At 46.4% G+C, this 288,358-nt stretch overlaps 7 protein-coding genes, 2 non-coding genes and 5 pseudogenes across 9 annotated transcripts; 3 read left to right on the forward strand and 11 right to left on the reverse strand.

Annotated features, from left to right (window-relative positions):
• The first annotated feature begins 44,386 nt into the window (after positions 1-44,386).
• LOC146209350 (uncharacterized) lies at positions 44,387-47,914 on the forward strand. The gene is made up of 4 exons (XM_084599741.1): positions 44,387-44,937; positions 44,997-45,104; positions 45,189-45,260; positions 45,952-47,914. Exons 1-4 carry the CDS (start codon positions 44,634-44,636, stop codon positions 47,064-47,066), a joined length of 1,599 nt encoding a protein of 532 aa, XP_084455867.1. The 5' UTR covers positions 44,387-44,633; the 3' UTR covers positions 47,067-47,914.
• Positions 47,915-53,530: 5,616 nt separating this feature from the next.
• Positions 53,531-56,251, reverse strand: LOC146209351 (uncharacterized). The gene is made up of 2 exons (XM_084580078.1): positions 56,121-56,251; positions 53,531-54,964 (listed from the first exon to the last, which is right to left on the reverse strand). The coding sequence occupies exons 1-2, from the start codon at positions 56,139-56,141 to the stop codon at positions 53,531-53,533; spliced, it is 1,455 nt and encodes a 484-aa protein (XP_084436204.1). The 5' UTR covers positions 56,142-56,251.
• A 13,478-nt stretch (positions 56,252-69,729) lies between these two features.
• Positions 69,730-72,036, reverse strand: LOC146209352 (uncharacterized). Its single transcript, XM_084580093.1, has 3 exons — positions 71,784-72,036; positions 71,384-71,667; positions 69,730-69,894 (listed from the first exon to the last, which is right to left on the reverse strand). Exons 1-3 carry the CDS (start codon positions 72,034-72,036, stop codon positions 69,730-69,732), a joined length of 702 nt encoding a protein of 233 aa, XP_084436219.1.
• Positions 72,037-85,476: 13,440 nt separating this feature from the next.
• Positions 85,477-86,540, reverse strand: LOC146209353 (uncharacterized). The gene has a single exon (XM_084599745.1). The coding sequence runs from the start codon at positions 86,452-86,454 to the stop codon at positions 85,477-85,479; it is 978 nt and encodes a 325-aa protein (XP_084455871.1). The 5' UTR covers positions 86,455-86,540.
• Positions 86,541-103,934: 17,394 nt separating this feature from the next.
• On the reverse strand, positions 103,935-186,355 carry LOC146209354 (uncharacterized; annotated as a pseudogene).
• Positions 112,199-113,731, reverse strand: LOC146209355 (uncharacterized; annotated as a pseudogene).
• LOC146209356 (uncharacterized) lies at positions 117,113-123,232 on the forward strand. The gene is made up of 3 exons (XM_084599750.1): positions 117,113-120,083; positions 120,290-120,497; positions 120,600-123,232. Exons 1-3 carry the CDS (start codon positions 119,616-119,618, stop codon positions 120,992-120,994), a joined length of 1,071 nt encoding a protein of 356 aa, XP_084455876.1. The 5' UTR covers positions 117,113-119,615; the 3' UTR covers positions 120,995-123,232.
• LOC146209357 (uncharacterized) lies at positions 134,474-139,436 on the reverse strand (annotated as a pseudogene).
• Positions 143,956-154,105, reverse strand: LOC146209358 (uncharacterized; annotated as a pseudogene).
• Positions 156,202-169,498, reverse strand: LOC146209359 (uncharacterized; annotated as a pseudogene).
• Positions 186,356-239,645: 53,290 nt separating the features above from the next.
• On the reverse strand, positions 239,646-239,727 carry TRNAS-AGA (transfer RNA serine (anticodon AGA)). Its single transcript has one exon. It is a non-coding gene; the product is annotated as a tRNA-Ser (tRNA).
• A 297-nt stretch (positions 239,728-240,024) lies between these two features.
• On the forward strand, positions 240,025-240,106 carry TRNAS-AGA (transfer RNA serine (anticodon AGA)). Its single transcript has one exon. It is a non-coding gene; the product is annotated as a tRNA-Ser (tRNA).
• Positions 240,107-244,747: 4,641 nt separating this feature from the next.
• Positions 244,748-275,890, reverse strand: Ttc30 (tetratricopeptide repeat domain 30). The gene is made up of 8 exons (XM_084599765.1): positions 275,711-275,890; positions 270,986-271,192; positions 262,585-262,731; positions 260,936-261,097; positions 254,798-255,034; positions 252,661-252,764; positions 246,965-247,163; positions 244,748-246,148 (listed from the first exon to the last, which is right to left on the reverse strand). The coding sequence occupies exons 1-8, from the start codon at positions 275,888-275,890 to the stop codon at positions 245,426-245,428; spliced, it is 1,959 nt and encodes a 652-aa protein (XP_084455891.1). The 3' UTR covers positions 244,748-245,425.
• Positions 275,891-286,037: 10,147 nt separating this feature from the next.
• On the reverse strand, positions 286,038-287,603 carry LOC146209363 (uncharacterized). The gene is made up of 2 exons (XM_084587391.1): positions 287,592-287,603; positions 286,038-286,397 (listed from the first exon to the last, which is right to left on the reverse strand). Exons 1-2 carry the CDS (start codon positions 287,601-287,603, stop codon positions 286,038-286,040), a joined length of 372 nt encoding a protein of 123 aa, XP_084443517.1.
• Positions 287,604-288,358: the final 755 nt, after the last annotated feature.

Below are 288,358 nucleotides of genomic sequence, written 5' to 3' on the forward strand. Positions count from 1 at the left end.
TCCCACGTCGAACGGGCCATTCGGCAAAACAGCGAGGTTTTCCATACGATCACGGCAAGCGCCACAAAAAAAAAAAGGAGTACCGCAATGCTTCGGTACAACGACTGAGTGACGAAACACGTGTAGTGAAGAGAACTGCTGATTGCCCCGTCACTGACTCAGATGACACGTGTAGTGAAGAGGGTTTGTTGTTGCCCCGTCACTATACTGATAATGTTATAGTGCCGGGCCCCGTCACTGCAGCGACGTTGTTAAAGTGACGGGCTCCGTCACTGCAGCGCCTTTGTTAAAGTGACGGCCCCGTCACTGCAGCGGCCTTGTTAAAGTGACGGGCCCCGTCACTGTAGTCAGTACCAATCAAATATCAAATCTGGATCGCGAGATGTTGAGCAGTCTACAGCGCCAATTAAGACACCCTGTCTCCTCGAGGTGAAGAAAATTAGGAAGAAGCTGTGGGTTCATATTGAACGCGAAAGACGCCACCGCGGCAAGAAAAAGTCCTACAAAGAATGGAGACACCCAATGATAATTTTCAAGCAAGAAGATGTAAACATCGAAGTGAGAGATTTGCTCGCGTCAGGCTTTGACCCGCCGGGGTGGCGCTCTGGCACTGCATTCCCGCCCTGGCGAGTTCTACGAAGAATGGGGACACCCAATCATAATGATAATTTTTAAGGAAGAAAAGGGAAACATCAAAATGAGAAGATTTGCTCGCATGAGGCTTTAACCCGCCGGGACGGCGCGGACGTGGTGCACTGGCACTGCAACCCCGCCTCGGTAGGGAAAAGCCCACTCCCCGAAACAAGCCCCCATCCTTTGTGATGTGGGAGGTCTTGCCTGGGGTATCCGTAGGATGATGGTCGCTGGTTGAGGTCTGTACCCTAATACAAGGACTGTACCTGGTGCATCGTCCCTTCTATCTGTCGGGGCTAGAGGCCTCTCTAGCTTCGACTCTGATGCAACATAGATTGGTCTAGTGCTGGTCTCTGTAATCGGTTATGCTGCCTCTGCCCAAAATTCTAGGGCTACCGACGCAAGTCCACCGGCGTCACCTTTTAGTCTCCTATGCTCCTGCTTTCACTTGACTCTTCATAGAGCATTCCGGGATGTGCTGCACCACCGACGAGACGCAGCTCATCCAACTGTGTCTGCCCTGCCTTTTCCTAGACATTCTTTATCAGTGAGTGCTTTCGTTTAACTTGTAGGTATGTGCATGTTTTGTGTGTGTCTTGCTTTAAGTATGGTTTATTATTGGTGCCCTAGCTTTAGATTATAAAAACAGTTTCATTTTATTTTGTTTGATTTGGGAGGGGGGGGGGGGGGGGTTGTGGTCTTGTTAGAACCTGCTCGTGATTGCGCTCTCCCTTTGCATTTGGGGCGCGCATTCACTAAAGTTATCGTGACAATGTTACGTTGCTGAGGAAGTGTATGCTAATATGTATTAAATCAGCTACGAATAATCGGCGATGCAAGTAGTATCAAGATGCAAGTAGCAAGTTCACATTGTAGGGAGCAAATAAAATTATCCTGTTAGTGATCATCATACTTTATTGGATTTTGGCTTCGCACAATTGTTGAACCCACAGTTCCATAAGAGGCCTTGTTACCTGTGCTCGTTTTCTGGGTTGTTTAGCACTAGTCCAAGTTACAGCTATGGTTGCATTAGCCATGATGATGTTATGTCCTTATAGGCATTTACGTGAACTTTGTCAAGTCAACACTCGGTGACAGTTTTCCATGTTACTGGAACTAGAGGTTCTCAACAAAAATCGCTGTGCAGGGGAGGATAGTCCTAGAGAGTATTTCTCTCTGCCTTTCAGCTGTGAAGTCTAACAAAATTTAAAGATTATCTTTTGACATATTTTCATTTTACATAACAAGGTGTTGCTATTGAACACTGAAGTTAACTTTGTGCTGGCTAGTTCCTTCAGCATCGTGAGGTGTCTCCGGATAGCAGAGGCCAGCCTGTTGTAGCACACCATTACGAGAGCTTCACGTGAACATCCTGGCATCTATGTGAAATGCATTTGTCCTCTTCCTTGGTTTTCTGAAAAATTAGTCTGGAAGTTTGCTCACGATAAAAGAACTGAGCAAATTGGAAAGACTGCATGTTTACAGGCCGGGCTGGGCTACTTGGCACAATAACAGATGGACAGGGGCTCCACTTTCTGGTCTAATCTTAGATGTGGTGCCACATAAAGTTGTCCTCAAGTGTAGTAAGATGTTTTGGAGCATCAAAATATCAGGTTGTCATGATTATGAGAAAACCGGCTTGCACAAAGGGACTTCTTATTTTCAAGGCATTGGATGTTAATGGCAATGAAGAACAAGGCTGTCACCTTAGCAACGCTGTGTGGACAGTTAGGCGTTACTACTGTGTGAAACATAACACAAAATATGCAGGCCACAGAGCTTATGTCTGGGCGTGTTGCAGGACTCATTTTGCATTGCTGGTGTCCAAAACTTGTGAATGGTTGGAGGAAGATTTCCCTGTGGGTTAGGGTAAGCCCATTATGATGTATAGTAAGCAAACTATTCACTGTGAAGATATCAAAGGTGCGGGAGGAAATGCTGTTCCATTCTGCTCCAAACTTTCTTTGCTCCAAATCAGCTGCCTCAATGTTTTTCCATTAAATTTAGAAGAAAGTAATTTTGCTGCACCGTGGTCAATTAGTGGTACTGCCAGCAAAAAATGCACTCTGTTGCAGTTCGATTAAGTGGCTGTAACAAGTACATGCAGCAGGGCAGGGGTGTGCTGTCAGTTGCATTTACACTCTGTAGGGGACGCCACGTTCAAAACTATAACAGTGCACTAGTGGCAGAGGTATAATGTATCTCGTGCTGGGCCTAATACATATCCCCTTCAGGCGCTGCGTCCACGTGGACGCGACCCAAATTTCGTTATATCTTTGCACGGAGTGCGACTTCCGCTTTTGAATTCGGCACCCTTAACATTTGGACCCACCCTGTCGAGTATGTGGCGCCATCTCTTGTTGCTACAGCGAAATGTGTAAACAGAAAGTAAAAATAGACATCACAGCGTTTTATGGCGGGACGAATCAGTAGCTATTATTTTTGCATGCCTCTTTCTAAAGTGATGCCTCATAATGCTATGTATAAACCGTATTCAAAATTGCTGCCATCTGTCGGCCGCTGCGTGCGTTCCCGCCATGTTCAAGGGTAACTGCATTGAGGAGCGGCAAGCGGCATAGGGGCTTGTGCAGCCGGCTGCGTTAATACTGGTTGTTGCCGATAATATTGACATACTGTTGTGCCCCTTGTTGTACGCAAAATTAAAATAAGGGTGTAGAAGAAAAGAAGCAGCAAGTTACATCCCTTGAGCTTTTTTTTTTTTTTGAGGCTTGTGTTATTCTGCTCTCGCGTAGCTGTCGGGCTAGGTGCACTTTCAATCAACGGCGCGCCTGAAATGTAAAATATCTTATTTAGCGTGCATTTGAAAATTGCAAATCAGTACCCAGTGCTAAGGTAGACGAAATATATTGCCCACAGTGTGTTAAATTTGCCTATAGACTGATTGCGCATTGCCTTTTGCCATAAAAGATGTGCAAGAGTGTTCCTGATTTCCTTGTTGCGCCAATTCATCTCCGCTTTGAAGGTTTAATGCATACAAGCTGTCAACAGATTTCGCCCTATGTATACGTCCAGGTATCCAGATAGAACAGGTTTCGGGACTTCAAAGGCGCCAGACTGCTCTCTTAAATTCCAGCGCGATATTCTAACGTCTTTACGCATTCGATTCATCGATGAATTGAATATAGTCGACTACGTCCAGGCTTCAGTTGCTGAGATGCATCTCCAGAACACGACTTGCAAAAGAAATGACTCGGAGTGTATACATGGCAGCAACTGCCCCTACCGTTTAGCTGCTCTCGTCTATCGCGAGTTCGCATGATTGTTGCTATAGTGATGACGATCACCGCGCTGTTTGCTTTTTTTATTAGTGCGAGATTTGTTTTTCTGCGAGTTGGGGTGTGAGGTGCATCGAAAAGGAGTTACATCTTAATTTGGACCACGCCAGTTTTCTTTTCTCCCATCCATATCACTGAATAATGCCATTCCTTCGTTTAACCTTCATGGCGCGCCATGAAAACAGTGTAATGAGGTAGGGATTGAAACTGCCAACCATTTGACACTATCCACAGAGCAATATCGTTTGTAGTGAGCCTTACCACGTTTAGCAGTGAGGTTTGCTACTGCGGCTATCGCAGTAGAAGCAAGAATGAGCATGCACGTCTTATAACTTTATTTTGTCTAAAAGTACCCAGCCCTATACGTGTATGCATCACATTTTCTGTATGCCCATTGCTTGGTACATTCTTCTACTTCCCTGAATTGCTGCTGGCAAATAATGTTTGTTGTTTTGCAATATGGCAAAAAATAAACAAAACAAAAAAACATGCTTCACAGCTCCACACTGAAAACATTTGTGTTCTTTCAGGTGTCAACTGAATGGACGCCCCATAAATTCTGGCTTTGCAAAATATGTTCGGCAGCGATAGAATGAAAACCGCCATTTAACAATGTATACGTTTGCTACTTTTTCGCAAAACTATTTCGTGAAGCATGTTGCTAGTGTCGAATGTTGCATGAGAACGCAGTGCGATTAGTTTTTTCATTTAATATCTTCACAAGCAAAGAAAGCCATTAAAACTCGTTCCCCCCCCCTCCGTCTCACTATTGAGCTAATCCCCGACATGGACAATGAAAACAATTGGCATATTTCAATTCCGTCAAGAATTACGGAAAGAAAACGAAAAAAAAATGCGGTATTGTTGGTGAGGAGAAAGACTGCTGCAAAAGCTGCGCATTGCACAAAGCACTGCTCGGATGCGCATCCACGAAGGAGCTGAACATTGCGTCTGGGTATAAGGCAGACCTCTGATATGTGACTTCGCAGGCAGCAGTATCTGCTATATATTGATTTTTACGAAATAGAACCACGATGTGACGGCAACGGGAGCTACATATCCGAGGACGATCCGCGTGCACAGAATAACGTCGTCGATCTGTTGCGTTTCGCCGGCAAACTCGCGTGGTTGGGGGTTTTAGCCAGTAACATATAAAATATGGGATTTACTACATGGTTGATTACACGCTAACGAGATACATCAGCTGCTAAATGTTCAGACAGAGGATGGGAGCAGTAGTGCGCACGCTTCACTGGGAACTGTGATGGTCCATCAGAGATCAGTGTTTATTAGGCATCAGTCCTATAATAAAGAAAAAAAAAAATAACACAACATTAAGCTCCTTCGTGTACGCGTAATGACATCGCAGACACGTTTTACTCCCGGAAGCAATATCGATATGTTTTGTACTTTCATGGACGCATATGTTGAGTAGCGTATACCAAGGAATGCCCCGAAGCAACAACGAAGGTTTTGCCATTTGTAGCTACGGTGTTACCACCATTCGCAAGAAATTTTGGCAGTGCAGTACTGCTTCACGAGGTAAAATTGGAATGTAGGCAGTGTGGGCAAGTCAATCGTCTATTATTCCGTCATTTTTTGCTTTGAATGCGAACAAATGCACGGAAATCACAGCACAAAGCAGACGCTCATACCTGCTCTTCCGAATTTTCCGTAAAATGTACGAATTTTGACCAGTCTTACGATTTTACGAATCTTGCGGGAAATTTTACGGAAAATGTTTTATTTTCGGAAAAAAAAAAAGTGTGGACATCTATTAGCATCATGGCCTCTGAGAACACTATTATGGTACCTTTGCCGGCCACAAGAGGGCAACACATATTTGTGATATCATCAGCAGCTGCAAACGTTGTAGTGACTTCTATCGTCTACTCTGGGGAACACGAATCCATATCCAAAACTCGATACCGCCTCCGCCAGGCTAGTGGCTGTTCCTTTGTTCACGTGTTTGGACAACTTTGGTGTTGGCCTCTGTTTTTGCGTGATCTGCGGCCGCGTCCGAATCAGTGTGACTGAAGTTTTAGTAGTAGCGGTTTCGCAGTGCAATGGCGGGCTCAAAGCCGTGACAGTACTTCCAAGTATTTTTGAAGTCATATGCGGCAGAATTTCCGTGCTTCGTGCATCTAAGAAAGGAGAGAAGTTCGGACTTTGCACCACGTGTGCCTGTGATGTTAACATTTCACATGGTGGCAAGTCCGACATAAAGATCCACATCGCTTCGAAAAAGCACCAAGGATACGTGCGAGCCGCGGACAGCTAGTCAAGCCTGACAAGTTTTGTTTGCAGTGACAGCGACCTCGGTGTGATTCGTGCAGAATGCCATTTCACGGCATTTTTAGTTGAACACAATATACCGCTCAGTGTCAGTGATCACGCTGGACCACTTTTCCGGAAAATGTTCCCCAAGTGCGAGGAAGCCAAACGCTACGCCTGTGGACGGACGAAGACGATGGCAGTTGTTCGTGAAATGGCCGCGAACGCAGAGACTCCTTTTCTGGATGCCCTAAAAAAGCAGGTATTTTCGACTGCTGTGGACGGAAGTAACAATAGGGATACGCAGCTTTACCTTATTGGGACATACTTCGTTAAAGAGACCAGTAGAGTTGAGAGCTGCCTCCTTTGCCTCGGTACAATCCAAGGGGAAGCGACGGGTCAGAAAATTAGAAATCTGATTCTGGACGAAATGAAGTCCTGAAGTTTGCCTCTTGAAAACCTGTTGGCATTGTCTTCGGACAATGCCTCCATGTCATGATTGACAAAAAAACAGCGTTTCGACTGTATTGAGGGAGGCCCAACCAGCTTTGATCGGGGTTGGTTGCCCATGCCACCTCATAAACTTGGCCGCCCAAAAAGGAGCTGCATGTCTTCCTGTAAAAGTTGATGAGGCCTTGGTTGACATTTTTTTTTTACTTAGAGAAAAGCTCAAAGCGGAAAGATCGGCTGAAAGACTCAAAGATTGCACGACGTCGACGTCAGGAAGATGCTGTAGCATTCGCCGGTACGTTGGCTGCCTTTGGGGAAGTGTTTGAAGAGGCTGCTGGACCAGTGGAAACCACTACATAGCTTTTTCTTGAATGAAACAAAACAGTGCAATAAGCAGACCTTGTTTTTGGAGTCTTGCCAGATTCCCAAGACTTTCCTACAAATCGCCAAGAACCCTGCGCCGGCCTCAAATACTGCTGCACACCTTCCCAAGGCTGCTGCAGGTGTTGGAAAAAAAAGCACCGACTGTGATGGACCTTCACTAAAAAGAAGAGTTCATTCTGCACCACAAGCAAACAAACTGAACCTTCAATGCGAGACATCTGCAGAAGCTAGCCACGTGACCCGTGAAGAGCGCCTATTTCTTTTTTTGTCATCGGAGATAAGCAGGCCATGCTGTCTTTTTCTCCAAAATGTTGTACCTCTTTTTGAAAAGCAAACTGCCTACTTCAGTCACAGGCTCCTCAGATTCATGTGCTCAGGGGCCTCTTGAACCGCCTTCTCGAGGATCTCTTGACTCGATTTGTGCGGCCAGGCGTTCTCAAGGGATGCCATTCATTGCCTGAAGTTGCCTATGGAGTTGTAGAGAATCAAAAAGATGATAAAAACATCGTCATTGGCATGACAACCTCCTCTGTAGTTGAGACGCTGACCTCAGATGAGAAAGAGCAGTTCTTCTCGGCTGTACGTCTCTACTTCACTGCAGCAGGTGATTATATTCGCCACAAGTTCCTGCTGGAAGACGTCAGCCTGAAGATGTCTGAAGTTGTCCAAGTGCAGGCTCTAGAAACTGCTTCATTCAGCAGTTTACTTCATATCATTATGGTGTTTCCTGCTATTGTGCTCCAGCAGAGTGGGGACACAAGAGAAAAAACAATTGATGCACTCGAAGTGGAGTTTGCCAACATACAAGCTTACCAGATTCCAGCAGACATACTGAATGAGCCAAGGTGCGACATGCAGTGGTCGCAATTGGGAAGCATTCAAGATGTCGACGGATCGCCCAGATTCCGCAGAATCTCAATGGTTATGCTGGGCATACTCTCCATTCCCCACAGTAACGCTGAATGTGAGAGAATATTCAGCTCTGTCAACAAAACTCGGAGTTTCGCTCTTCTGTTTCCGAGAAAGCTCTAGAAAGTCTGCTGATGGCGAAAGGACACCAGAGTGGCACCTGCTTTGAGCAACCCTACTCAGAGAAGTTCTTGAAGCAGGCGGAGTCAGCAACTGCAAAAGCGTAGCAAAAATAAATCGTGACACAATGGAGTTTTCGCTCATTACTCTACGGGACACGGATTTTGCTTGTGGGTGAGTGAGCAAGGGTGTCGCTAAAGATAAATTCTTGGAAAGTAAAAAAAAAAAGAAAACAGCCCCCCCTCTCCCTCCCCCCCCCCCCATCCCGGTCGCGGAGGTTTTACGAATTTTGAAATCCTCAGGTTGGCAGGTATGGATACAGCTAACGCGATGGCAGCAGCCGTAAGCGCAGCCGACGCACTCAACCCTTGGTAATGGCGTTGCATAGCGCGGTTCGCTGAAGGTCCGATAGATGGCAGCAATTTTGCATAAGGTCTATTGTAATGGATGTGTCAATAAGGGCGTGCAGATGCTGCATGCCAGATTTCATCATCTTAGACATAGAAAAAGTACTTTAGCGGACTTTCACAGTTTCGCGTCTACAAATGTGGACACGGTGTCTTAATTGCAAAATTGTTCAAGTGTCCACGGCACTTCGTTATTTCGTGCAAGAGAAGTACGTAATATGCTGATTGTGGGCAGGGGTCTCAATCTTGAAGGCGCCGAGATATTCTGAGAGGAAAACATTTATTCATGCTTAATAATTAGTTACAAAATGCAGAAAATGTTGCTATGTTTTCATTTATCTAGCAGCATCCTGGCCTACTGATCATGCATAGTGCAAAAAAAAAATGCTTCCTTTCAGAAAATTTAATTGGCGTCTGAAGGGGAGTTTTCATAAACTAGATAAGCATGGAGCATAATAAATATTTGTTTGCAGTTAAATTTAAAATGAGCCGCAAGCAGTTGGAAGGAATTGTGAAGAAACTTTTATGCACGTGTCATATAGCACCTTCTCTCAGCCTTTTGAATCATTGGTGGTGAGAAGCCTGCAGCATTTTAGCAGTTATTGTCCTTAAAAAGTATTCTTTATGTCAGCTCTGTACATTTTTTAAATCCCATAATGCTTAAGGCAGCCATGAGGTTGGTGCATATGCCTTATGAGGCCCACAAAGCCCACAGTCAACAGTTAAGCTCCCCCTTGACAAATGCTGGAGCTTAATATTCTGAGCCCTGTTTAACTTGGACTTAAAAGCTGATTTCCTTGCTCAGTGATGCCCATCCAAGACAAAATGTGCAGGCGCTTGATGTTGCTAAAATGCAGGATCGCAGCATTGCTGCACTGGTCTCTTGCAATGGCTGCAGCTGGTAGTACCTATTGTTGAAAAGTGACCTCCTCAAAGCGAACCTGCTGTCCATACGCTGTACGTGTGTCGAGAGAATGTGGTGAAGTTGCGTACTTAAGTGGATTAGCACACTAATGACAGGCTGCTTTCACTGAAGGAGTCCATATGCTGCACGTGATAACGAGAGAATGAGGACAAGTTGGTCTACTTTAGTGGATTAGCACACGTTTTCACTGAAGAAGGAGCCTTGATGGGTTAGAAAAAAATTAGGGATACTGAGGCTTGGCCTTCAAGGGTGGGACGCCACAGCGATAATGTCCCAGTCTGAGGCTTTAAGTACCCTTATTCGCTTACATGCACTCTGCTACTTACCTAATTCCGAACCCCTTAATTTGTTCCTTTAATGGCTCACCCATACTCTTTAGCACACAGCCATAACTACCCGGTTGATACAAAGCCTGGCTGTAACGAAGCAGTGTAAAATGTACCTGCTTTGCCTAGGAGTGGGAGACTCAAAATCCAAGGGCCCTGTCGGGTTTGGTTTCCATCTAACCCTTCCATCCCCAAGAAGTTACTTGAGCTGGCAGAGCTTGCCAACTCGACCATGTAATGGACCCCATGATGTCGTACAGTGAAGCGAACAGTCAATGACTAGCCATGTCACGTCTCTGTCATCTCATCACGTACAACGCTCGTGCTAGATTTTCTTCAAAACGTGGCATTCGATGGTATTTCCATAAAAGGAAATTAAATATGCTAATGACTCCTTTTGCTAATAGATTTTACGGACATCAAGATGGTTTTTTGTTGTTGGATCACTAATGCTTGGCTATCCCATCTTTCACTTCCAACAGGGATCAACTGTTTATTGCAGCAAAGCTCCAGTAATTTGCAAATAGGGGACTCGAAAAAAGTTTGAATTATCCAGAACTCAATCAGTTTGCTTCATGAAAATTGCCTCACATTGTGCATATATAGCAGTTTTGTGCGGTGTGAAAAAGAAAAATCATTTGTGTGAGTGCTTTCTGTGCTAGTATTGTATAACGACAGTCCTCTTTCGGGAGTCGATCTGAGTAGCTTGCTGCAAGGGGGGGGGGGGGGGGGGGGGGTGATGCCAGCATGAATAGTTTACGTTAACTATCGAGAGGTGGCGCCAGAGTTACGGCAGCACGAGCACCAAGGAGGGCCTTATCCCTGCGCACGCGGGGAAAGCCAAATCTCTTTGGCGTCGGCAACTCGACGCGAGCGGATGCATCTTAGCGGCACTGTGCAGTCGCCGGCGAGGTGAAGCCTTGCATGACGCCTGGTCTGGTCTCTGAGCTTATCCCCTACTCTAGCGTGGGCGAACATTCGCCTATAGCTTTGCTGGTGAGTCGGACAACCTAGATTTTTTAGCGTGTTTTATTGCTAGCTGGCATTGTTATTGCAGCAATAAATGCCTGTTTGTTGCCAGCTCGCGCTCCGTTGTTCCCAAGACCACGGCCCGCAGATGTCGGCGCGCAATCACTGGGTTGGCATGGCGGTTTGGACTGTCGGCCGCGACTGAGTAGGGAATATGCATTTATTCCCCTATTACAATCCCACAAAGTAGCACAGAGTGCTGTGGGGTGCTCACCGGCACTAGGCCAGCGTTCCAGATTTCCTTTATTTCTTAATTATGGGGCTCGAATTGCCAAGGTTTTGTGCAGCGAGGTAGTAGAGTAGTGACAGATTTGAATATCGAGAGGGAAATATTGATAATAATAACAATGATTTGAACCTCATTTGGCAGGTTCTTTCAAGTTGTAAGCAGCAGCTTACCGAGTGCTCGTATTGAATGCCACCAAGAAGGAGGTACAGTGGAAAAACTTATCTCCTTGGCGGAAACTGATTGTGCATTTTAAGGTCTCCAAATCTTGCACAGTCCGCTATTCCATCTTGCCTTCAGGGTGCGCACAGGTCCTTGAAAACCTTGAAAACCCTTGAACATGAAAATTTTGTTTTCAAGGCCAATGAAAATCCTGGAATTTTTGCTGCTCCTTAAAAACCTTTGAATTTCTAGTGTACTGCATGCAAATTGTTATTAATCAGAAAAAAACGCGGTTAAAAGATTTGTATTTTCAATATCGTGTTTCAGTATCTGCATTTCAGGCGTAAAAAATCAGTTTGTGCTGATATAGCCAACGTTTCGCGACTGTTAGCCACATTGGAGCCACTTGGCTCTGAAGTCAACTTGAGCTGATGCAATCCAATTCGATTTTGGTGCTTTGTTATGGGGGTTGACGGCATTGCATTTTCACGTCGGTTCTGCACCTGACTTGTTGCGGCTAAAGCATTCGACTGCAAAGCATATGCCTGGGAAATGCAAATTTCAAGGCGCGTGGCTTCACAACGGCGCTTACAGAGACTGAATTGCACCAGATACGACGAGTGAGCACCGCGCAAGATTCAGGCCTTGCAGCAAGACCTTCGATATCACCACCATGAGCGAGTTGGCATTAAAGAGCCATATGAAGAGTTCTAAGCATGCTGATGTCACATGAAGATTGCAGCCAACAGCTCGGTGCGAAAGTATTTAGTTCCAAGTACGAGCCAACAGTCAGCCGTTCCTCCTCCTCCGCAATCGGGAAAGCTAGACAATGCTTGCAAGGCACACGAGCTGGTGATAAACGCAGAGATTCTGTGGACTTTGAAGGTTGTCACATCGCATTTGTCCTATCGGCCATGATCGGAAACAGGCCTGCTATTCCAGCTTATGTTCCCGGACAACGACGTAGCCAAAGCATTTTCTTGCGGAGAGAACAAATGTGCCTATGTGACGGGTCATGGTATAAGGCCCTTCTTTTTATCTGCTTTGCAGCGGGAGATAAGAGATTGTGATTACTATGTGGCACTCTTCGACGTATCCGCGAACGACTATCTAAAGAGGAAACAAATGGATGTTCACATCCTGTTTTGGAATTTGTCTCGCAAGGTGGCAACGAGGTACTTATACCTCGGTGTTAATGGGGCACTCCACATCTGAGGACATCCAAGGAAAGCTGCTGAGTGTGCTCGAGCCTTTCCCTCTTGAGAAAATTGTTCAGGTTTCAATGGATGGTCCGAACGTTAAGCGTAAGTTACTCAAGAATTTCCAAGAGCACCTGCATCAAACATACCAAGTTCAATGTCTGGACATTGGGACCTGTGGCCTCCACACCATGCACAATGCCTACAGGGCAGTTGTTACAGCAAGTGGGGAGTTGACTGTCTGCTCTCCTCTCTGAGCGCACTTTTCCATGGTTTTCCTGCAAGAAGGAAAGACTTCTCAGCAGTTACCGGCCGGTAGACTTTTCCCCTGAATTTTATTGCCCACCAGTGGTTGGAGAATTCCCAGTGACAGAAAGGGCCTTGCTATTGTGGTGTGATATTCAGAAGTTTATTGCAGCTGCAATGAAGAAGTAAGCCCCCCCCCCCCCCCCCCCTTAATATGTGGATCATTTCACAACTTGGTCGAGCATGCCAGTGATGTCTTACTGCTAGCAAAGCTTCAATTTGCACAAGGTGTGGCTGTGACCTCAAGTCATTCCTCGCTGAGTACCAAACGGATCAGCCCATGGTGTTCTTTCTTGCAAGGGACTTGGAAACAGTAGTCAGGAAGCTACTGATGAAGTTTCTGAAGTGCTCGCTCTTGTCTTCAGCAAAAGGAGTCATTGGTCTGCTGACGATGGACATTGAAAGCACCGAGAACCACACTCCGCTTGAAAAGATGGATGTAGGACATGCCGCTGAACAGACTGGCAGGAAAACTAAAGCAAGCCAGAAGGACGTGTTCCAGTTCCGCATGGAATGCAAACACTTCTTGATCAGTGTGATAAAGAGGTGCTTGAGAGACACCCACTGAGATTCTCGTTAGGAGTTTGTCCTCTCTGGACCCACGACAAATGTGCATTAAACCAGATGAGTGCCTGGCTGGCTTCAGAAGAGTGTTGGAGCATCAAAGAGACTGTACTGGGGGAGTACACTGAGTTCATGCAGGAAGAGATGCATAACCAACGAATGTTTGAGAAGAATGTAAACAGGTTGGACGAGTTCTTGTCTGAGAAGTTTAATTCATCATAGGGGGAACCCTGGAAAGTTGTCAAGCTTTTGCTTCTGCTCAGCCACGGGCAGGCCACTGCGTAGTGAGGGTTTTTAGTGTGAACCGCCAGGTTGCCGTAGAAAACCTGAAGAACCCCTCTTATATTTCGCAATGTAATGTATGCAACGCTGTGGACAAGGCAGGGGGTGTTCTTAACGTTCCTATTGCGAAAGACGTAAGGACTGCTGTATCAGCTGCCCAGCAGCAGTATGCTGCACACTTGGATTCAGTAAACAAGAGGCAATGTGATGATGTCAAGGAATCAAAGAGTCGCTGCAGCGACGAAGAGATAGACGCGATGAAAAAAAAAACTCGAGGCAACAATAGCTGACCTCCAGGCTTCAGCAGATACATATGTTGAAAAGGCAGAGGCAGCTAATGATCTGAAGTACATTGTCAGATCCAATAGTCTTAGGAAGGCTGCACGAAGCAAGACTTAGGAGCTGTGTAGCCTCACTGAGAAAATTCAGGAAAAGCGGCAGGAGCTCCCCTGAAGTTGCCATTAGCAGTTTTGCAAAATGGATTGCTCTTTGACATTGGTGCAATGCATTGCAGAGTGTTTTTCAAGACGTTTTTAATTATGGCGGCTTAGTGCAATACAAGCTGTTCCTTGAAATGTTTCTTTTTCGATTTGTTCAGTAAAATTAGTACCTGATATTGAAAACTGCTTCATGTAGCATTGTTTTGAGTCCTTGAAAATACTCCAACTGGGCCTTGAAATTCCTTGAATATCCTTGAATTTGCCCGTTTTGAATCTGTACGAACCCTGTACTTATGCGGAATCTTAGCAGAGCAAAAGAACACAGCAGAAGGAACAGCACAAGTGTTTTTTTTGTCACCTTTCCCTTGGTCTTTGGAAGGCTTGGGTCCCACCAGTGACATGTGGTTGTTCTTATCTTCTACTTTGTAATTGCTTATCTGCATGATTACTTTAATAATTCACATGTATATATAAAAAATATTTTATGAATAATTTGGTGTTTGTGGCTGCTGGCTCCCTTTGTATTGCCTCTGTCTTCTCAGATATTCGCATCATCTCGTTTGTGAAGGTGCCTTTTGTGGTCTTGAGCTTTTTATAAAGTTCGGAAAATCTTTGCTCTTTGTCTGCAGCCGGAAGCCCTCTCCTCCAAGTGCTGGCCTCGGTAGGCAGGATCCCAGTCCAGGTGGCTCTAACTCATGTGGGCACTGTGATGGCATCTCTTCAAAAGGACATTGAAGCGTGCCTTGCAGAAGTGCGTTGGAGACCATCGGACGAGCTTGAGCTGCAAACCACGCAATGACAGCTTGGGCCCACTTGGTAACCAGCGGTGATATGGACTGGCACGAAGTGATGACATGCCAGTACGGCAAGGGACAGGCCTTGGAACAGGAACAGTCGACGCCTCTATAGTGTTACTTTTGTCAGTGTAAGGTGCTGGTCTCCATCGAACTGCAACATGTCATCCCTCTCCTGCATCTGATGAGAACGGCAAAGAAAAGTGAGTGATGCCACGAAATGATTATGCTATCTTCAAATAGTTAGTGAGAGCAAAAGGGCCAAATAACTAGTGGAAAGCTGCTTCTGTTAGAGAAATTATGTTCATAGGGATAAGACTGCCTTCTATTCATAGAATCTGAGAATAACTTCTGACCTGTGACTTGTGCATTCAAAATGCCTTGTCTCTCTCATTTTGTTTGCCGAAGGTGATCGTAGCGCCAATCACAAATGCAAATGTGAAGGGGGTGCTCCGTAGCAGTTTTCTGCGTCATAACATAGACTAGCCACTTTGCAGAAGTTGAAAGCACTTCCGGCTCGCATATTTGAAATACCTTCTCTTCAGAAGCTCCATTTTTTGCTGTTTTTTTTCACTCTTTCTTATCAACTTTACGAAGAAACGAAGTCTAAGAATTTTATGCCTTTGGAGGTAGCTGATCAATGTGCTAAGCACCATGGGGAGAGCAGATCTGTTTTCCCCTACAAAGCACAAAATTCAAAAATGAGTTCTCATCAAGCTTAGTGCAGCTGATAAATGTGACACTGTATTTGACCCTAAAAATGTTTTTGATAAGCCAGAAAAGAAGATCTGGCATACATTATCAAATTTGACAGTGAACTGTGTAGCCTCATTTCTTTTGGCACACAGCTTCTCCATGCTTAAAGAAGGTGCACAAGTCTGCCAGTCTATTATTGATGCCTTTCAGATCACATAACTGGCTACATGGTAACTTAGTGTGCTCTGGCTTTCTGGTTTTATGTAAGGATAATGTTACATGCATCCACACTCGACCCGAGCGTGTTGGTGTACTCGGGGGGCCTGCGTTGCTGGCTGTTCGCTCGCAGACTCCCTGTGGAGTCCAGACTATTAGGATTGGCGCGGTTCAAACGCAGTTTAGTTTGTGCTTTTACCAGGAGTTCAGCCCCCTTTTCTACACCAGTTCCCGACACCTCGGGTGTGCTCCCGGCACCTCTGCCAAGCACAATTTTCTTATTGAATATTTTGCCTATATGTATCTTCAAATCTTTCAGCGAAAAGAACGATTTACCACAAGCCTCGCAACCCTCAGGGGCAGTCCCAGAACTCCCACCTGCATCAGCGGGCTGTGCCCCCACATCACCACCCCTCGCCACCACTTCTTGGGGCAGCCGCCGCACTATGGCTACTTATAGCTTTCTTCATTTTTGAGGTAGCACCTAAATAAGTTCCAGAGGGCTTGCTGGGCCCCAGTACGACTGTGCCTCCTCAGATTAGGAGCCCTGGGCCAGAGAGAGGACCTACACCCAAATGCTCCGTTCCTTCCATTTAGCCTCAGTTGCCTTAGCCGCTGAGTTACCGTGCTGAAGCGCAGATACGGGAAGGCCAACCGGTCTTGGTAAAATGCACCCGGGAGCGAAGTTGTGATCCACCACCACCGGGTGCTCATGCTTTTAAGGGCTGCCTCAGCATTGCTAAAAATTTCAACTATCAATGACACAATCAATGTGCTCCTTTTGTGCCTACATTTCATTCGCAGACAACAGAGAGGTTGTCTCCTGTTGAGAGCAGTTTACCGAATTTGCTGGCCTAATAGATAGTAAAATGCATTTGAATTTATCATCACCAGAGAGCAGTTGCGGGGTCATTTATGCCTGACAACTTGCACAGTATACCAAATGTATTCTTCAGTTTATCTTTATCCTGGCTCGGATTTGCTATTTGTAAAATATTTGAAGCCAGCAGAGGTTAGAAGTTTGAGCTGTGCATCATGCTGTGTAGGGTAAATTGGTGGAAAATACATTTGGCATGATATGGCAATTTGTGCTTTTGGCCACATCTTAGAAACTGTTTTCATATGCAGAGGACAGCACGGATTTCACATGAAGAATTTTTAGTTTCGTATTTCTTCGTATGATGTTACGAAGAGCATACCGTAGCCACTTTTGCAATTTAGCTGACACCAGAGCTTTGAACAAAATGTCACTCCTTGAAGCATGCTAACCATTTGGCCTTCAGCTTCATTTAGAGTGGGTAGGTAGGTAGCAACTTTAACGATTCAAAAAAGAACCAAGTGAGGGGGGGGGGGGGGGTAAAGGGAAGTGAGGGAGCAGGACGACGATGGGCCCTCAGGCCGCTCTAGATGGCTGGGCACTTTTGAGCTTCGGTGACCCCTCGGACCCAGCTCACTGTCAGAAGCTGTACCTCCGGCAGCGAGCTGCGCAGAGCAGCCTCCCATCGCTCCTGATGTCTTGGCCCTTGCCACGGGGGCTTGGGTTTGTTCGGGCAGTTCGGGAAGACGTGAGTAAAGTCGGCTCTGGTGCTAGGACACAAGTGGCAGTGAGGAGAGGTTTCGCCACGGTTTATAGTAGAGAGAATGAAAGGGGTCATGACTGTGGCCGTCTGAAGTCTGTGCCGAAAGCCTGGTCGCTTTTGGGAAGAGATTTATGCGGAGGAGGGTACAGCAGGCGGGAATTTCTATAAAATACGGTGAGGTCGTGGTAGTTAAGAAGCCGATCTCTGGCACTGCGAGACAAAGGCACCAGGTTGCTCTCAGCCCGGTCGACGAGTGCTCGGGCTTGGGAGTGAGCGGACGTGTTGCCTGGGTGTTCGCTGTGCGCAGGGACCTAGAGGAGGGTGATGAGGTGATTTGGTGGAGGGGATGATGCTAGAATGTTTGCGGCCGGGGAGTGGATTTTGCGATGGGCATAATTACTAATTGCTGTTTTGGAGTCTGAGAAGATATACCGTATTTACTCGCATAATCCTCGCACTTTTTTTCGCAGAAAATCGGTGCGAAGTTAGGGGGTGCGATAATTACGCGGGGAAAATTTTTGAACAATGCTTTGGAGTGCTGAAAGCAAATGTAAATAGGCTGTGAACCGGGGTTCTCAAGCCAGCTATTGTAAATTTAACCAAAACTTCAATTGCAAGCAGGACTTACGTTTGTAATAAAACCACAGAGACGACAAACACTAGCTGCAGAAACACTTTATTTGCGAAGGCTGGCCGCCCGCAACATCACCATCACTCAGAGTCCGCAGAGTCCACGTCGACATTGCCATCGCTATCGCTGGTCGCTGCTTCGTCGGCCTCCTCAGCTTCACCCTCTTCATCTTCGTCCCACACCAAGTGGTCTTCTGTCGCGTCCAGGGCGTTGGAGATGCCAGTTTTCTTGAAACTCTTCACGACCACGTCAGCGCCAATCATGCTCCATGCATCTGCTACCCAGCTGCACAGCAGCTCCACAGATGGCCTCTTTATCTTGCCACCCGGCGTAAGAGCGTGTTGGCCTTCGGCCATCCATTCTGCATACAGCCTCCGAACGTTATCTTTGAACGGCTTGTTCAAAGACACGTCCAGAGGCTGCAGCATCGATGTGAGGCCACCTGGTATTACTGCGATGTCCGTACGCAATTCCGTCAACTTCGCGCGAACAGAGTCCATGAGGTGACCGCGGAAGCTATCAAGAACGAGAAGCGACGGACAAAGAAGTGCTCCCGGTCGCCGTGCCCACACCGTCTTCAACCAGTCGATCATCAATTCTGCCGTCATCCAACCTTTCTCTTGCACCCGCACGTGTATTCCGGAGGGCAGCTTTCCTTTTGGCAGGGTTTTCCGCTTAAAAATCACATATGGTGGCAGCTTCCGCCCGTCCGCAGTCACGCCTAGCATGACCGTGCATCGTTGTTTTTCGGCACCAGTCGTCCTTATGTGCACAGACCGCGCACCTGTCTGCTCCACTGTAGTGCTGCTCGGCATATCAAAATTGAGGGGCGTTTGGTCCGCGTTTCCGATCTGGGAGAGCAAGAAGTTTATTTCCTGCCGAATTCGTATCACGAAGCGATGGAAGTCCACAATCTTGTCTTCATAGGCTGCAGGTAGCCGCTGGCAAAGCGTCGTCCGCCTCCTGAGCGAAAGTCCATTGCGCCGCATGAACCGCGTGGCCCACCCGTTACTTGCCCGGAAATCTTGCGCCGAGATGCCTTCTTTCCTTGCAATTACGCGCGCCTGGTTCCGCATCAGCTCTATTGACACGGCGCAACCATCCGCCCGTAGAGCCTTAATGTAGTCCAGGAGTGCAGTTTCAACCCCAGGAAACTTTCCCGTCTTCGGACCACGGAAGGCACGCCGAGTCTTGCTGGTTGCCTTGAGCTTGTCGTGCTGCCGTCTCCAGTAGCGGACACAAAACTCGTTGACTCCGAAGTGTCTGCTGGCAGCGCGGTTGCCGTGCTCCAAAGCGTACTCGACAGCTTTTAGCTTAAAGGCAGCGGTGTAGCTTGCGTATCGCCCCATGGCGAAGCGGCACCTGAGAGCACGGTGACAAAAGTAGCACGCACTGAGCGAGGCCTACGAAAGTCTTCGCAAAATGGCAGAACTATGCGCGGAACTCGGGAGAACGTGCGGCGGTACCAGCGGAACAAAACTGACGAAACACCTTGACGTTTCCTTCTCGAGGTGCTCGGAGTGGTCGGAGCTGGTGATGATGATCGTCGGTTGGGTTGGGTAGCGCCTCCTGGTAGCGCACGCACCCAACGGGGCCAGCTAGTTTCAGTAGCACTAGAAAGATGGCGCTCGCTACGCGTAGTCGACTGCCGCGGTGCAACATGTCGACTCTCGCGGCAGTGATGGGGATGCGATGATTATGCGAGGAAAAAAAAAATTCCAATTTTCCATAGGCAATGTGGGGGGTGCGAGCATTATGCGAGTGCGAGCATTATGCGAGTAAATACGGTACTCAGCAGAGGAGTGTGTGATTGCTAGGGCAATTGCTGCTTCTTCAGCTTGCAGGGAATCCTGCAAATTCGGAATGGACGCACTGACTATCGTGTTGTGGAATCCATCCACGACGGCTAATGCGAAAGCTGGTCGGTTTGAATATTCGGCCACGTCTACGTAAACTGCCGGAGCGCCAGGAGGGTAGTGCTTGTGCAAAGCCTTGGCTCTAGCTTTCCGTCTCTCACGATTTTGCTCCGGGTGGGTATTTTTGGGAAGAGGTGGAATGTAAAGATTGTTGCTAACAGCGGTGGGAGGATTGCGCGTGGCCGAGGTATGACCGGGTAGGTTTATCCCAATTCGGCGCAGAATTTGGCCAGTTTCGGTGTGTGAGAGTCTGTGGTACTGACTAATGAAGTGAGCGTCTACCAGCTCTCCTAAGGTGTTGTGAATCCCTAGTTGAAGTAGTTTTTCAGTAGGCGTTGATTGAGGGAGGAGGAGAGCGCTTTTGTAAGCTGTGCAGATAAGTCTGTTGAGTTGCTCGGTCTCCGTGGGTGTGAGGTAGAGGTAAGGGATGGAGTAGGTGATCCTGCATAGGCAAAATGCTTGAATGAGGCGACGTGTGTCTGCTTCGCTCATGCTGCGATGGCGATTGGCGATACGCTTAATTAGTGAGGCTGTATTCAAAATGGCTGCACGAATTAATTTTATGGTCTCGGCGTTGGAGCCGTTGTCAGAAATACTGAGACCTAAAATTTTGATTCTATTGACCCTGCGGATGGGGGTGTCGTTTATTGTGACTTGAATATTAAGGGGGTTTCGTTCTTTTAGGTCCATGACTATGAGCTCAGATTTAGCTGCCGAGCAGCTTAGACCAATGCTGCTTGCATGCGTAGCAACAGTGTCAGCGGCCAGCTGAAGTTTGGATTCTATTTCGCCATGGTTGCCGGTATTGACCCATATGGTGATGTCATCCGCATACAAGGAGTGGTAGATGGAAGGAATTTTGTCAAGATCCCTCGCTAACGGGATAAGAGTAATGTTAAAAAGAAATGGGGACAAAACTGCTCCCTGGGGCGTTCCCTTACTGCCTAGCGTGAAAGGGCAAGTTTTTACTGTGCCTAATTGTAGGCAGACGGATCGGTTGCTGAGAAAGGCAGCAACATAGTCACGCGTGCGAGAGCCCACGTTTAGGTCGCTCAGTGATTGTAAAATGGAGGAATGGGCAACATTATCAAAGGCCTTCGTCAGGTCCAATGCAAGGATAGCTCTGGTGATGTGAGGGAAAACTGGATTGAGCACATCCTCCTTAAGTTGTAACATGACGTCTTGAGTTGACAGGCCCGCGCGGAAGCCAAGCATGGTGGTGGGGAAGAGCTGGTTTTGCTCCATGTATCGGTTAAGTCGATTTAGGATTACGTGCTCCATGACTTTACCTGTGCAGTAGGTGAAAGAGATTGGTCTCAGATTCTTAAGGTCTAAAGGTTTGTTAGGTTTCGGTATGAAAGTTACCTTGGCTGATTTCCATTCCGGGGGCAGCGTGCCCTGGTCCCAGTGTTGATTCATGTACCTAGTGAGAGGCTAATGATTTGGCGTCTAAATTTCGTAGCGCTTTGTTAGTTACTCCATCAAAACCTGGTGCGGACGTGGTGCGGAGCCTACCCAGGGCAGCCCATACCTCCGCCTCTGTGATGGGAGCGTCCAAGTCTGAATTGGGGGTTCCTTTGTAAGCCGGTAATGGTTCCTGCTTTAGGTCGGGAAAGTATGTGGCTTTAAGAGCTCCTTCAACGTCTTGCCCCTGTTTCTCCGCATCATGCAGTAGTTTGGTGATTTGTTTATTATTTTCTGACCGTGAGGAACATGGGTTTAGTATATGGCAGAGGAGGGACCACGAGTTCATATGTAGAGTGCCGTCAAATCGGTTACATATGATTCCATTGCTGTGACGAGAGCTCGGCCGCGTGTTCGTTGATGAGCTGGAGCGTTTGCGCCATTTTCCGTTTTAATTTGCAACTATGTTTTTGTCTGAGCCATCGTTTCTCTAAATTCTGATAGGCCTCCCAGAGGTGGAGTAGTCTGCTGTCAACTGGATCGCCAATATGTCCTGCCGGGGCCAATTTTTCGCTAAGGGATACATCCCGTAGGAGCTTAGAAGCCCAGTCCATATAGTCATGAATTTCTTGTGCCGGGTTTTGGTCTCTAATTTTGCGGAACTTGTCCCAGTCTACAATAGGTTTAAGGTGAAACTGAGGCCGTAAACTAGCAGACGGCAGCGTAACTGTTAGGGCGTCCGAGGGGGAGAGCCGAGCAACTAGCATGTCGAGAATATTCTCTATCTTGGTAAAGCGTTCGGCAATTTGGGTAAAGCCTAAATCAACCTTTTGTCTGAGCCTCCTGTGCTCTTTTCAGATTTGTTGAAATGCGCATTTGGGGTCCTCGTCAGCTGAATCGGGCTGTTGTGTCCTCTTCTTTTTCGCGGGCTTGGGGGAGGATTCTATGGGATCGCTCTCTGATAGGTCTGCTATATCTGACTCCGAGGTGGAGAGGGCGATATAAGGAACGGAGAAGGTTTAGGAGTAGGTGCTGTGAGTGTATTTAAGCGTTCCAGTACCAGAGCCAACTCTTGCTTTAATTCCTGATTCTCTCTAGTTAGACGTTCGATAGTTGCCTGAGTTTTAGAATTTTCTTTTGATTCAGATCGGGTTCTAGTGGAGCGGGAGGCTCACTCTGCCCGGCTCACCTTTTGGTAATGGGTCCCAGTGTCCCGGCTTTGGGATCCAGTTCGTCCATGACTTTTGCTCCTGTTGCGATGGTGGCCGTCTTCGATTGTTGGGAAGGACTCCTTCTTGAGGTTGAACTCCTGCTGCGGCTGTGCCTGTCGTGGACGGGAGGGACGACTATAGCGGCGTTGGTAGTGTTTCTTGCAGGCCCTGTCGCCCGTCATGTGGGCGCCCCCACAGACCACGCACGTCGGAATGCAGGGGAGGTCCGCTTGGTGCTTCTGTCCACAGCCTGGGCAGGTGAGGCGATTCGGCAAAGGGCACACATCGCGTCTGTGGCCGATTTGTCTGCAGTTCAGGCAGGCCTCCACTTTGGGGCGGAAGGGTAATACTGCGTAAAGGACGCCAAACATTTTCACCGATGGCGGAAGTTCTTCAGCCTTGAAGTGAATGAGCACAGAACGCGAGGTTCGCCCCATGTCCCTGGCCTGGACAATCGGTAAGAGAGGATTTGCCCGGCGTTGTTCTCTGAGCAAGTCCTGCGGCGATTCACTGTTCCAGGCGCGGTAGATGATTCCGAACCGTGCCCCGTCCGGAGGAGCTACGTATGCGTGGAACATAAGTTTGCTGCCACGAAGTGGGAGTTGTCTGATTTTGGCATAATTGGCAACTCAGTCTGCGCAAGAAATTGACACTGTGAAAATATTCTTGGCCAGGTTGGTACATACGAGGTCCTCCTTGGCAACAGTAGGCTGCAATCCGCTGCCGGCGACAACAGCCGCCCGTAGTTCTCCCTCGTTGTATTGGACTAGACTGAAGCCTGCATTAGGGCGGAAAACAAAACAATCTTGAAGTCGTCAACCGGCAGCGGCGGCAGCGGCCTTGTACGGAGGCGCGTCGCAGCTGTCTCGTGGACATTTGAGGGAACGCTTGCTGCGGACGCCGCTTTGCTTGCGTGCGTTCCATCAGCTGATGCGGCTTCGCTTGCCTGCTTCTCGTCGGGTTTCTCAGATTTTGCAAGCGTTTTCGAGCATTGAGGACTTCAGTCCATTCTGCCAGATTGAATTCTGCGGCAGGAAGATCCTGGCCGCTCACAGTGTACTCCATCTGGGTGTTGAAGAGGCACGTTCGTATGCGAGACCTACGCCGGTGCAGATGGCGTTAGGGCTAGCGAGGCGGCATGTAGCCACGCAGCCGGAGTAGAAGTTCTTGAAGTTCCGGAAAAAAGTAGAGGTCCAAGGCACTCACGAGCAGCTACGGCGAGGTGTCAGCGTTTCATGGAAACCACTTTCGCACCAGAAGAGCAGTTTTAGTTCTCGAAAAAACTGTGAAATGCGGAGCCCATGCGAGGCACGTCTGCCTTTCTCGGCCCCCTAGCGGGTCTCCCTCTAGCCTTGCAAGTGGTAAATTTTTTACATTAGCTTTTCGGTGAAATTAGCTCCTTTGTCGGTAAGTATTATGATGAAACTCTGTGACAGCTGGCTCCTGTGCTACGGAAACAGTTCTGGAAAGGCCCACGAGTGTGTTCATCCCAGCTGAAAAATGTGAAAAGCTGAAAAGGTATGTAGTAAATGCACGATAACTCATAGCCCATGTGGCACTTCACTACAATTAACTCCACAGTAATATTTTTACACATTATTGCAGAACTTGAGGACAGTTTGCACGGCACATCTATTCACCTCTGGTAATGGATGGCTGAGCTTATTGCTGCACAAGCCGGACTAAATCCATGTTGTGCACAGGCTTCACTCATTTCTTTCTGCTCTCACAGAGCCAGGTGACTTGTGTGACAACCACAGTGTCGTCCTCCAATGGAAATTGGGCACTGGCAAATCACTTTGTCGTGCCACATGAAGGAACCGATAGGGGAAATAGGTGTTTTTTTTACTAGCTGCCTTTAACTGTTCTTGTCATTACACGTATATACCTCCCATACAAAAGGCTTCATAACATGGTGAAATAACTCAGTGCTGCCTACAAATGACTTGTGTCGAATGACAAGCCTGCTGCTATTCTGCAGTGTCTGTTGATGCATTAGACAAAATATTTGGCATCAGAATAATAATAAAGCTGTCAAAGATAGCTGTTACATAGTATGGACTACGCATAGTTGGCAAGGAAAGCGAGCTTCTGTGCCAACTACGCACAGGTGTTTCTCATACACAACACGTGTCCCCAACCTGTGGCACACAGTTGCGGCCACGGTAGTTCTGGACAAAATAGGCAACAGCTGAGCACGCTAGGTAACAGAAAACACACACTCTGGAAGAATGTCCTATCCGATAAAATAGAGTTCGGGTGGCTCACCAGGTCGTGGTCCTTGGCCAGGCAGGGAAGGTCAGGGTAGTTTGTCAAGGGCACTGTGTAAGAATAGTTTAAAAGATGACACTGCAGCCGGCGCAGCATCCAGATTGTGTTCGCCACCAGTGCTGTTTCCATTTCCCGGCGACAGGTGGCGCTGATAGGTGGAGGCTCACGGATTCATGCTGCGCAAGTTACCGATGCTAACCGTTGCTTGTTTGTCGCGCTCAATATTGTGGTATAAAGAAAATTATGCACATTCATTAATACACCAGGATTTTGCAGTAACCAGGCTTAGTATCTATATGGATGTGCAGCTAATCTCTCGCCGGCATTTTTGAAATAGTCGAACCTTATTATAACTAAGTACCAGGCTTAGTATCTATATGGATGTGCAGCTAATCTCTCGCCGGCATTTTTGAAATAGTCGAACCTTATTATAACTAAGTAGCATCGTAAACCGTAAATTAGTTCGTTATAATATCTGTTGTAACAGTAAACATAAACATCGGCTGACAAATTCACAATTTGGCTTGCGCGAATATTCAAGATTACTAAAATGCATTATTCTTGGCTTCGAATCCACTATAAATGAAGTAATCCTTACCTGTCTCCTTGTTGAATTTCAAACAAAATAGACCAGAATTCGGGAGTCGAAATACAACAGGACGAAGTTCGTTTGGCAAAATGGGTCTGTGGTCATTTATTTGAGCAATGATGTTACCTTCGTCTGGTGGCTTTTCACAGCATTCCGCAGAATGAAATTTCCCACAACGTCCACGCACGGGAGGGCCTTTTCTATTTCAGAAGTTTTGGCCGTAGGGAGCTTTTCTAAACAGCCTCAGCCTCCTGACGATGTCTGTGGCGTCCGCACTGCTTATTGGTGGTTCATCCCGTTCGCCTTCGTCACTGTCGCTATCACTGCTGCTGTTATCCTCAGGCAACACAACATGATCCACAATTTCCTGATCCGTCAGTTCCGCCGCTACAGCTAAGTTCTCATCAGCCAAAACGAAATCGGCTAATGCAATGCCTGGAAGCGCCAGTCCATCCTAAGTTCGTTCCAGCTCTACCAGGTTTTCGGGCTGAATATCGTCTTTGACGGTAGGCAACACAAAACTGGCATCCTCGAAACAATTCCTTATCGTAGACTGCCTCACCTCATTCCATGATCTATACAACATTTCAAAGCATCGTCTTGATGCTTGTGGTTGTTAACCTGCGCCGATCAATATCGAAAACCAGCCGTATCATCAAACGCTCCAGGTAATTGTACTTGAGCAAACAGATACTGCCCTTTTCCAATGGCTGCAGAGCTGAAGTTGCGTTTGATGGCAGAAACACCAAACGAACTGCCTTCAGCACGATTGAGACTGTGTGCAGAACAGTTGTCCAAGAGCAAAAGGGCCTTCATCTGCTGCCTCTCCATGTCCTCGTTGAAAGCTCTGAGCCAGTCCTCAAAATGTTTGGTAGTAATCCATGCTTTCTTGTTAGAAACGTATTCAACCTGCAAATTCTGGACTCCTTTCAGGCCTCGAACGTGCAGAATTGCCGATGACAGGGAGCAGTCTTTTTTTCTGAACCATCCGTGTTCACGGCAACAACTGTCCCCTGGTCTTTGTTGTTTTTGCCTCCATGACAGGTTTCGTTCTTGACTGCCAGCGACCGCTCCAGCAACAACTTCAAGAACACGCCGGTTTCGTCCACATAAAGCACATTGTGTTCATCGTATTGCTGGAGCAGAGGTTGAAAGTTCTCCAGCCACTTATCACCCGACTCCACGTTGGCAGCAGAACCTTCACCAAAGTGTGGCATGCAATCTCATGCAATGTTGCAGCCAACCGCTGCTTGCATGGAAACCATGTTACAGTACGCTGGCCAGGCTTTGGTCTTCACTTGAAGAAGTGATCCTGATACTGGCAAGTTTCGGTGTATTCATGTTCACCAATTTTTGTGAGGTTTTCAGATAAAGATCTTTAGATTACAACGACGAAAAGTGAATAATAGTTTTCCGTTATTGTCGGCCGTTTCGGAACAGCATGATGTCCAATATATTGGACACTGGAATTCAACCCGGTCATTTTTGAGCGAATGGGCATGTGGCTAGAGGGTAACAGACTTAAGAATAATATGTATTTACAGGGCAAATTTATTACAAAAAAAGCTTACAGAGCTGCAGAAAATGTTTATAATCACGTATTCAAAATTATTACAATAAACGTAAGAGCAAGCCGCCCTTTGGCTGCCACAATTCATGTCCATTCTGGTGTTCACTTCTTGTGAGCTATTTCAAAGCACCTCCGGTCCTTGGTGACACAGAAGAAGTAGTTGCACTTCAAGCAGAAAAACTTCGTTTTCATGCTGCATCCTTGCAGTCTGCAGCGGGATGCATTCGCAGCATCACTGATCCTGGGAAAGTGGCCACTGGTGTTTCCTTTCGCGGGAGCTGGTGAATGGCTGGCACGCTTAGATGGCGGAGCCCACTCCATGTCATCGTCGCTGTCAGTGTCTTCATGCCTTTGGCCTTGAGCAACAAGAGAGTCAGCAACTGAGAGTCGAAATTCGAAAAATTTCAAGATCTCTTTTGTTGGTTTTTGGCGCGTGCGCATGTCCTCAGTGTATTGAATCCATCCGTTACTCAGTGCCATGTCGAGCAAATGAAATATGCTCCTAACGGTGCACTTGTTGACCCGGGCCTTTATTCTATAATAGCTGATCATCCTGTCAGCCAGGTCAACCCCGCCCATGTTGAGGTTGTACATTTTTACAATGTGTGGCCATGGTACGTCGAGGTACTTCTTTTCCTTGCGTGACCACCTACGACAGGTGTCTTCCGGCTCCTTGCCATGAGCTGAGGACAGCAGCGTGATAGGCTTGTTGTCATACCACCGTACCACAATCTGGTGCTTGTCTCTTCTTATCTGTGCTTCTGAGGCCCCCCGCCCTCTCAGCTTGAGTTCCTTTTCACTGGACAGCTTGATGCCTTTTGGAAGTCGGTTATTCATGATTGGTCCAGTGGCTGCGATGCCCATCTGCTCAAGTTTATCCAAGAGCGGGCCAGAAGTAAATATCTGTCAAAATACAACTTCTTCCCCGGTCTGAGTGTTTTGGTCAGTCGCAGCACAGCAGATTCTGCTATCCCCGAGCTTCCAGGATACAAGGTTGCTTTTTTACCTTGATAAATCTCGAAGTCAAGGATGAGTCCATTCGGTGTTGCTAGGACAAAGTTTTTCAACCCCTCCGGATTCGGCTTGCGTGGCACGAACTTCTTGAGTTGCGTTCGTCCGGTGAACGGAATCATCTGTTCATCGATGCATACATGCTTGGGGCGAGGGAGTTTACAACAGCCAGCCAGAATAAAAGAAACAAGGGGTCGTATACGCTAGAGCATGTCTTCTTTCTTCTCTTCATCTGTGACGTCAAGCTCATTAACAAGCTGAAGCCGGCGTCGCAGTTGGAAGTATCTGTTCCGAGTTATGTTGTCGGCAACAACACCGACTCTTGTATTTTTTTTCCAATACAGTTGGATCTGCGGGTAGCCTAGGCACGACATCGTTAATGATGTTCCGAAAAACATTTTCAGTTCATCAGCTGACACATTTAAGGAATGTCCCGTGTTTTCCACATGGCTTCTGTTCATTGTGAACGCCATTTTATCGTAGACCTCTTCGGGTACGTACTGAAGGAAATAGTCGTAGGGGACCCATGACAGCCGTCTTTCGCTGTCATCGGCAGTGTCGGGGACAAAATCTAGAAGCCACTTTGGAATGGGCCTGCATTAAAATTTAAAAACACCTTAACAGAACATATTCACTTCCTCCCATATTTGTCACAACAATCGCTGTGAAGCCACAGTTTCAAATTGCTTACCGTATTTGCTCGAATCTAAGCCGGCCGCGATTGCAAGCCGACCCCCTAAAACTCGCGAACCCGAAAAAAAAAAAAAAAAACCTCGAATGCAAGCCGACAGAAAGAGACCACCCAGGACTAGAAAGACATTTATTCAATCAAATGAAGGCCAACTGATCACTCGTCGTCTTCCTCGCTGGAGGCTTCCTTATCACTGTCTTCCTCCCACAGCGCGCTGTCCTCAGTACCATCCAGGGCGTTTGAAATGCAGCATTTACGGAATGACCGCACGATCATCTCCGCGGGAATATCTTCCCACGCTGCTGCAACCCAATTGGCCACTTGACTTAGCGATGCGCGTTTAATGCGACCTGTCGGAGTAAGTTCGTGGTCTTGTTCTGTCAGCCAATCAGTGTAGTACTTGCGCACCCTAGATTTGAAGGGTTTGTTGATGGCAACATCGAGCGGCTGCAGCTGACTGGTCATGCCGCCAGGTATTACAGCTACATCTGTCCCACCTCGTGAGAGTGCAGCCTTCACGCCGTCCGTCAAGTGTCCACTGTACGAGTCTAAGACCAGGAGGGAGTCCCGACACAACAATGCCCCTGGTCGACGTTGCCACACGAGTCTAATCCATTCTTCGACCATTGCCGCAGTCATCCATCCGTTTTCGTGCACACGAACGATGACGTTTTTCGGGAACACTTCTTTCGCAGGAAGAGTCTTCCGCTTGAAGATGATGTACGGTGGCATCTTCCGTCCATCGGCAGTACAACAAAGCATTACGGTTGAACGTTGCTTCTCGTAGCCCGCAGTACGCATTTTTACTTCTTTTGACCCCTTCTCGGCCACTGTGTACGCCATGGGCATATCGAAGTAAACTGGGGTCTGGTCGGCATTTCCAATTTGCCCAAGTGCGTACCCCTTTTCAAGCCTCTTCTTTATGATGTACCGTTGAAAAGAAATTAATTTCTCTTCAAAATCTCCGGGCAGCTTCTGGCACACTGACGTTCGTCGCCGTAGGCTGAAACCAAAACGCTTCATAAATCTTTGAAGCCAGCCTCTGCTTGCCTTAAACGTAGTGCGCGGGATGCCTCGTGCTTTCGCGACCTCCCGTGCCTTCGCCTGAATAACTTCTGTAGTTACAGGAAGTGCTCCGGCCCTCTGCGTCTTCACAAACTTGGCGACTTCTTCTTCCACCATATGGTGACGGCCTCTGCGGGGTCCGGAAAATGCCATTCGGGTTGCAGCGCAGTTGAACAACTGGTCGCGTTGTTTTCGCCAGCGGCGGATATTTGTTTCGTCCACGCCGTACTCTCGCTGCGCTTGAAGGTTGGACGAGCTTTCCGCCGCAAGCACAACTTTCCGCCTGAAAGCAGCGGTATAATGACACCGCTTATTTGTAGGCGCCATCGCGTCGGGAAACGAAGTTCACGAATCGAAAGAACCACACGGAGAGTCCACGGACACGCTAGCAATTGCAGTAGGCCTGCCTACCCACAGACCAACGCTACCAACGCTAGTCACCTGCGCAATACCGCGATGGCGATGGCGATTGTGCAGCCACATCCTCGAATCTAAGCCGACACCTCAGTTTCGTATTCGGAATTTCAGTAAAAACTATCGGCTTAGATTCGAATAAATACGGTACCTGTGATGGCGTTGCCATGATGCAGCCGACGTTTTCCTGTTAGAAGTGGACGGGCCATCGTCGTCACTGCTGTCCTCTTCAGAACTCGAACCTCCCAGAGGAGCACAAAAGCTGGGGTCGACTATACATCACCATCGGATAAGTTTATATCCGATGTGTCCCCTGCGGCTATTCGTTGTAGAATGTTTTCCGCCGTTTCGTCGGACACACGAAGTCTGTCCCCTGAATGATAAAAAGGATGTTTTATGCACAAACAAAAAAAAGACAACACTCCAAAAAAGCGCAACATAAAATGAAAAATGAAACGTCGACAAAAAAAACAAGCATCACACTCATTCTACAAGCGACAGCATCGGAGCATTCAAAAAGACCGCGTTGTGTGCCAGCGTCCAACGTGTTGGACACCTGAAATCAATCCAGCAATAAAAAAAACAAAGTGCACACACAACTCAAATTTTTAGTTCTACGTGCTTTGTGAACCCTCCCTTACAATCTAAGTGCAGATACCATGCACAAACACGCGAGAAATATGACAAACAGAACTTACTTTTCTGGCGGTCGCCGTAGAAAGCCGCGCCACTGAATGCCGCCATTTTGAAATCCCCTAGTGCCGACCTTGTTGATGCAGTTCTCACACAACTTCACAGGTGGAGCTAGTAGGTGTCCAACGTATTGGACAAGTGGTTGCGGCTGCATAAAATGTGCTGAAGCCTGCATACAGGCGGAGTTTTCGATGTCCAATATATTGGACAAATGCCCCATAGCTAGAACTCAAGAGGATATTTAAACCATGAAAACAAAGCCGCTTCCACATCTGGCCTAACTCTCTTACGGTCAGCTTTTATGGCATCCTCGCTGTTGCCCTCAATCTTCTTCCTTGTGGCCAAAATGGGGGACAACATACTTTGTGGAACTTGAATTCCGATGCAACATTCTTTTTCTTGTGGCCACCATCCACAGCTCTCAATATCTGCAGCTTTGTCTCGAGCAAGATAGTCTTCCTCTTCGTTGCCATTTCGGCCACTGCTTGAGGAGAGTGCGGTAATGCGGGCGTGCCAATTCATATATAGATTTTTAATCAAGCGAGCTATAATTTCCAAATAAATGCAAGTGAATCTGATACAGACTATATTTGTACGTGTTGTTTATCACAATTAGCAATCGTCAAAACCAAGTGCTGTTTATTGAAATATCAAAAGTGCCCCAGCCTTTTTTTTTACTTACTTGCGATGCTATAAACATTCCTTCTAGGCACGATTAAACTGAATGTCTACATCGCCTATCCAAAAGTATGGGACCCGCATACTGATAAGAAAAGCAAGCAAAATATGAAATGGGTCTAATAAATTTTGCACTCGACATGGCTGTTATTTTCTGTTAAAAGCATTGCACGGCCACAATTCCCACTGCCATCTATCTATCCGGGCCTTTAAACATTCTATATCTCTGTTAAGTTCGTATCGCCATCGACCATTGTGATTTCTACACGGACTCCATCTCGATTTAAGAACTGCGCACAATGAACAAAATATAAACAATCAGGATCTTTTATCTATAGCTGGCAGTATGTGTTAAACTTTTCATTCTTTTATGGCGCGCTATATATGAATTATTGCGGACTCGCGACACGCCCAGCAGAAATAACCCATGCAGGGATTAAAAGCAAAAGAAAAAAAAATTAAGCACCGTCGTTTAGGGTATGACGCGACAGTTTGACACGCGTAGATGAGATTTCAACTTTTTACTTTATTTTTAATTTTTCTTATACAGCTACACTTAACATCAGTGAACATTGCCGTTTGACACCAATTCATTTTTCATTTTTGTCAGTTACAGTGGAATCCACTTATAACAATATTGAGAAAAACTGGAAAATTCGATCGTTATAACCGTTTATCGTTATATCTGGACCGCCAAAAAAAAAAGAAATAAAGCAAAAGAGCACACATGCATTTTCCCGTGCATATGTGCTCATTTCCCAATCACAAACGGCTTGAGACGCTCGCTACCGTCCATGCAGGCGGACAAAAGCAAAGTCACTCGGACCTTGCTATGCTTTCCACCGATTCACGGGTCCCCTTTGAGAGCGTGCGTCCTTGAAGACAGCATTTCGTAGAACATCACTGTCTCAACAGCTCGGACAGTTTTGTCGCCAGCCACTCCTCTTTCGTCGACACGCCCAGCGAGGCAGTCTTCCCGACCACGCTTTTATAAACGATGCCGTGGCAATCTTTGAATCTGGATCCATCCTCCGCTGGGCTTGAAGTTTTCACATCCCACAAGCAAAACGAAGCTCTTTGCCTCTGCAGAAAAAATCGGTCCTGTGATTCAAACATTCCGGTTGCGAGCGTTCAGGAACCACTGGTAGAGACTCTCTTTTACATCGCTGTACGAAGGGTCTCTAACCCTCTTTCACTGGTCGTCGTGGCCGCTGTAGCCGGCCTTCTCGAGGACATCAGTCTAGATAATTGCCGAAATCGTCGACTGCGAAAGCTCATACTTTCTAGTAAGGCTTCTTACCTTGAAGCCCTGCCGGAAATCCTGGAGAATCTGGTGCTTTACCTCGAGAGAGATCGCCTTTCGCTTAGTCAGCGCCATCTTCCACATACTGTCAGCAGCAAAATCAGACTCACAGAAGCCGATGAGGCACTTTGTGATTTTCTCCGCCAGTTTGCGATGGGCAGTGTTCGCGGTGCCTTTTGCACTCCGCCCTGTGCAGCGATGGTGACATAGCGATTCAGGGATGGCAACGAGTGTCAAAAGTGGATCCCGGGGAAGCGAGTGACACCATAGCATGCTTGATAGCGAAGGGAAGCACAGGCGTGCGCAAAGTGTGCTTCAGACGCAGTTTTCGTTGCTCTGTCACGCGCTGGAGATCCCGCAATCTTTTGCTGCTGACAGTACAATCGTGCGATAGTGGCGATGGCAATACGATGGCAATACGGCCGCACCCTTTGCACGGCGGTCGCCAACAGTCTGGCGGCCAAGCAAGCGCTCCCCTTCTCCCCACCTTCTCTTTCCAGCAATTGTGATGATGATGGCGCACTTTTCACGTCATTCTCTTCAAATAATTAAATTTTTTTTCGCAAACATTCATACGAAATTTTCTAGTAAATATTTTCCAGGCGGTCAAAATTCTATCGCTGTATCCGTTATATCGCCGATAATCGTATCGTTATATGTGGTTTATTTTTACATAGGGGCAATGGGAAAATTGATAAATTAAATTGCTAAATTAAATTAAATTGATAAATTAAAATTAAATAAATTTTATTCTGAGCATAAATTAAATAATTTGATTGTTATAACCGATATATCGCTATATCTGGTATCGATGTAAGTGGATTCCACTGTATATCAAATGATTGATCAGGTAGTCTAATTTTTTTTTTAGCATCTTCAAGCATTTGTGGAAAACCAGTTTCCTTCCCCTTCGCCGCGACCGACCACCACCACCCCAACGAGCTTCATGGCAGCGCCGGCTGGGAGAGGAGGTAAATACCTCCCCTTGGGGGAAGGAGACCAGCGATGGGTGCGCCACCAAGACGTCTACGCGGGTTCCCGCGAGAAGACGAGAGAGAGATTCTGGATCCAGCCGGCAACGACAGCGGTCGTCTCCCGCCGCCTCTCCCGGCAAATGCCGGGGGATAGCGGGCACGGAGTACGCAGCGCACACGGCAGGACCCGTTGTCCACGACCGCCCTTCTTCTGGTTCCCAACGGCGAAGCGACCGGTAAATACCGCACGCTCTCGCCGCCTCCCGCAGCAAACGCCGTGGTATGGCTTTGTCCGAAGAATGCGGCGCGCATGGGAGATCCCGGCCGCCATATTCAAGGCGCGTTCAAATGTCCGCCGCCGAAATCGCACCCCCATTCCCCAGCCGGTGAGTCAAAAGCCCTTCTTACGTAGCCTTGCCCTTCCAAGGAAAACCTTGTTGATGTATAGCTAGCCGGCATGCTCTGTATTATTTGCAAGTGCAATAAATAGCATTCGAGTATTAACTATGTGTCGTCCCCGTCCTTTGTCCCTTTGTTCCCCTCCACGGGTCGCCAGCGAGGACGCTGCACCTGCGGAGTAGGAGCGGGGCGGAAGACCGTTCCCCCCTTTAAACCCCCACAATGGCGCCTCAACGTGGTTCTCTCGTGCAGAAGCACTTGAGCTAGTTACCCCTCCCTAGGGACAAAGGACGATAGTCAGTTCGCGGCGTGGAGTGCCTGCCCGGACTTTTAACATTAGGCCTGACCTGACATCGCTATGCTAGCAAGGCTAATATGCTTTCTTGTCGGCGAGCTGGGAGGAGTTGCAGCGAGAACAAATGGTCGTGCATGTATATTTGTGAGTGTGTGTGTGTGCCTGTGTGTGTTTATGTGTGTGCCTAGACCTTTGAGAGGTGCAGCTGCGAGGTCTGTACATGGAGCGTGAGACCGAGCCGTCCACGGAGAACAGCACGCCGGAAGCGAGTGAGTGCCTCAGCCGGGACGGTGGCCCTACTTTTCTTGTATATAGTTGTAAATATTCCCTCTTCTATCTCTTTGGCTCTGGGAGCCAGGTGCCGCAATCGGCTGACTGGTATTGCAGCTGTGATTGCCAGAAAGCACCGGGATGCTCCGACACCGCTGGCTGCGGTGGGCGCCGTTCGCTCAGAAGTTGCCTTTGGATGGCAGCGAGCGAGTAGGGTCACCCTGGGTTCCTTGGTGGAGATGCACATCCTCGCGGCGCTGCGTTATAGCTATTGTCCTTAGCGCTAGAGCGAATAGGCTTAAGGCTCTTTTTGGGAGCGGCCTGTCGCACGTCGGAGGACAGTATAACCGTGGCATACAGCATGCGCAAATGCGTTTTGCTTGTTTTATATTGACCTCGCTGTAGCCGAACATCTCGCTTAATTAGAGAAAGCTAACTTCGTTCAAATGAACTTGGTATTTTTGGGCTGAGAAGGAAAATCGGAAATTTTGTGGAACCAGATTATTATGCCGGCGAACGAACCGCGAATGCCCGTGCTTCGTTCGGATTAACGGAACGCAGTGCGGTGCTGGATAAAATTGTTTGGCACTCGCATTGGCCCGCATTTTACCAAATGGTCATTTTGCTCAATTTATTCAACCTTTTTGGAGATCCGGAGGGTTGTGCAGATATGAAGTGAAGCCGCCTGGACCTGCTGCCATTGTTTACGTTCCTGCCTGCTGCCCTGCGGCCGTGAATCACCGAAGCTCGGAGTCTCACGGAACCAGTCCGGCTTAACGGGAGGGGAGGCCAACCCCCTGCCTGTCAACAAAGGTGCGTCAGCGGGAACAACACCCTCCCGTCACGCTGGCTTCTGGGACCTGCCGATGGACCGCGGGGGCCCCTTCACCTTGCTGCTCGTCGGATGACACTAACGTTTGGATCGCCCTGCTAAGCCTGGTGTTTACCTCGCGGATGGCGTCCAAGGAGCAGTTCTCGACAACCATAGGTGAACATTTAAGGAGGGAGGGATGTGGAAAACCAGTTTCCTCCCCCTTCGCCGCGGCCGACCACCACCACCCCAACGAGCTTCATGGCAGCGCCGGCTGGGAGAGGAGGTAAATACCTCCCCTTGGGGGAAGGAGACCAGCGATGGGTGCGCCACCAAGACGTCTACGCGGGTTCCCGCGAGAAGACGAGAGAGAGATTCTGGATCCAGCCAGCAACGACAGCGGTCGTCTCCCGCCGCTTCTCCCGGCAAATGCCGGGGGATAGCGGGCACGGAGTACGCAGCGCACACGGGAGGACCCGTTGTGCACGACCGCCCTTCTTCTGGTTCCCAACGGCGAAGCGACCGGTAAATACCGCACGCTCTCGCCGCCTCCCGCGGCAAACGCCGTGGTATGGCTTTGTCCGAAGAATGCGGCGCGCATGGGAGATCCCGGCCGCCATATTCACGGCGCGTTCAAATGTCCGCCGCCGAAATCGCACCCCCATTCCTTAGCCGATGAGTCAAAAGCCCTTCTTACGTAGCCTTGCCCTTCCAAGGAAAACCCTGTTGATGTATAGCTAGCCGGCATGCTCTGTATTATTTGCAAGTGCAATAAATAGCATTCGAGTATTAACTATGTGTCGTCTCCGTCCTTTGTCCCTTTGTTCCCCTCCACGGGTCGCCAGCGAGGACGCTGCACCTGCGGAGTAGGAGCGGGACGGAATACCATTCCCCCTTTAAACCCCCACACATTGTAATTTTATTCTGAGCATTTTGACAGCTTTGAGCACCTTTTTTTTTTGGATTTTTTCATTTATTTCACCAATAACGCATCAATAAGCTGCGTCCATTTGTTGTTTCGAATGTTGGAGGGGAATTAGGAGAGTTAAGGATGGCCAGATTATATGCATTTAGAAGTTCGATTATTGCATCCCCTCTTTCATCTGCTATTGCACCCCCCCATATAGGGTTTTTTTGCTTTGAAATCTCCTGCTATTAAAGTGTGTTCTTTGTGTTGTTGGAGTATTAGTTCTAATTCAGATGTATGAGTTTCAATGTTTTCTTTTGGAGGTGCGTATACATTTATAATTAGAAGCTGTCATTGGTTCCATGTAATGCATGCTGCTATAAGTGTTTGTGTGACTTTGAGTGGAAAAATTTGGATGTTTTTGTTCTGTATTATGATTGCAGTTTTAGGGGCCTGATCAGATGCTAGAATTTTGTCTTTTAATGTGAATGATGTAATTTTGTTGTTGTGGTAGTATGGCTCTTGGATGAGTGATATGTCCTGAAAGTGTTGTTTCTGAGAAACATGAAGAAGTTCATTTGCCTTGGATGAGTGTGCCAAAGTGGCTTGTACTATTTTAAGTGTATGTAGTGTGTTGTGTTGTGAGTGTTCTGTGTGTTGTGTAGAGTGTGTGTGTAGTGTGTGTGATGATCGAGTGTTGTCGGAGAGTGTGCCCTGTGCAGTCGGTTGTTGATTGGCCATTCTCTTTAAGTAGACTGGCTCGCTTATTGCCAGCATGCCTCCTGTTGGCTCTGGAGCTGGTTGCTGGTTGGCCATTCCCTTTAGGTAGACTGACTCGCTTATTGCCAGCGTGCCTCCTGTTGGCTCTGGAGCTGTTGTAGGGAGTGGCAGAATCTGGACCCGACTGGGTGGTTGATTGTGCGATGCCCTGCCATGTAGCAGACGTTGCATTTGGCTGTGTCCGACCTACACTCGTCTGGGTGATGTGGTTTCTGCACAATTGGTACACTTGCGTGTCCTGCTTTGGCAGTGCTTCGCCACTTGACCATATGTGGCGCATTGTTTGCAGTGCGGGATGTTTATGTAAAGGTAGGCTGGATATGGTCATCCAACCTATCCTTACGGACTTCTTCTCCTTGAGAATGTTATAAGTTTGGATGTCTGTTGCGATTGTTACTACCCTTCTGTTGGTTTGTTACTACCCTTCTGTTGGTAGAGTTGACATAATCGCCTGAGATGGCGATCTCAGCTTCGGGGTTGATGGTTTGGTTGTTTTGCTTGAAAAGGGGGATGATCTCCTCCCCCTTCATATCTTTGGGGAGTCCCACCACTTTAAACATGGGCTTCTTGGGATTTGGGGTGAGGGTGGTTAATTCGTGCGCTCTTGGGTTCTCTTCTATAGCCTTCTGGAGCTTGGTTAGACCCTGTGAGCTGTTGGACTGAACCACCACCTTGTCTGCTGCGATCCTCATCTCCACCTCACTGAGTCCAAACTCTGCTGGGTCGAAGGTTCTCTGAATAATGTGGCGATTGCATTTGCATTAGTTCCGGAGGGAGTCTTCGATTTAATGATTAAGGTTTGTGTGGGGGTAGGAGAAGGCCCTTCCTGTTTGTTCGGAGTTCTCTCGCTGTTCTGAAGGGATGTGGCAGCTGTTTTTTGTTCAACGTGGGCCTTTAGCTCCCCTGCAAGTTCTGCATTTCTCAGAGAAGCTGTTATCAGCGCCACCTTGATGTTGTTAAAGGCCAGCAGCAGCTTGGAGGAATGCTTTCTTTCCAGCCCGTGGGCTCTGCTCGAGGCCAGTGCCTTGTTGAGCTCAGTATCGTTTTCGATGAGGATGTGATCTCCTCATGTGTGGTTGGGGAGGCTGTTCTCTCCTCTGTCTGTGCCCTTTGGTTGGGTACATTTGTGCCTGATTGTAGTGTTGGTCTGGTGAGTTCATCCGATTCGTCAGAGCTTTCGTGATTTTCTACTTTTGTGTGGGGTGGTTTGGGTGGTTTCCTTTGGGCGTTGTGTGATGAGGATGATTGAGAAGCCTGCGCCTGAGTGTCCTGAAGTCGTGGGAACTCTGGTGTCTCGTCCTCCATCCCCTTGCCCCCTGGTGTGTCCAATTGGGGCCTCTTAGTCCTCTCCCCTCTCTTGCTTAGTAGGGTGTAATTTGGGGTCAGTTTTGGTGGTGGCGGCATTATTAATGGTGGGCTTTACACTGAATGTTCGGTCCGGACAACGACGATATTCGGGAAAATCAAGGAATCCCCCACAATGAAACAAAACAAGGCAAAAAATACTAGTAAAGATTAGACAAAAAAAGGAAAAATAAAAAAGAAATTACTTAGTGAGAGCAATTGAGCGGGGATATAGACGATGGACTACACGTGGTATAACTCAACTTAGGGGAGTAAGTTGAGAGGCATGAATATATAAAAAAAATTGTGTTGAATTTGACTAAGTCAAAGTTGAACTTCTTTGGATAAATTGTTGGAAATACAGTTGAAGTGGACAGAATGTGTTGTTTCGGGTGTTGTTTAGGTCGTAGCGAAGAGAGTAGAGCAGTTCTTGCGGTCTTGAAGAGTTAGGGATGATTTTACTAACCTCATGGTAGAGTAAGCTTGAATGTTGTTTTGGGGTTAAGTCCAAATTTGGAAATTTAGATTAAAATAGTGCAGTTTTCGACTGCGTGGGATGATTTGTGCGCATTTAGTGTTGTTTTGTTCGGCAAGGAGTGTGCTTTAAGTATATCAGGCTATGAATGTTGTGTAGTTGAAAGTTAGCTACACACTTGGGGGTATGTGACCAAGTCCGAATTTGAAAATTTTGGGAAAAATAGTGTAGATTTGTATTGTGTGGGGGGATTTGTGCGAGTTTAGTGTTGTTGTGTTCAGAAGAAGTTGCACTTTAAGGATATGTGATTATGGACGTTGTATATTTATTAGTTTAAAAGTTGGATACGCACGTGGGGGCAAAAGACAAAGGAATTTGAGGTTTTATTTAATATCTTGTTAATTATTAAGGTGAGAAGGTTAATGGGGGTGTCATTAGAATGGGGATGAGGAGGGGAATCTATGTTATTATTTAACGGGTGGTGCCAATTAAAAGGTAGTTATTTGAGTTTGTTTTTCTTAATAAGTGTTTCAATTAATGGAATATTTAAGTATGTTGAACTTGTTTGTCGGTGTTGGGCTCACGGAAGAGTTGGAGGGGGGATCCTAGCGTAATGTGACCATATTCTGTGGACCCCAAAGTGGGAAGGGGGGGGGGGGGGGGGAGGCACAAGACCATTTAGATGTCATACATTTGTATTCAAACACGCGAAAGCCATTTTCGTTTTCTTGAACAGCCCATGCAAAACGTTTATCCATTTACCTTTGTTAGTACTTCTGGCTGGAATGTATTTTCTTTAGCAAATCTTTCTTTTTGCAAAGATGCCCAAAGTACTGCTCGCACGTCATGCGTACATTTACCTTAAGCACAAGCATGGATTTTAGTGTGGCTACTTTAAGCTGTGTTTTCTCTGCAGTCCATAATTTGTTCATAAGAGAAAACACCCTCTCTACCGGTGCATTTGTACCTGGCAGGCACATGCAGTACTCCAACACTGCCTTTAGATTTTCACAAGGCACATCACGTTCCTCGAAATGCCTGAGAATCTCCACCTAGCGTTCCCCACAGATGTCTTCTGAGTCTTCCATTCCTTAATTTTTTCAGTGGTCACATAATGTGAAACATTGTTGATCTCATCGAATATTGCATTCTCGTCAACAGTGACATGATTGAACTCTGAAGCTATGAGTTCTACAGTTTTCTGCACATCATCCCAGCGTGGTGATGCCCCAAGCGAGGCACATAGAAGGCTTCTGACATCGTCAAACTGCTGACACCATCGGTTGAGGCACGATGCGCACGTTGCGTAAAACTTCCCCACGGTATTCACTACCTGTTCTCTTCTGACTTCTCCCTGTTCTTCGAGCACTGTTGCCCTTGAGCGCACACTTGATGGTAGAAACGATTGCTCAAATCGTTCTTGCACTTTGGTTTGCAGCTGGCTTAGGGCACTGTAGACTTCAACAGCTGTCTTCATGTCTCCTTCGATTTGGAACACAGTAGCTTCAAACATAGCAGCTTGACTGTGCAGAAAATAGAGCCAGAGCTCTCCACACGGGTCTTCGAAAAATGACTTAATGAGGGAGGGACACTTGTCTATCGACAAAAAATATGCCTTTAGAGCAGGAAAGAGCTTTAGGACCCTCTCAATGGCTGGCACCAATGCCAACCACCTGGTCTTGCTATATCCCAGAAGCCGCTGGTACTCCACTGATGCGAAGTCGCAAAACTCTTTGAAAGACTCCACCCTGACAGTGTAGATGTAAAAATAAGAGTAGATTTTCACAATCACAGCCTCAACATCCAATGGCAGGCAATCGGCAGCAGTCTGGATGGTGTTGTGTGTACTATGTGCGCAGCGCAGCCAATTCCAATGATCTTGTGATCCACAGAATCTTGTACCTAACCTCGAGAAAACATTGTTCTTCCCGTTTCACGCAGCACCACCAAAGTTGCAATTAACGTTGTCGGCGTTGAAAGCAACCAGTTTTGATGTGACTTGGTTGGCTTCGAGTGCATCCATAATATACTGACTCACCATGGCTGATGTCTCACCTGGCAAGTTGTTAATCTCAAGGAGCTTCGTCTGCACTCCTGCAGAAGCGGTGAAGTAACGCACCATTATCGGCAGCACCTTCAAATCCTTGTGGTTGGACGCATCACAGAAAACTGATATGAATTTAGTCTTTTGCAGGTCAGTCCTCAATTCTTCCTCTGCAGACGGCAAGCACATTCAAAGCAATTGCTTCTGCCTTTGTGCGAGCGCAGCAAAATTTTTCATTGAACAATTTCTGCACGAGCTTTGAAGTACAGTCCATTGATCGGAAGCTGTGGTTGACCGCGCTGGTGCCGCTATCCATCAATCGGCGGCAGCGCAACACGTCGCGCGTCATTTTCTGAAGCGAGTTTTCGCCGAGTGTCCGCTCTTTACCAACCTCTTTCTCTACGAGTGCAGTTGGGAATAACCTTTCAATATTTATTGTTTTTTTATGCTACTTTTAGAGTTCTGAGCCTTGAGTAAACCAAATATTTCTTCATTACAGCAGATATCACAGCGGATCTCACGTTTTCAGTTTCGTTATGGAAGAATAAATGTCGCAAAAATAAAGCGTGACCAACCAAAGCTCGTATTTAGTTCGCTATATCCGTGTTCGTCGTAACGAGGTTCGACTTCGCTCCGATAGCTAGTATAGGTTGAAGCCAGTATATCGATCATATTTTCTAGTTGCACCTGCCATTGTTAGCAAACTAAAGCAAAAAAAAACATCCTCAAAGCACCTTGAACCTCGAGCTTAGACATGTACTTGGTTACAAACTTCGCTTGACACGTGACACCTGCGCTGTCTTCTGCTTAGTGTAAAGCGATTGCGGCTATACTTTGCGCCAGTACAGCAAGCCATCTGCAGTACAGCCTGATGAAGGGCATGTCACCCGGGTAAGTCACCCGGGGCATGTCACCCGGGGCAGCTCCTAAAGCAGTATATTTCGTGCTAGTTGCTCATGAATGGGCATAATTATCTCATTTCAAGAGTACAATGCATTGTCCCTTTGCATTAAAGGTCCATTGAAATGGGTCACCAATAAGGGTAATCAACGCCATAACACTGATAGATATTGAACCACCCATCATTCTCCTGCAAAATTTTTCGATCTAGCTTCTGTAACACCAGAGATATCGGCGATTAAAAATGACCCTTCCAATTTTCCCTCTCAACTCGCACGCCGAAGGGAGTCATAAAAAAATAAAGAATACAAGCAGGTTCAAAGCTCCGCCCAGAAATACGTCACTTCGACGAACTTCCGGTTCACGCGCGCTCGCTCGCTGGCGTACTCGCGTCAACCCATTTGCTGCCGCAGCGACAGTTAGTGTAACCGCGAACCCGTGGTTAGCCCATGTTACACTGTGGACCAAACCATGGTTACACCACTAACCGCGGTTATTGCAAACGGAGCTTGGCGACCTCGGTTTGCGTCGTTAATCAAGGTTATGATGGCGTCTGTTAACGGAGGCTACTCGTCGGTGCCCGGGTGCGCGAAACGTATGAGCGGGTCTGATTCACAAAGTTATTCATTTGCCCACTGTATCACGTTTAAAGATCGATGTATAGAATATGGTGCCGCCCGACGTCTTCGATTAAGGCCGACAGCGCACCAATTGCGTACTGAAGCCTTGTCTTGCCTGCAGTATCGTTTGAACGGCTTGTTGCTGAGCGGAACGTCAAAATGCGCGGCCTTAGCTACGAAAGTACACGAGATTGCAATGCTTGCAGCACGGGATGCTGCGAGCAGGCTGAGGTACGTTACACAATTATCGTGGGTGTGGGGTGCGCGAGCGTGGTGAATGACGGCGCCGTGCGTTACTGTCCCTAGTCGTCGCTAGGTCTAAATTGTTTCGCTTTGAAGCCGCGGCGGTCGGCGCTTTGGAACTGATCAACGCTGTCGTAAATCGTCCACTTATGAAACTGCCTTATAGTGAATCCTATCCTACCGGAGTAAAATAATTATAGGATTAACTCTGGCGACGCATTAATCGCAGAGCTAGTACGAGCAGATCGGATCAGCCGAAATGCACCAGCAGCAGCTGGCTTGAGCAGAAACTTACTTGTATCACGGCTATCACTCTTACCAGCAATTTGCTGCTGGTCAGCGATCCTCACGAGGGCTTCATGCTTGATATTCGGCTCAGTATTTCAGACGGCAACATATTTTAGCACGCTTTCTTTCGGACATCGGTACTAACGATCCGCCCTGTCGTTCGCATACGGTATGCAGGAGGAGGAGCCACAGCGGCGGTGTTTACAGCGGTCGAGGAGGCGCTGCCATCGTGCGGTGCTTGACCGTGCTGTTGACGCCTCATCGGACGACACTCCGGTACTCCGGAAACCACGTTATATAAATAAGATATTTGTAAATGCAGCTTCGTTCTGCCGATCCCTGCGTCGCTTTGGTTGTTGTACTTAATGGGCAATGGCCGCCTAACCGATAAGGGCGGCGAGCTGTGTAACAGCCCGCACAGAGTTCGAGCACAGCACGAGCAGACGACTTTCGCAGCAATTGGAAGTGTGTCCGTGACGTCATGGCTGCAGCGGCTGCAGCGAATGGCAGCTTCTAGCAAGCCTTGCCAGTCAGCTCACCTGTGACATCACGGGTTAAGGAAATAGTTCCATGCGACGCCGCCAAACGACGACTCCTCTGCCCTCAAATTTCAAAAAACGCTGTTTTTAAAAATTAATAATAAATCGCTTGCTTTGTTCCAAGGAGTTGTACTTTGGGTTAGTGCTCAAAAGTATTTGTCCTACATACTGAACACGTTTATCAGTGGGTTCTTGGTGGCCGTTTCAGTGGACCTTTAAAGGTATGCATCCTAGGCATGTTGGCATCCGGTGGAGCATTCTCTAACGGCTCAGCGATGTAGACGGTTGGCTTTTCTGCTTGCAGCAAGTGCCGTTTGAAGCTCAACGTCCCATCTGCCTTTGAGGCGTACAGCTCCGCGTGAACTGGTGTAGATTTCGTGCTTTTGCATAATGCACCTTAAGGTGTTCGTGAGGGCATTGTAGCTGTTGAGATTTTTGTGCCAGGCTACTTTTCAGTTCGTCAGCGATAGCCTCGTATTTAATTGCTGGCAGGTATCGCTTGACCGGCTTTTGCTTATTCCTAGGGTTTCACTTCCACGTGGACGATGGTATAGTGATCCATGTGCAGTTGTGGTCACTGCCTAGGCGTTAATAGCCCATTTCATCCACATGTATCGCCTGGACATGCTGAGCCAGTCGTTGTGAGGCAAGTGCATAGTCTATGCGTGTGCGGCTCTTTCTTGCACACCACGTGAACTCGCCATCACAGTCAGCACGGAGATTCAGTATCTGAAGTTATAGCATCTGTTCAAGCTGTACAAGATCTCCATAGAAATCCTGGAAGCCGTCCAGGTGCTGGATGTGACCGTTAAACTTGCCAACAATGCACCATTTCGGAAATCGCAGCGCCGCGAAAAAACCTAGCGGGCGCGCGACGCATTATGGGAAAAGTGAGCGAACGCCGACCGACCGCCCGTCTTTCCTGCCTCCTGCGTTCGCATAGCTGCGGTGTGTGTGTGTACGTGCTTCGATTGCTTTAAGATTTCGTGTATTTTTTGGTGGTGGGCGGTTGCAGGTGCGTTATATAAAGTGTTACGTGCCTGTGGGTTACTTAGTGGCCGCTGCCACTACTGCGCGCGATGTCGTCGAAGTGCCGAGGCGGTGGTCAGACTTGTTGTGTGCCTGGCTGCGACAACAACACGCTGAAAGACAAGAACGTTTCATTTCACGCGTTCCCTGCAAATGAAAAAGAAAAAAAGGAGTGGGTGAGAAGAATCAACCGCCAGGGAAGTGCTGGTCGCTTCTCTTTGTGGCAACCTTCTAAGCACCACCGGATCTGCGGAGCTCACTTCAACGCAAGTGGACGCCGTGGCTATATGGACCGGTTGCCGACAATTTTCCCTCATAAAGTCATCAGTCAACTATCTCCTTCCTTTAATACCGGTAAATATATATATTCAGGCGGTTATCGCATATTATCATTACTGCCAAATCTCTTCCAGTCGCGAAACGCAAGAAGACGAGCTCCCAAACTGCCTCTGCCAGCCCTGTGCTCGTCCTGAACGAGTTGGAGATCGGCTACGTAGTTGACGTGCCCCAATGCGATCAACGTAAGAGACGCTTTAACTGTGCCATCTTTTTACTGAGGCTTCGATTTTGTGTGTTCGCATTTTCATCAAAGCGTTTGTACGCAGAGAGCGACGTAGTTTCCCAGGAGCCCACCCAGCTGACCTTCGGTGCACCGGCTTCGTCTCGCACGGAAACAGGTTAGTGATGGTTCAAAATTCTCACTTTCTCCATTCCACTATGAAAACTTATTTTTCGCATTTAACGGACCCCTATCGCGCCCACTCATTGTGAGGTCCACGGGTGCTGTGGCGACCGGTATATTAATAAATGGACCAAACTTTTTTCCCGCGAAGCCAGTTTTTCGCAAGCTTTTGCAGCTAGCCATGGGAAGTCTACATGTTATGAGTTGCATAACCTCATGTATTCTGTGACATGTCATCAGTGATTTGTACCGTGCATGTGTTATTACTTCAGCGAGTTTTCTGATAAACGCGGTACCTCTTCCACCAGTGCACGCATTGTGAAACTTACCCATTTCATTTCTTTCACCGCGACATTATTCCCTTCACCACAGCTTGTAAAAATGACACAAAAGTCAGGCTATCCAAATGCATATACAGTGTAGATTTGGCTGATGTGCTGGGTGCATGAAACCTATGGTTCCATGCTGGTTGGTAAGCTGCTTGCACAGGTGGATCAGTGGAGTGAAAGAGAGTTGGGCTCTATGGCTTTGTCATCCTAGTTCTTTGTTGTCTGTATATCAGTGTAAGCTGAGAGCAAGGGTTCAGAACACACATTGTGGGCTGAAGTGACTATTTCAAGCCCTGAAATCTGTATTAAAGCACGGCCTAACTGTTCGCAAATCAATAAACAGTTTTTATTTTCTAGGTGCCGAGCATTCATACTCCATGGGGCCTCCAGACACAGCATCTGCTGCCGCACTAAGGAAAGTCAACCACCTTCTCGAAGTATGTGGAAAACTGGAGCATGAAAATAACTTGCTTCGAAAAGAGAAATCTGTGCTCCAGAAAACGGTTGAGGATCTGGAGGCTCAGTTGCACCATGTGAAAGTTGAGGCGCTTAAAGAGAAGCTAAAAACAAAAAACCTTGTCTCAAAAGTTCACGGTTTTGTTTCAGATCAAAAGCGACTAGTGTTTTATACAGGGTTTAACTCCTTTGAAAAATTTGATGCGTTTCTGGAACATGTTGAAGGCATGTACCAGACACTGAAAACAGGTGCTGGCAGGCCACCAGCACTGAAAATGAAAGAACAGGTCATTGCAGTGCTTTGCAGGCTCCGGGTTGGGTTACTGGAGCAGGATTTGGCATATCGCCTGAAAGTGTCTGTGTCAACCGTGAGTGCAATGTTCACATTTTGGGTAAATTTTTTGTTTGAAATGTTAATCCAGATACCAATGTGGCCATCCCGTAACACAGTGGACATGTTCATGCCAGACAATTTTAAAGAATTGTACCCATCGACACGCATTGTACTGGACTGCACAGAAATTTTTATCGAGAACCCGTCTGATTACAGTACGCAAAGCGACACTTTCAGCTCGTACAAAGGACACAACACTGCAAAAGGACTCATTGGCATCACTCCAAACGGCTTCGTTTCTTTCGTGTCAAATCTTGCACCTGGGAGACTTTCCGATCGAGAAATCACGAGACACAGTGGCCTCTGTGAGTTGCTCGAGGAAGGGGACAGCGTAATGGCGGATAGAGGATTCCTCATTGAAGATGACCTCCGTCAGCTTGGAGTCGAATTAAACATGCCACCTATGTTGAATGGCCGCTCGCAGTTGTCACTGGCAGATGAGATAGCAACACGGCAGATAGCGAGTTTGCGAATTCATGTTGAGCGTGTCATCAGGGAAGTTAAAAACTTCAGAATACTCCGTGCTGTCTTTCCTAATGTTATGGCAGAGAAGCTGAACAAGATATGGAAAATTTGTTGTTATCTCAATAATTTCATGCATGAGCCCATTCTAAACCGATGAGCGATGGTAGTGTTCTTAATGTTTTGTATGTTATGCATGATCTACTGTAATGCAGGGGTGCTCAAACTCTTTAGCCTTCTCATTTGAAGACCAAATCATTTCGCTAAAATGCAGTCGGCTTCTAACATGTTTCATTTGTGTTCTGGCCAGCTTTGGTCACGGAGCCTGTCTTGAAAATATTTGTTTTATGGGGGATTAACGTCCGAAAGCGACTCAGGCTATGAGAGACGCCGTAGTGAAGGGCTCAGGAAATTTCGATCACCTGAGGTTCTTTAACGTGCACTGACATCGCACTGTACACTGGCCTCTAAAATTTTGCCTCCATCGAAATTCGACCGCTGCGGCTGAGGCTTGAAAAGGTGCTGGCCGACATATGTAAAAGGGGTATGCAAGCTGCGCAGCACATGAACAAGTACTTAAATTCTGTTATGACTGACTGTATAGTGAGATAGCTGTAAGCAGCTACAGCATTAGTCCCAAAATAACTGGCTAAAGTGGATGAAGACATGCATGAACATAGGTGCTTGGGGATTCTAGGAACTGTTCCAAGAACCCCTAGAGTTCCCCAAAATGCAGTTTGAGAATCCCTGCTGCAGTGCAAGGCATCGAACTTGCACTGAATTACACTATTTCATGTACAGCAGACTAGAGGAGCCTTTCTTTCTCTGCTGAAGTAAATCTGAAGTCAATGTACAGGCTATATAGAGCTGCAACGCCTTATTTCTCTGTCGGTGTTGTGCAAATGATTTGAGCATAGATTGTGGCAGTACTATATCCAAGTCATGACTGGAAACGAAATCACCAGTCTCATTGCTGATCTACACAGACAAGATAGAAAGTTGGTGTTTGCAGCCATTGTCTTTTCTACGACAGATTGTCTTTCCTAACTTTTTGGAATGAAATCTGTAAAGTGAATTTCACTTTGTCATTTTTACATGTGTTAGTGATGTACTCATTTTAAAAAAAAGTGATATGTATTGTATATATGTGTACTGTATATGTAAAAAATTTGTACATGTATGCGAGTATTTCATGGCACTGAAATTTGAAAGCTTTATTACCAACTCTCATGTAATGTCTTGCATGGAATCCTTCAGAAAGAACTTATATCAGCTACAATACCCGAGATGCGACAGATTTGAGCTTGTCGTCAAAGAAGTGCGAGCTCAGTGCTACTCGAAACTTGTGCATTAACCCCTCAAAGCAGAGATTAAGTATGCTGAATCTGCACCTTGGGCACTGTCTATGACGGCACATTGATTTACTGTAAAGCATAAGCCTTCATTGGTTCACTTCACATATGTTACAAGTCGTACCGAGTGCAAGAGTATCTACAATACGGACAACACACTTGTCACTTTGCAAAGATTTTGCTTGCAACTTTCATTGCGGTTTCCTTACAGAGACCAATGTGAAGTATGTAGCTGCCCATGTGCTTGTGACTGTAGCTGTGTTCCTAGTGACTGGAAGGTGGGCAAGGTGGTTCCCCTGCACAAGTCTGGGGACAAACATTCTTCTAATAACTACCGACCCATTTCACTTACTAGCATCCCATGTAAGATCATGGAACATGTCATCTGCTCTCATCTCGCCAATTTTCTTGAATCAAATTCGTTCTTCAGTCATTCCCACCACGGGTTTCGTAAAACATTCTCATGCGAGACTCAGCTTCTATGCTTGTCACAAGACCTTCATTTCATTCTTGACCGGGGTTCCATAGCAGGCTGTATATTCCTCGATTTCTCCAAAGCTTTCGATAAAGTTTCTCACCAATTACTACTTTTCAAATTAAGTAACCTCAAACTCGACCCTAGCATCGTTTCGTGGCTTGAGTCTTTCCTCACTAACCGTTCTCAATACGTGACAGCAAATAAATGGAACTCTCGTTCCTCTCCAGTGGGCGCAGGCATTCCCCAGGGCTCCGTACCAGGGCCCCTACTTTTTCTAATTTATATTAATGATTTGCCTAACACCATTGCTTCTTCTGTGTGTCTCTTTGCTGACGATTGTGTAATTTACCGTGAAATTAACAGTGACTCTGACATTTCTGTTCTTCAGTCTGATATTAACCAAGTTTCAGAGTGGTGTAAATTATGGCACATGAAGCTTAACATTAACAAGTGCAAACATATGCGTATTTCTCGTCGTAACAATGAAGTAGCTAATTACAACCTCAATAATACTCCTCTTGAAACTGTGTCTTCGTATAGATACCTTGGTGTGCACATAACTTCTAATCTTTCTTGGAATCTGCATGTGGAATCTATTACTAACAATGCTAACCGCATGTTGGGGTACCTGCGCCGAAACTTTAACCTTTCTTTTAGTTCAATAAAACTGCTTCTTTATAAAACCCTTGTTCGTCCCCTGGCCTTGCATCTCTAGAATCTGAAATCGAATCTGTTCAAAACCGCGCGTCACGTTTTATACTTTCCAACTATAACCGTAACTCCAGTGTTACCGTTATGAAAACAACATTATCATTGCCACCGCTTTCACTACGCAGAAATATTTCCCGCTTATGTCTATTTCACAAAATCTATTACCACAATCCTGCCCTTAAGAGCCGGCTACTAACTACCCCCACATATGTTTCAGGTCGCATTGATCATCTTCACAAAGTAGGTGTTCCGTCATGTCGTACTAAACACACCTCTTGTTCTTTCGTTCCAAACACTTCTGTCAGTTGGAACCACCTTCCTAGGCACATTGCTGATATTACGGACCCAAATTCTTTTAAGACTGCCGTATGTAATCTATATTTATAAATGGTAGTCAAATGTTTTTGTTCGTTTTCGGTGACATTGTTGACTGTCGGAAATGATTTTTTTTTGTCTCACCTGCTTTTCTCTTTTTTTTTCCGCCAATACTTTTTTTTTTTTTGATCACTTTTCGCCGTGTTATTGTTTCTCCTATGATGCTTTATGCTGCACTGTACCCTGTACCAATGTATCTCCCACTCCCCTCTTTAATGCCTTCGGGCCCTGAGGGTATATGAATAAATAAATAAATAAATAAATAAAAGGCTTTCTTACAAAGAAAGGCTCTTGTATTGCACAGCTCACTTAAACATCTTGTGCCAATATATTTTAAGAGCATAACACAAAAGCATGCTAAGCAATGCATCTCTATGTATAAGCACGTTGCAGAAAAATTTTTTTAATACAGTCTTGTTCAAACATAAGTGTAACGAAATAAATAACTTCAATTATCAAAATCTCAAGCAACTCCGTTGGTGTGAAAAAATGAACAAAACATTGCAATGCGTGACATTATGCAAGAGGTATTTGTGTTCTTAACAATTAGTAGTTAGGCTTTCCTACTAGCCTCACTACGGTGCTGAGCTCTGGTTTGGTTTGAGAGGTTATTGGGTTATGCCATGATCATTCTTTTTGGTGCTTTGAATTCCCTACAATTAGATGGTGGGTCAATGAAATTGGTTCAAAAGTGTAGTGGAGTCCATTAATCACAGAAGAGGATGCACAGCTAAATGACAGTTTGGAGAACAAGAGTGCATGCATCTTCCAGGATACTGCTTCCATTTTGAATGTAAAATTTTAGATGCAGCACCTACCGAGCACTCGCTTGTAATTTGGCTACTTTTATGCGCACATGGGAGTTTTTTTCCTACCTATTACGTTTAAAAAACAAAATGTTGCTTTGAATCAAGAATATATAGTATGTAATGTGGCAGTCTTACAAAATACAATAACAAAAAAGAAGTACGCAAAACTGTCTTGACGCCTTAAGTGCAGAAATGAAGAAAGCCAAGCAACCAATATGAGCATATAAACTGTGCACCTCCCAAAGAACGTATTTCTGCAAGGAAGAAAGAAGGACTTTCATATGTTTCTGAAGTGCTGGTTCCAAATGAGCAATAATGATGAAGCAAAAACAAACTGTTAAATTAATGATCTCAATACACTCATTTTGCATCGAATGGAGTGCTGGTTCCAAATGAGCAATAATGATGAAGCAAAAAAAAACTGTTAAATTAATGATCTCAATACACTCATTTTGCATCGAAGCATATACATCAGCTTGCAAGTACATAGTAAAACCTTGCACAAGAATTACCTTTCTTACGGCAACAAGTCGTCCTAAAAAGTACAAATACTACGCCAGACACAAAATCAAAATGTTCACAGATTTCGCTTGCACAGCAATGATTGCAGTACACAAGCAAGAACTTGCACACAACTCTCAATCACAGCTACACAGCAAGTAGACATACTGAACCTGTGTATGCCAACTAGCAACTAACCGCCGCATTTGCAAATTCTTCTTTGATTTTATATAGAAGATGAAAGTAACCATGAGAAAACATGGTGTGAACAGAATTAAACATCATATTTCAAATATAAATGACTATCATCAAGTCGGTAGTTTGCCCAAATTAACCACACGCGAACCTGCTAGACAGCAACACATCAATCAGTGCGTGTGTCCTGACATCCAGAAAGTGTAGCAGGAAGGATTTAACATGCAGGCACATGAACTTCATAGGATCAGGTAGCAGAACCTATACAGAGTCACACTCATGAATTCTAGCTCGTACAAATGACAAGAAAAAAAGCGTCGGGGACACCAAAACAAATGAAGCATAGGACGACTCGCACCAAAACGCAGACAGACAAGATGCGTCTACCTCCACAGTAGAGGGGCACATTGTTTGGCAGTGGTTTTGACACTCGCATTTCTAGACGTTAAATCCAAAGCCTCGACAGCTTTCCCTTCTTTCTATTTAGGTTTTCAGTACAAGGGGAGAAGGATGCCGCCAATAGAAAGTAACAAAAAAAAAAGGTAAAGGAAGCACAGGGTCAGTGTAAACATGGTTCAGCAGTCCAAATCTCAGTCCTCCTTTCTTTAGACACAGCAGCACACAAAGTGAGAAACGATTTTTACATTCCATACTTCCGCTATGGGCACACAGTTGTCAAGGGCTCCAGACCAGATGAAACCATGTGAAGCCTATTATCACGCACAAAACTTTTTACATACAAGCATTTCTGCACCTTGCCTTGATCAAGATGTATCAAAGCGCCTGTGTACCAAATCAATTGATCTGTCTTCAGCAGAAGGACCCCACATCTTCCGAATCAAAGTGGCCGATCTGTTCATTAGAAGTTGCCGTTTTGTCTTTATTAGGCATGACACGAGACCACCAAGGAATGTCATCTCCGTCCGCAAAGAGTTAAGCATCCACCACGATGGCTCTGCGACTATGGAATTTGGCTGCTTGACCCAATGTCATGGGATGAAATCACAGACATGAAAGTCCCATTTTGGTGGAGGCAAAATATAATGTGCACATTAAAAATCCACGATGGTCAAAGCTGTTTGGGAGCCCTCCATCCCCATGTCCCTCGTTGCCTACAGGATGTTAAACCAGAAAAACGTAGGCTCGACTCAAAACATAGCAATGATGTGTGTCGAACCAAATCAGCTTTCACAATGTGATGACTGGATGAAGTAAAAAATAGAGCATTTAGAATTTAACTCACTACTACTTGAAGGCATTTCAGACAATGCTGAGTTCAGCTTCTCCTTACCCTTACAAGTGAGGTTGATAAAACAATTACCAAACTGTCAAGCTACAAGAGAAAATTGCGTGCAGTGAAAATGAATTAAATTCCAGATGTCGCATGAAACCTTGGCAAAACAGATGGAGAAGCTACAACGACTGTAAGGAAGGTGCGTGATGTTGCTACGCAGTGGCTACATTCTTTTCTTAGGAGTTTACCCGACAGACCAACAGACTTAATGAGCATTGATACCAAGACAAAACAGATGAACACAAACCTTAACCTCATCAGGCTGCACAGTGTTTCTCCTTCATCAAACCTGACTTTCAACTTTAAAGGTCGCACTGCTCCTATTGGCTAAACCTAAGCGCTTTCTTTTTATTACAAAATTATCGATGAGGAGTGATGCTCTGGTATTCAAAACACATTTGAAATGTGAAAATGCTCCTTCATAGTTAGGTTAGGTTAGCAAATGGAGGTGGGAAAATCAAGTGGCAGGAAACGACAGTGGACAAGGAATCCAAAAAATACCTTTCCTCTGTCTGCCAAGAGAGCACGACTTTCTTATCGACAAGCAACACGAGAAAAAAAGTTGGTTCAAAAAAAAAAATTCAGGCAAAGGACAAGGGAAAAATCACAAGGAAGGTAGCCGACAAATGTAGAGACAGGAACTTGGAGGACAAGGCAGCAAGACGTGTGGTGCTTGACATTTACTTTTTACACACAGATTAGTGGCACACACATTTAAATGGGTTGTGGCACAACGTGCACATCGCCATAACGATATTACGCAGAAAAACACTTTCTTCATGGAAAAAAATGCAATACAAGATATTTAAGAAACAAATATACATAAGTATGAACACATGCCAAAGCATGTTACGAGTCCGAGCATCTTTGTCCTGCAGACCAATGTAACATAAAATAAGTCATTGAAATTCACACACAAGCACAGTGCTCTTGGTAGTTCTTGTGACATTCCAGGAGACGTGGCAGCATTTTGGAAATCCAAAGCGAGCTGTCAAAAGTGATCCTCTGAGGAGTGCAGTCTGTGCCATTATCAACCACAAAATCACACCAGGAGAGTCCAGTCAAAGCCATTTGCCCCTGGACCTGGTAAAAGTACTTGTGCGTTGGTTTAAGAACTCCATTCTTCAGGTAGGGTGCCGTATTCACAGCATTTTCTAATTCCTCACCCCGTTCCTTGGCAGCTGAGAGGGTCTTAACTTCAAGGAGACCAAAATCTCCTCCCTGCTCTACAACACGGTCAGGCGTTGCACCAAGAACAGGGACACCAGGGTTGACGCACAACCCACAACAGTAAATCCTAACTGGGACCTTTTTCTTGTCTATGTAACGCTGCACGGCTGCATCTTCATTCCTTAAACCATCAGCCATGTATTTGGTCTGCATCTGGCTAGACCCGAACAACCTCTTAAAAAACTTCTCATCAGCTGGCTTCTTCCGTGACACCACATCTCCAAAGTGTGAAGCAGTCAGGCGCTTGGATCTCTCGAAGCTCCATGTTGTAGAGCCGCTCTGCATCCTAGTCGCTTGCTCAAGGGCCCATGAGTCTTCTAAAGTAAGCTCACAGGAGCCGAACGTGTACCCAGCTGGCACATGCTCAACCCACAGGGCTTGCACCGGCAACCTGATTGGCATCTGGCTGAGAGCCTCCTCCTGACGTGTTCTTTTCACTTGTACGGGCTGAAAGTGGTTGTCCTCCAGCGTCTTGCATAGCATGGCGTTTGGAATATTTTTCTGTGTCTGATACATTCTCTTAATATGGTCTTCTGTTACTGTCAGAGAAACTGTGGTTTCTTGAGTTGCATACCTGCCAGCTTTCATTGGCATATGTTTCACAAAACGCAGTTTTGAGAACTCGCGTGTGTGCACGTTGGCCTTCTTTGCCCCAGTACCCCATGCTCTGGGTTTGTCTGTACACGACTGTGTGTCTTGCACGTAGGCTGCCCCAGAGCGCTTCAGGTCTAATACAAACCATAGAATTGCTACTACATGTTTACAAACACCTGCAGCTCCAGCCCGGCAGTTGCAGGTTCCTTCGTCCACAGTTCCATTTGACGAGAGCACAGCAGCAGTGTTATATAATTTTGCCAAAGAGAATGATGCCTCCACTGTTGCTTTAAGAAAAGTGGATCTGTCAGCCTTGCAAATAAGAACATTGTGCACCTTCTCTGCTTTGAACATCCTGTATCCGCTTACAGTATGCTTCTGAGCACCACGTGAATTCTGATGTGCCAAGATTCCTTGCTCTGAGAACCCATCTGGAACGTCTTTTAACTGTTTTGTCCATGGCCCTTTCGGTAGCCTTGCTTGGAGAGGAAGTGCATTATGAATGGCTTGCAGTGGTACCTGCAACATGGGTATAAGCAAGTGTCAAAATGTTTTCTTTGGCACTCCACATATAAACAGAGCATGGAAGCATACACAGCTGATCATGGCATCACCAATGCGATCTTGAAATAAAGTATTCATTCATTGTGTCTTGGTTACTTGTGGCAAGCATGCTTGAAAAGCAACGCTGAACCCATTTCATTTACTACGCGCGGTCGTGAAGAATGTTGCACAAGGACGGCCTCGGTAAACCACCAGCTAACTAAAACTCCGAGGCCGCCCAAGTACAAGGTACTGGCGCGTCCATGTTTTTCACGTTAGCAAAATATCCGCCGCAGTTTTTTTCGACCGCGTTCGCGTTACTTGTAGCCACCGAGGCACGTTCATATTTTGGCTGCGCCTATCTGCACTCCACGGTAGTAACAAATGGACACCGCGACCGAGATAGTACGAGCCGTCAAACTCGTTGAATATGGCACAGACAGCAACTACTATTTGTATCGCAAAAATATGCTCAGCTACACACAATGTAACAGTGCTTGTTGGTTCTGCTTCGCACTTGCTGCGTGCTATTCGAACAACACTATAGGCAAGAAAATGCGCTCGCACAAGCTAAGCACCAACTCAACTACTACTTTCTTCCAAGATGTACTCATTGAACGAATGCGCTGTCCGTTTCTTTCGACGATATACTTGTTTCAGACTCGTCCGTAGACTAAATAGCACGCTATAACCAAAAGATTGAATGGGCAGTGCGCGATAACGACGTATTTTGCTAAAATATAGCGCGTACATTCTCACAAGACTATGTCGCACTGTTGCAACAAACATGAATGCGTACGCTACGTACTACGCCTGCCGCCGGGACAGCCGCAGAAACTTTGAAGGTTCGCGACGGGCGACCAGTAAATAAATGCACTGTTAGCGCGCGCTTACCAGCAAAACACGCCTGCTAGCCGTAGGATCGCGCTCGTGCCTTCTGAAGCATAGCTAAAACCATACACTGGCACATGTGCGCGCTTCACGAGCGCTCACGTGCGAAAATACTCGCTTCGCGCTCGTAGCTTCGGCTGCAAAACCACAAAAAAAGTTGTACGGCAATGCAAAGATCACTTGCGCGGCGCAAGCATGCTACAAAAGCATTGCTAGCATCCCAAAAAAAAGTTTTGTTTACCTGCTTTTGCGCGACGTCCATGTCGAACCACTCCTGCGCCGGATCCTGCCCGGCAAGCCACGCTCACAATTCCCAGCCTGCTTTGCGGCGGTCGCGTAGGGGGCGCGCGCAACTTTCCGAAATGGTCCATTAGCACCTTGCGATCAGGCGCCCATCTGCGTACATCTACGATCATGCAATCTAGGTTACGGATGTTGCCCTTGTGCTTCCCGCTTGTGATTGCTAGGTAAACAACCCCGATAAGAACTGGGATGTCCAGAAGGCTGCCAGATATCCACATGTGTTTAGTGCAGGGGCACTCCAGTTTAGTCCAGGTGCCTTGTCGCCATAGCAGCCCGATTACTGCACCTTTTCGGTCGTCGCTGCCTCGGTTCCTTTCAGCCAAATTCCACGCAGGATGTATTGGGGGCTCCTCTAATCCGCGGAGGTGGGTCTCCGTAATGGCGTATAGTGTCATGTGCTCTTCATCCAGCATTTTATAGAGTTCCGCCCACTTGCCCAATTTGCGAGCTCCACATAAGTTGAGGAATTCCATGTTTGTGGGCGCTTCTCGTGATTTACGGTGGCGGTGTTGCTTGTGGCCTCTGGGACTGGGTTGTTGAACTAAAACTTCATCTGGCGGTTCTCCTGTCCTACTTCCTTGTGCAGAAAGTGATGTAGAGGTGGTCGGTGCTGCCTGCTGGTACGCCATGTATGCGCCATTCGAGGGGCTCGGCCGCCATGCATCCACTTGGGCATACTTCAGTGTGGCTGTTGAGTCCCTGTAGGGCCCTTTGCTGTCATACGCTGTCGCCACTTATTCCTCACATTGACTAGGTGGCGTGGTGTGAGCACACATGGTGAATGGGGCGCACTGGCTGAGACAAGGGTTTTACTGCTATTGATTACTGTTGCTGCTGACACAGTGCTGCAGCTCAGCAATCTCTCAAGTGCATCACTCATAGTGCCATTTCTTGGCCAGCGCTTCTTGTATTGCAATGTCGATGAGCTGGACCAAGCTTTGTTGCTTCCAAGACCGGTACCGCTGTTGGTACTGGTCGTGTTTCGTCTTAGTTGGGTTGCTGGCAGAGATCACTTTGGATGTTTCCTGCACACTCCGAGCCTGCTGCGTTGTCCACTGTTGGTGCTCGTCTGGGGGAGTGTGCTATTTGGGTACCGCAGTCTTTCTCCTGCTTTCTGCACCCTGACATAAAAAAGATTTCACTACTCTCTCCATGGCTTGGGCGACTGTTTGTTTGCTCTCCGCACTGTAGTACGGAGTCGTGGTGCTGGGTCTACATGTGTGAGATCGAGGAAGTGGCTGCCCGATTTGCGACACCACTTCTTTAGCTTGCATTATCAAGTATAGCCGACGTCTTGATCTCCCCGCCTAGGTTCACCAGTTCCGGGATCGAGCAGACAGTGAGATCTCCCACACGGCCCGTCCACTTTGACTGCTGGGTCTGTGTAATGGCTTCTGGCTGCCCGTTTGGAAAATCCTGGACATCCGCGTGAAGAATGTATTTGCAGCCCCTTATTACGTGCAGTGGTGTCATATTGCTCAGCAGAGCTGACTGCTTCCTTAATTGTTGCGTGTCTCCCATGAACGCATTCCACAGCTTGTGGCATGTCAGTCTCCGCCTTTGCGGCCGCCGCGACAAATCCCACATTGCTGTCACCCACTATTACTATCTCTCTGGGCACACCGGCCGAAGGGCACTGTTTTGTGTTTCGCTCTCGATATGCTCCTCGAGGCCGTCTATGGTTCTGGCGCTTACGTCTGTTAGCTGCATTTTCTTTAGCGTTTTCTTTTGTGTCTCTAACCATCTGCTCCTCGTTCCGCGACATATTCAGGTGATCCGCTGGTCTGGCCTTTATGGTCGTACTTCCGTCCTGACTTGTGCCTGTTTTAGTCTGGCCGGAGCTATTTAGCATATGTGAGGCGTTTTGATGCCCTGTTGCAGCGTCTGACCCGATCAGTACTGACTTTGTGCTGTCTAAATTGTCACAATGTTGCAGCATCTCCTGGATTTTCACGGTGAGCTCCAGCACGAGCGCTTCCAGCGCTGTCACTCTGCTCTGAAGTGGTGCGGCGCTGTCCTCTCGCTGAGGCAGTTTTGCTTCCATCTCTGTTAGCTTGGTGCAGATTGTGCACACGAAAGCCCCTTCATCAGCAGCGCCCTCGAGGGTTGCAAATGGTGTCTCATCCAGGAACACCCAACGGCCGCATGTATCGCACCTCACTTTTGGACTCTCGTTGGCCCTGTTTGAGTTGCCCTTCATGACATGTGGCGCCATCTGTCGAGGTCTTGACCAACTTGGAGGACTGACTGCCAAAATCGATCACAGAGGTCGCCGGTCTTCTGTGCACGCCTAAAAGCAATTAGGCCGTTATCACTCTTTATCACCTCTCCAGCTAATTCTGAATTGCGGCCGAGAGGTGCACCCCTTGTTTGAGTACACGAGGGCTCCCATATGGATTTGCTTCCCACAAGTCTCTAACCATAAGATAGCGGTTGTAGCCCCAGAGGCAACCGCGGCACAACACGGACTGTGCCCCAAGAACAGCCTACCAAAGATACTCTTCATGGAGGTCGTACAAGCCAGCCCCGGTGCTCATACATACGCCAAAGTACTTGAATGTTCTGGGTACAAGGATACTGCCCCACCCACCCATTGGAGATCCGCTGTGTCTAGGCCTTCTCCTGTCAGTTAGACCGCGGCTGAATTCCAGCTGCTGAGTCTCTGGCCTTGTTGCTTGAGTTTGGGAAAGCAGGCCACAGTCATGTCGTGTTCCCAAACCTACTGCTCAACTTGCTGCACAGAAGCACAATAGTTAGCCCACTTTTCTTGGCTTACAGATGCCGTGCCTCTAGTAGGCAAAGCAGAATATTCATTTGGATTAGTTGGTAAATATTCATAATCGTGCCTCTAGTAGGCAAAGCAGAATGTTCATTTGGGTTAGTTGGTAAATATTCATAATTGTAAAAAAAGGAGAGGGAATGATCGGAAAAAAAGGAACGGATGTGGCATCCATCGCGCACAGGGACAAGTTCATCGCCTGTCGCAAAGGAGTTGTTTTACAGAATTCTACTCTCCTGCGGAGCCCGGTACATTGGGCAGATGGGACGCTGCATAAATAAAGGTTGCTCGAATAGAAAAATAATCTAGACAGTAACAAGGAACTTTCTTACCTGGTAAGCCACTACAAGAATTGTGAAGCAATGAATAAGAAGGGAATTTGCACCGCCTTATGCAGGACTACGAGCAGAACTTTTTCATGCACAGCCTGGAAAGAGATGTGGAACCAAATCTTTTATAACACAATGTCTTCTTACTCAAAATAACAGCTCTGTGACAGTTTTTGAAACAAACCACATTCTCACCTCTAAGAAGAGTTCTAAGCTTTTAGTGTTCAGCTACTTGTGTGTAATCAAATCTGCAAGCAGGTGTCCAAAGTAATATTCAATGTGCCATTACTTTGGACACCACGCTGGATATGACTGTGGGGTGCCAACCGAGCACCTGCTGCAGGTTGCACAGGCGATTAGGGTACACCAGGCGACTTAACATTATGCACACAGCATCTCATGTCCCGGCACTGGTACACTTTGTGCACTTCGCATGATCTGCGGTATCAGGAGCTCATTTGCAAGGTTGCCTAAATCGACTTTTTCAAAGTAGAACCACTTTTTAAATGTTGAGCTATCCATAACAGACACGTTGATAAACCCATATTAGGCAACACTAAGTCGTTGCACTGGCTCCACGGGGAGCGCCGACTGCCCAGAGAAAGAAAAGTTCTACCTCTGGCCATGTCACAGTGTCCAATAAAATCACATCATTAAACCTGCTGTATTGAGCAATTACGACTGAAGGTAAAACAGAATATTTGCTGGCTGCCCATTTATCTTTTCGAAGCCCAGAGCCTTTTGCTAGCTCATCAGTCATGTCGTTTGGGCGCACTGGGCTAGCAGCTGTCCATTGTCCTGCATTTGTAGTTACACAGACATTCTCGAAAGAGTCCTTTCATCCTCTAGCATGCATGTTGCCAACTAAAAACTTCGATGGTTCATGCAAATGTAGCAGAGAACAGTGAACTGCCGCTCCCATACTAAAATTTGAATCTTGCCATATATGCTCAATAAAGTCATTATAGCTAACCTTGATCACAGACACGCAAATGCTCTAGCGTTCAAGCACATGTTTGACTTGAAGCAAATCGGCGTGTCTGTGAATTGCGAAAGCCGACTAGGCGTTTTGAAGTCGGCTTGGTGCATCAAGCTGGCTTACCCAAGTCGGCCCGATTCAATTTACATTTCTGCATTCGTGGGTTAACCTTGCGCGTGTAAAACTTGAACATGAAACTCTGAGCTTGAAAAACTTGGAATTGAGCTTAAAACTTGTAAAACTTGTTGCCAGGTGCTCTGAGACCAGCAGTTTGTAGTCATTTTATAGCCTGATACACATCACTGATGAGGCAGTATGCCTTGTTACTGGTCTGCCTACCATTATTATATTAACAATGCACCGCTTATTGGCGCACACTCTCAGACAAAGAGTATGTGGCGGTAGTTTTTCTGGGTTTCACAGGACTCGCCATCAACTTGCACATACCTTCCAACCCTCCTACTTTCCCCGAGACCAGATTTATTTACCAAACTTTCTGATTGTATGCTCAATGTCCCAGATCTGATAGGTGGCCACGGCCCATGTAAAACATGTCTTTGCGAAACTGGCTCAATTGCATCATAATCGCCAGCATCACTGCCAGAGGCCGCACTAGCATCCTCAACCTCAGCTAGGCAGCTGATCAAGGTCAATTTGACATGGTCATATAAGGATTGGTGCAGCCAATGCAGCTGCTGTATATGTAGAAGTGCTGACTTTGCCGTCAATCTCAGCTAAAGGGTAGTCTATCAGCACGCTTTATTTAAAGCCTTGTTGCTGTGGCTTTGCCCAAATATCACACCATCTGATCCTCCTATAATGCATTTGGCCGCACACCGTGCTGTGCTGTGCTATACCAGATGGCACCATAGTGGCCCATCTTTCGGAACCATTATGGCCAGCAGCAACGGTTGCAGGCAGAATTGCGTTCAATCTGGCTGATAATGGTTTCGCATAAAAACTGTGTGCTGGTTTGCATCAGCTGCGGAGGCGAGAACACAATGTTGGCACTTAGACAACTCAACGCACATATATAGCTGCTTTTCATGCGTGCTCTTGCTTCTTGTGGATTTCCTTAGGATCTAGATTATGACTCATTGGACACTGCCTGGTAGCCTCTCCCGACCGCCTGACTGAATAAAAAATTTTCACAAATTTTTTAATGTCGCCAGGTTAGTAGGTATGCTTGTGTTACATGGTCAGGGAGAAACTGGTTTGCTGTAGTGACAAAAGGGGCGGCCGTGTGTGCTGTCCAGCCTTTGGTGGTTACAAATTAACAAAGTTCATACAGCCAGAGACGATACAAAGGAAACTCGCACTAATAATTTGAAAACATGCACAGGGTTCACAAAAGGCAATGCAGGCTTGCAAGCTGAAGAGGCTGTAATAGAAATGGAGAGGTTTTAACAAAAATATGGCTGCACGAGAGAGGGAGAAATAGACACCGAATTGTTGACTGGTTGCTATTGCAGATCAACACTGGAAGAGTCATTTGTGCCCATCCTAAACACGGGCGCCACTCCTTCGCAGATCTTTTGCCTTTCAAAGAGCGGGTTGACCCTGGGAGCTGGGCAGACGCATTTGATAAGTCAACTGCCATGTGCCCTTACACAGGGCCTTGATTTATGGGATGTGCCTCTTCTGTACACCAGTACGAATACACATGCACATAGAATTGGTAGCACAATTGCTTCTTTCCCTCCCATTGAGGCACGCTGTCATTCATTGATAGGGAATAAATCTGGAACTTGCTTGTAGAGTCCTTTCCGGTCGGTCACTGCCAATTCCCAGTACACGCAAGGTTATGCACTCTCCACTAGGGGGTCCTTTTTCATCACACCTTTCGAATTTCCTTGGATTTTGCGGGCACAGTTCATTTGCACTGCGCTGGCGTAATAAAAATGTGCGCAGATTTTTGTAGTGAATTTGTATATGCGCACTACAGCCAATCCCAGACAGGATTTGTTGGAGCGGCAATCGCAGCCCTGCATATCCATCTCTCCACAATGGTGGCAGGCCATCAAATCCTGCTGGCATTAGGCTGCCCAGCCTCAAGCTGTTCCCATCCATTGCTTTGGGCCGGGAAAACTGGACTGTTATGTTAGGGTACCTTTACCAAAAACTATCAATTCAGCCAGTCCTCGGAGTCATTTAAAGCTGCTGCCAAGTATCGCACGATGTTCTGCTTTCTTTTAGTGTGGCGTCATTCAAGCATGTAATGTTGCTGTTTTCGCTCAACTGTGTCAGTGGTCACATGGCTTGCTATGGAATTCAGGCTGCTTGTTGGGGAATCTTGTTGTGGTGACAGTTTAATTGTAACGGGATTCGAGTACTGCCCTACAGTGTCGATGACCACTGTTAGCAGTGCTGTATGACAGCAACATGTAGCATATAACACACACTGCACACGCTTACTAAACAGCACAGAAGTTGAATGCCTGTACAGGTTCGCATAAATGGGAGCAGGAGTCAACCAGTGTTATACAGTTTTGCAGTACAAGCAGTTGCTGCAAGCTAACCTCCACTAACAGGTAGTGTCATCCATGGCTTCCTTCTCAAAGGCCTGTTTATCGTTTCCAGAATCCTTGAGGCAGGATTTTTTCAGCACATTGCAGTCAGACACATGCCGGCTATCTCTCGTGTATACACTGAAGGCTGCAAATTTCGAGCCTCACCATTCTTCTGATGGCTGGTATTGTGGTGGAGCTAAGGAACTAAAACAAAAAGAACAGACAGCTCACTCATTTGGTAATCGTTGTGTGGTATGTGAGCTTCCCGAAAAAGAAATATAGAAGGACAAAACTTGCTTTCATTTTGCAGTAGTGCTTTTTCTTAATTCTGTTTGATAGCGAATTGATTCCCTCTTCTGCAATTACTGTTTTGCTTATTTCAGCGGTTCCTTTATTCCTGCACTCACAATTAAGATTTGCCTTTTAAAGGGGAGCGTCGGGTCTGAGAGAATTCAAACTTGACAACCCATTAGGTACGGGCCGGAAGGCACAGCACTAGACCACATATCTTATATAATGCGGATAAAAGTTATGCATAGCTTAACTCAGCAATGCACCCCTTAGCTGCAGTGCCATTAAAAAATTTTAATGTAGCCTTAGCTGCTGCGCACCTAAAATGTTAAATAATAGCACGTCCGTGAAAATGCAGTTTATGTGTGCCCGTAAATATATGTCAGCAGTAAACTTATACCAACAAATCTTGGAGTAATGATTGGCTTAAGCCCCTCTTTCTGACAGTGACAATCATGGTTAATGAAGCAGCATGCATGATGTCATGAACCAATAACATCATTGCTGCAAAACTAGGCGCACATTCACTTCCAGTCTGGAGCAAAGTGTACACATAGATTGGGCTAGCACTAAAGGTATTGTTACGAGCGAGGTTTCAATTGACGCAGGACGAATTTCGAAGACCCAGCCAGCGCCTCCTATATTTTTTCAATGCCCGTCAGACCGGGTGTCGAACAGTGGGAGCTCGCAAGCCGCCGCGCTTCGCACGCTGGCCGCAGGTTGGCGCTGCTAGCTGACACTATCGCCAGGCCGGCCAGGCTGCGCTCTTCGCTGCGCGCAGCATGCGCGCAGCGCTTTCAGAGGCTAGCGCTAGCGCAATGATGCTCGGTGCTGCACTTTTCTGTTTATCGAAAACGATAAATAGCTGTTATTCTTTTCGTCATGGTAATTCAGTGGTTATGGCAGTTGCTGAGCCAAAAGACGCGAGACCAAATCCTGAAAATGCGGCGGTAACAGTTGGATGGAGGCGAAATGCAAAAGCGCCCATGAATTGTGCAACATCTTTGCACATAAGAGAACACAGATGCCTGAAATTATTCCGGAGTCCTTAACTACTGAACCTGTTTCTCTAATAACCCCTCTGAATCCTCTCAACAATGGCATGGTTCATATTTTTCACTGAGGGGGACAATTACTGCATCTTAACTTGTGTTGCTAAGTGCCAGTACTCGACTATTTCTGTATCAAGTAAGAAATCGGGTTTTACGATATGAGAAGGCCTGTTAAGAACAGATTTGAATGCATGGACAACAAGGGAATGGCATTTATTTTTCACATTGGAGCAATTCATAGAACAAAAACAAAGCACTCTGCACAATACAGTTTCAGAACTTTACGCGACAGTGGTTTTTTTGCGTACATTTTCATCACAGAGTTCTTACCTGCAATATTCATTGCATGATTGGTGAGCAATGGCTCAATGAACTTGCGGCACAAAGTTCCAGGAACTGCTTCCTGTGATCTGCATCTTTGTTTTTGCACTGTAAAACAGGGGTGTCCATCAAAATGCCAACAGCGTGCTCCACACTGGATTCCAGAGGTTTTTCAATGGCTTTTCTGTAGTACAGAACAATGTCGACAAACCTCTTGAGACTCAACAACGCGTCAATTAGCTCTCTTGTTGGGTACTTCAATCTTCCCCTATCCCGATACGCTATAAGTCCATCCACAGGTGCATTTCCTTTCGGTTTTTCTACAGTGTCAATGCAGTCCTGGCAGCTCAGTTTTTCCGTCATGACACGGGTTATATACCCTCCAATCAGAGCTATGCTTGCAATCTCTGGGTTGGGAAGCCACTGCTTTGGCCAGGTGCAGACCTCCCGCAGTCTTTTTTCGGTTGCTGATGGAAAAAATGGCTTCTCCAGGCAGTTGACGCTTTGGGTACTTGGGCCCGAAACTGCTCTGGCAGCACAAAACGATGTCGACGCATTGACATTGCTTCTGATTGATGAAGAAACAATACCAGTCTTCAACATCTTTTCCAGGCCACTGAGCACACTTCTCATGTCCATTGCGTCGTTGCACCGGGCTGTCCTTCGAAGAAGACCAAACAACGCCTCGATGGGGTCGGTAGAAAATTTTCTCGTGAGGACGAAAAGGAATTTTTTTTTCTTTTAGAAGAAATCGAATGCACATGACATTAGATACTGTTGTATGAACAAGTGCATGATACGTTTCTTTGGTCAAAAAATTATCCGGGTGACTTGCATCTTTTAGAGACTTGAAGTATGCAAGGAAGGTGTCTTCCAACCACTGCAACCTTAAATCATCCGTGTCACTAAAATGTCGAGTGTCTGAGTCATTCTTGCGAATATATTGCTGGGTGTTACTTACATCCATAAGGACAAACCATCTGTGCACTGCTATCATGAATTCTACAGTGGGACCCACTGTTTGAAACATAACATCACATGTATGTCCAGCTTGATCCTTCATGTATTGCAGTGCTGCAGTCACAGGGGGTGAGAAAATCTGCACAGCGTGCCTGACACTCATTTTCTCCAGATTTGAAGGGTAAAGGTGTTTACGTGTCAAAAACCTTACTGGTTTCACTGTGGATCCACTCTGCATTTTGTAGAGTTCTTTCAAAGGTGCTGATGAAATTTCTTTCTTCCCACCTATACACTTCGCAAGGAACTGTGATCTTATATTCTTCAATATATGGCACTGATCAAATGCCAGGAAGAGCTGTCTAGAAGGGTCAGCTGGGTGTGGGGCTGATATCTGCATCTGCCCTTTGCACAAAATGTCCATTGCTGCCACATTAATCTTGTGGTTGTCGGCCACAAGACAATCTCAAACCCTAGTTGTTCAGTTTTCTTCACAACATGTGTGATTATCGAAGCGAGTTCTGATCCCCTGCAGCATTTCGTGAAAAAATAACCAACTGGAATTTTAAAATTCGCAGCTAGGCCGCACAGCAGGAAACACAGCAGCGAGTTTGCCAGGTGGTCATTTTTGTCACTTGGTTCCAAGTGCTTTAAATCGGAGCCCATACTGACATCCCCGATGAATGAATCACGTTGCTTATTATATTCTAACCTCTGCCTTATGCGCATCTCGTCGACAATTAAGCTGCACATTTTTGACTGCTCTGCAGGTATGTTTGCCAGCTCTGCTTCAAGCCTTAAACGCACCAAAGGGCTGAAACCAACGTCACCAGTTGATGTACCTATATACTTGTGCAGAGTATTCCTGCATGGAAAACGCAGAAGCCCTTCAGAACGTATGTATTCATAGGCTTTGGTGGACAGGTTCCTGAGAACAATGCAATACCTTACAGTTGTCTCGCCCCATGTTGCTCTCTTCTTGGTATAGTTTTTCACCTGATCTACAATAATTGCAGCTTTCACACTTTTCTGCTCGGCGTCTGCAGTGACAACCAGGAAAGAGCTCACATTACAATCCTCTTTCAATTTCCGCAGCTCCTCTTTGTATTTGTCGACTGTATGCCTCAGTCTTGCGACCTGGAGACGAAGAGCACGCTCCTTTTCTTTGCACCTTTTGTGACGCAAAAAACTGTTGGCGCTCATTCTGGCCGATTCTGTTTGCGTTCCGAACGTCCGCCTTGCGAACACAAATGGCTGGAGAGAAGCCGGTGTTGTGTGCTCCTCGCCGATGGGGACATCAAGCTGGGGACAAGCCGTGGCCGGCGAAGCTGGGGCTGCGGTGTTACGAAATGGCGTGCTACTTGGCTCCGCGACCGCTGTTGAGACGTCTTCGGGCTCCGCAGCGCTGTTAACGCGTCTTAAGCCACTCGTGTCAGACGAAAGTGTCGTTTTGCATCTTTTCTTCGCAGAGCAGCCACTGGTGTTTAGCCCCGAAGCGCGCTTGCGACTGCTTGGGTCACTGCGCACTATCGAAGGTGCAGGCTGTTTGTAAGATGGATAGCAGGGAAACACACTCGGTACTGCTCCCTTCTTTAACTGGCGGATTTTGGTACTGTCTTTAAAATCGGAGATCTTGGAAGTGCTTGCTGCACACAACTGAATAGTTCGATGTAGAATTTGGCTCCCAATCCCTACGTGAAATCACCTTGATCCACTGTTGTCACAACTCGAGGTCAGCCGGGATCTCGTGAAAGGATACCCCTGCATCTTTCTTCCTCGCACTCGATGTGCACGTCGGCACGCAGCAGTATCGCATGGTGAACGCGGTCGATAAGCACCAAAGTGGACGTTTCTCGTGCAAGGAGAGAGCTTGCCCGTCCAGCGACGCCTTGATCAACGGAGCGAGAAGGCAGAGAAACGGGACGGCCGTCGACAGCATAGTGTCAGCCAGAAGCGGCGCGGGTGGCGAAATCAAGCGAACGGGAGAGAGTAACAGGAGAGGGTCCGCGGGGCTGCGGGAGGCCTTTCTGCCGGGCATTGAAAAATATAGGAGGCGCTGACCCAGCTGTGTCCACTTGCGAGTCCCAGCATGAGTCGCTTCTTCGTTGACTTCGTCTTCTCTTGTCTCCATTTCTGGGCATCATGGTATATACCTTTGGCTAGCTATTTCACAGCAGTCCAACAGGCGACAGTATATATTCAGTTGGTTGAAATCGGGTGCTCTGACTGCACTTGGCTGGCCTTGTCTGACTGCTTACCTTTAGCTCGAAGTCAAGGCACTCTTTCTGAGCTCAGATCATTTCGGCAGGTTATGGCACTGTGAGTCATGTGTCTGTTTTCTGCTAATTCTAGCCTAGCTTTGGCAATATGCAATGAAGTGCTTGCCTGTGGCAGGCAGTGAACTGGCTGTGATATTTTTTTGATGTTCTTGAATTTGTGTTCTTCATAAGCCGGGGCCGTCATGTAGGCGCTGACCTGGTACATTTGGTCTTGTATTTGCAAGTTTTGAAGGTTGACATACTTGCTGGCCCTTTCTTGCAACGGGGAGCTCACAGTGAATGAATTATTGGTTGGGTTTATGCATACTTGATCTTACTTTCTGCAGACCTTCTGCAGTAGGTTGTTGGCAGTTTGGGAGTGGAGGTCAAGTGGTCAAGTCCTCCTGATTCACTTGCACACTCGCATTCAGTCCCTGCTTTAATAAGCTCAGAATTGCTTTTGTACACAGCATACGCAAAGCTCAGAGGCGCTGACATCTTTCTAAAATAAGCTCGCTAAACATGCACAGCAGTTGGTGGCTTTCACGTGCAACTCCACACACATGCCAGTTGCCTCTGCTTCATTTGTCTGACTCAAACCTCAAAAGCACACACACAACACATGTGCTTGGGGTCACATGTATGATGCAAGTAACGCAAGCACTGTGGACATGGGCTGACGATAAATCTCATTTTAATTTCATGTAAAAAACTCAAAAAGCTATGGAAAAAAGCATTTTACTCAATTTTACACTGAACAGATACCATTCCATCCATCACTTCTCCGAGGAGAGAATGCAATTGTAGACATTTCATGTGTTTTTTAGAAAAACATTTTTCCTGAACAACCTGTGATATCTTAAAACTTCAGAAAAAAAAAACTTAATATACCTTGTGCTTGGCGCATGATAGCCTGAGTCTCTTTGGGACGTTTGTGAGGTTTGGGACCTCACAAACCAACCAACCAAATTTGTGGTGGTCCAGCCAATCAGATTTGGAGGAATTTTTGGAGCAGGAAAAAAGGCTGTTTTGTAGCAGTTTAGGAGCAGCCACATTAGCATTTTGTAGCAGTTTTATAATTTTGCATTTTGGATCATTTGGAACAAGAGAAAAGTAAATGCATGGCATTTGGTGCAGCTTATTACTGCTGCGCAGTTGTTCAGTATTTCTTTAGAGAAAATGCAAGACAGACTAGCGCAGCCATTTAGCTCGTGTGCTCACTGCAGGAAACCATGGTATGTGGCAAACAGAACATAATACAAAAGTGACTATGAATGCCGAAAAAAATTTTGTGCTGTCGGCAATAACAGGAGGACTAGACATACAGGGCTGTGTCAAAAATATAGTTTGGCTATTTAGACATGCCTACACAAACCATCTGAGCATGTCTTGTTTACACTCTAACAAATACAAAAAAGTCGTTATTACACATATTGCACAAGGAAAACATGGAAAGTTCTTTCGGTCAGTAGCTTTTGCTACTCCTTTTTTTTTTTTCAATTCGTCAAGCTCGAGAAGTGCAGTAGCCAGGCTCGCATTCCCTTCAGCTGACAACTGTGGCCCACCTTGGACCTGCTCCATGCTCTTTTGAGTCAAGCCAGTAGAGATGGTGTTTTCTGCGCATTTAAGTAATGCATGGCATGACGCAGCCTTTTCATTTAAGCACATTTTCAGTCGTTCCAAAGTAATGGCATTGGGCTAGGTTTGTGTGGTTGCAGGCTTCGTCTCCTCCGAATCTTCACTTTCCTTTTCAAGCCTATGTGCATAACATGTTCTTGCCTTCTTTACACATTGCAGCAGCTTAGGTGACAGGGGTACTTTGGTGGCATCCCCGTTGTACCTTTGCAAATACGTCTTAACCTGTCGCAGTTCATTTAGGCTATTAGGAGACAAAAAAGCATGGCCCTTAAGCAGATGCTTATTTACTGAACCCTCTCGCCATCTGCATTACCATGCCAGCGAGACAGGAGGGCTTTGATGAGTTTTTCAAGCAATGGGTACTTTTGCTCACCAGCAGTTGATTTCCGTTTTTATAGTCCATGAGCTGTCAATCCTTTCAGGCACTGCAACTTCACTGCTGTTTCTCTTTCAATCCCAGTTTCCCTTTTGAACCCTCTGCGTCATGGGTAGCCTCCGGTAGAGGCATTTTCAACTTCGGCACATTGTTCACAATGTCATTAACGTGGTTTTCTGTTCCCGCATTTCCATTGGTGTTCACTCCTAAATGGGTCACCACCTTGAAAAAGGCCGAGTCAAGCTTAGTAATTTTTTGCAGTGTGCCCCGTCCTTCACTTGGCTCGCTCTGACACAAGGAAAGGGTGGGAGGGGGGGGGGGGGGGAATCCTGAACTGGTTCCTGCTCTCTTGGACTGTGACATTATGGAAGTGTTATTCCTGATGTCATTTGTACAATCTTCTTGAAAACAATAATTACAAGCATCCATTCTTAAAGGGCCCCTGAAAAGCCATTTGTGGTTGTATTTTGATGCTACAGGTGTTAGAGGTTGTCAGCATTGAGGTGATATTGTTCTCTAATTTGCAAATAATTTTGGAAAATTGCCACTTGTGTTTCGTTTGCATTAGAGTTGTTTATGTCAACATCTTCACCACTTTTGTTGTTGGTATCCACCCCAAACAGGCTGGCTGTTCATTATATAATGTGTCTAGTTGAGACTTCGTTTCCTGTATATTAAGTTCAAACATAGTTACGCTGAGTGGGCTAATTTTCAAGATGCAGCGCACTAGTATAGCGCAGCTTTTTGTGGCTCAATTTGTGAAGAGGCTGCATATTAGGTAAAAACTTTCTCACACGGGAAATATTTCAGACCGGATGAAAGAGCGGGTCGGATGGACCATAACCCAATACTAAAGCTTGAGAAAATGGCATTTTTATTTCGATGCTAATTATCATAAAAAGACATAATTTTCAATAAGCTCCTTTGGAGGCTAAATGGCTCTTGAAGAACTCAAGTGCAAAACTCACAATGAGGTAATAAGACAAGAAAATCACTATCCCAGAAGTTTAGGCTGTCATGCACTCCTCCAATTAAAATATACAATAGAAAATTTCAAAGCTTTATTACAAACCATACATGTCCAGTGCAAACAAAAAATGCAGTAGCTGAGTGAACTGCGCGGTAACAGCAGTTTTCATCTAACGTAAAAAGAGAGTTGCAAAAACTGTGGCATATATGCACCCCAGAATGCCCTAAGCCCACCATGCAGACAACGGACAGTCAGTAGTTCGAAATCGTTTGTGTTAAGGCCTAAGTCTCAGTGTGTCCACTGATTTCTTGCACCAAACTCCCCGATAGGACACCGTGATACTCCTCACTCTCAATTTGTTAGGGCTCTTCCCCTGCACCAGGGCCACGATCGAGGGCTCACTGCGCTTCTGCACCTTTTTGGTGTAACATACTTAAGCGGTGCCCTCGTCTCAACTACCTGCACATCCAGAATCCACCACTGCCCCTCTATTTGAAGGACAATGTCTGGTTTCCGATCACCTATATCGGTCTTGTAAATCGGTTCTACCATGACCTCCATTCCTTTGTCTCACAGTCGTTTCGCCACATACTGCACAATCACGTCTTGATGTGTGCGGTGGCACTTCTGCAGGCCATGCCCCAAGCTTTCGTCGGCGAGGCAGTCGGCTCTGCATCTGACACTGGCCTCACAGCCTCTTCGGAGCCTTCAAGGATCGGGAGAGCATTGATTAGAATCTACGAGGTTAATGAACTCCCTTTCTCGAAGGAAGGTTGATCCCTCGCCCAGCGAACGGGTGCTCCCCTTTGCACTTCTGCAGCCCTTCAGTGCGTTCCCATCAGCACTGTTGTGGAGACTGTCTCTCCAAGCTGCCTGATAATCCTTTTTTGTGCGGATTTCCTTTTGGTACGTTGAGAGCCGCATGGCTTGGTCCAAGCAGTGCCCCACATAGGCTTCTGCGGATACTTGCCGATACAACAGGCTGTCGGAGTCTCTTAGATGTTCGAGCCTCTGGACGCATAAGCCTGGAATTGAAGTTCGCAGGCTAGGGATAATTAGTCCACTGTTCTTCACCTCCGCGTTGAGGAACCCCACCGGGATGTCGTGTGGAAGCACTAGCCAGCGGCAGACCGAGGATCACATGAGGCAATTTTTAGGAGCAGCTTTGCCGAGATAGGACCCAGTACAAGCCGGTGATAAAGCCGCGGTAGGAGGTAGAATTTAAGCATAACCAGATGCTGCTGAGGCTTCAGGGGCCCCTTCGATACCCTGGCCAACAGGTCCTTCATCTCCGTGTCAATTCGAGCTTTCTCCAGTCCCGAAGCCGCGTAACATACTCCCAAGTATCGCCATCTGCTGGCTGTATCTCCTTTGGGTATGGGCTCACCATGCATGTAATACCGTATATACTCGCATAATAGGCGCACTTTTTTTTCAGAAATTTCGGCTTAAAGTTAGGGGTGCGCCTATTACGCGGGGTAAAATTTCCGCACATTTTTCGACTGCCATTCTCGTGCTTTAAATTTAACATATATCAAGAACAGGGCTACTCTCTCATGGTGCAAGGCGTCCAGAATAGGTCGCAGATAGGAGTTCGATCAACTCTCGTTGCTTCTTGGTCAGCTTTATCAGCTCGTTTGGAGTGGCCTTTTTCTGACCCTTTGGAGTGGCGTTGTTTTGTGGGCCTACTCTCACATAAATGCCGATAAACCTGGCATAAAAATGAAAAAGAAAGCTACTTACGTTTCAATGAATAGACGAGAGACATCGAGTGCACGCACACGAAAAATTTATTCTCTACATGCACTAATGCTCTACTCATACAGATTCGGATTCCGATTCTTTGTCTGAGTTCCACAGCATCTCATCTTCGCTCGCATCTAGTGCGTTGGAGATCCCCGTCTTCTTAAAGCTTTTTCTGATGACATCATCAGAGATCTCTCTCCAGGCTTCCACTATCCAATCGCACAACATTTCCACAGGCAGCCTCTTAATTTTGCCACCTGGAGTTAGCTGATGCTGCCCTCCAGCCATCCAGTTAGTGTACAGCCTTCGAACATTGTCCTTAAAAGGCTTATTTAAGGACACGTCCAAAGGCTGCAGTACAGATGTGAGGCCTCCCGGAATCACGACAATATCCGCGCGCAGCTCTTTCAGCTTCGCTTTAACACTTTCCACGAGGTGTCCGCGAAAACTGTCCAGAACAAGCATGGCCGGATACAACAGGCCCCCTGGCCGTCGGCCCCAGACCGTCTTTATCCAGTCCAGCATCACTCTTATTTATTTATAGGAAGGGAAAGGCGCGGTAACTGTCTCACTTGATTTCTGTGGACACCGCAACCGCGCCGTAAGGGAAGGGAGGAAGATGGGAGTGAAAGTGGAAAGAGAGAAAGAGGAGCCGTAGTGGAGGGCTACGGAGTAATTTCGACCACCTGGGGATCTTTAACGTGCGCTGACATCGCACAGCACACGACGCCTCTTCGTTTCGCCCCCATCGAAACGCAGCCGCCGAGGTCGGGTTCGAACCCGGGTACTCTGGCACAGTAGTCGGGCGTCTTACCACTGCACCACCCCGGCGGGGCATCAAATTTTCATTCATCCAGCCTTTCTCCTGGATCCTGATGTGTATATCTTGACGGAGAGTTCCCTTAGGAAGCGTCTTCCTTTTAAAAATGACGTACGGCGGTAGTTTGTGCCCATCCGCTGTTACCGCTAGCATAACAGTACATCTTTGCTTCTCCGCGCCAGATGTTCTAATGAGCACACTTCGTGCACCTTTGTCCTCCACTGTGGTGTTTCTTGGCATGTCGAAACAAAGGGGCGTCTGATCTGCATTCCCAATCTGCGACAAAATGAAGATTTTTGCTGTCGGAGCCGGATCACAAAACGGTGAAAATCCACCACCTTGTCCTCATATGACGAGGGCAAGCGCTGGCACAACGTTGTCCGCCTCCTCAGGGTTAGCCCATGGCGTCGCACGAAGCGCGTTGTCCACCCGGAACTTGCGTTAAAGTCTTTGGCTTCGATGCCCTGCGCTCGGGCAATTCTACGCATCTCCGTCTGCACTATTTCGAGGGACACGGCACAACAGTCTTGTCGGAGGCGCCGAATGTGCTGAACCAATTCCTCCTCCACTTACGGATACTTTCCGGACTTCGCACCGCGTAAGGCCCGTCGTGACTTGTTGGTGGCTTGAAGTTTTTCCTGCTGACTTCTCCAGTAGCGAACGCTGGTTTCTCCGACACTGAAATGTCTGCTTGCAGCACGGTTTCCGTGTTCCACTGCGTACAGCACAGCTTTCAGTTTGAATCCAGCCGTGTAGCTCCCATACTTACCCATTGTAGCACACACGACAAACCTAACCGCACGCTGCTTGCAAAATGGCGAAACGAGGCCCCTTAGAAGAATGGATAGATGGTAATTGGTCTACCCTTTGTGTCAGATGGCAACTTGCGCCGCCTTGCACCTTGCCTAAAATGCGCATCGATGGCGATGACACTGCCGCTTGTGTCGCATCGCCCCTGACCAACGTCACTCGTAGCATTGCCATGGCATTGCGTGCGATTTTCCCAGAGAAAAACAAATGGATAAGACACTTCTCCTCCTCTCCTGGAATTCATTTCCCTGAGTCTCCCAGCTTTCAGAGCTCCCACAGAGAAGGTAGCGTAAAGCATACATTCTCCGTGCGGCAGTTAGGGGGGTATCGGTAGTTGACGGAATAACTTTTTTCAGCCGTTGATTTTTTTTTTTTTTGACGGTCCACTTGTTGTTGTACTTGGCCATCACAACCGATACTGTCGTGCATGGAGCAAGCAAAAAACTTTGTTTCCTTCCTCCAAGCTGTCTTACTTTGCCGTCATCGTCATGAGTGTTGTTTGCCTAAACTTCGGGCTCATTCACAGTAGGTTTCAGATGCGGCATCGCGCGTTGGGGAATTTAAGTGCGTTTATTTTTGTTTTTGTTTTTTTTTTTCACCTTAGTTTGAGGCAGGCGCGTCGGCTTTCCATCGTGTAAATACAGCATTGATCTCAGTGCCAAGTTCGAGGTGCGCCTATTATGCGCGGAAATAAAAAAAAATTGATATTTCGCACACAAACTGGGGGTGCGTCTATTATGCGAGTGCGCCTATTATGCGAGTAAATACGGTAGGTGTTAGTGGTATCAAGCTTTACCACCTTCCTTCTCCCACTTGGTAACAGGGTGACGGATAGCGACTTGGCGGGGTTCAGTTGCGATCAAAAAGTCTTCGAGGCTACCCAACTGCTCTTGCAACCCTTCGGGCGTAGGTGCCATAACGATGATGTTATCGGCAAACGCCGTGGCGTTCACCTCTACCGTCGCTTTGACAAACTTTGAGTCTCCAACCACTCATCCACTACTAAGTTGTACAGCAGTGGGGATAGCGGATCGCCTTGCCGCACCCCTACGGTAGGCTTGGCTAGTATACTATCACCATAGGTGAGCACTGTACTCGACACCATGTAGAACGACTCTATGTATCCTACGAATTCCTCAGCAATCTCTTTTCTCCTGAGTCCTCTCAGGATGACTGCCATGTTTACTCTGTCAAGCGCCTTTTCCACATCCACTGATGCCATGCACAGCGGCCGGATTCGGCTTTTGGCCACCTCCAGTGCCGTAGCAAGGATCAAGATGTTTTTAGTGTACCCATCGACAGGGATAAATGCCCTCTGATGTACATCAAGTTTCACTTCCCTCAGTATCCTGCCAGCATATATCTGATGAAGTAATCTCACTATTACTGAAGACATTGTTATTTGTCTGAAGTCTCCAGCCCGCGAGGCGCCCATCTTTTTAGGTATGAACACAGTTCTCATTGTCTACAGACAATTCCGAAACCTTTTGAGGATCTGCAGTGCGTTAAGAAGCACCCGAAGTACCGTCATAGGAACCAGACGCAGCATCTTTCCTGTGATATTGCATCACCTGCAGGAAACTGTCGTGCTCGGAACTTCTGCTTCAACCTCGTCAACCACAGTTGAGTCGTCCTCTTTTTCGTCACTGCTGTCTCCAGACACTTATCTTCACTTCTCTCATCAGCAGAAAAATCACTCTCATTAGTGTCGATTACATCCAGCAGGTTTGCATGAAGAAAACATTTGGGCCTCTCTTTTGGTACGGAATAGAACAATGACGTTGAAATGGCAGTGGATGCCTGAAAAATTGTTGAAAAAGCAAATTGAGCACACCAATATCGGTGCAGAGGCGTTAGCGGTAAATATATAAATGCACGTCAAAATACAGAGGACGCATGTTGTGCACAAGAACAATGTTGCATATCTGCAACAGCTAAAAGTATGGCATTTTCTGCCCAGTGTTGCACATATGCAACACACCACATGAAAAAAAAAAAATCTTTTCGGACAGAGCAAGTGCAAAGGAAACTTACGTTCTACACAAGTTTCTAGACTGCCCGCTACAGTAAGTGAAAAAAAGCAGTGCAGGTTCACATAATTGCTCATAAAAAAAAGTTTACGATACCTTGTCTGTGGAGCATGCGGACGAGGGTGCTGCCATTTTGCAAACTGAAAAGAGAAGACATTTGGCCCCCAAGCGGCCACAATGGTAATTTGGTAGAATGAAAAACCCTCAGTTGACAGTAATATGGACAACTTTTAACTATGTATTAGGATCCTCACAAACGGCAGTGTGCGGAACTGGATGTTGTAGATCTGCGACAAATGGGTTAAGGCCAATTTATCCCGGCCTCGGCGGCAGCTTTTCGATGGAGGCGAAAAGCAAGGCGTCCGTGTGCTGTGCGATGTCAGTGCACGTTAAAGAACCACAGGTGGTCGAAATTTCCGGATTCCTCCACTACGGCGTCTCTCATAGCCTGAGTTGCTTTGGGACGTTAAACCCCACAAACCAACCAACCAACCATCAACTGCCTCTTTGCCATCCTTCTTGATCAGCATGTTGAAGTCATGTAAGAACTGCAAGTTTGTGCGAATGGTAGCCACATAAAATTCATTTTACTCAGTGCTTTAAGTAACTGAATATTAAAAATCATTGTACAAGAAGCTAAGGCATTGATGCCTTGGTACATATCTGAAAGCAAACTGGCTTTAGCAAATACAAATAATTGCTAAGGTTAGAAAATTGCAGAAACCATCTGTATTTCGCCACTCGTCACCAGGCTGCAAGCAATGTTAAGGTAGGTCTAATGCAAAAAAGGTAACGGCAAAAAGGATGGCCCTCATTCTCTCAACTCAGCACAATGGCAATAAAATGTGTAATATTTCTGAAAAAACATAGGCTTAAATTCTCAGAGGCAATCTCTACAGACATGCATCGTTAGCATAGGAAAATCAAATGGGCTCTTTAAGTCAATAAACTGTGCTTTCAACACATACATTACAAAGAGCATTAGGGTGGCTTCTGTGCAAAGAATGAGATAAGGAATAATGGGTGTACCATTTCCCTCCATGCAGTACAATAAAATATCAAACTAATATTTCCAAAGTGCCTATATATCAGCTGGTAGCAGCACAGGCATTCGGTTGCAGCTACCCTCTCTATTTGCAGATTATGAAAGAACTGAACAAGGGTTGAAAGGAGCCTCAGTTTGCTAGCTGAGCCATCATTTTGATAACCGGGTTGGCACAATCGTGACTGATGGGACTTAAATTCCCTTTTGCTTTCGAAAAAGAAAAGGCAGCGATGAGAGCAGAACGAAACAGGGTAAGGAGTGAAACATTTCCTTTGGTGTGAATTTCTATGAACCTGGAACTGGTGATTCCTTGACAGGAAAAAAAAAAAAGCAGCAGGAAAAGTGCAAGCCAGTGTGGATGATGAGTGAGTGCCTAAAGCAGGTTTCACGCTGACATGAGTTAAAAGGGACAGTCATGTGAAAGGCTCCCAATAAGAAATACAGCTACAGGGGAATAGCTATCAAGAGAAACCACAAGGAGAAACCTAGGAAACACAGCCATCTTTAAGATCTCTAGTTCTCTGCTAATTTAGCCAAGCAGGTTGGCTATAAGCCATCTCCAAGCCATTAGCCGCTATTAGCTGGCTTCAAGCTTCAAGGCAAAACTGCACACGAGGTGTGCACACCATCCTTGAAAGCTTCACGATTTTCATCAGCTGTGCAGCAGTTTCAGAAGCTGTTGCTGTGCAATATTTAGAAAAAAAAATAACAGCTGCGTTTAGCATGAAATAACAAAATGAAAAACCTACTTCCTTCTCAAATGAAATGCAGTGCTTAACGTTTTGTGCCGTTAACTTGACTAAATATATACAGTCGGCAAGTTAGCTTATTCGTCAAAGCACACTGAAGTGTTACCATGAGCTCTTCATGCATCGGTAAATATTACTATGTAGTGGTGTCGTGGCGCTCCCACAACAGCTAGAAGCAGCACTCTATTGCCACGAAAAGAAGTTTACAGTGAATTCCATGGCCCCTCTGGCCTTTAAAAATATTAAGATGAAAGCCTTTACAGGCTCATGAGTGCATGCAGGCATCCACAGAAAGTGTCACACTCAACCTGTCAATCAAATGACATCACTTAGAAAAAATTTGCCATAAACATTTTAAACGGTGCTGGGATTTCAGTCCGGGTCCTCTCGGTTGCGAGTCAACATTGCTAACCGCTCGGCCATGATGCCACAGGTGTAGCTGCATTTCTAAAGTGGCAATATATATGCAGGCATTTACACATTCACATGAAGCGATATTGTGATTACTGAATTTTTGTGGGTATTACCAAGTTTTCAGGCCATGAAGGCTGTTTAGAACAAACCTGTACAAGTTCAAAATGCAGGACCTTGTTCTTTTTCAAAAGAGCAAAGTGTACGTTCCAAACGTGCTCTAACCGGGCGATGCGGCCCGCCCATCTCCGGCAAGCTTCAGTTCCCTGCCCGACGCATCCTCAAAGACCTGCTTTTGCTCTTCTTTCAAAACCTGTAGGGAATTTCACACCGCTAAGCATCTCATCTGCAATTAATGGCTGAATGAAAAAGCAAATTCAGAAAGTTTACTGTGTCAATGGCAGGCCAGAGGTAATCATGCTGAACCTTGAAGAACGTTCTTAGCCTAATCACTTGAATTCCAGTAGAAGCCAGCATTCTCAATGTAGCTGTGCGGTTATTACCAGAAAATAAAACAGCTGCACTTTTAGGACAGGCTGCTGCTTGACGACCTCTTGATTTTTCCAGTAATATATATGGCCTGCTGGGCATTGTGCATACACCACCAATCTGCCTATGCATGTTAAAGTGCAACCGCATGTTGCAAGGCAAGTGTAGCAGGTTTGAAACAGTATATCTTCACCTCAACTAAGCAGACTGTGCTTCGGGTTTAGTGGGAGCATGGCTTGGTCGTCATGGCTGAAACAAGTATTACAAATTTTGTGAATAGAAAAATAGATATGAAACACTGCAAATTAATTTGTGTTGTGCAGTATCACCAGACATTACAAACACCCACGTATGATGCTGCAAACATAGTGTCATAACACAGAACTGTGAAAAGAGCATAATCTATACCGATTCTTTAAGTGTGCTTACGGCATTACATTCTAAAAATGCAGTTGAGCCTATTAGTAGGGAACATCATTCACGGCATAGAAAAAATCACAACGCAAGGCCAAACCATAATCTTTTGCTGGGTTCCTAGCCATGTCGGGATAGATGGTAACGAAGTAGCCGACTCATGTGCTGCACAAGCTCGAACTAAGGAAATAACGAAAATACCAATTCCCTACAAGGATTGTATTAAGTTAGTAAAAATAAGCCTGATAGACACAGTAAAACCCATAGTAGGAGAATGGAAATCATGTACACAGAACAAATACTTCAATGAGGTGATTTTGTGCCGTCTTCGAATCGGACATACACACTTGACACACAATTTCTTACTGAGAAAAGAGCAAAATTCATTATGCGAAGAATGTGGAGGTGAGTTCACCGTCAACCACATTTTGATCTCGTGCACAGAACTTGAACAGTTAAGGAAAAAATATTTTGCTCCATTCTATAATGAACGCATCCCATTCCACCCCTGTTTACTATTAGGAGACAACCCGCTTGTTGAAATTTCATCTGTTTTTAGTTTTCTTAAAGAATTAGGGATTCTAAATCAGCTGTAATTTTCTAAACTTTTCATTTTCACTCATAAAGAAGCTCAGCAACCTAGTGTTTGGCGCATGATGGCCATAGTTGCCTATGTGCCAAAAAAACCCAACCCAACCCATATCATATCTGAAGGACTGTGTAGTCTTCATCTAGGTCATCAACCTCATTTACACTGAAGCTGTCCACGGTGTCCTCCTCAAAATCAATCCTGAAAAAGTGGTTCCTTTTCATTCGGGTACACAACAGCCACAACGAACTCGCACTCTTTTTCTGCTTAACCTATGTAATACACATTAATGGGAATCGTGAGTGCATCTTAGTTACTAGAGACCACATTTCACCGTGGACTGCATCCACTTTCTGCATGAAATTGTGTGTTTGGAGGGGGAACAATAATTTGTTGCGAAACCAGAGAAAGATACCAATAGAAGTCATTCGAGGTCTTGTCTACATGCCCTTGGACAGCATAGCTGTATCCTTTTCAGTCTGCGAACTTTGACAGGTTCTTGCTGGACGTACCACCGCATGACAGCATTTGTCTACTGACTCAAAGCAGTTGTTGATATGTGCTTGCTCAGCTGCTGTGATATGTGGATGTGGCACATCCAGATGTGGCAGATTTGAAGGTGGCAGGTGCAAATGAGGCAGATCTGAAGTTGCAATATCCGAAGGCGACACATCTGAAGGTGGCTCACTTGAAAGCAGCTCACTTGGTAGCAGCTCACTTAGGGGCTGGGCATTTCAAGGCGGCTCACTTGAAGACGGCAATGCCAAGTCCGATGAAGGTTGTGAGCCTGGTGGGCAATGCAATCTCCTTTCAAAGGACATTAGCATTACAAGTTAATGCCATCATCGTAGATTTACCTTGGCAGCTTGCAAGGCATTCCTTCAAGCTCAGTTTCACATTCTTTACTGCTTGATATAACTAAGTTTCCGTTGCTTGCCACGTCCTCTATCTGAAAGGTGAGAACTATTCGCTTAGGCAGCCATGAGGTGCACAACAAGGGGTTTGGATACTTACTAAATAATGCTTATGAGATGCTTCAAGCAAGATTTACCCCATCCTCAAGACCTAATAACAAACTCAATGTAACCCACGGCATGGGAGTAGAAATCACAGCAATGATGGCCAGAATTGAGAAATTATTTGTACAACACCTGAAAAGAAAGATAAAACAAAATATTTCCAGCATTCTGTATTGCGTCATTAGATTGTGTGTGCATGTCCTCAGTCTTGCCAGCAGAAGGCACTCGTGTGGCATGCTTGCATCTTTGACGTCATGGCGCGCTCGTGCTCAGAGAGCTCGAAACCAAAACCGTTCCTGATAAATGCCCTGATAATTAAGTAAGGCGTGTTGGGGCTTTTTGGGCTGCAGTCCCTTTGTTTTGACCGTCGTGGATCGTTTAAAGCAAAAATCCAGGAATAGAAAACCTACGTGCCCCAAGTAGTCCTCTCCATCAACCCAGTTTGTGGGTACAACAGTCGATGAAAGTCGTTAGTGCCACCCCACTGGTTCTCACTTGATATCATGCTTTTGTGAGCAGTAACAAAGTATATCTTCTAAACATGCCTTATAAAACATTTCACATTGTTTTAAAACATAGAACATGGAGTTGACTTTCCAAATACATAAGATTAATCTACAGCAGCACAGAGTATTAGGTGAAGTGTAAACACTGCCCTGTAAAAATAAACTGAAATCAAAGCGTATTGTATTGCACAGATTACAGACATATTGTATCAATTCACAGAAATCAAGAAAGTTTTCTGACATTGGATGCAACAGTGATACCCTCCAAAGACTAAATATACAGTCTTCTGAATGAAGAAGTGGTACCACAACATACATATCAGGTGTGCTATGATGGGGAGAGGACATATTTGCACTTCTTCAGACCCGAGAAAGCTGTTTCGGTGCAGTTTGTTTCAAACTTGTTTATTTGTTATTTGGCCCTTCTATACACAAACATGCACAGGAAAAAAAATTTTCTGGTAAGAAAAAAAAGTAATGAAATGTGGCTGTCCCCAATCGGAGACTGTGGGACTCAACATGTCTGGAAGTCCAGAAAGCAATTTCGGTTTTGCAAACAAATATTCCACAGTTCATGCATTTTACTCTGGATTTACGAGTGCAGCCCGGTTTTCCGGCATCATTGTGCGATCCCAGCTTTTGTTGCTATGTGAATTGTCCCGTCATGGTCATACGTCCGGCCGTCATGCAGAGGCAGAGGAAGAATTTTGCCCCTCTCTGGTGCAATTAGTTGTGCCTCTTCGTCACTTTCGGCTTCAAGTTCTCTTGGTCTTTTGAAGCGCCACATTTCTCTGTTTCGGGTCATTGCCAAGGTGCCAGCGAATATTACGGGATTTAAAAAAATAATTATGTTGAAGACGCCAGCACACGCTTCTGCCGCGAGATGCCATCTTGAATGCACTTTTTGTTGTGTTTGCCTGACTAGAAGTGCCGTCTTCCAGACGGTAGAGAAAGTAGGACTTCCCGAGGCAGGAAATATGAATTTGGAATTGAAACGAGCGTTCGGTGGATTACTGCACACGCTCAAGAGAGAGTCTTCGATCGGGGACATAGGGACTGAGGAGGTGTCGGTTAGGCATTATGCCGCAACATGAGATAGGTTCTGAACAACAAGAATGTCTAGTTTAGAAGGAATAATAGTCTCGCAAAACAACTTCTGAGGACTGAAACTTGGCTTATTACAACGTCTTGACCATCACTGTCGAACACAAAGTTGGAGGCCAGTATTATGCTGTTTAAAAGCATACAGCAATTGTCATCAAGGCTGCTCTTCAATCTGAATGTTTCAAACACTGCTACACGATTTCCAGGACCTTTGAATGTTGGTGGCAGTGGGCCGTCTGCATGCAGTTCCTTGAACTTCACACTAGAGGAGGATGCAGCTCCTTTTGCTGGAAAGAGTTCACCAGACCTCATCTTATGAATGCAGTTTGCAACTTCCTCAAGGGGATTTTCTTTCACTTGGACCAGCTTTTTCAACTATGAAATAAGCTTTCCCCAGCAAAAGCACTCTGTGTCGAGGCAACCATGTAACAGGACATCGTCTGCCAGATGAATCGGCCCATGAATGTTTATAGCTCATGTGACGAGATCCATGCACATCTTTTGCAAATCTATTCACTGAGATGCATAAAGAATGGCTAGCCAAGATTTGTACAGCAAAGAACTTCAGATCAATGGGGCCTGCATAGAGAAGTTGTGGGGAACGATCTCCCATTGTCTCCTTTAAAGTCGGCTTTCCCTCGCGGTAGTTACTCTAGTTATGGAATGGCGCCAACATTGGGGGTTTAACATTAACTATCGAGAGACGGCGCCAGCTTCGCGGCAGCACAAGCACCACCCCTGATCTTGTGACCGCGCACGCAAAGAAAGCCAACTTTCTTCGGCATAGTTACGCTGAGTGGACATAGTTACGCTTAGTGGGTTAATTTTCAAGATGCAGCGCACTAGTATAGCGCAGCTTTTTATGGCTCAATTTGTGAAGAGGCTGCATATTAGGTAAATAGTTTCTCACACGGGAAATATGTCAGACCGGATGAAAGAGCGGGTCGGATCATGGACTTTGCCCCTCTGAAAAGAAGGATAAAACAAAATATTTCCAGCATTCTGTATTGCGTCATTAGATTGTGTGTGCATGTCCTCAGTCTTGCCAGCAGAAGGCACTCGTGTGGCATGCTTGCATCTTTGACGTCATGGCGCGCTCGTGCTCAGAGAGCTCGAAACCAAAACCGTTCCTGATAAATGCCCTGATAATTAAGTAAGGCGTGTTGGGGTGCAACCCAATACTAAAGCTTGAGAAAATGGCATTTTTATTTCGATGCTAATTATCATAAAACAGACATAATTTTCAATAAGCTTCTTTGGAGGCTAAATGGCTCTTGAAGAACTCAAGTGCAAAACTCACAATGAGGTAATAAAACAAGAAAATCACTACCCCAGAAGTTTAGGCTGTCATGCACTCCTCCAATTAAAATATACAATAGAAAATTTCAAAGCTTTATTACAAACCATACATGTCCAGTGCAAACAAAAAATGCAGTAGCTGAGTGAACTGCGCGGTAACAGCAGTTTTCATCTAACGTAAAAAGAGAGTTGCAAAAACTGTGGCATATATGCACCCCAGAATGCCCTAAGCCCACCATGCAGACAATGGACAGTCAGTAGTTCGAAATCATTGTGTTAAGGCCTAAGTCTCAGTGTGTCCACTGATTTCTTGCACCAAAATCCCCGATAGGACACCGTGATACTCCTCACTCTCAATTTGTTAGGGCTCTTCCCCTGCACCAGGGCCACGATCGAGGGCTCACTGCACTTCTGCACCTTTTTGGTGTAACATACTTACAGCGGTGCCTTCGTCTCAACTACCTGCACATCCAGAATCCACCACTGCCCCTCTATTTAAAGGACAATGTCTGGTTTCCGATCACCTACATCGGTCTTGTAAATCGGTTCTACCATGACCTCCATTCCTTTGTCTCGCAGTCGTTTCGCCACATACTGCACAATCACGTCTTGATGTTTGCGGTGGCACTTCTCCAGGCCATGCCCCAAGCTTTCGTCGGCGAGGCAGTCGGCTCTGCATCTGACACTGGCCTCACAGCTTCTTCGAAGCCTTCAAGGATCGGGAGAGCATTGATCAGAATCTAAGAGGTTAATGAACTCCCTTTCTCGAAGGAAGGTTGATCCCTCGCCCAGCGAACGGGTGCTCCCCTTTGCACTTCTGCATCCCTTCAGTGAGTTCCCATCAGCACTGTTGTGGAGACTGTCTCTCCAAGTTGCCTGATAATCCTTTTTTGTGTTTATTTCCTTTCGGTACGTTGAGAGCCGCATGGCTTGGTCCAAGCAGTGCCCCACATAGGCTTCTTCTGCGGCTACTTGCCGATACAACAGGCTGTCGGAGTCTCTTTGATGTTCGAGCCGCTGGACGCATAAGCCTGGAATTGAAGTTCGCAGGCTAGGGATAATTAGTCCACCGTGCTTCACCTCCGCGTTGAGGAACCCCACCGGGATGTCGTGTGGAAGCACTAGCCAGCGGCAGACCGAGGATCACATGAGGCAATTTTTAGGAGCAGCTTTGCCGAGATAGGACCCAGTACAAGCCGGTGATAAAGCCGCGGTAGGAGGTAGAATTTAAGCATGACCAGATGCTGCTGGGGCTTCAGGGGCCCCTTCGATACCCTGGCCAACAGGTCCTTCACCTCCGTGTCAATTCGAGCTTTCTCCAGTCCCGAAGCCGCGTAACATACTCCCAAGTATCGCGATCTGCTGGCTGTATCTGCTTTCGGTATGGGCTCACCATGCATGTAATACCGTATATACTCGCATAATAGGTGCACTTTTTTTTTCAGAAAATTCGGCTTAAAGTTAGGGGTGCGCCTATTACGCGGGGTAAAATTTCCGCACATTTTTCTACTCGCATTCTCGTGCTTTAAATTTAACATATATCAAGAACAGGGCTACTCTCTCATGGTGCAAGGCGTCCAGAATAGGTCGCAGATAGGAGTTCGATCAACTCTCGTTGCTTCTTGGTCAGCTTTATCAGCTCATTTGGAGTGGCCTTTTTCTGACCCTTTGGAGTGGCCTTGTTTTGTGGGCCTACTCTCACATAAATGGCGATAAACCTGGCATAAAAATGAAAAAGAAAGCTACTTACGTTTCAATGAATAGACGCGAGACATCGAGTGTACGCACACGAAAAATTTATTCTCATGCATCTGCATAAGCTGTGAGTTCACACGGAATCTTATGTGTGATATCAAATATTTTCAGTCGTTGAATGACCCTTTCAACATGTATTCTCACTGAGGCAGTTTCGTATGTTGCATTTACTTCAGATTCAGTGAACTGCTGACTACTAGCAAATGGTGGCATTACCAATGTCGCTTTCTGGGTACCGACACCTGTCTTTATGCCAGGAAAACCCTTGTCTGCTAAGACCATGTCCCCTGGCTCTAGCAATGACAGAAATCCGGACTCAACAGTTGCCACTGAATCTGTAGTCCAGCCTCCAAATCCTTTTGAGACAAAAGTGACCAGGCCGTTGGGTGCAATACCAATTAGGTATTTGATTGTATGCCTGCTCTTGTAATGTGAATACCATAGGTTCTGTTTTTCCACTCCATTTGGGATTTCAGTTTCAAGCTCTGTGCAGTCAATAAATACTCTACAACTTGGGTAGTGCTCCTTGAATGCAGGTGGCATAGTTGACTGAATAACATTTCGTGACAGCCAGTAGACGCAACTTTTTGTGGCCACATTCAAATTCAAGAGCATTCCCTTGAAGATTCGTGTAGTTCTGTGCACATCAAAAAGAGCTCCAAGGACAGAAAATGGAACGCCATGCCGTAACTTCATCAGAAATAACAGAAGTTTGTCCTCAATGCACAACTCTCTCACAGCCCTCCTCATGGGTGGCAAAACACTTAAAAGAAGTGCAAAAACATTAAAACTGACAGCTGTTAAAGCATGAAACTTCTCTTCATCTTCGGTAAGTGAGCTGTAGCCAGCAAAAATGGGTTGTTTATATAAAGGCCCACAGCTTTTGTCAATAAATATAGTGCTACAACTTCCCACGCCTGTAGTGCACACCCTCTTGTGACTAATATAACATGACACATGTCCATCGGCCAACTCAGAAGTGAAGGTGAATTCACTGCTGAAGGACGAGTGCCCATCTTCTGTCATTGTTGACACCTGGAAGCAATAAGTTAAAAAAACAATTACTAATCAATAACAGGACCCGGGCCTTAAACCTCAACTCTGACATAGGGTATGCTTTCTTAAGTGAACAAATCTATGGGGAGAATCAGACTGAGCGCCTTGACTGCTGTCAGAAGCCACAAGACTGCTGCCGCTGCCATCATTTTGAGCCTCCAGAATTATGGCCTCCACATTTTGCTCTTGTACATTAGCAGCCTATGAAATGTAAATGAATGAATAAATTAACTTTTGTTTTAGTTTTGCTGTACAAGAAACGTGGGCGATGGACAAAAGGAGACTGAAAAAAAAACAGACTTCATCAACACAGAAATGAATTTCATTACCGCTTCAGCTGCTTGTCCATGCACCTCAGCAGCCTGCTTGCACCGCAGCATCCTTTGCTCTTGCCTTGTTCTTTTCCTAGTGGGATTGGAGTACATTTACAAGCTAAACAGCGATTTAAATGTTCATCTAGTCAAAATAGAGTTGAATGACACATAAAATATAACATTATATTCAGTAACTGGCAAAGAGCTCTGTTATAATATTAATGTGGATCCCTTCTTACCTGACATACCAGTCTTCAGAGAGTGGCCCAAGTGCTGCCCTGTACGTAGCAGGAAATATGGAGGGGTAGTAGGCTGGATGCCCCTCTTCATTTGCGTTTACACCGCCCACAAAGTGTTTACTCCAGATCCTTGTGTAGGGAGTAGGTCGCCAGCCCGCGCCGTCTTTGCTGTGGACAAAATAACTTGTGTGGGCAACAACCACAAGAAATAAATCGTAAACTGCGTGGTCGGGCGCCTCGAATCGACACGTGTTATGAAGCACCTCGTAGTGGAGGTCTGCAGACTAACTTAAACCACCTAAGATACTTTAACCTGCACTAACATCGCACAGAACACACGTTTAGTGTTTAAAAACACCTACCCTTCTCAATCAACATACACCTCGACAAACAGACACCTGTGGAGGTAGAACTATTTGTGCCAGACTCCATCGAAACGCTGCTGCCGCAGGCGGAGCGGAACCCGCGTTTTCGGGACAGAAGTCCAGTGCCTAACGCCTGAGCGACGATGGAGCCGCAATAACAACATAAAAATAACGCGAGCCGAACACATCAGGCCAGTTAAGGCTACGTGCAACAGAGCAAACGCTAAGATGTACACAAAATTGCATATTATAAGCTCTAAATTCAACGGGTAATGTTTACAGCCTTGTTACGAGTTTAAGGAGAATAACAGGCAGTCTCATTCCAACTTCGCTTATGGCTGTCAAAGTAATGCATTGTATCTCGTACAGTAATGTAAAGAGAGCCATCATAGCGTCCTGAACCGTAAACAAATGAATGCAACAACACATGAGCGGCGCACATTTCGTAGGATGCTGGTGCGACTCACTTTTGTCGTCGGACAAGAGCAATCCAGCGTTCCCGTCGCTTCGCTTCGTACGGCTTGCTTGGAAACCTAAAGAAACTTGTTCCAGGCGAGTTCGTGTAAGTGCTATGGCAATTCACAACGCAGCAATTCACGTTAGAACGCGGCATGTTCCTGACGCAATCCACAACCGACGCACACAAACACACACGCTCGGAGGAGCTTCGCGCGGGCGTCTCCCGCCAGCTCATCGCATTCCGCCGCGAGGGGCGCCCTCGTTGACGCCGCAGTTACTCCTGCACGGAGCCTATAGGGCCATCCACCTTGAGTTCGACCTTTTTCCATAAAGGGACTTTCCTCACAATTGTAATTTTGCTGCCACTGTTGGCCAGTGTGCATGAAGGTGGCTCATTGCGGACTTTTAAACCATTGCGTTGCCTGCAATGTTGACCTACAATAATATAATAGAAGCAAAATTAAAAAACCCCCACACTTACATGAAATCACATTTACCATTTCAAGTGATAGAGCACTCCATACTTGCAACTGATCAAATACAATTTATTGTGTTGAAAATTACATCCAATAACAACTTTTGGCAAGCTCTAAACAAAAGGAACTGGCTTACCTCAAGTGCATTATTTTGCAAATACGCCAAATGAGGGAAGAGGCTAAGTGAGGCTTGACTACCTGACCTAAACATCCTTCTGCACGTCAAAAATACGTTCAGTTTTTCAGTTAATAATGGCACATCAATAACAGAAGGCCAAAATAAATGTACAAAACTGAGCGACGTCTGACACTCTAATCAACACTCACTGAGTGTCACTGCTCTGCTATTTAGTGCGCAAAAAGTGTCATGTGCTCTGAATGAGCTTTTAGCACCTCCCGGTGTCCTTGCTCCTTCCTTTCTTCTCTTTCTTCCTTTTTTACCTTTCTCACTGTTCAATTTGTCCATCTGTTCAAAGAACAGCTGCATATGTTGAATTCTCGTATTGCTTGGGCGCATCCTGCGGTCAGTCCTTTTCTTCTTTGTTTCTTCGTCGTCCCGAGAATCTGTGCTCAGTTTCAATGAACAGTCTCCCGGGAGATGATGTCAAGGGCAGGCTTTCGTCGCTCATCTCCGAGCTTTGCAGGACGTCTGTGCTCACAGACTCGAGGCGTTGATTTATTGTGAGATGCTTTTTTGTGCATCACTGTGTCCACACTGCGCAGCACTTCCAGCTCCAAACTGTCATCCAGAGCCTTGATGGCATTCAATTCTTCCTTATATTCAACGCAGCAGCGGGAATTGCCTGACGTGTTGTTATGCTTGTCTTCATTCCTCTTGCGCTTCGAAACAGTTTTGAACCGTGTTTCACATTGCACGGCAGTGCGGTGTATCCCCAGAACACCGAACATGTCGCATGAAATCTGTTCAAACATTGCACGCTTGCTGCAGAATTTCTTCAGTGGACCCACTTGTCTAGCATAGCGTGCATAGTAATCCAGCAGCAACTTCGTTTTTTTTTCATCCCATGCAGCTGCATTGGAAAAGAAAGAAGTGAAGTAAGCCTTTGACTACAAAGTCACACAAGTTTGAGTGGCTATTCAAATGCTTTCAATATTCATTGTACATGGACATTTAGCTTCATGCAGACCTTTTCTGTAATGCAGCGAAACGTGAAACTCGAGCTTGTCTGAACAAGCAGCCATTATTTTATCCATATGCTTTCATCCATGCTTACTATATGAACTTTTTCTCCCAAGCATATTCACCATATCAGGCCAAATGAATGAATGCATGCTCTTTGCAGGTACGTGGATAAAAATAAGAATGCAGGCGCACCACTAAAACCCAACACTGACAGACAAATTGTTTGAATGCATGCAGGGTAGCCAACTTGGCTTTGTCATTAGTGTACGCACTCATTCAGCATTTAAATGCATTCTGAAAGGTGAGTTGAGTATCATTTGTGAACTAAAACTACCCAATTGAGAGCACTTTTTCTCTGCTCCTTTTCTGAGGCCACATCCAAAACTTCAGGGGTTGTTCGATCTGCTTCCCCTGTGTAGAGAAAAATCAGTACAACATAAAATAAAGAGCGTGCTGCGCAGCGACTAACGAGGTAAATGCTGAATGCTACACAACTGACACAGGTAATTATGAACACTGATTGAATGCATCGATTGCTAGGTCACTTGTGCTGACTGCGTGAAAAATTTCTCGCGTCAGTTTTATTTTGGTGAAGGCTTATTCCAATCGCACAAATAATTGTGTTACTTATTCCCGGGCAGACAAATTGCACCGAAGTTTTTCTGGAGATGGTGATGCAAAGGCGAAACTGCATGAACATCCTTTTTGAGTCTCTACAAAATTTGCAGTGCGCATGGTAGGAGCATGAGGGAAAGGCAAAAAACGAAATTGAAAGCACTCACACGAGACCAAATATTATTGTATGAGAGCAGATTAGCTATTTTGCGCCGTCCGTTTTCCCCCACACCTGCCGCCAGTAAGTGAAAGCTGTGAAAAGGCGCCAAACCACGTTGTCCGTACTGAAGACGAGTAAGCCCGAACTTACCGTCCATTATAGCAAACATCACGATTTCGGCCGGTGAAGGGCTTTCGGGGCATTGATGAGCTGCCGCGGCATATCCAGAGTGGTACCACGAGACACTCAATTTTTTTTTTGACTTGAGCCATAGGGAGAACAGCTGGGACAGCGATACAGGTTCGACGGCGGCGTGGATGGTGCAGAGTGCAGACTGTGTGATTGCTGTCGTTGACACCAGTGGCAGCGGCAGCCCCCCTGTGGTGTGGCGGTTCCGGAAGTTACATCCTTTTTCTGCTTCCTGCGCTTTCGCTAGCTCTCAAACCTTGCTGACCATTCAATTCGGCTTGACCGGTCTCGCTATGCGCTCGGAGCTAGAGCGGCTCTCACTTTGCCAAACCGAACCGGATCGTGGGAGTGACCAGTCAAGACACCATAAGTTTCTAGAGGTGTTTGCCGAAGAAGTAAAATCAGCTACCGTGACATGGGAATGCGAATACAAACAGTTAGTCACATATTCAGGCGATCTGATGCTGTGTCCAACGTGAACATAACCAAATGTGATAATTCTGGAATGTGATAGTGCAATATTTTTACTCCTAAACATGAAAGAATAAAAAAAATTGAACGGCTTCTTGTGTGCAGTGTCACTGATCGAATTTTACATTACAGTATGGTAATCATGATCACCTACTGCTGCTGTCGGGCAGGAAAGCTTGGCAGCTAGGTGATTTCTGAATTCTGAGGCCTCTCTTTTATTGCTCGTTTGTTCTTGGTCATCACCCAAGTTGTCAGGCTTTTGTATCATCTGGGAGCTTTTCTGGAGCTTCATCATGCATTCGCATGCATACATTGTGCATTGCAGCACAAGCAGCCACAACATCTGGTGCCTTTTGCACTGACACTTCCAGAGCTTTAGCCCTTCTTTAACCAAAAAAAAGCACGATCAAAAATGCTACCTGCTTTCTCATGAGCTTTGTTGAAGCGCACCTGAATGGGGCTGTGTGTCCTTGTATGGTGTGGTTATGCTTACTGGAGCAGTCAAATTGCTGTAGCCAGAGTCGCCGAGGAGGGCATGCTGCCAGTGTATAGTGGACTATTCCTGAGCACCCTCTGGCATCATGAACGTTATCAGGGTGTCCATCCAAAATATCCAAGAGTATGCCACGGTGGTCACAAACTGCTTGCATTTGAAGTCGGTAGAAATTGACTCGGACGCTTCAATTCATATGTGACGGCCGTCAATTGTTCCCACAAAACCGTCAAAGCGGTCATTGCCAGATAGTGCCTTGAACCCTGCCTCAATTCGTGGTAGCTCATTTTGCTTTGGAAAATACACAATTTTGTCTACCTTTCTGTTGATGAGCAATAGGGACCTCTGACCTGTTAATTAAAAAGAGCTGTCACAATGCTGAAACACAGAGACAATTGTTGCACATAAAACAGTGGTGCACTGTTGTATCTTGCATAACTGAGTGAGGTATGTTGTACCTGATTATTTAATCTAGTGCAACCAATAAGACCTTCAAATTTCGAGCCTATTCTTTGAACAGTAACCGAAAATAGAAAGCCATAAAGTATGATTCTGCCTGCAATTCATTTTTCTGCCCTAAACGATCGGTGCCATCATAACATTGCTCGTTGCTTTTCGCGCGCTGACTGAGGCCACACAGATTACTAATGCGGCCATATGAGCTACACATACTGCGCACTGGCCGCTCGTGCGACATAATTTTTTTTTTCGTTGTGCCTGATTGCAAAGTCTTGAGAAAAATAAACAAAATACACCATGCGAGCGGCCGGTGCGTGGTGTAGCTCATATCGCCGCAATATCTAGTCGGCGCGCGCGAACTCTCCATGAAAAGCAGAACCTGTTTTTAAACATATTGAAATTTTACTCGGCATGCAATAGCTCTAGCGCTCTAAACATGGCTGTACATGTTTGTGATCACGTTTGTATGGAAAGTCATTTCGCCAGATTATGCTTGCTTCACTACGACGTTGGCAAGGCAGAATTAACCATTTTTGAGAAAGCTCGATATGGCAATCAATTATCGGTGAACTTACGGTCTGCTGTCTATGGTGTCCTTCAGGAATAGCAGCAAATTAAGTATGGCCAAGAAATGTCGGCCACTGCTTCGGCGCTGGCGCCGCTTTTTTTTCCTTTGCTGTGAGTCGCAGTGTCGGCAGAACTTGTCCCGAAGAGACTTCCACCTCTTTTGGACAATTATCATGCCTTCTGCATGATTGAAAAACGGCAGTTTGTGAACACATTTCAATTAATGACTGCAGTTCTTCGCTTGGCACTCCTGGCAATAATTCTGCTGCAACTTCCTTCCAGAGCGCTTCTTTTATCAGTTTCTTTTTATGCGACTGGTGGCCGGCAAATCACAGCGATGGCCGCCTCTCTACAGCGCCGATAAGCGCTTCTTTCCACATGCGAAAATGGGAAGCGATGACGCAAAAAGTAAAAATAAAAGCATGCGAAGACTCCGCACCAGCGAGAATTCCCAATCCGGATGTCGTGGCCACCATCTTCTCATTGGTGCACGGTGCCTAGACGTGCGCCAATGAGAGACCTACATGGGTGAGCAGTTTTCGGCACCTGCGCGAACGCTGACACCGAAATCCAGCACGGACAGATCTTGGCACTCCACTCGAGCTTGCTGTTGTCTCGTACCGTGCACATGCGCAAACCGGTTCCTGCATACGCCAACAGCGGCGACGCCCAGAATATATCTTTGGAGTTGGGCATTTAGGCTTAGCAAGGCGGCGACGAAATTGTTTTGCAGAAAATAAAACTCACTCGCTGCTGAGAAACTTGGTTTCCCGTGGACCACTTCACTTGCGGCTTCTGGTGAAGAAGGAGCTGCTGGGGTTAAAGGCCTTTTTCCTCATAATCATTCGCATAAAGCAGGAGCCCATGCATAGGGTGACTGCTCTCCCCCTGGCGGCCAGAGGGAGTCCTTCCTTTCCTATAAACCAATGCTTTAATTTTTGTACCTACTTTGATGGAGCGAACGGCTGACGGACTGTCGGCACATGATCGATTTGCGATGACAATCTTTGTTTAGTGTTACTTAATGGCACAGGCAGGGCGAGATGTGGTGACACGCAATCAGCGATATGTATGGCTTGATGATGGAAGGACCTAGTATCAAAATGTTTTTTTTTTTTTTCACAATTTTGCATCAAGTTTTGCTTGCTGTTAACTTCGTGGTTTTAAGTCAGAAGCCTTTAATGGCTCATGCTGTCGTGGACAAAGTCTCCCGCTTTTGCGGCATTCTGATTGGCCGAGGTGAGATGCGTCCCTGCCATCTGCAATGCCACACTTGAATGCGCACCAAGGAACGCCACCCGACAGGAGCGATTGTGTACTGTCCAAACTCACACTTGCTGGAAAAAGTGATAGATACTGTGCCTTTCCTGTAATCCAATTATAATTATATGTAGCACAAAAGGCTAACAATGGGAGGCAAATTATAGGATAGTAAGGGTACGTTTACAGAGACCCTCTAATTTTAAGGTGAAAACCTTTAATGGCTCATACGGTCGTGGACCAACACCACCTAGGCACTACTCAGTCTAGGGTGTGGTGGTGTGGCCTGCATTGCTTGCAGTACTCCCCTTACCTGGGGTTGTTCAACATTGCCTGATATTGTGCAGCACACACATGAGCATTCCATGCACTTTTTCTTCCCGTAAACATTAATTCTAGGACTCTTCTGGATGCAGTGATGCTTGTCTAGAAGCAAAATATGCATTATTGCAAAGTTTACATTGAATGAGTTTTCCACTACCTGTATTAGTCTCATGGTATTTGAACTAAAAATTGACTCTGTGAATCAATTATCTCTAGTGCATGTAGTACAAAGGCAGCACTAATATGGCTAAAAATCTTACAGGTGTTTGAAGAAGCATACATGCAATAAAATCCCCAGACAAGCTTGCAGGAACGCCAAGATACAAAACAACTGCCCAAGTACCATGCTAAATATGTGTACACAGTTAAAGTAGCTAGCCCCAGTGTGCCCTTAACAGGAAACTAGTCATGCTAAGGAGCAATGTTAATTTCCAAGAATAATTTCCTCCTTTTTTGTAATGGTCTTGGCATGAAAATAAAGAGCATACTTTCAATCAATAAATCCCCATTGAATAGCAATTCTCATCCTGCCCATCTTTTTCATGCGGAGCACTGATTGCTTTTTTTTAGCCCTGCATGCATACAAACTTCACCAACCCAAGGCTTTTCTGTCCTGCTCAAAAATTCAGCCCTACTATGCTCATAGATTCCTGCTACTTCAAATATTCAAGTGGCAAGGAAATACCCTTGCTACAATCAGGTTTGTGAAAAAGGAAAGATACATGAAAATTCAAGCACCTAAGCCTGGCAGGAACTTGTCACCTGGTTTAGAGAAAAGCCTAGCCTGTCAGCTTTGCTTGCTGTACACAAAGCTATCCAACATTTTTGTCACAGAGAAATAGGTACTGCATATAGGGAACCTGCACTGCATAGGTGCAGTGTGACTCAAAAATGCTGCTGTTAGCCACTTGGTTCACGATAAACGACCGAGCATGTTCAGCAGCATTATAGATACGCATTTGACAGATAATGTCCTTGTACAGGCGCTCTGGATGTAGCCTAGTTATCTGACACGCTATGCAAAGCTTCGACAGAGCGTGCAATATGATCCTGTAAGCTCATGCAGGTGGCGTGAAAGTGCCCTAAAAAGCTAAAAAGGCCGCCTCAGAGGTATTTGCGTTACCTATAGCACAACAAAAATATATGCGGGCTCTTTTCTCCACATTAATAAGCATAATTCGACTGATCTTAAGGTGTTAAAGAGCCTCGCGTGAAATGATATGTGCTTGGTGTGCAGTATGTGGATGCTCGAATTTTCACTAGAACCTCTAGCTTTTCCCCTCACTGCTGACTCCAGTAGTTGGTGTCTGCTGTTAGCAATAATGCTACAAGAAATCATTGTAGTAAACAGAGATATTGCTATAGGAAACAGCACCATAACTGTTAACTGTTGTGTGGTCATACTTCGTAACCAGAACAAAGTGGGCTCGACTGAACCACCAAAACTGAGTTCCCAAATGGCAAAGCTTGTAAGTAGAAGGCACAAGTTAGAGCAGTACATCTTTATATGCTTAAGCATGTTACCTTTGCTAGCACACATGAGGCTACTGGTTTGGCACTCATCTCAATGCAGCATCCATCGAGACTCCTGGTTGTTGCCACTGCCAGGAGACTTCGCCAACAGTGCTGTAGAAGTAGGCAGCAAACAGATCTGGCTGCAGCGGCATCAGAATGGTGGTTTCTGGCATGTGTTGGAGCAAGTGAGAAGTACCGGGGCTGCGAACCATCTCCCGATGCCCGTTGGATGCCTTGCCGCTAATGTCCTCCCACAACGTTCCCAAATGCGTCCTCTCTGTCTATGAACGTATCCGCCGGAGGATTTCTTAAGGCGCGGTTATACTCCGACGTTTTCGGCGCGCAGGCGCGCGCCGGCTGAAGTCGGATACGTCAAGTCGGCGACGCCGCGCCAAGCGGAAAACCGGTCCCCTAGAGTGCAACAGACTCCGACGCGGCAGAGCGTCGGCATGCGCAAAAATCTCAAAGCGTCCAGCCTGCCGCCTGTCGGGAAACTTGCGAAGCAACTTCCTTGTTCCCAGAGGTTCCTTTTTCCCGCCACTCCCGCGCAGCCGCGCTACTCCTAGCTCTCGCGTGGAGTGCAGCTGTTCGAGGTTGTTACCGTATTCCTTTTAAGATGGCCTGGATGTATCCGGTTTGAAGGAATATAATTCTAGCGTTACTGCTCCACCGTCTGCGTCGAAAGAGGAGGAGGGCTCTCTATATAAGAGATCTTTGACAGACGTCCCGAGCACGGAGAGTACCACCACCTGGTACAGGAGCTGCGGCAGAGCGATCCAGAGTACCACTTCAAGTATTTCAGGTAAACGATAGCGAAGTATGCTCGTGTTGCTTCCGGGATTATGCAGCTCGAGTACGTGCTGAAATGTGCTGTGCTGGATTTATTGAACGCAGGATGACAAAGGCATCTTTTGATAAGCTGTTGAGCCTCGTATATGAGCGGCTCTTACACGCACCAACCCATAGAAGGCCGATTTCTCCGGGAGAAAGGCTTGCGGTGACATTGAGGTAAGGATATATTCCGTTCATATTTTTCTAGAAATTATCCAATGCAGCGATGTGCATGCATAGTGTAGTTTTACTAACATACATTATTTTTCTTTTGTATGCTTCAGAACTTGAGTCGCATAATTTTTAATATGGTGTTGGTCAAATATTTAGGGGAAACCCCCAAGGTGGAGAAGATTTCTAATAAGAAAGTAATTACTCATTATCATACACACGAGCGCAGCCTTATGGCTACAAATGAATAGCTTTCTCAGAAACTTCGTAGTTAAAGAAAAAAAAAACCATGTATGGCTGCGCTCGGGTGGATGACAATGAGTAATTATTCCCTTATTATAATTTTTAATATATTGCGCGATTTTATTTTTATTTGGCGATATCAGCATATCTGTAGCAAGCTGCATCACAAGGCTTCTGGGCTCACAGAAAATCATCCCAGGATGTTTTTCGTCCCACTTTGCATTTAATAATGTTTCTCCCTAAAACCATCACAGGACTATTTCTGGTCAATATCAACTACAAAAAAAAAATCCTAGACGTTTACCTTGGACTCAGACTTGGCTTCTTTAATTGTTATCACCTTGTCATGTCTTGAGGCTGAAAAACATTTGTTTATTTCAAGTCCCTGTTTCTCAGAACTTTGAAATTGTATACAGCACCTATATATTTGCTTCCCTTCACTTCAAATCCCATGTCTATGCTATAGCCCTGTAACTGCCCTTATCCTGTTTGTGAAACATGATGCATGTGCTTTTCATTCTTAAGATAATGTATACAGCAATAAAGTTGTTCGAAAAATACTTGAACATTACTACAAAACAACGGTTCTCTTCATATCTTGTTTTGCATGCTATAGTCCTGTTTGTGAAACATGATGCATGTGCTTTTCATTCTTAAGACAATGTTTACAGCAATAAAAGTTGTTAGATTAATACTTGAACATTACTACAAAACAATGGTTCTCTTCATATCTTGTTTTGCAGATACCTGGCAACAGGGGGTTCAATAGCCGACATCTCAATGAGCTACCGTATGCATGCCTCAACTGTGCTAGGAATCTTGAAAGAGACCCTACCAGCAATCTGGGATTGTCTAAAACCAGTTGTGCTTGGGCGTCCAAGTGCAAAAAGATGGGAGAAAATTAGAGAAGAGTTCGAAGTACAATGGAATTTTCCAAATGCCGTGGGAGGTATAGACGGCAAGCACTTCGCCATCAAATGCCCAGACAATAGTGGCTCTGAATATTTCAACTATAAAGGGTTCCACTCTGTTGTGCTGCTAGGCATTGCAGATGCCAACTATCGGTTCATAATGGTGGACATCGGTGCTCAAGGACGGCTTTCGGATGGTTCCGTTTTCCGAGATAGCATCTTGAAGACCAATCTTCAACAGGGAACTTTAGGAATTCCCTCCATAGTTAATAGGTGGCCGGCTTGTTTGCTTGGCGACGCTGCGTTCCCACTACAGACCTATTTAATGTGTCCGTATTCGGGGAGGAAGCTTGACGAAAGAAAGAAAGTTTTCAACTATCGTCTTTCTAGGGCACGCAGGTGTGTTGAAAATGCTTTCGGCATATTAGTTGCAAGGTGGCGGGTGTTCCTCGGAACAGTGGAAGGCGAGCCAGAGCTCCTCACCCACATGATAGAGGCAGCTGTGTGCCTTCATAACTTCCTCATGGATGATGCTGCCTACTGCCCATACGATTACGGTGACCGGCCATGTGAGGAGGTTGTGCAGCACGGAGAGTGGTGGCACACAGTTGCCCAAGTTGGCACACCTGCACCACCATCGAACCACCGACCTAGCTCAGCTGCCACGGCAATGAGGGATGAAATTGCAGATTATTTCATGTCTGCAGAAGGCTCATTACCATGGCAGCTGAGTGTTGTCAGGCGGAGCTAATCAGCTAACACCACATTGCTCATAATTAAACTGCATGAAAAACCACGGACAGACAGAAAATCTACTCTGTATGTGTGTACGTGTTTTCTGTCTTTGTTCGTGTTTTTTCACGCAGATTAATCATGAACGACAAGCACCACTAGCCCGCCAGAAAACCACATTGCTGTTAATATGCCTTTTTCATAAACTATATTACCACAATTTAAACTTATTCTTTTTGGGTTCAACCACAACCATATATTTCATCTCCCCTAAACCTCCGCCCAAAGTGAATATTCCACGTAGTAAGCTATTCATATTCCTTTCCTCCCCAAACAAGCAAATATTGAAACAACTTACCTGTGTCACTTACTAGCATAACCAACACTGAAAATTTTAAAACGGCCATTCAAGGTTTTATCTTGTATGATATAACAAATGGCTTATTGTGTATAATAGCTATGTTTCTTATACAATGTATTTTGTACTCATAGTTCCGGTCGCTCTACCATGTAACACTCGGGACGATTGATATTTTTGTGTTGGCATTAGTATTCTTGTGGGGTTTTCTATATGTTTAAATTTTTTTGTATCTTTACGTTTTATATTTGCTTTCTTGTGTTTGTTTTCTTGTGCAATTTGCATTGTTATTTACCGCTCCCCTCTATATGTACGATGTACCTTGAGGGTATAACAAATGAATGTATACATGTGAGTGCATTTCTCTCATGATCGTATAGTCTTGTCATTGGGTTTTTTGTCTGACTTAAGGGAACTCATTGCATGCACTGAATAATGAGTGCAATACTATAAACACCACTTGCCGAAAACAGAATCACAACACACTAAATCATAAAAATAACTGATTACTCACGGCTCCTTTTTTGTGTATTCAATTCTTTTCATCCTTACCAGGTATTCATTCTGATGTTCAGTGCACTTTTGAAACATGTGAGATCCTGTTCTTATTTACTTATATGCAAATTCCTAATCTATTTCCATGTAGACACATTTTCAGCACTGTATAGTAGTTTCTTTGAATTTAGCTGCTAATTCTTGCTATCCATTGCACAACATTCTTTACTTTTTGCTCTTATGCTCGATGCTGTATGCTACATGCTGTATCGTGTTGTTGCCCATACAGTTCCTATAAATTATCTGCCTTTGAATAGCAATCTCCAGTCTGGCTGGATGTGGGTTTTCATGCTTTGGCATAACTACATACTTTCATTAAAACAAAGAATTTCAGGAATCTATAACAGTACCCACAGTCAGACACCCATCAGTAAGGGTTTAGCTTTTTCAAAGATAACTAGTCCTTTCTCACAATGGAGGACTCTTGAATAATGGTAACACTGGTCACAACAGTTATATGTGTGAAAAAAGTAATCTAGAAAATAAGCCACAATGGAACTTAATGTTGCAACATTTTGGTGTATAACAGTTCGTGAATAAGTCAAACCACAACATTGCACTTCAACAATGGTATGTTTTTCATCATATTTATGCCCCTCAAAAAGTAACACAAACAAAACATTGCATCACATATATATTGCACTTTATACAGGGTCTTGCATATTTAGGGGCTGTGATTTTAAAAATTCCTATGCAAAATCTACTACCCCATTCGAGCTGAAATAACGTTCACAAAGCAGCAAAATATCGTCTACGTTATCTGATAAGTGATTCAACATCGGTACTTGCCTAGATTTTCCGAAATCGAGAAAAAACTGCTCTCGGCGGCGTGCACAATTTTCGCAGAAGAGAGTCGAAAAGCTATTTTGACATGGTGCGTCATCTGTCGGGCAGCGAAGCAAGCGCGCCAACGGCCGGGATGGAGCTTGTCTCAATGCTCGACAGATGACGTATCGTGTCAAAATAGCTTTTCGACTTCTGCGAAAATTGTGCACGCCATCGAGAGCAGTCTTTTCTCGATTTCAGAAAATCTAGGCAAGTACCGATGCTGAATCACTTATCAGATAACGTAGACTATATTTTGCTACTTTGTGAACATTATTTCAGCTCGAATGGGGCAGTAGATTTTGCATAGGAATTTTTTAAATCCCAGCCCCCAAATATTCAAGACCCTGTATACGATATGATACTTGAAATACAGTAATCATCTCACACTTGGTTTGGACGAACATTTGTGCCAAGGAGCATTGATCGCTTGGTCTGAGGCCCACTGCATGGAACATTTGTGGCGACCGAGGCGGGTGCCTTGCAACTACCTTGGCTTGGTCTCAGACCCAGCGGCCAACACTCACCAGCGCTGACGCCAGTTCAGGCCACACTATCGAAAAGCTGATTCAAGTTAGCATGTGGCATTAGCACTTTACTGAAATGAGATCCAATATCACAGCACGCATAATTGTCAGTAAGCCAAGATAGTAATACCAAACAAGTGAATGAAATAAATATTGCACTTTTTTTAATCTGTCATCATGCTGAAATGGCTATATGTAAAATAGAAACAACTATTAACTTCATGCAACAATGAGATCTGGGACAGTAGTGCTATACACATTACTATCAAGAAGCAAATACCCGTAGTTGCACACTATGTGGTGCCTCGGATCACACTGTACAGCTATTAAATAATCAATGTGTTTGAGGCATTCGCCCTGTTAGATACTGCTGCTCTAGTTGTTGCCCTTGTAATACTAAATGTACGCAAGAAAAAGTGTCTGCTGCATGAGGAATGTAATGCCACAAGACATCGGTTCTTGTTAAAGGGCAGTAGTTCAACAAAAACATCTCACCTCCAAGGCAATTCCTTGCTTGGTAGATAATGGATAGACAACTAAAACCATAAGACAGATATTTGTTTCATCCTTCACTATTTTTCTATCAAAATGATGCCTTGCTATTCTTAGTGCCACTTAGAACCAAAGGTGGTCAAAATTTCTAGAGCCCTCCACTATAGCATCCCTTGTAGCCTGAGTTGCTTTGGGACTTTAAACCCCATAAATTAAACCAAACCAACACCTGAGTTGCTTTGGGACTTTAAACCCTATAAACTAAACCATCCTGTAGCCTGAGTTGCTTTGGGACTTTAAACCCTATAAACTAAACCATCCTGTACCCTGAGTTGCTTTGGGACTTTAAACCCCATAAATTAAACCAAACCAACACGCGAGTTGCTTTGGGACTTTAAACCCTATAAACTAAACCATCCTGTAGCCTGAGTTGCTTTGGGACTTTAAACCCCATAAATTAAACCAAACCAACACCCGAGTTGCTTTGGGACTTTAAACCCTATAAACTAAACCAAACACCTCAGTTGCTCTGCGACTTTAAACCCTATAAACTAAACCAAACCAACAAAGAAAATGAGCTACATGCATACAGTTTTGTATTTCATCAAAATTAGATTCAATATTGCATTGTTAATATTTGTACTACTTTATCACAGCATAGCTTAACAGCATGTCACACCCTGAAACACTCAAGCAATTCATGCAGTCTTGTGAGAATAAATGAATTACACTGAAAATTTTGCGTTCTCTGCATTATTCAGCTAGATAATCTAGCTTAGCATTAATAAAAGAAAATTTAAATCAGTACCATAAGCAAAACATAAATGCACACCTTATATATATATATATATATATATATATATATTCAATTTGTATCTAATCTTCTTAAAAAAGTGGGGTAATTAATGCCACAATAATCGACTCTGGGGTGTTATTCTATTTCTTCTTCCAGCTCTGCAAGGATCTGCATGATTCTAACCTTACCTTTGGATGCCAATTTACGAGGCATCCTCTCTAAACTCAAGGCTACAGTTAGGCCAAATGCCTCACTTTCTGTCATTTTTTTTTTCAAGCTGGCCCAAAAGTTGGTCCTCGAAGCTGTCTGTTTTTTTGCCCTTTTTTTTTGCTTTTGCACGGCCTCAATTTGCTTTTCTGTTGGTGGTGTTGCCAATGGTGGCGGCGCTATTGGTGACTGTTGTTCCAGAGAGGCATCCAGGAGGCCTTCCATTGTTGTTGGTGATGGTGGGGCACTCAGCATTCTTCCAAAGATGCCCTCAGCAGTCTCGCCAGAATCGCCAACAGACTGCGAAGGCGCTTCTATGCTGCATGTAGTTCTGCAGAGAAAAGGCTGACATTGTTCAAGAAAAAGCAAATGTGCCTTTGTGAAGCTAAAAATTTGATTTCGGCATATTTTATTTGCATGCATTGCTCCTTGAAAATGCTGAAGACTTCTTTGGAGCAATAATATCGTATATACAATATTGATATACAGACAAGAAAGTTACAAAAGTCGCTTGCACAATCGTAGGTGTCATGCTGCAGAAGGTCAAGTTAACATCAACGAGACAAACGATTCTGTCGAAATATTAAGTGTTCAATTTATAGTTCTGTGTAAGGACCAAAGACATATGAGAAAAACAGCACTCTTAAGATTCTGTGTTTAAAAAAAAAATTAAGATGCGGCCAACTAAAATAAACTCATCTATCTTAAATGAATGCACGAAAAACTTATAATGACGCAAACATGAAAATTCAAAACGCAATGCGAATCAGGATCGCTGGGCTTGCTTCTCCGCATGAGAGCAATGTCGTGGTACAGAAGCTTTACAAAAACAAAGTATGTATGATTATGGAACACAGTTATCAAAAGAGATGAAAGACTAAACAGCAAAAAATGCTTTCTGAAAACTGTGAGAAAGCACAAAAACACTTTCTTGGACGGCCGCAATCCCTGTAAAAGGCCATTGATTCAGCGAACTCCCACGTTCGCCGTGAGACATAGCCGCTGCCGCTGCTCTTGGTAGCCTCAATAGCCTTCAATTCGCGCGTGTAGCGGTCTCTCAACCGTTTCCACAGTTTGAGGCACTCTTCAACTGAAACGAGAAAAGCAAGCCAAACCTGCCGATGGTGACTGCATACCAGATCCGGAGAAGTATCCACACGAGCACTGCCGCTCAATTGAAGCGCACGAGGAGAGACACGAAGCGTTGACGTACCTGTCGCGAGGCCTGAGTGCAGTCGGATACGCTCCCATGCATTGTTTTTTCTGTCGATGTCCCGATAGTCAACTCTTTTCGTGTCGTAGACGCAGGGGTGCTGTTGCACGGCGTCCAAGAACCTCTCGATTACGGACCCGGTGAGGTCCACCATTGACATGGAGTCGTTGGAGGTGGCCATCTTGTGCTGGTAGGGAGCGACGGCGACAGAGGGCGCGCAGTGCGGACGACCTCGGCGCGGCCGGCGCGAAATGCAGACGATTGCATTCGGCGCCGGGCGCCGTCGGGCCGCATCGGAGGCCGCTGAACACGTCAGCGCCGAGCGCCGCTGGAGTGTAGAGGGTCGCGTTTTGGCCGACGTGACGTCGCCGTGCCGCGCGCGCGTGCGCTACGTCGGAGTATAACCGTGCCTTTACAGTTAGGAAGTTGTGCAAGACACAAGTTGCTTTGACAACATAGTCAACATTCTTGGGGCGCAGTGGGATAGTCCGCAATAGTACTCGCCACCTTGCCGCAGTTATGCCGAAAGCATTTTCAGCTCAACTAAAAACAAAAGCGACCATTTCAGCCCATAGTAAAGTGAAAAGCTTGCCATGGTTCAGCAAACATATATTTAAATACATGCAGACAGGGGTATACGGATAACAGTCAAGGGAATATGATACTATGAAAATGCATTTATTCAAACTTCTGGCTTCAAACCCTATAGCAAACGCCAGCACCACTGGTGCCAGCATCCTGCTGCTATACCACAAAGAATGGCTGTTCTTTTCCTAGTTCTTGTTCTGCTGTTTCAACTTGGCTGGTGCAAGGGTGTGCTCACTAATGTGAAGGTCATGTTTGAAGCCTGTGGTTTCTTATGAAAGTTCAACTCTCCCAACTAAACTCTTGAAAGAAGCTGTCTTCATCTCTATCCAGGTTGGAAAGAGTTCAAACAATGCTTACCGAGACCAAATTTTTCATTTTACATGACTAGGCTTTCAGTTTCCTAGGACAAATGTGGCTCCAGCACGTGCACGCTGCTTTGCCAGCACTTTCTATCACCGTCAGATTTCCAGCGTCCCCAGCCAAAAGCAGTGTGAAAAACATACTGGCTTCATACTGGAAGAGGCTGGAGGACACTGGTTTTTACAATAATGAGTCCAATTACTTTTGCACAGATGCTTCGGAACTAACCATGGAGACTATTGAAAAACATCTAATTTCAATTTGGGATGAAGTAAGAAATTCGCAAATTATGCCTCTTTCTGTAACCTAATTACAATCACGCTTTATAAAGTCAGATCAAAGAATGCTAATATATACCGTGCTCTGCTCAATCTGTAATTGAAGATCCGCTTCTGGTCATTTAGGCACCTTGACGGGTATGGCTGCATGAAATTCCTGCGCAGCTGGAATGCCTCATCACCGACGAAAGCATACGGTGCAACTGTTCGTGACTTGGGCAGTTTCCCAAGCCTAGGGATGTCGAGAATGCCATCATTCAGGTCGCGACTAAAGTCACATTTCTTTAAAGTTCCACCATCACTAAGCCGGCCTTCTGCACCCACATTGACGAGGATGTACTTGCAATGACTGTCCACAACTGCCATGAGCACCACTGAGTATGTGCCCTAAAATGAAAAGCATAGCACATACTGAACTGAAAGACTGCAAGTGACAGCACACAATACAATATAAATGTAATGATGCAAAGGCCAAATTCAACTGCATTAATACACTAGCCCAACTGAGGGCATCGACCCTCCAGGTGGCATGCATCATAACACACGTAGCACACCGGAGGTAGGGCATGAGGGAGGAGGACACGCTCAAAGTGGTCGTGAGCCCAGTGGTCAGCTGAGTGGCATACAGCCTTCCGTTTACCACCCTCTCAAGAGCGAAATACAACAGGCAGACATGATCCTGAGAAAAGCGTACAAGACGGCACTTCACCTACCGTACAACACCTCCACGGAGAAACTCCTAGTGCTGGGATTGCACAACACCGACAAGGTGCGAGAAGCGCACATCAATGCGCAACTGCGCAGGTTGCAACAAACACCGACGGGCAGAGAACTTCTGAAGCTAGGATGGTTAGACCAAATAAAGAAATACAGAGAACTGCCGACATTCCACACGAATATCAAAACAGTAAGGATAGCACCAATCCCAAAGAACATGGACCCAAACCTTCATACATACCGCAGAGAGGGAAGAGCCGCATACCTGCAGAAGGTAATAGCCCCAGAAGAAACGACGGTATATGTGGATGCAGCCACATACGTCTGGACGAGTGGGCAGGAACACTCAAACGCTGTAGCGACGCTTGTTGACTCGAATCTACGAGAAGTGACCAGTGCATCGCTGAAAGACTGCTCGGTCGTTGAGGCCGAGGAGGTAGCCGTAGCTATGGCCCTGGCGGAAGGCTACAGGAAGAAGCAGTCACTGACAATTTTGACAGACTCACAAGCAACGTGCCGCAACTATCTGCGGGGCAGAATCGGTCATCGAGCGATCCGCATAATTCGTAGTGGCCACCCAATGAAACAACTTGAGGAAAAAGACCTAATCAGACACGATCTTGTGGACACCGGGACACACCAGGGAGGGGAAACCAGAGGGCGGACGAGATAGCTCTAGGTTAGGCTCAATACAGCGTATCTAACACGTGCGACCCTCTGGAAAATAACCCCGTACCCCAAGAGTACTCGGCAATCCTGAACTACTACAAAGGCTGCAGAATGCGGTATCCACCCCCGCACAGATCCCTCAGCAAGGAGGACTCCGTCACGTGGAGGCAGCTACAGACAGGTTCCTTCCCAAACCTACACACACTACACAAAATGTACCCCACACAATACACAAATAAATGCCCATGGTGCTTAGAGACACCCACGCTATATCACACAACGTGGGAATGTCAGGGAATTCCAGTAGCGCCTATCATAACAAACCCAAGTGTGGAGCAGTAGGAGGGAATGCTCTCCAGCGACCGGCGGGAAGACGAAGAAGGGCCTCTGTGAAGCTTAGAACAAAGCACTTTAAAATGAAGGGTGCATATCTAACAGTCCACTTCTAATGACTTTTATAGCGGAGTGGGTGAGCATTAATGAAGTTGTGCAGTAGTACTTGTCTCACCATACAGTAGTTTCAATGAAATGCAACGGGTGACAAAGTTTTCAGCAAAGGTGCAGCTCACCTGCATGAAGATTTCTTTCAGTCGTTCCCAGATGGCTTGGCATGTTGCATGATTGCAGTGCCTCACAGTCTCGATCCCCACACGGAATGCAAGTGAAACGTTACAGATGTCCTGCCCTGAAGCCAGGTAGCTACAAGACAAACAGAATCAATACATGCAGAAACCATTTTGATCGTCTGGTTTTTATTCTACGTTGGACTTTTTCGAGCATCTTTTGCACAGATAAGGCAGGGAAAGGAATTTCATTATATGAAACTTCTAGGTTTTAACAATGCAATGTTACATGTTAAGCACAATAATACGCTAAATAATTATGCCAGCATGATATAGTCATGTAAAACTATTTAATACATCTACCCAAAACGAAGCATTACTATGACAAGTAGGTAACAGGGATCACATAGACTTGTAACAAGCCTGATTGGAAAGGAGTCCGAAAGAAGGATGAGCACTTATTTATTGGGTACCAGCAGTCAATAAATCATCTGTATTTTTAACCTGCTTTTCACCATAGTAATATTTGCCACAGAGGAGCATGTGCATCTGCCTATACTACCTGCCTAGAAATAATAACACTTGCACTCTAGCAAAACAATTGTGCTTCTAATTGATAAACCAAGGTGCGATAAAAGGGGAGCATATTTCTCCTGTTCTCACGTACTGGGTGGCACACGCTCGGTAGATGTCACTTACTGCAGTGTAATCACAACAAAATTCTTGTATGCACTCTGCAAAACACTACTTTATATCTGTTTTGGCCCTTGTTATAGGAGTTTAGTGCTGCTTTTTATAGATTACCCTTAATAATCGAAAATTTGCTGGTCTCGGCTGTCTTTCTCTATTTTTTTCCCATTCATGTTCTCCATATTAAGAACAGCACGCTACTAAATGACCTAATGCTAATTCTTGTAGATCAGTACACTTTGTGACACCTTAACTGACAGAACTCGAACTCTACAAACCTTAGTGCTATTGCCAGCCTTTCTTCTGGCTCCAGGGGCTCTCTCGCAACGTGCTGCCATGTGAGGTCCGTAGCCACATAGCCTAGAAGCTCGTCCAACAGCTGTGCGGTCATACGGAAGAATTTGTAGAAAAGACCGTGGTCCCCTTCACGCATTCGACGCATCTGTTGAGAAAAATATGTGGTTTGTTGGTCCAAGAAACAAATGCACATAAAGGCTGCATTTGTAATACGTTATGGCAGGCCTGAATGTTACGGATAATTTCTATAATGAAGTGAAGAATTTTTTTCATGTATTAAATAGTTTTCATCGCCAGATTCTGTTAAGGTGAGCACTGCAGTTCTACTAGGGCACTTTAATTATCTTGTCACTGTCTCAAGCAGCACAAAAATAATGTTCAGTAAAAGCAACAAAGAGTTGAACCTGCTAGGATCAGCACCTCAGCGCTTGTTCATGAACAATTCGTATGATGACAGTCCTTCACATAGGATGCAGAAAACTGACGCTACTAATCTGTGGCTGCATACAGCCAACAGTGCCACCAATGCAGCAATCTTGCTGACCAAGTGCAACTCAAAGCTTTCTAATTGCTGAGTGTCCAATGTCCTATCCAACTGGAATGACAGTTTCTACAAATATGTATATGCAAACACAGCATTTCATGTTGCTGCATTAATAGAGCCCACATTTATTTTGCAACTAATATGCAAGAATGAAATGACCCTTCAGATATCAATATCTCAATCATATATGCACTATTACATGCCATTACAAAATATGCAATAGTAAATTGCTGCTTGATTTTGTTTTCATAACCCTCAGTCTCACTGGCACAGAACTCGTTGCATTTTGCTTTTCCCTGAACATAGTGGCCCATTTTTCTTGTGTATGTGTGTGTCTGCATGTGTCCAGCATACCATCTAAACAAAACAACATAGCAGCTGCAGTTTGGTCAACAGGCACCAGTGCACGGCATCACAATATACGTACTGCTGCATAGTTTTGCTTAATTACATCACTCACGTTTACATTCCATGGGTGAAGTTACTTGCAAGTTATAGGGTTTACCACATCGAAACAACTCGCACTATGCGCTCAGCGAATCTCACTTTCTCATCCAGAACTCTTGTCCTCATGTCACGTCGTATGAGGATAAGGAGAAGAAAAAAAAGGAGGGGGGGAGTCGACATCTGATTTCGCATAAAAACCTAACGCAAGGACAAGAGATAAGAAAAAAAAGAAAAATTGAGATGGAGAATATGCGACATCTGACCTGGTGTTCGAGAAAAAGAGGGAGGGCGACAACTGATTTCTTGCAGACACCTGACGCAGACAAGAGAACATGCACCAAAAAAAAGGATGGGGGAGACGTATATTCTATATATAGAAACATGACATGCGGTCATGCGAGAAAAAAAAATGGAGAGGGAAGCGTTCAATGGCTGACATAAACCTGACGTGGGAAAAAAAATAAATGGGGAAGAGAAACAACTTATAGCGTGAGTTGTTTCGAGATGGTAAACCCTATGCGAACGTTCTCATGAGAAATGAGGGTCGTTGAGCTATGTGGGAACTCACACAATTATTTTTTTACTAGACGATCACAAATTACTGAAGCTTGAGTGGCCGAAATCAATCTAGTAACAGTCTTCAAGCAGCATAAGCTCCGAAGTTGTCTGTAGCCTGCATACGTACGTTAATGAAAGGAATAGCCCCAAGTACTTAAAGCTGTGTGGTAGAGTCCTCCTTGCTTGCGCGCCATGAACACTGGCTAAACCCATCACCGCGGCTCTTTCCGCTGGCGTCGGATCTCTCCTCCTCAGTGAGAAATGCTACCCTTATCGTGAGCAGTACAACACGCCTTTTTGCGCTCACTGCTGGCATGGTCTGAAATAAATGTGCAAGCACACGGAGTCGAGCCTTCACAGCCGATCGGTTGACCTCAGCTGCCTCAGTCGTGGAGGAACAAAACTGGTGGCTGTAGGGGGTAGTGTGATGGCCTGGGCTGAAGGGCTGCTCAGAGTAGCGATGACGATGACAAATGGCGCTGCAGGACGCAGGTGTGTTGGCGGCGGTGGCGCATTTCGCACCAATGCTGCCAATGCGGGCAGGGTTCTGTGCTTTCGCCTAGCCCCATTGCTTTCTGTTTGCTGAATCATGTTGATGTGTTCTGCATGTATAGGTACCTTATTACGCTATAACATCAAAGGCCCCGTTGATTGTAAACGGCGTCATCCTAGTACACATTACAAGCGAATGTGTTTCATCGTCGACTGCTTGCGCCTCGGCTGACGACGTGACAACGCACTCCGAGTGCAGCTTTCCTCGCACAAAACAGCAAAGTATGGAGCCTACCTGGTTGCTTTGCCTGCGAAACTTGATCAGCTTTCACAGCAGCACATGTGCGGTTTTCTCACCATCCTGCTCACAAACAGCGAAGCAAACATGTAATGTCGGGCTCTATCGTCAAGCGAAGCTTGTTCCAGTAGCCGTCGGGCAAGTTAAGATGTTCATAAAAATACTTTATCTCTGCTTGCAAATCGTCGTCCCGTGCAGCTGGAACGGCCGCGATAGAAACACCAGCATCGTGCTGGCTTGGAGTTGCACGGCTGCTGTGTGCACTTTCCTTCCTATTGATTGGGGTGCTTCTGTTCGCAGATGTTTCTCTCTTTGCGTTTGGTCGGGGTTTTCTTCATAAAATACTTGAGGGCATCCGGAAATACCGTGGGCCCAATCGCGTCAAATTTCAACCGCCCTTCCGCCGATCACATATGTGATAGGCGGAAGGGTGGTTGAAAATTGTTTTCAGCATATATATGCTGAAAAGTCCTCTCTATAAACTTCTCGAAGTGGCGCTCACATACTACACAATTGTGGGCTCTATATTTCGAGCCCACAATTCTAGCTGCGCTGCTTTCATCGGTGCTCGAAAAAGGGAAGCCTTCAGTGAACAGGATCTGTATCCACTTGTGCATCCCTGTACAAAACACGTTCGTGCTTTCGAAGCCATGACAAGCTCTTGCCGTATAATACTACATCACTGTAATAAATAAAAAAAATTCCAGCACCACAGAAGTACGAGAACAAGATCCATTGTTAATAAAAACAGCAACAGACAGACACAAGATAAAAGGAAGCTACAGGACAAGCGCTGACTCACAACTCAGCCTCAGCCTTTAACCCAGGCGCAGACAAAACCAAATGTGATGAAAACGGAGCTTTCACATAAATCACACCTGGGTTCTTTTGCTAAACAAAAAGTCACTCAAAAAAGAATCCTCTTTACTTGAAAGAGCAAGAGAAGTCTTGCTGACGCACTTAATGTCTCTTGAAATAAAATATGCTTCAACCAGTTCTCTCGTGAACTTTTCTTTGCGCCGATACAAAATTCTAACTTGGTCAAATAGGCGAAACCTTCGTTTTCGTCACATTTGTTTTTGTCTAGGCCTTCGATTAAAGGCTGAGGCTGAGAATTGAGTCAGCGCTCGTCCTATAGCTTCCTTTTATCTTGTCTTGTGTCTTGCTGAATTACAATGGATGTTTACCAGCTCGCCCAACAGAGTATCTTGGTGAGAACAAGAGACACGGAGTGAAACACAACGCATGTGGGTGCAGCAACAAGCGAAGGCAACTGCGCCTGGCTGGCCTAGTGGCCCCACTGCGCGTCGCGTCTGTGGCCATCCGTGGCACATCAGCCGTGCTGCAGTGCCTCTAGTGGCTCCGCGAATTTTTATTGCGGTTTCACTCTCCCAAGCAAGGTGCGCATACCCTCGCCCGTCACACTACCCCCTACAGCCACCATAAACAAAACCAACAGACTCGTCTCAGCTGCGCTAGCGGACAACGGGACAGATTGATGTTGCATCGATGGCGTTGCAGATTGTACTGAAAAACCGAAAAAAATGTTAGATGCACGTTTATTTGTGCAGAAGTATACTCCGCGACAACTTTTTTTGGCACTGCTAGCAAAGCTACGGGGGCGGAACATCTGTAAATGTGTCCCTCCGCCATGTAGTTCGGAGGGTCGGCCTCCACGGAGCCTCTCACTGCAGTTTCAGTTTCGTTTCCGCGGCCAGAGAGAAGCGCTTTTCGCAGCTTACTTGTTGGAGTCCGATATCTTTTTATAATAGGTTCACGCGCGCTTTATAGCCACCATTAATGACGAGGAGCCAGACGAGAACGTACAGACATTGCTGTTTTCTTTTATATGTGCAATCAACCATGCGCAGCAACTTTCAGTAAGGCATTATAACTTGGCTCGCACATTTTTCACTAACGAAGTAAAATAGATAGCTTACCTATTTTTTAGCACTAGAAGCCAACACTAACTTGCGGTAATGCGCGATATATTGTTACGTTTCCGTGAGAAATGAAAAGTAAATTGCGGAGAAGAGACAGCGCCTAAAATGATCTTTGCTAATGCTCGTAGAAACTGTATATCTGTTGTATGTTTGTCTAAGTAAGCATTTAATAAATGCTTGAACCAGTAGATCACACCATATATTTTCATATAGCACAGAAAGCTACAGCAGGTAGTTTTTCTGCATAAACACTGCACTGTAGTCGAATAAATTAACAAAAATATATGTATGCTCCACAACACTATCATCACGCAATGTGACAATAGTTTTCAGCGGAAATAGTAAGCAATCCCTCTGAATCAGCAATCTTGATGTCCCCCTTCCAATTCTTCCATGCCACTCATTTCGCTGCTTTCGCTGGATGAGCTAGATTCCGAGTCCAGAGAAATTATAATGGCATCCAGCTGCGTGTCAATTACTCCATCACGTTCCCATGCTTCTTCAAGGCATACAACATGGGCACAGTCCCGTGACCAATTCTCTCTTGTAATGCGGGAGACCCCTTCGTTTACGAGTTTTTCTACTGCGGACAGAGTGAACGTAATGTTGGCAGCGACGTAGCCTTTCACTTGACTCCACACCAGCTCAATTGGATTAAATTCACAATGATAAGGAGGCAGCCGGACTACGTCGTGGCCAGCACTGTTTGCCAGAGCATCAATGCGGTACCCAGAATATCGATGTTTGTGTTAGTTTACAACCTGCAACAGTTCCGCCTTTAGCTGGTCGCCCGAAAACGTAATGTTTTTTTTCTGTCAACCAAGATTCAATGTCGCTTTTTCGAGTACGCAAAGTTGGTACTTTTTCCAGTTGCACACTATGGTACGGAGCGCTATCCATCTCTATTACACTGTTTTCATCAATGTTCGGCACTAATTGTTCATGAACCACTTTTCGAATTGAGCACTGTCCATTTCGCTGTGGTAATCGGCAGTTCCTTTTGTAGCGCAAAAGATCAGGCACGCGTTTTCGACGAATCCATTCTCACTGCTGGCGTGAACCACGATCAATCTGCCGCCTTTGCCGCTTGGTGCACGAAGTTCAGTTGCTGGCCTTGGAGAAAGGTATCTTCCCTTGACGCCACTGTAGTGTCTGTCCAAACTTTATTTTTAACGTGGCCTGCATTAACCCAGGTCTCATCAAGGTAGTAAACAGTCCTGCAAAAGGAAGTGAATTTATGTGACACGCGGTTTTCTGCATCCATTGCTAGTTGAAAGCTAAATACTACTACTCCTACTAATATAATAATAATAATAATAGTAATAAACAACGAGCCCAAAGTGATTTTGATGCGATCTTCGATTTAGGACGGACAGAGGTTTAAAAAAAAAGCATACAGACTCATACATGCAGCCCCGAAGCAGCCTGTCGCTATAAATGATTGCAGGGTACGTGAGACGATGCACCTGAACGGTTTTTATCGCGATCACATGACACGACGAAGCCAGCAGCGCAAGGCACTCAACTTACGTATGACCGTATCACTTCGTCTATTACGCGCCTGCCTCTCCAGGTTCTTCCGAACCGCTTCCGACACTGCACTGCGCTTTTCCATTGTAATTGTTACAGCTCTGCAATTACAAAACAATACATGTTTCATCCTTGCCTTCTCACATAATGCATGCAGTTACATGTCTAAAAATACTTAACAAAAAGCGTACTTGCCTCTGCTTCTTTCTCATTTCCTGGATCGTACGGAGGTACTTTCGTCGCCAAATGACGATGTCGTCTCTTTCCAAAAGGGAAGAGTTTCGCTTGCGCTTCCGGAACGCAAACCCGATATCGTTTAGTATCCTCTGCAACGTACGGACACTTATATTCGGCATATCCATATCGTGATCATTTACTACGTCCTTCCGTAGTTTTGCGGCAGTCGGCACTTCGTTGCGCATATAATACTGATGCACTTTGCGCCTCAGAGCAGCGAGAGTGAGTGTCGTACCTTTCAAGCCGCGTCTTCCAGTTTTTTTAAAACAAGCCCAGGTGACGACTTCAGCCTTCTTCGCTTTGGAGATTCAAGAGTGCCAGAGAGGGCCTCCGCTTTAATACGGGAGACGGCACGCTCACTCACACCGGTGAGCTCGCTGACTGCGGCGCATGGATGATATAGAAAGCTGAGGCTGACTGCTCCTTACGCCAGCGTACACGTTACACACCATCTCTTTTGCCTGCTTGGACAACCATCGGTTTTTCAGTCTCACTTGCATCTTCTTTGGCGAAAGAAGGGTATAGTTTTGGAAGAATACGACGTGGCGCTAAGAGCAGATGCAATCCTCTTTCAGCGCGCTCGGTGTTTTGAAGACCCGCGACGGAACTCAAGCGAACCCAGAAAACCCGGAAAAGAAAACAAAACGCTTCGCAGTCACCTTCCAACGCTAGCGAATCGTAGTTATGCTAGAAATGTGCTTAAAATCACAAGTTTTATGATTTCTATTTTCTTCAAGGCTAAACACTAATTTCAACTTGCATGCGGGGCCATATAGCCAAACGTGTCTGTTGAGCTTTCTCATACGCGAGAGCAACGCGCAGACGGTTCAGCGAACGCACGAAGAGGTAGGGATTTCTGCGTACGCGAGCAACGTATACGCACTACGCAAGAATCGTGATGCATATGATGCATTCGCAGTAAGCAGCATGCAGGCCGCCTACGTACGCAAGGGTTCTGCGCATGCTTATGTACACAGTACTAAAACTATTGATGAAGGGGAATGAATGAGCACAACACGCATGCGCAGAAACAAGAGTCTCGTCACATCAAGAGATTCAGCGTGTCTCGTATATTGACCGAGCGAAATTACGGCCTCACGTGTGGACGGCATCACACTATCGCATGGTCGTTACAGCCCCGAATGTATTAATGAAATCACATAAAAAAGGAAACAGAACACATTAACGCAATGTTTATTTACATGAAGATTTTATCGATGCAGCTTCACTGGCACCGCCTCATTTTGAGCAGCTTTTGCTTCTCGTGATTTGATGCCTTATCTTTGTTTATCGCCTTCCTAAACAAATGCTGCCGCGTCAATACATAAAACTTAATCACATCCCTTGTAAGGACACGGGAGTACTCGCTACAGCCAACTTCTTGGAGTTTGTGCCCTTGTAGAAAACATAAAAAAGACATCATGCTACCGGCATGCAGCTCGTTTCTACTGAAAAAGGCAGTGAATGCATTTCCAGTTTACTTCATCAGCCTTACTATAAGGTTAGGTTAGGTTAGGTGAAGGCTTCTCCCATATTTCTTCAATCAACCCGGTTCTGTGCTAGCTGCATCCACTTGACCCCTGCGAGCTTCTTAACCTCTTCCGCCCACCTTACTTTCTGTGCCCCCCTGCTATGCTTTCCTTCCCTTGGAATCCAGTTTGAAATACCCTAAGCGACCATCAGTTATCCCCTCTTCGCACTACATGTCCTGCCCATGCCCATTTCTTCTGCTTCTTGATTTCTATTAGAATGTCAGTAACTTGAGTTATTTCTCTGACCCACCCTGCACGCTTCCTATCTCTTAATGTTACCTCTACCATTTTTCGTTCCATAGCCCTCTGCGTTTTGCTCAACTTAAGTAGAACCCTCTTGGTTAACCTCCATATTTCAGCCCCATAGGCTTAGTTTACTTGTTAGCACTTCAATGTACTTTGAGGCGTACACCAAACCTCCATGGTCAGCCTGCTTCGTCAGTGAGGCATTCTCATTTTTACCAGCCTGTAGGGGCAACATAGCCAACACAGATGCACATGCGGAATCTTTTCAATCACTTTCTGACAACGTAGCCAGCGTAAAAAAAATGAGTCGGTTTTTGCGTTTCTTTTCCACACAGCCTTTGTGGTCCGACATGCATTCCTGCTCTTGCAGCACTGCTGAAGCATGTGGCAGATTTCCCTCGTCCAAGAGATCATCAATTAAGCTTGCTATTTGTGCTGCCTTTTTTTTCCTTACATCAGAGGGCTGCAAAAGAGAACTCACAGTTTCAGCTGGTGAATTGCCATTCCTTGATGACTTTGCCAAGTTGTAGAAGGCAAGGTTATTCACTAGGGTCATTGCAGCCGAATGATTGTCTTACAATGCCAAATAAATTCTCCAATTTGTCTTGGCTCAAATTTGCTGTCAGGAGATATTTGTATTTTAGTTATGACGTCACATAATTCACAAGTGACAGCGTGCTTTTCAGCATCACACGAAGTCCAAGGGCAGTTCCTACAATGAGAAATCGACCGCCGTGCTGAGCGGCATATCGTTCCCATTCATTCAAGAAGGTTAGATGTTATTCTAGAAAGCACGCACTTGCCGACTCTGGGTGAAGTCCTTTGGAGGGCATTCTTGATGTCATGATAAAAATCAAGCGTTTCATGAGCTTCCCAAATCGTTCTGGTGGCTCAAATGTATGGACCGTTTTGTCTAGCTTATCCTTGTAAAAAAAAAGTCCTTTCAAAGCCTCATCACTGAACAGCTGGAAGGCTAGGTAGACACATATTTTCTCAATTGCATTCGGCTGCAAATGGGACAAAGTTAAATGTGGCATGATTGACTTTCAATGTAAGCGTGTCTGTCAAACTTCCACGCTTCTTTGATAACGCCGACATGTGCATTACAACCTGGGATCTGGTCCCTTAGAAGTAAATGCATTCCTTATACATTTCACGATGTGAGAAAAATCAGAAATGAAATGAAGATTCCGTGTTTTGTCCACGGATTTTTCTCGACGAAGAGTGTCTGCGGGAGCACAGAGCAGCTAAACCTTTCCATCACATGACTTATACCCCCCTTTGCAAAGGGGCACAAAACACATTCCGCCTTTGGAGGCATTTTCTAGCAGATGCTCAAATAACATTCACGGCACTGTTGAACCGCTGCGCACAAACATGCCTGGCAATCGGGCGAAGTGAGTGAAGCGGGAACACACGAAAAAGCGCAATTTCACTCGACGAGTGACGCCAGTAGCGGCGGCGTCGTCGTCTGCTTGCCTAACTCTCCTGCTGCGAACAGCACCACCTACGCTATTATCGTAATAGGCTGCCGCGCGGCTCCTGGCGAGAGCGCCTGCTTACGACACGTCAAATGTTCTAGCCTCTATAATTAAATCAACAGCATACGACATGCTCTATATGCCAACAATGTGGATTCGAGGCGGCTGCCCAGGACAGCAACAAGACGCCCTTTAGGAAGCCGTCGACTGCATGAATGACCACCTAAGAAATTGCAGACTCATCTGCGCTCCTGGTTCTTAAAGCCAGAACTAGAGGAAGACCACCAAAAGATGACATTCCTGATCTGGAACTCTTTCTTGATTGAACTCCTATTCCTCAAGCCGAAATATGGATCAGGGTCTGCAACACTCCCGAGACTTCAGGCTACTGTTACTCCAGTGGCGCACCTGGTCCGCGCCACTCTCATCATAAGCTGCATAACATGCGGAACACTATATTTAGATCTAAGAAAGCAGAAGTGGAAAGCCTCAACAATCTCATCTGTAAAGCCGTCAAAGTCGCCATCGGTATATCCGAACGTGCATCTACGCAACGCCTTCTCCACCTCTGCCTTCATAACACGTGGAAGGAGCTTGCCGAGGCCCACAAGTAAGCCAATTCGAAAGCAACAGAAACTGGACGTGCAATCCTCATGAAACTGGGATACAGAGAAGGCTTAGAACAAAAAAAACACCAAGCAGCGCATCCCGGACGAAATCTGCTCATACATCACCATAGCCCCCATCCCGCGACATGCATCCTACATACAACAAAGACCAGCACCTGGCAAGAGTTCGGGCCCTGAGCAAAGCGCATGGAACAAATCCGGAAACGAGATGCGCTGATACAGCAAAATACCCGGGAATCCATTAGCGTCATGGATTCCACATTTACAGAAAAGACCTCTGGAACTATTCCAACAAATGACACTGACGCAGTCGAAGAGGCCGCAATTGCATTGGCGGTCTCGACGAGCAAAGAGCACCTCGTCATTCTCACTGATTCACAGTCTGCATGCAGAAACTACCAAAAGGGAAGAATTTCCAGCAGAGCACTTCAAATCCTCCGTCGCACCACAACTCATCACCTCCCAGATACCTGCATCATATAGACTCCGGGACACACTCATTTGGAAGGAAACGAGGCCGCCAACGCCTAAGCCTGAGGATATGCTAACCGGGCGCCATGTCCAGAGAGATTTCGGAGCACACATGATGTACCCAAGAAATATACTGACATCTTCCTGCATTACAGACTTGACAGAAGAAAATATTCCCCACCCCACACGAAACTAACCAGAGAAGAAGCAGTCACCCTCCAAAAAATCCAAACCAACAGCCACGTCCATGGCACCTTACTACACAATCTCGCCCACCACCTACAGATATATGAATGCACATTTTGCAACATACCAAACACCCTATAACATATGGTGTGGAGATGCAAGCGACCAACTGGTACTATAACCACCATGGCCATAACCGAAGAGCACTGGGAGACTCGGCTGTCAAGCCCCCAGCCTGGAGGATCAGCGTAGTCTGGTCAGCCGGACTCGTGAGATGGCTCGGGTCCATGGCTTCCTGGACTGAGGAGGCTGCCCACCTAGGGCTGAATACGTCTCGTCTGCTCATAATAAATGTTTGTATGTCTCTCTTATCATAGCTAGCTGCACGCCACCTTGCAGCGCCATAGGCTGTACCAACAAGAAGCTACAGTGAAGTCACTTGTGGCGCCACCTCGTACTTGACATGAATGGCATCGGGGAACGGGTGCCAATTCAGGCGCCCTCTTCTAGTACACTTTACCTTGACGTCTACTAGCCATCTTGCATTAGCCGTCTTGGAATTGGAATGCACCCAAAGTGTAGGCTGGTTTAGAATAAAAAATAGTGCTGGTTTCGAACACTTCAGCCTGCAAAGGTGGTTTGAGTTAACGTGTTTCACGGGGTTCAAAACTGAAAACGAGTTGATGTCCTGCACATGCGAAAACTCGAAAAAGCCTTGAAGTTTCAAGTGTGAAACGCTCAACCACCGTGTCAAAAGACGTAAAGGTTCACTTTCACTTCTAATAGAATCACTGCGTGAGCCTGGTTGACAAGAAGTGGTATGTCACACTTTACTGCTCACGCTACCCACCTCACGTGCAATACTCTAGTCAAGGCCGTGAGGCCTGGGACGCCGAGGCCTCCTCTATGTCCTCTTGGTTGGCGGACAACAGGACGCCTTACTTTGTCTGGAGCGCCCTGCCACAGAAATCGAGAAATGGCTCTGTCCATCGTTTTTATCTTACTTGCAGGCATGTCCAGAATGCTGGCAGTGAAGCTAATTGTACTGATGAGGAGGGTACGGATAATAGACTTTTAGCCGAGCGGGTTTGCGGCCAGCGGCGCTGAGTGGCCCAGCGGAGCGTCGAGTGAGAAAAGACTTTTAGCTCGGCGGGTCTGGAACCCGCCCGAGCGGACAAGATTGCTGCGCTCTGCGGCCCCATCTCATGGTCAGAATGGGAGTTAGTGTAATATGAATACGTGTCGCGCTTGGTTTCAATATGTTATAACTGCTGAATAAATGCAATTTTCTTTTTTCTCTATATTAATTTATTATAGTGGTGTTTTGGATGCAGTAGAGGAATATTTGTGCTAGAAAAAATGTTTGCGACGCTACGAAAATGAAGCCAAGTCCTAGCAGCCAGGTCAGTTGTTCTTTCGCGCGCTTTTTTAGTTGCTTCTGCTTTGCTTACATCTGTTTCCAAGATGCTGAAAAGCACGTTGCAAGATCTGCTACTCCTGTCAAGACTTAAATGTTCTGAAATAGAAGATTTGTTGTGCCTGGAAGTCATTGGACAGATGCGCCGTGGCCCACTTTCCGTACGTGGACTTCTCAACATTGACGCGATGGACAGTGGTGTTTTCAGGACCCATTTTCGTTTTGAAAAGGATGATGTACGGCGACTAAGGGTGATCTTGCGCATGCCCGAATACGTGGTAACCCCGCAGAGGGTTTCAGTACCTGGCGACGAGGCTCTGTGCATAACGCTTAGACGGCTGGCTTATCCAAACCGTTTATGCGATCTCGAGGACCTTTTCGGGTGGCACAGTTCAACGACGTCCTCCTTGACAAATCAAAATCTCCGGCACCTCGACGAATGTTTCTTTCACTTGCTGGATGACGTAAATAATCACAGCTGGCTCAACCTCGACACGCCGGAGAAATTCTCGCAGGTAAGTGGCTAATACATCATAATTAGGTTTGAAACCTACTCAAGCTATGACGAAAAACGGCCGCCGTGGCCGAGATTCGATCCCGCATCCTCGGGCACAGTAGTCGAGCGCCCTAACTACTGCGCCAGTACGGCGGGGAAATACACCATAATTAGGATCACAGTTTCATTTGTAGACACTTTTAATCCACTTGTTTGTTCTTTCAGGCCATTAATTCCAAAGGAACCCCTTTGACGAACTGCTGGGTTTTCATCGATGGCACAGTACGGGCAATTTACCGACCCTCAAGGGACCAAAAACCTTATTTCAGCGGCCACATAAGATTCCATGCCCTGAAGTATCAAACCATAATGTGTCCCAATGGAATAATTTGCCAATTGGATGGGTCATATCCCGGCAGTAAACATGATGCTGGTGAGTAAATAACCAACTTCAGCAAAAACAAATGAGCCCAGCTGGCCTAACCAAGTGCTGCTGACACATTTCATACTATCTTTTTTTTTTTTACTGTTTCAGGTAACTTTGGGATCAGCAAAGTGTATTCAAAACTGGAAAAGCTTGTTCAGGGGCATGACTACTCCATTTATGGAGACCCTGCCTACCCCCTGCGGCTCCTTCTGCTGAAGCCATATGGCGGTGCTTCCTTGACTCCGGAGCAGTGCGAATTTAGTAAGGCTATGAGTAGTGTGAGACAGGCCGTGGAGTGGGGATTTGGTAAACTTGCAGGGCTGTTTGGTTTTGTAGACTTTAAAAACAACCAAAAGGTGTACCTCCAGAACTTGCCCCGAATCTACAAAGCTAGTGCTCTTTTTACAAACTGTCGTACCTGTTTATACAGTGCCCAGGTATCACAATATTTCGGACTTGATCCACCAGATCTTGAAACTCACCTCACTCCTCTGCAGTTCTAGCAAAACAGATTGTGAAATCTGAGCTTTTGCAAAACCTTATCCTAAAATACGGTCTAAACACAAACACGTAGCACAGGAGTCACTTATTTTTATTCAAAAAGTGAAAAATTGCTTGGCTTTGCGCGTTGATCATTTTCTGAAGGCTTTCAAGTAGTTTTTCATGCTCTCTTTCATGGCGAGAGGCTTCAAGCTGATGTTTTTTTCTTTTAGATCCAGCTTCTGCTCCTCTAGAGCGAGTCGCCGTGCCACATTTTTTACTTTTGCATTTTCAATTTTAATCTTTTCTTTCTCAATTTCGATCTCCTTCAGGCATATTTCATATTCATTCGTCTCACGCATGCTCTTAATTGCTGTCTTGAAAGAAGATGTCTTTCAAGACTTCTTAATTGGTATTGCCGTTTCTTGAAAGCTAGTCCCTTGACATTAATAGTTGCAACACGCAACTCTGCTACAGCTGTTGAAGCCATCTATTTAGTTAGAGTAAGGAAACCGTATGGCGCCTACCTCTTTCCAGCAGACAGCCCAAGATGGTGTCAACAAAGCAGTCCATCTTGCGTTCAATGAAACCATCCGGAACGCACACCCTTCATTACGGCGGCTGCTGAGCCGCCGCTCGTGGATCAGCCTATGTATTCGGCCTTGGTCTCAACGTCGCTCGCCACATTTCGGCTGTCTTCTGCGGCTGTTTGCGCTTGATTCATGCATCCTGTCCCCAATGTTCTCGTACGGTCGCTTTGCTGCTTGGTTATTGGCACTCCCCTCTGTTACATCCATATTGTCAACATGTCGTGGAACGCTGGTGGTTGCTTGGTTGCTGGCGGTTCCTTCGGTCACATTCGTATTGACCACATGTTGCAGAATGCTAGTGGCTGGCTCCTTGCGGCTTACTGGCTTTCATTCTTTGGCGTCTCAGCTTCAGCTGGGTGAAGGTCTTGAGGTTGGCACCAATTATTAGACTCCTCAGTATCTGATATCAGGAGAGTCGTTGCTGGTGATTTCCTCGACTGCTTCATCAGTTGCCGCTGCTGCAGCCTCCTCCGCGTCCGCCTCGGCCATGATGAGTTCGGACGCCATGTCAGTGCTCACTGGAACAGTTGCATTCGCATATGTTCGGACGCAATTTCTTGATGTCCGTAGCGGCGAGAGAAGCTACGCCGTAGGACCTTGCACTCACGGCAGATGTGTCACCTACCGTGGCAGCACAGGCAAAGAGCTGCTCTGCCCGGCACCATAACAAGAGCGAGCTCACCGCCCACCCTAATTTCGTGAGGCAGGTCCTCAAGCAGCACGCCTGGTTTCAGTTTTAAAGACACCAAACGGGTTGTTGAACCTTTGCTGGCTACCCCTTGGATGCGCCACCGTTACTTGGAAATTTCATTCACCTTGCCGTACAGAGCAAAGGCTACCTTCACGTCCTCGTCGGGCACATTGTGCAACAACCAATGCAGCTTGAGGCGTACGGTTTGTGGTTTTGTGTGGTTTAATGTCCCAAAGCGACTCGGGCTATGAGAGGCGCTGTAGTGGAGGACTCCGGAAATTTTGACCACCTGGGGTTCTTTAAAGTGCACTGACATCGCATAGCACAAGGGCACCTTGCTTTTCACCGCCACCGAAAAGCGGCCGCCGAGGCCAGGATACGATCCCGCGTCTTTGGCGTACGTCTTGGTTGGCAGAGTCTATGACCAGACAACGGCATTCCTTCACATTCATCGCTTAGCAGAGACAATTTCTTCTACCGCTGCGGCAGAGGCGAAGTAACGGCCGACACATGGCTGGTTCGATACGTTCCCAAGGCGATAAACTTGGGGAGTAGCGTCAGCCGAGCCAGCGCGTCCCAGAAATCTTTGATCCGGTCTTACTTCGGCGTGCAAAAAAAAAAATGGTATTCAAAAAATACGTCCTGTAAGAAGAGTAGGACCTGTTTGCGCGCCCAGACATAGCCGCTATAATCGCTCCGGAGGAGCCCTGCATCCTGCGTCCGCTCACTAGTGTGGTCAGAAGGAGAATCCACTCCCCGGATCGTGAGACGCTCTTCATAATTTCCCTTGTCTACAGTGAGGAGGAGGAGGAAAAAACATTTATTTAAACCCAATAACTATGCACTGGTGATTAGGTGGTCGTGTCCATTTCAGGCGGCCTCCTCAGTCCAGGATGCCGGCAGCTGCTGCTATACCACGTGCCCGCTCGATCAGCCGTTGCTGATCTTGCAGGTGTGAGCTAGAGAGAGCAGCTTCCCAAGAGGAGATGGTGGGGTGGGGAATGGGCGGGAAGCCTTGCGGCTTTGAACACGCGAGGATGATAGTGGTGTTCCGCGAGTGATGGATACTGCGCCTTTCCTGTAAACGAATTATAGAACACCGATGAACTTCGATGCCTTTAATGAAATGATGGTCGGGTTCGACAAGAGGCGCGCGATGTCTATGACAGGTGATGATGTCACCAGGCAATTCATCCATATACGAAGCTGACCCCGCCGGGCGTCCGATACAGGTGGGCGCCTTTTATTTGCCGCTTTCTCGAACGCCTAACCACACAGCAAACACAGATCTATATGCCTAGCAGGCGTTAGTACAGGAGGCATCAGCGGCGTTTGAAATTGATTTACAGGATAGAAAAGGCGCAGTATCTGTCACAATTCTCCGCGGACATGTACAGGGTCCTTCAAAATATGTGCGAACACGGCGAAGCGTGCCCGCGCTCCGCGGAGCGTCAGCGCATCCGGCGCGGTCGCGCATCGAAACAATGTGGCGCATGCGCACAGCAGACTGGAGGCGGTGCTTCGTGTCGTCTGCTACAGCACGGAAGCGCGCCGTGCTTGCTTTGCTGCGAAGCGCACCGTGCTTGCTTTGCTGCGAAGCGCACCGTGCTTGCTTTGCTGCGAAGCGCACCGTGCTTGCTTTGCTGCGAAGCGCACCTACACTGTGCTGACAGCGCCCAGACGCACCGAGTTGGCAATGTCGCATTTTATGACTGCATCGCGTTGTTGGTTCCGCATGCGGCCACTCAGCAGTGCGTGTTCCCAGTGCAGCGTACTCGGTTAAATGCAGGTGTTTCAAATTTCTCAGCTCTATTCTGGATTAGTTTATGCTGTTAAATGCCCAAAAGACACTCGCGCTATGGGAGACGTCGACGTAGTAGAGGGATCTGAATCATTTCGACCCCGGTGATACTTAGCATGCACGGATATAGCACATTAAATGACCGTCTTTCCTTTCTACAACCCCACTACAACAACTACAACCCCACACATCAGGTATCCTTTCATGGACAAAAAAAGTTTGACATCAAGGTAACGCATCTAATTGAGAACGCAAAACTGATTGTAGGAAATAAAATTCATGATCCACCGAGTCTGTTCAGGGTTTGCTCTTGCGTGGAGTTTTATTTTCTCCTATGTGCTGCTCTTAAACGAGTTCCATGGCCAAGGTCAGTAGCTGGTCGGTTCGCCACCTGCGTTTATGACGGCTTTCATCCTGTTCTGGAGGGACCTGTATAGGGACCTACAAAGGCTCGCATTGGACCTTAGCCGCTGCCACTCCTCTTGGACGACAATCCATAGTACGTCCGCTGAGAGGCCGTGCAGCTGTCAGCCGGTCATAGTGCTCTTCATTACGCCCCAAACATTCTCTACAACATTTAGGTCAGGGGACTGAGCAGGCCATTCCAACACTGCGATGTCGCGGAGCTCAAGAAATGCAGCGACTTTTTTCGATTTGTGTATTGGGGAGTTATCATGCTGCAGAATGAAGTCTCTGTCCGGAAATGGTCCTCCTAAAAGGTACGGGAAGAGCACATCGTCCAGGATTGAGCAGTAGGCCTCTCCATTGAATCGGCTCTCTAGACGAACCAGGGGTCCCAGGCCTTCGGCGGTCACAGCGCCCCAAACATTCACAGCGGACCGGCCGCTGGCAGCGACTTGCTGCATGTACTCAGGCATATATCTGCAGAATACGAAAAAAACATTTGTTAGCGTTGGTAAAAAAATGCAGGTGCAACCAACAAGCTAGAAGGAACAGAAATATCAATATCTTTTAGGATTGTCTAGCGGTCATTACCGGGCCACCTAACACAATCACAAGAAAAATTGCGAACGAGGCCATTCTTTTATGAATTCACTTGTTTTGAGAGATCATCAAATGTTCCGAGACTCAGGCAAAGCATGATTCCTGCGTATGCCACAGTCTAAATATTGGCTCTCTATCCGCACCTATTTCTTGATGAATGAATGAATGAATGAACTTTATTTCCGTCATCATGGAGCCTCACGGTCGGGGTGGAGCAATTAGGAGGGGGTGCCTCCCAGCCGGCTCTCAGCACTGGAGGTCGTGGAGAGAGTATTGTAGTAAGCTGTCTCCGCCTGACGGCTGATGAGCCTTTGCTGATCCGGGTCGGGGCTCCAGATCAGCTCTTCTCAGGTGGCAAGGTCTGGGATGCTTTGTGATTTAGCCCCAGGTGAGTCCTGACACTCCAAATTATGTGATTTTGCGAACTCATTCTGTGGAAGCTACGGCAGAGCTCAGGCTCCCACTGTCTTCATCGTGTAGTAAGGAGTACGAAAAGAATCTGTTGACCTGAAGCCTCCTCCGGGCCCTGCACTCCTTTGGAGTGAATGACCTATCCGGAACTGAGAATGTTATCCTATTCAATCTAGGTGTTTCGGTTTTTCTTTATACGTTATGCGAGGGTCTTTATTCCCACTCAGGGGCACTTCCAGAGCAGCTCGGATGTATAATTCTCGAGCGAGTCTGAGCAGCCTCATTCCCCGGAATACTCTCATGAGCAGGAACCCACCCATATTAGGGAGTCCTCTCTGCTTCAGGGGTAATTTGGCGGCTTGACTGGAGACCGCCCCCTTACAAAAGTTGTGAACAGCTGCCTTACTGTCAGACAAGATGATCTTGGCTTTGGTAGTGACCCACGCTAGGGCAATAGCAGCCTCCTTTGCCACTAACAAATTCCTAATATTAATCGATCCTACAGTCACTTTCTCCCCATTCCCATATTTCGTGATGAACAATGTACGCGCCAACTTATAGTATTCGATGTTTATAGATTTAAGCTTTATTTGCTTTATTTGCTTTAACAATTGCTTTATTTTTATCGAAGTGTAAAATGAAATGTTGCTTAATGTACGCGCTTTGCAAAACTACAGTTGCTAGGCCACTGCAAAAATTATTATTGATACTTGCTAGAACAAGCATATAAACGTTTAAACCTTAATAACAGTAAATACTAGTGCCTAAAATGATCCTTCATTTTAGGATACACTTGCTTAAATGATTACACTCACCGGCAGTTTTCAGGCCGCCAGACTCGCTGACGCTGGTCCCACCTGGTCGTGAAAGCAGATTCATCAGTAAATATGACCTTTCCCCAGTGCTCCTCTGTCCAGTGCTCATGATCTCGGGCAAATGCCAGGCGCTTGTCCTTGTTCTTCGCGCTCACAAGTGGCTTCTGTACAGCTATTCTTGACTTGAGGCCAGCCGCGCGCAGGCGAAGCCTCACTGTTGCGTTCGACACACCCGGAAGCCCGACAGTGTTCTTAATTTCAGTCGAACTGGCAGTGGGCTTGTCCACAGCGGCCGCAACTATGTTCATGTCGTCGTCTTCATTGGTGACTTTGGGACGGCCTGTCCGTGGACGATCCGTGATCCTTCGCTCCTTTCGGTTAGCCCGAACGATCCAATTCACGGTCGAAAGTGGTCGATTTGTTAGCACTGATATCCTCCTCTGGGAGTATGCTTGTTGGCTTAGCGCTACAATTTGCCATCTTTCGCTCTCCGGGACACAAGACATCGCTTGCTCTCCCTAGCTTCGGCGAAAAATGACGCCCCCCAATACTGTTACACCGCTTTTATTACTGGGGCAGCGTAAGAAATAAGCATGAAAAAAAGTGACATCATTGCTTTAAAACTGATAGCTTGGTGTTTGTCAGCCGATGAACATGAATGTGCAGTGGATCGTGCTTTCACAAGTCATCCGAGAATCATTCACTAGTACAGAGCAGTCGCTTAGCTTGGCACGAATTTGCAGCAGCTTATCAGCCGCGCAAAGCAAGCAAAGCAAAGCTTCCCAGCAAAGCAAGCACGGCGCGCTTCCGTGCTGTAGCAGACGACACGAAGCACCGCCTATGCGCCACATTGTTTCGATGCGTGACCGCGCCGGATGCGCTGACGCTTCGCGGAGCGCGGGCACGCTTCGCCGTGTTCGCACATATTTTGAAGGACCCTGTACCATGCCGTAGAGAAAGGGAGGAGGTGGGAGTGAAAGAAGAGAGGGGTATAGAAGTGTCCTAGTGGAGTTCTATGTTCTACTGCACTATGGCTGTCGCCTCATCGCACTTTAGTGTTCCAAAGTGGCCTCGAATTTTTATTGCTATAGCAATACTGCGCCAGGTTTCGAGTCGTCGCGGGAAGGGCCACATTTGACCTTGAAGAGCCGCGAGAAGAGGAGGAAGAACGCTCGGTCACTGGCAGCTAATGCTTCCGCTCCACATTCGGTTCAGCAGCATTGAACACTTCTCAATAGGAGAGTAGATTTATGCCGAGTTCCGGAAACGCAGCCGAGGGTATGTGGTCGGCAGACGCCGGCTGAGCAAATCAAGACACATGATCGTCAAGCAAGCATATCAAATACGAAAGACAGCCGCGGCCTGCCATCCCTTGCACCTCGTCATAGACAACTTTGTCTTCACATTTTCCATGAAATTTTTCATCATTCTCACCTGCGAGAAGAATTTATTTCACTGCCACAGTACGTATTACCACGGACGGATCACCTTCACAAAGTTGATGTATATTTCTGCAGAACAAAAACCTGCTTTCATTTGTTTTTACCCCATACCCTGTGGAATCACCTTCCTGGATCACTGGCACTAATCAGTGACAACAAAACGCTTATACCATGAATGAATTAGTTAAAATTATGTAGCTAGCAACATCTAAGATTATGCTTTTATTGTTATGTTTATTGTAATGCTGTTTAACTGCTCCCCTCTTCAAGGCCATATGGCCCTAAAGGTATTGAAATAAATAACCAAAAGACATGGAGTTGAATTCACAAAACCGTCTAACTGTGGCTTTGTGATCTTTATAGATTCTTATTGAAGAAAGCTTTGGAAATATTGTAACAGTACAGTACCGTACAGTTCTCATACCGCCTTGATGTGGTATGAGAACCACGAGGACTCCCTGACAACTTGGGAAAGTTTTTTCGAAGCTATCAAGGAATGTTTCGGTGACCTAGCTTCAAAGAAGAAACAGGCCAAGCAGACACTTGCTCAGAGGGCCCAGGCAGCCGGAGAAACTTGCACCACCTACATAGAGGCCATACTCAAGTTGTGCAAGACCGTCGACAGCAGGATGACTGAAGATAAGGTAGGCCATCTGCTCAAAGGCATTGCGGAAGATGTCTACCACTTCCTCATTGCCAAGGAAAACTTGAGTTCGGTCTCTGACGTTATCCGGCACTGCCGAACATTCGAGGCCCTAAAGACTCGCCGCATTACACCGAAATTTGGATGGCTCGCAAATGTGACTACAGTGGCTAGCATTGAAGAATCTCCATCTCAAAGCCTCCTGTGCGCCATCCGTGAAATTGTTCGAAATGAGATGTCACGACGTGAGCAGCTTGCCCGGCCCAATGGCTTCGGAGGGGACGTATATGCTCGTCTAACTTATGGGGGTGTGTGCCCACCGATGTCCGCGAATGTCACCGATTTTGTCTGCCGCGAAGACCTATACACTCCGCAACCAAGACCTGAAGAGAATTTCCAATAATTCTCTTGCCATCAGCGTAGAGATCCTCGCTCTTACTCCAGTCGTAAATCGCGCCGACCGCGCCGGACAACTACATCGTCCCAGAACCACCATCCGGATATTCGTCGCGGCCTACCATGCAGGAACCCTGACACGCCACTTTTTGAGCGACCTCTTCCGGTGTGCTACCAATGTGGTGCCGCGGGTCACATTTCCCGCTACTGCAATCGGCGCACATCGTTCCGGAATCCCCCGACGCCACCGAACCGGCGCATCGTCCAGCCCTACATCAACAACTATCGGCCAGAACATCCTTCCTGGAGGGGCCGTTTTCAAAACGAAGGGCACCGCAGCCATTCGCCAGCATCTGACCGCAGTGTGACACCACCTCCGTCATTTCGTGTGCGCCGCTCCCCGTCTCCACGGCGCCGATCTCCACCACCAACGCAGGAAAACTAGCCAGCGCAGCCAATGGAGGTGAGGTCGCTGGACAATGTGCGCTGCAACCTATTATTCCTCTGTCTGTGTTCATATTAAAGAACAAGGTCAATGTGATTGTTGATGGTTTGCCAACGATGGCGTTCGTAGACACTGGTGCTACAGTTTCAGTTATGAGTTTAAATTTTAAGAACTTTTTGAAGAACAAAGTTATGTTTTTTTGGGACAAAACTGCAAATTTTTATGGAGTAAGTGGAGAGTTATTGTATCTGGTTGGGGTATGCAGCGTTAAAGTTTCCTTGGGGGGCACAGTATTTCCGGCGGAGTTTGCAGTACTGCCCCCGATCTACTCACGACGTAATCTTGGGAATTGACTTCCTGCGTATGTGCGGCGCTACAGTTGACTGTCGAACGGGAGAGCTAAGTGTTAGTGGTTCTCTTCCTCGTGAACTTTTGGAAGAGACATCAAATTATGAAGACGTTTTGTGTGTGTGTGATGAAGTCGTCATACTGCCACATTCAGCAGTGTGTGTCCAGGTGTCCTGCTCCCATGCTATTAATGACTCTTTTGAGGCTACTGTGGCGCCTCTTAATTTACAGTGCGTAAAGAAAAATGCGTTAGTGCCTCATTGTTTCATTTGCGTGAAAGAGGGCCGTACCGGACAGTGGACTATAAATTGCTCATCGGAACCAGTTGTTTTTCCAGCGGGCTCCAAACTAGCTTCATGTAGCGCAACTCTCCCGAATTGTGTAGCTGTCGTTACTCCTTCCCTAGACAACCCCGCTACTAACTCACCTGCTGACGAAAAGCTTCTTCCGATGATCAGCGCATCGTTGAGCACCTCACAATGACAGATATTGAAGAACCTCTTGTCCCAGCACCTATCCATCTGATTTCACGCAGTCCGACGGCTCGCAACATTTTCCGCTGTCGCGCGCACGCCACAGGATTGACACGGGATCTGCCCATCCGATCCGTCAAAAGCCGTACCGTGTGTCACCATCAGAGCGTAAGATCATCACCGAGCAAGTCCAAGACATGTTGAACAGGGGCGTAATAAAGGAATCCTCCAGTCCTTGGGCTGCTCCCGTGATATTGGTGAAGAAAAAAGACGGAACATGGAGGTTATGCATTGACTATCGTCGCCTCAACTCCATCACTAAAAAGGATGTGTATCCTCTCCCACGCATCGACGATGCCATAGATTGCCTTTTCTCCGCGTCTTATTTCTCTTCAGTTCATTTGCGATCGGGTTATTGGCAGATTCCGATCGACCCTGCTGACAAGGAAAAAACTGCATTTGTTACGCCGGACGGCCTATTTGAATTTAACGTGATGCCCTTCGGCCTATGTAATGCGCTGGCCACATTTGAAAGATTTATGGACACAATACTTCGTAGCCTCAAGTGGGAAATCTGCATGTGCTATTTAGACGATGTTATTTTTGGCCGGACTTTTACTGAACATAACACGTGACTCGCTGTTGTTTTAGATTGCCTACAAAAGGCTGGCCTTGTCCTGAATTCCAAAAAGTGCCGTTTTGGTGAACGTAAAGCGCTGGTACTTGGGCATCTCGTCGACCGCGATGGAGTTCGGCCAGATCCACAGAAGACTGCAGCAGTTGCAGCATTCCAACGACCACAGACTCAAAAAGAGCTCCGCAGTTTTCTGAGCCTGTGTTCCTCTTTCGACGATTCATCCCAAGGTTTGCCGACGTCGCCTACCCTCGTGACATCCCTTCTACAAAAGGACGTCCCTTTCGACTGGACCTCAGATTGCGACGCGTCTTTCCGCCAACAAAGTTTCTGCTTATGTCACATCCCATACTACGGCAGTTCAACCCCTCTGCTCCGACTGAAGTCCACACTGATGCAAGTGGGATTTGTGTTGGCGCTGTGCTTGTGCAACGTTCGACAACAGGCGAGCATGTAATTGCGTATGCAAGCTGTTCCCGTAACTACACTGTTATGGAGCAGGAGTGTCTCGCTGTAGTTTTCGCTGTTCAGCGGTTTCGGTGCTACCTATATGGACACCATTTCCTGGTTGTGACTGACCATCATGCCCTGTGTTGGCTTGTCAACCTTCGTGATCCATCTGGTCGTCTGGCACGCCGGGCCCTTCGTCTGCAAGAGTACGACCTCACTGTTTCGTACAAGAGTGGCCACAAACACGCCGATGCAGACTGTCTGTCACGTCTTCCTACGACCGAATGTGACTCTGGTGATTTTGATCATTACATCGCCTCCGTCGTGCCCGAGTTTCCCGACGCCTCGGCTCTGCGGACTGCGCAAGAGACCGACAAAAGCCTCGAGCCACTGCTTGCGGAGGCGCGGGATTCCACTGCTTCCAGCCCATTTTGTCTCCGTGATGGCCTTTTGTACAAAAAGGCTTACTCAAGCACCAGTACGAATTTTCTGCTTCTGGTTCCCGAGAGCTACCGCTCGTGCATCTTACGCGCCATGCATGACAACCCAACTTCCGGTCACCTGGGCTCTGCAAGAACGCTCCATCGTGCCCGCGACCGGTTTTATTGGCCAAAGATGCGCCAGACGACTGAGCGATATGTGGCGAGCTGCACTGAGTGCCAACGACATAAATGCCCTACGTCCATGCCACAGGGCCTGCTGCATCCTGTGACTCCACCACATGGGGCATTTGAGAAAATCGGAATCGACCTTATGGGTCCCTTCCCGAAGTCATCCGACAGAAATCGTTGGATCGTGGTTTGTGCCGACTACCTCACCCGCTACTGCAAAACGGCAGCTCTTCCTTCAGCCACCGCTCACGACGTGTCCCAGTTCTTGCTCCATTCTGCGATCCTCCGCCATGGACCTCCGCGAGTGATCATCAGTGATCGAGGTCGCCAGTTTATGGCAGATGTTGTGGAAGAGCTTCTTCGTTTGTGTGCGTCGCATTTTAGGCATTCCACACCATATCACCCTCAAACCAATGGCTTGACGGAGCGCACAAACCGCACACTCACAAACATGCTATCTATGTACATCGCATCTGACCACAAGAATTGGGATACTATACTGCCATTTATAACATTTGCATTCAACACTGCAACCCATGAGACTACTGGCTACAGCCCGTTCTTCCTGCTATATGCCCGTCCTCCTCGGTATTGTCTAGACACCATTCTTCCTTAATCCGTCCATGATGAACCGTGCATCGCGGAAACTCTTTGTCGAGCCGAAGAAGCTCGCCGTCTCGCCCATTTGCGAATTCTCGCTTCGCAAGAGCGTTCAAAAGCTTGGTACGACAGCCGGCATAACCATGTGTCTTATGCCCCTGGAGATTTAGTGTGGCTCTCTGAAAGCGTGGTTTAGCCCAGAAAATGTTTGCGCATTACGCTGGCCCTTACATTGTGCTTGAATGCGTCAGTGAAGTGAACTACCAAATAGCACGTATGACAGCAAGTGGTCGTCGTTCAGTCAGAACTGAAGTTGCCCATGTCGCCCGGATGAAGCCGTGTCACTCTCGTGGAAACGAATAACTACCTCGCCCGGGGGGCTTCGTCTGCCCAGGGGGAAAATGTAACAGTACAGAAGAAGATGAAGTTTAGAACACAAGTGAAGAAAAAAGACGGAAAAAGACTCTGGTGCCGGACGCGCTGCCGTTGACCAGCTGAGCTCCCTACCCTATCGTCTTGTTGTTCAGCGCTCCGACGTCTTACCCCCTTCGTAGCAATATATTGGATGTGCATCAACAGCTGCATTAATCATGCATAGTTTCATTTTCAAACACTTCATAAAGACTAATAGTCCTGTGTTTTCAATGCATGTTTTAGACAAATTTTCAGAATGAAACAAAAAAAAAAAGCAGTAAAGTGCACAAGATATAGCAGCGAACTTAATTTTCCTGATGACACATTCTTTCATGAACCTCGTAGTAGTCATTCTTTTTGTGCATATATAACTAATGCATTGCAAAAAGAATAAACATTCGTGTCATAAATGATGCATCTTAGTGAAGAATCATAGCTGCTTCTTGCAATTCTTTGCATACATATCACAGATCGGCTCTGAAAATACTGTTTACGGAAAAGCCAGAACTTTATCACAAGCTGTTTGCATAGTCGTACAACAGTTCTTTGAGCAACACTTGAACAACAAAATTCATTGCTCTTTATGCACCCGGTCATCACAGATCTATTGAAACATGCAACTCAAAGTATGAAAATGACTACAACATTACATAAATTGTAAGCACTTATCAACAAGCACACGACAATATGTTAATACAGTTCAAACGTTGACTTAACATTTCTCTTCACGGTGATCAGGAGCTGAGAATGAACTCCAACAAGACTACAATTTAGGTAATCTGCAGCAGTCACCAACAGAGATTTTTGAGTGTCAGAGAGGAGCCTTTACACGGGTGAACACACTGAAGTTGGTACTGTACACATCTGTAGGAAGTTCACGTATCACATGAAAACTCTACGAAGTTTCTTTCATAGCTTGCACGAAACACATTGCAGAAAATTAATCAGTGGTTAAAGTGCTAAGCTGCAGACCAGGTAGACTTGGGTTTAATCCCAGCTATAGTGGCTGTGTATCTATGGGGTCAAAATAAAAAACACCTGTACATAGAGGTGCACAGAGGAAAGGTGACTTGGAACAAAAGTACGAGTCTTCGGCCATTAGTATAGTAAATGCCTGCATGGACATAGCCCCATACTTTTAAAAATGATAGCACTGGTCTAACAGAGAGAGGTATAGGGGTGAACTTGGCACCCCCTTAGAGGAATAGCTCTCTCCCCCCCCCCCCCCCCCCCCACCCCCCCCCCCCCCCCGATTCCTTTAAGGGAGCGCCAAGTTCACCTAAAACAATACCCCCCCCCCTTTCCAATTACTCTAAGGGGGCGCCAAGTTCACCCTTATGCCTCCCTCTATCAGACCTGTGCCGTCGTTTTTTCCTATATTGGTGGCCGAGGACTCGTACTTTAGCGTTCCAAGTCACCTTTCCTCCGGAAAGCCGGGAACTCAATTAAGAAACCATTGTGAGAAATGCGTCGTCGAGTAGTTTTCAACTCTGAATCCTTGGCAAAGCGTGATTTGTTTCTTAAGCGCAGAGTATTTTGTATGTGTTGCTATTTCATCACCTCAAAATAAATGCCTTATAGCCATTCCTTATCTGGGCACTACGTTTTGGCTGTGAAGAAAGGGGGGGGGGGGGGGTGCACTGCGGTGACACTTGGCTCCCCTAGTACAGAACCTGAAGTCCATTTGTCACTTTACAACATTAAACCCAGCAATTACAATTTTTCAAACCACATTAACATATACATGTGCTCTTTTCCCTTTAAATTAGACCTACTTTCGAGAACTCTGGTTCTTCCTTGTATTAGGCACATTAATGACATGCACATCAATGCTAGTCTTTCAAAACACTTGCTTCAGTTTTTGTTTGAAATAAATGGCAGCAAGTAAGTATTAATAAAAAATGTGCAGCGGTCCACTAATTCAATGAAGAATGATTCATTGAACAGCACGGTAACCTGCAAGCACTTCTCTTTACTGTAAACAAACAGCACACACGACTTCATCTCAGCCGCACCCATTTGCACTTGCGTGTAGTACTTGCTACTGGGCTTCAGGTTACCATTGCATAGCTCCCCCTCTGCAAGCACTTTGACATTCATTGGAATTTTGATCTCAAGAAGGCGAGCCTCACAGCAACTGCATGAAACAATACCATCTGGACTTTTATCCAGAAACGGCTTGAGGCATGAGAGAAAAAGGCCACATTCTCTGACATGAACGTCCCCCCCCCAACATGGCTCTCGTTCTTACTGATGAAAGCTGCTCGTGCCTCGGCTTCAAGCAGCAGCCCTCTTTTCATTGCATATGTCGGACGAATTTTTTTGCCCATTACTGCACTAATGAGAGACTGTGCATCATGGGGCCCCATTTTTGTCCTACATGTGTCCACCCATGTATAAGCCCTGTGTGCAATTGAGGCTGTGATTAAGCCTTCCCTGTAAGAGTGCCACAAGGAACTTGCACTTTGCAGGCGTGTGGCTGCCTTAATGACCATGACCTCCTCATGCGTATATAGTTTTGAAGGACACTTATCTTTCACCCGTTCCAACAACCAGGAAGGCAGTTTATAATCGCTGGCTGTATCTGGCTCCACAGCTTTCTTTGTTTGGACGGGCTAAACATCATTTGCTTCCAACACATCGGCAAAGCACAAAAAGGCCACTTTCCTTAAGTTTTTCATGTAGGTACACCAGTTGTGGGGTGCGAACATTTAAGTTTTCACGCCCGAGTGCTGAATATTCCACTCGCCTTTTGTGGTGAGTTATTGCAGGACTAATCCTTTGTGATGTGTCCTTGCAGAAAATTAGGCTATTAACCTCCTCGCTTACTGCCCTCGGGTTCCTTGGCTGGTACCACTGGCGTTCTTTCTCCGTACAAGAAACTGAATCTGGTACACAACTGAGATCATGCTGAGCAATATACATAAGTCTATAGAGCACACAACAGAGATGTTTGCACCCCCACCCTCCCTTCTCTGCAACACATGAGCAGTGGTTGGTGATTACCTCACCATCACACTTCGAGACTTTAGCACCGACTTTGTAGACTGTTCGTGTTGACATGGATGCCTGCACTTCAGCACGGACAATAGTTTCTGGGGATTCCCTGGTAGAAAACTCAAGTTTTTGAAGATGGCCGGATGTAAACAGGTGCAGGCCGTCTTCTCTGTGCTTCCTTGCTCCTTTATTTTCGATGTACCTGCGTGAGAAAAATAGCAGTAAGGATGCATCAAACAGCCACTCTTTGGACACTGAAGTCTTAGGAGTCATAATTGCCCAAATAACTACTGCCTCTTATATGAGTAACCAGAGTTCCTTACTAAATTAAGAAGCAAAGCATTAAAACATTAGGCTCCCTACCCATTATGGTTCGACCAAACTACTCGATTAAAAAGCTATAATTTATTCTGTAATGTTATCATGCTGCTTTGTTTAGTAAACAAACAGTAATTTGAGCCTCTTATATGAGTAACAAGAGTTCCTTACTAAATTAAGAAGCAAAGCATTAAAACATTAGGCTCCCTACCCATTATGGTTCGACCAAACTACTCGATTAGAAAGCTATAATTTATTCTGTAATGTTATCATGCTGCTTTGTTTAGTAAACAAACAGTAATTTGAGCTTTATTGCATAATTTTGTTTATTTATTTTGCCATGTGCTTAAAGGGTCATTCCACATCAAACGCCATACACGTTTCGTTTGACCACCTCCAATTTGTTAAAAAAAAATTGTGGATACTTAATGTGCATAATCAAAGCCTAAAATATTTTTGCAAAACACACACACACACATATATATATATATATATTCGTGAGGTGTGCGCAGTTTGCTTTGAACCACACCGAAAGCCACAAGCTGTGCAAATGCCGTTAATTTTTTTTCTAACAATTTGAATTTTTATTAATTATTGAGCGGCGCTTGGTTTCTCTGTTTTCGGAAGGTTCAAACTGCGCTCAGCTCAAAAATAAATTTTTGCGGCAAAAATATTTTAGGCTTGGATGACGCACACTGGGATGTTTTTTTTTAACAAATCTGAGGTGGCTGAGCGCAACGTCTAAGACGTTTGGCTTAGAATGACCTTAAATTAATTAAAAGTTTTCTTAGGGCCTCTGAGTCATGATTTTCTTACCTGTATATGTGCTCCTTCGCAAAAAATGGGTTCAGTGATCTCTTTTCGCAAGTCCACCCTTCTGATTGCACTCGCCGAGTCTAGCCATATTTGGTTTCACGACGGCCTGCAGAGAAAAGTGATTGAACCCACAAACCTGTCACATGTTTTTGCACGGTTCAAGGGTCCCCACAATTGTCATGAACGTTTGAGATAAAAATGCACACCTCTATACGCGCAACAGCTAGAGTCCGCAATCACGCTTGAAAGCTGGCATGCCCTTCCTGACGGCACGCAACATACTTTTTGACCAGGCATTCACTGTCGCACATGCTCATATTACGGGGTCGTAATTTTCACTGGGGCATTCCGTGCAAGTAACAGTTTTTGAAACAAACGCCACTCTGTTGGTGCCAATACGGGCGCAAAAGGAACAAATCGAGCCTTCGCACTTTTTTTTTCGTCGATCTAAAACGTGAATTACTTCTAAGCTTATTCCGTTCATGATTGAGTGACAGCAGTGCACAAAATCAAGGAAGTCAGGTTTCGCGATCACCTCCAGGCACTATTACTGTGCAGTTTACTCAAACGTGTTGACACAGCTTTGTGAGTATGCTTTCCATTTGCGAGGTGTCCTTCCATATTTCCATTGCTATTTTCCCTGAACGAACTGTATCGACACTCGTATCATGGCTAAATGGAACTTCTGAGAAGCTGCAGCACAGTCGTGCAGCTTTTTTTCTTTTTTTCAAAGCGCTAATAAGGAAACCAAGAGCAGGATTGCATCGAAAAAGCCGCGAGCACAGGAACAGAAGCCATTGCGAATGAAACTGTTTCCTTGCAAGTCTCCTTAGTCCTGTATCAGAACATGGCAGGTAGGTTGCTATACTCACATGAGAGGCACTGCTGACGATGGGAAGCTTCGGTGTAGTAGGTCTCACAATGCAGAATATGGATCAGCCTCAGCTGCGGTAGCACGCGTGGAAACGATGGCGACGCCGGGAAATCGTCTGCTGTACCACAACAAACATGGCGGCAGAGCGACTTCCGGAATTCCCGCGCTGGCGCAGTTGGCCTTGTGAAATCGGCCTATTGACCATATTATACTCGAATGTAATGGTATCCATCCGGAAGTTGATGCAGGTGCAGTCACTGTTCCTGAAGCTCTGGGGTTTAGAGATACCAGGGGCCGGGTGAATAAACCGGCGGTGGAAACTAGCAAAAAACGACTGGAAGATTGATTGGGGGCTTAAAAGCAGAGAAGCGACATAATGTTAGCAATGTAGAAAAGAAAATTTAATAAATAGAATGTTCGTTTAGTTAACCAATCTAAATCAATAATTAAGATATAGGTAGAAAAATGAGCATGATAGCTACTGCTACCCCCCCATTTCAAAGGGGATGCTCCTATATTCCATCTGTCCATCCATCCCATCCATCCATCCATCCATGTTGCTCTTTTCAGGCCTGTCTGGCATAGTGGTGCAGTAGTTTTGTTTTAGGGATCTTCGCACAGCATTTCTCGTATACCGAGCCTTTTCGCGGTTAATAGGGCCATTCTTTTTAACCTACACCAGCTACATCAGTGTAGCAAATCTTATACCTACAATGGCTTTTTCTGCACTGATGTAGGTTAAAAATGGCCCTAATATAACATGGTGTAGTGACGAACGTCTCCTGCATCAAACTAGGTTCTCTAGGATTTTTCGTTTTCTTCTGTCTAGGCTATACCTTTTTTATTTTTCTCACCCTTGTGTTCGGTTTATCAGCACTTTCTGTTCTTTTTTTCTTGTGGTTCCTTACTATAGTTCTTTTCTCTGTGGATTTTTGTGAGCCTACCATTACAATGCTGCTGGAGACTGCTAAGTTCTATTTTCCACTTCATTTTATTGCTATTTCATTTTTATTTGTTGTGGACCATCCTGCTTACTATTTTACTCCAATTTTCCTGTTTTTGTGTTCTGTGCGTCTCTGTCTCTCACCGCACTTTCTTATTTTTGGCATGTCTTTTGAGGTTTTGGTTTGGTTTATGGGGTTTAACGTTCCAAAGCAACTCAGGCTATGGACGCCGCAGTGGAGGACTCCGAAAATTTTGACCACCTGGGGTTCTTTAACATGCACTGTCATCGCACAGCACACAGGCGCCCGGCTTTTCGCCGCCATCGAAAAGCGGCCGCCACAATTATGCGCCAATATTATTTGAAACGCTTTCATATCGAAATATGACAGGAATGACAAGCTATTTGTTAACGCGAATTGAACTCGAACAATACGCTCTAGGTCGTATTTGTTGCCGAGCTGGGACGAGTAAATGCAATTTCCAGCCCGTTTTTTATGGCTTTCGAACATTTACCCAAGGAAATACCATCGCTAGAGATGCAACGTAGTTTGTGTCACAGTGCATTGGCAGCGGATGCTGCTTATGCAACGATGAAAGCGCCGCAGGAAAACGAATTCATGACATGAGGACTGCTTAGAAATGCAGGGCTAGGAGACGACGTGGCTGGCCCAGCTCCCGGATTTACTTGCAACTCCACCACCAGTGGCGTGGCCATCCTTTTGCACGGACAGTATAAGGTGCCCCATGGCTCTTGTGTAGCTTTACAATTATCTCGCTGTCGCTATAATGCAGTGAAGTTCTTAAGAGCCTGTGAATATCTGTAAGGAACCAGCAATAAAATTTTTTTTCATCTTACTTTTACTTAGTTCACGTTTTCTTAGAGCCTGTGGCTTGCATGTCTTGCCAATGTGCCTGTTCGAATAGAAGAAGGCACTGCAGCCACCAAAGCTCACAGCCCAACTGTTTCACGCCGGCGGTACGTGAAATTTGTGGCAGAACAGCGCAGAACAATGGGTCAAGAAAAAGACAAGCGCTTATGTTTCTTTTCTCGTCTCCTTGTCTCGTTCGGTGCTGTTCATTCACATATGCATAACAAACATGCCGAAGGTGCTGTCCTGGTTTTGTGAAAGCTGAAGCAGAGCACTACACGTTCAGTTATTCAGCAGTTACTGCACTGTGCATACAGTTCCTTCTATAATTAATTGCCTTAAAGCTCGAGAGGACGATCAGCGGCTGGCCATTCGAAGCAAACCTCGCGACGTTTCAATAAGTGTAGGCATGTCGCACGGTAGACTCGAGTGCAGAAGTTTTGCGCTATAGATTTTATAACTCTGCACACTGCGCGTAGTTTCCAAACAGGCACTCCTCTATCAGACAGAAGTCGCGCGATTTACTGTCGCGGCGTTCAACAATGCCAAGAACAGTGGCCCTCAGACACGGCGCTGCACTTTATTGAAAAAATTGAAAAAAGAAATTTATTTCCAGTAATATACAGGAAATAGGCCTCGGGCGAAAAGCTACAACGATAGCTTGAGAGATGCCCGAGGCCCAGTATTGGCAGAGCAACAGGACGTGTGACATTAAGGCAAAGATATACATATATAACATGAAAATTATGAAGCACAGAAAGAGCATATATATATATACAAATGAACAGCAAGTTAAAAGCCAGCACAGTAAATTAACAGCCCACAATAATTTAACAATATGCACGAAATATGGCAAAACATAATGAAAATGAAGTGACTATTCTTTTAATAATGTTTAAGGCAAGGAACGGAAAGTACAGAGAGACAGTGCGGAATTGATAAAATATAGCTTTAAGTCCTTAATTGACGCGGTAAAGATGTTTGGGTTGTGTACGCTATAATGATTTAATATGTATGGTAAAATAAAATGAAGGCTCTGGTTACCGTATAACGTCCTCGTTCGAGGAACATCCCATATTTGTTTACTGCTGGTGTAAAAGGATTTTTCGTAAGGCTTAAGTCCAGATATATTCTACAAGAAGTCAGTTAAGCATTGAGGTGACAATTTAAGGCAGTGAAGTAGACGAGCCCCGCCGGGGTGGTGCAGTGGTAAGACGCCCGACTACTGTGCCAGAGTTCCCGGGTTCGAACCCGACCGCGGCGGCTGCGTTTCGATGGAGGCGAAACGAAGTGGCGTCCGTGTGCTGTGCGATGTCAGCGCACGTTAAAGATCCCCAGGTGGTCGAAATTACTCCGTAGCCCTCCACTACGGCTCCTCTTTCTCTCCACTTTCATTCCCACCTTCCTCCCTTCCCTCGCGGCGCGGTTCGGGTGTCCACAGAGCAAGTGTGACAGTTACTGCGCCTTTCCCTTCCTGTGAACCAATTTTATTTATTTAATTAGACGATACTCAAACATGGTATGCACACGATGAATCCTATATTTTGGAAATAATGTTTCTGTGTGGGCAGTGTAGCATGCACCAGCAATCAGTCTAATTGCCTTCTTTTGGAGACCGAGTATGATGTTTAGATTTGTTTTGAATGTTGTACCCCAAACAAGGTGAAGTAGTTTATGTGTGATTGAATTGTAGCGTGATAAATAAGGAGCTTATGCTTTGGGGAAAATTCGTTATGCAGTCTCGAGAGGAAACCAAGAGATCTAGTGAGCTTGCTTTCAATATACATTATATGGTCAGACCACCTCATGCGAGAGTCGAATACACCGAGTGATTTGAACTTGTCTACAATTTCAATAATGTTATTTTCTAGATGCAGAGTATTGTTTACTGTAATATCCAGACTAAGTGGACGTAAAAAGACTACTTTGGACTTGTTAGAGTTAACTACCAAACCATTAGCTGTGGACCATTTGTGGAGAGCACAAAGAACCAGATTTGCACTATTGATTAGTTCATCGGCAGAAGATCCCTTAAGAAAAAAACTTGCGTCATCAGCGTACCGAATACAACTTGTATGATAGGCTATGCTCGGAAGGTCGTTAGCATAGACATTAAAGAGGAACGGGCCAAGAAGGCTACCTTGCGGGTCACCACATTAAATGAAAAGAGAGTTAGACTTGTGATTATCGACCGAAACGACCTGCTGGTGCATGTTTAAATAAGAACGAGAGTTGGAGGGAAAGACCACGGACACCATAGCTTTCAAGTTTACAGAGTAGTATTTCATGATTACGAAGGTCGAAAGCTTTGGTAAAGTCGATGAAAATACCAAGGGTCAAACGTTTAGCTTTGATATTATTTAAAATAATTTCCTTTTGCAAGAGTAAGGCAGATTCTGTGGACTTGCCCTTTTGAAATCCAAACTGACTGGCATTTATTAAGGCATGTTTAGAAAAGAACCCAGCCATTCTCTTGAGCATTACTTTTTCAAGAGCCTTTGAAAAAACAGGGAGAATAGAAATTGGCCTATAGTTTGTCATCTTGTTTCTATCACCTCCTTTGAATATAACAGTTACATTTGCATATTTCATTCGTGCAGGAAATATTCCTGATGTGAGCGACAAGTTAAAGATGTAGCTTAAGCATGGTGCTAAGAGATCCGCAACAAATTTAATTGTTTTAATTGGGAAGCCATCGAAATCGGTGCAACTTGTAGCTTTTAGGTTCATTATAACGCTAAAAACTTCCTCGCTGGTCGTTAAATGAAAAGCAAAAGTCTCTAAACCTGTATTTTGGAGAAACCGAAGTGCTTCAACCGTGGAACCATTCGGTCTAAAGCTTCTGAAGAAGTCATTGAATTTTCCTACCAGCAAAGAGCGGGATATTGGGCATGCCATTGATCACAAGCTGACCTAAGTGAGTATTTTTATTCTTGTTTAGAAACGATTCATTTAAAAGTTTCCAAATTGCTTTCGGACCTTCCCTGCTAGTGAGGATACACGATTGATAGGCAGATTTAGATCTTCGCAGTTCGTTAACTTGTTGCGGTGTTTTTTGAAAGCTGTAAGGTGATCAGGGTTCCGAGTTGACATGAAGCATTTGAAGAGCCTAGACTTATGATTCATCATTTTGACATGTGTTGGAGTCACCCAAGGTTTATGGAGTTTTTGTGTCTGGTTTCTTTGTTTTCCAGGGAAAAAACATATTGTAAATGTCTTTTAAAGTGCTTAAAAAGCTCATAAGACTCATCAATGGAAGAACAGGCAAAAACACAGTTCCAATCTGCAACGCATACAGATTTGCGAAATCGGGCAAGTGACGGGCGTCCGGTGGTTGTTCGCTGGGTTTCTTTGTTTTCCAGGGAAAAAACATATTGTAAATGTCTTTTAAAGTGCTTAAAAAGCTCATAAGATTCATCAATGGAAGAACAGGCAAAAACACAGTTCCAATCTGCAACACATACAGATTCGCGAAATCGGGCAAGTGACGGGCGTCCGGTGGCTGTTCGCTGGGCGTAGAGGTTGGACCATCCGCTTTTGTACGCACGCTGTAACTCGGCGGACATCCGGACTCGGCGGCCGAGTTTGAACGTTTGTTGTACATCAATAGCAGTCTTTGAGTGAAGGGAAGAGTCAGTGTTCTAGGTTGGCATACAGCACAGGACAATTGGAACAGGAATCGTCTCACGTTGAGTGGCTTGACCACGGGATCACAGGCACCCAGATGGGAATATTGCGGTTGGGTGATGAGCCAGCTCATTTTCTGCGATCCTTGCTTGGCCAGGGACCTACCGTGTAGTGACTGACGATGAAGCCAAGGAACGTAAGGCATGTTTTAGTACTGTTTCTAGGTCAGAAGGAAATAACTGGCGCAGCAGCAAGCGAACAGCCGCCATGGACTCTGTAAATGGTGTACGAAGAAGTGCAAGGAAGTTCAGAGGACATGATGACATAAATAATAGGCACAATCTCTAGAGTGCGATGGGGGGAGGATCGCTGCATGGACCTTATTTATGAAAGGAAGGGTCCGTCTGCAAGGAGGTGGAGATTACATATGCTGCCAAACCTGTGTCCGATATGGTGGCGTCTGTGCTGCATGTTCAGTATCCTATGAAGTTTCCGTCAGCAGCCAAAACTTGTGTTAGTCTTCGAGGAATGACTAGTACAAGGTCACACTGCGGGATGCGTTCGGAGCGCGTGTCACTCTTTATTGATAGTTTGCCACAGTGTATCGGTTGTGACATTCCGGAGGCGTCGCGCAGCTAGTTTCCTTTTTATAAGCCCCCCAATATTTTCAATAGGGTTCAAGCCAGCGCCATTCGGCGGCCACTCAGCACAGGAACGCCGTTGTCGTCGAGCAGACTGGACACTGTGCCCTGTGTGAATGGGGCTTCGGTCATGCTGGAGCGAGTAGAGGCCGTCTTTGAATGGCCAGTCCGGCAGGTACGGCACCAGGGTATGCGCCAGTGTCACAGTACTGCTGTGCCATGAAGCGGTCCTGTATTTATAAAAGCGGGCCCAGACCATCTTTGGTGATGGCGCCCCACACGTTCACCGAACAGCGCCCTCTTGAAACCACGCTTCTTATGTACCCTTGCTGGTATGTACAGGAATACAAAAGAAAAGATGAGAGTAAGAAAATTTACATCCACTAAGGGGCGGATGCTCAGAAGAAGCATTGTCTTCATGAGAGTTTTTCGCTTATAGCTATTGGTTAAAAGAAACAATAGACTGGAGGCAAAATACCTTGCAGCGAGTGCAGTCCCTTTTCTCGAGGGACACTTTACAGAGGCATACAAAGATGAAAAATTTAAATTCTGACACCATGTTCTTCCCCGATTGCTGTGTTCTATATAGAAGGTGACACTGTCTAAAAGAAACCAATTTCTGCCACTCCTCCACCGAACATGTGCCTGAAACCTGTAAAAAGAGACTTTTTATAACTGCAGATGAAAAGGCACCATACTCGCTGCTGATGGCACCTTTTAGAGAGAGTGGTCTTTCAATTTTCGACGGTCCATTCAGCTACTTCCCTTGCGAATTCCAACCTTGCCTTTCGTTGCGATTATGTGAGCAGCGGCTTCTGGGCCGTGATATTGTTCTGCATTCCAACTTCTTGAAGAAGCCTCTGAATGGTTTTGCACAATACATGCAGGGACAGCACCTCTGTGATGCATCTTGCAGAAATAAAGGGATACGCCATAACAGCAGCAAGTATCAGCTGATCCTCCTCCTCTTCCGTTATCCTTCACCACCCTGTACGGTGCACCTTCCAGAGTCTGACTTCTCGGTATGCTTGTGTTATGCGACATACTGCTGTTCTTGTTCTTCATGTACGCCTGGAGATTTCCCTCTGGCTTGCTCTCTTGATGTAAGTCGGACGATGAACCTGCGTTTTTCGAGAGGCATTCGAACGGGCACCAACAAAATGCGTCAAGAACGCGCTGCTACCACCTTTTCTAGCTTGAGTTCGATACTGATGCACAATCGAACAGAAATAATCTTCGTTATCACATTATCCGCATTGCCCACCGATACTTTCCGAAGGCCAGAAATGACGACTGTCCTAGTGGTGCCATCTGTTGGAGGTAGCGGAACTGCTCTCTGTTAAAGGTTTATAGGTCCTGTAGCTTCATGATGAATAAGAGGGCGCAGACGGAACGTGGACACAGAGAAGAATGCAAGACAAGCGCCGTTTTCACAACTGATTTATTGGGAAAAAATACGAACTCTTAAATATGAACAAGTATCTAATCGACAAAAGATACAGTTAGTTAACAAATCCAGGAGAAGAAGAAAACAATGTCAGAATTTTCGCAGATATTCTATCTCACTCTTAGTGAAACCGAACGCTTGCTTACGCAGTTACCGTATGATTCAATGTAGAACGCTTCCATCACTTCCATCGCTTTCGCAGGTACCCTACAAACGAAAACCTTGTAAAATTCAAACAGGCGAAAGCTAGGGCACGGTACATCCGCCAAAACGCTGAGAAGGCTTCTTGGCAAAAATACATATCATCAATAAATAGCTCAATCACATAAAAAAAATGTGGGAGCTTGTTCACAAACTGGATGGCAACTTCTCCCCGTACACAGTCCCCTTTCTAACATCTCCTGGCACCCAAACAAACTTGCAGGAACAGGCTGATATTCTAGGCGATCATTTTTCTGCAATTTCAAGCTCACTACACTACTCAAAATCTTTCATAACATACAAAAACAAGGCCGAAAAACAAACTGCCAACAAGTGGAAGTACAAATGAAGCATATAACAGGTTAATAACACTACAAGAAATAAACACGGTTCTATCTGCCGGCAAGAAGACTGCACCTGGCCCAGATCAAATTCACTATCAGATGCTTGCACATCTTTCTACACCTGCTTTAGAAGCACCTCTGAAATTTTTCAACAAAGTATGGGTATCCGGGAGTATTCCTGAGGCCTGGAAAAAAGCTATTATTGTGCCTTTCCTGAAACCAGGAAAGCCACCAACGGCCCCCAGCAGTTATAGACCCATAGCTCTCACAAGTTGCCTTGCAAAGTCTTTTGAAAGTGTTCTTAATACCAGATTAGCCTTTGTCCTTCATTCCCGAGAACTTCTAGACATACACCAATGTGGGTTCAAAACAGCATGTTCTACCACGGACCATCTAGTCCGCCTTGAAAACACTGTTCGTGAAGCATTTATTCACAAACAGCACTGCCTGCCGTCTTCTTTGATATGGAAAAGGCGTATGACACTACATGGAGATTTGGCATCCTCCGTGACCTAGCAGATTTAGGCATACGTGGTAGGATGTTAAACTGTCTAAAGGACTTCTTGTCAAATCGCTCATTCCATGTGCGCTTGGGCTCAAACTTTTCAAAGAACTTTGTGCAGGAGAATGGCGTACCACAGGGATGCGTCTTAAGCACAACTCTCTTTATAGTAAAAATGAATTCCATAAGCACAGTTATCCCGAAATCCATAATGTATTCAGCTTATGTTGACGATCTACAGATTGCATACACATCCTCTAACGTATCTACACGTGAGAGACAGGTGCAGTTGACCATAAATAAACTAGCAGCATGGGCAGACAAAAACGGATTTCAGTTTTCTTCTCAAAAAACAGTAGCTGTCCTATTCTCTCTCAAACGAGGCTTACAAACAGATCCTACACTACACCTGAACAAAACGAAATTACCGGAGAAAAACGAACACAAATTTCTAGGCGTAACTTTTTACAAAAAACTCACCTTTCTTCCTCATATAAATGTCCTGAAGAAAAAGGCTTCCAAATCTCTAAACGTACTAAAAGTTCTTTCCCGTAAACACTGGGGCGCTGACAGGACATGCCTTAAACACATTTACAGATCTGTCGTACGCTCCACCTTAGACTATGGCTGCATAGTGTATGGGTCAGCTAGACCATCATATTTAAAAAAACTAGACCCGGTACATAACACAGGACTTCGACTCTCATGTGGAGCATACCGAACTTCTATATCCGGTCTGCTTGTGGAAACAAATGAACCTCCTCTTGAAATCAGAAGAACTTCACTTACATGTGCCTATATATTTAAAATCAGATCTCTGCCAAAGCATATCTGCTATTCTCTAGTAACTAAATGCCCTTCTAGAACACTATTCACCAACAAACCCAATGCAGTGAGACCACTGCTCCTAAGATTTGAGCAAATGTGTCAAGAGGTTGAGCTACCGGATTGTTTACCTAGCATTGCCAAAAGACCTAACCCTCTGCCTCCTTGGTACCTGGTCCCTACAGTTTGCGACCTCTCTCTTACACAGTTCCAAAAAACAATAACCCCACAAGAGCACATCATACAAGAATTCCTTCAGCTGAAAGAAAAATACAGTAACTTCACAGACTTTTACACGGATGGCTCGTAAACAGATCATTATGTCGGAAGCGCAGTTGTTCAAGGCGAATGGGAGGAAATAATAAGACTTCCACAGTGCGCGTCCATCTTTACTGCTGAATGCTATGCTGTCTCTGTTGCCATAGAGAAAATAATGAAAGAAAACCTCAGGAGAAGTATTATTTACACAGATTCCCTAAGTGTAGTCACAGCCCTTCACACAAGAAATGCAGTTATACCAATACTGGGAAACATCATACACAGCATAGCAACGCTTACAGATGAAGGACGAAGCATAAAAATTTGCTGGGTACCCAGTCATGTAGGAATCCGAGGTAATGAAAAAGCAGATATGTGTGCTGCCAAAGCTCGAGACAAGAAAATAAAAGTGCAGATACCATCTCAAGACTGCATGAAATTGGTACAAAGTAAACTGATACAAAAATGGCAGTCCACTTGGAACACTGAAACAAATAACAAACTACACCTCATAAAGCCTGTAATAGAAGAGTGGAAATCGAGCACCCACCTTGAACATTCCAAAGAAGTGGCTCTATGCCATCTTCGCATAGGACACACACATTTAACACATAGCTTCATTTTAACTAAACAGGATAAGCCCCTGTGTGATTCATGCGGACACGAGCTAACAGTCATCCACATTTTAATCTCATGCAGACAACTTGAACTAAGGAAAAAACATTTTACACAGTTTTACAAACAACACATTCCTCTTCATCCAGCGTTGCTTTTAGGTGAAAATGCGCTCGTTGATTTGCCCTGTGTTTTCAGGTTTTTAATAGAAGCAAACGTCCTAAACAGAATGTAAGTTTAAATTACATAAATACAACACTCTTAACCATGAAACTGGCACATGATAGCCTAAGTTGCTTATGCGCCACTAAACCCATCACAACAACAACAGCTTCCATCACCTCTCTGGTTCTTTGCTGATGATGACGAAATAAGACCTGTGTATCTTCATAGATAGGGCTGCAATTGTTACACTCTCGCAGGTGTTCACTCACTCTAGAAGAGCTATGATTTTTGTTCATGAAGTCCAATATTTAAACACCACCCAGTCTGTCCTATGTAAGCCAAACCGCAGAGAAAAGGAATTTTGTACACCACACCAGATTCACAATGCACAAACCTTGCTCTGTGCTCCAGGTGAAAATTTGTTATTGGGAATCTACTGGTTTCTAATGGTTTGTAATGGAACCATGAAGAAACCTAATGGTTTTTAGGGGTTTCTACTGGAACCATTAGGAACCCTACTTGTCTTCTTTTGAAACCATTAAAAAACCTGCTGGTTTTCTAATGGCCTTATTGGTTCCAGCAGGTCCCAGAAGAAAACCAATGAGCATGCTCATTCGTTTTCTTCTGGGACCAGTAGCTACTGGTCCCAGTAGCTACTGGGACCATTAACTAAGGTAGTGGTACCAGTAGAGAGCCTGCTGGCTTTATCTGGCCTCACTGGTTCCAGCAGGGTGCCTAATGGTTTTCTTCTGGGACCTGTAACTGAAATACTAGGAGTAACTACTGATTTTGGATAGTTTATTTGGTACTAGTAGATAACTTTCAGGTGTTGTGCACAAAACCCCTAACAATCGAAGCCTAGTTTTTATTGGCCAGGACTTTGCGGGCCATTGTTGGGAGCAATTGTTTTCATGCAAGGACGTGTCAATCAACTAAAGAGCAAACTGTGAATTGAAAATTATTGTGACCCTTTTTTTCAAGTTCAAAGAAATTAAAATTTCAATTACAATATAAGAATTCATTTTATCAATTTGTATTTACAATACCAATAAAAACTCAATTTTTAAAGGTTTTGCTCTTCTTTTCTGTGTGTGACAGTTTGACACTGCTATTATTATTACAGTTACTGCTGCATTGCTGACACTGCTACTATTACTACTGCTATATGGAAAGAAATCGGTCCTTTACTGTTGTTTTACTTTGCCTGATCTTACTGCAATCTCGCTTTTCTTTGTAACCGACTCTTTTCATGTGCAATAAGGTGCTGGTTCTTGTCAATTTTTTATACGCTACCATTGAGCGCCATGTCTCGTCAAATGTACTTCTGTTTATTTTATTTTATTTTACTTTTTTTTGCGGACGCTACATTGCTTTGCCTATGCATGTTTACTTTGCATTTTCTTCAGGGGTAGGGCGTGGGAGCTCGTCAAGCCGATTGCTCGGCTTTTTCTCCCTGCCTCTCCCACCACCTTGTAGCAGTGTTGTAGAGGGGAAAGTGCCGCTTCTGGCATTAAAAGGCTACTGTCCAGGATGACCTTTTAAGCAAAGGAGCCCAGTGCTTCGATCAGGTTCCAGAGATGGTCTGTGCAAACTGCTACAGCAATATGCATGCCGCAAAGCAGCAAAAATACAAATGAAAGCTCTCTCATCCACTCCTCCGGAAAATCAGCTTCCCCGTTCTCTACGCTGGCCCGTTGAGTCGCGAGGCTGACATCAAGATCCCAATGACATCCACTTGTCTGACTCGCTGACGGTTGAAGGACTGGTGTACATCACTAATTGTGTCTGCCGCTCGCTATGCGCTTTTTCCTTGCCCGTTTTGTTTTCGCGCACGAAGAGTGCTACCATCCCCACCACCCTGCTTCACCCACTCTCCACAAGACACCCCACCTTCCACCAAATGCGGAGGAGGAAGGAGAATTTGGCTTGCAGAGGCTAGATGACTGTGCAGGAGAATCTAAAACCTCTGAGAGGGAACGGAAGGAGAAGGAAACGTAAAATTGCTAGATTGCGGTGGCTGTAACTGCGTTAATTACTCTTCAAGAACTTTTTCTGGCCTTGCGTTCTAGGATCGAAGCCTCACAGGCACCGGGAAACAAAATATTTTCGACCGGAGGGTGGATAGTGGGCCTTTAAATAAAGCTCAAGAAATGCACTTGTTGCAAAAGCATATATTTCTGCATAATTGCATGCATGTATATGCTCCATGTCCCCATAATTTCCAGCAACAAAAGTATGACAGCCATGTCTACAGAAATGGCTGTCGCTGAACATGCTAACTGCATTTCCGCCTTACAAGCAGAGCTCTATGACCACAAGTGCATTAACTACTTGTAAATGAACAACTCACTTCAAATAACAATCATGGCATGTCCAAGTGACTTCTAACAACACAGAAATACAATGTTAGATCACAAACAGAAAACACCATATGTTTGCAAAAAATATTACTCACTCGAAAAAAAATCTAATATAATCTGCCTTTTGAATGAGTTTTCTGCGCTTGCGCAAAGTCCTAGCTGCGACTGATGTAAACACACTGGATGGCGTTTTTCGTTGCCGCACTCATAGCCAGTGCACGGGGGGGCATGGTGACCATCACAGGCTCGGCAAAACGATGCCAACCACACGTGCCGCATACGGTTGCCACTCTCGAGGCGTGCCGGGATGCAAAACATGGTTTTCAGGTTTCCTTTGTTGAGCTATGACGAATGATGTGAAGCTTGAATTGAGCTCTCAAGCGTCAATATGTGAATGGGTGACCTTCGCAGCCGACTGCTTACTCTCGACTGGGTGAAAAACACTTTGTTACAAGTATGTATGCATCTAAAAGAAATGCGCATAATGACAAGTACCTACTGGAGTTTGCACCGAGCTTATAATCCACCAGTGATAGCCGCAGTGAGGATTTGTTTGGTGCATGTTTGCTTTAAGTGCGACGGGGCATGATCGCGATACATTTTGTCGTTTTCTTGACGTGCGAAGGGGCTGGGTAGCGCAGATATCACAGGCGGCTATGAGCGCTAGACCGTAATACTTAGCATGTTTTATCGTGACTGCTGCCCGACTAACAAGAAAAAAAAAATATGGAATTTGTTCAGATGCATTGCCGTTCGCAAGCCGAGTGGTTGAACCATAAGTTTGCCTTGTGTTTTTGCTGCTCGCAGCATGACGCACTTCACACTTTTGCGTGACGCTCAGTATTTTTCTTTTAACCTTACGTACTTTCCTTCGTTTTGGGGGCAAAAACCGGCTACAGGGCTGAATAATCCAGTGTCAGAAAAAGGCTGCGCAATTCCTGCAGGGAGGGTTCTGTTGTGCATTTCGGCTGGGTCAATGCCGGGGGCATGAATAAGTGCCTCTCTGTCAAGCTTCATAGATGAAATACTATAGCTCCAAGCTTGTAGATAATGTGATGAGGAAACTATGCCCATTGCACCATGCCGGCACCGCGGTGACCGGTGCTCGGTAATAAGACGCCCCGCGCATATGTGCCGCTCATAAGTCACAGGAGACGATTCCACCTAGCGCTGCAGCATCAACAAACCCCAGGCTGCTTTGCCCTTTGAGAACTCCTCTCTGCCTCCACGCTCCTTTCAAATTCTTTTTTGAAAATAACATTAACACTATGTGAATCTGCACGCTGAGAGCATGTCTCATTGTCATGTGAAACATAGCCCGCGCCATGGCCCATGCTATACGCTCCTACAATACGGAGGCAGCACCTGTGTGCGTTATGAGTGTTTGAGAGTTATGAATGTGTTTCTCGCAGCTTTCTTATGATGGTGCCACATCCTTCGCCAAAAGGTGGATTGCTTAGAAACCATGGTGAATTTTCAAAAATGAGGAGTCACAGAGAAGTCCATGATACAATTATATCACAGGAAAAAAGCAACAACAATGCATAAGAAAAGATACTTCACCCTGAAGTAACATTCCACAGTGGAAACAATGGCTTAATAGTGACCCATCTCAACATTCAGCTCTTGTAAGCCACAGTGAGCAGAGGCTAGCAAAAAATGCAGGATACCAGAACAGTGACATGAAACTTGTAACTCTATAAAAAAGCTTATAACATGATAATACTTTAAAAATGCAGCATAGGTAAATTATACAGTTCCACAGTGCCAAATCTGCTCTAGCCATGATCAGTAGATACATGACATCATGTAAGAATTTCTAAGAGCACAACATAGAACTAATGCGTGAACTGTTAAGTTCAACTGAAAATACAGCAACCGAAAGACACACTTTTAAAAGCACTCTTAATGTACCAGAGGACTTCAAATTATTTTTTATTACCAGGACTTTTTTAATACTGCAGAATATATGTCACAATGACGGGCTGAAAGCATCTCCATAATTAAAAAATACATTAGTAAAAATAGTCACTTTGGCAATAGTAGTATATGATTAGAACTGGATGTATCGAGCATAGACACATAGGCTATTAGATCAGACTTTGTTTTACATCAGTCTAACTCGTTTTCTCATTCTACCTATATATCCATGCTCAGGACCCACAAATTTTTGTTAGCAGAAAATGCACAGCAGCTACCAATTCCTGACTTGTAATATATCATTTGCAGCAACAAATATGAAGGCAAGAGAAGTGTAACATATAACTCAATTAATAAACAGTTGCTATCAATGTCACATTAGCTCAGAGATAATAGTTTCAATAGAATTCTCACAACAAAAATCTTTCCATCCAATTGCATATAATTGCATGGAACAGCACTGGATGAAATCTCAGCAAGCTGGTATGAATTGCCATTCTCCAAATGGATTATATGCTGTGTATTGAATGTGTGGCGAGACAGGTACTTCTTTGAAATAGCGAAAATCCTTGCGGAGTTAGTTACATCTTTGAATGAAACAATATGCTCTATTTTCAGACAGGTTCCTAAATTTGTCACTACAGCTGTGCAGTCTGTTTTGCTTGGCCTTAAGTATTGCTCACTGTGGAGCAGGAGGCCTGGAGACAAAATAACTCGGTCGGGCTCCACAACAGGGCCATTTACAATGTCGCCAACTTGGCTTGTAATAAGGTCAAGCAATTGGCCAGTCACGCCCCGGGGCCTACTCAGAAGGAGAGCAGCTTGGCTCTTTGATGGACCAGCTTTTGTTAAGAAACGCAAAGTGCGAGGACTTGCTAAGGCCTTCAGGTTTTTATAATTACTGGCCATCATGAGCCGCTCTACCATCTGCAGAGGAATACCTTTAGCTGATGTGATCAACTGCTTAATATGCCCAATGTTTGACTCAAACACAAAGCAAGAATGCGCCCAGAGTGGTCCCTGGCACTCAACACTGAGGCATGTGCGTCACCTGATGAACATTGAAAGTCATCTGTTGCTCTCCATAAAGAAACTGGACGTCAACAACAAACTTGACTAGGCAGTCAGTGCTTAAAGTTATATCATTTAAGCAGACTGTGTCCTGCAAAAGGAGGGCTATACCCTTTACAAGCAATGAAAAATAGTTGAGATATTTCCTAGGAAGGATACCTTTCAGACAGGGCAAGGCAAAATATAAAAGCCACTGCTGCCACTCTGAGGCTTTCCAATACTTCCTTAAGCCAATGGAACGTGGAAGGCAAGTCACACAAAGATGTGGCTTTATTGAGCATAGACACTCATCTATGGCTTTAAGAATTTCTGGAGCTCCGATATAATGCTCCTCACCTACATCTGAAAGCCAGTTTTCAGTCAACTGTCGTGAGACACCCAGCAAAATGCAGTGCATATAATCTGGTGTGAAACCCCAGATTACATTTAAATGTGAAAGGTTGATCAATGGTGTTACACCTTTAACACCACGAACTCTTGACCAGTCTTGACAGCCTTGTGCATATTTTTTTTGGTGTCTTCTGCTGTTCTCCCAGGGAAGACTGTATCTACAGGATACTTGATGGTTCCTGTTTTGGTATCGTAAAGAAAAAATGGCAAAATAAACTAAAATTTTCAGTTTTAAAAGAATCCAGTCTAGTTAAACTAATTTTTCATGTACTGATGCACTGTATTAAACACAATGATTACACCAAAAGGCACAAAGACAATACAGGCAAGGTGCACAAGTTAAACTGCGTGTTTGAACACTGCAGCCAGTGGCGTCGCTAGGGTTACCCGCACCCGGTGCGGCGCGGCAACCCCCTCTTACGGCCACCTCCTCTGTCCTCATGGTTTGCTTTGCAGTCAAATTCGCTCTGCATCCAACCACGCAGTGCGAGTGAATTGGTTTTTTTTTAACACTTAGACGCAAGTCGTGTAAGTTGCGAGGAAATTCACCGAGCAAGCGGCTTAAGACAGGTGATTGCCCAGTATGAGGCTGCGTGTTGTAGTTATGTCCCGAGCAAGAGCTTTTCACATGCCACATGCATAGGTGAAAGCCTTTTACGTAGCATTTTCTACATATACCAATTTTCTCCTGTCCTTTTCTCCAAAAAGTGAAACTTAACTTCTGCATCCATTCTGCAAAGTTACCAACGCGCATTGATGCCATTTAACAGAAAATACTAAGCGCGAAACAGCCTTTTGGAACTGGGAAACGATGAGCGTCTCCAGGCTCATTTGTTTTGAACACTTTCAGTTGCGTTTGTCATTTTAACACTCACTTTGCCTTTTTCACAGAGAAAAAATAAGAACCGCATAATACACTATGTGAGCACTCTGGGGACATTCACTCTCAGTTCCACTTTTAAAGCACCTAACCTTGCTGAAGGTGCCCTTCTCATCATTATTTTTTTTTCTTGTCAGCGCATAGTGATCAGACTTGCCATTCCATTGAGCAACAGGCATTTATTTATTTATTCCTCAAAGGTGTCTGATGAGACATTACATTGCCTTTCGTGCCTTTCGTCGTTCGCCCTCCACCCCTCCCTCCCTCTCACTGTCCAGCTGCACCCGGTGCAGACCGCACCCCCCTCGTGATGCCACTGACTGCAGCAGCCGTGAGCTTACTTAATGCATGCAATTGAGGCACCGACTATGCACCTTCATTTTAAAGTATTATAATGATTCTCCAGATACAATCCCTGAAATGAGGTGTGAAAAAAACAAAAGTTCTAAAGGAAGTGTTTATGAAAACCATGTGAACAAAATAAAATTCCCCTTGGAGCTGCTCATATCAGAGGGCAGATGCTGCATTCCATTGCCATTACTTCTGAAAAAAAAAGCAAAAAAAAAAACTAACCATTCACAATTTTTCCAGGGTGCAAACACCATCCACAGCCATAATAACCATTGAACTGTGTCATATGCTGCATGGCCGCATGTGCAAGTGCATCAGCACAGCAGCTGAAGCAGTACACCTGCAATATAATCAAGCACGACATTTACTGTCTTACTAAAAATTACAGCATGAGCAAAGGACAAACCAAAACATTTTGACTACTATAAGAACACAAGGTGGTGTAAACCTAAACAATTGTAATTTTATTGCTAGCCTTGCCGTGTACCTCTGGCAACAGTACTCAGGTTCCTTTCAACACAGTACCTCTTGACACCATGCATATCGGCTGGAGAAAAACCAAGTGCCATGTAAAGGGCACTATGAGTAGTAATGAACTGCACCCTAAATAAAAGTCTAATGAGTGATGATGGTGGCATTGCACAAAATGGTAGAAGTAAGCGGTCCTTCTCATTACTATCAGAATAGTACCCATCTTGCCTCAGACTTCAGGGGAGAAGTGTACTAAATCAAGCGTGTTAAAAGGAGAAGAAAGTACAAAACCAGTGGCAGTGTTTCACATTAAGGGTCTCTGTCAGGGCCCCAATGCCCTAATTAAGTCACCTTAGTTTTAACACCTGACACTCCTTTATTTAAGCCGTGCGCATCAGCAGGGTTTAAAAGAGCCACAATTGTAGACTAATAGCTCTACAATGCAAGACATTCATTGACAGTTAAGCTCTGCAAAATTCTGCCGAAATTTTTATAAAATGAATTTCTCATAAAAGATTTTCTTAAACGGATACAATGTTTCCTCAATGTGGCTTAATATAGCCTTTCTCTCCCTTTAAAACCTTTTCATCACAAAAAAAAAGGGATTTACCTTGGACTGTATGGTTTCATTTTTCACTGTCCACGTGATGCCATTAGTGGACAAATCATTCATTTGTTCAACAAATGTCTTCAGCAGAAGTGTCATGTCTGGGTGTTTTTGTCCATACCAAAGTGCAGACACAAGCACATTTTTTTGCCTGATGTGTGCTGGCAGCTCATTCACAGTCATCTGGATTGGCCACAGAGAAAATTTTTAAGATTTGAAAACCGGACTTCCATCTGTATTTATATTAAGGGTGATGTCATTTCTGGAAGACAATTCCTTCCTGAGATCTCTGTATAGGGAGCCATCTGTGATGTCTGACATCTTATCCTTTTCAACCAAGAGGCTATTGTGAATAGAACCAAGTCTTCCGTAGAGTGCGTCGGCAGTATCACTTTCCGAAAGTAAAGAAGAAAGTAGGTGTGCAGTAGCCAGCGTCAAGAAGTGTCCATCCTGTAGCATCTTCTGACCGTTGTACTAATGCCCACACACAGAGCACACTCCTCGTACCGCATTTCGTCCAGCAAGATCTCCAGTCGTCTCCGCGAGATGCTTCATGCAGTGTCCACAATAGAAATGAAAACGGGCGCTCTAAGTTCAGCCCCAACACTCTTTTTGAAATGGTATTTAGTTGCTGGAATATCATGCCGGGCGAGCACATACATTATTAACCTTTGCAGAGCTTCCACTCCCTTCCACGGAAGATCGAACTCCAAGACAAAGTTTACTGTGAGTGCAAGGAAATCTTCAGCAGAGAAGTTACTGTCTTCCTGCGGCTCGTCAGCTGGCGTTGATGTTGAAGCCGTTGCATCTGTCGATTCGGTACACAAATGGCCTTCTTGAGAAGTCTCAACATCCTCCTGAACAAGCTGCACCTGTGCCGGCACCAGCACGTCACTACTTGACGCCGATCCCGAAGCGGCCGCATCCGCAAGCCCAGTGTAAACATCGGTCGGCTCCGTGGTCGGTCGAGGTGGCCTGTTGTGTCGGCGATGCCTGCGTCCGCCAGGTTGAACGATGAAGATATTTTCTGGTTGAATCAGGGACGGAAGAGGTGCTTCCTGGGTTCAGGTATTTCTTTCTAGGGCCCATAGTCTCTTCAGTAAATTTGCATGTGAATCGCGATGTTGCGCGTCGAAAAGGTCGTGCATACAGACAACTCTCCGAGCATGGAAGGCTCCGATAGCTCCGAGATAGAAAAAACAAAAACAAAATGGCCGCCACCCTGCTTTTTGGTCTTGGATCAGTATCTTGGATTAGGTTGGATGGATGTAATAATGGAAAGAAGTGTAACGGGCACGGCTTATTCAAGGAAAAAAGCATCAGGGGAGAAGCCCAAGCCCCCATTGACACCAGAGAAACTTCAGGTTGTGTCAGGTAAAGCTGGCAGATTGGATAATCATATATTAGTGGAGCAGACCTATGCTAGCTTATTAGCAAAGGCATGTCTAGTTCTTCCCTATACCACTGCGTCAGCTAACATTTAAATGTGGTGCATTTCAAGATATATTTTTGCTCTACTAGATGCATGGGCATTGTCAAGGGGGTGCAGGAGCACTTGCCCCCCCACCACAAAGCCACACCAGCCCTTGCCCTCACTCTCATCGCAAGCCACCTTCACTTGTGCTTCCTCATTTTTCCACTGAAATCAGTAACAAACTTTCTGGAATGTTTGTTTCGACCCCAGTGAAAAAAAAAACATGAAGGGGGATTGTTTCTTGAACCCCCTCCCCTCCCAACATAATCCTGCCGAGGCCCATGGGCGCATGTGACGCTTGACTGCAGAAAATGGCATGCATGACCGCTGGATTTGGGGACCTCTTTTGTAAATTTGGCCAGCTGCAGACATGTGTTCAGTAGTACAGGTTTTCTATTGTTGAACAACACAACAGTGCTAGTTCAACTGATATGGCATCTGTGTTTTGTAATACTAAAAATTGAATTCTCTTCTTGTAGCAACACTCAAGCACTGGGGTGCCCTGAGGGCAGTGGATGTTGCCAGCACCGAGAACGGGTTGACCCGCATTCTTTCCGAAAAGATTCAGGACATCCTGAAAGCCAAGCTACGCAAGCCTGCAAATACGTGTGTAGTACAGTCGGCCAACTGACCCAACCTACAACAGCTAGCTGGTCACTGATTAAGGGGTAGTCAGCCTGGACCTGGCTCCTAGAGTAGGAAAATAAACCATGTAATTTATTTCACCTGTTTTCTAGCTTTTTGTGTGACTATTTGCCGGAACCATCAGCAACTGGTTCCAGTAGCCAATGGTTCCAGTGGGCACTGGGAATCCGGCAATACACCACTAGCACTGGAACCATTAGAATACCAGTAGAAAATTTTCACCTAAATTTTCTTAATATCTGTCATTCAAAGTAAGCAGCCCATAGACACTACATTCCTTACACTACATTCAAAAGCATTTTTAAACGTCGGAAGGGAACGGTCTTTTGTAGCAGACAGCGGCGCAGCCAGCACTCTATTCGATCGCAGACGACGCCGGCGACCGCGAACGACATTCCTGTGCGCAGACGGACTGTTGGTCGTCTGCTGCTGCGCACATTCGTTTTCGTGCCGAGTGATGACTACCTTCAGCTTAAAAAGCTTGTATCATTTCAGTGGCTGCATTTAAGAGGAAACGTTGAAGCTTTGGAAGAGCGGACAGCTAGATTTCAGGCAAATGTTGGTCTTTACAACGCAGATTCATCGAGGTGCATTAAATATTGTTTGGCTCCAAAAAGCCATGGCATATTTTGTCATACTTTTTCTTCAAAACTTTCGCTAACTTTTAACCATTTACCGTGTTCATTGGTGCTGGCCTAAACCGGAAAATTATTTTGGTAAGTTTTCTTTGCATATGTTTCCACGAGCCATGCTCACGACGTTTACGCCATACGTTTCGTGGAATTTTAAACATACTCCGCCTCTCTAATGAGACCGTTAGTTTCGCAGTGTGTTCTCCGAGGTTCATAGTTACTTTACACGGAGTGATGACATCGTTTCTCTCGGAAAAACGGTTTGATTCTTCGGATTTAAATTTTGCACGGGGTTGTACTGTTAATTTTTGCTTTCTACTACGTTTGCAAAGGTAGTGTCCCGGTTTAGTAAAAGTTATTCCTTATATCCTCATCCTCTGCAACAACGACGAACCAAAGCAGCACCTTTGCATCATGGGTTCCACCTCTCGCATGTCGGAAAAACAAAAGCAGGAGTTCCTGCATAAGAACGGCTGATTGGGCGAGTTGGTGAACCATGACGGACAGTAATATAAGTGCGCAACAAAGACGTGACAGAGGAGAAGTGGACAGCGCAGTTCCTGCGCTGGAAAATTCGGCTTTTGGATGGCTCCGAGAGGGCACTACACAGGCCACTGTGCTTGCCGCGTTAGCTTTCGGACCCCTGCGAACGTATGCGCTTCCGCCCTACTAAAAGTCTTTCTGTGGCATGTACGAGACCATGCTGTAGCATTCCGCAAAGTATGTGGGCTGTGTGTACGTAGCACTCACTACTCTACTAAAACTCTACTGTTCCAAACGTTTCGAGCAAAAGCTCCGAAAAGGCTCAAGCAGACCGCCGGCCTGTAGGCCCTCATGTTTCGCAACAGCAGCGCCATATATTAGTTGAATTTATGGAGTAACATCCATGCCTTGTGAAAGGTTCGTCGGCGCTGACACCAGACATTACCAAGGCAACAAACACGCAGTTGTGGCGCGAGCTTGCCGCTGCTCTGAACGCCGAAGGGCCTGCAATAAAGACCGTCGAGCAGTGGCACAATTATTGGAAGAAAGAGGTCTATGATTCTCGCCATGATGCAGCCGTTGTGTCAGCTGAACACAGGTAAGCTCTTGATCGGGTATGTACTTCTGCTGTTGTGCAACAATTCAGCGCTTGTTGATTTCTAGGGGTACCGGCAGCAGCCATTTGTCGGGTCTTCGGGGCCGCATCCTCTCTCTTGTCGGTCGATCAAGCGCGTTGGGTGTGTGCGACGACATTTATGACGAGGTATGTTTGAGTTTGAACGAAAAAAAAACAAACCCAAAAGTGTACAATTTGCCCAATCCTCATTGTCCCCAACAGAATGAACAGCTGGCATTTCCGTGATTTGCATTGAGCGATATCATGAGAGAATACTTAATAAATTATCTTCTCCGAACGGTCACAGCGATATAAGCCCTCAGTGCTTCAAAATATGTTATATACCTTGGACATCTTGGACATTCTCAAGTTCTTTTGGGTCTATCCTGTGTGTGCTCCTTTTATTTTTGCCTAATTTCAGCACATATGTTACTGTTTGAGATCATTCACGTTGAGAGAAATGATTCATGAATCGCATTCCCAGTATTCGCTGTGATATTTTTGTGCATTCAGCTTCACAGTCCCTTGCGGGTGACACCTGAAGTCCCCAGCTGCAGCTTCGTGCTTCTTGTGTCCTCGGCACCATTCACAGTTCACAGCCTGCAGCGGAAGGTACGCCATGCCAGCGACAGCATCGGCCCCAGCGTACTTCGGTTGGGGATGAGCCAGGGGCGCGTGGCTTGTCACGTAAGTTCAACCTTGTGCATGACTGGTTAATGGTATCAAGGTTCTCTGCTGCGTGTCACTGTGTATACACTGCCAAGTGATGAGATCCGCACAGCAGCGATTAAGTACTGCAAGAATGTCTTTTCCGTGTATATTTTTAGGGACAGGCCAGCGGGAGAGGCGTACCCTTTTCCGCAGGCTAGGTGCTGAGGACTACCTACCAGGCATTGCGGCTGGCTATGAGAAGTCCTTGGAGCTGGGGGCTGCGATCAAGAGTGTATGTGCATGTTTTGCTGCTTCTTACATTGTCGTTACAAAAAAAAAATACTGGGAAAGAGCCTACACTGCAAGAGGCAACATCTACTGCGGAATGTACAAAAAACAATGAGGAACTAACAGGAGCACTGGCCTGACTGCACCCTGGCACCCACAGTGGCTCATGAGTCATGACAGGCACCAACATTAATAGAACATTGACTAGAAATGCAGCAATGTGCTGTGCTGACACCTGCACATCAAAGAAACTCGGGTAGATAAAATTGATTCATAGCTGCATGCTACTGTGCCCCTAGCTCAAGTGTTGCCATTGTGATTTAAACTCCACAAATGAAATAAAGATCAAGACAGTAAAAGTAAACGTCACCAATTCTTGCTGATGACACCTAACTCAGCAAAAAAAAAAAAAACACTATTCATTGCTATATTTCCCCTTTAGCTAACTCTTCCATTCTTGAAGTTATGTTCTTCAGTAAAACAGGGAGATATTTCCTGGCAATGTGAAAAAGATTACTAATAAGCACTTCATCCCTTATGTTAGGTTGTGCAAGGTGTTTGTTATACCTTCGCCTTTTTCCTGTGTGTGCAGATTAATACTGTCGTGAAGGGCCTGACACGCACCTTAGCATTTCTTCTCTCTACTTTCCTAAAATGACCTAAGGGGGGGGGAGTAATTCTGACATCAACATGACGCATGAACAATGCACTATCCACTTGTCAAGGAATTGTCTGGCATTGAACTTATCTGCTGTAGGTATAAAAGAATCCAGAAAAAGCAGGGGATCAGTATGTTCACGTAGGAAAATGCTTGCTGTATGTTTTACTGCTGCCACTTTATTCAAGTTGCAGTGTTTATTTCAGATGACCTTGGGGCTAGGACATATTGAGGCTTCACTTGAATAGGTATGCACATGATATATTTTTCTTGCATAGAATGATGCATTTCAATTTCAATAGGCCACCTTAGCAAAATCTCGAGAGTAACATGCAGTGCCCAAGCATTGGAAAACGTTTTCACTGCTTGTGGTTGTGGGCTAGTATATTGGTGACATGATATCGGCTTCCTTTCGTTAACAGGAACTGCAGCAACTTAAGGATGCAATGGCATCAGTTGCTGCAAGCACCTCGCAATTGGCAGAGACAGCTCCACTTCAGTCTGCTGCCCTACATTGCTTGGCTGCTGCAGCAGAGGTGCAAGTCGACTGCCATGCACGTCAGGCCACTTCTCTAGAAATGAAGGTGGCCATTGCAGATGAGCAGCTGAATACTGAGACTGCATCTCAAGCACGCCTTGTTGCTGCAGCTGAGCGGCAAGTTTTAGTAGGGCATCTAATACTACAGCTCTTACAGAGGCTTGCTCCAGCTTCCAATGGTGTAGCTGCGCCTCCAGGAGGGCAGATTCAGTAGTAGCCTTGCTAAAGTGTTTTCATTATATAATTTTGTTCCACTATGTTATTTAAAAGAGTATAATTATTTTTTAGATCTGGTAGCCAAGAGACCACTTTTTCTTAATTTTACCTTACTGGCCTCGTTTCACTTTACTATGTCACTCCAGTCAACTGTGATAATTTCGGGGGTTTGTTTTGTAAAGATTATTTGTATTCCATACAGTTCTATGTTTTTACTTTGCAATGGTAACCGAGCTGAAACACTGACAGTTTAGTCTTGGTGTGTACTTAGGATGACTTTTTTGGTTTACACTGCTTTTATATGTACTCGAGAAGTTGTCACAGTGCTTACTGGATTATTTTTTAGTGATGTGTCATTAATATTGATTGCATTTCATTAATTTTACTGTAGTATTTACTCATACTTCATTGTTGCTCAAGTCAAAACACTGATAACTTTGTGATGATGTATTTGTGTAGTGGGGGATAATTACTCGTTGGAATCCAATGAAGTGGAGCCAAGCAGCTTTCACAGAAACTCCATTGAAATATTTGCCTTGGTGCAGCCCGTGTTCATGCTCAAGACCATTGCCTGCCTAGGGCAGTTCTCTCTAGTGAGGATGCGAAAACGTCAACACTGATCATCTTTATTTATTTTTATGTACAATAGTGCAATACACGGGCTTGCCTGGCAATGCCAGACAGGGGCATGGGAGGCAATGAATGCCGACTGTGAGCAGCTAAATCCAGTGTGTATTTAAAATGTAGGTTTTTTTACAAAAGGGAAAGCTTGCCTGTGCATATTTTCTTCTCGAGGCAGTGCTTTGGTAGAACACATTAGACATGCAGTTGTATCCAGTTCAGCAAACTAAGCCAAGTACCGTGTTTCAAAGCACATCAGAATCAGTGTGTATTTAAATACTTGACACATGGAATATACTACATCTTGTTACCCATGTTCGCTATTTCAATGCATTTACTTGCATTTTTCTACGTCTCATAGACACCTTGTTTGCACTGCTCCATCATTTGTATGACTGTTTACGTTACTGTTAAATGTCATTCACAGTCTGGTTTTAATGGGCTGCAAGCAGACTTAATCAGAGTTAACAGTGATATATTCCAACTGCTCATGGATAGGCGTCCTATGTATAGCTCGCTGCCTCTTTTACAAGGCAGCCATGTCCCGCAGTGTCTTTTTTGTTACGACATTACAAGCTCTGTTGAGATTTTTCTGCGCAAAGTTCAGCTCAAAACTGATTTTTACACAGTTGAGCTGTTCTTTGGACGCATTTATGAATTGAAAAGTTCAGAACGAGAAAATAATTTTGGTTGGAAACATTTTCCACTGGATGGTGTCAAAGAAGCCCGTATTGGCAATGAAGCTTTATGAATACCAACAGCCACAAGGTTTGAGGCAGAAGCAGTGTGTTCTATTTTCAGTAACCTTTATTTATGCCAATATAGATGGAGCACGGCAGGAGGTAAAGCTCAGCCGAGCTTGAGAAGCTTCTGGGCCCGTTTGAGGCTATAACAGTGGCATGAATAACACAGCTATGTGTATATGTATGCAAGTATAAAAGAATATGTCCACTCGTAATCATACCATAAAATAGTCATGATAAAGCAAATAAGGGCTAAAGACTAGGTGACAAAAATACCAATGGATGACTTGTGTATTGACCAAGGTGATGCATACACGCTAATAAATTACTAGTATGTTAAATGCCTTTATTCTAAGTTTCAAATATACAGTTTGTGTATGTATAGGTCCATTTTTGTATTAACAGTTTCAGATCCACAGAATAAAAGTTTAGACTCTGAGAGGCCTTTGAAAGCATTTTTATTACATGAAATATTGAAATGATTGAACTGTAACACACTAAAATGCAGCTGCTTGGACAGCCTTTCAAATGCATGCAAAAGGTTTGGTTCAGCTTTATACATCACATGAAATAGGTCTCACTCTGCTAACTTGCTGAAAAAACACACAATAAAGAACATGTACATCATGATAATACACTGGAATAAACATAGTCGTGCCTACTGTAATGCCCACCAGGGCAATTGTAGGTACTTGAATAAATAAATAAATAAATAAATTAACCTGACACATTATGATCCCAGTAGTTGATAAACCTGCATTGTTAGGAAAGTCTTTACTGTTTGCACGAACTGCTTGCAAACGAAATCTCCAATAATGGGCCTATTTCAGCAGGGGATGCAATTACCAGCAGATTATAAAACTCTTTTAACAATTATAACGTGATAACTCATTTTGAGTAAGAAATTTTAAAAAGCAGGTCCGCTGAGCAAGCGACGTATACCTTATACTTTACCTTATACCGTATACTTTTGCTGCTGTTATCCTCGTTTTACTCTGTTTTGCTACTCCTAATGTCTTCCTATGCTGTTAGTGTTGTTACTGGGGTTCTGTTCACTTTTTAGGATTTTTTTCTTGGCGCAGCTTTGATTTTATATGACTGCTGGTACTGCTGTTTCCATCATTCCTCCTTTTTTTTTCAGTAGCAGCACATGCCTTCCTGTGATTTTTGGGATGTATGCTTGTGTATGCCTTCTGTGATAAATGTTTGGGTGGGTTAAACATTCTTGTGCCGATGCATTATTTACTTGCTTATGTGATTCCCTGTCTGTATTTAAAGCTCTGCCGTTTTCAGTAAAATTTCAGTCGTTAGTGGCAATCCTGTTGTTTGTGTGTTCCTCTTCTGTCCGTGCTTTTTGCACTGCTTCTACTTTACTTACAATAAAGTGCGATTTATTTACCGATTTATTCATTCAGTCATTTTGTAGGGACAACACGAAGTGCGGGTAATTTTCGGGTGTCGAAACACTCTCTGTCTAGACAACAAACAGGAAGGAAGTGCACGGAGCCCATTACTGCTCATGATTTTTCTCTGAATAATATGGATAGAAACGAGAAAAACAAATCTCAGCTACCCCCAAATGAAATGGTTTTTCTGCATTTTCAGTGCATCCAACTAGAACACAATTAGAAACTGCAAATGACTAAGAGATAGCCCTTTTCTTCTGTGGCTTTACAGTGCGAAGTTGCCTAGGCAAAACGCTGTATTGCTGTATATATTGCATGACTGGCTGTGAAGAAAATGTTCTCTGCAGCTTGTGCAAACTAGAAAGCCAATTCAGCAGCTTTCAGGCAATTCAGTGGTGACGTCATATCGCAGCAGTCTATGGGCTGTGTTAAGAGTTGTAGAACAAGTTGCGTCAGTCATCTATGAGACACCAACACGGCACCTTGATATCTCTAGTGGCACCTTGATGCCACTAGAGATATCAAGTTGCACCAAATTATACTTCCCAGATTTATGAATAATTTCAGCTTCACTGGCCCTTACTAAGCACAAAAGCAAACCTTAATCAGGTTGTGTTTTAAAAATATTTTTCGTTCTTGCTACATTAATTCTCATGCACAACTTGCATTAAGGACAGTTTTAATTGGGAGCCAAGCTGTTGGGCTTATTCACAGGGGTGCCAGCGGAAACACAGATACGTTTTTATTTTTAAGAATTTGGCATGGCCTGTCTGCAGATATTCTTTAGTGCCGCTCGAAAGCAACAGTCACCATACAGTTCCTGGGGCAATTGTTGCAAGTCTGATGAAACCAATTCTCCTAGCTGCACAAACAAAATACAGTGAAACGAAATTATATGCTAAAGTCCGTTTCAAAGGCACTCTGTAATCAACAAAATTGCAGTCGGCAGCATGTCCTAAAACATTGTTTACAGAGCAGTCTCGAATGGGTTAGACTGTAGATGTGGACTGGATCACAACCACGATGGCCGTGCTTAGATGGAGGCAAACGTGCTTGTGCACTGGACTATGTCAGTGCTTGTAAAAGGACCTCAGGTGGTCAAAATTAAATGTGCCCGCCACTATGGTTTTATAATAGCCTGTATATTGTGCATAGCCCATACACAACACATATTTTCGCAAGGGTTCATTTTTTATTCTACACCAACTACACTAGTGTAGCAAGAGACTGTTGGAAGTACTAGAGTTTTGCTAGTGTGGGTTTTGCGCTGTTTTACCTTGTGACTGGTGTAAGCCACATGGTAAAACTGCAAAACCCACACACAGGATGCACAAAGGTGAGACGAACACAGGCGCTGACTGAAAACTAACCATCCTGTGTGTGATTAGTTATCAGTAAGCGCCTGTGTTCGTCTCACTTTTCTGCGTCCTGTGTGTGGTTTTTGCGCTGTTTTAACTTGTGATGATCAACCAAATAGCCCGCAATGTGTTATTCAAGTACACTGGTGTAGGTAAAAAAGAATGGCCCTGCTCCATGTGCAATCAAGCATCACTGCGAGGACTGACGTCGCTGCCTGGCCAAGCAGGCGCATCAGCCGATGATGCACTCGTCTGAGGTGTACAGTGTGTTGCAACTTTGTCAAGGAAAAGAGGCGCACAATGCGAGACCGCACCTCCTTCTCTTTTGCCAGGGTTGAGCAGGCAGAACTTGTCGCCTGTGCACCTTGAATGACAGCGTCGTCATCATGGTCATTACATGGGTTGCCGCTGCTGTCACCATCACCGTCGTCGTCATCGCAGTCCTTGTCGCTACTCCGTGAGCTGATAATGACCCCCTCTTCGAGGCACAAGTTATGGAGCGCTGCGCATGCTGCTGTTATGATAGCCGCATGCTTGGGGCTGTAGTTCAGAGTTCGGTACTGCTGCAGGCACCGAAATATGCTCTTCAGCACACCAATGCAGCGCTCCACAACCGTCCTCATCGAGGAATGGGCATGGTTGTACCGGCCTTCCGCTGTCTGCAGACTAGCATGGCCAGCTACCGGTGTCATTAGCCAGGGCTCAAGAGGGTAGCCACTGTCCCCTGCACACACAAAACAGAGAATATGAGCACAATATATGTGCTTCCTTGCATTGCGCCAAAAACACCCACCAAGCAAAAACTGCCCAGCACTATGCAGCCCCTGCTCGGAGATCCGACGCCGTAGAGCCGAATGTCTCCAGCCGAAGGAGTCATATGACTCGACCCTGGCCTCCGTGGATCAATTGCTAAAATTCTGGAGTTGGCATCAGAGACCTGCAAAATAATAAAAAGATACTATAAAAAGCAACGCATCAGGAGATAACTACTGGTTGAGAAAAAGTGACTCGCACAAAAGCAGTGCACTTCCAGGATCACTCTGTGAAGCAAACCTAATTAGCCCTTTCTTCAAGGCTCGTCTCCATACTGGAAAGATGTGATCATTCTATTAAAAGCAAATTATAAATGTGCTAAACAATGACACAGATTGCCATCACTATTTTAAGCTTCTAAGCTGCAAATATAACCATGCTCTCATAAAGAAAATAAAGCATGCCAACATCATAGGCGAGTGTCTGCTACCGTTCTCTCCGCTACATAGGTTCATAATTACGTGCGCCTCTCGGTCCGCCGATGGCAATCAGCGTCCCGTCTACGCAGCCGACAGCACCAGGAATACCGCAGTGCTTCCAAAAGGCGGCCACTGCATGCTCCCTCTTCGCTGGTGTCGTAACGAACTACACCCAGCCTTTGTGTTTGCCGACGCGGGTGATTGCCGCGGCCACTGCGACAATGCTACGGCTGACTGAGGAGTGCGGGAGCCGAATAGTGACCTCGCTGCCGACAGAAGTCTGAAAACTTCCTGTGGTAAAAAAAACGAAGCACGCAGAGCACTTCCGCTCTGTCGTCAGCCCGGTCGACCCCTTCGTCCCAATCTCTCCTTCGAGGTCAACACACAGCCTCCGCACAAGTGATTTTGACAGCCAGAAATGTCGACGGAAATCTTCCTCCGGCATGTCGAAGGTCTCATCCCTGTCTTCATGCCGTCCGCGTCGACTGCGGTAGTAAAGAGCCGCGAAAAGAAGCGGGGGCATGGGTGCCGCCATGTTTGTTTACAAGCGCGTGCCCAGGTTCCCGCGAAGCGGACCTACTTGCTCCGGTTCCTGCCTCGGCCGGCAAAACGGTTCCTTTAGGAGCGGTGTTTCCGCTCTGTGACGTAGGCGAAAAACGCGGAGCCGCCTCCGGAAGTTTTGGGGGGTCACGCCGGACGTGACGCAGCAAACATTTGATTGATTTCATAGGAAGGGAAAGGCGCGGTAACTGTCTCTTGTTTTCTGTGTACACCTCAACCGCACCTTAAGGGAAGGGAGGAAGGTGGGAGTGAAATGGCGAAAGAGAGAAAGAGGAGGCGTAGTGGAGGGCTGCAGAGTAATTTCGACCACCTGGGGATCTTTAACGTGCGCTGACATCGCACAGCACACGGACGCCTCTTCGTTTCACCTCCATCGAAACGCAGCCGCCGAGGTCGGGTTCGAACCCGGGTACTCCGGCACAGTAGTCTGGCGTCTTACCACTGCACCACCCCGGCGGGGAAGAAACCAATTAGGAGCGACAAAAGGAACCAGTTCCCGCTGGATTCGGCCCCAGACGAGCCGCTGAAACTCCGGAAGAGCGGGAGACTCGCCTTGCTAACCAGTGACAGAGGGAGGCAGAACTTCGCGAGAAAGGAAGAAAGGAAGAGTGGAATGAAAGGCTCCGGAAGAAACGAGCGACGGAGGCCCCTGAGGAAAGAGAGGAGCGCATAGCGAAACAGCGACGGCGAGTCTTACAAGCGGCTGTTAGCCGTGTGTGCCACCAGGTTAAGCAGCCAGCAGAGTGACACCGACGACGCTTTTCGCTTTTGATATCCAGGCTTTACCAAGCTAAGCCACCACCAATTTTTTCATCTTGCTGTAGTAGCCTCAACGAATTCTTTAGTGCCAATTATTATTGTTTACAGTCTCAGAAGAACAAAGCGCTTTATTGTGAAGCGTTTCGAAATGGTGGCAGTATTCACCGGGAGAAGAAATTCTTCCAAACAAGCCTGTCAGTGTTGCTCAAGAAAGCAAGCGCGTGTGTACATAGCATGACTGCAGCACTGTTAACAACGAATTTTATATGTGCATGCTTTTTGTATGCATTGAACCTTTGCCTTAGACATTTTGTGGTTGTCCATGTAGTTATCCTTGCCTTTTCATATATCGCAAAATTCCCACCTGCATGCACAGCGATCATAGTGTGAGAAACTTGGCCACATGTGAAAGGTCAGTTCAGTCGTGTCCGACTCTTCGTGACCCTATGGATCATGTCACGCCACACTTTCCGGTCTCTCACTATCTTCCCAACATCACATAACTTCATCTGTAGCGCCTCGAGGATGCCATCTAACCATCGCGTTCGCTGCCTACCCCTTCTCCGGCGACCCTCAACCTTTCCCAACATCAAATCCTTCTCCAGCGACTCCTCTCTTCTCATCAGATGACCAAAGTAGCTGAGCTTTAACTTTAGAATTTGACCCTCCAATGAGCAGTCAGGGTTTATGGTCGACAATATTGACTGATTTGATCTTCTGGCAGTCCAAGGAACTCTCAAGAGTCTTCGCCAGCACCACAATTCAAACGCGTCAATTCTTCGGCGGTCAGCCTTTTTCACACTCCAACTCTAGCATCCATACATCACAGCTGGAAAGACCATAGCACGAGTTATACGGATCTTGGTTGGCAGACTAATGTCTCTGCTCTTTACTAGGCGGTCAAGGCTAACCATTGCTCTCTTTCCCAGAAGCAGGCGTCTCCTAATTTCATGGCTGCAGTCACCTTCCGAGGTAATCTTGGAGCCCAAGAAGAGAAAATCTGTCATAGCTTCCACTTCTTGTCCATTGATGCTCCAGGACTTGACAGGGCAAGACGCCATGATCTTTGTCTTTTTAATGTTCAGTTTAAGCCCAAACTTCTCACTCTCTTCTTGTACGCTCATCAGAAGTCTTGAGTTCCACTTCACTTTCTGCCATTAAAGTGGTATCATCCGCATATCTAAGGTTGTCGATACGTTTTCCAGCAATGTTCCCTCCAGCTGAAGACTCGTCCAGACCGGCCTTCCTCATGATGCACTCTGAATATAGGTTAAATAGGCAGGGCGACAGTATGCAGCCTTGCCTCACTCCTTTCTCAATCGGAAACCAATCAGTAAGACCATGCCCAGTTCTGACTGTGGCCTCTTGTCCTTCATACAGGTTCCTGCAGAGACAGATGAGGTGAATTGAAACTCCCATCTCTTCGAAAGCTTGCCACAATTTGCTGTGATCTATGCAGTCAAACGCTTTCGCATAATCAATAAAGCAGAAGTAGATGGGTTTCTGGAACTCTCTTGCTTTTTCCATGATCCAGCGAAGGTTGGCAATGTGGTCTCTAGTTCCTCTGCCCTTGCGAAACCCAGCTTGCACGTCCGGAAGCTCCCGATCCACATACTGCTGCAGCCTTCCTTGGAGGGTTTTCAACATCACCTTGCTAGCATGCAAAATAAGCGCGATCGTGAGGTAGTTGGAACAATCTTTGGCACTGCCTTTCTTTGGAATGGGGATGTGAACTGACCTCCTCCAATCATGTGGCCACTGCAGGGTTGTCCAAATCTTCTGACATAATGTATGCAGAATATTAACAGCGTCATGGTTGAGGTTTTGAAGCAACTCAGCTGGAATGCCATCAATTCCGCTAGCTTTGTTCTTAGCAAGGCTGGCTAAGGCCCATTCAACCTCACCTTTCAAGATGCCCAGCTCGAGATCAGTAATCACAACCGTCTTATGTTGGGTTTGCACATTCGGGTCCTTCTTGTACAGTTCTGTGTATTCCTGCACCTCTTCTTTATCTGTGAGGCTTCAGCGAGGTCCTTGCCTCGTTTCTCCTTTATCACGCCCAGCTTAGCACAGAAGCTTCCTTTGATATCTTTGATTGTCTTATACAGAGCTCTTGTGTTCCTTAATTGGCTGTTGTCCTCAACTGCTTGGCACTGTATGTTCAGGAAGGCATTCTTATCTATCTTTGCTATTTTCTGAAAATCTGCATTGAGAACCTTGCATCTTTCTCTTTCCCCCATAACTTTTGCCATCCTCCTTTCCTCAGCTATTTGCAAAGCCTCTTCAGATAACCAGTTTGCTTTCTTGCATTTCTTTTGCTTTGGAACTACCTTAGTAGCAACCTCGTGTATTATATCATGAACATCAGTCCACATCTCTTCAGGCTCTCTGTCTTCTAGATCTAATTCTTGGAATCGATTCCTCACTTCCACAGCATATTCTAATGGAATTTGATCCAGATCATACCTGAAAGGCCTTCTAGTTTTCTGCGTTTTCCTCAATCGAAGCTTAATTTTGGCAACAAGAAGCTGATGATCGGTGCCACAATCGGCCCCAGGCCTTGTGTTTACTGCTTGGATAGCGCTTCTCCATCTCTGCCGGTAAAGAATATAGTCGATCTGACTCCTGTACAGACCGTCCGGTGAAGTCCATGTGTACAGGCGCCTCTTGTGCTGTTGAAAATGAGTATTCGCTATGGTCAGGTTGTTTTCTTGACAAAACTCTACTAGCCTCTGCCCAGCTTCATTTGGCTCGCCAAGACCGAACTTGCCTATAATTCCGGATATTTCTTCACTCCCGACCTTAGCATTCCAGTCTCCTATGAGAAAAACGACGTCTGATGATGGGGTGCGGTCTAAAAGGCATTGTAGGTCCGCATAAAATCTCTCAATGTCAGCTTCTTCAGCAGTAGTGGTCGGTGCATAGACTTGGATAACTGTTATGTTGAAAGGGTGACCTTGGATCTGAAGTGAAATCATTCGGTCGTTTTTGGGGCTGTACCCTAGCACTGCTTTGCCCATTCTTCTGTTTACTATGAGTGCGACCCCATTCCTTCTCTTGGATTCGTGCCCACAATAAAACACATAATGGTCGCCGGAGTTAAATTCTCCCATTCCAGTCCACTTGAGCTCGCTGATACCCAAGATATCAATGTTAAATCTGTCCATTTCTCGCTTGACGACAGCCAGTTTACCTTGCGTCATAGATCTTACATTCCATGTTGCGATTCGATATATCTCCTTGCAACATCGGACTTTCCGGTTGCTTCCCGACACATCCACAACTGAGCGTCCTTTTGGCTTTAGCCCAGCCGCTTCATTCGTCCTGGAGCTACTAGGAATCGCCTATTGTTCATCCCCAGTAACATGTGGGACGCCTTCCATCCTGGGGCGCTCATCTTTCGGTGCCATATCTTTAATGGTATTGTGACTGGCCATAGGGTTTTCTTGGCAGGAAATACTCGAGTGGGTTGCCATTACCTTCTCCAGTGAATCACATTTTGTCAGAACTCTCTGCCGGGACCTGTCTATCTTGGGTGGCCCTACACAGCAGAGCTCACGACTTCATCGATTTCGCAATGTAGCATTTTGCACAGACTATCTACGGTACCTGATAGAAACACTGGGCTCCTTTGCTTAAAAGGGCCTTCCCTGGACAGTGGCCCTTTAAGTGCCGATGTGACCATTCTGAACGTGGTGGTTATTGGAACATTGAAGCAAGCCCCCACATGGTAAGATGTTCCACATCCGAGCCGGAATAGAAAGATCAGGAGGTGCACCTCTCGGTTCCATCAGTGGGTCCACGCAGGCTGGTCAGCCCGCAACCAATCCATTAGTTCCCTGAAGGACTCCCTTGTAATTCTGAAGTGATGTTTAAAGTCCAGGGCCTCGTGCCGGTGTCCTAGGAGTATTGAGTTCTGTGTGAGGCAGCAGTAGGGACCTCCAACCTGTCAATTAAAAAGAGCTGTCACAATGCTGAAACACAGAGACAATTGTTACACATAACAAAGAAGAGGTGCACGGTTTTATCTTTTATAACTGAGTGAGGTATGTTGTACCTGTTTATTTAATCGAGTGCAACAGTACGACCTTTAAATTTCGAGCCTTTTCTTTGAAACACTATGCGTTCTTCATTTCACCCTTCCCCTGCATTAATAAGAGTTGCAGGCGGGATAAATGGCGCAAACCTCGATATCAACGCGAACGTTTTTAGAAACTAACACCAGTAAAAAAAAAATGTCCTTCCGCCTTTTTATAGCTGTTTGTAAAGGTATGTGCCAACGAGCCCATATTTGGACTGTTCGACTAGCGACGCCTACGGAGACAAAAAAAATTGTTGGGAGTCGCGGTGCCCTGTAATCGCTGGACATTAATATCTCTCCAATTTCTTCCAAGCTGAAACCCAAATTCCGCTTTTTTCCAGCAGTATTCCACCTGAATTTCCGCGCTGCTGCAGGGGTAGTTAACTGGACCACAGCAAAGTGCGTGCATCGCAGCCGACGAATATAGCCATCCTCGTAACATAGGAAATGAAATACCATTCGCTTGTTCCGGGATAGCACCATCTGGACCAGCCTGATGACCATGATAAATTTGAAGGTCTCGCCTTCAAAAAATGGGTCCGCGCAAGCCATGGTCTCGCCCAACAAGTGGCAACTCAAGTCTCTTGATGATGATGATAAAAACATTGACATTGGCTTAGATTAAGGGAAGGCTGGTCGGGTCCCTAGTCCGGGACACCGTTGGTAAAAGCCGCTGCCCGTGCTCTTTCGACGAGGGCTCGTTGTTCCTCGAGGTCCGAGCTAGACGGCGTCGCCTCACAGCCTTCCCACGCTGGCTGATTTATTATGTCAATACTGGTATTTTGTTGACAAGCCCATACCGTATGGTATGTTTGCCTTCTGGCCACAGAATTATCACTGCGCCGAAAAGGTTTCGGGCTCAATGGCGTGAAGTGCTGCTGGATTATTAAACGACATAGTTGGTAATCTTCGAAGGTGACACTCTTCTGATTTACTAAGACCTTAGCGGGCTTCGGGAATGTCTGCCTTTGAAGACACAAATGCTGTAATATCTCTGAATATGTTGTTAATGGAGAGCGGGAGCCTGAATCAGCAAGGCAGGACGTAGAATGATTCCGGTGTAGAAAAGCTCGGGCCGAAGCGTGTGCGAGCTCGTTTCCTTCAACTCTCTAGTGACCTGGTACCCATATTAGCTCCTTCCGTGCAGCTGAAGTCCTACATTGACTCAGAAGTTTGCAGGCTAGCGGCGGGATTCTGCCACGCATATAGCTTCTATAAGCTGCCTGGGAATCTGTAACTATGTCTTTTGATGCGGAGTGCGTTGCGGCTAGGGCTATCGCCACTTCCTCCATAGCCTGCGTATCCCCGTTAGGAACTGAAAGCCTGTCCATGACCTGCATTTGGTGCACCACTGATATTGTTGATATCCCGCTACAGGACCCGCAGCTTCCACGAAGAAGGCTCCTTCTTCTCTTGAATAAGATTCATTCATCTTCTTGCTTCTCGCCACTCGTCTAGCATGATGATGCTCTGGATACATGTTTTTGGAGGGCGGAAGCGTAAGGAATTTGCTCTTCCACTCTTGAGGTATATTTTGTCCCCCACTCACTTGTTGTGGAAAGGAAATGTTAAAATTTTCTAAGACCCTGCGACCATGTCTTGGTTCATTACCTGGCTCGTAAGATGGGCTCTAATCAGTTCAGAAGAGCGTGTTGTCAGGCTACTTGATTCTGCATAGTATATAAGAGAAATACGCAACAACTTAGACATGACACAGTAAGAAACACATACAACAGTTCACGAGCGCAACTACCAACTGTTTAATCGGGTGAAGCAACAACAGCATATATACGGTAAAGCAGAGCATGCTTAAAGGTAGAGCAGGCACAAACATTACAAACACCGCAATTTTACACAAACGAATCAAGATAAGAAACTTCAGCATCATAGAGCTGCAACGAACGAAGCATCACTTACGCAGCGATCAGATAGTTTTTTGACATGGAAAACCTCTAAGACAAGCCGGGCTCTCACATTGGTACTCCTGCCTAGAATCGTCATTTCAAAACTTGTCCTGCACGTGCTAATGCAGGAAGAAATGCGCCTTACAAGGCTTCAATTTTTATCATTATTGTCTACATTTTGCATGCTCCCGTAGCCGGTCATTAACGCAACGGCCAGTTTGGCCTACATAGGAAGAGCCTCAAGAAAGGGGCAAGCTGTATACCACTCCTGTGGCGCACTTAACATAGGAGGTGCCATGCCTTTTTTTGCAACCCCTTTCACAAACGCCAGAAATGCGGCAGCAAAGCTTCCCAGACAACACCAAATATCCTGAGGACGTCCTCAAAAGGTACAACCGTCCTCACGAGTTCTGGTGCAGTTTCCAGGACGTCCTGAGGATGATGGTCAGTCGGTGGTCCTAGAAAGGTCAGCTCGAAGACTTAATGAGAACGCCTTTTGTTCAGAAATTCTGTCCTTTTTGATATGTTAAGACAACTACACAAATTATATGCAGAAGATAATAATAAAGACTTGTGCAGATAGGTAGGTTTTCTGAGTTTGTCACTATGTTTCTCACCTACCGCGTGGATACCTCATTGAGGTACGAATGCCAATTGATTGGTTACGCGAAAGAGCAACAATTGGGTCCTGTTGTCAATTTCCGTTTCTGTGCCGCGAGACCGCGACGCGCCGAGCTCCTTTTCCGAGGGGGGAACGCTGCGAGCTGCCGATGCGGACGGACGCACATCGCATGGGCTCCGCGATTTTTTGAAGTTTTCGTGCGGAAGTCATCGGGCCACCAAAATGTTTTGGCAGACCTGACGAAGATAAGCAGCAGGACCACGAGGAGACCACTCTCAAGCCGGTAGGCACATTTTTGGACCTTTTATCGGACTTTGAGTGTCCTACGTGGAGGGAGAGCTAGGCCTAGCTACACCCGGACGGGCGGCCATCATCCGGAGCGACACAGCAACGGCCGAAATGGAACTCCGGGGTGCCGACGACCCAGTAGCAAGTAATATAATGACCGGACCAGCCCAGGAATTGGCAGAAACTCAAGATATGCAGCAGGACGTTTAAAAGGCTGCCGATCAAATTAAATCAGTTATGCCTCATTAAACACAATATAAATACCCATTCTATATGTAGGCCAAAGGAAACTGTCCTAAGTGCAGTAGTTTCTTCAGAAAAGCTATCAGAAGTAGGGTATACCAACGACGCTACCGAATTTGTCATCTGCAATACCACCTCTTATGAAGTTGATAACGCTGACACATTAAAGCAGCGTGCATCACTTGACAGAGTACATATTAAGCTTTCGAGTGATGCCTACATTGTAATGTTCGAAAAAGAACAACGCGCAGAATCCTCGCGCAAATATCGCCTAAAATGGCACATTCGCACTGTGGGAGTGGGACCCCCGCCTTAATGCACTGTACTCCTACCTACTGCCAAGGCATTGAGTCACAGTTTTTATTAGGCTCTTAGAGTGCTCATGTCTATAGCGTCTGTATTGCATCATGCGAAGACTTCTTACGCTACGGTATGCGTTTGCATGTTTGGAATACAAATGTATTGTATTTCACTCTTGCTGCAGTGGTGCAGAGGTTATGGCGCTCGACTGCTGTACCTAAGTATGTGAGATCAAATTTCGACTACGGTAGTTCCTTTTCTATGGAGACAAAAAGCAAGGTGCTTGTGTGTTGCACAATGTTGGTGTATGTTAAAGAACCCCAGGAGGTCAAAATTTTGGGATACTCCCACAATGGCGTCTCTCATAGTTCGAGTCGCCTTGGGATATTAAACCCCATAAACTAAAGCTATATTGCACTTCAAGAAATCATCTGTTGTTTATGGGTTTTGAATTGCGGAAAATATATATGCTTGCTCTTCCAGCTACATATGCAATCTTTATGAGGTTGTGGGCTCAGATCCTGCTGGCAGTACAAATACTTTTTTTTTGCTTAGAATCAATCAATATTCAGTCATAAAGTAATTAATATTCTTTCCCCATTGATCAACACTGCAAATTAGAAAGTATGAATACTCTTATTCTTTCCTTGGTTTTAGTGATGGTTGGCTTTTTTCCTGTCTATGACTGCTCTAATCTGGCAGCCAGTGATGAAATGTGTGATCCATGGGATGTAGCAGGTCTTGCACACTTGCCTGTCACATCTGGATACATAAACAGTGTCAATGTGAAATGTTCCTTTATGTTCCACTTATTCCTATACTCCCTCTCGAAGCCGTTTGCAACATAGCCAAGAGCAGATTGACCTGCTTAATCCCGCACCTCAGTGCACTATAACAGATATGTGGGCTCCTTCTGTTTACCCTACCAATTGGAGGGAGGGTAGGCATGTAGGAGTGCAATGTTCTATTATAGTGCATAGGATCTAAATGGCTCGGGTCACCCTTGCCTTTCACAGAGCTGCAGACAGCATCTGAAAGGGAGCATCAGTTTCTGAATGCAACATTTTGCTTGATACCTGCTACATAGTAAAACTGCCATTTTGAAAGCATTCAGCCTTACAACCTATGACATCAAATCATATGCATATATTTTTGTACCTTTGGAAGAGTTTCCTTTATTTCATATATTAGAGAGAGGAGGTTCACACACAGCACAATCTACGCTCTTGCCTTATAAGCCCAGTGATGACAGGCTATAGTTTAAGGCAAGCCCAAACTTCTACCCTTTTTTAAGATTCAGCTTTTCAGAATCTGATTCATAATTTTATTTATGATGTTATTTTTTCGGGGAAGCATCCCATCTGGGACTAAAAGTTCAACAGTTACTTTAGTATCGCATACTCAATGCTGCGGGTGTAGGCATAATGCCTTCTGGAGGCTTGACGAGGCTCACATTCATTGCCTTAAAGCATGCATGCTTAAATGCTATGCATGCCTATTACTATAATCGTAATAGTAAGTTATAGAGGAGTGAACTGTTGTATTTTCTCCACAATCAATTAGAAAAAATTGCCTCTGAATATTTCTCTTTCTTTTTTCAAACCTCTGCAAGCATTACTAAGCATTGCACCAAAGTAGTTTTACTGCTTGCTTGATTTTATTTTGTGTACTGTATGCGTGGTAAACACTTATGTAATGCCATGAGGTTTCATTGGTATGTGGCATGAAAATTACAGAAATAGTGGTTTCCATCTTTCAATATTTTCATCACTGCCTTAAAAATTACTTAACCTTCCATTGATGCTTTTTTTTTTCAGAGGAATATCCCATCTTGGACTAAAAGTTCAACAGTGAGAATACTGCCTGCACACAGTAACCATCCAACTGCATGGAGCTTGTGTTCTTTAAGACTGAAAGGAAGCCCTAATATGCCAGAAATAAAATTATTTGATTCGGCTTTGCAGTCACTAGTTTCATCACGGTATGCATCTGGCATGGCTGGGTGTGTCCGAATTTTAGCATCCCATGGGCTTTTATACAGGCCTGTGGCCCTAGCCCAGTTTATTAGGTAGCAATCATCATGCCTCAATTCTTTTACATATACAGTCACATCTATGCTAAAGTATTTGAATTTATGAGCTTATAGTGAGCTCATAGTACATTACTAGATATCATTGGCTGTGATCATTGAGGCCTGCTTTATGAATGGACAGAAAGCTTCATAATCATATATCCTCTGTAGGTCCACTGAGGATATCCGATACAGATGTCCATGGGAGATCTAAACTGTTTCATTTGGACGTCTGTGGAAGATCCACCAGAGGTCGGCGGATCCGTATATCTGAAAACAGACATACGTCGAATCTCTACTGGGCATACAGTGGTTTATATACGTGTCTTGTATCCTCGTGGTCACGAAATGACTTGAGCATAAGTGCAAATGAGGCGCCAAAAGGTTATAAAATGGTAGGAGAGTTTGCAACCCAGAAAGTACATATCAGGGTAAAAAAACAAACAAACGTGATAACTGCAACGCCAACAATAAAACACCTAGCTATAAGATCTTAAGTTATAAATTCAAATATGCACTGTTACTGTTTAAAGGTAATGCATCTGAAAAGTGAAAATAACTGTGATACAGCTTTGCACCCTACAAGTAACTTCTCACCCTGTTTGCGATTTCATTGTCTTGCTCGTGCTTGATTTGTCGCCGAGAGGGGTCAGTATGAGGCTAAACATTTACTACATCAGCAGAGAACCTATCTATGAGAAAGATCCCGCTGACAGAACGAACCTCCCTGTCATACCAGCTAAAGCACATCCACCGAACGTTGGTGCGGTAATGCGACGCAGTAAGCAGAACTCGCAAGCAAAGGGAGCAAACCGAAGGCTTTGTGCAATGCGACACGCGTCTTGAGGACAAAATCTCACCTTCACTGTTCAACCAAAACAGATGCAGCGAGATTCTGTTCATGCAGACATGTATCCTTACAACAAGCCGCCACTTTTGCAACGTGCCTGGGAGGCCGAGCTGGCGGAGCCGATGAAAAGTGTCGCAGCATTGTCGCACCGTCCAAACATGCGCACACGCAGCGGCAATTACTTTCTGAATGAGCATGCAAAGTCTTCGTATTGCTGTAAAGTTCTACAACGACCAGCAGAACGAAATACTGACTGACACAACCGTGCAGTGCTACACATGCCGTAGAGAAGGACGAGGCGAAAGCGTGAGAAATGGGACTGTGACTAGCCTGCTCTTTGTTTCCATGCATTCTTCGTCTATTCTGTAAATAAAACCACCCCCATAACAACTTTGGGGAGGTGCTGGGCATTCTAAGCCTATGGAAGGAATTATAAAATGAAAATTAGTTGGTAATTAGATAATTCTTATCACCTCCCTAAAAGCAATGGATACTTCAGCGTTTTTCATTCTTTTAAGAGAGCGGCAGAACAAATGCACCAGACACAGTACAATAATCTTGGCCACAGATCTGATTGGTCTTATATGAGCATTTTTCATTCTTTTAAGAGCGGCAGAACAAATGCACCAGACACAGTACAATAATCTTGGCCACAGATCTGATTGGGCTTATATGAAGGCCCTCGTATTTGAAAGAGTGATGCATTTAAGATTGATTAAAACTGAAAGCACTTTAGAATCTTTTGGACAAAGGCAATAGATTCAGTTGCAGTGTTTGACACGCTGCTAAGGGCTGCACCACAACTGCCTGTTGGCGTGAAACCAGTGAAAACTTGACCTAAATCATCAGTGAAAGAACCATGCATGGGCTGGTAATACATCATAATCACCCCTAAATATGTGCTCTACATTTATTAAGAAACCCATTGTCTATAACCCCTCAACCTGCCAGGGATCATCTTTATTGTTTTCAAGTAAGCGCTTTTGGCATCCCCGTTTCACCCTTCTTAATTCATTACTGCAATATGCTTTAAGAGCAGCTAGGTCAGCAGCTTCATGGGTTCATGAAGAATTTTTAAAAAGGTTATGCGAAAGGCTGATATTACCATAACCGAAATTTTTTTCAAACAAAAATATTCGTCATAGATAGGCATTAACATGTTTAAGAAAAGTCATGGTACTCTCAGGTGCAGTCTCAGAGCAAAAACAATCGGCCCCCAGTTAGTCCCGCCTACTAAAGTTAGAAGCGGATAAACGTTCATCTAATACATTGGTACGAAAACACTATGAGCAGCTGAAGAATGAGGCATAGAAGCAACTATATCACAGCAAACACTAAGAACAGGATATGTGAGAAATATGCTCAATATAAAGAGGCCAAGAGTACTAGAATTACTATACACAAGTTTAAGGGGTACTATGATTAGGTATAAAACCTACTTTCAGGTATTGTTTGTTACAAATCATTGTTAGAGCACTAAGGCTCCATGACTTTTGTTTTTGCCAATTTCAACATTAATGAAAGGACACTTTTCAACACTGCAAACGTCAAGGTAACTCGTATTTTTGAAAAATTATCAATATTTCCACATGATGACTTACACACCACAGAAACTGACTTGGCACTTTATACTCAGCAGTCATAACAAAAAAGGCAGGTGCCAAATTAACATGATTACTTTTCATTAAATAGCAATACCACCTTAGGCCATTTAAGAAAAATCGCATAACCAGATAGGGTTGCATTTCTCATTCAGCCAAGGTCTTGACCTGTGTTAGGGATTTTCAAAAAAAGTGGAATCATCAAACTTACTTTGAACAGATGCATTATTGAGCTATAATATTCAGAAGCTGTTATTAGATGCTGTGTAATGCCGAAAATCTATAGCAATGTGAGTTACTGGAGCCCAGGAGGCCCAGCACAGAATATTTTATGTGGAATAAAGAAAACTGTGAGGAAAAAAAAACCCCAGTGGTGTCAATGCAGTTAAAAAAAACTGAAAAATTGAATCCTTTCTGTTACCGATGATGAAATTCACAAGGTGTAGAAGCTGGTTGCTCTAGGCCATACTAAGAAAAACAGTTTTCACCACTAGGGTTACTGCACATGGCAGCTGCCTGCAAGTGGCAGAATGCAGAGCCTGCAAAACCTCAAGTTTAGGAAGTGGAGAACGAGGCAGACTTTCATGACAACTGGAGACAATTGCCTGCTAGCCTGAATGCACTGACTCGAGGCATGTGCTCTACATGCCTCAAGTTCAGGGGTGCAAAACAGCAAGCACATCAAGTGACGAAGGAATCGGCTCTGGACTGCAGCTTCATCTCAGCAAATGGCTTGCATTATGTGCTTTTCCGAATGGTAAAAGGAGACATCAATATTTGGCACTGACATCCTAGTGAAAGTGGCCAATTCATCATGCCAAGCAAAAACGAAGCTGCTCAAACCACAAAACCAGAAAAGCCGAATAAAGTATAAATGTGTTTCTAAAGTGGCTACGCACAGTTTTGTGCACAAATCAGCAGATGGCATCTTGACAGCAATTGTGCATGTAGCACAATACATGGGAACAGTGGACGGCCAGAAAAGATTGGAAATAACTGCAAGCTATTACTGGAATTTATCTCTACATGCCTCTGATATTCACATTCTTTACTTATAAAAGCCCTGGTCTTGATAAAAATAACATACTTGCTATCTAATAAACTAATCAATCAATCATGTTTGTGTGTTCTTATACTATAAGACTTACACCATACAATGCAATCCTTCATTGCATTATGACCACAGCCTTGCCACATAACTACAGCTTTATTTTCAATGCTGTCAACACATACACTGCATAAAAACACGTTCTCTACATGACCACCTTTTGGCTGATAAAACAAAAGCAATCCAGCTGAATGAGTAAAAAAAAAGCAGCATATCCATAATGAACGAGTGAAAAATCAGTAAAACACTCTTGAAATGTCTGTGAGGTGACAGAAACGTGGCAAATCAAGAATAGAGAATTTTAGTTAGTTTCACATGTATTCAACAAAAACAAACGGCATAGCATCAAACCTTTGAAAGCCGCACAAGTAAAAATAAAGCACAGCCAATAAGTTATATACTCTTCAGCTCAAGACACTGCTGTATGGGAGAACAAAACAAAGACAGCAGACATGTAAAAAGCACAACACTTAAAAAAATTCTATTCAGGCTGCAAGGTGAGAACCCAGGGGAAATAAATCAATTTCAGTTCTTCAATGTATCATGCACATTATGAGTCTTGGTGTTTAGAGCAGCCACTTATTTCACCTGTGCTGATCAGAAAATACTTATCACTGTTTTGCAAACACAAGAATATGTGGCACACAACACTGGTGATTAATTTTCATCAGTTACTTCAAATGTCTAAAGGGGCAATTGAAGTGAGGCAATGAGCACAATGTTATGCATCATGCCAACACACATGCTGGATCCAATAATAACAAAATTGGGTTTCAGCATGCTAACACAGCCTCAGACAAAATGAAATCAGCACTTGGGGTGCTGTCAATATCCTAAAAGGGCACTTAAAGTATTGTCCCTACGAGATGGAAATAAACATATGTCAGCTGTGTAGATCTCCAACATGAATAGGACTCTGCTATCCTTGAAACAGAGAAGCCCTGAAAAGCAATAGAAGCATGAATGGGTTTCATTGTCATCCACCCAGCCAAACTGTGCCCTCAAACTCTCACTCTGCACAGCCACAAAAAGTTTTCCGGGAGTATACCAGAGGAGTCATTTAAACTTCAAGCAGGATTTTGTTAACGGCTCGTTACAATAAAAATTGGATAGCTTGTTGGGGGCTGAGAACACCAAAAGTACATGGTGTCTACCAGCCACTTTCTTCAGGTTATGAGACACCTGGTGCACATAGGGGACCACAACCGGCTTTGAAGCCGAGTAGTCAGGTCTTTTTTGGGCGCTTTTTTGTTTCTGCAGGAGGATTTAGGCGACGGCAGATATGACTGGACCAGGGAAGCCTACTGCCTAGAAGCGGGAAACCTGATAGTCGAGACTTTCCTACATGCTATGAGAGCACGACTTGATATTTTGACAATTTGCGGCACTGCGAAAATGCCAAGGTTTGTATTTTAGCTATTTTAGTCTTCAGCTTGGAATACACTGGCAATCTCAAAACTTCATAACGTGTACCTCGGAGCTTACTTGTAATTGAAGACTCTGGTCAGCTGACAGGATGATGCCTCCATATGGCTTCATGAGGTTCTTGCCTATAGGAAAGGCATCATCACCCATGAAGACAGGTGGCAGACATATATTCGGTGTAGCTGCCACTTTAACCAATTCCTGCAAATTGGCCCTCTCATCCTTCATAGCTAGTTGGAGTGGTGTTGCCTGTCAAGATCCAGCATCACCTTGTGACCCTGGAGCTCCCACGTCAAGATAGATAAATTTGTAAGCTGCATCCACCACAGCAAACAGGAATATACTGAACAATTTTTTTATAGTTGAAATATATGGACCACGATCGTGGTGGCTTCTGAATCACATGCTTTCCATCCATGGCACCTAGGCAGTTTTGAAATTGCCACTTCTCCCTGAACCCTTTCATCACCTCTTGCCAGGCTTCTTCTGTTTTGGGGGTCATCAGGTAGTCTCCCTTTATCTCTTGATGAATTGCGTCACAGGTTTCTGGGACAATCTTGTTAACCGTCAAATATCCCAACCGGAACTGTCGGCTCAGTGAGTAGTGGCTCTCTCCTAGAAAATGAAAAGGCATTTGTTAGAAAATGTGGAACCTCAATCTAAAGCTATATTAACACTCAGCTAGAAAAAAAAAACTGCTCCTAGTTGTCACTGGGTTGTTGTCACGTTTTTTTTAATTTCCTGTTAGCAATGATTGTGTGCGGGTATGTGCTAAAATAAGATATTCAATGGTGTCTTTCCAAGTCAGATACCTCGAAAAGACCACTCCGAGGACTTTTGCAGAGTCTAGAAGATTGTTGCCTCCTTTTGTGCTTACGTTCCGTTCATGCCCACTTATTCATCATGAACAGCCTTCAACTATGCCAACTTACCATTCTGCTGAACTACATTCTCAGTGTACTTTGCAGCTAGCTGCAGGTGTAACTAGTATAAGCGCATGGAGATGACAAGTTTGCTTTTAGCGTTACAAATATTATTGGTGTTAAGCTTTCTGCATGTGTTTTTGCGTGTGTGCCAGAGGATGTGAAGCGTTCTAGACCTAGGGGCACAGCCTTGGAATAATTAAACGTTACTAACCAGGCGCAAGGTAGCGAAGAGCGACTTGCAGTCGTGTCGTCGGCAAAATCGGCGAGCGCATCAGTCTCCTATCGCGCAATCCTGGGTCCGACGCTCGACAATAGCTGCATAAACTGCTCCGGGGTGACATGAAGTCGCCGGTACTCGCCTGGGTCTAAGAACAGCATCTCTTTGTACAGCTGGTTCTGAACACCGAGATTCTTTCGGTATACCCAGTCTTTCTGCCAGCATCGCCGTTTGCGAGCACGCAAGTCTTTTTCGTCGTCAATAGCTATAGACCTCTCCCCCGTTTCATTTCATTTTATTACCTTAAAGACCCCTCGCGGGGTATTACATAAGGGGTGGGATGAGCAGAAAAGGTACAAGACAATGCAATATATGTGATCATATACAAAAAATGTTGTTTAGATTGCTAGCAAACGATAAAGGGCAGGTGATGTTGACGATATGCTGGGGAAGGCCGTTCCAATCTTTAGCTGCACGTGGGAAGAAGGAGGCTGAAAAAGTAACAGTTCGGGCACGTGGGCGAAACACTTGAAGCGTGTGGCCAGTGCGGTGGGAAATGTAAGATGCTGGCGTGATGTAGGGGGCACGATTAAGTGAAAGAATTTGTGGTACAGTGATAGCGTGGCTATGCGACGACGAACGGAAAGAGGCGATAGTGCTGATTTAGCTGTTAGGGCTGAAACAGTGACGTCGTACGAGTAAGAAGAATGAATGAACCTTGTAGCGCGGTTTTGAACGGCTTCTAGATCGTTTATGAGGTTAATATGATGCGGGTCCCATATGGCGGATGCATTATATTGAAGTTTAGGTCTAATGAGTGACTTGTAGGCGAGCAATTTCACGTGATGCGAGGTGAGGCGAAGGTGACGTTTAAGAAATCCCAGAGTCTTGTTGGCAGATGATGTCACGTTAGCAACATGTGCATTCCATGTTAGGTCATTAGATAATGTGATGCCTAAGTACTTGAAATATGATACAGATTCTATGGACTCGTTAGCGATTTTGTAATGGAAGGCATGGCTCTTTTTGCGACGGGTAATGGAAAGAAGCTAGCATTTGCTAGGGTTCAGGGTCATAAGCCAATTTTTGCACCACTGTTCAATTTGGTTAAGGTCCTGCTGGAGGGCTTCTTGATCAGTTGTGTTTGTTATTTGGTGGTAAATTACGCAGTCGTCAGCGAACATTCGAATTTGGCAGGATACATGCTGTGGGAGATCGTTAATATATATTAAAAACAGTAGGGGCGCAAGAACGGAGCCTTGTGGGACGCCGAATGTTACAGGGAGAGGGTTGGAAGAGTGGTTGGTCACAATGACTGACTGAAAATGATTTGTTAAGAAGGCCTTGATCCAGTTTAGCACATTAGGATGTAAGTTTAGAATAGAAAGTTTTTGTATTAATCGCTGATGTGGAACTTTATCAAATGCTTTAGCGTAATCCAGAAAGATGGCGTCTACTTGAAGGTTAGCATCCAGGTCAGCATGTAAGTCGTTAAGGAACATGTCTAGTTGTGTTTCGCATGAATATCCCTTGCGGAAACGGTGTTGGGATGAATAGAAGAAATTGTTAGAGTCTAAGAAGTCCATTACCATGACATGCTCCATGGTCTTGCAGGGGACGCTAGTTAGAGAAATTGGACGGTAGTTTAGGGGGGAATTTTTGTCACCTGATTTGTAGAGTGGAACGACCTTCCCAAGTTTCCAGTTTTCCGGAATGAGACCTGTAGAGAGTGATTGCGAAAACAATAATTCTAGATACATTGCACTAATGCACTTCGTGTTTTTTAGTAGTTTAGCGTTTATCTCGTCGAGGCCGGCTGACGAGGAAAGTAATTTTCTCAAAGACGAGATGCCAGTTGAAGAAAAAGTTATTGCGCCCATCGGTGAGGTGGCATTAATAGGAAGTATCCTTGGAGGCGGGTGGCGCTCCTGAGTGAAAACTGACGAGAACGCCGTATTGAAGATGTTAGCGCATTCTGTGTCGGAGGCTTGAATATCGGATGCATGAGTAAGGGTTATTGAGTGTGATGGTCCGGGATTGATAAAGTGCCAAAATTTTTGGGGGTTATCGCATAGCATGCGCGGTAGGTCGCTGTTAAAAAATGCGTGTTTAGCATTGGTGACAGAAGTCAAGTATTCTTTTCCGGCTGAAAAATATTTTTCCCACGCTTCGGAACTGCTTTTCAATTTGGCAGCGCGAAAAAGCCGCTTCTTTTTATTCTCGAGTCTTTTTAGTGTCTTAGAAAACCAGGGTTTAGAGCGATTTTCACGAAAAGTTATTCTAGGGATAAATTTTTGTGTTAGTTCGTGGATTTTATCTTTAAATATTAGCCAGTTCTCGTTAACAGATCTCTGGTTATAACCGGCTTCGAAGAGTGGGAAAAAATGCTCAGTTCATGATTAATGGCATTGTAGTTACCCTTGTCATAGAGGGTGATTGTTTTCTTTTGTATTTCATGGCGCTCGGTGCGGAAGGAAAAATCTGCTTGAATGACTTTATGGTCGCTAATGGGCTCTAAGTATGTAATGGACGACAAACTGTCAGGATGAGAGCTTAGTATTAAATCTAAAATGTTGCTCGAACCGCCTGCGATGCGTGTTGGGCTGGTTACTAGTTGGTAAAGATTAAAGTTCAAGCAAACATTTAGAAAATCTCTTGATTCTGCACTGATTGGCTGTGAATGAGAGCGGTTGAGCCAGTTTATTCTTGGATGATTAAAATCACCAAATAGAAGAATATGCGCATTCGGATAAGAGGTCATGAGCTGGTTGAGCATATTGTTGAGTTCGCGGGAAAAGTTTGGGCTTGCATGCGGAGGCCTATAACACACGCCGATTATGACTGAATGCGGTGAAGCACGGCACAAAAGCCACAGTATCTCTAAGTTAGATGGTAGGCGGATGGGTGAACAAGATGATTCCGGTCCAGCAGCGATCAGTACACCACCCCCTCGAGATTCTGTGCGGTCCTTTCGATAAACAGAAAAATTTGGAAATCGGCAATAACTTCAGCATCAGTGATATCATTAGTAAGCCAGGTTTCAGTTAACAGGAGCGTACTGCTCACGCGTTCTCGTTTCGGCATAAAACTGCGAATATTAGTGAAGGTTACAGAGAACGAAAGATGATTATTTGATAAAGTACGGGGACGGGTATTGATTGCTTTTGGGGGAGGTGACCGCTATGGCATCTCTTGAACGGTCTGCGATTGGATATCGTACATATAACGCTTAGCACTAATGTGCAATGTCTTGTAGCGAAGTGACAATTTAATTTTTTTTTTATTTGGCGAAAGCTACAAACAATGTGACGTTAGGGAGGCACGTGACCACCCGACTTGGTGGGCAAAAGCGCTCCCTGCTGCAAGGAGCGGCAGAAAGCTGCCCGCTGCTGTGCAGTTTTCGCTTCAAATCTTGTGATAGTGATATTCGCATCCGGTATAATACACGGAACTCCTTAGTGCACGCACCTATTAGCAATTTTCGCCTTGAAAAAGATGACAGTCTCGGCAAGCATGCATGCAATTCTTTTTGTTCAATGAGCTGGCACAGCCGCTTGCGGACGACCTGAAGTCCTACCAAACGCTTGAAACTCATAGGACGTAAGCATGTTGGAAAACGGGTCACTCCAGGCATATCACAAGCATCATTTTCAATTTCTTCTAATCTTCACAAAATCGACTGTGAGCCCCATGAAGCGTAGGCAGTTAAGAGCGAAAACAGCAGCGCACGCGCGAGCTTCGTGCTTGGCTGGATGATTTCCATCCCAAGTACAGACATTTTTAGTTTTTGTTATGCTCGGCCAGACAAAGAAAAAAAATTATTTCTGCCTAGTTGTGCAGTACTGTCACCAAAACTGTGCTACAAGGAAGCTAGCCAAGATACTTTGTTGGGCGAGTTGGTACTTGTTCATTATTAATATATACAGCGCGAACACGAAGACAAGAGACAAGAAACAAGAAAGCCACAGTACATGCGCTGTACTGTGGCTTTCTTGTTTCTTTTCCCTTGTCTTCGTGTTCGCGCTGTTTATATTAATAATGAAGGAAGCTAGCAATAACACGCGAATGAGTCCCGGGGTATGGAAAGTAACAAAGCGCGATTTGTACCGCAATATACTATTCATTCAAGGCGCACAAATATTCATAAGAGCGCTTGAATGATTTCAGTAAAACACTTTTCGCTTGGGACATGATAGCTTTTGAACGAGCTATATAACGATTCCGTCAAGGGATGCTGTTGTACTTATGCGATCATGCCGCTGGCATGACCTTGGGAGCCGTTTGGTGAGAGGGTTAGCTCCTTCAACAGGGCATACTGAACTGGAATAAATTCAATGCCGAGCAAGAGTCTAAAAGCGCTGCAATTGATCGCATGCCACCCGGGCCTTTTAGAGTGCGATTGGCCAGCATTCGGCATGATTCGTTCGGAAGGGCAATAAAGCAAACTAGTAAGTGCTTGTTCTTTTTCCCAGAATTACGCGAACGTACTTGTATACCAGAAAAATTTGGAGGACGCTTAAGCTTCGCCTTCAAGAGTGGAACGCGATAGCGTTATTGCACCTCGTCGAGAAAACTTACTAAACGCAAGGGTATTGGGGCATCCTCGCACCGGTACCCGCGCGGCCCGAAGGGGAGAAGCGGGTGAGCGAAGATAGTGATCTGAAGAAAGGAAAGACGCTTGATTCTACAACCTGTGAGGGTGCACTGCGAAACGTCAGGGGCGAGTGGCGCGCCACGTGTCGGGGCAGCGCCGCACATTGCGAGGAGGGGTTCTTCTGTGTTTGCCGCAAGATGGCTCTGCATGTGCGCAGAGCGCAGAAGAAATGTAGCGGAAACGTACTTCGCTACTCGTGTGACTGCGACTTCTGTAAGTAACATGCTCATAATTACCGATATACACTGCAGTATAACGTTCTACGGCATGTTTCTAAGGCAACACCGCATTCACTAGAAGCGCTTTTGTACCGCTTTCAAGCATCCAACTCGTGGCTGAGTGGGACTCCACTTCCGGCCGCCGTAGCGAACGGACGTGTTATGTTGGGCTCCGTTGGAGCGGGTACAGCGGTCATGTCTGGCCGCGGAAACAGACTTTTTGTTTCGGACAGTGATTATCAGGTTGTACTGCCAAGTTTGCCTACAGGGCGATTTGTTGAAAATACTGTTTTTTTGCACGGTGACATCAGGGCCCGCCCATACCGGGTGGAAGACTTTCGTGATGCGCTTGCTCCGCTTTCGCTCATGCCGGATGTTATCGCCCTGGGGGCGTACCGCATGAACCACGTCTGGGCCGTGACCTTCAAGGACGCTGACTCGATGAAGAGGATACTTCGTTTTGCAGACCTGCAGGTTAAAGGTGCTCGGTGTCTCGTCATCGATCCTGCTAACCGAGACGTCCGAGTGAAGGTACACTGGTTGCTGCACAGTGTACCAGACGAAGACATGCGGCTCGCCTTTGCTGCTTTCGGGAAGGTGACAGATGTTGCAAAGGAGAAGTGGAGAGCACAGGGCGTGTCGGATAAGGATTCAACAACAAGACTTGTGACACTCAAGTTGAATCCAGGTGTCAAGCTCGACGACCTTCCGCATCAGGTGAGCGTCAGTGGCGAATTGGCTCTAGTGGTAGTGCCTGGCAGGGCCCCGCTTTGCCTGCGCTGCCAAGGTGCAGGTCACATACGGCGTGAGTGCCGCATTCCGCGATGCAGCTCTTGCCGTCCGTTCGGACATGAAGAGAGTCAGTGCACTCGCACATACGCAAGCGTCACCGGTCCCGGCAAAAGCGATGAAGCGTTCGAGCTGTACATGGATGAGGCGGACGCTGAGGAGACTTCGAAAGCAGGAAAAGGACCAGCGGTCAAGGAAGTATTGCAGCCTAATCTTCAAGTCCTTGTGCCGCAGAAGCCTAGTGTTCACGCTAGCCCACCGAGCAAACCAATAGTTACCGACCAAGAGGAATCTGCGTTGGATAACGCGACGAACGACGACGAATCGAACATCGAGGGCGCCGAAGCACCCGCAATGGACGTTACTCAGGGAGCAGCTGGCGTCGGTGCCGGTATACTTCCCGGAAAGCGGCCGCGTGACCAGAAAGATACCGAGAGTGAGCAACTGGACGGCAGTGGCAGCGGGGAGCCGCCACCAAAAACAACCGGGAGGAGACGGCCGGCCGTCAAATCGCGGCCGAACCCGAACGTCCCGTCCGAGCCAAGGCAGGCGGTGAAACCGCCTCCATAATCATTTGGCCTGTGTGGCCAGGTGGACTCAGTAAAGACGGTGCTGGCTGTGATCTGTACGGCGCCTGCGAAAGACTGGATTGGGGAACGCTGCATGGAGGCTTTATGCACTGTGAGTTCAGTGTTTTGTTACCCGCCACGAACTCTTATTAGCGGGGCTTTTGTTACTAAACATGGCGGTTAATCTCGATGTAACACTTCGTCTAGCATCTTTAAATGTCCGGGGTTTGGGAGCAAGAAGACGACAAAGAAAGCTGCACGCCTAATTCTTGAAAATGACCTTGACCTAATCGCTATCCAAGAAACTAAGATTGAAAGCGAAGAGCTAACTGATCGTATGGCGTCGTCCTTTTCTTCTTTGTATGACGTCCCTGGCAAAAAAGACCAATAGGGTGCGTTATTGGTTTTATAAGAATCGGTATTGGTTCTGTAGGTATTCTATGTGTTTTATCTGCATTTCTATGAGACTTATTCAGAAACTCATAAATCTTATAGACTGGTACATATTTGTCCTATAGGCAATAGTATTGGTTTCATAGGTTTATCGGTGGGTTGTATAAGAAAAGTATCAGACCAGTGCAGAAGCCCATACATCTTATAGGCTGATACATGCTTGTCTTTTAGACTACTACATATTGGTTCATGTGTCTGATACATCAGTATGCCTTTGTTTATGGGTCTTGCATGCAGGATCAGGAGATTTTAGGTCTTTGTCATTGTTTCCTTTTCCATCTCGGACACATCCCCAAAACTCACGCATTCATCCCGTTTATTGAGTGTTGCCGTAACGTACAATATTAGCCGCAATAACAATTGAGAACGCTGCGCGTGGTCTCAACAAACTACGTACGGTTGGAGCCGCAAGACGCGCGACGCTGTTGCTACTGGATCACTGAATGGAGATGGGAAAGCACGCGGATATAGCACGGTTCTGTCGGGGCCCAGCTCAGTCACAATCACCTACATGTGCAGAGCAGGACGGTGAAATGGATTGAGAGGCGCGCGTCCAAGCAACTGCAACGCTGCACCGCCGCCGAAGCGAGAGGAGTCGACATCGAGCACGCGACGAGTACGGCTCGAGCTGCCGACGCGGTAGCGCAATGCCGGCGGCGCTTCGCAGCGGAGAGGTAGGTTTCCTCATAGAGAAAGAGATTGGTAAAGAGCGGACACTCCTATAGGGCCCAGCGGCCCATTTGACTGTAGTGCACCAAGCGGCCGGCGGCAACTACTTCCGGTCTTGCTGAAAGGCGCGCGATTTGAATGCTAGCCTTGCGCTGCGCCCTTCCCTGCCCTTTTGGCGCATTATTTTGGTTTTAAATAATCTGCCAGTGTTTCTATTTATTTTCAGCATGCATAACAACAGGAAAAATAGATTCCCAGTTCTCTAAACTGCCCATAAACGCAGCTGCGCCACAGCCTTTGCAAAACCGTATTGCAGAAAAGACGCCAAGTGCTTTGTGAAATGAATTTATTTTGCTTCATATAAAACACGAAATGCAACAGATGTAGACGGATGCATTGACAATACTTGACACATATTAGGCGATGTGCACAATACAGAAAAATAAAAATACACAAGGTGAAAAACAGCACTTAGGTAGAGACAAAAATAGCATAACTGATTTCCGAATTATTGCAAATGATATGTAACAAAACAGGCATTTTACATAAACGACACAGTCCCAGTAGTGGCTACCTTAGCAAGGGTAACTTGTATTGTCCAGGGCAGAGAGGAGTACTGACGCTTGAGGGAAGGCCACACCATTCACTCGTCGCATCTGCCGTGCTTCGGCTGCAGTCCGTGGGTCCATGCAGTGCTGTTGGAAAAGGAATGAACATGATGCAGAAGGTTGCAATGAAATGTAAGGCCACTGCACCGCGCACACATCTGTGCATGTGGGTGGGTACTGAAAACTTAGTGAGCAGCAGTTATGGTCCAGAACAGAAAAGCTGTCATTCGTAAAATTGATACAAAAGCTACTCTTGCAAGGTAGAGGTCAGGAAATGCAGGCTAACCTAACCTATCAAAATGCATTTCCACAGAGCGTGAAATAACAGCCACTAATCTAACAATATTCCTCAAGAGCACTGAACAGCTGAAGCAATGAAGCTTGCCGCATAATAAAACATTTTTCACTTTAACGTTGTCCCGTTAAATGTAACGCGACACCACGCAAAACCGCGGCCGGCGAGCACGTCATGTTGGTTTGCCTTTCATACGCGACTATGTGAAGCGCAGACCACCGCGCTGAGCTAAACTGCCCGAAATGCCTCGCAGTTTTACAAGAATGAAGCATTTTTCACCTTGCGGTTGCCCTGTTAAACGCGACACCACGCAAAACTAGCCGTTCCCAAAACCTCACGCCATGTCACATGTCATCGCGGCCGGCGAGCCATATTGGCGAGCGCCTTGTCATGCCTGTTGGCTGCCCTTCACGTGCGTCTTTGTGAAGCGCAGACCGTCGCACTGAGCTACACGGCTACACTACCTGAAATACTGCGTAGTTTAACAAGAAAGTAAAGAATGAAACGTTTCTCACTTTACTGTTGCTCTGCTAAACGCGACACTTAGCAAAACTATAGCCGTTCGGCAAACTGCGTCAGCATGGCCGCACCGGCTGGCGAACACGCCATTTTGGCGCAACGGCGTGGCTTGGTGCCTTCACATGCCACTTTGTCAAGCGTGACGAGCTAAACTGTTCGAAATGAAGCTGCTTCCCGGAAACACAACGTATTACACCTTGCCGTGGTTGGGAACCGCCAGAGTTACGGCGTAATGAACTGCGCCTGAACAGCCGGCGCGCCTGTTCACGAGCTGCGAAACTTATTGGCACCGGCCGGCATGGTCAGCTTAAACTGCTTGAAATGCAGCGTAGTTAAGCAAAAAACGTTGCTCACCTTGCCGTCGTTTCCAACCGCTGTCGTTCTGCGCAGCAGTCCACGAGAGGTGCCGTTGTCAGATGGGAGGAGGTTTGGCACCAGAAGGCGCCGCACCTCAAGGTCTCACATAACCTATCTACCCGTCATCATTCATACATCATCCCCGGCACTTCCCCCCCCTCCCGGATGTCCGGGAGGCGGAGGTATTTGTTTTGGGATGACGGCCATACCCTGGCAAGGGGGCAGTCGTGTGGTGACGCGCACACAGCAGTCACCGAACACTATGCCAACTGCGTTTAAGGTCCCCGCTGTGCTAGCAGGCCAAACACAGGGAGACCGGACCTTCTTTGGACCTCGGATGTCCTGAAGGACAACACTAATTTTAAAGGGCTTCATATCGATACTGTTATGGTACGCCCAGAAACCTCGCAAATAATCGGTGGCCTGCTCCACATGTCTATGAAGTCTTGCTCGCTGAGGTGACGCTGCTCACGGCTTAGGTGAAACCAGACCTCCCTGCGGACTCGTGCGAGTACCTCATGAAGGCCTGGGACACTGCGCGAAAAAGCAGCGGCGCACCTGGCAGACCAGACTTGGTACATGCACTCAACGAGCAAGAGCACAAACTGTTTCACAGCATGCCTGGGTAACGGGTTGAGGTACCGGACAGTTTGATATGGCACTCCTGGAATGTTAAACAAGGTAGCCACTCGTCGAAGGAGGGCTGCTGGGAGAAGACATTGTGTAAAGATATGCACAAGGTCTTCACGACCACCACAGAACGGGCAGACTGGATGCAAGCTCGCTCGTGTGAATGCTTTGCTGCGGATGGGAAGCCGTCCGTGTGCAAAGCGATACATGAACGTTGCTCTGCTTGCATCCAAAAAGTCTGCCAGTATCAAATTCCAGCTTGGACGCATATTGGACAGATCTGTTTGAATATACCTAGGGGGGAGCTTCGGCGTCAAAAGATTGGCTAGATCTTTTAACGGTACTGCCAGAATATCTATGTCGGCCTGGAGGCCTCTGAGTCGCTCCAAGCAGTTAGCTGCTTGGGCGTAAAAGGGCGAAGGAGAGCCAGAACGGGGAACACAGTGCGAAAACGTGCTTTGCGAAAAAAGACGAAGGTCTGTGCCGCACAAGCACGGCGAGGCACGAGCACACAACCGCTCCCTTTGACAACTTCTTGTCGTCTGCTCCGGCGGGCTACCGCTGCAGCGAGTGCCGTCGCGCGCACGTTCGCGCATGCGCACGTTGGTGCCGCCATCCATCAATCGGCGGGAGCGCAAAAAGTCGCGCGTCATTTCCTGGGGCCAGTTTTCGCCGAGTGACCGCTCTTTACCAATCTCTTTCTCTCACTCCCACTCGCGCGCAAGCGTTCCCGTGCTGGCTTCTCTCATCCTCCTTTCCACCTCTCCTCTGGGCGCGCATGCGCAGCTCCGTAGAGGCATTGGCGCGATCATAGAGAAAGAGATTGGTAAAGAGCGGACACTCCCATAGGGCCCAGCGGCCCATTTGACTGTAGTGCACCAAGCGGCCGGCGGCAACTACTTCCGGTCTTGCTGAAAGGCGCGCGATTTGAATGCTAGCCATGCGCTGCGCCCTTCCCTGCCCTTTTGGCGCATTATTTTGGTTTTAAATAATCTGCTAGTGTTTCTATTTATTTTCAGCATGCATAACAACAGGAAAAATAGATTCCCAGCTCTCTAAACTGGCCATCAACGCAGCTGCGCCACAGCCTTTGCAAAACAGTGTTGCAGAAAAGACGCCAAGTGCTTTGTGAAATAAATTTATTTTGCTGCATATAAAACACAAGAGATGCAACAGATGTAGACGGAGGCATTGACAATACTTGACACACATTAGGCGATGTGCACAATACGGAAAAATAAAAATACACAAGGTGAGAAACAGCACTTAGGTAGAGACAAAAAATAGCATAACTGATTTCCGAATTATTGCAAATGATTTGTAACAAAACAGGCATTATACATAAACTACACAGTCCCAGTAGTGGCTACCTTAGCAAGGGTAACTTGTATTGTCCAGGGCAGAGAGGAGTACTCACGCTTGAGGGAAGGCCACACCATTCACTCGTCGCATCTGCCGTGCTTCGGCTGCAGTCCGTGGGTCCATGCAGTGCTGTTGGAAAAGGAATGAACATGATGCAGAAGGTTGCAATGAAATGCAAGGCCACTGCACCGCGCACACATCTGTGCATGTGGGTGGGTACTGAAAACTTGGTCAGCAGCAGTTATGGTCCAGAACAGAAAAGCTACTCTTGCAACGTAGAGGTCAGGAAATGCAGGCTAACCTAACCTATCTGAAAATGCATTTCTACAGAGCGTGAAATAACAGCCACTAATCTAACAATATTCCTCAAGAGCACTGAACAGCTGAAGCAGTGAAGCTTGCCGCATAATAAAACATTTTTCACTTTAACGTTGTCCCGTTAAATGTAACGCGCCACCACGCAAAACCGCGGCCGGCGAGCACGCCATTTTGGCTTGCCTTTCATACGCGACTTTGTGAAGCGCAGACCACCGCGCTGAGCTAAACTGCCCCGCAGTTTTACAAGAATGAAACATTTTTCACCTTGCGGTTGCCCTGTTAAACGCGACACCACGCAAAACCTCACGCCATGCCACATGTCATCGCGGCCGGCGAGCCATATTGGCGAGCGCCTTGTCATGCCTGTTGGCTGCCCTTCACGTGCGACTTCGTGAAGCGCAGACCGCCGTACTGAGCTAAACTGCCTGAAATACTGCGTAATTTAACAAGAAAGTCAAGAATGAAACGTTTCTCACTTTACCGTTGCTCTGCTAAATGCGACACTTAGCAAAACTATAGCCGTTCGGCAAACTGCGTCAGCATGGCCGCACCGGCCGGCGAACACGCCATTTTGGCGCAACGGCATCCCTTGGTGCCTTCACATGCCACTTTGTCAAGCGTGACGAGCTAAACTGTTCGAAATGAAGCTGCTTCCCGGGAACACAACATATTACACCTCGCCGTGGTTGGGAACCGCCAGAGTTACGGCGTAACGAACTGCGCCTGAACAGCCGGCGCGCCTGTTCACGAGCTGCGAAACTTATTGGCACCGGCCGGCACGGTCAGCGTAAACTGCTTGAAATGCAGCGTAGTTAAGCAAAAAACGTGGCTCACCTTGCCGTCGTTTCCAACCGCTGTCGTTCCGCGCAGCAGCCCACGAGAGGTCTGTGACGCACAAGCGCGGCGAGGCACGGGCACACTACCGCTCCCTTCGACACCTTCTTGTCGTCTGCTCTGGCGGGCTACCGCTGCTGCCGCTGCAGCGAGTGCCGTCGCGCGCGCGTCCGCGCATGCGCACGTCCGTGCCGCCATCCATCAATCGGCGGCAGCGCAAAAAGTCGCGCGTCATTTCCTGGGGCCAGTTTTCGCCGAGTGACCGCTCTTTACCAATCTCTTTCTCTATGGCGCGATCGCTGATCGGGCGGCAGTTCGGTCGGGTGCTTCTCGAGGATATCAACGTTCCAGCGCACGTTCAGCTTTTGATCAGGTGCGTGTGCATCACTTGCAACTTCGGGCTGACGTTTATACTTTGTCAGTGTATGATGTGGCTTTGCGTTGCAGAATGCCGTTGCCTGCACGCCAACAAAGGAATTTGAATCGCGCGGTGTGATATAACGCAGCGTCGAGTTTTAAAGTTGTCGGCACGATTTCTTGAAAGTATTGATAAAACTTTTTAGCGTTAATCTGTTTTCGAATATCGTGCGCACTGTGTTTAAGTGGCAGAACCTGTGGTGAGGCGCAAGGCGGAATGTTGGTTCAGCAGCTACCTCGGAGTTCAGTAATGGCGGCGCCTCTCCTAATCTCCTAAATAACGCGCGCAATCGCGGTTGCCGGTATATGTGTGGACCGATTTTTTGAAGTCATGGTGGTGTCGCGTTCTTGAAATCGCTTATTTTTCAAGCTGTAACGCAATTTTTTATTTCTTTCAGGTGCCTTAGCATTCGAGAGACTACATCATCGGGCCGAAATCTGCAATCTTGGAATCGAGGGTTACCTGGATGCAATCAATGTTTGGATTATGCGCCAGTATGCGTTGCCGCTGTCATTGTGGATTAAAATGTGTATACATGCACCTGCTGCGTAACTCATCCCTAGAAAATGGAACATAGCTGCTCTCTCCTTTCAGGTGTCCGGAGAGGTAAAACACCCGCAGCTACTCGATGAGACCAATATTCCATAGGGCCTACAAAACCAATAGGAAGCCTACTGGTTTTGTAGGTCTATCAGATTATTGACAGCTATGGGTGTACTAGCATTACAGACCTATCAGTTTATCAGATTCCATAGGACCGATAAAACCATAGCCTATACGACCAGTAAACAATTGACCTATAAAACCAATACTCCAGTAGACCTGTAAAACCAATCGGCTAGGATACCCATAAGACCAATACTCTGGCAGACCTATAAAACCAATATCAATAATCTGATAGCCTATTAGTTATTTATCGGATTTTTTTGCTAGGGGTATGCGTCTGCCATTCCGTCGCCGCGTCGGGTGGCTGCGTTTTATTTATTCGTAAAAGTTTAGGCATCAACGTTGCTTCCGTTGTGGCTTCCCAATGCGGTCGCCTTCTTGTTGTTGACTTTTCGTTTTCGAATTATAGTTATCGTGTTGTCTGTGTTTATGCTCCGAACGCGGTGAGCGAGCGCAGAACATTTTTCGAAAGTCTCGAAATGCATCTTAGGTGCGACAAGGTAGTAATATTGATAGGAGACTTCAACTGTGTTTGTTTCGCTCAGGACCGCGCAAAAAATTTGCCAGTGAGGGATAAGAGTGCTCAGCTGCTGCACTCTTTAATTAATGAGTGTAATCTCGAAGACGTTGGCTATTTGTTCTCTTACGACGCACACCCTAAATACACGCATTTTCAAAGGGATAGCCACGCCAGATTAGATCGAATTTATGTCTCTGTTGAACTGGCTTCATTGTGCACAGAGTATGACGTTAAGCCCGTAAGCTTCAGTGACCATTGCTTAGTAATTGGAACGTTTGGCAGGAAACAGCGGAGGTCACGATTTAACTGGCACCTGTGGAAATTTAACGTGAAGCTTTTAGAGGACGACAGTTTTGTAAGAGATACAACGAAAGAACTCGATAAATTACTTTCGACGCAGGCCGAAAGCTATATAGTTGAGTGGGAGGAGCTAAAGCAGAGAGTAAAGCTTTTAGCTATCAAAACTGCAAGCGCAATTCGATATGACGAAAAAAGAAAAGAGAAAGAAATGCACGAGGAGCTTGAGTTTTTGCTTAGCATGGATAGCATCCAGCCGGGAAGATATGCACAAGAAATAAAAGCCTTGAAACGACAACTTGAAAACATTTACACTGAAAAGTATAAGGCAGCAGTGATAAGAGCAAGGTCTGAAAAATTTTGGGCGGGGGAGACGCCAACTAACCGAGCGCTGTCAGATGAGAAACGGCACGCGTATCAAAAGGAAATACGGCAAATTGGCAACCGAGGTGCTGTAACTAGTGACCCTGCTACTATCAAAAATACCTTTATAGAACACTACAATGAATTGCTTGGCCGTAAACGCGAAGTCAGAAATGGCTTTCAGGCAGAATTTTTGCGCCAAATGCCAAAGCTCGATGAGGATGTTAAAAGGCGTCTAGAACGACCCATAAGTTTGACAGAAATAGAAAGTGCGATAGACGAGCTTCCAATGGGAAAGTCGCCAGGACCTGACGGGCTTGGCGCTGCTTTCTACAAAGCATTTTAAAGATTACACAGCCCAGATTTTGCTTAAAGTGCTAGACGAGTCATACGAACGTAAGCAGGTCCCACCTTCGTTTTCTACCTCGCACATTGTTTTGATTCCGAAGTATGATGAGCCAGGAAAACGCCTGTTGGTGGGTTCTTATCGGCCGATAAGCCTCACCAACGTGGATTACAAAATATACATGAAAGTGCTGGCGAAAAGGCTTCAAAGTGTAATACCGAGTCTGGTTGGGCCACACCAGACGTGCGGCATTAAAGGTCGAAGCATCCGAACTAATGTGCACGTGGTACGAACTGTTTCGGAGTGTTGTGACGCGATTGGATCTCGAGTGGCAATGATACAGCTGGATCTCGCCAAAGCATTCGATCGCGTTTCGCACGATGCCTTGTTCGAAGTATTGACACACTCAAACATAGGGCGAGTGATTGAGGAAGGTGTTCGAATGGTGTATGCGAACTGCATGACACGGATAATTGTGAATGGAGAGCTCACTGACAGCATTCGTGTGCTGTCGTCAGTGAGGCAAGGCTGCCCCCTGTCACCCCTACTGTTTGCGGCCTACCTCGAGCATCTCTGCCGGTCTATCATAAACAATGAACGTATAACTGGTTTTATGCTGCAGTCAGCACAGGTCAAAATGCTGGCATATGCAGATGACATCGCTGTATTCTGTTCAAGCAGAGAAAGCATTCAAGAAGTTACTGCCCTTGTTGAAAAATTCTGCCGACAGACAGGCTGTGAAGTAAATTGGGAAAAAAGTGCCGGTTTCTGGCATGGAGACTGGGATGTTACGCCTGAATACTTTTCTCGTTTGCAATGGTCAAAATTGCCGACCCAGTATTTAGGCGTGCCGCTTGAATCGTACCAAGATCCCACCCCTTTCTGGGCTGGCCAAGCAGAGAGAGCGAGAGAGAAAGCTGATTCATGGCAGGGCAAGCCGTTGTCAATGTTCTCACGCGCTTATGTGTGCAATGTTTTCCTTGTGGCAAAGATATAGTACGCAATGAATGTGCTTTCGGCGACGCGTGTTAGCATTCAAAAAATTCATCGTGTCTTTGCCGTTTTCATGTGGGCATCAACATGGGAAAAGTGCAGCAGAACCAACCTCTTTCTTCCTGTTAAGGCGGGGGGCTTGGGCCTTGTGCATCTCTTTTTGCGACAGGTTGTCTCGCGTTTTTTTTCCTTCGTGATCAAAACAACAAATTCTTGAGGACGGTCATGCAAGTACGACTGTGTAAAATGCTTCCAGAATACGTTGTCTGTTCTGGTGAGAATATGAGTGGCGCTTTAAAAGGGTACATAAGCGAAGTTGTCTTGTCTTTCAGAATGTTGCATGCGCGTTTTTCAATGGAATACTTGAGCAAAGTGTGTAAGAAGAAGCTGTACAAAGATCTTCTGGATGTGACGATACCGTTGCCGATTTACCGTGCACCACACCGTGGAGGCCCCGGACAGGATGTCAGTTAGGCCTTCAGTTAAAACGTTCTTCTTTAAGCTACATTCCAACACGTTACCTGTTAAAACCTGGTTACATGAAAGAGGCTTATTCGTTCCCTGGACTATCTCCTTTGCAAAAAACCAGAGACAATCGAGCACGTCTTTCTGGATTGCTGGGACCCAGTCTTTCACTGGGATGTTCTCCAGAGAACACTAAAGAAAGACCTTTCGTTAGATCCGTATGGCATACGGTTCCTTCCAGTCGAGAGTGAGGGTATTCCTTTGGATTTAGTCATGGTCTTGGGCCTCCACAGCCTGTGGAAAACAAGGATGCAAGTGCAACATGCAGATGTCAACACGCGTTCTGTACGCGAGAACTTTATCGAGAGTGTGCTGCTCCTTAGAGAAACGTATCGGGTGCTTTCTGATCCACCTGACTGGATCAGTGTGCTCGATGAACTGGCTGTCCTCAAAAAAATTTAAACCTTTCGTGACAGCCGAAGTCTGGTTGTTGCGAGTTTTACCATTATTGTGGATCCTTTTTGAATTGATGTGAACTCAAAACAGGCAATAATAATAAAAAAAAACTCTTGGCTGAGTGGTAGCGTCTCCGTCTCACACTCCGGAGACCCTGGTTCGATTCCCACCCAGCCCATCTTGGAACTTGCTTTTTATTTATGAAGTGCATGTTTATTTATGAAGTGCATGCCGGGATTTATCGCTCACTGGACGCCGACGACACCGGCTTTTCTGCGACACGAGCTCCTTAACGCTACCGCGTTAAAATGTGCTTACGGTCGAGAACAATGTCGAGGCCTGCCGGCGCACGACGTTTGTCGCTTGGCTCCTTGCACAGCTGAAAAACACATTTGGACCGCGTATGAAATGGAAGAAACATGTAGTTGGTCATCTGCGATCGAATATCGCATCACACCATGTGGGAGCCTGACGGAATTGCGAAAAGCACAGCAAGTTGTCACCAGACGAGACCAAATCCTCCGCACCATGCCACGAGCAGCGGAATGTTTTGCCCAACAAGGGGCGGTCGCCCCCTTCGCCCCTCCTTCGGAACGTCATTCGCGACGTAGCCGGGAGAGGCCTATTGCTAGCGCTACAGTGCCTAGAATATACTGGATGGATGATGGATGGAATATAGGAGCTTCCCCTTTGAAACGGGGTGGTAAGCTATCATGCTCATTTTTCTTCCTATATCTTAACCATTGATTTAGATTGGTGGTTAAATAAACCATCATTCTATTTATGAAATTTTTGTTTCTACATTACTAACATTCTCTCACTTTTCTGCTTTTAAGCCACCAATCTCCCAGTCGTTTTTTGCTAGTTTTCAGCGCCGGTTTATTCACCCGGCCACTGGTATCTCTAAACCCCAGAGCTCCAGGAACAGCGACTGCGCCTGCATCAACTTCCGAATGGATACCATCACACTCGAGTATAATATGGTCAATTGTTTCACTGGAGTTACCACATACAGTACATGCGTCATCTTCATTGTTAAATTTCTTTTTGTAGCTGCGTGTTCTAAGACACCCTGATCTAGCTTCAAAAAGTAGGGCACTGCCTCTTGAGTTATCAAAGGAAGCTTCCTTCCTGATCTGCATTTTCTACTTTCGGTATAATTCCACACTCTGTTTCTTTTCTATCGAATTTATCAAATTTTTACCTTCAATGCTTTTCACCTGTTGCTTAATGCTCTTTATTTCTCCGTCCTTGTGTCTAGCATACTTACTAGTTAGTTTCCTAGCTCTTTTCCTCCATTGTGAGTCAACGCTTTTTAAGTACAGGTATTTAAATACTTTAGCTGCCCATCTGTTACTGTCCAATTTCCTCAGGCGTTCCTCATAGAATATTTTACTCTGAGCTTCCCGTACTTCGAAAGATGCCCAGCCCATATCTCCCTGTACCGCCTCATTTGTGGTTTTGCCGTGGGCACCTAGTGCTAATCGTCCAACGGCTCTCTGATTTATTTCTAATGTCGACTGTACCTCTGATTTTAGGCACAAAACCGCATTTCTGAAATTAAGTCCGCGCGCCATATAATTCCTTTCCAAATACCCCTCAAAACCTCATACCTGTTGTATCCCCACAATGCCATATGCTTCATTATCCCGGCATTCCTTTGCCCTTTGGCCTTAAGTGATTGTTCATGCTTTCTAATGTATGGCAATTCTTCGTTTACCCATACCCCCAGATATTTATATACTGGCTAGTGTGACGAGCGCCCGTGCTTCCCTATAGGTGAGGATGGCGCCGTTTTGCAATGAAAGCCAATCGTTAGCGGCTGAGGGCGCTGCTTGTCGGGAGAGTAGCACCTGAGCAGACGACGTGGTTTTCTTGCTTCAGAATACGGCAATTGGTTGGTGTTGTGCGTGCATGTTAAACCTGCTTCTGCGCGTCTTTTGCTTTCACGAAGGTGCAGCGGTTTATTTACGGTGTAGTTGTTTGTTCATGCGAGTCGTTCCACACTTCTACCTGCTCGATGACGATTGCATCGGTTCTTTTTCGCGTTTTGTGCGCGCGTTCTGTGCTCGCCTGTATCCCTTCTTTTTTTCACGGTGTCGCTAATGGTGAAGCGAATTCCTGATTGTTGCTTCCCCAATGCCTCTCACTAAACTGCAGAGAAAAATGCCAAAGAGAAAGCGGTGGTGCACAGAGAAGACTTGCTTTGTTGGCAAACGGGGCTACCGCTAGAACAAGGAGCGTGCGTATTACTGCGCTATCTGATGCTACGTAAGTACGCATTCTGCAGTATGGAAACGAAACATCGATAGAAATGACGGAAGGTAAATGGCAACTGCTTTTGTTGGCGAGAGACATTTTTAGAGTATGCAGTTATATTCACAAGGATGGAAACTTGGGCGAGTCGGTAACGGTGCTCTATGACTAGTGTGTAGCGCAAAAGGAGGAAGGACAAGAAAATGTACACAATCAGGCGCTACACACTGTATCAGGCGCGTGCATGACAATGCGCCTGTTCCTGACATGCGCGTTGCGGTCCGGTCGGCCCGTTATCACTTGGTCGGCTATAAAAGCAACACTTCCTAATAAACCTGCTTCTTCTTGTTCTGGCTATCTTGCTGTTGTCACGTCCTTCGCGGCTCGGATACATGGTGTCAGAAGTGGCTACGACGCTCTAGCTTCGGCAGCGGTGGAGCACGAAGCATGGAACGGCTGCAGGCACCGGAGCCCTTGCGTCTAACAGGGAACGTCTCGGCATCGTGGAAACGTTTCAAGCAAAAGTTTGAGCTCTTCCTGCAAGCATCGGAGGTGAAGGATCAGCCAAAAAGTGAGGCCTCGAAAGCCGCACTCCTGCTGAGCATCGCGGGTGACGAGGTGCTCGACGTATTCAACAATTTCAAGTTCGAGCCGGACGAGAGCAAGGATGATTACAAGACCCTAATACAGAAGTTCGATGCCTACTGCACAGAAGTGACCAACGAAGTGCATGAAAGATACCTGTTTCGCACGAGGACCCAATGGGAAGGAGAACCGTTTGAAAAATTTCTACGGGATGTAACGAAACAAGCGTCGCAGTGCAACTTTGGAGCATCACAAGACTCACTGGTAAGGGACCAAATTGTCTTTGGTACCAACAATGCTAAGCTACGGGAGAAGATGCTTCGTGAGAAAGGGCTGACGTTATCGAAAGCGGAGGATATGTGCAAAATTGCAGAGTCAGTTGCACAACAGAATGAGGTGTGGCGCAAAGCAGATGGCTGCGTCGATGAGATTTCAAGGCGCACGAACGAGAGCAAGATCCGCGGGGAACAGTTGCAGTGCAGGCGGTGTAACCACAAGCACAGACCGAAGCAGTGCCCAGTATTTGGAAAAAAACATGTTATGTGTGCCAAGGTGTTAATCACTTTGCTATATGCTGTAGGAGCTCGGGAAAAGTGAGTGAAGTCAACAAAGTTCAAAAGAGCGACTGTGATGTCCTAGATGTCTGCACTAAAGGTGGAAAATCCAATAAGCGGACTGTAAATGCCGAAGTTAATGGTCAGGGAATTTCCTTCAAGATAGACACGGGATCACAAGCCAGCATTTTACAGTTTTCAGTCTATCGGAAACTACCATCAGATGAACTACAGCCGACGAGGACAGTGCTGCGGGTGTATAACGGCGGTGTCATAACATGCTTTGGGACAGCGTCGAAAACTGTACGTTTTGAAAATGCCCAAACTACGGTGAAATTCTTCATTGCAAAAAATGGTCGCCAGCCCTTACTGGGACTAGAAGCCAGTGAGTCCTTGGGACTGGTTCACCGTACTGTGGATGCCGTGAACGCGGCTTCTGTTTATGGTCCTCTGAAGGATTTCAGAAATGTCTTCAATGGACTTGGTTGCCTGAAACAGCCCTATCACATGGTCCTGAAACCTGGAGCAGTACCGTCGTGTTCCTTTGGCACTGGAGGATCCTCTGAAAAATGAACTCGAAAGAATGGTGCGGGCTGGAATCATCGTGAAAGAACGGGAGCCTGACTGGGTAAGCCCACTGGTACTTGTGAAGAAAAAATATGGCAGTCTACGAGTGTGTTTGGATCCTAGGAATATCAGTCAGCAGGTTTAAAGACAGCATTTTCCCCTCCCGAAGTGCGAAAACTTGGAAGTTAGCGGGCGCCAAGTACTTCAGCTGCCTGGATGCTAACTCGGGATATCACTAGATAGCTTTGGATGAGCCAACCTCAAAGATATGTACTTTCTCGTCGCCTTTTGGGAGATACAGGTTTTTGCGTCTACCGTTTGGAATATCACCTGCGCCAGAAGTGTTTCAACAAACAATGACTCAAGTTCTAGACGAGATACTGGGCATACTAGTATACATGGACGACATTTTAGGGCTCAACGCGGCAAGAGCATGACGAGTGCCTAGTAGCTGTCCTGAAAGCAGCCAAAAATGCTGGCTTGACTTTTAATGAACAAAAGTGCAAGTTCGGCATGACAGAAATCAAATTTCTGGGTGACATAATAACCTCAAATGGTATATTGCCGAACCCACAGCTCGTTAAAAGCATGACTGAAATGCCGGAACCAACAAGCAAGCCCGATGTTCAACGCATGCTGGGAGTGCTAAACTACTTCGGAAAATTTGTGCCGCGTCTGTCTGAACGAACAGTGTTGTTGAGGGATCTTATCAAGTGTCGCTCAGATTTTCACTGGACTGAACAACACGCTAGGGAGTGAAAGAGCGTAACACAGGAGATCTGGCCAAATCTGTGCTGGCTATCTTTGATGCTCAAAAGGAAACCAAGATTTCGTGCAACGCTTCACAGGACGGTGTAGGCGCAGCTCTGCTGCAACGTCACAATGATGAATGGCGACCCGTAGCATACGCATCACGCGTTCTAACACAGGCAGAGCAGAGATACGCTCAGAAATCTGAAAAGGAGGCCCTTGGCATTTGCTTCGGATGCGAAAAATTTCATCAGTTCATACACGGGCGAAAGCTACTCATAGAAACTGACCACAAGCCACTCTTGTCAATAGCGGAAAAGGCAATTGATAACATGCCGCCCCGACTGCAAAGGTTTTTTCTTCGTCTGTTTAAGTATGACTTTGTTTTGCACTACATTCCTGGAAAAGACCTGGTACTGGCTGATATTGCCGCGAAACCTTCAAAACTGTATTTGTTGTTTTTCAACAGGCGCCGGCGTACAGGCTTATCACTCTGATTCTGGATCGCGTATCAGTTCCGTAATCTTTGTTAATGCTTGATGTCGCGAGACACACCTTTATCAGTTTCGTTGTAGCGCAAGATGCACCGAGATCTGTCTCGAAGATTCCGGCCACTCGTGTGTCTTTCCACAATGTTCCTGCCCGTGCTGGTAGCTGTTTGCGACGTTATCTAGATTGTTCTGTGCAACCTTTAAATTGAGCGTTGACGAGTGCGATGGGCATTCTTTGTTCGACGATCGACGAGCACGTTTGTTGCTATCGCCGTCGCCGAGTTGCTTTGTTCTTTTGCGGGCGCAAGTCAGCCCAATAAAGAGTGAATTTCAGTACCATCAAGCCTGTGTCTTCTTTTGGTGTCAACGGCCTTGTCACCACTACGTGACAATATGTTATCACGATCCACGGCTGATGACGGCAGCAGACAAGACACGAACATGGACGACGTGGAAATTCAGGCAGTGCTGTCCCTAGCGTTACATGGTGACGCCAACCACTGAGCGCGAATTGCGGACGGAAACTGCGCGCGACAACTACCTGCACGTAGTGGTGGAACGTTTCTCCAGGAGCCAACCCATTGAAGGTGAACTCAAGCCTTTTGCGCAAGAATTATCTGTTGTGAATGGGATACCTTTTACAGACTCCAAAGTAATCGTGCCCCAGTACATGCGAAAGAAGATTTTGTCCAGAATTCATGCGGGACATCTTGGTGTTCAAAAGTGCAAAGAGAGGGCATGCCGCCTTGTTTTTTGGCCAGGCCTTCACAGTCAAATTGTAGCGCTACATGCAAGCTGTTCAACCTGTAAGAAATATGCGTATACGCAAGCAAAAGAACCTCTCCTGATGCGGTCAGTTCCCAGATGCCCGCGGTACAGGGTTGGTGTGGACATAGTTTTTTTTTTGCTGGAGACTCCTACCTTGTCGCTTATGATGCTTTCTCGAACTTTCTAGAGGTCCAGCAACTCCAGGACACTACCTCAATGACCACAATAGCTGCACTCAGCGCCATCTTCGCAAGATATGGAGTCCCGTTAGAAGTTTGCACGGACAATGAACCTCTGTTTTCGAGTTATGACTTCGCCATGTTTGCAAGAAACTATGATTTTTCACATGTAACTTCTAGTCCTCATTACCCGCAGTCAAATGGGTTTGCGGAAAAAGATGTACAGATCGTCAAACACATCTTGAAAAACACCCAGGAGTCCGGGGATCACTTTTGGCAAGGACTACTGGCTTATCGCTCAGCTCTACTAGAGCACGGGCGATCCCCTGGTGAACTGTTGCAAGGGAGGCGCCTGCGAGCCAATCTTCCCGACTTCCATGAAGTACCCTGCACCGAGGTGAAGAAGCACTGCCAGCACGCACAAAGCAAACCTTTGCCGAACCTTTGCCCAGGGGTCATGGTACGGCTGCGAGGAACGAGAACGTGGTCCCCGAAAGCGAGTGTAAGAGGCACGCAAGCTCCAAGGTCCTACCAGCTGTTAACTGAAGATGGGCAAGTCCTGCGGCGCAACTGCAAACACCTCATACAAACGGATAAGCCGTATGCTGAGACGAGCAGCGAAGACGGGGACGACACAACCGAAGCGAGCACGCCTGTCGACAACCCTCGGGTACCTACAATGCATTCTTCGGCTGGGTCGACATCGCAGACCTCGGAATCGTCGCGAATGACTGATGGGGCAACACAAGGGACAACCAACACAGAAGGAAGGGCAACACCTGGTTCTTTTCGGACTCCAGATCCGAGAAGATCGTTCCGGAACACTGGGCCTCCGCAACGCCTTCACTATGACGAGGCGTTTAACCAAATTGCTTAAATAATCTGTCAAGACAGTCTGTTTTATTTGTCCACGAAAGGATGTATCAGGCGCGTGCATGACAACGCGCCTGTTCCTGACATGCGCGTTGCGGGCGGCCCGTTATCACTTGGTCGGCTATAAAAGCAACACTTGCTAATAAACCTGCTTCTTCTTATTCTGGCTATCTTGCTGTTGTCACGTCCTTCGCGGCTCGGATACACACAGCACCTGTGTTGTGTGCCTTTTCTATGTCCCTCGATCGTCCTTCTGCGCTACACACTTATGTCATATGGTATATTGGGCGCGTTTCACCGTAAGCGGCGCATTACCAAAGAGCTTACTCGCGATGAACCGGCCGCATATCGTGCGTATAGTGTATCTAAGAAGATAAAAAAATAAACTTCGTCAGCCTCTTCATTCAAAAGATGGTGACTTCGGCGAAGCCTGGTGTGCAATCACAGGCCGCGATGTACCTTAGCCACTGTAAGTAAAGGCTCCTCGTTTGTGCTCTGCTGTTCATGCAATTCTGACTCATATGCCTGTTTTTGTTATATATACATAAGAGGAGTGTTGAGTGACTTTTGTTTCCTGTGTTGTTCACATATAAAATATTGTAATGAAGTGAAATGCTTCAGTTGTATTGACGTGCATATATGGTTCTTTCTGTGCACTGAGCACTTGCTGACAAGTAAACACGTAACGCGCAGTTTTATTTAGATATTGTATATCAGTAAATGCCTATGCTTTAATTGTTGTTAGAATAGATATTACGGGTTTCCGTTTGTGAGCACGGGATGTTCGGGACTAAGTTCAGCAAACTTCGCAGAAGCCTCCGCAAGCAAGAAGGGTTAATATGTGGGCCGCTTCCAGTCCACGACTAAAAACACAACCTGAAACTTATAGTCAGCGGCTTCAGTTACAGCTGAGGTCTATTGCGACTTAATGAGAGCTGAAATGCAGCGCGAGCAGCCATCTTGCCAAAGATGTGAGAGCGCGGTAGGCTTCAGGCAGCGCGACTGGTACGGATGGATGGATGGAATATAGGAGCGTCCCTTTTTCTCCCTATATCTCCCTATAATGAGTAAATAGTGCTTACATATTGTTTAATGATACATTGTAATACTTTTTGTCTGAATTAATAATTGTGCAGTATTATGCATTTCTCAAATATGTTGACCTCTTTTATTAGTTATATGTTGCTAGTATGCTTTTTATGTTGTGCATATTTTGTATTCTTGCACTCCACCCATTTCCCTTTGTAATATGCCTATCGTGATTGCAAGAATAAATAAATAATGTGAAGAGGAAGAAGTGCACAAGGAACATGCCAGTCAGTGGCATCGTGATCGCTGCGCGTGCTGGATCTGACTGTGTTCGCTGCCGCTGTGTTCGCCGCTGATCTGCTCAGTCCTGTTGGTCTACTGAATAAACCCCCCATTCTTACATTTGGTGGAGCTGCCGGTCAAGATCTATCCTCTCGCCCTGGAACTCCGCAGCCGTACATTACCACCTCCTGCGATGCCTGAGGACGTCAACCACCAAGCCGTACAAGTTGGCTCGGCCATCATCTGTCCTGGCTCCCTCCGCCAGCGAGACCCCGCCATCTTCAGCGGCACTGACGACCACGATGTCGAGGACTGGCTCACATCCTATGAACGAGTGAGCGTTTACAACAAATGGGACGCGGAAACAAAGTTAAGCAACGTCATTTTCTATCTCACCGGCGTAGCAAACCTATGGTTTCGAAACCATGAAGCGGACATTCCATCATGGTCCGCGATTAAAGCTAGCTTCTCTGAAGTTTTCGGCCGACCAGCTGTGAGGAAACTCCGCGCTGAACAGCGCTTGCGTACGCGGTCTCAGCAAGTTGGCGAAAATTTCACGAGCTATAATATCGAGGACGTCGTCGACTTGTGCAAGCGCGTTAACCCACACATGTCAGAGGCCGAGAAGATCAAGCACATTCTGCAAGGCATCGATGACGATGCCTTTCAGATGCTGTCGGTTCGAGATATCCGCACCGTCGCGGAAGTGGTTACACTGTGTCAAAGTTATGATGAACTGCGGAAACAAAGGGCCATAACTCGCGCGAACACCATGCACTCGGGGTCCCTTGCTGGCCTGACAGATGCAGGCGAACATTCTACGCTCCTGCCACAAATTAAGAGCTTCATTCGGGAAGAATTTGCTCGACAGCTCTTCCTTATATCCTGCCATCAAGAACCTTCCTCGCACCTAGCTCCCAGTTTGCGCCACATTATTCAAGAACAGGTAGCTGAATCTCTTTCCTCCAGCCCCTCAACCCATGCCTGTTACAGCGCCGTTAACATATGCGGCTGTTGCGGCCCGACCGCCCCCTATATATGCTCCACCGCCACCTGCCTACGTTCAGCCGCCTCCTGCGCCTGCGCGAGAACCTGCGCAGTTTATAAGACCGGCTCCAAGACCACGTAATCCCTGGCGCACGACGGATAACCGGCCAATTTGTTACACTTGCGGGCTTGCTGGACACATTTCTCGTTATTGCCGCAACCGTCTCCCGGTGTCGGCACCACCTACTCATGGTTCTGCATACTGGTCTCCGACACCTCAGTATCCCGCGCCTACTGAGCCTCCAGCCCGCCCTCAGTTCTCCCCAGACCGCTTAGCCATGTCCGACCGCCGTTCACCATCGCCGCGACGCCGCTCTATCTCTCCGATGCGACGTCGACAGAACGCTTCACATGAGGAAAACTAGAGGCCGCAGTTCCTGAGGCGAGAACTGCGACCCAGTCGAACTTCCCAAGTCCTCATCTGTCGCCGACAAACCTAATTGAAGTTTTCGTCGAGGGTGTTGCTGTCATGGCTCTAATTGACACTGGTGCTGCGATTTCGGTAGTGGACGCGAAACTATGTCGCACTTTAAAGAAAGTGAAGACGCCGATTGCGGGACTTTCGTTGCGAACGGCCAGCGCTCAGCATATCAAGCCTTTAGCAGCGTGCACCGCTCGAGTAGTTATCCAGAATTCCCTTTATACGATTGAGTTCGTCGTGCTGCCAAGTTGCTCGCACGCTGTAATTTTAGGCTGGGATTTCCTGTCGCGCCATGCTGCTATTATCGATTGTGCTCGAGCTGAAGTGGGGTTCTCGACTGTGTCCGATGCCTTACCAGACGCTGATCAATCAAATTCCGGTGCTAAAGCCCTCGTCGCCGAAGATATCGACCTTCCTCCCTGCTCTTCAGTGCTTGTTCGTGTCGCTTGTGCATCTATTAGCGATGACACCGTTCTCTTCACACCAGCCCATACTTTTCTGCGCCGCAAGTGCCTTCCATTGCCCTACGCAGTGCTCGCTATTTCCGCTGGCCTTTCCATGTTATGGGTCTCTAACCCATTTAACTCCCCTACTGCTTTGCGCCATGGCGAATGCCTCGGAAGTATCCAGCCAATCGCATTCCTTCTGATCTCTGAGGAACCTGACGACGCGCCGCACTGTGCCGTGACTGCGCTCAGCCCCCCTTCACCTGCGCCCGCTCCCCCCTCTACAGACTTGTTCCTCCGTTCCATCGATGCCGATCTTCCCCCAGAGCAGCGCACTCAGCTTTTGAACCTACTACATCACTTTCGCTCCTCCTTCGACTCTCATCAAAGTTCTTTAGGTCAAACTTCTACAGTCACTCATCGCATCGACACCGGCACCCACGCACCACTACGACAGCGCCCCTATCGTGTCTCTGCAACCGAACGCCAAGCTATTGAAGAGCAAGTCGACCTAATGATCCAGAATGGCGTGATTCAGCCTTCAAGCAGGCCTTGGACCTCACCTGTTGTCCTTGTAAAAAAGAATGATGGTTCTATCCGCTTCTGTGTCGATTATTGCCGCCTTAATAAGATTACGCGAAAGGACGTCTATCCTCTCCCACGCATCGACGACGCTCTCGATTGTTTGCAAGGCGCCGAACTATTTTCTTCCCTAGATTTACGTTCCGGGTACTGACAAGTCCCCTTGGAAGCGGCTGATCGCCCCAAAACTGCCTTTGTAACTCCCGACGGCTTGTACGAATTCACAGTTATGCCGTTTGGCCTTTGTAATGCTCCGGCAACATTTGAGCGGATGATGGACACCATTTTGCGTGGCCTAAAGTGGAAGACATGCCTCTGCTACCTCGATGACATTGTCGTCTTTTCTCGTGACTTTGACACACACCTCTACCGTCTGAAGCACGTTTTGACCTGCCTATCTGATGCCGGACTGCAGCTGAATTTGAAAAAAAAATGTCGTTTTGCCGCCCGCCAGCTCACCATTCTCGGCCACGTTGTTTCCAAAGAAGGTGTATCTCCAGACCCTTCCAAACTTCGTGCCGTAACAGCCTTTCCCAAACCGACTTCCATCAAAGATCTACGCTTCCTCGGGCTGTGCTCTTACTTTCGCCGCTTTATTAGGAATTTTGCTTCCATTGCTGCTCCCTTGACAGAACTTCTGTCCGGCAGTTCTGACCTTTCGTCGTGGTCACCAGCGTGCGACGATGCCTTCAATGCTTTACGACACATCCTCACGGCACCACCTGTCCTACGTCACTTCGACCCTACAGCGCCTACTGAGGTCCACACAGACGCCAGTGGTATTGGTCTCGGCGCTGTGCTCGCTCAGCGGAAAGCAGGTCATACTGAATACGTGGTCGCCTATGCTAGGCGACCACGTATTCAGTATGTATTCAGGTCGCCACGTATTCAGGTCGCCCACTTCGCCATTCGTGATAACCTCCTCTACCGCCGCAACTACTGCGCAGATGGCCGCAAGTGGTTGCTAGTTATCCCCCGGCAGCTACGTTCGCAAATTTGTGACTATTTCCACGCTGACCCACAATCCGGTCACGCGGGCGTCTTCAAGACATACACTCGTCTCCGGCTGCGTTACTACTGGCGGGGTATGTACACCTTTGTACTCAAGTACGTTCGCTCATGCCTCACCTGTCAACGTCGCAAGCCATCTCCTCAACGTTCTGCTGGAGAGTTGCTGCCGTTACCCAGCCCACCACGTCCTTTCGACCGCGTCGGCATTGATTTGTACGGGCCGCTTCCCTACACTGCGGCCGGCAACCGCTGGGTTATCGTAGCCGTTGATCATCTGACGAGGTATGCAGAAACCGCCGCACTTCCATCTGCCACAGCGTCAGAAGTAGCTTCCTTCATTTTGCAGCGATTTGTTCTTCGCCATTGCGCACCTCGAGAGCTGCTCAGTGACAGAGGACGCGCTTTCGTGAGTGACGTTGTGAAACCCTTGCTCACCAAGTGCAACATTATTCATAGAACCACCTCCGCCTATCATCCCCAGACTAATGGCCTCACTGAGCGTTTCAATCGTACCCTTGGCGACATGCTCTCTATGTACGTCTCCTCCAACCACTCAAACTGGGACCTCGTCCTTCCGTATGTCACGTACGCATACAATACCGCAACGCAGTCTACTACTGGCTTCTCTCCTTTTTTTCTCCTCTACGGCCGTCATCCCTCTGCTACAATCGACACCATACTCCCGTATCAACCAGACATATCAGAGTATACACCTGCGTCTCAAGCAGCCCAGCATGCGGAAGACTGTCGACAAATCGCCCGCGCATTCACGGCTAACACCCAGTACCGCCATAAATCCAACCATGACAGCCAACACTCGACACCGCACTTCTCGTCTGGCGCTCTTGTGTGGCTATGGATACCTTCCAGCGCCCCTGGACTATCTTCAAAATTTCTGGCTAAATACCATGGCCCATACCGTGTTCTGGAGCGCACCTCTCCGGTTAATTACGTGGTGGAACCTGTTACGCCGTCCCATGATCTACACCGGCGCGGACGCGAGATTGTTCACGTCCAGCGCCTCAAACCCTATTACGACCCTGCCGTCTTGCTCACGCCGTAAGTCGCCAGGATGTCTCCTCTTCGTCCCGCGGGTAATTGTGAAGAGGAAGAAGTGCACAAGGAACATGCCAGTCAGTGGCATCGTGATCGTTGCGCGTGCTGGATCTGACTGTGTTCGCTGCCGCTGTGTTCGCCGCTGATCTGCTCAGTCCTGCTGATCAAGTCCTGTTGGTCTACTGAATAAACCCCCCGTTCTTACAATAAAATAAAATGCATTCTGTCAACCATGATAGTGTCACATGCTTACTTAGGCTAGCATACTGGAAATATTTCTTCTGCAAGTAAACCTCAAAACAAGAAGGAAGACTAGCAGGCAGCAACCACAGCATTGCAGTAAGGATCTGAATCACCCTTTTTAAAATTTCAGTGCCTACAACATTTGGTCTATTCTGGATACAACTGATTCCCTTGAAGACAACCTCTGTTAAGATGAATTCTTGTTTAAGAAGAACAGTATGGGACCATTTAGTTGGTTTACCACTTAGTTGTGCTGTAAATTTGAATGCGCCTAGCTGCAGTGTGGTCGCAAATAAATATAAAATTTTCTCAGATCGCAGCTTCTAGCATGTAGCATGTAGGTACATTGTGCGCACCAAGTTGCGCTTATATCAGGCTCTAAGTGCCACAACCTGACTTAATTGTCAGAAGTGCAGTTTTTTGTGCCATTCAAGTATGTCTGCTCACATTCATGCTCCCATGTGAGACTTAATTTTGTGTCTGATAATGTAGACCAAAACTAACCTAACATATAAGGCTCACTTTATCACGGCAATAATGCTATGCACAGAATGGATGTCTATAATACACTAAACATTACCTTATAATTGAAGTATTTCCTCCCTGAATCGGGAGTACAGGCAATGGCCACATGCTATCCACCTACTGCGCCCAAGCAGTTAGGAAATTTCTAGCGTGCGGCAAACTCTTGGCCGATTCTTTTCCAATCTTTGGAGGGCATCTGGAAGCAATCAGCAGTAGTGTTGTGAGTAAAAGGCTTGACATCTTATCAAGGCAAACATAAAGCGGCGCTTTTGCTGCAATGCCTATTCCTATTCGACAAATACCTATTCGACAAATTTTTTTCACTTATGCACTTTAATGACTTTTATAGATTTAATGGTTCGAATTTTCTGCTCAAAACAGTCTCCTATTATTCAGACCTTTTCCATGCATCAAGCGGGGACATTTTTTAGCTGGCAGGCCAGCTGTATGCAGAACTGTAAAACGTATTATTCAGCACTTGTATCTCGGTAACCTGGAAGTATCCAAGTACATACCGTCATAACTTATTTATTAACTTTTTTTATTTACTGCATACCAATAACACCACAAAGAGCCTCACGATGTATTAGATATGGTGGTTGAAATCGTGCAAATGAACACAGGCAGCAGACTAATAAACAAACAATTCAGCCGTGAGCGATAACTGGTATATCCCAAAAGAAGAAAAAGCTGTAAGATAATGTTCTTTTAAGTAACTAATCCCATACGAACAGGGTGTTACATGGTAGTGAGCAGGTTGCATTTAAAAATTTTTTCTGCAAGTTAACACACAATGCGACTGCAAAACTGTCTGTTGAAGTTTCAATAACCAGAGAAAAGCATTTGTATCGCAGCAATCAAACATTGACATGCCATAAACTTCTCAAAGCAAAGATTACATCATACTTCTTATAGCCTGCTGAAATAGTAATTGGACTTCTTGGTCAAGAACACTGATATAAGGAAAAAAACGGGCTTACGAAAGACCACTTATACTTTCTACTTCGAGCCATCAGCCAGTCCTTTTTGACTTCAATTCTTTTTTTTTTCCAAAATTAAAATGTTGCCTAGAGATTTGAAAGATATTTCATTGGGTAATAGACTTAACTTCAAAGGGTCAACCAACCTGTATGAAACGATCCTTGAATTGTCCCCATATGGCCCGACAAGCCTCACGAATGCACCGTCGTGCGGTTTCAATCCCAACACGGAATGCCAGAGCAACATTGCAAATGTCTTGACCTGAAGCCAGGTAGCTGGAAGAGAAAGATGGAAATAAATTCATGTTGAGGAATTTGCTAAGCACCTCTACTGGTGCCCTGTCCTAGTATTCAATAATTTAATTCTCTAAAGACAGTACCGGTCGTCGCGCCTGTTTTCCCCCGAGCGTAGCCCATGCATTCACGGTCTGCCTTTCCCGTCCCGTCTGCGTTTGCATAGCTTTCAACCTTGCCTGCTGTCTTCCTCGGCCGCCGGTGTCTTCAGTTTCTTGACCTCTCGGAATTGTGTGCGACAGCAGCCCGATGATGGGGATACAATTTTTGTTTTGTTCATGACCCTTCTTTGTCCTGTACTCATTACAGAGTCATGAAGCGCTAATCCAGCAGGGCAGAACTTTTGGCACTGTGTGGTATAAAATGTGTTTTTCTTGTCTTTTTCAGGTACATGGGGACACGCACTATTCGAATGGTTTACCTAGATACCACAATGGATATATTGAATGACTAGCGCCTTAGCTTAAGAAAAGCTTCACTGTGCCGCATCTGATCAGGGGCGAATCTATGGGTCAGTCACGAAAGGGGGGGGGGGGGGGAGTATTGGAACAAAGTAGCTTTTGCACTTTTTGTTTTGTTACAAAAAAGTGATCTATTACCGCTTACCTATGTGTTTTTGAAGGGAGTGGTACGCACACCACCTCCGCATACTTCCCCCTGTCTCCGCGTGTTCCTGCATCATGTGCGGGAACTAAGGGCTGTAGTAGTGGGGATTATTTGCTAACCACATTCATAAGGAGTGTTAATAAAAAAGAGCTATCAGGCATTTAAGTTAGAGGCTCCGCTGATCGAGACAGTTTTCCCTTCGGTCGGTACTCTACTCTACCATGGCTATCCTCGAAAGGCTGTGGAGGTTGAGTCTGGCCACAGCCCAACAAGCCGCGCCAGTGGTTTGCTGCATAGCATTGGGCTCGCTGCTTTTTCATTTTACACATTAGTAAGCACTAGAGGGCATGAAATGGGATGTCATAGGGCTTAGTGAGGTTAGGAGGCCGAATGAGGCATATACTGTACTGAAGGATGGGCATGCACTGTGTTATCGGGGATTACCAGAGAGGCGACAACGAGGAGTAGGTTTCCTTGTCAATAAGTATATAGCGGGCAATATAGATGAATTCTATAGTATTAATGAGAGGGTTGCAGGCATCGTAATTAGGCTTAATAAGCGGTATAAACTGAAGGTTGTACAGGCCTATGCACCTACATGTAGTTATGATGACCAGGCAGTTGAAAGCTTCTATGAAGATGTAGAATCCGCAATGCGAAAAGTAAAGACGCAGTATACTGTACTAATGGGCGATTTCAATGCCAAGGTAGGGAAAAAACAGGCAGGAGACAAGGCAGTAGGTGACTATGGCATTGGTTCTAGGAATAGCAGGGGGGAGTTACTAGCTGAGTTTGCAGAGCGCAATAACTTACGAATCATGAATACCTTCTTCAGCAAACGGAAGAACCGGAAATGGACATGGAAAAGTCCTAACGGAGAGACTAAAAATGAAATCGACTTCATAATGTGTTCAACCCCCGCCATTATGCAAGATGTAGAGGCAATCGGGAAAGTGCGATGCAGTGACCACAGGATGGTGAGGTCCCGAATTAGCCTAAATCTGAAGAAGGAACGCAACAGATTAGTAAGAAAGAAACCCATCAACGAATTGGCGGTGAGGGGGAGGGCAGAAGAGTTCAGGATCTCGCTACAGAATAGGTATTCAGCTCTAACTGAGGATGGCGACATTACCCTAGAGGGAAGGAACAATCATTTCAGAGATATCATTACTGAGTGCGCGGTAGAAGTAGGCGGTAGGATAGTTAGAGAGGATACCGGCAAGCTGTCTAAGGAGACGAAAGATTTGATTAAGAAACGGCAGAATATGAAAGCTTCCAATCCAACAGACCAGATGGAATTGGCCGAGATATCAAAGCTAATCAATAAGCGCAAGGTGGCCGATATAAGGAAGTATAACATGGAGAAAATTGAGCATGCTGTAAAGAACGGGGGAAGCCTTAAAGCGGTAAAGAAGAAATTGGGCATAGGCAAAAACCAGATGTATGCGATAAAGGACAAGGCGGGCAACGTCATCACTAATATGGAAAAGATAGTCAAAGTAGCCGAAGAGTTCTATACAGATCTCTGCAGTAGCCAAAGTAGTCAGGACCGTAATGAGATTGGCGGTAGGGAAAAAACAGTCAGACGTTCCACCAGGGACGAAGGACGAGGTCAAGAAAGCACTAGAAACTATGAAAAGGGGGAAATCAGCTGGAGAGGATCAGATAACTACAGATTTGCTGAAGGACGGGGGGGATATCGTGCTAGAAAAACTGGCCACCCTGTATACGCAGTGCCTGGTGTCATCGACGGTACCGGAACCATGGAAGAATGCAAACATTATCCTCATTCACAAGAAAGGGGACTCTAAGGACCTATTACAGACCAATCAGCTTACTGTCTGTTACGTATAAGGTATTTACTAAGGTAATCGCTAATAGAATCAGGACAACCTTAGACTGCAATCAAGCAAAGGATCAAGCAGGGTTTCGGAAACGGTACTCTACTATCGATCATATCCATACCATCAATCAGGTGATAGAAAAATGCTCGGAATATAACCAGCCCTTATACATAGCATTCATTGATTACGAAAAAGCATTTGACTCAGTTGAAACCTCGGCGGTGATGCAGGCATTGCGAAATCAAGGTGTAGACGAGCCGTACGTGAAAGTGCTGGAAGATATATATAGTGGCTGCACAGCAACCATAGTTCTGCATAAAGAGAGTAACAAAATTCCCATAAAGAAAGGTGTTAGGCAAGGAGACACAATCTCCCCAGTACTATTCACAGCTTGTTTAGAGGAAGTATTCAGAGACTTGGAATGGGAGCAGTTAGGGATAAGGGTAGATGGAGAATACCTCAGTAATCTGCGATTTGCTGATGACATTGCTTTGCTAAGCAACTCGGGGGATGAACTGCAAATAATGATTGATGACCTAGACAGGAAAAGTAGAAAGGTAGGCTTGAAAATCAACATGCAGAAGACTAAGGTAATGTTCAACAGCCTCGGGAAGGAACAGCAGTTTACATTAGGTACCGAAATACTGGAAGTAGTAGGCGAATATGTCTTCTTAGGACAGGTAGTAACCGCAGATCCGGACCACGAAAAGGAAATAACAAGAAGAATACGATTGGGATGGAGCGCATTTGGCAAGCACTCGCAGATTATGACTAGCAGCTTACCGGTATCGCTCAAGAGGAAAGTATACAACAGTTGCATGTTGCCTGTACTCACCTATGGGGCTGAAACGTGGAGGCTAACCAAGAGAGTTCTACTTAAGTTGAGGACAACCCAGAGGGCTATGGAACGCAAAATGGTAGGGGTAACATTAAGAGATAGGAAGCGTGCAGAGTGGGTGAGAGAAATAACTCAAGTTACCGACATTCTAGTAGAAATTAAGAAGAAGAAATGGACATGGGCAGGGCATGTAGTGCGAAGAGAGGATAACCGATGGTCGCTGAGGGTAACAAACTGGATTCCAAGGGAAGGAAAGCGTAGCAGGGGGCGGCAGAAAGTTAGGTGGGCGGATGAGATTAAGAAGTTCGCAGGGGTCAAGTGGATGCAGGTAGCACAGAACCGGGTTAAGTGGAGAAATATGGGAGAGGCCTTCGCCCTGCAGTGGGTATAATCAGGCTGATGATGATGATGATGAAGCAAAAGTGTTACTTACAGCAGCATGATAGAGTCCTTCTTGCTTACACACAGCGAAAACGGGCCCTACGCACCAGAATGGACTTTTCCACTGTCGCCGTGCTTGCTCTTCTTTAGCAATAGAAGCAAAAGCGCTCTCAACAAAAACAGCAGAAGCAGCCGCTGTCTGCTCACCGCTGGAATGATGATCAAACCGGCACTAGAATCGCACTTTAACACGCGAGCTGCAAGCTGAGCTAAACTCTTGCCGCTGCAACTGTATCACAGACTGTGTGCAGTAGGATACAAGCTAGTTGCTAGCATTGTATAAAGAACTGCGCCCTGGCATCCTGCACAGTAAATTCATTTCTCGTCGCGAAGGGGTGCTGTGCAACGAGGCTCAGTGCGAGGATCTTCACTAAATTATTAGCTTGATAAAATGCTGCAGCAAGACAATTACAAGACAATTCAAGTATTTGGTCATTTGGCCGCTTGCAGATCGTTTGGTAGTTGGTCTAGCGACATTACCTGCAGCGTGCGGCCGGGCGCGTGCTCCGCGCTATCCGCGCCATGCACTTGGAGTTGTGTACCGCTCTTTTAGCGCGCCGGGGCGCGGCGCTTGGAGTCGGGCCATAGACACCTCTGCATCCTACGCGCCGGGCGCCGTGGTGGTGGTGGTAAAAACTTTATTTAGTGAAGGCCAAAAAATAAATAAAAATATGTTGCCACCGTTCCGTGGGTGGCCTTCCGGCTGCTGGTCGGGGCCTCCAGATCACCCCTGGCGGCGACTTCCGCTGCCCAGGTCGTACGCCGCTGTTGAATATGCGGCTCCGAGCTGGCCAAAGCAGCCTCCCACAGCTGCGGGCTGTTTATTTGACAGGAGACGGGGGAAAGTGCGCCGGACAAGAGTACAGAATGTGAGCATGATCTGCTCGGGGAGAGCTGTAAAGCGTGCATTTAGGCGAGAAGGCACCGGGGTGAGTAAGGACAAGGCGTGCAGGGGAGAGGAAAGTGTGGGCTTGTAATTAGCGCCACGTATTCTGCTCGATTTCTGACAGGGACTTTTGAGGGGAAGGGAGGGATAAGCGGGAGTTGCGGTAGTGGAGGGTAATGTCTTGGAAGTGAGGAGAGAGTCACGCGTGTCCATCCCGGATTGGAGGGGGCCTGCTCGGTCGGTCATCTCGCGAGTGATTGAATTTGCCGCCTCATTTCCAGGGTGCCCTGCGTGAGCCGGAACCCAGAAGAGTTGGATAGGACGGGAAGGTGGGGGGTGGGGAGGAGTGCTTAATGTTGAGCGCAGAGGAAGAGATTCTACCCTTTGCAAAGTTGTGGACTGCGGTCTTAGAGTCGCTAAATATGAAAAGGGCCGGTGTGTTGACAATGGCGAGGGTGATAGCTGCTTCCTCTGCGGCAGTGGAAGTGAGAGCAGGGATAGTAGCGACGGAGAGGGGGGTTCGTGTGTTGGAAACAGTTGTCAGGGCATAGGCGGGGTGCGAGAGGTAGAGTGCTGCATTAACATACACGGCGTCAGACCGTGTACCGTGCTGACACCAGAGGGCGGAGGCGCGGGCAGATCGGCGAGCGGCATTATGCTCAGGGTGCATATTCTTGGGAAGGGGCTTGACAGTGAGCATGGAGAAGAGGGAGGTGGGCAAGGGATGGGTGACACAGACAGGGGTCAAGCGAAGGGAAGTAAGAAGGGCTCTGCCAGGGATGGTGCGAGATAAACGATCGAGTTGTGCCACGCGATGAGCCTCCACAATTTCTGAAAGAGTATTGTGGACGCCCATCGCCAGCAGACGAAGTGGGGGTAGAAGTGGAAAGCCCGAGAGCCGACTTATAGGTTTAGTGGACGAGACGGTTGACCTTGTCTTCCTCGGCACGAAGGCACAAAGGCCTGCACAAGACGACGGAGGTCGTGCTCGCGCATGCTGTAGTGTCGGTTAGCGACCCGCCGGATCAGCCGTACCGTCTGCTGGATGGTGGTAGTAAGGCGGGAGAGGACAGTAGTGTTTTCCATTGGATTGTAGAAAGAGACCGAGAATATGGATGCAAGAGACGGAAGGGATGGGATGTCCGTCGATAGTGACGTTAAGGGTGAGAGATGAGGTTGGGACTATGCCGCGAGCCAGGAGGAGCAGGAGCTCCGACTTGGACGGGAAACAAGCTAGCCGGACCATGCTTGCATAGCCGGCTACCGTGTTCATGCCCGCCTGGAGAGCGGAGTGATGGTAGCTAGAGCACGTGCCATAGGGAAAGGGTGATGTTGAAGAGAAGGGGATAGAGAACAGAACCCCGGGGGTACCTCGATTCCCAAGAACGAAAGCGGGAGAGGAGAGGGGGCCGAATGAGGTCTCAGCCGCGAGATGGGCAAGAAAAGCTTTGATGTAACAATGGATCCGGGAACCCACGTTAAGGTAGAAATGGCATCTAGGACGGCGGTATGGAGGACATTGTCAAATGCTGTCAAGTCCAGTGCCATGATCGCGCTAGTGCGCTTGGCGTGAAGAGGGTGAAGGACCTCTTCGGAGAGCTGGAGCATGACGTCCTGGGTAGAGAGGTGTTATATTCAATTTCGTTTTTGGTTTGTATTCCTTATTCCCCAGGGGGCGTTTCGGTTATTCGTTATATATATGTGAATAAACGGGTTGTGTTCGTTCGGGACGGCTGGACTCTGCTTCGACCTTCGAAAACACCACAAGAGGGATGGGCGAAAGCCGAACCTCGAATCGGAGAAAAAATGGTTGTCCTCGAGGAAGCTCTGCAAGTGGTCTAGAACGAAGTGCTCACAGCTTACCGAGAGAAGAGGTGAGGAAAATAGGGCGGAGATTTTGGATGTCTACGGGTCTGCCGGGCTTTGGGATGAAGGTTACCTTAGCGTGGGTCCACTCAGAAGGCAGAGTGCTGTCGTGCCAATGTTTTTACAGAAGTCCGTAATGGCCTCTAGGGATGATGTGTCCAGGTTAGAGGGCTTTGTTTGAAATTTGGTCTGCTCCTGGTGCAGAAGTGGTGCGTAGCTTATGTAGTGTCGCACAAACCTCCCCCAGTGTGATATGTGTCAAGTGAAAAATTAGGGGTGCCAATGTAGGAATGGAGAGGCGACGGAGAGGAACTGCGAGATGGCATGCGACGGGTCAAGGAGGACGCGTAGGAGCGTCCACGTATCCCTCAGCCCGAGGTTACCGGCCATGCGGTCGTAGGTATGGCCCCACTGCTGCCTGGGGAGATGTGAGCAGTGCTCCTTAATTTCCATAGCCAGGCGGGCAAGGCGGAGGCGTAGTGAGCGGTTGTGTTTTTGTGAAAGCCAGCGGGGGTGCAGGGAATGATGCGCCTCCCATAGGTGAAGGAGGCGGTTGTCAGCCGTGGAAGAGTGAGGAGGGGTAGGGACGGTAGAGGTGGTGGATGAAACATTTTTGAAATGAGCAAGGTGGCAGTCCACTGAGAAAGGTCTGAGATGGAGATGGGGGCATGTTGACGTGAGTGGCGGAACCGATCCCAGTCGACCACCTGGCTCAGACGCTGGGGGGAGGATAAGGTGGGAAGAGAGAAAGAGAGGGATAGTATATAGTGGCCGCTGCCGAGAAAGACCCAGGGGTTCGTTCACGCTGTGTCCGAGACATTTTTGCAGATGGAAAGGTCCGAGTTAGTGTCGTGGGATGCTGGAGCCGATGCGGGTTGGGTCAGAAAAATCATTAAGGACGGATTACTGTTCGTTCTGGATGAATGTCCACAGCGCGAGACCTTTCCTACAGTTCCTGGGATAACCCCGGCTGACGTGATGTGCATTGAAATCCCCAAGGATGCGGAGCGCGTTGCGATGTGCGCGAGAAAGAGCTTTGCGGAGGAGAGGAGTTGAAAGTGTGCGAGGAGGGCTGTAGACATTAAGAACAAAGAGACTCGCATCCTGTCGCCGCCGGAGGAGGAGTTCTAGGAAAAGTTACGGATGAACCAGGTCGGCAATGTTCGGGGGGGGGGGGGGGGGAGATGGAAAGCAATGAAGCCGCTTAGCTTAACTGGGGAGAGTTTACTGGAGGGCGATTAAAGAGGGGATTTCGGAGGGAAGGGATGTTCTGGAGGTGGAGCTGCAGCGCGTTCCGCTTTCCGCGGAAACCACGGCAGTTCCACTGCCAGAAATTAAGGCGTGAGGGGTGTCTGGCCATCACGATGACTGGGTGCCCCTGCTGGTACAGGGGGATTGGGTGAGGAGGGAAGGAGTGATGACATCATTAGGGTCGTCTGGGCAAGTTCTGCTTCGTGGGCACTCTGGCGGGCCTCAATTCTGGCTATGCGTTCGTTAATTTGTTCCATCCATTTCTGCGTGTCGGTACGCAGGGCAGAAATTGCGGCCATGAGGCGTTCCTCATGGGCATCAAGAAACGAGGCTGTGTGCGAGATGAAGGCCTCCACCTCCGGGGTGGATACGGGCTCGTTTTTGGATCGCCTCTTGTGGAGGGCTGTGGGAAGGTTAGGTGGCGCGGGAGGGAGCATTCGAGGAGATGGACATGGGGGCGGGAAGGGGTGGCGGGGGAGTTTGGGTGACAAATGCTGGGGGGCATTGTGGGGAAGAGGTGGGGAGTTGGGAGTTCTCTAGCAACGCCTGCAGCTGTTGTTTTAGCAGGGCAATCTCCCTGTTTTGGGCAGTGACTTAAGCTTTAAGCTCTTTTTCGGGGTCGAGGGTGGGGGGCTGCAAAGGCCGGCTGACCTGGGAAGAAGTCGATGGGGTGCCTTAGTTCGGCAGTGGCGGAAAAGAGATGGAGCGGTGGCGGCTATCGGACTGTGCATCACGGGAAGCAGACCGGCGGCGGGGGCGGGAAATCCGGGATTCCTTGAGGATGGGCCCGGCGGGAGGCGCTGGTGGGGAGGCTGCTGCTTGGAGGTAGCCGAGGGTGACGGCGGGCCGTTTCGGTTGAACCGGAGTCTGCACAGGCGCGAGCCTGTGATATGGGCCTCCTCGCACAGGATGCAGCAGGGGACACAGGTGCGGGGCTCGACTGCCTTGTAGGCCTGACCGCAGCGGCGGCAAAGGTCAGACTTGGGCTTTGTGCATAAGTCCACATGGTGCCCAGGAGCCCAGCAATTCGTGCAGACCTCGGCTTTCGGGCGGAACGTGTGGCAGCGGTAGATCCCACAGTTAAACACAATGGTGCCGGGGAGGGTGGTAGTGCCAAGGAAGGTGATGAGAATAGATTTTGTACGTCCCATCTGGCGCGCGTCGGCCATGGCGTAGGGGGTGTTAAGATTCATGGACAGGAGGTCGTGGATGACCTCGTCCTGCGTTTGGGAGTCCACAGCGTTGTATATTGTCGCGTAAACAGCGACCCTTACAGTTGCGTCCGAGGTCCAAGGCGTGGCAAAGGTTCTACGAACAGCGTCTGAGTTCAGGCTCGAGGTTAGCACACTTCCTCTCACACTTCTGCGCTTCTTTGTCGTCAACGCATGCTACAATATAATACCCCGGAGGGCGTTGTCAGGTGCGGCAATGTAGGAACGCAGGGAGTAAGAGCTGTCCCCAATGCGGAGTTCGGAGATGGAGACCAGCGCGCGGCTCAGATGGGGTGCTGATTGTCAGGGAGTTGTATGGGTTTATCCGCACACGGTCGGTGCGACGTGCGATGGTGTAATCGATGCTGGTATTAGTGCATAGAATATGGAGCAATGGTCCGTTAGTCCAAGTGCGGAGATCAAGCCCACCTCCTGGTCTGAAGCCGATTTTGAAGCCTTCCGCAGAGAGGCGAGGGAGGGGAGCGTGACGATGGATAATGGCAGTATAAGTTGTGGTGGTTGATGGTGGAGTGTCGGACTTGGACGAGGTCGAGGCGGGCGGTTGTGAGATGCTGAGCTGGTGGGATACAGCTGCGCGGTGTGCCTTCACGTCCCAGACCCAGTGCGAGTCTGCTCCAAGCTCGGAGGGGGGTGATAGAAACGCCTTCGACTTGGTAGGCCATGTCAGCGGCGTCCAGGTTTTCCAACGCCAGCGGTGGTTGTGGCGTCAAACGCAGGTGTGGCACGGAAAGCAGCTGCGCGCTGCGCAGGGGCTCGTCGTCGAACGCCGGGCGCAAGGCTTAGCGCGTCGGTGGCATGGCAGAGCACAAAACGTTGTCCAGAAAGTCCGGAGATCGATGGAACCGAGCACCGAATGTGACCAACGGATCCTCTCACCTTCACGGATGCATCGAAAAAATTTCTTGTGGAAAGGTTGGGGAGAACCGGTAAAACAGGTAAAAAATCCTGGAGCTCATGCAAAGCACGCCTGTTCAGCTTCGCGTCTGGCGCGCCTGCGCACTGAACGCTGCGCCCCGGCGCGCAGAAAATGCGGTACACAACTGCCGTGATAGAAGGGAAGGTGAGAGTAAAAGTGGATAGAGAGAAAGGGGTGCCGTAGTGGAGGGCTCCGGGTAATTTCGAACTCCAAGCGCATGGCGCGGTACGCGCTCTGTTGCGCGCTGCATAATCGGCGGAACTTGTCGCGGAGGCTCTTCCATAACTTCTGGAGCATTTTTACAGCCTCTGTGAGGAAAACACGAGAGCAAACATATGAAATGTTTGATATACACGACATGAATAACGAAAATAGGCGCATGAATAACGAAGGAACAGGTTCAGCACCTTACCTTCGCGCGGGAACCCCATCACAAGTTCCGCGGCCACCGCTACCCATAGTTCCGCCGTTACCAGAGCATGGCTCGCAAGCTATAGCGGCTGCCATCATTCGATGGCGGCGATGAGCAGCTCGTTGTTGACTTCATTTATTTGGCTGCCAGTGCAGGAGCCGGTGCGCTTCTACTCAACCGTAATAGAAATAGGGTCAGTTGTCAAACTGGGAGCAATTTCGCGGCGCCGCCGTCACTGGCTGCTTTGTGTGGCGCTGCAGTCGAACCAGGATCAGCGAAGGCTGGGCCCAAAAACGGTCTAGCGCGACAGCAGCACAGCCACTTTGGGGGGGCCAAAACACTTAGATAATGAAATTCAAAAGCACAAATAAAAACGCTATAAAACAACATAAAGAAATAAATATTTTAATGCCACGTTTTATAAAATAGGTAAACTATTTTAGCTAAACATTACTCCGCATTTTTAATTTTTTTGCAACGTTCTTGTTACGCCCCCTGTTGATGAGTGTGCGGTGCATTTGCAGCTTGACTTTGCAGGCCTTGTTTCGGCACCTAGCCACAGTGGCCGCGGGAGCTCACGAAGCGGCTTCTTATCGCCAGTCTCGAAATGTCCCTTTTGCGAAGTTTTCATCGTCCTTGCGCGTCGCGTCTCTGTCACCGTTTTGTAAAATTTCCACCCCGCCGCACCCCTGTGGCAGTTTTCTCGGTTTTTGTCGTTTCCTTCGACGTGCGGCCAGTGCGAAGTCTTTTTCCGTCTTTGCACACTTCGCGCTGTTCTTTTGAAGCGCTTAGCGCTTTATTTCAAGATGAGCTTGCGGCGTGTGAAGAAACGATGCGCCGTGGCACATTGCGACAGCATGGACAGTGCCGTCGGTGTCAAGCTACACCGCTTCCCGCTGGACTTTCACAGGTGAGCTCTTGTCAGTGTCGTCTGCTACAAGGCGTCTGCTCTAGGTATGCTCCGAATGCTTTCGTTGGGCTGTTCGCTTCTGTTTCTGTAACCAGTTCGTGCGCACGTGGCTTCATATTTTCGGGGCTATTTATGTACTACACTACAGGGCACACACTTTAAGTGCTGAGCTGTGCGAAAGAGGCCCACCATTTGACTGATTTATGGTGAGTTTCATGCAGCCGGCTATCACCAGCGTTAACTTGATACCGGGCTCTCAGGAACAACCACGCGCATGCCACTGACCGGAAGGCCAATTTGAAACCAATTGTGCTGCCTGACAGGTCTGAGCACAACACTGTTTAGTTTTCCAACACCGCGAAGCCAATTTGACCCTCGCAACTGGTAGTATCAAAATTCAGCCACGTGTATATGCGCGGCCTTGAGGGTGCTTTAACGGAATTCACTCAGCAGGAGTTACTGCCTGTCTTCTTATTGCTATTCTGCATATGCATGGCCGTTAGGGTAACTTTAAACGCACTTCATTCTCGTCAATCTTAACCACAGAAAAGTATAGCTACCCGCATGGCATGAGGACGAGCGTACGTAACCGCACTCTTAGGCGCTGAGAGCTTGGGGCGAGCATTTACTACCATAGTTCAGATATAATGGAAATATAATGTACTGCAGTTAGCATTGACAGGAATAATGACGCATTGGCGTTTGGAGTATGCAGTATTCCTTACGGCGCAATTGTGAATAACGTGCACGCTGCATCACGTCCAGGTGCCGAGCGTGGGTGCAGTTCTACCACAACGTCAGCCTAGAGAAGAAGACACCATGGCAGCTGCGAAACTTGCGGGTTTGTTCCAAGCACTTCGAACCGTCTGCGTATCTGTCGCCAAAAAGGCTGTTACCCGTGTTGATGCGCCTACTTATGTCAGGTCATGTTTGCCTCAATTGAAGCTGTCTTAGCACTGTCTTCTATGCTTTTCAATTTCCTACCTGGCAACTTTCGTGGAACTGCAGGGCTTTTTTCTATCCGCACTGTGACCATTAAGATGAATAGCCAGCTTAAAGAAACTACTGCTTGAGCTGCCTGTGACGTGTATTTTTTGTTGGTGTGCTTTATCACTGTATTTGTTTGGTTGCTGTAATAAACCATGAATATGAAAACCATACTTGCCGTACACTGTATTGCAAACTGTGTACTTGAGCCTGTGCTTTGTGCATCATACCTTGTACTCAAAAGTACTAGCACCAGTATTTCCACCAAGGTTTCCACTACGAATCATGCATGATTGCATTCTTAGCCAGCCAAGGTAAGCCAGCGTCTGAAAGTGTTGCTGCCTTTCTATGCTGCCTTCTTTGCCAGTAACTTTCATTAGGTTCCGAATTGCACATTAGCAAGGCCATAACTAGCAGGAACTCGAGCACATTTGACTGGCAAAGGTTGGTGCGCACTGAAAGGCAACCTTCATGAGATACCGGCTTGAAAAGGCGGGTTCTATAAAAAGACCACTTTAAAATTCGCGCTAAAAACATACGTATGCGTGACGTCATTCAACGTCACTCATACGTAGTTGCCCCCCCAATATGGCGGTGCCCATGAGCCGCCATTTTTTGGACCAATGGGCGTCTATGGAACCTTCGCTACCATATCCAGCCGCTCCTTGTCCAGCCGGTCAGATCAATGGCTGGACTCGTACAGTGCGCGCAGCATAGAGTGCAGTGTGCTCGCGACGCAGTTGCAGTAGTGATCGTTGTTTGTGCTGCCTATGCTTGCATACAGTTTGGTTACAGGAGAAACAAAGCCGCGGGGCATTTGTTCTCGGCTCCACATTGCGCGGGCCTCCGTGCAGCATGGGATCGCGCGATTCTGCTTGTTGACAGAAAGCTTTCTGTCAAATCACGTGTTTTCGACCTTTCATTTTCGTGCTGAAGACTGAAGGCCACTGCCTTCGCCCCGGAAAGGGGGAGGGTCCGCAAGGCGCAATAATCCGTACAACGGACAACCACAGACCAAATTTGGCGAACCGCTTTTACTTTGGGCAAACACAAGGAGAATAACGAAGTCGCTACTTTTGCGATAAACAGAAACAAGGAAAACCGCGACAGTGTGAAGGTAACAATCTTCACGGAACAGAAAAATTGAAAGGAACAGCACAATCAGGCACCCACGCCGAACGTCCGGAATACCCTTCCAAACACGACACGACGAAAGAACACTCCGTCCAGGTACGCCCCGCCAAACGTTGTCCACGCCGGACGAAGCAAAAAAAGCCCTTCCCCCCTGTCGCGCGGCCTTCTTATCGGAAAACCACTATCCCGGCTTCCAACGCGCGGATTCGCTCTCACGCGCATGTGCTGCCGCGCCTGCATTTGGCGCGAGTTTTAAGTGCATTATTGTATTGCCGAGGACCGAAGGCCCGACACTCCCCCCCTCACAAGACGCGACACACCGGTGACGCGACACAACAACAACAAAAAAAAGGGTGCGAGAAATACAATACAGCCACAAACAAAAAAGAAAGATGAGCACTCGGAGGGATTAAGAGTCAAAGTCCAGCAAATCTTCCTCGTCGGCGGCCGGTGGTACACAGCGCTCTTGACGGCGAAGAGCGGCGACAGCAAAGGCCGCCAGCATGCAACGCTGGGCGTCGTTGGGTGCCCCAGGCTCCAGTGCCCGTTGCAGGATATCGTGGAGCCGCTGCTGCTCCTGGTGGCCGGTGCTGGCGACGTGTGCAGCCTGCGACACTACACCAGTGTCGCAAAGCCGGCACCAGCTTATGTTAGCCTCCTCTGTGAGGGGGCGGAGAGGATCGTCGCGGCGCAGGTCATCGGCACTGCGGCCGGTGAATGGTGCCGGCGCCGGTAGACAGCCCCTCTCGGGGCGCTCCTGAAGGTGCCAGGGGGCTGCCGAGAAAAAACTGGCCTCCGTCCCGCCTTTGACCTCTTTGACCTATCTCCTCCAGCGTCGCCGCTTGTCTTCGTCGATGCGCTCGGGGAATCAGAGGAGGGCGCGGGTCGTAAGGAGACCGGGTGGTTTCGCGACGCCGACGGCGGTTGCGGTGGTCCCATCCGAAGTGGCTGTTCCATCTTGGATTGAACCGCTCCATTCACCATCTGTGTCGGCAGCGGGTATATATCTCGGGAGAAGTCCATCCTCTGCTTCCAGGTAGCAGTCATAGCTGCCGGTGGGCGCTGTGCTTCCTGCAGGGTTGGCGCTGTCCAGGCCCTTTCGTATTTGGAGGCACTGAGGATCGCTTAGCTGAGCTTCGAGCAGCTGTTGACGGGAAACCAGCGTTCCCCAGGCATCAGCGGCTTCTGCGATCACCAGGACTTGCGGTGCTTGCTCGCCATCTGCAGGTAACGGAACTCGGGACAGGGCGTCGGCTGCCTTGTGGAAGGTGCCTTTCTTGTACTCCACCCTGTAACTATATTTCTGAAGAGCGAGCGCCCAGCGGGCTAGACGGCCGGCCGGGTTTTGCAGCTTTGACAACCAAGACAGTGCCTGATGATCGGTCTGAATTGTAAACTCAGCCCCATCCAAATGCATGTCAAACTTTTTTAGCGCAAATACAATTGCCAAGCACTCTTTCTCTATTACCGTGTAGTTTCGTTCCGGTGATGAGAGAGTGCGACTTGCAAATGCCAAGGGGCAAAGCTTCCCTTCGTGATCCTGAAGTAGAGGTCTCTTCCAAGTATCAGACTGTTGAGAAGCTCATGCAGTACTACCTCTTCATTCCAGCAACGTTCAAGGATGTGTACTTGGTACACCTGTTGAACGAGCTGTCCGGCAAATCATTCATGGTGTTCTGCAGCACCTGCAGCAACACGCAGTCCACAGCACTCCTTCTGCGCAACCTGGGCTCCACCGCCATCCAACTGCACGGACAGATGGGGCAGTCCAAACGCCTTGGCTCCCTGACCAAGTTCAAGTCCAAGAATAGGTCCATACTTATCGCCACTGACGTTGCCAGCAGTCCCTCACGTGGACTGCGTGGTCAACTTCGACATCCCAACGCACTCCAAGGATTACATCCACCGAGTTGGACGAACTGCCCGCGCGGGACGATCTGGAAAGGCCATCACATTTGTTACCCAGTATGACGTGGGCGCAAGAGCGGAGCGGAAAGTACACAGAAAACCGAGGGTCAGCGTAAGAAAGACCCCGAAAGGGTGGGAACCAGGACATTTCTGGGTGCAGCGGGAAAACAGCAACATGTGGCTGCAATAAATTCTGCTGAACGTGAATAGAGAGGCCGGTAAAAACGTAAGAAAGAAATGACAGGAAGAAAGAGAAGTGCCTACAGTGGCGGTGGGAACTGAAATTTTCTTTCCCAGAGCGCAATGTGTGTTCCATGAAGCCGTTAACGCTTTTCGGTGAGAGTTAAGACACACTCACAAAGTAGAGCGACAAAAGAAAGGCGACGTACGGACACGCAACCGGGACCGGGCGTCCCGTCCTGGACGCGCTTCCCTCTCATGCTCCTGGTTTTCGTCCCTGTTGCGCTGCCGAACTGACAAACTTTGCACACTAGGCAGTCCGTATGTCGGCTTCGCTTTGAGTCAACGATGCGGCCTTGACAAGGTCTGAGCCCGTCGTAGTCGCTAGGCGTCGTTCTAAACTGTACTTCAGCTTGCAGTGTTTGTTTTATGGGAACACATAAAAACGGCGCCAAGAAGATGGGATGTTCGATAGCCCTCTGCATAGCAGCTTGCCATCTCGACTCCCTTGCTTCCTTACAGGAACAGTACAAGGAAAAAAAAAAAGAGTCAGAACGGAAAGGCAGAAAGGTTAACTAGGCAAAAAAGTGCACAGAATCAGGAGCCTGTAGCCCCAAACTTGAGTCTGGCTTTTGGCAAGGCGGGAGTTAAACGCAAAAGAACAGAGCTGATCGTAGACGCGAAGAAATCTGTGAATACAAGCGGCAAAAGCCATCTCAGTCAATCCAAGCTGCGAGGGACTAGTATCGACAGCTCAGCTGTTTCCTCGCCTCAGGAGAATCTCAAGCAGCTACTTAGCGGCTACTTTGCTCAGTGAAGAGGCCATTTTGGAAGTGGCGGTGATTAGAGAATCAGACGCTGATTCATCGGCCAGTGAGGAGTTCGTGCTCGAAAGTTCGACCAACACAAAGCCCAACATCACGGGTGTCATGGTAAGCGAGTCGCTTCAGACTGCACTAAAATTTTTTAAGACAACAATGACAAGGATAATGCACTCAAAATTGCCGGTGTTCTGTGGAATTTTGAGTCCAGAGCACACCGTTATGTACAAAAGAAGTCGTTAATTACAATTCTCTTTTCTCAATAAAATCCTTTTTGTTTTCATTCATGACTCGTTATTATGGATGACTCGTTGTATGGACAGTTTTGGTCGGAAACCAAAGTGTCCATATTAACGAGGCACGACTGTATTTCCATCCGACAGGAGTAATGTGAGTCAGAAGGAATAATTAAGTCTCGCCTGCTATAATGTATGCATTCATTATAAAGTGCAAAACGTACTGCGAATAATTTGCACCATAATGTATATAGGCGGCTGTGAATGAATTACCTCTTTATTTGTGTCTGCAGCAACGCACTGCGCGAATGATCCCAAAATAAATACTTGTAACGCTGGCGATGGCCAGGGATGACAAACCGAGAGTAGTGATTCCCAGAAAAGACTAAACTTTATTGTCTCGAGTTGTTTGCACCGAAGCTACCTCTCTGCGCTCCTTCTTCTCTTGCGGGAAGAGAGAAACAGACAACTAACGAAGCTGAGGGCATTCAGCGCCTTCACGGCTTAGGTTGCGCGGGGCGCGCGGATAAGTCACTACATGCTCATTGACGAAATTAGTGCTGTGCGCATAATCTGCTTATTCCAGAAAACCACACCACAGACATCATAGTCACTCGTGGTCAAATTTAGATTGCCGCCAACGCTGCCCTTTGTGCTGTGAAGATCTTGCTAATTGGTCTCAGCACATATGCGGTGGCGCAGAAACAGCAGAAACACGTGGCAGACCTTTGCACTGATCTAAGCTTATTAGTGACCTTACGATGAGCCTTGTGAAAAACTCGTATCCGCCTTTAGTGTAGATGTCTCATATATATGCCACTTCAGGAACGAAGCTCTTACAACCACGTTCCATTCAAACGATGACCGCCGACCAATGTGTCAGCCAGCGTTGGCTGAGCAGCGATCACCTGTACAGCTAGATCGAGTTGCTTTAGCTGAGTTTTGTAGCATACTCGCTACACGGGGTTCAGACTTGACTTTTTTCTTTAGCACGTAAATAATGGCAAGTGCGGCATTTGGGACGCCACTTAATTTAACATTCCCGAAGGCTACATGCTCCGCTGGACGGCCGGGCCCGCGGCGTCTGCTTGGGTTTCGACGGCGACCTGAAGCCGAGTTCGACGGCTGCGCCACCTCACGTTAAAACTGAGGCGCCGATTCAGCACCATGGAGAACCCGGATAGTTTCGCAACTCCGACACAACAGCTGCTGCCTCTGAGGTTACACGGCTCCTCACTCATGCGCAGCGTGATCCACGCTGTGCCACGCGAAATGGTTCGACGACTAGCGCAGTGTTGCTTTTGTAACAATATTGCAGATAACTTTCCAGGAAAAAAAAAAAACCTGAAATGAAATAGCCCGTATCGAAGAACCCAAAATATATTGCAGTTGCCGCGCATCGATTATTCGAGATGAACCTCACGGACTAACATAGATTGCAGCGCACAACAAACATAGTGCACATGACAAACATGACGGCATTGTAGATAACTTTCAAAAAAAAAAAAAGCTTGAAATAAATAAGCCAGTATCGAAGAACCCAAGATATGTTCGGTCGCCCCCAATCGATTATTCGAGATGAACCTCACAGGCTAACAAACATAGCGGCACGCAATAAGCGTAGCGGCAACAGGCTTAGCGGCCCATAACAAACAGAACAGTATTGCAGATAACTTTCCAGAAAAAAAAACCTGACACAAATAAGACAACATCGAAGAACCCAAAATATCTCGCGGTCGCCCCCAGTCGATTATTTGAGATGAACTTCACAGACTAACAAACATAGCAGCAACAAACAAAGCGGCACATAAACAGCAGCATTGCAGGAAACCTTAAAAAAAGACTGAAATGAATACGCCCAGTAAAAGAATTCAAAATATTTTCTGGTTGCTCCCAATCGATTATTCGATGGATATCAGAGATTAAAAAACATAGCGGCAGGAACAAAACGATAATGTTGTGTCCCGTCAGCTTTCAGTCTGAGTAAGTAAACATTATAAGGAATCCTGCCAATATGGTTATTTTGGCAGAAATATCCGTTTAAATCTGCCTGAAATTAAGCTGTCAAGATTCCTATCAGCGTATTTAGGGCCGCCTTTTCAAAGAAGGCAAGGGGAATAGCCACTTCTCAGCTGCACTGAAAATATTAATTTTTAAAATGACATTTAGATGTAGAGTAGCGCCAGCAGCGGAAAATAACTCGGGAATCGCTCTTAACGTGCTGCAAAACATAAATATATTAAGCGATGCTTAAGAGGAATTCTGCGAGTGCTACTCAAATCTGTTGGCTTTTCTTAACCAACATTAAGACATCATTCACTATCGGGAGGCTAAACAATATATACATTGGCTATATTAATAATTTTACGGGAGATTACAATAAATGCATATTTCTCACTGATTAACAGCAGTATTGACACATGCTAGCCATATCAGACGACGGAAAATGGAACGGGCGATTGGGAAAGACGACGAAGTGAATCTGTGCTCTCTCTCATGGCAAGTTAAACCTTCTCTAAGCTCGCTCCCCCACCCCTGCATGGAATGCTGGGAGGCCGCCCTACAGGACCCATGCCATGAGCGCCAGCAATGGCTCACCTGCCGCGCTGTTACTGCAGCTACGGTCAACAGGACCCTGGACTGAGGGTCCCCCCCGCTGACTAAATGAATAAGATGTTTTGTCCTCCGCCTCTCGTGCTTGCTTGACTACCGGTTGCTGACGTTTCTTGGGGCCAGATTTCCTGACGTTTCTCGGTGCCAGATTGCCTTTTGTGTAACGTTACGTTACAAATCTGGTAGACGCAGTGTCTGGTACGATTCGAATGCTGCATAATCTACCTGTCACTACGCAGCTTACTCCGGTACATCAGCGCCTCGGCCGCCGTCGACATGGAGAACCCCCGGAATTCGGATCCCTTTGCCAATTTGATGTACTCTTTCTTCGATGTTTTCGTTCGTCCCTCTCCTGTATAATATATTTGACTCTAAGGTTACTGTAAATAAATATATTGTCACGCACTTCCCGCGGTCCAGTACTGGAGGAAAATGAGGTTTGGCGGGATAAGCGGAAGAGGAAGAGGAAGCTGGTTCTGTCCACTCTGGTTTGCTCCAGAGTGGACAGCGCATCCTAGCATCTGTGTAAATAAACCTCGTAACAAGTGTGGTGGAGTTTGCAGGCTAGATCACCACTGAACCTCTCCTACACCACCGAAGCAGAAGAATTGCTGGGCTAACCCCGCTGCGTACGGACAGAGCGCAAGCAGATGTTTCAAAGCAACCCATGCCAGCAGCTCAACCGAACGCCGCACAGCCTTATCGGGAACCCCGGCACAGCCCGGGGAAGACGTGGATGACTGGCTCACCCACTGCGATCGGGTGAGCAAATACAACCGCTGGGAGGCAAATACCAAGCTGGCGAATGCGGTATTCTTTCTTGAAAAAACTGCGCTAGCATGGTTAGACAATCATGAAGCAGCACTTACCACCAGGGATCTCTTCATTGAAGAAATGAGAGCGGGATTCGGCGATGCCGATGCTCGAAAAAAGAGCGCCTAACACTCTGGCTCTGCGAGCGCAAGTACCGGGGGAGACCTGCACAACTTACATAGAAGATGTCCTCAAGCTGTGCTGAATAGTTGATGATCGGATGACTGAGGAAGACAAATTGGGCCACCTCCTCAAAGGAATAGCGCAAGACGTGTACACCTTTCTCATCTGCAAGGGCGATTTGAATACAACCGCTGATGTAACACGACACTGCCGCACGTTTGAAGGTCTGAAGCGATGCCGTATCATCCCGAAGTTTGGTCAGTTGCCTAATGCCACAACTGTCGCCAGTGTGGATGTGTCTGAAACGACGAGCATGGCGGATACAATTCGAAAGATCGTCCGCGAAGAGCTTCTGAGGCATCAAGATATTGGGGGCCACGCCAGACCCGTTTACAGTGCACCTCTTCGACAGACAATAGCTCATCTTCTACCTGTTATGCTCCCTCTGTTACATCTTCGGACATCCGATTCTCTGCTGCTCATCGTCCGAACATTCAGCCTCTCACCATCCACGCCTGCAACAGCGAGCATTCTCGTCCTCCTCGTAGACTACATCCAGAACAAGCAAGCGACGATGATCCTTATTCATCGAATGAACGCGACCCGCCAGTGTGTTATGCCTGTGGAATGATCGGCCACATTTCGCGTCTTTGCCGCAATCGCCGTCCGTACCAGCAGTATCGCCGACAGTGGGTGAACTCTCGTACTAGTTTTCCTGCTGACAATGATGATTCATATAGATGAACACCTGGCCGGAAGGAGTACAGAACAACAGCTAGACGACAACAACGCAGAATGGCGCTTAACCGTAGCGAATCACCGGCCTCTGACCGTAGCCTGACACCACCATCCCGGCGCCTACGACGCTCCCCTTCTCCCCGACGACGGTCGCCACCTCCGGAAAACTAGTGAGTGCGGCCGATGGAGGTGAGGTCGCAAACGATTCTAGCTTACCTATGGCTCTGCCCGTTTCGATGTTAAAGAACCGAATTGAAGTGTTTGTGGATGGTGTACGTGCTATGGCGTTGTTGGACACAGGTTCAACCATTTCTATTATAAGTCTCGCTTTTAAAAACTGCCTTGGTCGTAAAATTATGTTTGCTTGGGATAGTGCGACGACATTGTGTGGTGTTGGTGGCGAACCGGTTAACCCACTTGGAGTCTGTTCCGTGAACCTCGTAGTAGCCGGCCGCACATTCCGAACTGAATTCGCAGTACTTGCTCGATCAACGCATGACGTAATTCTTGGACTCGATTTTCTGAAACAATGTGGGGCCACTCTTGACTTTCGCAACGGAGACATTTCTGTGAGCACTGGAATTGAATCTACTTTGTGTGAAAATCTGCGGACCAATCCTAGCACGCTTTCGGTTTCGGACGTCATAATCATTCCTGCAATGTCAGCAGAGTTTATACAAGTTGTTAGTTCAATCTGTGCCATTGATGTTTTCGACGCTGTGGTTGAACCACTCACCCTGAGCTGCGCGAAGAAAAGTATTTTGATTCCCCGCTGCATCATCTCAGTCATGAATGGCCATGCTTCTTTGTAGACGAATAACTGCTCTAACGAACCTGTTTCATTTCCACGTGGTCTAAACCTTGCCAACTTTGACGAAGACGCTTTTAAATCAGTGGCAGTGCTCAGCACATACAATTCCAAGCCTACCGCATGCTCAGAAGTAGATAAGACAAAATTTCTTGCCATGATTAACAAGTCCCTGTTAACAAGTGACTGTCACAGTTTAGTGGAAGTTCTGTCGAAACATACTGCGGCTTTAGATTTCTCTCGGGACTCGCCACCACGGATTCCCATTTCCCGTACTCAGCACCGAATCAATACTGAGACAGCTGATCCAATCCGTCAGAAGCCTTATCGTGTATCCCCATCAGAGCGCCAAACAATCGAAGAACAAGTTCGTGATATGCTGCACAAGGGCATCATTCAGGAATCGTCTAGTCCGTGGGCTGCCCCTGTGATAGTCGTCAAAAAGAAGGATTTCACATGGCGCTTTTGTGTTGATTATCGACGACTGAATACTGTTACCAAGGAGGACGTGTATCCCCTGCCACGTATTGATGACGCCATTGATTATTTACATTCCGCCTCCTATTTTTCCTCAGTTGGCCTGCGATCAGGCTATTGGCAGATTCCCTTGCACCCGAAAGATAAAGAAAAGACGGCATTCATCAACCCAGACAGGCTTTATGAATTTAATGCGATGCCCTTTGGATTATGTAACGCTCCAGCCACGTTCGAAAGATTCATAGATACAGTTTTGCGTGGCCTGAAGTGGCACATTCGTATGTGTTATTTGGACGATGTAGTAATATTCGGGAAATCTTTTCGTGAACACAACAGTCGATTAGAAATTGTCTTGGAGTGTATTGAGAAAGCTGGTTTGGTACTCAATTCCAAGAAATGTCGTTTTGAAGAACGCCAGACAGTGGTACTTGGACATCTCGTAGACAAGGAAGGAGTAAGGGCTGTTCCGAAAAAAATGAAGCTGTCACTTGTTTTAATCCGCCGAAATCGTTAAAACAGCTCAGGAGTTTTTTGGGACTTTGCTCATATTTCCGGCGTTTCTTTCCGAAGTTTGCTGACCTAGCATATTCCCTTACTTGTCTTCTGGAAAAAGATGTGCCTTTCAAGTGGACTGCCGATTGTGACTCCGCCTTTCGTCAGTTAAAATTTATTTGGACATCAGGACATGTACTACGCCACTTCTGTCCACCAGTTCCAACAGGACTCCAACAGAATATATATATATATATATATATATATATATATATATATATATATATATATATATTTGTGTGCATGTGTGTGTGGTGCCGCCTTCGTATGACGCTGAGAGAAGCTGTGCTTTTTATTGTTTCCTTAAATACTTATGTGTAGCTTTTCTATTAGTCGTCGTGGCAGTGAGATTATGCAGAAAACTACTGGAATTGCCCCCCCCCCCCCCTCACTCGTTTCTAGAATAACTTCATATGGTACATGCATAAAAAAATAGAAAAGGAAATAAAGCAAGAAAGTAAAACTTTGATAGCATTGAAGTGCTCTATGCGCATTCAGCACCTAGACTCAAGTGAAAGCGAACCAAAAAGAAAATTTTGTGTTGAAATTAAGTTAAAAACAATCCGCAGTCGACAGGATTCGAACCTGTGCGGGGAGACCCCAATGGATTTCTAGTCCATCGCCTTAACCACTCGGCCACGACTGCTTGATAGGTACCTACACCGTCCAAGAGAGCGAGTCCGAGCAACAATTCTGTCTCCCCTGCTGCTATATTTAACTGCCTTGTGGAGAGAAATGCTTGCGCAATTGGGACTACAACAACGCGCGACAAGTTCGGAGAAACGGCCGCGCTTGTATTCGGCTGCCGTGATGCTGAGCTTGTCTCGCTCTGTTGCTGTCAGAATTGCGCAAGCATTTCTCTCCACCAGGCGCTTCAATGTAGCAGCAGGCGAGACGGTCGTTGTTCGGACTCGCTCTCTTCGGCGATGCGGTTGTCCGCCGAGCAGTCGTGGCCGAGTGGTTAAGGCGATGGACTAGAAATCCATTGGGGTCTCCCCGCACAGGTTCGAATCCTGTCGACTGCGAGATGTTGTGCACTTTTATTTTTCATGCAACGTTTTCTCTTTTCGGTTTCGCTGTCCAGCTTGGTCTTAGGGCCCAAATACGTTGGGAGCACTTGAGCGTTATCATAAGTTACCTTCTTGCTTTACTCCCTCATCCCCTCTCGCTTTCAAATAGTTCGCCGATTTATTCTAATAGGAAGCAATGTTGAGACATTCCCAATCGCTGCCCTGAGCGTCGCCGCTCAGGCGGATGTCGCCAACTTGAATATTTCATATTGCGAATGCTTGATGCGTCTGAGACGGGCAAAGGTGTTATAATTACGGAAGGCGGTTCGCTAGCCTTTTACGACAAAATTAGGCTAGGAATGTTGTGCTAAACGAAAAATAAAACGCGTACAAGGAGCACCGGGTGTATTGCGCTTAGGAGGCACTATAAAAATGTTTGTAAAAATTACGTCTTGTACACCAAAAAATAAGGTAGTAGATTTAATGGTTTTTAAATACCAGCTAGCTTAGACAATAAAGACAACAAAGGACGAGTAAAAATTTCGTAATGTGCGTTCCTAATATAAAAGTATTTATGATATCAACATCTTTATGTAGACTGTATGATTTATCACTGATTGTCATTATTCTACTCGAACGAAGAAGCATGTGTTGCGTTTTTATTTCTGTACATAATTAAGCTGAAGTGCCCACTGTAGTATTACGGAGGAGGTGGAAATATAATGGTTCGTGGCTATCACGAACGTTATAGCACACAAGGCAAGAGTTGTTATGAAAGCCTAAAGCTGCGCTTGCACGTCTTTCTGACACAAACGAGATTTCAATGAATGTGACAATTTTCCGAGTTAAAGATAGCAAGGCGAAGTATGTCTAATTACTTCACGAATATCTCTACGCTAGTCAATATTCAATGCTTGGAGAGTGGGCAGCTCACATGATTATTTGAAAACCAGAGGTGATATATATGTCAGAGCGTTTAGATTGTGATTTAGAGGCATGCCACGCTGATAGTATGCACCGCCTTATGGACGTCCTCCACCGTTGCACTCCCACCTTCACTGAAGTACAGTACTCGAGGACGCGTCGAAAGTTTTCTAAAATGAACTACTTATTGGGCTGGGTTGCATGCATAAAATAGCTACAACTACGCGTCTTCGATATCATTAGAAATGTTGGGCTGTCGTCGAAGAACAGAAACATGCCGCTCTCGGTTACAAATAATTTAATACTGCAGATAACTTTCCAGAAAAATATCTGAAATGAATAAGCCATTATCGAAGAATCCCAAATATCTTGCGATTGCTGCGAATTGATTAATCAAGATGAACGCCACCGACTAACGTATATGGCAGCGCACAACAAAAATAGTGCACATGATAAAGAAAGCAGCATTGCAGATAACGTTCCAGAAAAAAAAAAGCCTGAAATGAATAAGCCAGCATCGAAGCATCCAAAATATTGTGCGGTTGCCGCCAATCGATTATTCAAGATGAACCTCACATACTAACAAACATAGCGACACACAGCAAACGTAGCGGCACATAACATAGCGGTCCCTGCAGGGGGGACCTGTCAAAGCAGGTGTTTTAGTGTACTGTGCGACATCACGGACCCCGAGCACCCACGCTTAGCCGTGCATGGCATTGCCGTGTCTTGGAAAAATGAGATCTTGGTCGTTGAGCCGACGCTGAGTGTTTGGACCTTTAAAGGGCCACTGTCCAGGGAAGGCCCTTTTAAGAAAAAGAGCCCAGTGTTTCGATCAGGTAAATAGTCTGTGCAAAATTCTGCAGCGACACGCGCGCCGCAAAGCATCGAAAATACAATTCAAAGCTCCCTCATGCTCTCCTTTGAGAAGACAGCTTCACCGCTTCCTGCGCTGGCCCGACGGGCACCGATAATGACGTACGTACCGGGAACGACATCCATTGGTCCGTCTCGCTGACTGACGGGAGAAGGATGGGTGTCTACCGCTCGCAGCGCGCTTTTCCCTCGCCACGGCCAGACTGAATCCAGCGGCGCGCGCTCCCTCGACCGTTTTTTTTTTCGCGCTCGCGGAGAGCCACGCCCCACCTCCCGCTAAACGCGGAGGAGGAAGGGGAATTTGTATTGCGGAGGCTAGACGACCTCGGGCAGGAGAGTGAAAAACCTTTGCGAGGGAACGGAAGGAGAGAGGCAGGATAGAATCGGGTGATTGCGGTGGCTGTACCTGCGTTATTAGTTACTCTTTTCAAAAACATTTTGCGGCCTTACGTTCCAGGGGTGAAGTCTCACAGTCACCGGGGAAGAAAATATTTTCGACCGGAGGGTGGACAGTGGGCCTTTAAAGCCCCTCGGCAGAGGCGACACACCACTTTGGCCGACGCTTCCCGTAGACGGCACCTCCGGGCTAGCTCACCCGGGGGAAATCGGCAGTCGCCCTTTCCTGTCGTCCCCTCCATCTTTCACTTTCTTATCTTCTTTCCTACAGTTTTCTACTCTCTTCTTAATTTTTCCTTACTTCCCGGCGGCAAGGGTTAACCTTGTGTGGAGTAACCACCCTGTGTTGCCCCGTATTAGGTTATAGTTATGGTATACAGCTGGCGGAGGCAGGACTTAATTCCTGCCTCCGCCAGGAATTAATGTCACTGACGTGCTTCGTCGTATCAGTGACGTTACTTACGAAGTTAAATCCGCCACCCAAGACCCCTCAAGCCGCAGACGACGCAAGGTCCCTGACTTTGTACACGTCGTACGGATGAAACCCTACCACTACCGCCCCCTTTGACTGATCTTAAGACTGATGGCGCCCCATTTTGTGTTGTGGTCTTACCGTATCAACCTAGCACACTATCTGTCAGCTCATCAGTCTGCTCCTAGTCGGCTGCATCGAGGCGATGCTGCAATGTAGGGGGGGCATGACACATGCCATTCATAGAATACGGCGGAAAATGGCACCGGCGATTGGGGTAAAAGAAGTGAATCTGTGCTCACTCTCGTGCTCTACTGACCCCAGATTGCTGACGTTCTTCGGTGCCAGATTGCCTGACGTTTCTCGGTGCCCGATTGCCTTTTATGTAGCGTTACAATATCATTTATACCTGTTGATTCGGCGAAGGTGAGCCAGAATGTTTAAAAATAGGCTTTTTGAGATATCGAGATGACTATCCACTTCGCGATACCACTGCTGGCTTATATGAGAAAACAGCTGAATCGTAGTAATCAGCAAGATGATTCAGTTAATTTTAATAGTTCACTTTTTACCTACTACAGATAAGCAGTTGAACGTAACGGGAGACTTGTAGGCGAACGTTAATGTTAGCCACATCACGTTTTAAAAATTGAAAAATATTGCTTTCCTTGGCACTATGAGTCACCCACTTTTTAAAACGCGCGTTTTGAAAGAATGTTTCTAAGCTTCACTCAGCAGCGTGCAAGCCATTCTACTTAACTGGCTGGCCCCACCGGGGTGGCGCAGTTGTTACGGCGCTCGACTACTGTCCCCAAGGACGCGGGATCGAATCCTGGCATCGGCGGCCGCTTTTCGATGGAGTTGAAAAGCAAGGCGCCCGTGTGCTGTGCGATGTCAGTGCACGTTAAAGGACCCCAGGTGGTCTAAATTTTCGGAGTCCTCCATTACGGCGTCTCTCGTAGCCTGGGTTGCTTTGGGGCGTTAAACACCACAAACCAAACCAAATAGCTGTGCCGGCGTTGCAGTGTTGCTGGCTTCTCCAGCCGACACTGGAGATAAGGTTCAGTACGGCGCGCCATTGCTTCATGGCCGCCGAGAATATGAAAAAGGTGCATAGCGGGGAAAATTGTTACTCTGTGGCGCCCGGATAAATCGTTTTTTAGTTACAGAAAGTAATATAGCTCGTAATAACGGCTGGCTACAAACTCCTCATTGCAACATGCGCGCAACTGCAATAAGAAAAAAGTATTCGAAATTTATTAACCAACTTACTGTTAGCATAATTAATCGGTTTTCTGAAGTCCGCCCACCGTCGTACAGTCACCTGCTTTTGAAATGCCTTGTTGCTGTCGAATGAAGGATCCGGCATATGAACGGCTTTTAGAATTGCTAGAGTAGGCTAACATTTCTGAAGGACTCGGGAGTTACAAAGTCCTATCTTAGTAATCACTCATTACGCATGCCTTCACGATTGCTAAGAATGAATAATGTCCAGTGCCAATTAACTCGGGAGTTCATCAATGTAGTGCCTTGAATTAAACTTTATCGGACATATATTTAAATGCACGACGCTGCTGCAATCTACTCGCGAGACAAGTTTGCAACGTACCCAAACGGCACACCCATACCCTCGTTAGATATGTGCACATTACTTCAGGCCATGGTAAACGTGAAAGTATTAATAAAACTAGCAGCTGGTCGAGGAGAAATCGACTTGTAATTATTAAAAGAAGTAGCGAAATTGTATGTTTTGACTGCAATATTTAGAACAGTCCCGCAGAACACAACACTTGATCACAGTAACTATGCAATCGAAATAACGTCGACGTGTACTGCGTACAAGGACTTTCCCTTGAGTTGCCTCGCGAATCACGTCCCTGCTAAATTATTAGCCATAGTCGGAATACTGGGATTTTTTTTTTCTCACCATAGAAAATCACTTTTTAGAAAGTTATATCACTCAGATACAATTCTGCTTTTGTTCTCTGTTCACTATTGCTTTCTTTATTGCTGCATTGTACGTTAATGTACAATTTAAACCTATGTCGGTTCCGCATTCGGGTCGTTTGTACTATGACCCCCTCTACCTACCACTATCCCGTGGGACCGATGCTTCATAAGCAGCGATATTAAGATGGCTGCATGCTAGCACTAATGTGAATACTTGATTCGGGAAAAACAGCGGCAAAATTGCTTTCTAGTTACGTGAGCTAACTATAAACCAGAGGCTAAATCGTCTTTTTTTTTGTTAAAATGCGCCCTCGTGTGAAGGGCTCAAAAGTACTTTTTCGCCGTGTACAGCTGCAAATGGGTTCACTTTGTTTTACACTGGCGACAACCATAGACTATTCTCTCACTTCGGTCTTTTGAGAGGATTTGAAGAGGAGCGAACTGTAAACACGTTCACGAAGTAGTATGCGACAGCTATTCTGTCGTCCCAAATATTGAACACATTTTCCATCAAGGAGCTCAGAGGGGTATACAGTGCCGTCAGATATAAGCGGATGCCGCGACTGTTACTGAGCATCAATTCGACTTGCTCGCCTCTTCATATTCCGAATGGCGTCCAGCTCTGAGCATTACTGAAGGCGCTATTATGATTCATCGCTGGGCCACTAGATAATATCCAGGGCCTGATTGCTAACACTCGCACGCAGCTCTTTATTTCATCGCGCCTTGAAACTAGGAGGCTCTGACGCCATGAGCCTTAGCGTGAGCGCACGCATCCGGCGAGCTTCGTATGCCACGCTGCGACCACCAAGCCCGGCGGTAGTGGTTCTGATGTCCGTGGCAGCCGGGAGTGCGCGGCCATGCTGCTCGCACTGTGCCAGGAACCTTAGCAGGTCGTAGAGGACGGCGTCCCTGACGAGCACCACCTGCTTGGCGAGGTTCTCGAGGAGCGCCAGCAGGCACCTCTTGGCGTAGAACCAGGTGTCCGCTCCTAGCTTGCTAGCGTGCGGCTCGAAACTCTTGATAACCCGCGACACACCGAAGTCGTAGTTTCCCTTGGCACAGTACAGTGTACCAATGACCAGGTTCACGATGCAGAGGTGGAACATCTTCTGGCCCGGCTGATCGTAGGCGAGCTGCTCCTCGCGTTGCTCGACGCGGCGCATGAGCTGCTCTGCCTGCTCGTTCTGGCCGGTCATGATGTAAGCCACGCACAGGTTGGCCAGAAGGGCTGGGCTGAGTTTGAGCAGGTCACTGTCCTGCTCCCGCTCGACCAGTGGCTCGTAGAAGGCCACCGCCTCGTGGAACTTCCCTTCCTGAACGAAGAGTACATGGCCGACATTGAGCCGCCAGCAGTCCTCCTCGCTGCACAGTTCCACTGAACGCCGGAAGAGGCGCTCCACCAGTGGGTAGTCGCGGGCCTCCCATGGGATGCGTGCCTGCGTGCGTGCAGTGCAATTTGGCGGCGAGCAGAAAAAGCGTTTGGGCACTCATTTCACAAATGACTTTCGATGCCATATGCATGTACCTGCACATTACTAACGATGGCATAAGCATTCTTAGGTATTTAAGCCGAAACAATTATTTCGCTTATTTTCTCGCAGCCTTGTTTGAAACTCTATCTCGAAATAATCACTATATGAAATCTATAACGGAGCAGCTAAAACGGCAGGGTTTCCTTCTGTAGGTTTCAGGCCGCTGTAGAAGCACCTGGGGTTCTTCAACCGGAAAACCACCCAGAGTTCTCTAACTGCGCTGACATCGTGCTGCACATGGGCGCCTTGCCTTTCGCCTCCATCGAAATGCGGCGACCGCTGCCGCGGTTCGATCTCGTTTCCTTGCGCACAGTAATCGAGCGCCCCAACTGCCGCGCCGCCGCGGTGGGGTACCTCGGTATTTAAGGAAGAGTGTCAATTCTTTTATGAGCCAAGCTGCTATCGTTTACTTTTGCTGCTGCAGAGGAAGCTGTATGATAATTGCTTTTGATCACGTGACCGCTTTGTTATCATCGACTGGTCAGCGAATGTGGTCTCTGACAAACGCGTGATATTGGAATGACGGAAACTCTATGCTGTTGCATTATTTGGTGACCACAATGGTCGAGACTTGAGCATACTCGGGATTGGAAAGGGGAGGACTGCATGGACTGTGCCAATTACAAAACCTCTGTTTCAAGCATAGCTCTAACTTTCGGGGAGACAGGACTTTACCGTTATCCACTGGCCGGCGCGCTGCAACGTCAAAAGGGAGCCTACCTGTGCCATGAGGGCAGGCAGGAAGCGCTCCGTTAACACAGCCTTGACTTGTGCCGGTGGCGCCCCTTGCTGTCGCATCTGGCGCAGCCTGTCAGCCTGCCTAGCGGCCAGGGCCTCAAGCTTTGCGTAGGCCTCTTCAGGGGCCGTCTGCTGGGCTAGCAGGGCTTCCAGAAACTCGTACAAGAAGGGAGGCAGCAGCCTGAAAAGCAAACACACGGTAGAAGCTGCTTGCGCACAAATCCGTTTGTACAAATGTAGCTGCGGGTGATGCAGGTTCTCACTCTACTTTTCGGAAAGAGAAAACCATCGCAAGGGTAGAATACGTTTGCGACTTCGCGTCGCATTATATTGAGAGGTGCATTGTGCAGGCTGCGAAAAAGATATATAGTAAGCATTTATTTTGTGTAAGTATCCTCAGAGTGCCAAGAAAATGTGCATTTTGCTCTGCCCTATGAAGCCTAACAGACTCACCATTACTTTCCCCGTGGCGAGGCCACGTGTCATGACAAACTGAGAGGCGTTGCCAACTGCCGTTAAGAGGGAAGCGGGCGATCGAAATCGAGCTTTCCAGGACCCTTCGATCTTGAGTTAAACAAGCTATCTCTAGACCACACAGGAACGTTCGTACGGTTTGGTTAAACCGGAACTTTACATTTATGTCCCTCGTTGCAACGCGGTCCTTCTCACTGGTGTGCGCTTCGCAGGTGGTATTTGGCTGGAGACGTATAGTCGGGAACTAACCGGTCGGTAGTTTCTGGGACGTCAGCTTTATTAAAGTTAGATGTCTCTGCGTTTGCTTACATTAAATACAAGTGCGACATCAGCAGTGATGTAAGTGCTACTGTGGTTTAACCTTATAAACTTGCCTTATGAGCTGGATGAACTGAGTCTGCTTTGACATGTCATGCATAGCCAGCCTGGTCTTTCATGACTGCGGGGGGGGGGGGGGGGGGCTCATATGCGCCACGTTAAGTTTGAAATGAATGACAGCGTACGAAATGATGCGACGTCATCTACATTTATCCTGTTCCAAACTACCCAAACTAATGATTTTACTTGTTATACTAAGGTGTAAGTGTTAAACTCGAGTATTTTTTCTCTCTTCCCACTTATAAAAATTCCTACAGGCTCTATGGCTTTGGCCGAAAACAGGCCGGCGTTATCGTTCCATTTTTTCAGGCTTTTTAGACAAGGACAGCCAAGATTTATGAAGTAATTTGTTCACGAGTGCATATTAGTTATGCGTGCAATTGAAAATAAAATTCAAACCACAGATGCAAGTCGTCTGACTAGTGAATGTATGCTCGCTTAGAAAGCTACCCACTCGATTGCACTGCGCAGCCAAAGCGTCTACGGGACTGATTCTGTGGAAATGTGTTTGCAATATCACCGTGTCATGTTGTGGGCGGGCATTCGCGGGAGCCTTGTGGTTCATATAGTGCCTAGAACTACAAGGACCACATCGAAAGGGTTGAGCGAAATATATATACGTTAACGTTACAAGCCGACTTGACCAGCTGAAAGTTTTTGAACACTGCGGAAGAGTGAATTATATAATGCCTTATTGACACCGCCTCAACCATTGTACTTGTATACCCATCTAGAGAGCTTATCACCTGAACACCTTATTGCATGACACCTAGTACGCAGACACGGCCTACGCTGACTAAATTCTACGACTACACTTCTGGCCCTCCTCTAACAGCACTGCCGTTCAAACACCGGTGTTATTGGCGCCACACCAGCTAAACAAGCGAGGGCGAAACCATCCTTAGCTGCCATCGGTAAACTAAAACCGTCGGAACCCGCATTAACAGCTAAGGCGCCCTCCATCATTTCGCCACTAACATGCTCCAAGAACACATCCAAGCGCTGCCGAGCGCCTACTATCGCCAACATATACTCGGGGTTTAATTCTAGCCTGTGCCTCAAAGTACAATTGCAAAATGAAGTTGAAGAGCAACTATGTAGATGTAAAACTAAATGAAAGCATGACATAATGACATTCTCCCTTCTTGCTGAAGGCACTGTGCACTGGTGGGGAGCCTTCCTTTGCTTTTTCTTCCGTTTCTTTCCTGGTTTGTCTATTGCTATGTTTACGTTTCGTTCTGTTTGCTTTCTTCCTTTCCCTCCATTTTGCTACAGCGAGGAGACATTTTTCTCTATAAAAACACATTTATTATAAATATTTGCAACGCGTCCGTTGGCATGCTTTTACAGAATCAGCCTGGGACACGTTACAAAAACGGGTCCTTGTGAAAAGATCCCTCCCCCCCCCCAAAAAAAAAAAAATGGCCCAGGAAGAAATGGATTCGGAAGAAACGTTCCAGGAAAAAGTCCCTATTTGCGAAGTAGGAAAAAGAGACCCCGAGCGGTGACCACATTTCCCGTGGCGAGCTTCAATGATGTATGCTACAGCGCTTCCACCTGTCGGCTTGGAAGTAACCGAACATCAAACTGATGCGGGGGCATTCGTAACAAAAATATTATGGCAGTGGTAACACATTGACAGCGTCTCGTCTTTGCCTTATTTGCGGGGAAAAGGCGAGCTGTCGACCATCGGCTTTATTAGACCGAAAGCTTGGAGCGATGCGTTAGGGTGACATTGGTGAAACTCCTGTTAAGCGTCGGCCTGCCTTCCCCAGTACAGTATCTTGATCACCACCGGAAGGGCAGCAAGCATTCTACACCATCATGAAAGGAAGCAAAGTAGCGATGGGGGCTAGTTGAACCCTTGTCGCCGGAAGGTTTTCGGAGTAGTTCTAGAGAAGCCTTCTGTTTTCGGTGGTTCTCCCAAGATTACCCGCTCCGAGTCGCTTGTACCTTTCTCAGCTGGTAATGTAACCGAGCCGTTAGACCTTTCTTAATGACTGCTGAATGAACTGTAGAGCTCTGAACCACGCAAAGTATAAAAAGTCAGATTGTTTATAACCGCGCTTTTTCGCAGTGCATGTTTTTTATTGAAGTGAAGTTTCTTAGTCTTAGTTTCCTTACACAGAAACTAAAGGACCCCGAATAAAAGGTGCGTACTTGCACCTGACTAGGTACAGAGCCCCATACAATTTGTACACAGGGGAAACAGCGCGGTACAGATGAAATTGTTTTTTCCACTCAAAGATTCAAATTAACAATAGAAAAATACAACAGTAAGGAGCACGCAAAAAGCTGAAGAAATGAAAAAATGAAAAAAGCAACAACAACAACAACAACAGTAACAGGCACTCAAAAAGCTAAACAATTTTTGACATCGCTGACAGTTTTAATTACAACACTTAGTTCCACATCTCGTTCAGTGTACGTTTAAATACACCAAGTGATGCATGCCGTTCAATAACGGCAACAAGATCCTTATTTTTGTTCAAAAGCATGGGTATTTGGGATCGCAGGCTTCGCCCACCATAATTTGTTCTCAGCTTAGGTAGTCTGCATTGTTTTTTCCTGAAGTCAAAATTTTGATTTACGCTCATATATGTCTGTGCAAAATTGTCACGTTTTTTTCTGAATTCATTGTATATATAAATCGCAAGTTTATATATACGTCGTACGCCCAGAGGACCCAGGTGCCAAATGATGATTACTTTTATCTGAAAGCCAAGAAAGAATGGAACAAAATGCGCATTTTTTGCGAAGGGAATTCCGGAATAATTCATTCTAGGTCACATTTGTGCCTCGGGGACGTTTCTTTCCAGTGGCTGCTTTTTCAGGGCACTTTTCTTTCGGGGACCTCTTTTACGGGGACATTTTTGCCTACACCCCACAAAAACAGACCTATGCATATTATAGGATATGCCGAGCTTTAAATCTTTGCAACGAATTTGAAAGCTCAGTGCAAAAACACACCACATCAAGCACTCAGGTTTCCTCCTTTAGATCAGTTCTATTAACAAAAAAATATCTCTGAGCGATCGTTGAAGCCTGAATGCGGAGATACCAACATCTACTACTTATGTAATATCGGGATAATCGTAACGTAAATCAGCTATTTAGGCATGGGTTTCAGCTCTGCATTTAGTACGAGAATGCGGCTTTTTTCTTAGTGCGGCTAATATCCTGTTTGAATGAAAAGTTTTGTTTTTGGTATTCACGGGAAATGTTTGGACTCAGTTCCGTTTGTGCAGTTTGAATGGGTAACATTTTATCTGATATTAATTGGCATTAAGGCTGTTCCACCTTCTGTGAGCTGTACATCACTGACTGCTCGCTACGCTCGTGTTTGCAGCGGAAACGCAGGGTATCCCGTTGAAAATACTGTGTAAAAGTAAAGCACAGCTGCGCGGTTTACCGAATTCCATTTTGGCTCGTAATACGATATATCCAATGGCGAGGTACAGCCCATAAATTGGCACTTCCCCTAACTGTGTGTTCGACTACTTTTCCCGAGTGGGGACGGGTTGGCTTCGTGGCCTCGAGCACCGGCTGCTGAAGCTGTGAAAACGCTTCACGAGGTGAAATTGGACACGATTGGCCTTCTGTCTCTCTTATTCATTTTCTGCGACACATTGCTTTTTAGCGATAAAACCAATCAACAATCTATCTTAAGCGTTATGTGCAGCACATTGGAACGTACGGCTTACTCGTCCGATCAGGGAGGCTGGGATACAGCAAATAGTTTCATAGAACAGAGAATGCTTGCTGCAAAATGGTGCGCAACCATTACTAAAAATAGTGTCCTCCCTCTCGGCTGAGCCTCCTACATGCGACTACTGGAAGCGGGTACATTTTCCGTCCCAGCGATGGAGCCACCAGTTGCAGGATGACGAGCTCAGAGCAACATATTCATGCATAACGTGCCGTTTTGATTGGCATAGATAGCCGTAGGTTCCATAGCGGTGCAAAACTACTTGTGTAATAGTATACCTAATTAAATCCAAGCGTACCTAGTTGGCTTCGCTGCAAACGGCTTTGCCAAAACTGTGATAATTTTAACCAGGGAAAGCTCACTACTGCACTCACTGGCAGGATTATTCAACACCGCAAACAGTAAATGACTCCGAAGCGCTGTATGTCCTTCCGCTGCGGCTTCGATGAGGAGCTCGTTTGACCTAAAAATGCTTAAGAAGCGGTGTGCTGGCAGCACACCAGCGAGCAGTTCGTCGCTAGTGGAAGCGTGTCAGCAGGCAACAGGTAAGCTTACCTTTTGCTGTTTTATGCATTCGAATTATTTACGCACCGAACTATTTCGCGGTGCCTTTCTACTTGGATATACCCATGTTTCCCTCTATATCAGGGCGTAGTAAATTTGTATTTTTACTTCAGGAGCGAAAAAAGTATATGATTTAAATTTTCACAGACCCTCAAAGTCATATCGTAGCGTGTCGATATGAGGCATTCATGGAAAATTTTCTTGAGATACTATGCCTACAAATTTTATTGACCTAAGCGATTCATCGCTTTCATGAAAAAAAAAAAGGTGTAATATTTGGGATAAATTTGGCTCCTTTTGGGAAGATGATTATTTATTTCCGCTCTTTATTAAAAACCTGATAGATTCGAACCATGTGTTCTATATATAACACTTTACACCTACTCCAGTCGATGCCAGATTGATTTCAAGCTAAGCTATAATTTCTTGATTTAGGAAAACCCTTCCGCGAGTACAACAGCGCCAGCTTGTGCTGGCATCGCGTCGCTTCGCATACAAAAGCGTCGCGTCATGCAAGGACATGAAAGAATATATATTCTTTAGTTCTATTTACCGGTAGGTGAGAGCCGCGTGCTCGGCGAGCAGGTCAGCGGCCAGGGAGTGCTGCTCCAACCGGCAGCACAGCAGCAGGAGGTTGCCGAATGCCTCCGGGGGCTCCTGCAAAGCAGAGAGGCACGGTTGCGGGAAAACAATTATGATGACAATGTTCAGAAAAACATCAAGCACCACCTGTTGTCATTCCGCTGCGTAGTTATAGAGTTGGCATAAAAGCGGAACTCGAATAGAAAAAACGCGATTTCCCTAAGTGCGGTTGCCCAAATCAATAAACGCAAATAACTGCCGCCTCCTCGCAGTGGACCCAGATTTAAATGATTTTAATCGACGACCTTGGCGAAACATGGTGTTGTGGAGTTTACGTTAAAAAGAAAAATGAAAGAAAACGTTGTCGGACATTTCACGCCTTGTTTACCAGAAGAAGTAGCACTGATAGCTGTACTGCACACCATCCAAGCAAACAATCCCATCCTCGGTAGTCGACCAGCCAGGTGCCACGGCCACCACCACCTGCGTCGAGCGGCACTGCAGCCCATCAACTTTAACTGTGCTGCGAAAGTGTGCCCAGTTGTTGAAGTACTTGGGAAGACGTGAGAGCTGATGACAGGTGTACAGGTGCGGACATAAGTAAACGGAGCAAGCTTTTCTCTTCAAATTAAAATCACGCCTTCTGCACTGGAGATAAGAAAACATTTGTCTAAGAAAAGGACAATGGCGTCTACTGTAGGTTCCAATATACCACGACTGCCGGTTTCAATTATGCAACGCGGGAAAAATTTTAGAAGCAAATAGCGTGCTCCGTTTACTTTTGTCCGCAGGGGTACTTCTCAAAAGGAGAGTTCAGGTAGCACTTCTAGTGTGAAAACTGAAAAATTTGCCAGGTCGCTTCATTTATATTATTGAACATTTTGAGCCCGATTCAAATTAGAACGCCTTGTAGCAATTCCCAGCTCCAACGTTGAATATGGGTGGCTGGCATGTCATTCATGGATTAGAGGGTACAGGTTCGTCCACTTCTGGCTATAACATGGTCACCGCTTTGAAAGCGCCATTTACGTCAACCGGGCCACACAATAAAGCTAAGTGGCAGGCCATGCCAAGCACCGCCTCCGGCTACTGCTCTGCTAGTATAGCTAATTTGCTTTGATATGCCATGCGTTGGACACAATGTTGCTTTGAAAGCAGTGGCCGTGTTATAGCTAGAAGTGGATTAACCCGTACGCATGTGTAGAATAAATTCAGGAATAAGAATCCTTTGCATGCCGATTTCTTGCGATTCCAGTACAATTCTTATATAGTTTTCAAATTACGTACATTCCGTAAAATCGGTATGAATGCAGACGCAAACTTTGGAATGGGTTACATTTATATTGCGAGCTAAGAAGTTTCCATACTGTGTTTGTATAAAGCACACTGAAAGAGAGCATTTTTTTTTTATTATTATTATTGTTATTTCAAAATACTGCAGGCCTTATGGCCCAAGCAGGAGGGGCATACCAGATAACAATCACACACAGAAAAACGAGAAATACAATACACACTACAATTCGGCGAGAAGAAAGGAATGATAATAGTAATAATAATTACTATTGCTATTATTACTATCACTATTACGGGCGCCGTAACGTGACTGCATCTGTCTATACCAAGCTGTCTCTTCACTTAAAACGTAGTCTTTGCACAATTTAGGAAACTCTTGTTTTAACAAGCGTTGCTGTCGGACTATTTGGTGATCGCCTGCAGAAGCCATGGAAAATGCTCCGAAAACCACGTCACTGAGGATGCATAAAACAGGAAGATTCTTGAAGCTTTTACTATTGTTGAAGGGACAGTGAAGAGAGAGTGAAGTGGGCCCTGTATGGAAAGTTAACAGAATTAAAAGAAAAAACGCCACTTTCATTGAAAGCGAAACTGTCAGTCAAGAAAGTAAAACAAAATTTATACCCGTCATCACCATCGAATACTCGCTGGGAAACTAGGGGCAGTTTAGCCATGCAGAACCCTTAAGAATGCATGGGCTCTTTTCAAATCAGGCGCCACCAGTTTACATCTGCAGGCGTAAACTCTCACTCATATCTCTTGCTGGTTTGATGCGGAGCAGTGTAAGACCGACTGTTATAAGTGCGGTTCATTACCTGCAGCAGGAACTGTAGTTTGGCGAGGGCCGCCGCGGGCTGCTGGTCGGCTTCGAGCAGTGCCTGGTTGTGCAACGTGACGGCGTCCAGCTCGTGCTCGGCACGCGGTGGCATGTCGGTCAGGGCCTCGCGCGCGGCTGCCGGGTTGGCCAGCCGCAGCTCGATGGCCGCCTTCAGGTTGAACGCCTCCACCAGCGCCGATGCGTGCAGAGCAGCCGTGTTACCCACACTGCGAACCTGCGCGCGGACATGCAGAATACACGGCGACCAACCGTCAGTGCTGTCTGCAAGGTGAATGGCCTTGACCAAGATGAAGGAAGAAAATTGCTCTTTATACCATCGTTGACAGTAGCTGCAGGCATAAAATTGAGAAATTACGAGGCGTAATTAAGGACAGCTATAGGTGGGGGGCACCGCCTAGGTGGGCCTCACACTGATTTTCCGTTGGTAGATGCAACGTGTGTATGTGTAAGCGCACACACGCACAACTAGTCTTGGTGTAGTGACGACTGTGTTATACATTCGGATTGTTGAGCACATTTTTTTTTTGTTGTACCAACGTGCGTAGCGAGTGGATTTCATATTATGGTCAAAATTACCGAGGCAGCTAAAAGCGCACTTATTTGTTATAAAGGTCTGTGATGCAGTCATGTTTCTTATAAGCAGACCACGTCACAGCACATCACACGGTCCACAGCGCAGTGAGTGCTTCTAATTGAGACTGCGACTGGCGCTGAGCTTTTGACAGGCGATGTAAGCAACTGTCCGCGCTTAAAGCGCTGGCTACAGCTTTCGATAGGTCGGGCTCCCCTCTTTGGGGCTCGCGAGATTATTAAAAATTCATCTACGAAGAGAGCGCAGCACAAATTCGCGCAGAATGCCCTGTCCGCTGCCACCGCACAGCATACACGATGCAGCCGCGTTGAAGGTATATAGTGCTGATTGAACAGGCGACGCACGCCGTATACCAGATGGGCAAGGGATTTATTTAACGTGACTAGTATTGAAACTACTCAACGCGCGGCTGTTTATTTACCACTGATCATGTGCAGTAGTTTCTTCCCAAACGCTGCCTCTTCCTCGCGCTCGCTGCTTTGCTTGTATTTAAACCATTCTGTCTTGCACACACGCACAGGCTAACTTGACCTTGCTAACTTAACCTTGACGTAGGCACTCTTGACCGGCGTTTATCAACATTTTCAATGCTACGATATTGCCGCTGAAACAACAGCAGTGACAATCCATCCTTCTACTGTCACCGCCTCCTGTGGAGCCTCCGCCCTCTAGAAAACCCCAGCTACCTTCCTTATGCACTGCAACTAAGACTTAGCTCCATCCATCTGCATACACCAAAGTGCCTCTCATTATCTCTATAAGGCTGTACTCGCCAATAGCCCATAAGACGAGCCGTCTGGCTTTCCTCACCAACCTTGACTCTCCACTTTCATAAGGTGTCCGCCAACTATAAGGTCACACAGCTTAAGGACGGAAAAGTGACGGTGGAGTTGAATTCAATGTCACATTGCATTTCTTTGGACATTGCGAAGCGTTGGAGCAAACGGTTCAAAGAGGGACGTGAGAGTAGCAGAGATGATTCAAGACCGGGCCAGAGCCACCGTGCAATCACCACTCCTAACACACTTGCAAATGTTGGTACGCTGATTAGGCAAGAATGAAGGTTAAGTATCGATGAAAGAACATAGCGTGTGAACGCCAGTCAGCGTTTGGTTCACGCCCCTATTCATGATCATTTCGGTTATCGGCTCATGTGTGCGTAACCGATGACCAAAAATGTGAACGACAGCTAAAGACGAAGAGTTCTCGCGCTGTCTCGACTGATCTGACGCGGTATAACAATGAGGGTGACGATATTTTGTCGTCAGTTGTGACCGGGGACGAATGTTGGCCTCCACTATACGAGTCGGAACCATGGCGGCAAAGCTTACCGTGGACACTTTCGAATTCGCCGCCCGCAAAGAGAGCAAGATGCCACCAATTCCACCGGAAAGGTGCTGCTGAAGTTTGTATCGTTGGGGGCCCTTACTAATTGAATTTGCTAAACGTATACAGACTCTGAATCGTTCTCGATTCTGTGAAACGCTAGACGTACTGCGTGTCGCAATCAAGAATAAACGACGTGAAAATGAAAAAAAAAAGGGGTAATCTTGCTTCACGAAAATGCCCGCCCACGCGTCGGGGATGTGGCTAACACAAAACTGGCAAAGTTAGAAACGATGGAACATTCACCATGCAGCCGGGACCTATATTCTTGCGACATGCACATTTTTAGGCAACTGCAAAAAGGACAGACTTTTTTGGAGCGACAGCCCAATAAATTTAGTTAGGTGGGAACCACGCGGCCCCATCGCCCCAAGTAGCCCCATCGTAATATAATCGCACTGGCTAACGTATTTCACTCACCCTCTACACTCGGGCTTGGAGACGTAAATACAGCAAGCTTCAGTGTGTCACGTGCTTCAAATAAATAGGGCTTGGAAAAGTAAACGCAGCAAGCTCCAGTGTGTCACATGCTTCAAATAAATAGCATTTGCAGGGCTGGAAATTCTGAGCCAAGTGTAGCTATTTCGAATACGTATCTGAATCCTCTTGGTCTAGTCGTTGGCGAAAGATGTTGAACGAGTTTTCAAGATGATCTTATAGGCAGCGGAGCAACAGCCGGTATTTTGCACGTTTTCTCTTCAAGAATCCTAGCAAAATATACGCCATAGCTAAAACATTAAGATTTAATGAAGTACGTTCTTGAACGCCCAATATGCTCACAACGATTTTGTTTGTGTTTCTTACGCAATTTTAGTGATTCTGCAAGCAAAGACACGTCACTAGAATGTTTCTTTTTTTCTAAGACAAGGCATGCATTTCGTCAAACGCTTACCGTTGAAGCAGCGACCTTTATATCAACTCGTCTATGATACATTCGTTTTTTACATTCAGAGCACCATGAAGCACACGCTCTAAAGAAACATTTAATTCGCTGAGTCGTGTGCGATACGTGGGTGCAAATTGTTCCACTTCATCCTATGTAGCCCGAAAGCTCGTCATTTCTTGGCACTGTTGCCGCTTGTAACGACAAAAAAATAATGCCTTCCCGGATTCTAGTTCGCACTCAAAAGCTGCAGCTATTGGGCATGGTTCAGAGCGTTCGCTATATTTTATTCATTCGGGAGCTTCGTGTATTTCTTGGAACGAGTACCTCATGCGTTCCACAGATTGCGCCACGTACAACCGCACTGATTTTTAACAATATAGCGCGAGCGTCGACCAAACTGCTGGTCAGCGCCTTATAACGGCGATAGCGTTGAACACAGCTAGAGTTCGCGCACGCGCGCGGAGAGAGCAGTTTCTGCTACGCTGTTCAGATAAGAAGACACATGCCCCGCCACAATATCTGTTCGCGAAAAGCCGAAGGGCCGTAGAGCAAATGTGCATGAAATGTGGCACTTAGACATGATTTTCCTCTTGTTTTTTTTTTGTTTTTTTATTTCCTATTACGAAAGGCCGCGTTGACGAAGCAGAGTTAAGGTAAGAAAAATATAAAAGAAAGCAAATATACCAGCACCTGGAAATCATTGCTTGTAATGAGAACTTTCTGATATTAGCTACCCTCAGTGAGGTGCAAACTCGATAAAAGAGGCACTAAGCAAGACACTTGTTCGCTACTGCCCGCCGCATTTTTTTCTTTTTTTTGCGAACAGATATTATGGCCGCGGTTGTGTGTCTTCGTGATCGGAATAGCGCAGCAGACGACGCTGCACATTCATGCGCATTCAAGAACTCTCGCCCTGTTGCACGCTTATCGCCGTTATAAGGCACTGACCCGCAGTGTGGTCGATGCTCGCGCTATAATGTCAGAAATCAGGGCGGCTGTACTCGTGCGCCGCTGTTGTTTCATCTCGCGCTGTGTATTGAACTTCGTCGTTTTCATGAAGTTTCATCTGCACCGCTCCTTCATTCAAGCCTAAGTAAATAAGGCATACACAGATTCCATACATACAGAGACCGCAGCCGTGTCATACAAGGCATACACAGATTCCATACATACAGAGACCGCAGCCGTGTCATACAGACTGCCGAGGTCATAGAATAACGAAAAGTCAGACTAGCCCGAAGCGTGGAAACGATCCAAGATGGAAGCGGCAGCAGCGACTATAGCCGATGGCTATAATGGTTGTGAAACATTGCTCAAAGGATAGTTGAACTGCTTCAATTTTTTCTTCTATTGAGGGTTAACACTCTTCCACAACACCATGTTGGACTCTAGTGGAACAACACAATGTTGTTCCACTAGATGTCCAACACATGTTGGACATCTAGTGGGATTGCTCCTTGGGTTTCGGCATCGCACCTAAAGACGTCTGATGTTTTCAGTTCGGTCGGCCTAATATGCATTCTTTTTTAATATTAGCGCATTTTGCTTCGTGTTTTCACTTTCAGATTGCTCTTTTTTTCGGCTTCTTGGAGCATTTATCCTAAGCCTCTCTACGCAAAACCAAAAACCTAACAAGGTTCTCATTTGAGGGCGGGCAATGGTGCCACAACACGTTCCCTACTTGATTACAGGGAATGCAGCGCAATACAAACACACCCAAGAAAGGGGACACCACGGGCGCTTACTCCAAATGTTTAATCAACTGAAAGAACACACACACACACACACACACACACACACACACACACACACACACACACACACACACACACACGCACACACGCACGCGCACACACACACACACACACACACACACACACACACACACACACACACACACACACACACACACACACACACACACACACACACACACACACACACACACACACACACACACACACACACACACACACGCACGCACGCACGCACGCACGCACGCACGCACACACACACACACACGCACACACACACACACACACACACACACACACACACACACACACACACACACACACACACACACACACACACACACACACACACACACACACACACACACACACACACACACACACACACACACACACACACACACACACACACACACACACACACACACACATGTATATATATATATAGCATTTAAAGGAGCGAATATATATATAGCCATCTCGGCTATATATGTGTTGAACCTGTGGCGGAACCAATTATGAAGATGAAGGCTGGCGCGAGCAAGAAAGAATCAACTTGCGGGGGAAAAGAAAGGCTTGTTATGGTTCCATACGTCCACGAAATTTTTGAGCTGATAAAAGTGGCAAACCGGTTTAATATACCGGTGGTACTTTTTGCCCCCGCAAGCTTGCCCAGCTAAGGCGTCGCACAACGTGCGAAAGCTAAAATTATGGTTGGCTATCAGCAGAGGCGTTGTCAAAAGTTCGCTAAGTGCTCTAACAGTATCGTTTATGAGATAACATTATCTTGTTGAATATGCTATATTGAACAGACGAGACGTTGCGTGAATGACCGACTTGGGGAACATGCAAACGACATTGAAAATAATGAGTGAGCGACTTGTGTTGCACTGTAGGGCTTGCAACAATTGTGCACCACGGTTCCGCGACATGAGGATTCTGGGCAGCGGCCGACATCAGACGGCTCGTGAAACTTTAGAAGCCTGCTATATAAAACACGTAGGTCCGAATTGTATCAGTGACGCTTCAGTATTACTTTATGACGCTGAGCAAACATTTCTGTCACGCTTTCTTTGATAAGATTTATGGCTCTCCTTGATACCTTGTACGCGTGGGCTTTAGCCGAGAAGGCTATATATGTGTGTTACTTTCAATTGATTAAACATTTGGAGAAACCACCCGTGGTTTCCCCTTTCTGGCGTGTATTTGTGTGGCGCTGAATTCGTTGTAAATATGTGTGACAACCAACTAGCTCAGCAGTTAAGTCTCTTAACGTTCCTTACTTCTTTGCTTGCTACCTTACATTCATAGCGGCGTTCAAAAGTTTTTCCCTGCTTTTTTATTCCCTACGCTTCGTCGCAGCGGAAGGTTCAAAGCAGGTGTGCTGATTGTTGTGGCCAACCTCTCCGCCTTGTCTGCGAAACTATACTATATCTGTCTTTCTGCCTGCACGTAATACTTTTGAACAACACTTTCGTGAGGGATGCGTGGGCGCACCTCGAGTCCTTCGGTGGCCATTCCGACGCTGAGCTCAGGCCGGTCACGGATGCCCCGCTCGATGATGTGTGCCAGCTGCTGTAACGCCGGCGCGTAGTCCCTCCTGGCGTAGTGGCATAGGGCCACAGCGTACCACAGCTGAGGGGGAGCGTCAGCCTGCGACTGCGGAGGGCGAGAGTAACTTCAGGCGAAAATTGAAGCAGCGATCGAGAAAAAAATAATACCAGTCTTTTTTTTTTTTTTTTTTTCACACACGTGTACTTGCAAAGGTTTTCCTTTTTGAGCAGTCTTGAAGAGATGACACCGAACGCTTCTTTTAGGACTTGTACCTTCAGTTTTAAATTTCTTTGACATCCAACATATTCCTCATTATGCGCACTGAAGAAGGTGGCTAAATTTAAAATTCCATCCTAATAATCGTTCTTATGATAGTTGGTGAAAGGAACTAGGAACGCTTGAGAAAAAAAAAAAAAGTTGCCACGAGGACATGCGCTCTCTACTGAAGTCGGGATCCAGACACAGTTCAAGCTTTCTTCTCCTTCAGTTTTACTTTAAGGCAATTTAAATAAGGTAAGGTACTCGTACGTAAGTATTCAAGAGAGGAGTGATAGCTCAGATGCTTATCCGGATGATAATCCTATTCAGGTTTGTGTTCGGTGGCAGGGAGCAAGACTGTCGTAAGTAATAAACAGAGGATGTTTAAAAAAAAATGATTAGAACGCTAATGGCAAAAATGTACGAGCTTGCCGATGGACAATCTGCGATACTTCAACTTTCACAATGAATATTTATTATATGCGCGAAAAGGTTAATAATGAAAAAATTTCGATTAGAAGAATGTATTTGACCAGAATTCCTAAATATTGACGTTATTAGCGGAGCACGTTGTTTCGCTAGCTAGGCCTTTCTGAACAAGATGCATTAAAAAGGGGATTCTTTCCCGCATTTGCTATTGGCTATGTTATTGGGGTCGCATGAAATCAGGGCCGTCATCACTTGATGTTGAAGGAATCGTTCCTGGAAGAAAGCACGCTAAAACTCCACGGTAAATGCAGTGTGTGTCCGCTATTTTTTTTTTCTCTCAGAGCACGCCTAGAAAGCAGGTGTAAGTGTATAGTACTGTCAAAGAGTTCTGAATATATTACACGTGAAGTAAGGCTGAGAATTTCTCTCCAAATGTCCTGAGTTACGATTAGACTGATTGCATTGTTTGAAGAGGTAAACAGTATTCTTTCGAATGTGGCAAAAAAACCTCGGATGAAATTCCAAAGTGCCGGGGTGGCGCAGTGGTTAGGGCATTCGACTACTGTGCCCAGTGATGCGGGATCAAATCCCGGCCGCAGCGACCGCTTTTCGAAGGAGGCGAAAAGCAAGGCGCCGTGTGCGGTGTGGTGTCAGTGCACGTTAAAAAACCCCAGGAGTTCTAAATTTCCGGAACCCTCTAGTAGACTATGGCGTCTTAGCCTGAGTCGCTTTGAGACGGTAACCCCCATAAACCAAACCAAACCAAACCATCAGAAGAAATTCCTTTCTGCCACTATGAGAAGTTTCTGAGAACCTCTCCACGTAATCTTTTTATGAAATCGAAACACACACACACACTTCGAACGTTAATATATCTAACCAGGCCCTCCAGAAATGCTGCTTACCTGGAGTGCTTTGTTGAACAATGTGAGAGCTTCATCTGGCCGTCCTTCTTTGTAGGCGAGGCATCCAAGGTTGACCTGCGTGTCCGCATTGTCCTCCGCTGCAGGCCCCCCTTGCAGGAGGAGAGCACGCGCTCCCGCAAGGTCATCCTACAGGGACGTGCATGGGCATCGTTTAAATGTAGTACCTTCATATAATTTGGGCAAGTTGGTAGGAATACATAGATTACACGAGCGTAGTAACACGGACAACAGAGATATGTATTTGTTTTGATGTTTCAGGATATTTTCTATTTCATTTTTTTTTGTGTATGCGATTGCATTTGAGTTTTACGTTCTTTCTGCATATTTTGTTTTCTTATATCTATTTTTTTTTTCTGGAGTTAAGAGGGTGCCTCTTCTGTCCCTTTTCTTACTTTTGTCTGTGTTTCAAAGCTCTTGGCAGTTTTGTACCGGCGGCTGTGCTCAACATTTGGGCCAGTAATAAAAATAAAACAAATTTTCAATACCTCTAGTCGCAATTAACGATGTCTCGCGGAGTTTTCGGTAACAAGTTTTAATTAATTCAATTTCTTTATCGTGGAAAACTATTGGACCTTAAAGGTAACTTCTTCGCCTTCTCTATAAATCTTGCGAGAAACGCTTTTTAAGCGCCTGTTTGTTGCTTCCTGTGTCTCGGAAAATCGCCCAAAGTGGGCAAGCACGAACTGATCCACGAAGGAAAGCAATAACCATTTGTTATTGCGGGATATTAACTAAACATACTTAAATCCCAGTCTCGTGAGTTCGGGAAGCTTGCTTGGCTGCACTGCAGTGCTGGTAACGAACTTTCTTGGTGAATTGACGCAGCAGCGTTAAAGGCCTTGTTCTTCAGAAAACGCGGTGCTGGCGTTGGTGGCGGTGGCTTCAGGTGCGAAATTCTCTAGCATGCTTTTTGTAGGCTGTAATTGACACGTGACATGTCAGAACACTGATTGGTCGATGGATTGTGTGACGTCATGATACCACGTGACATAGTAGAGCAGACAGAAGCTGCGAATTCGACTAGCTCCGTTGAGATGGACGGATGTGAGGAGAGCCGATAACGAAGCACCTCGGATTATGAGTAAGACGTTCTAGCCCAGGCTTCGCAGGCACATTTGCACGGCTCGATTAAAGCGGGGCTTTATGTTTATGTCGAATGGTATATCACGTGATGTTATAGCTTAATACTATACGCTAATAAGTATTGTCGGCGATTATAGACAAATGTTTAGGAATCTCATTAAGCAAGCAGCTAACTATGTACACCGACGGGAGTCATTGGCGCACCATTTGTGCCTCTTTATGTACACGCACTAAAGCTTAACTTTCACCCCTGTCTGATAATTACAGACCTGCTAGATGCTCCGTTGATGAGTAGCTGTTCTACCACTATGGCGCAACAGTGTGTAATTCACTGGCGGCATAAATGAGGAGACACTGCAGCTCCCCTTTTAAGGGCATTTCGCGATATATTCTAATGGCTCGCTTCCCTTTCGGATGCTTGTCGTCGAACCTGCACTTCTGTGCTTGCATAACCGCTGATCCTTTAGTATGTGCCTCTACCATTGCACACATCATATAGTGTTGAGCTACCGTCTCGTGCGAAGTACTACCCGATGCAGATGCAAATCCTCTTGTAACTAAGCCATGCTTACGAACGTGTGTGTGTGCCCTAACGAGTAGCACTTTTGACTCGGTATCTAATGCTCGCGATGGGTTAGGCTCCCATGTCACCCTCCCATATCTAAAGCGCTGCCCGAATGGTCAAGTCCTGTTAACTGGACAATTTCATGTGGTCTCTTGCTATCACGCGAGCTTCCATCTATATAATCAGCGCCCTGTCATGTATCCTGTTTCAGTAGCCGGCTCTTGATTTTTTTTTGCACACAGCTCTGATTACGTACGCCGACGAGGTCAGATTGTCTGGAGAACTTGGCCGTAAATTTTATCGTGTCAACTTATAGCCCCTTACTACGCGTCTCGTTATGGCCCGACTTCTGTTGTCTGACGGTACCCAATAAATAGTGTGTCTTGCCCATTTCGCTCAGCAAGGAGCGCTGGAAAAGCTTTGCTATAGGTAAGTATGATGCTGATAATGGTGGGTGTAATGGTGCTGTCACAAGCTGCCTCACTTATTATACAGTGGAAGTTGCGGGAGGTTCTGCCTCAGATATAGAGCGAAACTACGGGACCTCGCCGCTCCTCTGAGCAAGATTCAGCATGCCGGCAGGGGCAGCGACCGCCTGTCCTTGACGCGTGCGCTGCGCACAAGCCGAGTGTATAAATAACCGACCGCAGAACGCCCGCGCCAGTGCGCTCTGGGAAGATTCACTCTTTCGGGCCTCTTCGCGGCTGCTCTGGGAAATCGTCTTTTGTTTAACCGGGCCCGCAATCGACGCATCGTCTCCTCATCTGTACGGCCTCTGCCACCGAAAAACCCAGCCTTCGACGCCTCAACTCGCAAGAAAGCAGCGAGAATTCCACTTCGCCACAGACTACTGTTGAATCGAACATTATTTTCGCTTTTGTTAACCTTTACCTGACTTAGTAATAGTTTACGCTGTGCTTTATATGTAACTTGTGCCCATACTTACTATATCTAGAATACTTGCTTTGTTATCTTAATAGTCTTCTTTTTATCGCAGCGTTTTGTTTATTGCCGGGTTTTCCTCTTGTCATTTAATTAGTCGTCTTCCTATCAATATCTTGTCGTTACGTTTTATTTTTTTATTGTACTCTATTATTATGCAGTGTAATTTAGACTACTATTTATAAACAGTCAAGTGTTGGTAAAAAAAAGTTACCTTTTTTGAACTTATTCCTCAATCGCACACCGACACACGTACTTCACGGGTTGACCGGCCTAACTTTTAAATGTGTTCTCATACCTCACAGAGGGACGACGGGTAACCGTAAACGGGATTCCGCACCTCTTTGGACCGTAAAGGCGAGGGTTTGTGACAGGTGCAAAGGCATCTTAGGCCAAATACCACCGAACACAACCCCATATCACGCAAGCATTGAAGTTATTCTGTGTTGTGCGCTACTGGCCTGCATTCTTGGTGATATTTTATACATCCGTAATCGCGGCTTTAATGCAATAAATTTCGAATTTGTGCACGGAATAAATTATAGCGGTGTCAATAAGCTCATTAGTAGAGAGTTTGTGGATGTCACAATGTCACGTGACTGATTCTACAGGTATGTGATGTCACAAGACGACGTGAGATGATCGAGTTGGCAGGTGCTTTGACGAGTGCAATTGGTTTATGTATGCCATGACCGATAGCTCACTCGTCGTCGAGGCGTGTCGTATCATGAAATCATGTGCCACAGCTCAGTTTTCAGTCGCACTGATGGTTGGTAGATGCTTTGATTACAGAGCATTGCCTAGGGCAGTGGCGGGCTTGAATGCATTGGGAAACTGCTCTTGGCTATTGCGACAAGACAGCTCCGCGTACCGCGTACCAACACCATAAAGAAATTAGCCACATATGCAGACCAAGTAGTAGGCATATTCACCCTTACAAAAATGCATGTTGGGTGTCTATAGAAATTCGGATCAGATGTGTCAACATACGCTGTTGAAACTCTATCGATAATCATCGACATCTTTGAAGGTGCCGTGTTGACCCCATGTTGTGCTCTTTTGGAATAGTGGCCCATGTGTTTCTTAATAGCGCTTTTCGAATTCGCGCCACTGAAATTCTGTTGATTTCAGGCTCAAATGCTTCACAAACTCTGCAAGTGACGCTTTTTGATTTTCTGCTACCTTTCCACTCCTGAACAACAGAAAATAGTACACGACCATCGGTTTGCCAGGAGCAGACACGAGGTGATTTTCATTAATGCAAGAGTAGTACAGTACATCTCCTAGCTGTGATAAGTCACCACATTCTATGTTCTGCCCGACCAATCAACAATCCTGTCTGATCAGTGCTGGTTAATGATAAGCATAGTGAGGCTCAAAAGAACAAAACAGATCTTGATCTTTTAAGCCCCATTGTACTTACTCATTAACCTACACTAAACTGACTAAATTGTTGATAGGTCGAGCAGAACATAGAATGTGTTGACTGACCGCATCAAGGCTATGTGCTGTGCTACTTTTGCATTAATGTAAACCACCTCGTGCCTGCTCCTGGCTAACCGTTGATCACACACCATTTTCTGTTGTTCCGCAGCGGAAAGGGAACACAGAATAAAAATGCGCGTTAATGAGAAAGAAAAAATAAGGATTGTATCTTTCGTGAACCCACAACATGAGCTGGGTAGCTTATTTGCTTTATTTCAATTCATGTGCAAGGTATGACGCCAGGCTGTTTTTTGCGTAAAACGCTGATACGTCCAGGAACTCCTCGCATGTGATGCTGAAATAAACAATGGAAATCATAATTAAGTTGCGGCATATACTAACCTAAAAATCAAGCAAAGGAATTTGTGCGCTTCTCCACGTCATAGCTCAAGAAATTTCTTGTCTAAAATGAGCTGTCACTGTCTTTCACTGCTTAGATGGCATCGAACGTTGCCTCCACTGCTCGGCAGCTAGCACCACCACATCGTTCATTTCTCCATGATAAACAATATATGCTGCCGCCAAAGATCCAATTGTGAATATAAATAGAAAAACGCAGGTCACAAGCATTACTACCCAGAAAACTTCAAGCAAAATTACCAACTATAGGCACTGAAATTAGTGGAAACAAAAACACTGCAAAAATGGTGGAGCTGCGCAGATTCAGATAACCCACAATGTGTGACAGAGGCATATTATGATCTCGATAATGCGTCCGTCTCAGCGCGAGTACCGTATCGAAACAGTACAGCACTGTGCCGAACAATCCTTCAAAAACGGTCACCATTTAAAAGAAAGAAAGAAAATGTCGCCACCCCTACTGGCGTTCCATTGGCCCCAGCGTCCGCGTTAGAGACAAGCCTCGTTCTCTCTCTCTCTCCCCCTCCTTTTTTTCCGACGAGGCTGGCTTGCCTGCTAGAAATATTTACATGCGCGCTTCCCCTTGTAGCACACATTGTACAAGACTGGCACAAACACGAAAAGGAAAAAGCAAAACACTCACCAAAGTGCAGACGCTCCGCCCGCGCCGGCTTTTCGCCTAGAATCCAAAACGCCTGCGACTGTTGAACTTCTTAAACACGTCCTCCTTGCGCAGAAGCTGCCGCCCAAGAGCGGATTCCTCCGAAGACTTAGACTTAAATTCTTACGTTCGCGCTCCAATTTGAACAAAACGATCTTCGTGATAATCACCAGCGAAAAACCTACATACGGTGCTTCGCTCACAGTGCAAGATGCGACCACGGTGGCGGGAAAACGCCAACTGAACTGGCACATCGCCGCAGTCAGCGTACCCGCGTTACAGTGTACTAGAATACTTTGTATTCTAGTGGAAACTTTGTACTAGAATACTTTGTATTCTAGTACACTGTACCCGCGTCTGCGTGCAAAGAAAACGGGGCGCAGAACAGTTTCGGTGAAAAGGGGAAGACGCCGCCCCCGCTGCGCGGCTCCGGCTATGTTGAAGCCAAGGTCATCTCCGTGAAGAAAAACCACGGAGAAGGCAGAGAGCGGGGAGCACCCCTCCCCCCCCCCCCCCCCAGCCGACAGGAAGAGACCCCTCCGGACATGCTGGCGCCGTTCGCGGGGCACGGGCGAAGTGGGTACGGAGAGGAGCAAGGCGGCGGCCGAATGCTTTGAAAAGAAGAGTCGCGGATAGAAGACGCATGCAATCTTGTTTTTTTCTTTTTTTTTTTTTTTCATACGCGAATGTTTTTGATGTGCGTGTTAACTCTATAGTGTCCGTAGGATCAATCCATGATTATTAGAACCTCTCAATGCTTAAAGTGACTTCATTTTAGCATGGTGACCACTTTAAGAAAGGAAAGAAAAGAAAAAAAAATAGCAGTGAATCTCTCCAAAGACAGAGCGGTGGAGGATTCCAATACAGACTGCACCTCATTTTGCGGCAATAAGCTACGGTCAAAAACACCTAGGCTTGAGTAGAATGTCTGACCCTGAAGCATATAGTGAACTTTGCAACTGGTTTAAAAAAGCCCTGTCCGGCCCTACATATAGTAGGTTTAATCTAGGATCCTATTTGTTGGTATGATGACTCACTGAACTTGTTTTATGATAAATATAAAATATGTCCTACCACTAAAGAGACCTTCTGCGACATACAGAAGCTGGTCCATTACGGATTCTGATTGACATTCAACGATGCATTTGCAACATTAGTGGAGCCTTTGCCATCATAAAGTTTTTAGGGCATATTTTCACTGTGTTGTCGCGAAGCTTGAGCTAAGTGTGCAGCGGTAATATGCACTTTTATATAACATGTACGAGTACGCAACTGCATGCTGCTCTTATATTTCCCTCTGCAGAATGTGGACAATAGTTGATTACAAGTGAGATCAAATATGCATAACGAAATTGTTACATCATGTTCTTATGATTGGTGCCTAAAACTACTTAAAAACATGGGTCAGCATGAACAGTATACGCTGATTCTTCGTGAACGTTGAAAACTGACAACAAAAAGCATATAAAAAAATAGCACAAAAAGTCTATTGGGTAGAACACAATGAAAATTCTGTTGGCCCTGTAAAGATTGCACCCAGCTGGGGTTGAATGTCTATCGAAATTCAGTACATTCAAAAGGCGGTCAATAATCCGACAATAGAGTTTCAAAACTAATTTTTGTAAGGGCAGGAGGGTAGCAGTAAAGGGGACAGGAATAAAAGGAAGGAATCTCCTGAAAATGTCACAGGCGTACGTAATAATTCTGCTACGCGACGCTGTACCTAAACATGAACAAGACAGAAATAGAGAAGATAGACAGAATAATGAGGAAATGCGTCAAGCGAGCTCTGGGACTCCCCCTATCCACGTCGACGGAGCGGCTTGAGAAAATGGGAGTTCACAACAGATGAGTTGAGCTGTCAGAGGGGGTGAGAATATCCCAATTGCAACGGCTTCGCCAATCTGAAATAGGCAGAACAATACTCGAATGGGTAGGATCCGGCCTGAAAGTAGCACGCACAAGATGGTAAACATCCCGCCAGGAATCAGGGCCAAGATACGCGTCCCACCTATGCTGCGAAACATGCACCCCGAGTACAATAAAGAAAGGCGAGAGCATAGGGCTAAGGCCTGAGAAAGATGAGGGAGCGACCGGCAAACCAGGTGGCTTATATAGACGCGGCGTGCGGACAGCACGGGGCGGCTCTATCCGCGGTTGTCGACGTGGCAGGAGCATCAATGGTAGCGGCTTCGAGCCGCACGAGAGATGCCAGCGCGGCGGAAGAGCTGGCGATAGCGCTCGCTTGCGTCGGTACCAAGGCCAGGACAATTTTATGGGACAGCAAAAGTGCAGTGAGGAACTTTGGGAAAGGAAGAATCTCGGAAGAGGCCAAACGCGTCCTAGAGGCGAGGCCGATAGACCGTAATATAGAAATAGTCTGGATTGCAGCGCACGAGTCTATTGCAGGAAATGAGGCTGCACACGAGCTTGCCCGAGCACTCTATCACCGGGTGGCCGTAGAGCAACCCTCTCGCATAGACATGAAAGATAGCTTGATTTCATACAACGAGATCACGGAACATAAGCTAAGCAGGAGGGTCTAGCTATCCGCCGCCCGGCCGTTCCCTCGGAAACGAGGAGGAAATTGCGTGGAGAAGATTGCAAGGGGAAAATTATATAAGCCCCTTCTGGGTATGCGTGACAATTTCTAAAGAGGAGAAAGACCAGTATTGCATAACATGCGGGGGGAGGGCACTCTAGACCACGTAATTTGGGAATGTGCTGGCAGCCCGGGCGCCGAGCGAAATATAAATAGAGAAACCTAGGAGACCTTGCTGGGGAGCGAGAACCACGCTCAACAGCAACAAGCCATCCGCCTGGTGGCTGAGTCCTTGAAGCAACAATGTGTCTTCACCAAACCTTAGTTTGCGAGGCTTTTGAGTAGGGCTCCCTTAGGCCTGCGTGCCGGTAGGTCCAAAAAGGTCTCATCTCGGTGGGAATAAAACGTTTTGATGATGATGATGATGACCAGGTGGCAGAGAAGTCAATATGAACGTTGCCTACATCTACTGCAGTTGAAAAAAAAAAGTAACCGAAAGTCGAAAGAAAAGAGAGATGACAGAAAACGAATGAAATCGTCGGCCTGCAGTGACAGGAACCTGTCTCTGTAACGTTGCTACTAATGCTGTCGCAGTCGATTGATACGATGATTTTGCCACGTATCCTTTTTTTTTTTTGTCGACATTTATTCACTGAAGGAATCCACTTTGGTGCGCCAAATGGGAGACCCGCAGAAAGAAAATAAAATAAATGGAAAAGAAAAAGGGTACTGCGGTTCAAACCTGCGCGTAGCGAATGGCCGCCTGTAGTTGCCTGGCAGCGGGAGCCATTTCGGGCCTGTCCTCCGCCAGCGATGCGGCGACCTGCAGTGCTTCTTCATAGGCGCACCCGCTTTGGTACAGCGCCTGGGCACGGCTGAGCGCGTACCGAGGCTCCTCCGGGCACAGGGCGCATAGCTGCTCATAGCACGACGCAGCCTGCTCGAATTCCTGTGAGCCGCCATGGGAAGAAAATACATTTCGGTGTTAGGCGATGGACGCATAACATTCAGCAAACCCCACTCTCTCCGCCGCAACAATATAATAAATGAAATGAAATAAAACAATAAAACATAATATATTTTTTACACCATTTGCAATAATTGATTTCTGAACCTTTACTTTTCCGACTGCTTATACCTGGGAAAATACTGTGGTGCAGGGATCTGCGTCTATTACTAATCTGCATTCTCTATGCCGATTATGTATGTTTCTTCGCTTTTATTTTATTGGGAAACACTTCAACCAACTACGGGTAGCGTTGTCCCCTTCTGACAAATGAGAAAAAAACACTGTCATGTTGACTGCCGGAAGTTTGCCTTTCTTTTCGAAGTTGATGACGCATTTTTATAGTGCAATGACTCGACGGCGACTTGACACGAGGTATGTGTTCTTTACTCAAGTGGGGGGAAGGGGGGGGGGGGCAAAGTCCCATTTATCAATCAGCTCGCCCCCCCCCCCCTCTCAATTTGAGGCATGCGCCAGTCTATTGAAAAGCTTGTACCCATCACCGGTAAGTACCTTTGTGCATTACGGATTGAACGTGGGGTAGCATACGGTAAGCGTAGGCGAAGGTTGAACTTTATATTCTGCATGCTGGCAGCGGCTTAGTCTGGGTCTCTTACAACATAAGAAAACTTCTCCAGCGTGGAAGGTCATTGTCTTGTAAAGTTATAAAACCATTTTTCTTAAAACGTTCGGCGAGCGTAATAGTTTCATAAAACCGCTGCGTTTCCAACCCATTTTCATAAGCTCTACAGCATGGGTCCAGCTTTTTTCTTACTCTGAAACAGCTGGCACGTTTTTATTTTTGCGTACTGCATCCTGAACTGCCACGGTGGTCCAGTGGTTAGGTATTACGAGTCGGAAGACCCGGGCTTGGTCCTAGCTGAGTTCGCCGCGTTTTACTTTAGGCGTGTTCGTTATTCCATGACGTTAGGGAGAAACTTTCAAACAACAACAACATGAATTTTAATTATCCAAACTGCACTCACTATGGACACTGTTCGGAGAGCGTCTCCATGAACTACCGCACTGCTCCGTAAACGCCGAGTGTCTCTCACACTTGAAGGGAGCACGCGCACGAGCGTCCCTCTCTCGCGCCACCCACCGACCACACCACACAACACATGCGCACACAGCCGTACCCCGCGGTGAAGAATGGGCGATTCCAGTCCGTGTACGTCCAGCCCCCGTTGTCAGTGGGATGGCCCAAATGTCGTGCCGTGAAGATCGCGAAGACGGCACCCAGAATATTCAACAAGGCGAAACGCCAAGCGTGATTCGCGTAACACGCGGTCGGCGCGCATTAAAAGAACCCCAGGGGGCCGAAATCATCCGCAGTCGTTAGCTATGGTTTCTCATAGAGTGCGAGGTGCAATGGGATGTTAAAGGAAGCAAACCTAAATGTGTTACAAGCCTCGCCTGGTCGCGTACAAAATGTCGGGTAGGCCTTTGAGCATCAGATTATATGACAATTGAGGTTGTAACATGATCAAAACACAGTCTTCATGCACGGGCTTGCACAACCAGAATACAATGAAGAAATGTCAGTGATTACATGACAGCGAGCAAGCGCGAGCCGCCCCCGTAGATGATAAACGTAGAGTGACGCTTTTGCAGCAGGCGACGTTCACGTGTCTGGTGAGATGGTGACATCCGCTAATTTCAAATCAGCCACCTGACTCATCACAACAGCGTTTTCTGGAAGCAGCAGTTGGTCGGAGCAGATTTCTTCAATTTCGAGGGCTTCGATGCTGTGCTCCTTGCGGTCGTACTGGCTTCGTAGCCGGAGCTTCACTCGGCGTCGTTTTTTCTTTATAACGTTGGTCGAGCCGCCGAAAGGGTAAATGGTCACTTCCTCTTCACCGATCACCTCAAGATCCAGTATTCGCGAGAGATTCTCTGTTATAAACGATCGTTGACTGCCTCTGTCAAACAGACAGCGAGCGAGGCGTTTCCTTTTCGGTCCGTCGACCCACACCTGCGCAGTCTGCAGCAGCACGGCGTTTTTATTGCTGTTGCTAAGAGACGCTGTTGAGTGCAACCCAGTAGCGGTCTCGCCCTCGGCGTTCGGTTCCGGTGGATCACAAAGCGAGGTGATGTGTCGTCGGCCACACTTCGCGCAACGTAGTTACCAATTCTTACATCCTTTCGTCATGTGCCCCTTCTTCGCGCATCGGTAACACCTCCCTTCCTTTCGCAGTTTTCTTCTCATCAATTGATATCGGAGCATTGCAATCTGCAACCTCATGCCTCTCTGAAGCGCAGAAAGGGCATCTTTCCTTGCTCAATTTGGCACCCACCTGGAGGCTGGCCGCTGAGCCTTTGCCGTAGACGCTGTTGGGACGCCGTTCACTGGCGCGTTCAGGTCGCGTTTGCTGAGGAGCGTTCGTGCTTTCTCCGTGCGCCTTTTCCCTGCTCTCCACTTCCAGGCGAACTGATTGCAGAATGGCTTGGAGACTCGAACTGTCGAGCACGTCCTTGTCTGCACTGTGGGCCTTATGGTACTCAACAGCCCATTCGGCTGGCAATACCCGAAACAAAGCCGCGCATAGCATCGCACCATAGCTGTCCGATTTGACACCTAAAGTTTCAAGTCCTGCGATGTTTCGCTGAACATGATCGTGGAGGCGTCGCAGCGCGTTTACGTCACTGAGAGCTCTAACCTGGGGAAGGTTTAACAGCTGCGTAAGGTGTTCTTGCACGAGCACGTCCTGACGCCCGAAACGCTCTTGGAGTGTCTTTACAGCGTAGTCGTAATTCATCTCCGTCGCTTGAACGCCGGTCAAAGCGGCCGCCGCCTTTCCTGTCAACGCTGTCCGCAGGTACAAGAACTTTTCTATGCTGGTCAAGCCGTTATTCTCGTGGACTGCTTGCCGGAATTGTTGCCAGAATGGTTGCCAGTCGAGCTTGTTGCCGCTGAATTTCTGAAGCTCCAGCTTAAGCAACCTCAGTTGTCCCGAACGGGCAGCAGGTAATCTGGACGCGGTTTCTTCTGCATTCAATGTGCTTGTTGCACCGTTCGAATTCGTTTCACTGCAACGCCGAAGCTTTGTCCGCATTCGTGTCATGAGAGCTTGACACTGACGAACGCCTTTGTATTCTTCCGCGAGGCCTTCGTCACAAACATGCGGCTCAATCAATGCATCTAACTGTTTCAAATCTCTCGAAACAATGTCCAACTCATCTGATATTTCCGCGAGGAGGTCTCGTTGCTGGGGGCCGGAGTCATCCGTCGCTGTTAGTCGCTCAAGCTCCTCGTTGAGTCGGTTCAGTTCGGCTCGCGTAACTTCTCTCTTCGTTTGGAGACGCTCCATCGCTGTCGTCCGTTGCAGTTGGAACGCTGGTTTCAAGTTGCCGTTGTTTTTCGCGAATATCCCGGGTTTCGGCACCAAAAAATATGTTCGTTATTCCATGACGTTAGGGAGAAACTTTCAAACAACAACAACATGAATTTTAATTATCCACACTGCACTCACTATGGACACTGTTCGGAGAGCGTCTCCATGAACTACCGCACTGCTCCGTAAACGCCGAGTGTCTCTCACACTTGAAGGGAGCACGCGCACGAGCGTCCCTCTCTCGCGCCACCCACCGACCACACCACACAACACATGCGCACACAGCCGTACCCCGCGGTGAAGAATGGGCGATTCCAGTCCGTGTACGTCCAGCCCCCGTTGTCAGTGGGATGGCCCAAATGTCGTGCCGTGAAGATCGCGAAGACGGCACCCAGAATATTCAACAAGGCGAAACGCCAGGCGTGATTCGCGTAACACGCGGTCGGCGCGCATTAAAAGAACCCCAGGGGGCCGAAATCATCCGCAGTCGTTAGCTATGGTTTCTCATATAGTGCGAGGTGCAATGGGATGTTAAAGGAAGCAAACCTAAATGTGTTACAAGCCTCTGCCTGGTCGCGTACAAAATGTCGGGTAGGCCTTTGAGCATCAGATTATATGACAATTGAGGTTGTAACATGCTCAAAACACAATCTTCATGCACGGGCTTGCACAACCAGAATACAATGAAGAAATGTCAGTGATTACATGACAGCGAGCAAGCGCGAGCCGACCCCGTAGATGATAAACGTAGAGTGACGCTTTTGCAGCAGGCGACGTTCACGTGTCTAGTGATGGGGGATATACCCGCTGTCACCGTGAAATGTCGGGCTATATCTCTCACTTTAAAACTCTAGGAGGCACTTATTTATACCGATAAGACACTTTAAGAACAGTAACGGCAAACTTTTCGGGGTTATCTGTTCCTTGTAGTTGTCGCAGATTGAAGAGTCCGTTCAGCACCACTCACCTGTCGTTCTCGACGACTCCGACGCTAGTTTTGGGCGCTCGTAGTTAATTCAAATTTGCATGAGAAGCGTGCAGAAACTGTTTTGTAACAACTAGAGTGCGCTACCTTTGCAAGCAGACTCGCAGACCAATATGAAGATAACAGAGTGCATGCGCATACCTGTGCCTGATAGCGGCAGTAAGCGAGCAGCGACAGCGCCGCTCGGCTCCCCAGGGCCCCCTGCCGGCGGCTGCAGTCCGCCAGCGCCGAGGCAGCTTCGCCAAACCGGCCCTCGCGGATGAGGCTGTAGATGGTGCTGGTGTATTCACCATCGCGGATCGGACGCACCCATGATGCCATGTCTGCAGTACAGGACAGAAAGGGGGTTTGGTGTGGGAAGAAAAAATTTGCTGCAAATTAAGCTAACAGTAAGAGTCCGTACGCAGACCCATGTTAACATACTTATTAGCGGTTATGGAAAACATTTATTCGTGGCTATTTACAGCTAAAACATGGGGAGCGGCGTCAAGAGCCAGCCCCTTACAAATTCTAGAAGGGGTTTCTGGTCCGGGACCCTCTGGGGCTCCCGCGACAGCTCAGGCCCTAGCCACGAGAGCTCTTTGGCTCTCATAGGCAGAGCAGCAGAGCAGGGCAGCGTCTCAGCTCTTTTGGGCAGGTGGGCGCAAAGGCGGTGGGGGAGGGTAAGAGGCGTTGTAGGGCATTGCCACACCATGCGGTACACGCCCGAGAACGCGCAGCCACATTGAGGGCACTCCCCGTTAACAAATACTGTGCGACGATACTTTTGCGGCTTTTTATGAATTTTTTTCTTACTGAAGGGAGCAAACAGCATCATATTAGTTATTAACCTACACTTGGGCAATTTTTCTGCACAATGCTAGCATATTTACCTGACGTCGTCTCGATGGAACGACGCTCTAGTTTGGTTTCGCAAGCCTAAGAACGAAGGACGACCTGATGGAGCCAAAGAATGCGACCTAATAAAGAGCGTTGAGTACGAAAATAAATATTTCTGTATGTATCGACTACTCCGTTATGATGACAGTGACCACTCTCACCGAGAAGGGAGTTCTTATAAGATAAAGGAGCGTGAGAGATCAAGGATATGGGCTGCCATATGCAGTAGTTTTGGAAAGCAAACTGCATTCGCAGACATTGATTCCAAGGTGTGATTCCCGGAATCCGGGCTACAACACCAATCAGTCGCGAAAGACATCTGTTGTCCCTAGAAAAGAACCTACGAGTTTTCATCACTAAAGTCGCACCTGTATTTCGACAAAGGTCAGCAAAATAGAATGAGAAAGGTAGGCAATTATACTTAATTATTAATTTTATGAAGACGTCCTCAGGGTATAGTGTTATGGCGGTTTATCCTCCTTCTTCGTTGTAACACGGAACGGCAGTTTTGGCGGCACAGAGCGCAGTGCTCATGGATAACACCGGCTTCTCATTTCTTCTTTGTTTTGTTTTTACCGGCTGTATGATAGAACGCAAATATTTTCGTTCACGTGTTTTCAAAAGAACGCAGCTGTGTCCACCGCTCTTGGTTCCTCGACCCTAAACGTTCACACACATAATTAGCAATGACGTATCGATAATTTTCTCTCAATGCACTGGAACCCATCAACTAAAGGCGAGAGGCTTCATCTGTTTCGCTGTGTGGTGAGAATTTCGACAGCGCACTCGTGAAAGTCGTCACACGCTCGCCGGAGCTTTGTTCCCGCTATCAACAACGTCTCACGCTAAAAATACAAAAGGCGAGTTTTCCCGAATTCTTCACAGCTGAGCTTGTCTAACTCATTATTCTCCACGGCATCGCACAACCATGACAGACTCACATGACGTCACACAAACTGCCGACCAATCAGTGATAATTCCGACCAAGCAGGCGATAGTTCGCAAGTGACTTGGCCTTGATTGCTCGCTGACAAAGCTGATGCCACAATGTCCAGAAAACAGGGCTTTTAACGCTATCAGGTTAATAATTAGCAGAGGAAGAATCTTATCTATCATTTTACCACTGGGTTAAATGTTATCGTGTGAAATGCTAGTTATGTAGGCGTGACAGTTACTTGACAGCTCAAGAAACTGTGTACGATCACTGCACAAAATTGTTGTGTTCAGCAACAACCTAGAGCGGGCCCACCGAGTCCAAAACGCGGAAAAACATATTGATTAGAAGGATAGTAACTCAAGGAGAGCGTAAACCATCCCATATTCTGTCAAATATAGCTCTGAACAGTGTTACTAATTATAATTATATGTAACTGGCACGATAAAGACAGAAGTGTGTCAGCGAAGTGCTGAAAAAATTGGAAAGGCAAGCTCCTTATGGTAATGGATTGGATGCAACAATGGTTCTTGTCTGCCGGTTGCACTCCTGGATCTTAGTTAACATGCATGCATTTTGCGATTATCTCTACCACTATCCTTAATTTCGGCCTCTATTATCCTACGCATACTTGTTAGTGAACAATCGTACACTAGCGCAGAAAAACCAGCCCATATAGATTATAAGGCCTTGCTTTGACCAAGGCGTACTAACATGCCTGCGTGCCATTAAAGAATTTCGTCTTAGTTCGGATTCAAGGGTGCTACAGAGTTGGATTCCGATCTCGCAATTTCGTGTCAGAGGCGCAGTCTGACTTGCCAACGCCTTTCAATTGAGTCATGCCGCGTTATTTTGCTGATGTCACGCAACAAGATGACCAGTCAATGCACGCATGATTTTTCGCTCATAACACCGATGCTGTATTTTCTGGACAGCGGTGCCTTTACCGCTCTAACGTTAATAATAGAGAGATTTAGTTTACCGTGATCCGCGATCCGCTACCGTGGCTCTCTACCGTGCGTGGGCGGGGCGGTCAAGCTGATTGGTCCCGACGCGGCAGGCCTGTGTGCCGACATCTAGTATGTGGCGCCATCTGTCGGCGTCAAGGGGGGTCTGGGCATGCGCAGTGGAACGCGCGGTGGCGGATCCCAGTAGCGGATCGCGGATCACGGTAAGCTAAAACTCTCTAATAGAGAGATTTAGCTAATCGTGATCCGCGATCCGCTACCGTGGCTCTCTGCCGTGCGTGGGCGGGGCGGTCAAGCTGATTGGTCCCGACGCGGCAGGTCTGTGTGCCGACATCTAAAACCCCTTGATGCTTTGAAAGTTACACCAACGATTGAACTTTGCCGCCGCCGCGCTACCTCCTCGCCCCTTGCGCGCCCCTTCGCTGAAGGCCGGCTCTCCGCCCGATTTCCTGAGCGACAATTGGTCTCCCTGCCGTTGCCCTTGAAAACCAACGCGCGTCCGACGTTTTCCTTGTGTTTTCCTTTTCTTCGCGCCATTTTTCTCCTAGGCTCGGCGAGCGAATATTGCGCGCTGTGCTTTTATTGCTGCGTGCAAGCTCTATGCCGTGCTGTTTCGCGTACAACTGCAGCAAGCGGCCTGAAGATGGTTATGCGGTATTCATGATACCTCAAGGCAAGCGTGACGGCTTGCGCAGGAGTCAATGGATTCACAAATTAGCCGAAAGAAGTTTATTCCTAGAAAGAACAGAGTTGTTTGCGACGTAAGGTGCCGTTTTCCCTCCCCGTAATAACGCGGTACCTGACGCTGCGTTTTTTTATTCCTGCTTGCTCCTCAATATTTTTGCGGCGGCAACATGTTAATTCTATAAAAATAAGGTTGTCCTCTGCAGCATGCTGAATATTCTGCGAGGCTCCAAGGCTCTGTCATTTAACACGCTGTCGACTTCGGTACAGTCAGAAATAGGGCACTATAATCAGCTTTTTGCTGTCAGAGATAACTGAAAAATTACAGTCTCTCGATTGCATTTGTCGCGATTATGCTAGGATCCCTGGCCTCCTTCACTAAAAATCAAAATTCGGGCTTGTAGAGGAGCTAGTCTTTCTAGCTTGTACTTGTAGTGTGCGTCGGTTACTCGGGAGCAATGATAGCTGGCCCTGAAAAACTCTTTGGCAAGTAAAGCCGAGGTATTGCGGGTAATCTGCACTAGTTAGGTCGTACGGCATTTTTTTTTTTGCAATTCTTGAATGTGTCTTGCCATGCTTCGACGCACGCGTGGGTTAAAAAGTATCCGTTCGTTTTATTAGGGATACGACCAATGTGCAGGAGGTGTTTACATGATGACACACGCTTCACTTTGACCATGACTACTAGGCGTTGGTAGGTTACCTTCGCTTTGGAAGCTGGAGCTCTAAAACCGCGATTCCGCGTATTCATTTACTGCGAGAAAAGTTTTCCCATCGATGTCAAATCAGCCGGAATCATTGCATCAATTTTCTCTATTTATGAAACTTTAACAATCAATAATGATTATAGTTATGATGCAAAAATAGGGGAACATTTTGTGATCAACAATTCTTAGCACTGTAACATATTACTCATTTCAATTGTATGCAAGATTTTTTTTTTCACCGAGCCTGAGTGATTAACTCATTCTATGTTTTAGCTACATTTCACTGAAGACCAGTTTGAGCCGCCAATATTACACGAACTCGAAAAAAAAAAACTGAGGCCCTACGCAGTACCATCAATTTTCTCTCACTGACCTGTCCTGAAACAAAGGAAGCCTCCTCGACAGACACATGAACCTCGCGCTGATAGTAGTCAGTTATTTCTGTGGCTTGCTCTTTTCCCACCTCCATTTATGAGAAAACAAGAAAGTATAAGAATTAAAAGTCAATGTATAGTTGTCTCGTCAGATATTATGAGATAATAGAGATATGATTGACAAGTATATCAATCGGTCATGGGACGGCATCAGATTAAATAGGGATATGAATAGTGATAGGTACTGATGATGACTGTTACGGATATTAATAGTAAATGATAGTAATACGCACGGATAGTGAGGTGATAGTGTTCGTTGCGGATAGTGACAGTTACGATAGGTCACTTGACGGCATTAGTAGATATAGTGATAGATAGGATAGCGATAGTTAATGAATTGGCAGTTATATGCTTTCTCATTTCTGCACGTTGAAGACCTATGTACACCCTGTAATTTTTTTATTTTGTTGTTGCGTTCAATGAAATCACGCTGTTTTACATAGCGCATGAGGTCACAGCATGCTTGCCCCAGAACTTCAGTGTGTCGGCAATAGGGTCCACCACTTCTCCCAGTGTACCCTGCTGTCTTTTAACCACACGCGAAGTCAGTGAGTGGCCGCGTACTCATAAAATTATTTAATTCCTCCTTCAGCATCATACCAAGACTGTCGTGGCAAACCTGTTCCTTGCCTCGAAGCGGCAAGGAACAGCTCAAAGTTTGGTTTTATACACAATTAACTAATTAACGCAGATTCTCGCGGATCACTAACTAGCACAGTGCCATTACACTTGGCCTAACTTTCCAACGGTATACGGTTCGATGTTGCAGCTAAAATTTAGATTTTAATTGCAATTTACTAAATATCAGTTCATTTGGCCCAGTAATTGATCAAAATACATGTAAAATTAACCAATAATCCAATCCCGTGACATATACTGTGCTTAGAGAGATAGCTTGAGAGTAGCGAGATAGACTAAGTCCTGCATTGACCTTCTCTGATGTTGAAGTTCAAAGCACCAGCCTGGATCGTTTTCCGAAGTTTTACCGCGGTGACTGATTTTACGCCCTAAAAAAAACAAACACAAAGTCAGAGGCAGTACTAGATTAGGTGCACAAAGTAAAACACCTTATCATGTGACTTAAAAAGTGTCTGCAGCACAGACCTCGCCTGAAAAATTTGTTTATCAGTATTCCCTATTCAAACAGTTCTAAGAAGAAACCAATCAATTCATGAACTTTACTTTCGGCATTATCAATAGTTTTCTAGCAATTCTTCAAAAATTTTGTGCACTCCTGGAGCGCAGACCTGGCCCAAAAGCTCGCGCTTAACTCACTGCTGCAGCCGGCCGGCGGGCGCCAAGGAGAGAAAGCGTGTCGTGCGCAGCGCTCGCCGCCGCCGCGCGAGGAGAATGGAAGAGGAAAGCGCGGCGCGGAGGGGAGTGTCGCTACTTTCAAATTATCAAGGGATTTTACCGACATCCAGTATGTGGCGCCATCTGTCGGCGTCAAGGGGGGTCTGGGCATGCGCAGTGGAACGCGCGGTGGCGGATCCCAGTAGCGGATCGCGGATCACGGTAAGCTAAAACTCTCTATTAAAGGAATAAATTCACATGTAGAGTTCAGGCAGGCAATACGGTAGATCGTAAAACCTCCTGCGTCTGTTAAAGGGCCGTGTATTAGTCTAATTAATAAGTCGAAGAATGCGAGGGTGATGAAGAAAATAGTCGTCCTGGTAGAGAGAGGATGTTTGAAAGCTCAAAGTGCATTACGTTGAAGCATAGTTCTCTTGGCCTGGGAACTTGATTTGATCACGTCTTTCGCTAATAGACGCTGATGTCGTTTTTCTGGTTGTCAACGTTGATCTCATACAAACGTTTGTATATGTCCTACAAGTTAACGTATGTTGTTCATTTGTTTGTCATCTATGTAGCAAGAGCCACTTAGCGCAGTTCGATGCACATACTATAGGATTGATTGTCCCGAGAAGGATAGCTTGAATTATTGCTGTATTTATGGTGCTGAATGACATGCACAGATTCATCAAGACGGAGTGTGTTGGGGCGATAATGATTGCAGGTTTTGAGGCGTTAAGCGCGATGTTGGCTATCTTTAAAGTTTATGCGCTAGCGTTTTATTATTAGTCCATTTCATCTAGGCCTTGCGCTACTGACAGGAACATTACTAGTTGCGCCACAGTGTATGCCGCTAATAGTATTTGGGGCAAAATGACAGTCTGAACCATGCTGTAGACTAATTGTGCTTGCCGTGGTGGCGCAGAGGCAAGTGCGCTCGACTGCTGATTCCGAGGTCGTGGGTTCAGTCCATACCACGGCGCTCATTTTTCGATGGAGGCTAAAAGCAAAGCGCTCATGTTCTGAGCAATGTCAGCGCGTGTTAAAAAATATCAGGTGGTCGAAATTTTTGAAGCCTCCGCTACGGCTTCCCTCATAGCCTGAGTCGCTTCGGGAAGTCAAACTCTATATAAAGCATGCCAAACTAATTAAACGCTGTTGCCCTTTATACTTCAATGATTCAAAACACGCTTCGGGTATTCCGAGACTTTCAGGATTGTTCTCGAAATAAGCGCGTGGAACTTGATATTTATAAATAGTATTTTATTTGTATGTACAACCGAATTTGGAAAACGAGTGAAATCTTGAATGCCGCCCTGGATGCGACTTTTCCTCTCATAATGGCTTGCGATGAGGTTTCCATAGAGTAGCTTCCAAAAACGCAATTTCATTCCCTGGGAGGAGGAGAGACAATAAAATTAAAAACATTACTGCAGCGTCAGACAACAAAAAAGCGCAGTTCAAAGAGGTGAGTAGCAAGAGATGAGGAGCATCATGGGGAGCGGTCATCCGGCTGAACTGATTAACGTTTTGTAAAATACTTGAAATATTACACTCACATGTGAAGAAAAAAAAGTGACCAAAGATAAAAGGAAAATGTTCCATAGGTGGAGGAGGAGGAGGAGGACAAAAGGAGGGCGGAAGGCAGGGACGTTAACCAGAAAGAATAAATTCCGGTTGGCTACTCTGCACAGGGGAAGGGGAATGGGGAATTAAAGGGGACGGTGGAAAAGGAGAGGAGGTGAGAAAGTGTTAATCAGGCTAGTCTCTCTTAAAAAGCGAAAAAGTGCCTAGTAGGCTTTGAGAGCTGAGGATTTTTGTGGTTCAATAGGTGAGAGTAAGTAAGGCCTCTAGTGTGAAGTAAATGAATGCTAATTCGTAGATACTTTTTTAATTAATAAAGATAATCCAAATTCGTCATCAGGTGTGTACTATTGTCTCGTATCGTAGATTAGGCCTGAATTTAGGAAAATCTAAATGCTAGGACCTCTTATTTCTACATCAGCACATCGCCTCTCAGCAGCATCAGCACGAACGAATCGAGCGCCCTGATTTTTATAATGTTTAATTTACAGATGCTACTTGTCCATCACAGGCTAGCGGCATATACTACCAAGTTTGTATAGAAAAGTAGTGGAGATAGCGTAGAAAAGAACAAAAAAATAGCATAGCGATTTCTGGGAAACATATAACACAAAGGCTTCCGCAGCCGGAATAATACGATGTCGGGACTCGTGTGCAAGACAAACCAAAATATCCTGGATATTACATAAAAACTACAGAATGTCAAAAGTCATTCACTTTTCGAAACAGGTTTGAAGATGTGCTACTAACTATCTCTTGAGATAATTAGTTCCAAAGACAGTTCTCAAAATGAAAATGAAAAAAATGGGTGCTTATGTATAAAATGCTTTAATTGGCTTCTGTTTTCTTTTTCTGTGATTTACTTTTTCAGAAATGCTTGAAATAACACTCAAGAAATTGTGATGTGTTTAGTGTTTAGAAGACGGCAGTCAAAGTAAATAAATATAGTTAATTTTAGTTAATTTAGTTAATTTTACCCTGCGAGAGCGTCTGAAAGTTGTCTGTTTCCTAAATTGGACACACTGAAACTTGTTGTAGAATAAATATATGCACGGTAGAGCCAAATTTTATGTTCGTTCAATTTGGCTTCTGGAGTGTTTCTAATTAGGTGGTCTAAATACCATGCTCACAATTTTTATTGATGCTTAAGAAGCCGTCAATAAGCGTAAAGCTTTTCTTACAGGGAGGCTTTGTGGACCCTTCTTCAGAAGCATAACTTCATCTTAGCGTTATTACATAACATCCATTCATGACTTCTGTCTCATATTTCTGGTTTGAAGTGGGTCCAGCTATATAAAGTTTTAGTCTTTGTAACTTCCACTTGTCTCAGGTGTAAATTAGTTCGGCGGCCTTTGCCTACCATCAAAAGTTAGGCGAGCGGTCTTTGAAACGTTCAGCTTCAAACTTCATTCTCAACACTGTGTAGAGTGGGACGGCTAATACTGTTTTGGTATTTTCCGGTAAATGTGGTTGATCATCCAGCACCTCCACCCTTGTAAACTAAGAATGGCTATGAATGGCGTCGAAAAACGATCACGCGCCACGAGCATTGATGACGTTGATTCCCAAATGAGGATAAAGTTTCTCGTGAAATGAAGGTGGATAGTGAGCAATCACAGATGTGAATGAAGTTCACGAAAAGTCTAATTCGGTCTTTGTTTTCATCAGAGAAAGGATTTCTTTTCTTTTCGTCAAAAACCAAGATTTCTGGCACGTCACTAACAGTCGCGTTTTGTTGATCGTCATAACAGGACCCAGAATTTTACTTACAGAAACTTTTTGATGTAATGATAATGCTACGTTTGTATTTTGTTATTTTCGGCGTGATTATTACATACGAATGTTTTTTAAACAACTTAACATCACCTGCTGATCATGCAAAGAAGAAATCGTTAAGGTCCCTTTTTTTTTGTTCGCATATTTTTTGCCCCCAGCTGTTTACACATGATGCGGTTTTAACCTTCAGTTTTACCTTGAGCATGTTTTACCTATAATAAAATGTCATTTCGTTCTTATTTGTCAACCCAAAGCTCGCAACCAGTCTTTTGTTTCTCTCAGTAAATATTTCAGTCTGGCCCTTTCCTGACCGCCTAAGTGCCCATCGCCTTAAGAGCTGATTAAAGACAGTCAATTTAAATACATTTATGGGTGTCTACACGTCGACAGTTGCATTCCAACTCGCTTCCCCAATTCCTGTATTTGTGGCACCGAAGCAATGCGTTCAGGAATGACTTGGAAACAATCTTTCCATTCATTCTGCTTAGGCTACTAAATTTCTTGCGGTTTCGTTTAAGCGTGAGCCATAAGGGTCTAGAAAAATAAAAATAATTGAAGTGGTTAGAAACAAATAGAAAAATACGAGTGAGGTTTTTATCAATTTGTTCCCGGCAAAAAGAAAGAGCTTATCCTGTCTGCCAGTTAGCGATTTCCTCGCGGTATTGCGCGCCCTCTGTATTTCCTACCAGCTATCTCTACCTGACAGTAATTTACTCACCTGAGATCTTTATTCGATGTGTTTACTGCAGCAACTTTGTTGGCTCAACTTAAAGTGACACTATTTCTGAGTGGAATGGATTATTGCTGGCCCTGAGAGGCTGCCTCTTTAATAATTCACCGCCTGAACCAGTTGCAATTTGTGTTTATTAATCACGTTGGTTAAACTGGTGCTCACACGCAGCATCGAATTGCCGTTAAACATTTGTGGAACCACGTTCCTGCTGTTTGATCTATATTTACTCATTTTTCGTTAGTTTTGTAACTTTGAATGTGAATTTTAGACCCTATTTGTTTCAATATAGCAATGCTTAAAAGCTTGTATATGACTTCATTTGTTACCAAATAGTCCCTGAGTAATAGAAAAATGATTTTATTTGCATTACACTATTTACTTTCAGCAAACACTACTCCTGCAAGAAGGTGTAAAATAGTGCTAGTGCGCGCGAATGAATTTCGAGACTAAAGAAAAAGCGCCACTGCTGGCACGCATTACCATCCGTGTCCGCCATATCCACCTTGTCCGCCGCCGTATCCTCCGCCGTATCCTCCGCCGTATCCTCCGCCGTGGCCCACTTGGAAGCCGCCGACGAGGGATCCACCTTGGCTGATCTTGTGTACGCGATGGACAGTGTTCACGAGGAATGAGGGCCCAGGTACTACCTTGCTCTCTCCGCCAAGTCCACCTCCAAATCCTCCGCCGCCGTATCCGCCACCGTATCCTCCGCCGTATCCTCCGCCGCGGCCGCCCCCTTCGCTCAAGATGATAATGCCATGGCCTCCGCCTTGACCGCCACCATAACCTCCAGCTATTGCCGTCGACGTAAGTGCGAAGAGCGCCAATGTGACGACCTTTCGGTGGGTGGTAAAATCACGTTAGTCTCAAAGACGGACATCACCGGTGCATAAGGCAGGTTTCCGACTCCGCGATTGCAAACTGTCAGACAATGTAGAATACGCTACGGTACCCTGATTTTCACGTTCGTCAGTTATCCGCGGTAAAAAGAGGCTTGGCCGGATGAATTATTGAAGACAGAAAACTAAAAGAAACTGGAAGAAAGTCTCAGTCGAAAAGAGGAGTTGTTTTCATCTCATTGTTTTGTCATGATGGAAGAGGGTATTTTACAACAAGAATATTTGCGCACGTTTACGCACGTGGGAAGTCTATACCGCGCACAGTACCCAAAAGCAGCGCCATACGGCATCTCTTGCGTTGCTCAGAAGCCGCCCCAAAGTACCCAAACTCCGAAAACGGCCAATGATATGGCTGAAAATCGCCGCATGCATGTTACCTCGCAAACTTTTGATTAATTGTGCTGAAGGAATAAAGTTCTGAACTCAGTTTCGAACATGTAAGCATTTAATTATGCAGAGTGCTTAGAAACGTTATGCTGCGTTTCATTTCAATAAATGCTCCTGGGCATGCTTTTTAAGAAGCGAAGCAATTCCTCTGGTTAGAGATGCTCAGGCAATAAGAACGAGCGCGAATACTAAATGTGCACTGGTCCCAGTATACAACACTTGGTTGCGCACATCAGGCGCGGCGCTTAAAGTGAGAGATATCATTTCGAGCAAGGTAAAATAAAATCAAGAAATAATTCCGAGCTGTGTAGCAAGGAAGTATACTGGCATCAACTCACGTCTAATGAGTGAGAGGCTTCTGCATGCTGTATTATAGGTCTTCAGCGTGCAAATTAGGTTACCAGAACCTACCTCGTACATTCATGTGCACGTGCAAGAATAATCAGGGAAATTAAGCAAACTGCACGTTGCCAGTGAAAGTTGCTCGTTCCTGCATCTTCATATCTCTTAACGATTATCTTATCACGCTCGTATAAATGATATTGCATGTACTACAAGACACCCACGTTGTAGTCACGGCAAGGATCACCGTAAATCGGTCTTTGCTACCCACCAAAGACCTGTTGAAGCGCAGTGCCGCTCAGGAAAGCGAGCTGCCAGGACGGCCACCCCGTGTCAGCCATCGACACGGGGAGGCCGTCGTCGAGAGAGCCTTGCGCTAGCCGCTATACAACAGCTACTCACCCAGGCGTTCATAGCTGCGTAGCTCGGCTGATCTATTCAGGTAAGGTCCGGTGCTCGAGTTTCTACTGCTACGCTCGGCTTGCCCAGCTCGCGTTTTATACTGTACCCGCCCAAATAAAGACATCGGAGGGGGAGGAGAGAGACTGATGGTGCGAACTTCCGTCCGGCGCCTCCTCAGGCCGGTCGCTTAGTTTCCACTCAGATTCTCTTCCGTTCGTACTATTGTGCATTTGCAGGCACCAGACGTTTCCTCATTTTGCTGTTAGCGCTGGCTTAGTTTCCTCTGATAGAATCGCAGATTTGGTTTATGCACGCTCGCCGCGTCCATTGTTGCGCGTTGCGTTGGCGTGAAAGTATGCGAGAGCGGTCCCCGACGATCATGGGCAGACACGCTTCCTCTTTTTCGCTCCTCGGACGAAGCCTCACTCGCGGCCCTACTTCTGCACGTTTGAGGTGCGCGCGCCACGAATGTCGTTTATCTTCCGTGTAACTTTCTAAATAATGCGTTCGTATGCGGTTTTAAACAGCAAAATCACATCAAATTGCTCTCTCAATTTCAGCGTGTTTTCCTTTTGTTGCTCCCGATTCCGTAAGCGGCCCGGTTTCGAATTCCTAGCCGCCTTTGTCAGGATGGTGTTGGCTGACGAATGAAATAATGAAGTAAGAATGAATTTAATGCCCTCCATTGGATCCAGCTTAGGTCTTTGAACTTATCTGCATGCTCTTTAGTCTCTGTTTACAGCGAATCTCTGCCATCGGTGCCATGT

Source organism: Amblyomma maculatum, chromosome 1, assembly GCF_055883805.1.
Source record: "Amblyomma maculatum isolate TAMU_Amacu chromosome 1, ASM5588380v1, whole genome shotgun sequence".
Lineage (NCBI taxonomy): Eukaryota > Metazoa > Arthropoda > Arachnida > Ixodida > Ixodidae > Amblyomma > Amblyomma maculatum.

Excerpts from the sequence above, each read along its gene's own strand:
- Ttc30 (XM_084599765.1), bottom strand. The coding sequence starts at position 275,890 with ATGGCATCATGGGTGCGTCCGATCCGCGATGGTGAATACACCAGCACC. Across the intron at positions 255,035-260,935 it reads TGGCCACCGAAGGACTCGAG|GTTCGCAGTGTGGGTAACAC; the intron begins GTGCGCCCACGC and ends GTCCGCGCGCAG. Across the intron at positions 252,765-254,797 it reads AACTACAGTTCCTGCTGCAG|GAGCCCCCGGAGGCATTCGG; the intron begins GTAATGAACCGC and ends TCTGCTTTGCAG.
- LOC146209353 (XM_084599745.1), bottom strand. The coding sequence starts at position 86,454 with ATGACAGAAGATGGGCACTCGTCCTTCAGCAGTGAATTCACCTTCACT.
- LOC146209352 (XM_084580093.1), bottom strand. The coding sequence starts at position 72,036 with ATGCATGGTGAGCCCATACCCAAAGGAGATACAGCCAGCAGATGGCGA. Across the intron at positions 71,668-71,783 it reads GCTCCTAAAAATTGCCTCAT|GCTTATGCGTCCAGAGGCTC; the intron begins GTGATCCTCGGT and ends CTTCAATTCCAG. Across the intron at positions 69,895-71,383 it reads AAAGGGAGTTCATTAACCTC|GTGGTGACCCATTTAGGAGT; the intron begins GTAGATTCTAAT and ends GCCTTTTTCAAG.
- LOC146209356 (XM_084599750.1), top strand. The coding sequence starts at position 119,616 with ATGCTGAAAAGCACGTTGCAAGATCTGCTACTCCTGTCAAGACTTAAA. Across the intron at positions 120,084-120,289 it reads CGCCGGAGAAATTCTCGCAG|GCCATTAATTCCAAAGGAAC; the intron begins GTAAGTGGCTAA and ends TTGTTCTTTCAG. Across the intron at positions 120,498-120,599 it reads CGGCAGTAAACATGATGCTG|GTAACTTTGGGATCAGCAAA; the intron begins GTGAGTAAATAA and ends TTACTGTTTCAG.
- LOC146209351 (XM_084580078.1), bottom strand. The coding sequence starts at position 56,141 with ATGGACGTCGCGCAAAAGCAG. Across the intron at positions 54,965-56,120 it reads TGGACGTCGCGCAAAAGCAG|GTACCACTGCAAGCCATTCA; the intron begins GTAAACAAAACT and ends CCCATGTTGCAG.
- LOC146209350 (XM_084599741.1), top strand. The coding sequence starts at position 44,634 with ATGTCGTCGAAGTGCCGAGGCGGTGGTCAGACTTGTTGTGTGCCTGGC. Across the intron at positions 44,938-44,996 it reads ATCTCCTTCCTTTAATACCG|TCGCGAAACGCAAGAAGACG; the intron begins GTAAATATATAT and ends AATCTCTTCCAG. Across the intron at positions 45,261-45,951 it reads TTCGTCTCGCACGGAAACAG|GTGCCGAGCATTCATACTCC; the intron begins GTTAGTGATGGT and ends TTTATTTTCTAG.